Raw genomic sequence first — 232,788 nt, forward strand, 5'->3', positions numbered from 1 at the left:
GGCTTCTTCAATTGAGCACGGGTGGCAACGGCAGCAGGGCCCAGTAACCCCCCCGCGCCCTCCTCTCCCGGCCTTACCTGGCGCCACTCCCCTCCACTGCAGAGCTCTGATTCGGAGCTGGAGCTCCGTGGAATATGGGCGGAGCGGAGCGGGCCAATCCGAAATTTTTGGATCGGCCCGCGGGGCAGAGCGGGGGGTCCATGCACACCCCTACTAAAAACAAGCAGTTAGTCATTACTCTAGCTCCCAGGGCCGAGTATAAAATTTTAACCCATTTCAAAAATTCTGTAAACGCTCTATGATCAGGATGTAAAATTCTACAAGCATCAGTAAAACCATATCCCATCATATAAGCCTGGAGTGCCAGTCTCACAGCTGTTTGGGTCTTAGGAGGAGGAGTACTCCTATCCAGCAAAGGATCTAAAACCTCATTAAAATCCCCACCCGCTATCAAATAATCATAAGCAATGTCAACCAATTTACTAAAACAATCATGAAACATAACCGAAGAATCATTATTAGGCCTGTATAAATTAAACATAGCAGTCAGTTTTTCCATATGCATCCCAACCAGGATCAAAGAATGACCCTCGGTATCAAGAATCGCCCACTGAACAAATCTGGAAAATCGCTTATGAATTAAAACCGTAACAACTTTACATCATGTTGAGTTATCTGTTATATAAACCTCTCTGACCCAGTCTTTTCTCAACATATATTTATTTGCAGTCATTGAATGAGTTTCTTGTAAAAAAAAAAGAGAAAAAAGTCAACATTAATTTTTTTAAAAGTAAAAAAGGAAGGAAGATCCTTAGATTTAATTTCGGTGGCAACAAGAAATTATTCTACAGGGTCTGAACTTTGAAGCCTCTTCGTTTGGCCTTCCACTGACTGTCAGGCGCAGAATTCCCATTTGTCTCCTGGTGATCCATTCTTCCCCTCACACTGGGACTACTTTTGGATTGTGCAGCAAACCCTTCCCTCCTTTAAGGGCCATTCCTTCAAGCTGCCTGGCTTCCACCAGCGGATTTGGGAATACAGTGGATTGGATCACCCTGAACATAAACCTGCAATGGAAAGGCCAATAAGATGTGTTGGCATGGATGAAATATGCTTGGGGCAAGTGGCCTTTTGTGGAATAGTACTATTGTGAATGAGGACAGAATAGGCTCTCACTACCCAAGAGGCCATAAAGCTCTTTGTCTCCCTCCCCACCGAGAAACTGGAGTTAGATCACAACTCAAAACTACTTAGTCCCAACAATGCTAGTACCATATCATGCTGAAACCAATTAAAAACTGATGTCCAGATAATGGTTTGGGGATTATGGATGGTCAAGAATTTATTTATATTCTTCTTACCACATCCTGACTGAAAATGTTCAGGATGTAACAAAATCCTGAGATCCTGGCTAGAGCGCGTTGGCGTAAGACATAGGAAAGCCAAAGGCCAAATCCCTGCAAGCTATAACGTTCTTTGAGTGGCCTTTGGCAAATCTCTCTCCCTCCCTCCCTTGTAAATAAGGTTTTTTGGAGGAAGGGTCCGATACAAACAGTGGTGTATTAGAACCAGGGATTGTGGAAATGTAGCCCCAGTATTTCTTAATTAGCAGGAACACTGTGACATCTGTCATTCACACCCTAAGGCCCGCATTGGTACGGGGTGGGGGGAATGTTCTGAAAATTGCATATTACCCCCTTTTGTGCCAATGGCAGCCACCATGATTGCATCAGGGGAAAGGGTACAATTTAATGAGTGGCTGTGGGCAGCTGCCAAGCACTTGCCAGGCCACGCTGAGCCTCAAAAAACATCTGTAGAGCACAGTGAGAGGGTGGACAGCCACGGGCGAGCGTCTGCCCAGGTGAGCAGCCATGGGCACGGGTGATTTCGCACATCCCTAGTCTGAATTAAGCTTCAATTGGTTTGCTCTTCTCCAGTCCATTACTAACATCAGATACCAACTAGGATCCTTGGATTTGGATGGAAAGCAGAGTTAGAGTTGGGTGTCCCCAGCATACTGGTGGCAGTGAACTCCAAAAATCCAAACAATCTCAGTGGTTAAAAAGCATGGGAGATGAAAATGAGTGGGGCCAGATACTAATTGCGACGGAGACAAACCCATGGTTGCCATGACGTCCTGAGCCACTTCCGACAAGGTGGCCTCAGCGTGTATGCTGAAGTCTCTCAGCACAAGAAGCTGTAGATCTTCCAGCACCAACCCCAAGACCCCCTCAGCTAGTTCACAAAGGGAGACTGATGAACAGTGGGGCAGGCAGTAGGCCAACAGAATCCCTATTTGGTCCGAAACACCCACTTTCCGACCTAGAAAGGGCAATAGAAACTTGACAGACCACTGAGACTCCACCTCCCTGCCCTAGTTGCACTAGTGGGAACCAAAGCTGGTGCACCATGAAGAGCAAGGCATAGGGTGGGTAGGGGACATCTAATATTTTGAGATTGGGAGAAAAAGATTTCCCTGTGTCCAGACTAGAATAGGCCTCTTCTTCCTGACACATAGCTTTCTATGCAGAGGGATTGATCCTGGTGTGTAAGAACCTTCAATCATGCGATTCCCCACCTGCAGCCTGAAGTGATATAGGACAGGCAAAGGTTAACCAGCTCCATCAAAGCTAGACTTAACATGAGGAAGGAAATCTTCTTGTTTGACTTTGACTGGGATAGCTCTTCCTTACCATGTTTCTGAGTCAAAAGGTCTTGGACATTGAGATGGTCTTTTTAAGTGAACACCTAATGTGAATGTAACAAGCAGGCATTTGAAAAGACATCTATTGCACAGGCACACTTAGCAGATGGCCAGAATTAGCTGTGGCTGCAGCTCCCTCATGAGTTTATATGTAATGGCAAACTCAGGTTTGCTGTTTCATCATATGTGAAATGTTGCTTGCGCCATAGCATAGGGGGTCCCACAAACATGAATTTCTATCTACCCCAAAATGTTTGGTTCCAGAGAAGGAAAATACCTTGGAAGAAGAGCCACGATAACTGTGATGAAGCAGCTCAGATACACCACTGGATTAGACATCTGTCTCTCCATAATCCAGTACTGGTTGGCTGGTGGATTGCAGAGGATGCAGGTAGCTCCAAAAGTCCCATTAATAACGAAGAACAAAAGGACGCTACCAGCTAAAACAACCCAGTGTATCCAGTTCTGAAATAAATTAAAAACCAGAAGAACAAACAGAATGAAATCGAATTCGCTTCTATTCTGATGAACCGAAAAGCAGAGTTTTGGGCTCAGACAGACACACACAATTCCTAACCAGTATTGCTTCTCAACCCTCCTAAGAGCTGAGGACTTGCTTAAAAGCTCAATGTTCACCTGCGGTCCTGCACCACTACTTTCGCCGCTTGTGCTACTGGGAGGAGCCAAGCAGGAGGGAATGGGTTGAGTGCACCAGCACACAGCTTGCGATGCTGGGAAATCCTGGCTCACCATTGTGTAGGCACATGGCCTGTGAGGTGATAAATGGTGGCTCAGCCCTGTTTAAGAATAATTTGTGAATTCAGCTGTAGAATAATAAGCAATTCACTCACCAAAGTTTTACTCTCAATGACGAGGTGTAGCATGATGATAAAGAACATGGAAGTGTTCATTACATTACCAAAAGAGTAGATGTCAATCTCAGAGTTAAGGAAGGTCTGCAAAGGAACAATGATTGAAACTGTTATTCATGTACTCCGTGCCTATCTTTCCAACCAAGTCCATAAAGGAGGCTGCTGTAAGAACACAAAGCCCTGTAAGGCTACTGGTTGGTTTTTCATATACAAAAAACAAATATGATTATTCTTGTGAATATGGAGGAAGTTTAAACATACAAATAAAGAGGGGGAAATGGCTTCACCTTGTTTTTAAAAGAAAGGTAAAAGAACAGAGACAGTGGCAAGAGGGGGGAACTCCTAATACTTACAAAGTAAGGGATAAAAAAGCAAACAAAGCTTTGATAAAAAGCATCTGCTATGTTGCCTGCAAAGGCTGATCTCACGTACGGCTGAAAAGGAAACACAGGAGAAAAAAATACATCTTAGCTTTGGCCATTACGGATTCTAGTAATTTTGAGTTATCTGCATGTTCAAAGGCCTGAACCTCCCCCTGGTGAGCTGTCAAGAGGGGTACTTGGCAGCCATGGACAGCATCACCATCTAAGACTCAGGGCTTCTCTACATTTATTTATTTATTTATTTATTTATTTATTACATTTCTATACCGCCCAATAGCCGGAGCTCTCTGGGCAGTTCACAAACATTAAATAATGAACTACATGTGCTTCTTAGTAGTCTTTCTGGGATTACAATGGGCACAATACACATGCCTTCCCCATTCCCCCACCTTTTTTGGCTGTTTCCTTTGTGGGGAGTTCCATATATTCCAATTATACAGCCAGCAGATGGTGCTGCAGCATTGCAGCAATATAGCTCTATCCTGGAAATACACGAGCCCTTTGATGTTGGTGAGTATTCGTTATTTCGTTTTCAAGGAGCTAAATCATGGCGGAATAATTCTATAAAATGGATGACAGCGTCATGAAAAGGACCCGCAAACTTAGGGAGTTATTGATCTTGATTGTGCTCCATAAGCTCCATGTGAAGGAGCCTCAGTTCTCAGTCTTCAGTGGGAATCTCAGGCCTTAGCTAGATGGGGCTTTATCCCGGGGTGAACCCCGGGATCATCCCTGTGCGTCCATATGACGCACAGGGGATCTCGGGATCAGGGAGCGATCTTCCCTCCCTTCCCTCCACTTTGGGCCTGGTTTTTCTGCGGTCTTGGGCTGAGCATGTTGCCCATTGCCGCAGGTTGACCCATCTCCGTGTGATTCCTCGCACGGGGTGCAGCACTCCTCAGGAGCGCTGCACCCATCAGGAGTAGGGTGCGGGGATTTGGGAGATGAAAGTGTTTTTTTAAAAAAACACTTAGCTTTCAGTGCTGGAGCACTTGTGTCGCTTTAAAAAAAATGGCAGGTGCAACGCCTGTCCTCCTGAGGTCGTCGTGCCTCACATGTAAACAGACGAGGGATCTCGCGATAATCACATTGCGGGATCTTCCCTCCTCTGTCATGGATTAAAAGGTAGGTCTAGCTAAGGCCTGTGTCAGTTGATCTCCTCTATGCCAAACTGCATCATGAGATATTGAAATGAGAGGATGCAAACCAAGTTATCATACCAAGATTCATTGGTACTTAAATGCAAGTTTTAAGCTGCAAAACAGGAATCAGAAAGAGATATCTTCATTTTGAAGGAACCAATCGAACCGTGGTACTCATAATCAAGAACATCTTGTGAAATTTACTTACGGACACTATGCTGGGAGTTACTAACAGATTCTGTGATCTACGTTGCATTCACACCTCTAAAACAGATCTGCTGTGCCACTTTAGACAAATAATTTCACTTCAGATTTACTTATTTGCCTAGTCTGAAGGCTCTCCTTTAGATTTTCAGGCTGACTTTTACAGCATTTCTTTCTAGCACACAGTCTAGAATGAGGGCCACATTTTGCTGAAGATTCCCTCAACATGGTACAGAAAATAGCAGTCAATGTGGCAGCCAGTGAGAACATCAAATGATGCACCAAATTACTGTCTCATATATAATCTCTCCTACCCTCCTAAGGCCACCAACATTTGTACACTGGCAACTTAGCAAAGATTGATGCCTTTCATCTATCCATCCCAATCAGATTATTGAATAATAGGGAATGCATTTAATGCATCTAATAACAGGGAATACATATTCAAATTCAATTTCAAGTGGCAAGGACTGTGTCACCAAGAGCACAGGAGTCACTTCAATAACTTTCAAGCACTTGTGCCAACCTAAGAAATACCTCATTTCTTTGTCCAGCTGTGTAAAGTTCTGGCCTCCGTAAAAGCATTTCAGCTGAGACATCTTTGTCTAACACCCCATAAATGATGGGGGGTACTGATGTGTACAGGAGGTTGAAGAAAATCAAATTCCAGTAATCAGTCATGGAGCTTCCCGAAAATCCGCAGAAGAACTGATACCAGAATAGGAGCCCTACATATGCCTGTTATGATGAGACAGAGAAATTCCAGGTGAGTATTTGTGTAGGAAGTCAAATGATTCTACAGGAGTGTAGCATGTTAATGTTTCAAATCTAACTGTGCCAAGCCCATAGCCCCAAAGCACTGGAAATAATTTTGAGCAGTAAAGATTTCTAATATTTCTCAGCACTGAATTCCTACGGTTCTTTGGAGAAGCCATGACAGCCAAGTTTAATAACAGCTGAGAACAGAAGAGAAGAGCTAACCTTGTAATAGCCTATTAAAAACTCGATACACGGTAGCTCAAACTGCTGTAGCCTCCAGCTACATGTAAGAAGAATCTTATACTGCCCCTGCTTTCCTGGAATTTCATATTCAGGAGTCTTCAACCATTTTGGAACAAAGGACACATGTGACATTTTGAGAGAGTGTCATGGGTGCCCTCAAAAAATGGCGGCCACAGGGGATGTCTGTTTCACAAAATGGCTGCCATAATGGGCATTGATGGTCACAAAACACACATTTCCCAGAAGGAATATGGTGAGAAGAAAAGAAAAGGACCTTGCCCCAGAACCTAAGTACAAGGCCAAGGTAGGCTCTGAGCTCCAAAACAAGACAAAACCTATCTTTTCAACCTCAAATACAGAGCTGAAAGCATTTCTTTGATTTGCAGCAGGTGAGCATCCCTGTCAACATATAATAATCAATAACACAGTCTTAAGAAATAAAAGGGAAGTCAGGAGGGGCAGAGAGCCTGGAGGGTACCAAGTGAGGTAAACTGGCACCATGCTGGAGACCCAAGGCGACCAGAACGCAGTAATGCTCACCTCATTTCCATTGCCAGCGGTTAGAGACAATAAGCTCTCCCTGTGGTTAGAGCTATGAATAGGTATATTTTTGAGGAATTACTAAATGGGGAGTGGTCATTTCCATCCCAGGTTTGTAACATGCTGAAGCTCTTCCTGAGTTCTTACTGCTCAGAGAAGAAAGCCCAACAGTTCAAGGTCATCACCACAGCTGGCAAGACCAGCCTGTTTCAGGAACTACATAAAAAGATCCCTTTGATAATTTGTACATTTCAATACAGAGCCAACCTGTCACAATGCCTCATTAATGCTGAGAGATAGCTTTTTGGCCCAGTCCATGTTTAATAGATTTTAAATGCCTCGGGAGCACTGATCCTTAACCCAAGGCAGATGGGCAGACTCCATTTTTGCTACCGGAATCTGAATACAGAACCTATTAGTATCATCCTCATGTTTCTAAGCATTAAGGAACTGTTTTCCCACTCTGTCAAAAGTATTATGGCATCCTTGGGTGGCAACATACCAAATTCTTGTAGAAAAAGTAAAGGACCATATTAGCCAATCGGGTGTAGCACCAGTGGCCATGGACAAAGAGCAGCTTGCTGAGTTGTTTGAACTGAGAAATAGCAAAATCGCTTGCCAACACAGCCTGAAAGCAAACACAAAGGAAGTAAAATAGAGCAACCAAGAAGATAGCTAGAGAATGAAGGCTTCCATGGACTTTTGTAGACTAACAGATTGACTATCACTTGTCTCCCTGCCCCCTGCTACCCACTGATGCCAACTGCACGTGGGAGCATAAAACCCAAGAAGAGCCACATTGGAGCAAAGCATGGGGCAATCTAGTTCAGTGTTCTCTTCACAGTGCCCACCAGATGCTTACAGAAAGCACCCTCCTGCTCATGTTCAGCAACTAGCACATAGAGGCATAATGACCAATGCTGGAGGTAATATAAAGCAATCTTTTCAAGCTATCTTGTGGTAGTAAATCCCATAATCAAACTATTTCCTTTTAGCTATCCTGAATCTCCTACCATGCAGCTTCATGGGATGACCCCAGGTTCTAGTATTAGGAGAGGGAGCAAAACATCATTCTACCCACTTTCTTCCTATCGATTCTGCATAATTTTTTATATCTTGATCTTGTCTCCACATCGTCAGTCACAAAATAAAGCTCCACATAGGCTTCGTACCTGGCAATGAGCCAAGCTTTTCTTCTTTTTGACCTACCCTCTACCCCTCAACCTTCTTCTCAATCAGCTGTCCATCTTTGTTCTGCCCCAATCTCTCCTCTTTTACTTATATTTCCATCCTTTTTGTTAAACATCATTTATTAATTCTCTATTATTTAGTGCCCTATTCATTAACAGTTCATCCACTTCTGTCCTTCTGATTTAACGTCAAGATACATTTCAGTGGCCCTGTTCAGAAGACACCTTAAACCACAGCTTTAACCATGGTGCTTAAGCCAAAATGCCTTAAGCATTGTGGGTAAAGCCATGGTTTAAGGTGTCTTCTGAACAGGGCCACAGCCCCACAAATTAAGAAAATAGCTCAGATGAGTAGATAGCTGCTGAGCACTAAAGCAACCCCAGGAAATCCTCTTTAAGTGTCTTGGATATCTAGCCAAGCCTGCTTTAGTGAAGACACCCCATGAAGATACTCATGCTTGGGGACCCTCTGATTTCCAGGCATGTTCTCCTAACACATACTTTATTTCCTAGGAACCTAAAGCTATGGTAGAACCTGATATAGTATTGTACGAGGACATAGTTCTCAAGACCTTACATTTTTATACCATGGCATTTGTCTTTCCAGTAGATGACGTGTTATTGATGCAAGAGATGCAATTTCCAAAGTATTCAATATTCAGCTTTCAATGCCACTGACCATATATTATGTGACTTGCAAGCCTACCAGCAGATCTACTGGAAACACTGCTTTCATGTACGGATCCATCAAGCCATCCTACCTGCATGCCTTCTTGGCCAGAGATTCCAATTCCAACATCAGCAACTTGAATCATACTAACGTCGTTGGCACCGTCACCTTCCAAGAGAGGCAAAAGAACAGTCTTGCTATGGAATTGGCCTGGGGGACTATTGCTTTGTACACAGACTTTGTACACAGACTCAGAGAGTGGGGGTGGGAGCAGGATTGAGCAGAGAATGATGAGAGGAGGGAAGGGAAAATTCATCTCTTTTCCTGCCCATCCTTTCTCTGCTACCATTCGCTAACTCACAACGGTATTTTCCAAATAAGGGCTGAATCTAGGAATGTACGGGAAATTTGTGTTAGTTCATTTTTGGCTAGAATAACTCAATTTGCTCTCTGACTTGAATGCAGAACAAACACAATCTACGGCCAAAGCCTGTAAATTTCCGAGCTTGTGATGTGATTTGCACAACAAAAGAATGCATTCAGCAATGTGTACTTTGATAAAATGTATACAAAAATGGCATATATTTGAATCAATGGGAGAACTCCTGTACAGTTCAAAAAAGGCACACAATAGGTGCCTACTTTGGAAAAAGTGCACAAAAATATGCACGAAATTTGATGCAAAACCAAAAATCTTGCCACTTGATCTGGATACAAGTCAGAGTATCTGTTCTGACTTGTATCCATGGCCTCATCTACACCAAGCAGGGTATTGCACAATGAAAGTGGTATATAAAAGGCAGGAGCCACACAACTGCTTGATAGTGGTATTGAAGTGCACTGACAACCGTTGGGGCCCATGACACATACCATAAACCACTTTCACACCACTTTCATGGTGTTATATCCTGCTTGGTGTAGATGTGTCATGGGCCCCAACAGATGTCAGTGCACTTCAGTACCACTATAGAGTAGTAGTGTACCTCCTGCAGTGCACTTCAATACAGCTATAAAGCAGTAGTGTGGCTCCTGCCTTTTATATACCGCTTTCATACCACTTCCATAGTGCAATATCTTGCTTGGTGTAGATGAGGCCTATATCACGTGTCCTTAAGTCCACATGCCAAAAAGCTGCATGGGGGAGGGTCAGGTTGGGATGGGAAAGGATGAAGCACTCCGTCCTGTTCCTCCCCCGACTTCTCTGCTCAAAATCCCTCCCTCAGCTACTTTTGCTTCATATGTCAAAGAATAATGTGCTGTTGGTCCCTTCAGAGAGAGTTCAATTGAACTCAGAAATACTTATCTCTGAGCAAATGTACGCAGGATCAGACTGTAAGTCATTTTACTCATCTACCTAAAACATGCTTTCATAGCTGCATTATGCATTCCCCACCCCCCACCCCCCAGAAGGCAAAGTGTGCTGGAAGGATGAAATGGGACTGTCCGTCTGCCAGGTGCAAGGAGATGCCGTCTTCAAATGTGGAAAGTGTGACATAATCTTTATCCTGCTTGTGCCAAGTACAAGCCTGTGAGGGAGATTATGACTCCTCTGGTGAGGAACTGAGGGTGACTTCACATGTTATCTGGAAACGCAAATAAGCTTCTGCTTTTCACCCTTCTCCCAGTCATGTGTAACTGTGGGCTGGATATGCATGCAAACCCACCCCCTTCTTTGCATTTAAATTAGAGAGGATCTTGGGCAAAGAAAGCGTGATGAATTCACAATTCCTGCTGTGGTGATTCCATATCACATGTGAAGTTGCCTAAGATAGGCCATGTTTGGAAGTCACAATAAGCCACGGCTTCTCTTGACAGGAGCAAGCTACAGCGAGCATTGGGCCGGAAGGTAGAGTTCAGAAGGTTTTACTGTGGTCAACACTAACTTTGGTTAATTTCAAATAGGTTCACAGAATATGGGAAACTGTGGTTAACTAAGAGCAGAAATGTCTGAAGTCTTCCTTTCATTTGTAGGAGAAGAACAGAGGAGGGAGAACAGTGGCTTGTGCATGGCTGCGATTATTCCAAATAAGAATTCTGGAATTATCTTGATGTACATGAAGGTCCCGTGTTTACTTCAAGGGAAAGGGGGGCAATTATAGTCTTGAGTGGAAATCCCTAGCAGATGGTAGTGCCTGCTTTGAACATCAAAATGCTGGTATCTTACATGGACTGGAGCAATTTCTATCCATTAGTTATATTGCACCATCCATGCATGTGTTTTTGTTTTTTAGGGTAACATAAAGGTTTGGGGGTGGGAGGACAGGTTCTTGCCTCCAAATTGCATACAGTCTACACAGCACTCTCTCTCTCTCTCTCTCTCTCTCTCTCTCTCTCTCTCTCTCTCTCCCACCCCTTTTCTCTCTCTGATTCTACAGAGCAGCAAGGATTTTCATCAATCAAGTCCTGCTTGGGATCCCACATATTCTACCTTTAGCCTTCTGTCTGTTGGAGCATACTGGTTTATGTCAATACTTTTTAAAGGAAAAACTAAGGAGCATACTTCAAAGGAAACGCAAAGGTCACACAGCATACGTGCCACTCCGTTCGAAGAGAGAAGCAACTCACCGATGGCGAGTGTCATCACCTTCAGCTCCTTCCGTACCAGCTTCACTAGCTGGCCCTTTTGCAGTGGTGCCACTCTGCAGCAGATGACAGCCTGGACACTTTTGGTGAGCTGCAGGAACTTACTCTGCAGACTCAGATGCAAGGCAAACTCTAAGGTTGGCCCATCAATAACGAGTGCAGAGCTGAACTGGCGAACGGTGGTTTGGGACGCAGTGCTTTGCCTGTCCTTGGAAGGAGCATTTGTCCGGATGTCTTCTAAAATGCTCTCCAGCATCTTTCCACAGGCATCCTGGTTGGAAAAAGGAAGGTGGTGAGATGATGGTTTCGTCTTGGTTCTGTTTCTTGCAAGTGCACAGTAAAACATCGCTTTGAAGGCCACATCTAGATGAATGTTGCGGTCTGTCAGGTAAACATGTGTTGTGTGTCTTTAACAGAACGATGTGTCACTTTTAACTTTCAACAGAAAAATAATGCTCTACTAAGGCTGAGGAGGCTGTAAGGGGGAAAGCAAACATCAAGGAGGTCCGGTTTGAACATGACAATAAAATCACAATACTCCTCCTGCCCCTCCACTTTTGGTGTGGTTGTAAGAGGAGATCAGAAGCTTTTGCTTTCATTATTTATTAACCACCATTTAGCATCATTTCCAAACTTGGTAATTGAGCATTTAGCTCTTGAAAGCATTTTAAGAACATGTTAGTGTGTCAAGTTTTTACCCAAGGCAGGGAAACAAACACAATGAATTCGAAGCACTTCACTGCGTTCCTGGCTGATGCCAGGTTTCAAGTAAGAACTTCCCAGCTCACACTCGTAGGCCACAGCTAAACCTAAGGTTTATCCTGGGATCATCCAGGGTTCGCCCCTGCCTGAGCACTGGATCCCCTGTGTGTCACCTAGATGAACAGGTTTGAGCCCTGGACGATCCAGGGATAAACCTTAGGTCTAGCTATGGCCTTAGCCTCTATGTTACACTAGCTGCCACATTCATTAATCATTTTATTTATTTAATGTGCAAGTGTAAAATATTGATTTTACAAAGTTCATCCTACAAACAAATGCAGGGTTGTTGTTGGTGGTGGTGGGTTAAGCAAAGGAAACGCATCATCTGCCCCACAACTGAACAGCCCAATGTGGAGGCTTAGGTCAACAAGAAATGGGGCAGCAGCAGTGGGGTGTGATGTGGAGGATGACAGACATCCTCATGTACAAAATGAATTACATCGAAGCCACTGGAACTGGCCCAGTGTGGATATGTTTGTTCTTGGAGTTTCCTGGTACAAAGAGGACCATATCCTAGCTACGGCCAAGTCTATGACCTCGAGCCTTTCAATCATACTACAGCACACTTTTCTCTTAGTAAAATCCTGTTGTGAAAAAAGAAATGTTCCACGCACCAGACTATCAGCCACAAGGGTGAAGACATTATCAGCTGAGTCCATTAATTTACAGGAACAGGCAATATTGACGGCTGTCTCACGCTTATCACCTGTCAGCATCCAGATGCTAATCCCGGCTTTTCGGAGTGCCTCTATGCTTTCCGGGACACCATCTTGCAAGCGATCTTCAATTCCAGTGGCTCCTAGGACAACAAGCAGGTCAATGACGCCATACGAGAGCAGTAGGGATGCCCCCGCCCCAGTGTCATGGAAGATGATTCCCTTGTGTGAGCTCCCACCTGTAGTGTGAAGTGGTTCAGTCCAGATGCAAGTTTTACCATGTCTGTGAGAACTAGGCCTGTGTAGGTCCAATTGACTTGGATATGCAGCTCTGGATTTGCAGCTAGTTTTACTAGGCCACTTCGGGTGTCTCTTCATTAAGGAAAAAATCCTGCACCCTTAACAAAGGATTCATCTAATGGAATATACACATTGTCAATTTTGCAGGTAATATATATATATATATATATATATATATATATATATATATATCTCCTGCAAATGCCAAATCCCATTAGTTTGGAAAATCAGATTTTGCTGACATTGATTAGATTTGCATCTATATTTTTTAGTATTTAGTCAACAGTATTCTTCTTGACTCACCAAGTAACGTTAAATTGTTCTCAAGCCTCATTGCAGACTCAAGGAGCATCTGTTCCCTGTTTTCAATACTACTTTCTGCTAAATAATGGCCTTTCAGCCACTCTTGGTATTCCTCACTGCTCAACACCTGCAAAATCGGCAAAAATACACACCGGCCAAAATAATGCATATAGAAAACATTTAAAAATCACAAACGAGTTCCAGTCATTTAAGTCATCTATCCATTCTCAGATGATTGAATTAAAAATGCTGATATATAGATAGATATAGATAGATATTGGTCAGGGTTTATATTATTTGGTGTTTCTCTAAAATCAAAGGTGTTCCAGAACAACTGAATACAGGAAGGTCAACGTCTTATGTCCCCCCTGTCTCCAAGTGGAAGCCACCAAGAATAATAGGAAACAAGTGGGGACTCATAACAAAATGTTGCCATGTGTCCTCATATCAGCTCGTAACAGGAGGAAGAGCTAAAGTCAGCCTGGAAGAGGGGCTTTCTTGTGTTCAGAGGCGTTAAAGGAGGAGAAGCTTCAGAGCTACAAAGGACAGCCTTTCTGCTTTCCCTTCCTCCTGAATATCTTCCCATGTTGTTCTATTCAGGACTAAAGGGCTCCGCTTCAGCGCTACAAATGTGAAACACACTATTTAGCTAGAGTGGAGGTTTATGGAGAACAGGAAAGAGAAATATTTGTCTGAATTTACAGAATAAACTTCTGCATTCTTGTAGAGCTCTCCCAATACACAGAAATGACTCCCTTATTTTTGTGGTGCCCCATTCCACTCACAAACTGAGTTGGGTTTTAGAGATCCTGAAAATGATACTGCAAGGATTAGAAGTGGGATAGTTTATATAAAGCAACAGTAATGCGTGTTATCAAGGGATTCGTTATAGAACAATGCAGTGTGACATGATGAGGAATGTTCAGGCCATGTTATCCTCCAGTGCCACCTCTTGAAAGCCTAGAAGTAAAACAACAGGGCAACTTGCTGTTCTTGCTTAAAATTACTAGAAAATATCTCTTCAAAGTAACAGCCATGTTTCTGGTGTGAAAAAAATAGCTAAAAATCCTTCCTAAGAATTCTGCTTATGCACATGGGAGTCCTTATACATAGAGCACAATTTGTGCACAATTTGCTGATTCATCTCAGAGGAGGGGCCACCTCCATTTGACCATCCCTTTCTATATGCACAATTTGCCCTTTCTGTGAGGTGAATGGGAAAGGTGAGTGGCGAAGAAAAGTCGTGCTGTCAAAGGTGGAGGCTCTGAGTTTATCTTCAAACTCTACCCCAGGCGTCCAGCCATGGTTTGGGCACAGGTCACAACCATGCGTGCCTAGATATTCTGTGTCTGCTGTCTGGTGTTGTGGTGCTCACTTTTTACTAAACCAGAAATCTCATTGATCACATTGAGGTTCCCAGAACCTTATAGAGTTGGAGATAAGGAGCATACCAAGACTGAAAGAGTTCCAAGCTTTATTCCTAGAGATAGCAGGTGGGATGGGACGCCCCACTGTCATGGAGAAATTTGCCCATGGCAATGTCTCAGGACTATACACTAAATTTGGGGAAAGGGACCTGTCTAATACAAATAGTATCCAGCTCTTCTGAGCATGAAACATCATTGTGTTCTCAATTAACTATGATTCATTATTACCTTCATAGCTATACAGAGGGTGCGGAGTCCCTTTGTAGCATACTCATCTAAATGCATCTGCGTTCTTTCCTTTATTCTTTTCCTTTGCAGGTCTATTTTTTCAATACCTGGGTTTAAATAAATAAACAAATATATTCATAAAATACTAAAGGTGTGGATCACGCTTGAAAAAAGATTAAAATCTTGCAAAAAGGTTATGGGTTGGATCCAGAGATAAGCCAGCAAAAGAAATTCTGACAGGGGTGCTGTTCTGCAAACTGCACTGCAACATCTAGCAGAACATTTGCCCTGAGATGTCATGAAGGGAAAGCTGATACGGGGATAAAATTGACCAGGACCATTTCGTGCAACACCAGGAAGTTACCCCACAGACCTATACTTTGCAATGAGATTTAGGCAATGAGATTTGCGCTTAGTAAGAGATTGGAGATAGCAAGAGGATTCTTCTTTGCGCCCGTTCCCCAAGCCCTTGGTAGCCTCTCGGACTGGAGGCAGGGCCTGAGGAGGGGAGCGCACAGTTGGAGTCCAAACCTCTACAGGCCAGCTTAGGGCTGCAGGCCAGAACTTCCCCATCCTAGTTTTAACAGATATTGGAATCGATGTAGAAAAAGGCCATGTCTCTTATGAACTACATCAATAGCCAGATATGAATCAACTTTTAAAAATCTGACTTAGACAAAAGACTTTTGTAGTATCCCTTTGGAAAGTAAAAAAAGAGAAGAAGAAAAAAGGCTTGATCCATACCTGTTGGTTTGGTTGTTAGTAAATCCATAATAACAGAATCTGCCCCCTTTGTGTACACCACAATCTGGTTCAAAATTGGGTGCTTCACCACTACGGACATGCATTTCCGGGTAGAGTCAAAAGGCAAGATGCGTAACATCTGAAAACTTTGTATTCCCAGAGGACCCAGGTCTACCGTCACCTGCTCAGGATTCCTAGCCATCAAAATACATTGGTAAGCCTTGGCGGCATGGACTAGTGCCGCTTCATCAGGACTCTCCGCCTCATAAGACAGCTCAAGGGGGGTCAATGTTTCACTGGACGATTCAACTTGAGTTTTTTCAAGTGAACTTAAGCTTTCATTGGACAAGCTGGCGTCTGTATTCCTTGAGAAACTAAAGGGCTCCACTTCTTCATCCTGAGATACTACAGTGGTTGATGGGCCTTCAGAAGATGTAGAGGTGTCAATGGACAGAGGTGTTGGAAATGTCACATGAAGAACAGGCTTTGGTTGTTTCTTGAGGCTGTCAGACTGAGCACCTTCACCTGAGCTTGTAGTTTCAACAGGTAGAGGGCTAATTTTTCTTGAAAATAACTTTTGAAACATGCTTCTAACATCCACCATGGGCAAAACAACTGAAGACCACCGCCTCTGTAAAAGAATAATGATTTGTCAGTCATTATCCATCATTATGGCACAATCCGTTTACCACTGTAGACTGGGAAATAGGTCGTGTTTGGTTTGAGAACAAGCTAAATTAAAACAAATTACTGCTCTGTAGTAATTTTGGGACTGCCAACATTTTTTTGCCACCACTACAGAGAGGAAGAGTGAGGATTAAGCAAGTTTTGATAACTGCTCAGCAGATTTTCTTTGTGAACAATGCTCTAGTCTAATCTGTTAAAAAAAACCATTTATCTAAGACCCCAGTTTGGTTCTCGACACCCCAATTTAAATACATATACAGACACACACACGTGCGTGCGCACACACACACACACACGGGCAAATCAAATGCCATCATCACTGAATGCCAATGTCCAGACCTATTTTTTCTGATTCAGAGAACCAAATATTTATGTATTTATTTTAAATCATTTTGAGTTTAGAGCGAAACCACAATGCAGGTGTCCTGTGACGCAAAGCAGATTTTTCATATTATTTCTTAGAAATATTTCTAGACTGCCGTTCATCCTTATGGATACCAAGGTGGTGTACAGAAGATAGAAATATAATTGTACTAAATACAACATAATAAAACAAACAAACCATGGACATAAATAGATAATTACGAGGCAATTAAAAGATCAAAACAAGCTGAAACAAGTTCTCCTTTGACAGCTGACAAGGTCTGGCGTGGCCTATAAAATATGACCAAAAGGGGATGGAATGTACTTTTCTATGGGGGTGCTACCAGCTCATGGTATCTGTACAGCACCATGTACAGCACCTGTACAGCACCATGTACATTGATGGTGCTATATAAATAAAATAATAATAATAATAATAATAATAATAATAATAATAATAATAATAATAAATGGTGGGGTGGACTAGAGGGGGGCACCCCCAACCATCAGGACAAGACTTTAAATCCTGAGCATTACTGGGCTACCTGGATGTGGTTACTTGGCTAACTGCTGAGAGATCAAGGAGAGGAGAATCCACGGGACCACATTCCTTGTGTCTCTCTCCTCATACTGAAATGGACCAGATAATCCTTTTCATCCAGAAATGCCTTGAGTTGAGCTGCCTCCACCCTCTTGAGTACACTGTCCAAACAGAAGATACTAGCAACGGGGCAATACTATTTTCTGTGTCCAGGGAGAGTTTGTTCAGAGTGGCCGCACAAGCCCTTCCTCCCAGGTGGATAGGACCACTCCTTCTTGCTTGGAGCCAGAATGGGCAAGGCTCAAACCAACAGGTGGTTGGCCAAACCCTGTCAAGCATTTAATTTGCATCAAGTGGAAATGATCCCATAGGACAAGACCAGATAACGGCATCAGGTTCAGAGCAAATAGGGCCGATTGTATCCTCAAAGCAACTTGTAGGAGGCCTCAAATATTACGACCACATACCTGCAACGTTCTAGTTATGTTAATTTGTTTATCACCTTGAAACACAGTGCCATACAGCTGCCCAAGGAGGCAATCACTGTCACAGAATAGGGCCATGAATGTGCTCTTCTTGTGTTCAGTCAGTGCCTGGAAGCGTTGTGTGATCTTCACTCTGGCTCTGCTTGTTTCAGAGCCCACAGCTCCTTGGTCAACCAGGAGCTGACCAGGCTCCACAGTCCCAGAGGGTAGTCCTTCATACTCATGCTGTTACTTAAAAAGACTCCACTCCATTATTCTGCCTTAGACTTCTCCCCCATGTAAACCTGACTCTCAAAAAGAAATGGAAAGCTTCCACGTCAACATTTTGTCTAAGTTTTACTGGCTGTGCTTTAGGTAAGAACTCCATGTACCCTGCAGTTCCATCAGAATCGTGGTTTCTTTTCCCAAGCAAGCCAATGGTGGAGAAATCTCATCCATCAATGAGAGCTTCTCTTCTCTCAATGCAAAGAAGACTGCAGAGCACCAAAAAGAGCTTTTGTTCTGCAGCAGACGGAGGTGTGCTACAGATACTTACCTTGAGGACTTACCCGGGGACTTACTCAGGGACTTACCTTGTGACGTGGTTGTTCAGGATCGGAAACAACAACCGTGTTGCAAATGGCAAGAGCAGTGAAGAATTCGCTGATGCACACAACCTCTGGCATAGGCGTTGCCGAGTCAAGCAGGGTGTAATTTTTCAAAGCAATCTGATGGAACCTGTATAGCAGTCGGATGTCTGGCACAACATCTGTCTCCTGTCAGTCAAGCCAAAAAAAGGACAGTCAGATTCTTCCATTTTCCTGGCATGTGGTCAAGAAGGACCTTTTGAAACAGCCACACAGCACTGGAAGGTTCAGGGTTTCAGAGCAGACAGAGAGCCTGAGGGTGAGCAGCTGGAAACACACACACACACACACACACACACACACACACACACACACACACACAAACAACAGCATTGTACATTGCTGCAGAGGGATTGCTTAGGGCGGCCTTGTAAACAGCCACTTCCTGGTCTCCTGAGGCAAGGCCAGAACTCTCAACATATGAGAAGGGTGGGGAATCTCTGACCTGGAGGCTAAGTTCAGCCCTCCGGGAGACCCAGTCTGCCTCTCTCGGGCTCCCCAGGAGGCCACATCTGCTTCCCTGGCCTCACTCCCATCCCCCTGACCACTGGTCATTCGGGGGATCCCTGGCTTTTGTGCAGTTCCCCCCCCCTTCTAAATGGTTGAAATGCCCCTCCTAAGGCCGAGTTTCTGGCAAAGAGGGCTTTCAGCTAAAATATGCTGGCGTTTTTGGCCCCACTCCTTTTGCCTTCAGCCCCACACACCACTGGAGTGCAGCCCCTCCCCCCCACGGAGCTACTCCGAAAGTGGATTCGGCCCACAGCTGAAAGAGGTTCCTCCCCTGCCCCGCCCCGCTGTATGACCAGGCAGCTAAGGGTTACATAAAATGGGTGTCTTTCTTTTCTCTTCTAGAGCAAAAATAGCAAACAAAGACTTGTAATGGCAGGTGAGCTAATAGCTTCAGGAGACTTAGGTGTGAGCTGACTTGGATCTGAGGAACACTTACAAGTGGGCTACTGAAGGCCAGTTGTCTCGTGACCATAGTACTGGTGCTGCGAAATACACGGCTCAGAGATTTGCTCGACAGAAACGCACTCGATTTACGGCTGAAAAAACGTGATCTGGAGAGAGGTGGCAAAGAATCATGGGAAGGATTCCTCTGTGGGTCATCCTCGTCCTCATCCTCATCCCCATCCAGATATGCTTCCAGCCTCTTTGCTGGAGGGAAAACGTGGGGAAGAAGAGAGGGAGGGAAGAGGAGAAAAGACCACAGAGCTGTCAGGAAGAAGAAGATTGAGTCCATTTGCTATCTAATCTTCTCCAACAATTTACAAGGAATTCAGTGTGTGTGTGTGTGTGTGTGTGTGTGTGTGTGTGTGTGTGTAAAAACTACCACCCTAAGCTCAAGGAGTCTGGCCTACATTTAAACTTTTTTTTTTTCAAAATTTGTATACCACTCCATCCCTGGAGCAGATTCTACAGTGGTGAACATAAGAATTAGAACAGTAAAGGATACAAAAATTTAAAAACCATAATTATACTAAAAAGAATCCAGTCATTTATTTAGCCATAAAACATGGTGACTTTATGGTCCAGCAGCCAAGTAAGGAGCAGGCGAGTAGACAGAAAGATACTGAGGACCAGGCTAAGCTTATCAGTGAATACCATATACACAAACATGCTGCATGGACTTGGAAATCCCATGGGGAGGCATGCAACGCAGAAGAAGAGGCCGGAAGAATAGTATTGTTTGCAGCTCTTCCCCCAGCACACACTCCAAAAAGAAGCTAAAGAAAAACAAAGGAAGAATATGGGAGCTACATGGTAAATCCTCTGCAGAAAGGATTTGTACTAGGGCTGTGCTTGGACACCCCCCCCCCCAGATCCGCTCCAGATCCAGATCCCCAACTTCTGGATCACGTCCGCTCCACCCCGGGTCGATCCGCCTATGGTTTGCTCCGCTCTGCTCTGCTGCGGAGCTCCAGATCCAAATCAGAGCTCTGCGGCAGCCCCCTCAAAACTTACCTGCCTATATTGTGGTTCGGCAGCAGCTTCAACTGAAGCCGAGGACTCAAACAGGAAGACCAGGCCACACCCGCAGCCTGGTCTTCCGGTTTGAATCCTCGGCCTCAGTTGAAGCTGCTGGCGGACCGCAATGGAGCCAGGTCAGCCGCCCTCCCCCCTGCCCCTTACCTGGCTCTGCCGCCACCGCACACACTGCAGAGGCAGAAGCGCCAGGTAAGGCCCCCTCCCTCCTCCCCTCTTACCTGGCTCCATCACGGTCCGGCAGCAGCTTCAACTGGGGCCAAGGATTCAAACCGGAAGACTAGGCCTGGTTTTCCGGTTTGAATCCTCAGCCTCAGTTGAAGCTGCCAGCGGACTGCAATGGAACCAGGTAAGCTGCCCTCCCCCCTGCCCCTTAACTGGCTCTGCTGCCGTTGCCACACAGACTGCGGCAGCGCCAGGTAAGCCCCCACTTACCTTTTTTTGGGAGCTCCGGATCGAGGCAAAGGATCTGCTTGGTCTCGATCTGCAGCTCCCCCAACCCAATCCATCTCTGCCTTTGTCAGAGGTGAATCAGGCGGTCTCGCTATCGCTTCTCCGATCTGAAGCGAAGTGGAGCACAGCCCTAATTTGTTCAACTTTGCAGTCTTCCAAAGTGGTTGTAGAGCATATTCATTGCTTGTGCCCCCTTATGCTTGTGCCACTTATTGTGGCAATCACTCCCTAATATTATTACTGAATCTGGTTGACTAGCTCTCTTATCACAATGCATGAAAATGCAAGAGAGGTCACTGGCCCACTTTGTTTCAATGATTTTAACCAATTTCTAAATGCAACCACCAGAGGGCATCACTTGGTTCCTAACTAAGATGTCCCAGGGCCCATCTACACGGTGCGGTTTTCACTGCTGGTCTCTCCCAAACCCTGCAGCATCGCAGTTCTGAAGCGACAACCACCGGGATACATGGGCAGCCCACACTGAAGCCAGCTGAAGTCACACGGATACCCAAACAGCACTGAAACTGGAGTGATGGGATAATCAGTCACAAAATGATTTGGGGAGGGGGGAGAATGGATTTTAGACCAGAAACGCCACACTAGTTACAGAAAGAGAGGGATGCACCATCTGAAACGCTTGATGCTTATGTAACTTTTACTGAGTGGATGGAAGTGTGTTGTGTATGATTTCAATTTCTTCTCTCTTCTTTCATCCTAATCAGAATTGTCTGCATTTCTCTGGATTTCATGGAAAACACAATAAAGTGCCATGTACGCCCGCAGAAGCCAGAGCATGTTTTCGTCTGCTTTGGAGGAGGCGTGGGAGCCCTGTGCACCTCCTGGCATCCCTCTTCGTTTCTTTTTTAAAACTTGGGGGGGGGAGCTTTTCCCTGTGGCGGAGAGAGGCAGTGGCCATTCAGCTTGCTGGCCCACCCCTCCCCCCTGTCTGGGCAGGTGGCGACCAATCAGGGCTCGCCGTCCGCTCAGACATGTCTCCGAAGCAGCTCCGAAGCAAAGTGACAGAAGGTAAACATGCGTTTGCACCTTGTTGAGAGAGAAATGTCGGGGTAAGTGACCAACTTTTTCAAAGCAGAGCTTCAGGGGTTTGCCCCTGGAATGCTTTGCAATGGTGTCTGCATTATGTAGATGAACTGCCATCACTCCGAATCCACCCCAGGGCAAACCCTTCATCAAGTCAAGCCCCTGCTCACAGGGCAAGTGGAGTTAATAACCTCTCGGAGGAAAAGAGGGCCTCAATCCCAGCAGATGAGCAGCAGGCAATGGAGAAGGTGGTGACAACTGTTCGCCCCACTGGCTTCTTCTTACTTAGGTGTAGGATGAGGCTGCTAGTTAGACATTCCATCTATTTCCACCATACGAAAGCAACGATTCATCATTCTGCCTCAGCTTACCATTCTCCTCATGGCTGTGTTCACGTCCTGCAATGGTGCACCTCCGAAAAACCATTTTGTTTTCAGTGAGTGTTCCGGTCTTATCCGAGAAAATGTATTGTATCTGCCCGAGATTTTCTGCTATATTTAGTGATCCACATTGAATCCTGGTGTCTGTGGCTTCATCATATAAATCAATATCATTCTGGATAAAATAGATATGTCCCAATTTGACAAATTCAATAGAAACATACAGAGAAATTGGGATCAAGACCTGTCAAAGCAAAACAGAAGTGGATTTAGTATGGGTTGTTCATGAGACCAGATCCTGCTCACAATTGTACCTGAAAAGGTCTGGAACACTTCCCACAAATCCAGGTTACTCCAGTTTTACAATGATGTATATTAAGTAGCATAGGCTGAGCAAGCTGTGAAATTACCTGTAATAAAATAATCATTGTCCAAAACATTAAAAATCCTCCCCAGGTTGGAGAAAGTTGTTTTCCGGTATGGTAGAGAGGCGGATCTGAATATCTTTTTAACCAAAATCCATGACCTTTAAAAAAGAAATACAGAAACATTTAGCAAAAGAGGACTACAAGTGGCATTGTTCATTAATACGATGTTACTAGCCTACTAAGTAAAGTACCAAACAACTTCTAAACTACCCTTGGGTTTTCTTTCATCATCTAAAGACTAAACTGTAATCCAAGCTTTGGCTATAATACTATATAGACTTCCTTGGAAATAGATCACAGTAAACTCAGCAAGATTACTTCTGATTAAACATGCTTAGGATTGTACTTGTCATACTTTCAAAAACGTATCACACAATCAAATATGGTTTTGCATCATCTGGACGATGCTTGTGTTAGAGCACAATCCTATTCATGCTCAGACAGAAATTAGTTTTACAATTCCTTGCATGCTCCAGCCAGACAAACAAACATAGGATTGGAGAAAGTTGTTTTCCAGTACTGTAGAGAGGCAGAACGGAATGGAGGCTTAACCAAAATCCATGACCTTTAAAAAGGAAATACAGAAACATTTAGCAAAAGAGGACTACAAATGGCATTGTCATTTATACTGGATGTGCTTTTATATTGTATTTTACATCATGGTTTTATACTTTTACACTTTGAATGGCTTTAACTTTTGTGAACTCCCCAGGGAGCTTTGGCTATTGGGCGGTATAAATGCAATAAATAAATAATCAATAAATAAATTTAATGCAATGATACTAGCCTACTAAGCAAAGTACCAAACAACTTCTAAAGTACCCTGGATTTATGGGTTGTTTTTTAAATCATCTAAAGACTAAGGTGTAATCTAAGCTATGGCTGTAATCCTGTACACACTTCCTTGAAAATTAATCACTGAAAATTCAGCAGGACTTACTAATGATTAAACATGCTGATTAAACATAGATTGTATTGTACCATTAACTTGTCATACTTTCAAAAGTTATTTTTATCACATAATCAGATAAGGTCTCTGGTTTTGCATCATCAGGACAATGCTTGCGTTAGAGCGCAATCCTATTCATGTTCGGACAGAAATTAGTTCTACAACTCCTTGCGTGCTCCAGCCAGACAAACATACATAGGATTGTGCCCCTTTTCACTTAATTCATTCACTAGCAATAGAATGAGATACATGTCAGAAATATTAAGGTAGCTACTACAACTATTCTGATACTGCTATATATACCAATATATCTCATTAACACCCATGGGTTAAAAGGTTATTGAATTTATGATGATAGGAAGGTGCTTTGTACCAGGCGAGAACATATTGCCCATCTACCCCAAAGGTGGGCAGATTGTGGCCCTCCCGATGTTGCTGGACTGTAACTTGCATTAGCATAGTCAATGGTTGGAGATCTTGGGAGTTGTGGCCCAACCACATCTGGAGGCCCACCAGTTGCCCACCCCTGATCTAACCCATTGCTGCCAACTGTCTGGCCACAACTCCCCAGGGTCTCCAGCAGGGCTGTTTCGCATCAGCTGCTACCCAGTCCTTTTAGCTAGAGATGCTAAAAAAGAAAAGGAATTGAGAATAAAACTGTTGGCATTATACTGCCTTTCTACAAATCTATTTTGCAACCATGCTTAGGATACTGTGTACAGTTCTGGGCACCACACCTAAAAAAAGGATATTATAGAGCTGGAAAAAGGGCAACTAAAGCGATTAACGGGCTGGAGCATCTCCCCTATGAGGGAAGGTTACATCAACTGGGATTGTTCTGCTTGCAAAGAAGGAGGCTAAGGGGAGACCTGATAGAGGTGTATAAAATTGTGCATGGTATGGAGAATGTGGATAGGGAGACATTTTTCTCCCTCTCTCAAAATACTAGAACCAGGGGACATCCCATGAAGCTGATTGGTGGGAGATCCAGGACAAATAAAAGGAAGGACTACTTCACACAGCACATAGTTAAATGATGGAACTCACTACCACAAGATGTAGTGATGGCCACCAGTTTGGATGGCTTTAAAAGGGGGTTGGATAAATTCCTGGAGGCGAAGGCTATCATTGGCTACTATGCCTGACGATTGTGTGCTATCTCCAGTATTCGAGGCAGTAAGCTTGTGTGCACCAGTTGCTGGGGAACATGGGTGGGAGGGTGCAGTTGCACCATGTCCTGCTTTTGGTCCCTGGCCGATAGCTGGCTGGCCAGTGTGTGAAGAGAGTGCTGGACTAGATGGACCCTTGGTCTGATCCAGCCTCAGGGCACTTCTCATGTTCTGATGTTCTTATGCAGAGATCAGTTCCAGGATGAAAGATGTGCTCTGCCATTGAGCTACAGTGGCAAAGGAAATCAGTGATTGGTTCACCACATTAGCCAAACACATGGTGTTTTGCAACAGAGCTCTGTGTAAACAGAACTCAAATAGAGGACATTTAGGCAGCAATCCTATACACACTTACTTGGAAGTAAGTTCCACTGAATTCAGACAAACTTACTTCTGAGTTAACGTGGATAGGATTGTGCTGTAAGGCCTTCAAAACTACCAGCAAGGAGGACTGATAGCTACTTTAACAGAACTACAAGGGAGACTAGTGAGAGAAAGATTATAATACATAAAGAGCAAGCACCCACTGTAAAAAGGAATCGTAGTATATTGACATAAAATATCATGAGAATTAATATAAACATCAAAGACATAACTGCTTCTTCACTCAATGCATGAATGCAAATAGGAAAGGCTTGTGTGGTATTCTGAAGATCAATAAATCAGGATGGTGGCATGCTACGTTAGGCAAAGAGTGCCAAAATGTGGGCCTTTTGGCCAAAGATCTTCAGAATTAATCATCCAGGAATTTCAAGGATCACTAGAGGAGGATGAGAATATATATTTGTGAGAAAATTACTATAGAAAAATTAGCCAAAAAACCCCAGCAGAATCTTCCACCTCTAGATGGCGCTGTATCAAAAAAACACAATGGAAGTGAACAGATGAGAAGTATTCAATTTAAACCCTTTGTTGCCCCTCTCCTCCCATGTAATTCAGCCCATAACACCCACCCCAAATAGCCAGGAAGCACAAAAGCCCCAGGAATACAATGTGGTTTTCCTTAATATAGAGACGCTCTCAAAGTCAGGCATGTTGCAAGGCCCAGTTCAGGGCTAGTCATTTGGGTGCAAGCAGTGATGCAGTTCAGTCCATACCTGTTGCAACAGCAGAGATTGTTGCCTGAACAAAAGGTTGCTAAAACAGAGCGTCTCAGACAAACTTAGGAAGAGAGAATATCCTAGTTTGTTGATTGGATGTTAACTCTTAACTTACCAACTGCCACTATAAGGCACATCACAAATAGAAGCAGAACACTCCAGATGATATCGTGGTTCAACTTCTTCTCTAGTTGGCTCCTCTTGTAACGAAACCCGGAGTTGTTTAACATTGCTTTCGTTTCATGACCTTTGGGTGTACAAAGGACATTGCATCTTTTAATGAAATTGAAAGGCTTAAATATATATCCCACAATGGTTAAGAACAGGAAAACGTTTAGATAATATTTATAATAAATATTATGATTTTGTGCAATTTGTCCCTGGGACTCTTCACGCTAGCTCAATTAAAATGGCCACCTGAATTGCAAAGACGCCTTTCTTGGTCAGTCATGGCTAGCTCAGAATCCATCAGGCTATACTTGGCATTGGGGGAAGGGTTCCCCAACGTGCATCACTTTACACTTGCTTACCATGAACCACACTTGCCAGTTAGATGCCCACTCTCCCACGGCGTTGCTAGACGTACCGGGTGTTCCGTCGTTGAGGAGCGGTGAAAGCGGCTTTTCCCGTTCAGCCGTGACGCCTCATGATCCACACCTGCCTTCGATTTATGGCGGAAGTTTGCGCCGGTTGTGCTGCTGCCGCCGCGAGCACGGTTGCGCAGCCACACCGGCCTGATTGCCGCGGTTTTTTTTTTCGCTCGCTGCACGGTTTGCGCACGTCCGAAAGACCGCAAACTTGCGCAGCCGTCAGCGATGCCGCCGCCGGCCCTGGCGGCGGCAGCGGCGGCAGTGCCAGTGCCAGCTGAAGTGCTGCTGGTGCTGTTGAGGGTCAACATTGATGCGCTCACTTCCTGATGGGGGTCGTGGCGGGTGTCATATGACCCGAGGTCAATCGTCTGCATGGCCACTGTGCCTACATCTCCCATCATGCCTCTGAGGTGTCGGCGGCGATGACCGCCTCTGTGCCCTCTGCCCCATCCCAAGGAGCCAACCCACATCTGGCCGTAGCCATGGCAGCAGCCCACAAACAGCTCTGCCCTCTGCCAGCCTGGTACCCACACTAACAGGCAGCGTACAGCACCGCCATTATGCGGCCACGGTAGCTGCCCACCGCAAGGAGTCACCAGCCACTTTTCCGGTCCTCCGTTCCTGCGCAAACTGTCACTGGGGAAATAAAAAAAAAAAGCCGCTCCGCCGCGCTGCCCCAGCTGCCGGACTGCGCGCAAATGGCGGAGGCGGCTTGACCGAAGCCGCTGACCACTCCCCCTTAGCACGCCTTTTCCTGACCAGTGCCGACCGCAGTGACCTCACATCCTCCCACACGTACTCCAAATTACCGCGGGACAGCAGGAAAAGGCGCACTACAACTCACTTTTTTAAAGTCGGGAGAAAGAGGCTTCACCGCAGGATAACGGCGGATCCTCGTGAACGTCATCTGGAAGCCTCGACGTGGCTGCGGAAGGTAACGCGCGCTAGAGCCTCGTCTAGTAACGCCCCCAGTTTGGAGAGAACTTTTTGGAACTCATCACAATCCCTTTTTGTTTGAACTACTCTAAATAATGTGGGATCATTGTCAAACTTGGGCACTTCACTGCTCACTCCTAATTCTAGACGATTGATGAACAAGTTGAAAAGCACTGGTCCCTATACAGATCCCTGTGGAACCCCACTATTTACATGTCATTATTGGGAGAATTTACAGTTGAGTTTTATTCTCTGCTTTCTGATCTTTAACTACTTACGGACCATAACAGGACCTCTCCTCTTACTCCATAATTGCTAAGTTTGCTCAGGAGTCTTTGGTGAGGAAATCGGCCAAAAGCCTTTTGGAAGTCCAAGTAAACAATGTCTCCTGAATTCTCAGGCTCTGCAACCCCCAGCACTATCTATCCACAGTACTGACCTGCATACACCACAATGCCAACGACAGCTTCTGTATTTCTGACAGTGCATCCTCGCATCAGCAAGTTTTCCTTATTCAGTCCCACTCGCTCCTTATTTGAATTCTCACTGTAAAGACAAATCCAGCTGTGACTGTTATCTCTCTGGGATAATCCTCAAGAGTCATTCACTCATGCTATCACACCACACTAGGCTAACACTTCACATATACTTCCAATACCTGTGGGTACACTTTTGAAATGATGCATCATAGAGCAGCTTTAAAAATTTGGACTAGTGTGTGTCTGGTGCTGATACTGGATAGAACATTCGGCTGAGGGCACCTTCAATAGAACTGCTTCCTTTTGTTTCATCGTGGGTGACCCAGTTGGGTGACACATATAGTTGGGAATACCATTTTGCACTTTTTAGGGGCAAAAAGTCAATTTTGGGGTCATAGTTAAGATCCGACTTGTCTGATCTGCCCCAAATTTTGCATGTGGATACCTATGGGAATTTGCTGGTGGATTAGCTAGCTGTGGTCTATAACAAAGTTTATTGTATGGTGTTATAAAGAAGAAGGATTATCCTCCGTGTAGGGCTTTAGGGACGGAGATTAGCATTGCCCTTTGAGATACAGGTCTGTGGGGAGTTCTTTTCTACTAGATAGGCTATGGTAGAAATGTTTTTTAAGTGTGAAAATTGAAGGAAAAAAAGAGTGAAAAGACATGGCCAATGGCCTGTCATGCAAAATATAGATGGAAAGATACCAAAATTGCCAGGCTGGGAGACAATGGGCCATCTAGCAGTGAGGTCGAAATCCAGCAATATTGATCAAAGACTGGGGAAGATATGAGTTTCCGGGGGGGGGGGCGCCCCCCAAAAAACCCTGTTTGTTTCTTTTGAGGGGAGTTGGAGGCATGCAGCCAGAGGGGGAGGATTTCAAGTGGCACCTCTGGAGTCCCATGGCAGAGCAGCGTGGTCCAGCTCAATCAAGATTTAAGGTAGTGAAAGGAAATTGGCTGAACCCCTCCCTTGCGGGAATGGTAGTTGATTCACATGTTTGGTTTATTGAAGTTAACATGCTTTTGAAAGGCTGCAATAGAAAGTGCAGGTGCCCTGCCCTCTTTTAAATCTGGTCACTCTAGTATAGCTCCTGCAGCTTTAACTGCTGTGATGAAGAGGGAATTTCACCAGGTTCTCCATATATACAAATGACACCTGCTGAAATTCCCTTTTCTATGCAACTGTTAAAGATACAGGCACCCTGTCCTTCTTTTCATATGGTCACCCTAGTATCCCATATATAGCCCCCCTGAGGCCCACACCAGCACCAACCCTATAGCCAGAAGAGAAGCAGAAGGAGGCACCAAGGACATGTCTTTACCACATATATGGCAAGTGACGAAGGGCAGGAGCCCACTGGGATCCTCATGTGACTCTTGAACCATAGGACTTTGGGATCTATCACTCAACAGCCTGAGTGCTCAGATTTACTAGGATTGGGGCCTGGGGCTGGGAATTGCTAATCCTTGTTTTAAAATCTTACAAAGTTATCAACAGGACACAATAGACAGGGTAAGAACTTATCCCAAGGTACTTACAGAAAGCCCCGGAAGGAGTTGAGATCATTGTTAGGGGGCTCACATTCTATTTTGCCTGAGAAGGTTTCCGGATTAAGTTCAGTAGCCTATATGCACATGGGGGAGGAGAAGGAGGAAAGAAGGATGTTCATACATGACATGCAGCAGCTTCAAGAAGTAACGAATTCTCTTGTGGGTAACTGTCCCCACCTTTTCCAAAACTCTCTGAAGTTCCCAGAGACCCAGCAGCTTCAAGGCCGAGAGCGGGGAGTGTGAACAACTACTCCCATGGGAACTTCTTACAGAGATAAGCTTGCAGAGACAGCTGGACATTCTCAAACCCTTTCCCAATAAATCTACCCACTAGGTACAAGGCCAGCCTTGTACCTATACCTGACACCACCAACCAAAAACCAATTTGTAAGGAGGTATCCTGGAATGAAATTGAACAACACACTACTGCTTTAAAGCGCTTTATAACTGTTTTGACAACTGTTGGGGCCCAGGATACACACCATATACCATTGTCAAAACTGTTATAAAGTGCTTTAAAGCAGTAGTGTAGATCCAAGTCCCAAATGAGGCACAAATGGCCCTGTTGCTTTCAAGAACAACTGACTTCTCTAGAAAGTTTCCTGACATCACAAGCCGAACGTGGGTTATGTCCCCACATGTCTTGCAGCTCTCAGAACAAAGGCAATGCCTACCTGCTCTGCATATCCTTTGACCACCTGCCTCTCTTTGAGATTGGTCTCCCCATCAAGGCTTGATGTCTCCAGGTGGCAGATGCCGTCTCCATCGCTAGAATATATCAGCACCATATCGGCTGGAATCTCCTCATTACAAGACAGACGGATAATATCACCAACATGAACATCTTTCCAGAACTTGGCTTTGTATTGCTTTGCTTTCCTGAAAAATAGGGCGGTAAAGGAATCATCTCTGACTTTGGAAATGAGGAATAAAGAGGAAAACTCTAAACAATAATACCATTATAATCTTTTAAATCCACCAACTTTAAAAACCATCTTTGTGCACTGAACCCAAGGGGACAAACAAAACAGAAATATAAATTACAATCTATTTTTATTATTATCTCTTTTTTCTCACTCGTGGTGTTTTTTCTAGATGGACATGATGGACTTTGCCGAGTCATGCTCTGACTATTAAGGATTTTATCCCTGGATTTTTTTGGTAGGCCCAATTTCTGAAGGTTTTCTGTTAAAAAAAAAAAAGTGATGTGATGCCGGTGACTGATGTATCTAATGGAATAATTGTAACCTTTTCCTGTTGCCATAGTTCTTCAAGTTTCATGGCCAGTGGTGTATATTTTTCTCTCTTTTCCTCTTCCTGTTCTACAACATTTTTATCATTAGGTATTGCTATATCAATGAGGTAAATGTGTTTTCTTTTTTGTCTATAAGTGTTCTGTTTGGTCAGTTGCAAGGTATTGTCTTGTCGTTATGAATTGTTCTGTCCCACTATATTTTATGATCTGCGTTTTCCAAGATTGTTTCAGGCAAGTATGTATACTACGGTGTAGGTAGTTCAATGAGGTTGAATTTGAAGGGCAGTTGTTGGCAAATGACTTTTGCAGCTGTATTGTGCCTGCCTGTATAGTCCATTGCCGCCAGTATTTTACATCCTCCTGTTACATAATCTATTGTTTCTTCGAATTGATTACATTTTCAATATGAATCTGTTGTTACACTGTTATCTATTATTATTATTATTACTATTATTATTATTACTATTATTATTATTATTATTTCTTTAACATTTTAAAAATACCAAAGAAAACCCCAAAACAAGTTATAAAATAGGGTCATGGTTAATCCATTCCAGGATATGAAAAATTCAATTTTCCCATTTTTTAATTATTATTTTTTAAATGAAGTCAAGAAGCATGCAGGTTTATATCTTCCTTGCACACAAAAATGCTCTGTTTCGATGAGGCTCTGACTGGGCAGAGACTTGCACATAACAGCAAGCCACTGTGGGTGGATTTCCTCGTAGGGCTTGCCGTCTCCCATTTCAAAAGTTCAAGCCATGGGGGTGGTGTGCTGTAGCTGATCATTACATGTAAACCTGGTGAGGGTGGGTAATCATGGTGGTTAACAAGCCACCCAGACCCCGTGGTGTTTTAGGGTTGTGTGTGGCTTGTTAACAACCCCAGCAACCTACCCAGTGACAAGCAGCAGTGCAGCTCCTCCGCAGCTTGAATTCTTGGAATGGCGGCTGGTGCTACAGTGAGAAATCTTGCAGGGAGGTTCACCCATGGTGGCATCTTGTTATGTGCAAACTGGCTCTGTGTGTCTTTAGGGAGCAGGGCTGTTCACCCAAGACTCTCCTCAGGCATACCTTGACTTGATGCCCCATGTGCACAGTGCAGTATATGCAATTCCAACCTGCATTATCACACTCCCTGTCCTCCATGGAGATGTACTGGTCAGATAGGATCTACCTGCACGGGATTCAATGCCTATAGGTCCCTCTTCAAATGTGATGGCCAACACACAGCCATCGGCTATGGTGCACTGGGAGGGCAACTGAGATCTCGCAGTAAGAGCCTCAACTAGGACAGCCAGAGGCAAGAGAGGACAGAGCTCGTGCCTCTTTAAAAGATGGGGAGGGGGATTTCAGCAGGTGAAGCTAGTCATGCAGGAGTCATGATGGTTCCTTTACCAGAGAGGAGACAAATCAGGTGTCCAGCAGGGCCAGGGACTTTTTCCATGGTTGGGGGGAGAGTTGCCTGAGCAGTCTTCCTCAGATCCAGAACTATTTTTTCAACAAAGTTCAATTGTGGCACATTTGGAACATTTTCTAGTGTTTTATTTTCTCCAGATAATTTCCCAGATAATTTTGTGAATAATGTATGTAAGCCAATTGCAAATACAGTAATAGGAAAGTGTGGCAGTTTCAGAGATGTGCGAGAGAATACATATATATCACTGAAATAGATATATGTCTCTGAGAGAAATGGAACTAAGAAATAGTGACAGTGAACCTGAAGAGACAGCCAGCATGGCCAATGCGGATGTAAACTGTAGTCCAAACAAGTGGAAGGTACCAGTTTGCTTACCCCTGATCAATGGTATGGGAAGCCACTAAGCGGTTCAGGAAAATCAACCAGTATTCAATCCTCTTACTCGTCTCCTGACGCAGGTCATCCATAGGATGACCCAATCAATTTCAATTCCAAAACTGAGCTGGAAGCCTGATTGGAATAGATCTAAACATTCAGCTCCAGTAAACACTGGAGCTGAGATGTGACCTCACATTCAAACACTGGTAAGAAAGATTTGACAGAGATTTGGCCATTGTCAGAAACAGATTAGTGGATTGCAAGTACTATTAGTCTCATGAAAAAGTGAAGAGACATCATTATTGTATTGTTAAAGGCAACAGTAAGATTGCATCTGATTTACTTACCTACAGTAGACTTGGGTTACTAAGTTGTTTATCTTTCTATCTAATTTGTATTTTGTGCAATCCTCCAGGGCATCTTTGATTGCAATAATGGAGAGAACCACAACAAGAGGGATCATTGTGATTTCTTTTTTAAAGGCTTCCACCGCTGGAACCCAGTTTAGCAGAACGATAAATAAGAAATATAAATTGGCAGCTCTGAAACAAAGCAAAAACACACAGAGGATACAAGTCTCAGCCACTGCAGGTAACAACCATTTCTACAGCTGGATTTTATTTATTTATTTTATTTACAATATTTATATACCACTCACCATCCAAGGATTTTAGAGTGGTGAACAAATAGAACAAACGAATAAAACCAGAATAAAAACACATTGCACTTTTTTTAAAACAAAATGGCAATAAAACCACAGATGGTCATTCAGAGAAAGCTTCCTAGAACAACATTTTCAGGAGGTGCTGGAAGGAATCCAAGGTTGGCACCTGCCTGACCTCCAAAAGCAGGGAATTGCATAGGATGGGGGCCACCACACTGAAGGCTCTTCTCCTGGTGGATTCTTACTGGACCATAGGTCCATGTGGAACCACCAGGAGCAGGCCCTCGGATGACCTCAGTGACCGGGCAGGTTGGTAAGGGAGAAGGTGCTCTTTCAGGTATCCTGTTCTCAAGTTATTTAGGGCTTTGTACACTTGTACTAGAACCTTAAACCTGGCCCAGTAGTGAATAGGCAGCCAGTGCAGTTCCCTCATCAAAGGAATCATATGATGAAAAGGGGGCAACTCCCAACAACAGCTGAACGGCTGCATTCTGCACTAGCTCCATCTTCTGGAGCAGCTTTCAGGGCAGCCCCACATAGAGCACCTTGCAGTAATCCAGCCTTGAGACTACTAATGCCTGTACCACCATGGCCAACCTACCCCTGTCCAGGAAAGGCTGTAGCAGGCAAACCAAGGGAAGCTGGTAAAAGGCACTCCGAGCTGCCACGGCCACTTGGGACCCCAGCAACAGAGATAGATCTAAGAGTACTTCCAAATTACAAACCCGATCTTTCAGAGGGAGTGCAAGCCCATCCAGAATAGGCCATGAGCCTATCTCCCAGAGTTGGGATCCACTCACCCACAGGGCTTCCATCTTGCCAGGAATCAGTTTATTGACCCTCATCCAGCCCATTCCTGAGTCTAGGCACTGGTCCAGGATTTGCACAGCCTCGCCTTATTCATATGTCACAGGGAGACAGAGCTGCATGTCATCAGCATACTGGTGGCATTTGGCTCCAAATCCCCTAATGACCACTCCCAGTGGCTTCATAGAAATGTTAAACAGCACTGAGGACAAGATGGTGCCCTGCGGAACCCCAGGAACCCCAATTTTTGGGTAGGGGGTGCAAGTAGATCGCCTTGCCTAGGGCGCAAAGTAGTCTGGCACCAGCCCTGTCCATTAGTCTCCTGGAGCGGATCATCTGAATGTGTCTTCCACCCCTGCATGGTCTCACCATGACAATGAGGTTTCCTGGGGGACCCAATCTTCAGACTGCCCATCTCACAACTTGGAGAAAACACCAGATCAAGAGTATGCTCTGCTTCATGTGTTGGGCTGACAACTAACTGAGACAGCACCATGATTGTCATGGAGGCCACGAAGTCCCAAGCTGGAGCCCTAGAGACTCCTCATCATGGAAGTTGAAATTACCCAGAACCTCTGTCTTGGGTTCCTCCAACACCACACTTAAGACCACCTCTGCCAGCTCGGTCTCGGAGGATGGTGGGCAGCAGGGACGGTGGTACACCGGCAGCATCCCCAATCTACCTCAATGGCCCAACACCAGGTACAACCCCTCAAGGCCTGCTCCAAAGTGGAATGGTTTCCTGGTGATAGAAATGGAGGTTCTATAAATCACGGTGACTCCTCTCACCCAACCCTCCAATTTATGTTGGTGCTGCACTGGGTACCCATGTGGGCAGAGCTGAGTCAGATCAACCCCACCAGGTACATGAGAGCTGGAGGAAGGGGTTAGAAGAGGAACAGTGAATAGATACCTGTAGCCGTTCTGCGTTGATGTCCCAAACCCCTCCTCCTACCATATCTCCTTCTGCCCCAAATCACTGGACTAGTGGAATCCCCTCCATGTGTACTTGTGTCAGGGTTTCCCAAGCACATCCCTACCACACCAAGACCACCTACACACTCTCAGCATCCACTCAGCATTCAAACATACCTTCAAACATACACCCCACTCATAGAACAATAACCCCCCACCCAAACTAACACAGTCAGAAGTTGTAGCTTGTGGTTAACCAGCCACTGGTCACATTCAAGACACCAGGCCTGCCACCATCCAAGCAACAAAGAGAATAAAGTGCTTTTTCCTAGCCGTTCAGTCTCCTTCCATTAGTACCTGCTCATTCCATTGACCACCTGGAGTGTGTCCACACTTCTCCCCATGGCTCTCACCCAAGAAATACTCTTACTTCAACTACCACAGGCTCCTACCCTGGTCAGACGAAGCAGCTCTCACACATGAAGCCCCTAACCTCTGCCTCTCACTCAGGGTATAAGCAATAAGACATAACTATAGCTATTGTGAAGAGATCCCTGCTCTCACTCAGGGAAACCCCACTGATCACAAACCAGGTGATCAATAAACAAGCAGAAAGTGAACAACCCGAGAAAGAGAGAGAAAATGTGAGGCACCCTCGCTCTTGTGGCATCCCTGAAGGGGCAAACAAAAGGGGCGTGCCACCTTTGGTGGCGCTGCCTTTGGGGACACCTCTACTGGGGTGGTCCACCAGTGGTGGTCCGCCACCTAGTAGCCAGGCAGTTTAAATCTCTCTCTGGTGAGTCTGCTACAACACACTGACATGGCGATCATTGTGGAAGTTGTAACGCTTCTACTTATTTTCACAATTGCGTGCTTTTACCTGTGAAATTGCTGAAACAAATTCTTTGGTATAAAGTTCCATAACCTGTACTTTGTCGTCCGTATCCTGTTGTTCTGATACAGGTTAGAGACTTTGTCGTATTCTTCCTTACAATGCTCCAGGCATGGTACGACTGTCCTGCATCTACTGGGTTTCTCCTGCAAACGGTCCAGTCCTGATGAGGAGGGTCCTGGAGCTGGTTGTGAAAGAATCCTGGACCTGCGATGGCCTCTGCCCACAGCAGACATCAGGCGCCTCCAACGGCTCCTGGCTTTCCCATGTTTCCTGAGTAGCATAATAAAATTCACCACAAAAAAAGGAACAAAAATAAACTTGGTGATGTGTTAGTTGAAATACACATTACAAGCAAGGATCGATCCCCAAATGCCGTTTTGTGTTGAGAAAATCCAATGTATACAAAGGCAGTTTTTAACCTTATGATAAGGAATGATCATCTTTCAACTTCAGTTACTAACCATTTCAAAGAGACTAGAAATCTTTGACTTAATTAATGTAACGGCACAATGACATTAGACAACTATTTACTTGGGTTTTATTTACATTTCACATCAGAGGATAGCTACTTCTCCTTTGTTATGGACATAAAATCAGAAGACCTCACACACAACACACTTTTCGAATGGTTCACTGTCAATTTCTGTGCTGGACTGGAGAGCTCTATGCATCCCCAGGCAGGGTACAGGAGCAGTGGCCTAAAATCCCAACACTAAAATGCTCATATAGCCGAGAGTATCAAGATACACCCAGCCTATAGCTGCCAACCCCCAGAGTGGCCTCTCACACAACTTAGTCTTATATGCAATATCATAGTGACCAGAGATGGGAAAGTCTGAAAAAGAAAAGGAAAAAAGCAGAAAGAAGGCATTCTGTGACACTCAGGTGACCTGAGCCTCAAGTAACAAGATGGCTGTAGTAGAGCCCCCAAGTGATGAACATAACAGTCAGAGGGAAATGTAACCCCTCCAGAACAGGTTGAGAATCCTCCATCTGGTTGGAAGTCCCACCCACTAACAGCATGTTAATGTTGTCTGGATTGAGTTTCAGTTTATTAGCCCTTGTCCAGTCCATTGTCACAGCTGGACACCAAACTAGCGCATACACAGCCTCACCTGTCGAAGGTGAATAGGTGAAATAGGGTGCATGTCATCGTGCATTCCAAAACTCTGAAGGATCACATGCAATGGTTCTACAAGAGACAAAACCAACCCTTGCAGAACCCCATATTGGAGAGACCACAGGGCCATGCAATGTTCCCAAGCACTACGCTCTGGAGCTGCCCATCAAAATAGGAGTGAAACCACTGCAATGCTGTGCCTCCCACTCAACTCAGCAAATCGTCCCAGAAGCGTATCAAAAACTGCAGAGAGATCAAGGAGAATCAACAGGCTCACACGTCCCCTGTCTCTCTCCTGACATAGATCATCATACAGGGCGACCAAGGCTGTTTACCCACCTGAAGCCCGGAGATGGATCCATTTTCCTCCAAGACTGCTTGCAGCTGCTTGGCAACCACCCACTCAAAGGCCTTGCCCAGGAACATTTGCCATTATCCTAAAATCATTAAGATTTTCCAGAGATTCTATGGTAAGAAAAATGGTGAAAGCGATGGAAAAATGGAAGGGTTAGTAGTGGAGGACTTTGCCTGGACACCCCATAAAATCCTGTGAATGAGGCAGGACAACTGCACAATAAAAGCCTCGTCTGGAAGCACTCATCCTGAATCAGTGGCATCATATGACAGGGCAACAGTGGGGCACCACTTAAAAAGGAAAATTACTTTCCACGGGGAAGTGTGACACCCTCAAAACAAATCTGCACTGGAACTTTTTGCTCTGATTTTCTCAATCTATCTGTCCCATATGTGCCCCCACCCTGTATTAAAGAACACTGTGGTCTACAGCGCTGCTCCTCAGTGCGCAAAGAGGAACAAGAAAGGCAGCTAGCAATCCTCCTGCTCAGGATGGATTGGCTCCACATGACAAGTGTCACTGTTAATAAGTGCATACAGTTTCCACCTTTCTCCTAATGGCAGCTCTGTGTGCTTAAAAACATAAGAAGCTGCCTATACAGAGTGTGACCAAAGGTTCATCCAGCCCAGTATTGTCAACACTGACTGGCAGCAACTCTCCAGGAGTTCAGACAGGATTTTTTCCTGCCCCACCTGGAGATGCCAGGGCTCGAACCTGGGACCTTCAGCATGCAAAGCTGATATTCTACCATGGAGCTATGACCCCTTCTCTAAGGGCCCCTTCAATTTAAACAGCTCAGCAACAGATAGAAAATCAAGTGCTGCATAAGGAGATGCAATGAGGGCAAGCTGCACCTGTTGAATTTCTGCCAGAAATAAAACTGTTAAATGATCTGGGGCACTGTAAGTGACAGCCACGTTTGAATGTGACAACTACTTATTTTTCACCCACTTGATAAATGGAATAAAAGTTTTCTGCTAAAAACCCTCTCGCACAATACAATTCCTAACTAGAGTCCCCAAACAGCCTTAAGCTAAGCCCAAAATGCAGCCTTGTCTACCTTCCTCCACCTTCACTCCACCCCAAAAGGGACAATACTCAGCCCAAATAGGCAATGTGAAGGTTGTTCTTTGACGATGAGACCTCTGGGGGTGACAGCTGGGGCAAACAAGGCTTCCCACATACATGTGAAGCAGTCCTACCAGCCCCACAAAAGGTTGGAAGTTTTCCCGATACTTAGATGCCAAGATCAAATGTTACTTCTCCAGACACCCAGTCCTGTTAACTTCTGTAAGAAAAGCTTATCCTACTATTTATTTATTTATTTATTTATTTTAAAAGTAGCATTTTACCTGTTTGGGATCCACTCAGGTATTCCTTGTTTGAGATCCACTCAGTATTATGCCTGAGGTATGGATGCCAGTTGAGGTAGGAGAGTGAAAGAAGCAGGAGCAGAGAGGGGGGAGTCCTATGGGAGGCAGGGGAGAAGTGAGGGGGTCTGGTGAAGAAAGAAAGATAACTAGAGAGGGGACTCTGAGGAGATGTAGAAGGAGAAGCAGCAGCAAAGCAGTGACTAGTAACTCTCAACCCTTAAGGGCATGAGGCTGTCACCAAAGCTGGTCACTCGGAACACTGTGCTACAGTCTCCTTTCTTATGACATGCGTTTGATTCTCTTTGCTTGAACATTCTAGAAGAGCTGGAAAGAGAGCCCTGTGGCTGCCCTAGAGTTTCACAGGTCCTGGCTTATGTCAACCCAGTCACACACATCAGACACATGTTCCCCCCCCCCTCTCTCTGTATCTAGATGGGGACGAGGATGACACACCGAGAAATCCTTCCCATTGCTCTTTGCTGCCTCTCAACAGATTGCATTTTTTCAGCTGTAAATCGAGTGTGTTTCTGTCGAGCAAGTCTCTGAGCCGCGTGTTTTGCAACACCAGTACTGTGGGCACGAGACAACTGGCCTTCAGTAGCCCACTTGTAAGTGTTCCTCAGATCCAAGTCAGCTCGCACCTAAGTCAAAAGGTGATGCATGCATACAATTGACACCTGCTGAAATTCCCTTTTCAATACAACAGCTAAATGTACAGGAGCCCTGTTCTCCATTCTATATTATCACCTTAACTAACAGAATAATTGCAACTTTTTCCCTGTTGTCATAGTTCTTTAACTTCCCAAGCCAGTGATGTATATTTTTCTCTTTTTTCCTCTTCCTTTAATGCACCGTTTTTGTCACTAGGTATTGCTATGTCAGTGAGGTAGTTGTGCTTTTCTTTTTTGTTTATGACTGTTATGTCTGGTCAATTGCAAAGTATTGTCTTGTCCAGAATTGTTCTGTCCCAGCAAGATAATAGGTGAGTGCATAGCGTGGCTTGTCTTGACTTGTCTGAGTATGTCAGGATCTCCTAGGCTCTGAAAGCATCTTTCTGGAGAGCACCTGCTGGTTGCATGATCCAAAAGGCCAGATTCTAGTTAGAGCATAGTTCTTCTTGACAGGAGTGGCTTGCACTTGCTAGAGTAAGGTGAACAGATATGAAAAGGCTGAAATCCTATATTCATTTACATGGGAGTAAGCTTGCTACTGACCATGTTCTTGTTTACACGGCTAATGTTTCAGAGGTATAATGACACATTTTTAGCTTAGTTTCTCATTGATAAACCAGAGTTGAATCAAGCTAAGAAGTGCTAGTGAGAAGTGACTGCAACAAGCCTTTAGTCCATTTTGTACCATGGCTAACTTTTGCAGGTTATTTTATGCTCTTTCTGAATGCTAGGTTGCTAGTTTGTTGTACTAGATTTTTTTTTGCATTTGTCAGCTGCTTCATTTGTTCAGTAGTAGCAGTTTGCTGAATCTGTAAGTATGGATATGAGAAAGGTTATGGGGAAAGAGAGTTAAATGTTATGAAAGGGGAGACTATTGACACCCAGTGGAGGATTTGTGTGCTGTAAAATCAGACATGCGACCAAGGCTACGTTTAGGTGGGGCGTGCCCCCTGGGGCTTGTCATCCCCCCCTGGGGGGGCAGTGGCCATGTTGTTGGGAACGCCCCCTGGGGGCTGGACGTGTTGGTAGGCACGCCCCCTTTGGGAGCGGCCATGTTGTCCTCCTTTTTGGTTTCCAAAATATGGTCACCCTAGTTTCAGTCAAAACCAGCAGGAACTCTGAAGGAGCTAATCAAGGTGTGGAACCTCTTTTGGTAGTTCCGGGTTTCAGTCAAAACCAGCCAAAGCACTAAAGGAACTAACCAAAGTGTTGCACAGAATGGATTCATAGTCCCGCTGAAATCGGAGGCACTGCTAAATACCCCAAACAAACACACACAGAAAATCGAAATAAAAGCATTTTAAGAGGGAAATAAAAAGAAGCATGAGGAAAATAATCAACAGGAGATAGATATTTTTTCTCTGAGATGATTTTATTTTAGGATGGTGATACCCAAAACAAAAATAAAAAGTAAGAAATTGGGGTGGGGGGGCAAAAATGACCCCCTTGCCAAGCCCCGTGTTGCCTCCATAGTTCTTGGTCAGGGGGTCCTTTTGCACCCCCCGATTTTCCTGAAGGGAAGATTCATGGACCACCAAGCCTCTCCGCTGCCAGTAAGGGCTTTCTTCTCCCTTCTCCAACAAGACATTGAGGGATCATTCACGATACCTTGTCGGACGTGCAGGTGCCGCGCGGCTCCTGAAAGGGGAAGAAAGCCATTACAGGCAGTGCGTGGGCCCGGATCTAGAGGAGCAGCATGGAGGGACGGGACGGGCTCATGGTCACTCTAACGTTGGCTCAAATTCCAAACAGCCAGGAAATGGGAAGCTGATGCCCTAACAGATGTGCCCATGATCAGTGATGATGCGGTGCAGTGTCACAATTTGGGCATGCTTACAACTTACACCCACACTTTCCCTTGGCCTTTCAGGCCCAAATCCAGAATCCAGACGGGAAGGATGGCAGGCCTGGGACCAGCCAAGGTGGCCCATGCCTTGTTCGGCATTCTTACTGCCAGGGAGGGGAAAGAGGCCCTTGTAGGATTTTCTGCTTCAGTTGCAAAAATAATGTTAGTGGTTTTGTGTACTGTGGCTTTTGTAGAGGCAGGTGGGACCTTTTGCTGCTCTGGCACAGGCAGCAAACTGCCTTGGCGGACCCTTTTAGAGGCCACCACCAGCCCAGCATCAAGCTAGATGAAATGATGTACTGTCTCATCCTGTGGTTTTGAATCCAGGTTTGTATGCTGCCCTGCCCTGCAGGCAGGCTGCTTCCCTTGGGGATGTGGGATATGCACAACACCTCTGAGGCCACAATGCTCTGGGTTCCAAGTGATGTCATCACCTCAGTGATGTCATTCCGTATCTAACAGCCGTTAGGACAGCTGAGGAGCCTCAACAGAGGGATGGGTCTAGGATCTGCCTGCTGCTCATGGAAAGCCCCTTTGCCTAATTGGGGGGGGGGGAATCTCCACCCCTAGATCGCAGATCACCTCCTTGAGCAGGAGCTTCTGTGCTTCTGTGTAGTATTTCCAGGGGCCTGGAGGACTGTCGTGGGAAGGAGGGGCCATGGAAACCCACTTCCCTCAGCGCAGTTGCTCCAGTGTGAATCTGGATCCAACCCAGAGATGGTCACTTTTGAAATATTTCAGTACTGCTTTAATTTGGTTATATATTTGAATGCGTTAGCTGCTGAGGTTCATAGTTAGTTTAGTTAAGTGTTACATTGACAGATAGGACTTGCTTCATGTTTCATTGAGATATTGATAATGCTATGTAAGAGTATTAAAAAATTGGGTAGAAAGGTTAGGTAGGTTAATATTGTACATTTGACGGTGTTCCTTCATGCAGGCAAAACCATTTGCCAAGTAGGAGGGGTACTTGTAATGATGCTTGTATTGTAGCTTTTCTGTCAAGATGAGGCCTAAAAGCTTTTGGGAGGCTTGGATCCTCAGACCACCCATCCCAGCTCACGTGGACTGTTCATTTCCCTTGACGTTCATCAGGGAAGGCTTACTTGATCTGCGTAGCAATGGCTCTTCCACCACCGCCCCAGCCGCCCCTGAGACCCTGGCATTACCAGCCCTTTCCACTGGCCCTGTTTATCTTGGGCTCCATATCTGGGCTCGCAACTGGTGGTTCTTGCTCCTTGCCTTCTTTCTCTGTTGCTGATGGACTTCTGAACCACAAGTTTGGTTTTCCTCCATCCCTTCATTTTTGGTTTCAGTAAGGAGTGTGCCTTCCTTCCTGAGTTCCCGCTTGTCTTCTTAGTCTTCTTAGTCTTCTAAGTCTTCTTAGTCTATGTGTTCAATTTAATTTCCTGGGCCGTTCTGACAGTGCAGAGATTTGTCATGAAGTCCTGTGCCCAGTTCCTTTGCTTTTGGGCTCTCCGTGGCACTTCTGTTATGCTGTATCTCCTCCCTTTGAGGTCTTGGAACAAGTGCAATGCAACATTCATAGCGGAGAGGGCCCTGGGCACTCGCCTTCCTGTCTTGAAGCACTCCTGTATCGCCTTGAAGCCTTGAGACTTCATCCTCAAGGAACCATAGCTCCATTCTTTTTCTTTTCGGGTTTCATTTCGCCATGGCAGCTTTGTTACAGACCACAAATAATTTTTCTTGAACCATGAGAATGGAATTTGGGCAATCCTGTTCAGCTATGGCAAATTACAGTTGCCTCCAGGTCATCAGAGGAGAAAACTCTCTATTTCACTACCATTCTTTACTCTCTCATTCTATTCTAACGTCTAACTTCTCTGTCATGAGGTCACTCAAAATCCAAGTCAAAGTGGGCCGATTCACGTCCATCTTACCCCAAATTCGGTACGGGACCCGATTGGGCCAGCTGGCCAGCTGCTGCTCCCCACCTGCTCACCCGCCAACGGGACTTCCCTGAAGCCTCTGTGCACGCCCAACATCCTAGTGAGCCACTCTGTCCTGCCATAGATCTACTGTTGTAAACTAAGTGGCCAAAAATGGACATTTCCAGCTGCTGTCGATTACCACAGTAGATCTACAGCAGGTCAGAGTGGCTCTTTAAGAGGACAGGCTGCATGTGGCGGCTTCAGGGAAGTCCCGCGTGTCAGTGGGCAAGGATGAGGGAGGTGGCAAGCAGGTGGGGAGGGGCCAGCAGCTGGCCATCAGGCCGAATTTGCCATCTGGCTGAATTAGCTGAGTCAGGCCAAGGCGTCCCAATCGGGTCCCATACCGAATTCAGGGTGAGGTGGACTTGAATCGGCCCTCTTTGACTTGGATTTTGGGTTCAGACCCAAGGCGAAGCACATCCTTGTTCTTCACCCCTGTAACTGACACTACACTTCGGATATGGTTCTGAATTTGAAGCGGCCAATTCAGCCTAATGGGCAGCTGCTGCTCCCCACCTGCTCGCCTGCCCACAGGACTTACCTGAAGCCTCTCGGCACACCAATGAGCCACCCATCCTCCAAGGGAGTCTGACCTGCTGTAGATCTACTGCTGTAAACTATGATGGCCCAAAATGGCCATTACCAGCTGCTGTAGTTTACCTCAGGGCAGAGCGGCTCTCAATAAGGATGGGCGACTCCTCTGTGCCTGTGGAGGCTTCAGGGGCGAGCAGGAGGGGAAGGGATGAGTGGAAGGGGAGGGGAGGGGGCAAGCAGTGTCGGATATGCCATTACAATTTAGGAGATTGCAATTCCCAATTCGATTGGCGTTTGCAATCACCATCAACAAAGCTCAGGGCCAATCTTTAGAATTGTGCGGTTTACATCTAGACACGGATTGCTTCTCACATGCACAATTATATGTTGCGTGTTCTAGAGTCGGCCAACCAGACAATTTCTATATCTGCACAGACAATGGAACAACAAAAAATATTGTATACCCACAAGCATTGTGAAATTAAACATATTAGAAACGTGAGCTTTCTCTTTTCTTTCTTTTCCATTTAACCAGACTGAGCCACAGCAACGCATGGCCGGGTACAGCTAGTGGTAAATAAAACAGTAGTCCTTATTCAACTAAAGCAGTGTTGTCTTGTGTCTTCATTTTGGGGTCTGGGCGCATCACCGCCGGCTTACTTTCCTCTATTCAGAGATTTCTATCCCAAACTCAACAGAGCGATAGTCCTGGGAGTGGGGGGGCACCATTAAGTGCTTTAAAACACTTAAGACACAACCCGATGCATGTTTAGAGAGAGAGAATGTTTTTCAACTCCCGGCATGTCCCAGGCAGTACAGTTGTCTGGGGCATGCTGGGAATTGTAGGACTCTAGTCTGTCAAAACATGCATAGGATTGCGCCCCTAAACGGAATAGTGTACCCACTTGGGGTACAATATGGCGGGCCAGAGAAATCAGAGAAATCTTTCAACTTTGTGTGTGGGGAGCTCCGAGCAAAAATCCAAATGAATGGTAAACATCAGTCTGTGCCTAAAGCTCTGCAGAACAACAGTGGGGGACGTTTACTGAGCAATTCCTCAAGTGGGAGCTGAAGGAGGGTGAAGCAACATGATTCACATGGCATCGTGCGGAGGGGACTGATGGAGCCACTACTTGAATGTACAGTGGACTGATTGAGCAGAGCGCCACACTGGACGTGTGATTGTTTCCCTGGACATTATGAATAAAAACCAGCCAAGTCAGAGAACTGAAAGAAAAGAGGCAGCACCTATTCTGCCATCAAGAATTAAAATTGCTCCCTGCTTTTGACTGTGAATGGTTTGTGAAACAGGACGTTTGTGTAGTGAAGGCAGAACTCATGGCAGACATTTGCCAGTCAGTATCCTGATGGGTCAGGATGAACAAGATTTTCTCACAATAGATTAGAACCACCCGAGAATCCATTTGTCCACTCTTCGCAAGCAGATTGTGTGGGGAGCTCAGAGCAAAAATCCAAATGAATGGTAGACATCAGTCTGTGCCTAAAGCTCTGCAGAACAACGGTGGGGGACGTTTACTGAGCAATTCCTCAAGTGGGAGCTGAAGGAGGGTGAAGCAACAACGGATGGGACTGATGGAGCCACTACTTGTATGGTCCAGCACTTGTGTTTTATAAGTGTCGTTGGCCCACCATTGGCATTTGGCCCCTGAGAGCTTCACTAAATTTGCATTTCTCCCTTGGGCAAAGAGGTGGGACACTCCTGGCTTAAAGGTTGTAACCTTGGCTAGTAGCTCTTCTACCCTGACTAGTGCACAGTGTGATCTTTTAGTGGATCTGAATTGTACAGTGGACTGATTGAGCAGAGCGCAACACTGGACGTGTGATTGTTTCCCTGGACGTTATGAATAAAAACCAGCTGAGTCAGAGAACTGAAAGAAAAGAGGCAGCACGGTGGAGAGTGATACTTGGGATTGTGAGCCCTCCTCTAACATGCGTACAACGTAAATGTGTCAACAGGCAGGTTGGCCAACTCTTGAAATTAACTATTTCAGTACTTGGCAGGGCCATGGGGCTGGAGGAGGAGCCGCACACCTTCTGGTGGAACTACAGGAAACATCACGCACATCTAGGTGCACGGCTACTCCTAATGCTAACAGGTCCCCCTGCCACCACGCAAGAGCATCCAAACGTGGAATTCAACCCCTACAGATTGCAACACGATCAGGAGGGGATCTACACGTTGGCGCGAAGGCACTTCATTTAGGTACGTCTTTTAAAAAGGCGTACGGAAGCACCTCTTTCTTCACTGTGTGTACAGGAAAACACTCCGCCTCAACTCCCCAGCCCCCACCAACGGCTCCAATGCTCGTCGTAGTTTGTGAAGGAGCCACCGCTCGGCTCTTAAGGAGCACGGTAATGTATCTTTGCAGAACTAAAAGCGTCTGCCTTGTAGAAGTGGGGGTGGGAGTGAGTGGAGATGTAACCTCCGTGCGCAGGGGGAACTTACTTCCGAGTAAACACATCTCCCTGCCCACATCTATTCCTTCCTGTGTCAGAGTAACTTAAACAAATGCCATACTTAGCACACACACACCGCCACCCCCCAGCTCCACTTTTTAGGTGGAGAGAGATGAGTGCGGAGTGGGTGGAGGGAGAATCCAATTTTGGCGACGGAGCGTGTTGGTGGGGATGGGGTGGGGTGGGGTGGGGTGGGGAACAGCCCCCACCAACGGCTCCAACGCTCATTTTCTGGTCCACACAGTGACGAAAGAGGCGCTTCCGTGCGCCTTTTTAAAAGACGTACCTAAATGAAGCGCCTTCGCGCCAACGTGTAGATCCCCCCCCCCAGAGTGCAATGGTAATGCTATCAGAAAGCTGTTTGGGCCATCAGTGAACCAGTCAGACACTCGGCTGTGAGATTCAGCTAAAGAGGCAGGCTTTCCCCTCCCATCCCTGGCCCTGTCTTTACGGCAGTGCCTTTCTCCCGCACTCGCGTTCCTTTCCGGCATCTGCACAGGACGGAACACAGGTGTGAATTTCCCAGCTCTGGAAAAGTAAACAAAAATAAAAACAGGTGAGGGAAGGAGAGGAACGGGACCATTCCTCCCCCGTTTTTCAATCTTAGTGTCTGTAGCTGCACAGCTGCGCAGATACAGATAATAATTTTAAAAAGGGGGGAGGAACGTGGCAGCCAGAGGAGGGTGTGAGGAGAGGGACTGGGTGAACCATGTGTCCTCCCTCCGGCTGCCCGTTCCTCCCCACCCGCTCCATTTCTTTATATTTTTATTACCTGTATCTGCACATAATGAAATGTGCTGCACACCTATGCTTGCAAGTGAGGCAAGAAGAGAGGAAAGGTGCAAAACCAACAACCCCCAGGGTTGTGCAATATCTAAGGCGAGTCCTTGAAATGTGCTTGTTTGCTAAAACAGAAAATAAAAAAGAGTCCCCTACGTGTCATGGTTTCAAAACAGAACAAGCTCGCAAACTCGGTCTGAGGGATAAAAACAGAAGTGGTTGGATTGTCTAGTCTGTCAGCTTGTTCGGGTTTTGCTAAAGCCCCACGCAGGTGCGCAACGCTTTCCTAAGAAGCTGAGGCCGTCCCTCCTTTTACTCGCTTTGTTTTGTTGCAGCTGTGGCATGGATGGGACTTCCGCCTTTGGCGAAAGGATTCTTTCTCTTTCACAGTAGATGAGCATTTTATAAAAGCAACATCACCGATTATTTGGTTTGTTGTGGTGGATTTTTTAAAAATAATAACAATAATAATTGTTGGCTCCACCCCTTCCTCTTCATGCAATTGCAAATTACCACATACTTTAGGAACTGCAGTAACTACAACAGTTTAATGCCATTTGACCTGAGTCAGAAGAACACCCTGCTGTTGAATTATTTGTGTGGGTCTCATACAGAAACACCTCTGGAGATAATTTTGTCCTTTCGTTTGCAACATTGTAGCCTCTAGCCCCGAAGAAAGGTCACAATGATTGAGAAAGGAGGGAGAAGGGCCCTGCACCTAATCCTTCAGCTGTTCATGGGATTTTGGCAGTGCCAGGAACTGGGCAGGGAGTTATTACAGCTCTGAGGTAAATTCTCCTGATGGAGAGAAGTAAACAGTGGGGGTCGCACAGGGATTGGTATTGGCTCCAGTTCTTTTCAACCTGTTCATAAATGATCTGGAATGAGCGATGAAGTAGCCAAGTTTGCTGATGACACCAAATTATTTAAGGTTGTTAAAACGCAAAGGGATTGTGAAGAGCTCCAAAGGGATCTCTCCAAGCTGGGAGAGTGGGCACCCAAATGGCAGATGTGGTTCAATGTAAGCAAGTGTAAGGTGATGCACGTTGGGGCAACCCCTCCCCCACCCCAACTTCAAGTATAACCTGATGGCATCTGAACTGGTGGTGACCAAACAAGAACGAGATCTTGGGATTATGGTGGACAGCTAGATGAAAATGTCCATCCAGTGTGCGGCCGCTGTAAAGAAGGCAAACTCCATGTTAGGCATTATCATACTGCCTTCATACAAATCTATGGTGCGACCACACTTAAAATACTGTGTACAGTTCTGGTTACCACACCCAAACAATGATACTATAGAGCTGGAAAAAGTGCATTAAAGGGCAACTAAAATGATTAAGGGGCTGGAGCATCTCCCCTATGACAGAAGGTTACAACAGCTGGGATTGTTTCGCTTGGAAAAAAGGAGGCTAAGGCAGCCATGGTAGAGGTGTACAAAATTATGCATGGTGTGGAGAATGTGGATTGGGAGACATTTCTCTCCCTCTCTCAAAATACTAGAACCTGGGGTCATCCCATGAAGCTGATTGGTGGGAGATCCAGGACAAATAAAAGGAAGGACTTCTTCACACAGTACATAGTTAAATTATGGAATTCACTACCACAAGATGTAGTGATGGCCACCAGTCTGGATGGCTTTAAAAGAGGGTTGGATAACTTCTTGGAGGCGAAGGCTATCAATGGCTACTAGCCCTGATGGTTATGTGCTCCCTCCAGTATCAGAGGTTACTGGGGAACATGGTTGGTTGGTGCTGTTGCACCATGTCCTGCTTTCTGAGTCCCTGGTCAACAGCTGGTTGGCCACTGTGTGAACAGAGTGCCTCAAACTCCCTTTGTCAGCCGTGATTAGAGGGTTCCCCTACATCTGTCACTCTCCCACCCCTATCCCTCCAATTCTATGAGCATAAAATGGGGCTGCTGTCTCCCCTGTGAAATTGGTCACCCCTGTGGCATCAACTCTTCAAAACCTGGATGATCCCTGTATTACACACTGAACTTTGGAACTTCTCTTTAGGAACCATTTAGAGAATGATATGTTTTTTGTTATTTTATAGGCTACGTTCAGGTTTTCTCCTTTTTCCAGAACTTCTACTTTAATAATAATAATAATAATAACAACAACAACAACAACAACAACAACACAACACTATAAAGTTGGGGCTGCCCTTGAAGAGTCTTCAGAAACTTTGAACATTTCTAGATGAGGCTTCCCCATTCATAGTAGTTTGCTGGTGCATCATAATCTTCCATGTCCTCTCCCCTGCTTTCCAGGGGAAATGCAGCATTTGGGGGAATGGTGAAGTGTTCTGCACTTGTTTTGTGCCTATGTGTTGTGGTACCCTGGTGCAGCAGCATGTATGTAGCGACTTTAACACTGGGAACAGAGTTCTCTATAGGCAAGCACAGGGCCCACCCCAGCAAGGTCTGAATGAAGGAATAATAATTTTCCAGGACTGATTTGTAGATCCTTAAGGACACATTGGAGGTATGTATGAGAAATGCTCGTTCAGTCTGCTTAAATAAAGAACGCATACAGTATATTATCTGGTCCCCCAGAGTGCCTTCTTCTGCACCTTCAGCTGAAGAACTTATGACAGAAAGCTTCATCCTATGTACCTGCTTCCCTCAGATTATCCCGGTAGTGCTAAGCTTTCCCAGTTGTTGTTGGTTTTGCTGCCGGGTGACAGCGATCCTTTGCATACCAGGAAGTGAGTTTAAGGAGGGAAATGTAAAAAAAATCATTAAAAATCAATGGATGACCCAATTCAATTCAAATTTGGTGTGCTTAAAGCTCTCCCTAATATCTATTACTGTGCCAATTTTGGTGTCTTTATCTTTAAAGCTTACACAGATGTAAGCATTTCTTTAAAATCCTGCTCCTGCGCCCCAGCGGCGGCTCGGAAGATATACTCAAAAAGTAGGGGCTAAATGCGGTGAATCTTTTTGCTTAATTGCACAATTAAGGCAGGATGCATGGGATTTGATTACAATCAAAGCAGATTATAAGGTGGGAAACGTCTGAGTCCTTTGCATGCAATTCACAGTGATTGCACAGTGTAACGCTGGTGTGATAAAGCTCAGAATACGATCCTTGTGCTGCTGCAGAGCTGTCCAAAAGCAGCAGCAACAACATTGAGGTCCACAAAACCACAAAGTGTTTGTTTCAAACAGCTGGCGAGCAGGACGATGTCTTTCCTGTTATCGTTGGTTCCATCTAGTGGTAAAAACCTGTTCCAAGGCAAATGCGATCTTTGCAAATCTTTGCAAAGTGGTCACTAGAGGGAAAGCTTGCTTTAATCCTGAAGACTGAACTGAGTCTGTTCCCTTCTTTATTTCTCCCCGCAATTGCTATTTACTTCTGCTCCGTACCTAACAAAAAAAACCTTATGGCTTATGGCTAAGGTCAATGCATTCCGTTAACCATTTTGTGGTTAAGCAGCATGGTTTAGCGTGTTGTCTGAACCAGGCCATTGTGTGTTTCTTTATTCCAGCTGGTGTAGCACCTAATAGAGTCTAATCCAATCAAGGTTGCCATCCTATGCCCACTTACTTGGGATTGTGTTATATGTTTGCTGTCTCTTCCTAAGCATATCTTAGGGCTTTTGTATACAAAGATTTTATTGTGTGCTTGTGATGGGTTACTCACAGGGTTTTGCGGTTCCTTTATACAATGTCGTCAAGCTCCAGAGGCTCTCATGTGTTTTCTGGCTATTATAGCAGCTTTATTCTCAATGAAGAAAACGCAATAAGAAATGTTATCACGCTTTGAAGCACTACAACGGCCGGTGAATTGCGTGGATTTATAACACATTTAGGGTGCAATCCTTTACTCTTTTACTTAGGAGTAAAACCCACTGACCTCAGCAGGACTGACTTCTGAATAGACATGCATAGCATTACAGTGTCACAGCACAATTCTATACATGTCTACGCCAGAAGTGAGTCCCATTGAATTCAATGGGGCTCACTCCCAGCTGGGTGGATAGAAGATTGCTGCTGTTCTCTCCCACCCCACTCTACCCCAGCTGCAGGCTCCTTCTCAAGGCTAGAGTGGAGTGGCATAAGTGTCTCATCTCACCAAAAGTGAGGAAATGCAACACCCCAAAAAAGGAAACAAGAGGGCAGTGATTTGTGTAACATTTGCAGATACTCAGTTATATGTCTAGATGTGCATTATGTAACAATTGCTATAATTTAAATAGAAATCCAGACTGAGAACTGGTGAGCGGTGGGCTTGCTTGTTCAGTCTGCTATCGAATTGTTAACTGTTGATGGGCCATAGCTTTTATGATTCTTTGGTCTTTAAACCAGACTTGGACTGGACATCATTTCTGTGAAGGAAGAGCACAGTGGTTACGCTCTCCCTGCCAGGTAGACCAGTGAATCCTAACCGACCGCCCAGCCACCCACCTCTGACCAGTAAACACTGGTCTTAGCACCAGGAGTTACCGTGAAGTAAACACACCAGCTTTGAAGCGTTAAAGCAGTTTATTAAGAGAAAGAAAGTAGGGAAGGTAAAATAAATAAAATGGGTTTAAAAGGGATAAAAGCATCAATGCAGTAAGACAGAATCAAACAGAGAGCCTTCACCAATTACACCCAAGCAAAACAACAAAGCCTAGCTGACCTGAACTATACATAACCACGTATAGCGCCTCCCCACCAGTCAGTTAGCCATAGCAACATGCCCTTCATGCAGCGAGGACCCCAGGGAGACCACACCATCTTCAAAACCCTTCTTCTTATCCCCAAGCCCTGGCTGGGCTGGCTGACCGGTCTCCACCAACCATGGGGCGAACTGCTCCTCCCCATCGCCCCCCCGGGCAGGTCTCACTTTTTCGCTGGACCTGCTGTAATCAGTTTTCCCCAATGAGTCTCAGGCCTGGCTCCAACGGTTTGAGATAACATACTACCAGGTGCTCTCAGTGTATGTGTTAGCTAACCATGACCTGATGGCATTTCTTTTAGGGAGACCGGAAATAACAGGGTCCTGTACTTCACCATTTCAAATAGAGGAGGGTGACCATAGGACCAGGTTTGCCAAGATTTGTCCGGGCTCTGTGGGGACAAATCTGGGAGGGGGAGGGGAAATCCGGATTTTCCAATCTCCCTCAGCCAGCTCTAATGGGAATTACCAAAAATGCTTATAACACTGTCATTTTAAAAGATATAGACATGAAACATGGCACAATGGTAGCACTTAGGAAGGGCTTTAGTTGTACCAAATTTGAAACAGATCTGTTCATCCATTATCTTTTAGGATTTTTTAAAAAATTGAGGTTTTAAAATTATTATTTTTAAATCATCATTATTAAAGATAAAGAGATGAAACTTTGCACCATGATGGGATTTAGGTAGAGCTTTAGCCACACCAAATTTGTAACAGATCTCTTCATCCATTGATTTTTAAGGATTTTTTTAAAAAAATGTGGTTTTAAAATTATTATTTTTAAAATTGTCATTTTTAAAGATAAAGAGCTGAAAGTTGGCACCATGATAGATTTTAGGTAGAGCTTTTGCCATACCTAATTTGAAACAGATCCGTTCATCCATTGGTTTTTTAGGAATTTTTTAAAATTTGAGGATTTAAAATTATTATTTTTTAAAATGCTATTTTTAAAGATAAAAAGATGAAACTTGGCATGATGATTGCTCTTAACAAGGAATTTAGCTATGCCAAGTTTGAAACAGATCTGTTCATCCATTGAGTTTTAGGAAAATTTTAAAAGTTTGAGGTTTTAAAAGTATTATTGTTAAAAAATGACATTTTTAATAGGGGTGTGCATGGACCCCCCCGATCTGCCCCACGGGCCGATCCAAAAATTTTGGATCGGCCCACTCCGCTCCGCGCCGCTCCGCCCATAGTCCGCTCCTCTTCACCGCGGAGCTCCGGCTCTGAATCAGAGCTCCGCAGTGGAGGGGAGTGGCACCAGGTAAGGCCCCCTCCCTCCTCTCCCTTACCTGCAGAGACCAAGGGGGAGGGGGTCCTTACCTGCGTCACTTGCGGCCCAGACTTCCTGGTTGAGCCACGGGCTCAATTGAAGAAGCCGAGGGACCGCGGACGGATGCAGGTAAGGGAGAGCGGTTTACCTGGCCTTCCCGCCGCCGCTGCCACTCGTGCAGCAACGGCGGGAGAGCCAGGTAAGGGACCAAGGGGGAGGGGGCCTTACCTGCGTCTGTCCGCGGTCCCTCGGCTTCTTCAATTGAGCCCGTGGCTCAACCAGGAAGTCTGGGCCGCAGTGCGGCCCAGACTTCCTGGTTGAGCCGCGGGCTCAATTGAATAAGCCAAGGGACCGCAGACGGACTCACGTAAGGGAGAGGAGGGAGGGGGGTTACCGGGCCCTGCCGCTGTCGCCGCATGTAAACCCCACTTACCTTTCTGGCGGAACTCCGGATCAAGGCGAAGGATCCGCCTTCACCTCGATCCTCTTCGCCACGCTCCGCCGGCCCCCCAATCCTCTTCGCCTCCACCTTAAGGGTAGGCAAACCCCCCCGCTCCGCTCCTGCTTCTCCGGTTTGAGGAGAAGCGGAGCACATCCCTAATTTTTAAAGATAAAGGGCTGAAAGTTGGCACCATGATAGCTCTTAAGGAGAGATTTAGCCATGCCAAGTTTGAATCAGATCTGTTCATCCATTGTTTTTTTAGGATTGTTTTAAAAGTTCAAAGTTTTAAAATTATTGTTTTTTAAAACTGCTGGAGCCATATCCTTCAAACTCAAGTTGTCAAACCTTCTCTTTGGGGTGTTGCACATTGAGCAGTTTCAGCCCTTGGCATTAAGGGGATCTCCAGTCTTTAGGTAAGAAGTCCTGGAAAGGGCACCTTTCCTGTTGCAGATTTGGTGTGCAGTCGGGTACCTGGAGCTCAGCAGAGGTAAGGCATCCACAAATCAAAATGTGGGAATGGAGAGGTCAGTCAAAGCAGCCCACAGGGCAAAACAGAATGGGCCAGAGGCCTTTTTCTCAAATTTCCACATCATGGGCGATGAAGGGTCATCTTTAGAGAAAAACTCTCACGACCAACAGTAAGGTGCTAGTCGAGAGAGAGGCTCTCTTCTTTGTGGATGCCCTGTTGCTGTGAATGTTGGAACCTGGCATATCGGTTTATTTTCTTCTTTTTCTTTCTCTTTTTGTAAAATCAAATCCTCAAATTTAGTATCTCTATTATCCTTTAGCCAGATGCACCTGTAGCTTGGCCCTGAGGCTGGCTTGCCATGCAGAGTGTTTTAAGAATGCATCAAAGTTGTGCAGGAAGAGAGGAGGTGGAGGCGGCTGGTGGCAGAGGTTTTTAAAGTATTGGGCAAAAGGCAGGATCTGATGATGATGATGATGATGATGATGTAAGAGTCACCAGACATGACCAAGCAATAACCTGCAATAAGCAATATCCCAAGCCAGCCTAGCTGGACCATTGGTAGACTTTGGGGGAGGGAGAGGGAGAGGGAGAGGGAGAGGAAGAGAGAGAGAGAGAGAGATTGTTTGAGGCTGGAGGCTTTGGTTTGTCTGCAATGACTTAGAGTGAGAGACAACAGAGGCTGCACAGACAACCCAGAGACATCTATTGTAATTTAGCCCCATGGTGCTAGCATGCAACGCAGGGCTTTAGGAAGAGGGTCTCAGAGTCGCATGTCTGTGCAGGAAGTAGACAGGAGTTCAAAGTCTGGATGTGCGAAGTGGTGCCAACACACAAGCCTTGAGAAGCGAATGTATATAAGTGAGAAGTGTGGATGGGCAAAGTAGTGTTCACTGCCACAACACCTACCCTAATGTTAGAGTAGAGAAACTTGTGACAATTATACACAAGTTTTTTTTTTTAAAAAAAAGAAATTAAAAAAAGCCAGCCATCCAGCTGGCCAGTAGCAAACCCTGTTAACAACAACAGCAGCTTGCAATGAGTGAAGATACAGTCAGAAAAAATATTTGAGGGAAGGGGAGATTGTATCACACAGAGCATAGCAAAAGCTTCAAAGTACATCAAAACCTACAAAAGTAGGAGTGAGCGAAGTTAATTTCAGATACATTGACTCTCTCACTTTTTCTTTATTCAGTGATTTTAACATTAAGATGTTATGTAGAACAGATTTGTCTTAAATGTGTGCTGTAAAATCAGACATGTGACCAAGGCTATGTTCGGGTGGGCACGCCCCCTTGGTGCTGGACACCCCCCTTGGGGGCCAACCATGTCCTCCTTTTGGTTTCCAAAATATGGTCACCCTATCATAGTATGATTGAAGAGCTGAAGGTCATAGACTTGGCCGTGGCTAAGATATGGTCCCCTTTACACCAGGAAATGCTAAGAACAAGCATATCCACACTGGGCCACTTCCAGTGGCCTTGGGGTAATTCATTTTGTACATCACACCCCACTGCTGCTGCCCCATTTCTTGTAGACTTAAGCTTCTGTCCACATGGGGCTATTTAGTTGTGGGGTAGGAGATGTGCTCCCACCCTGCATTTTTTGTGGGATGAACTTCTTAAATTAATATTTTGCACATGCACATTAGTAAAATTATGGTATTTGCATTTGTGTTGTACCCCATCTTGATCCAGAGGGTGAGGCGGGTAATGAAATATTATTATTATTATTATTATTATTATTATTATTATTATTATTATTATTATCATCATCATCATCATCATCATCATCATCATCATCAAACGTAGCATAGAGGCCAAGAGTGTGAGCTGGGAGGTTCTTACTTCAAATCTGGGATGAAACATGATAGCCTCACGCAAGATGCTTTCAGTACCTTCCCTGCAATACAGGGTCAATAATACATGCCTCTCTTGAGGTCAAAGTTACTGACATAATTACATGAAGTGCTTCGAATTCTAAAAATGCACTATATCAGCATTCCCTAAGCTGGTGTCCTTCGGATGTCTTTTTGGACTGCAACTTCCATCATCCCCAGACAACATGCCCAGGGGGGCACCAGGTTGGGGAAGAGGCTGTGCCATATAAATGCTTAAAATCGAACGTTCTGCACAACTGTTCTTCCCAATACAAACCCATGTGACAATTCATTATCTAACTGTAGTCCACGGTTACATTTGTCTCTCTATCTTGGGTAAAAAGTTGACACATGACTATGTTGATAAATGCTTTCAAGAGCTAAATTACACTGCGCACAGTTGTGCGCAGTGTAGTTAAGGACGGTCAGTGAAACGAACATTCCGCCATGTTAAATTGAGGGCTGGATGGGAGTTTAAAGCAGAAAAAGGGGGGAAGCATGTCTGTCTAAATTTGATCAGGCCCACTTCCGGGTTGGCGACCCCTTTTTTGCGCACTTATAGCGCTAAAGGGGAAGCCTCCCCATGCAATCCATTAGTAGGATTGCATTCCCCTATCCAGCCCATTGATGGAATGGTCTTTCTTTTTTCAAAAGACCATTCCATCAATTCTAAAACCTTTTTTTAAAATCCCCATGTTTCCCAATGGGGAATCTGATAAGCTAACGCATGCGCGTCAGCATCAGATTCCCCGAAGGGAAGGGGAGAGAAGGGAGAGCGCGGTCTGCGCTCATCCCTGAAGGGATAAGGTAAGTTGGGGGGGCCTTGCCTGGAGCCGCCACTGCATGAATGTAGCGGCGGGCCCAGGCATGGTGGGGGGGTCCGGGTGGGGGACCAGGACTTACCTGGTCTGTCGGCGGCAGGCCCGGGTTTCAATTGAGCCCCCGGCTCCACCCTTGCTTTCGGGTGGAGCCATGGCGCTCAATTGAAACCCGGGCCTGCCGCCGAAGGACAAGGTGAGTGAAGTCTGTGGGGGTTGGGTAGGGTGACCATATGATCGGATTTGCCTGGATTTGTCCAGGATTTTGATGACAAATCCGGGAGGGGGAGGGGAAATCCGGATTTTTTCCCACCAAAGAGCAGCTCTAATAGGAATTAACAAAAATGCTTATAACTCTGTTATTTTTAAAGATAAAGATATGAAACTTGGCATGATGGTAGATCTTAGGAAGGGCTTTAGTCATACCAAATTTAAAACAGATCCATTCATCCATTGATTTTTTAGGATGTTTTTTACAAATTGAGGTTTTAAAATTATTATTTTTAAAATCATCATTTTTAAAGATAAAGAGTTGAAACTGCACACCATGATAGGATTTAGGAAGAGCTTTAGCCACCCCAATTTTGATACAGATCTGTTCATCCACTGATTTTTTAGGAATTTTTTTAAAATTGAGGTTTTTAAATTATTATTTTTCAAACCATCATTTTTAAAGATAAAGAGCTAAAAGTTGGCACCATGATAGCTTTTAGGTAGAGCTTTCGCCACACCAAATTTAAAACAGATCTGTTCATCCATTGATTTTTAGGAATTTTTTAAAATTTGAGGATTTAATTTTTTTTTTAAAAAAAATTATTTTTAAAGATAAAGAGATGAAACTTGGCACCATGATTGCTCTTAACAAGGACTTTAGCTATGCCAAGTTTGAAACAGATCTGTCCATCCATTGAGTTTTAGGATTATTATTTCTTAAGTTTGAGGTTTTAAAATTATTTTTTTAAATGTCATTTTTAAAAGATAAAGGGCTGAAAGTTGGCACCATGATAGCTCTTAAGGAGAGATTTAGCCATGCAAGGTTTGAATCAGATCTGTTCTTCCATTGTTTTTTAAGGATTTTTTTAAATGTTCAAAGTTTTGAAATTATTGTGTTTTAAAACTGCTGGAGCCATATCCTTCAAACTCAGGTTGTCAAACCTCCTCTTTGGGGTTTTGCATACTGAGCAGTTTCAGCCCTTGGCATTAAGGGGATCTCCAGTCTTTAGGTAAACTGCCACAACCCCCAATCTAATGTTAGAGTAGAGAAACTTGTGACAATTATACACAAGCTTTTTTAAAAAATTGAAATTAAAAAAAGCCAGCCATCCAGCCGGCCAGTAGCAAACCCTGTTAATAACAACAGCAGCTTGCAATGAGTGAAGATACAGTCAGAAAAGATATTTGAGGGAAGGGGAGACTGTATCACACAAAGTACAGCAAAACCTACCAAAGTAGGAGTGAGTGAAGTTAATTTCAGATACATTGAATCTCTCACTTGTTCTTTATTTCAGTGATTTTAACATTGAGATGCTATGTAGAACAGATTTGTCTTAAATGTGTGCTGTAAAATCAGACATGTAACCAAGGCTATGTTCAGGTGGGCACGCCCCCTTGGTGCAGGACATGCCCCCTTGGGTGCCGACCATGTTGTCCATTTTGGTTTCCAAAATATGGTCACTCTAGGCCATGACAAACATTGTTTATTGAAACAAATACATTTCAGAAGCAAGAGCTGCTTCATCAGGGGCAACCTTGCCAAAGCCACATTCTGGAAAGAGGCTAAACCAGCTTTCAGACAGTCTGGTTCTTCTTCTCACACCCTCAGATCAACTTTCTTACACCATGATGCCCTGACAGTATATATTCAAATACTGGGACATTGCATCAGCCCAGTCCTGGCAGGCTGAAGGCACTGCAAGCCAATCTGGGCTCTCCCTCATCCACTACTATATGTCTGATCCCAGGGCCGGATCTACTCTAGTCTTATACCGTTGCTAGTGTCCCTTTCTAACGTGGTTCTCTGTATCGGTTCTCTGTATCACAGGACACACTAGCGTGACTTATGTTTTGCTGCAACGGAACTTCAGGGCACATTGTTCCATCCTTCCGTTGTTCTCTCTCTTCTGCGGTTTGCTCCGCCCACTGCCTGCCTCATTCCTAGCCAGCAGAGCAGGGCAGGGCAGGGCAGGGCAGGGCAATAGTCATAAGCACACACAAACCTCCTCCCAAAACATCTTAATGCAAGTCCCAGGGAATTGCCTGAATGCCTAGGAGCCAGCCACTTTGCTGAAGCTAAGCAGGGCTGGGTCTGGTCAGAGTTTGGTGGGAGACCAAATTGAAAAGTTTTAGCAGCAGCCCCATTTAAGCCCCGCTGGTCATGAGTTTTGGACTTTGGACCCTTGTTAATTTTCCTGCACGGAGCTACAGTGATCCTTTGAGCACTCCTCAGCTCCTTTGCAAAGAGGGGGGAAATGTTAAAAAAAAATCATAAAAAATCAACCGATGACCCAATTTGATTCAAATTTGGTATTTGAATTACTGTGCCAATTTTGGTGTCTTTATCTATAAAGCTTACGCAGATGTAAGCATTTGTTTAAAATCCTGCTCCTGTGCCCACAGCAGCAGCTTGGGCGAATCTTTTGCAAAAGGAGCACAATTAAGGCTGGATGCATGGGACTACTTCACAATCAAAGCAGATTCTAAGGTGGAAAACTTCTGAGTCCTTTGCATGCAATTGTCAGTGATTGCACAGTATAACGCTGGTGTGATTTATATGCTGTAGCAGATAAGATAGCAAACGGGGCGAAGGAAGGAGAACAGGAAGTGGGCGGAGCAAACCCAGCAGCTCTGAGAAAGGGAGAGGAAAATTACCGGTAGAACGAGGCACATGAATCTGTAGCCACGCTGGAACTAAGAAATAGAACCTGTAAGTACAACTCATTTGCAACACTGGAGACCCAGGGTCACGTGACGCTATGCATCACAGTAACCCATTCAGAAAGTTAGAATAACATCAGTGTAGATTCCCACCAGGTTGCAGCAATAAGAGGTGCAGTTCACGTCATGTCACATGGTGTGGTGGTGGTGGGGCCACTGGCATGAATTGGACCTCTGTGTGCATTGCCAGAAGAGACAGGACCTGTGTCCCTTATGAGCAGTGTGTTGGGGGCACCATGGATATGGTAAGACAGACAGACACAAGGCTATTCCTAGAAACACATGTGCTGCTCTAGCCTGAATCAAAAGAAACACGCATGTAATAGCCAGGGGATGGACATGAATGAAAGGCCAAACCCAGAATAAGGCCACGTCACAGTAACAATACCCCTGGCTGCTCAGTTGCTAAAGTCATTGTGACACGCCCTCCCCTGTGACATATGACACAGCTGGTTCAGGGGCCAGCTGGGCAGAAATCCTGTCACCTGATGAGTGAGTGGTTTTCGTTGTTGCGCTAGAGGGAGAGAGGGAGAGAGAGAGAGCAAGAATGTAAGTAGAATCCCTTAGCAGCCCTGGTTTCTGGTTGGCCCATTATCCAGCGCCTTCCGAGGGCTTCCTTCCTCCCCAGCAAAGGCCGGGCTACCCTTCAGAGGCCACACGCAGGGCAGGGCGGCAGGAGGGGGACATGTTCACAACTCCAGCCAGTGGCAGGTGGAATGAAGCCACGAAGAATAAGAAATGGGCCTAAACCCACACAGACCAGGAGGAGCCGTCAAGCCCCCTTTCTCACCTTCTGCTCACTCTCTTCTAGGCTGTCAAAGTTGAAGAGGTTATTCCATTGCAAGAGGAGAGCCAAGGTGCACCCAGGAGAGGCAGGAAGCAGCGAAGCAGCTGGAGCGGTTGCGGAAGCGTCCAAGGCTGGTCGCAGGTGCTGGCGCTTCGGGCCGTGCTGCAAGAGGAGCAGAGTACGGCCCATGGCGGAGGAGGAGGGACAGGAGGCACCAGCACCTCTTCCGAAGAGGAGGTGGTTTTCCCTCTGCAGGGGGAGAAAAACTGTCGTGGTGGAAGAAGAGCCCAAGGAGAAACCCTCTCTGGGATGTGCCATCCAAGGCGAGGAGATGCCTCGATCCTTAGGGGGATGGATAGGCCAGGGGGGGATCGTGACCAGGGGGGCTGGCCGCTGCTTGAGGCACTCTAGCCAGTGCCAGCTCCAGGGTCCGGGGGGGGGGAATGGGCCCCTCCTTTGGTGAGTCTTGCTAATTATGTTAACATGGTCTCTGTGTCTCCTTCCCCCCCCCCCAACAGAGTCAAGATCCTCCAATGTAATCCAGGTGGTCCCCTCTTCGTCCACCCTGGACCTCAGCTGTGGCCAGGTGTCATCGTCTATTTACAGTGCTGACATCTCGAATGTGGATGAAGAGGGTAAGAAACAGCGCAGAGGCTTCCCTCATAGGTGTCTTCTGCATCAAGGACCTTTCTTGCTGCTGAGCCATTGCTTTTCAGCAAAGAGGCGTCAACTTAAGTTTTGATATTAAGAGAGCAGTATGTTACTACTAGGTGTAGCTATGCTTGGTTGCCTAGATGTATTTCTTGTATTGTGCAGCAGTCTTCTGTCTGCACACTACAGTAGATGAAATGCCAACCACGCCATATGGCAAACATGGGTCTTGGTGAGAAAGCCCCGACCACAACCCACAGGCTTGGAAGCAGCAGTTCCCACCTCCTTTGGGAGCTCGATTGCTAGCCCCAAGCCAGTGACCCCCCTCCTCCCAACCATTTCTGAAGTCTGATGTTCTGCTATCATTAAGGGGGCCCTTCTCCTTTCTGCCTTACAGGTGATGATCTCCTGGTGGAGGATCTTGACTCTTACAGGATCTGAAACATCTTGGCACATCCCTCCTTCTTTCTTTCCTTCCTTCCTTCTCTCTCTCTCTCTCTTTGCCTTTCTCTCTTTCATCCTTTCTTTTCCATTCTATCTTTTTCCACTCTCTTTTTTTCTCCTTGGGGTTTCGTCTTTGGCTCAACTTCCACCGCGACAGACTTTTCCCCTCTGCAGGGGAAGAACCACTTCTGTGATGGTGCATCCTGAACCTCCTCCTCCAGCCTGGGCCGTACGTTGCGTCCTCTCCAGCACGGCCCGAAACGCCAGCGCCTGCGAACAGCCCTTGGATCAGCCGCACCAGCTCCGCCTTGCTCGCTGCTTCCTCCTCCTCCTCCCGAGTTCACCTTGGCTTTCCTCTTGCAATGGAAAAACCTCTTCAGCTTTCACAGCCAAGGTCTTGCCTACCAGAGCCCAGTCTGGGGCACTTGCCAGCCTTAAAGCAGGAAATAGACTGAGTTTCTTTTCATTGGCTGGCTTCCTATTAAGTCATTTGTTATCATCATCATCATGATTATCATGATTATTATTCTTATTATTAAATATTTGTTAAATATTAAATCTTGTTTGGTTGTCTTTTATCCTTATGGATACATGGGGAGGGAATGATGGACTTGAGTCTACTTTCATTTTAAAAATGCACACGCACACACACACACACACACAGACCTGGAACCTTTAAATAAAAACCTCCATAATAAACAATTTAAAGGCACCTAAAGCAACTCACTTCGGGAAAACTCTGTCTCTCTCCTACATACTTTCATGGTTATTCCTTGTTGCCTAGGCTATGCCCATTCCCCGCATCCTGCCTGGAGGCTTTAGAGCGTGAACATACTAAAATCAGATGCTTACCTTTGAGTAAACCCCATTGAACACACAGAGAGACTTCTGAATAAATAGTTGTAAGACCTCAGAAGTAAGCATGGGGCTGCAGAGCACTTCTTTCCAGTTTGCTGTTATAGACTTCTTTTTTAAAAAAGCTTCTGAGTGACCACACTATTAAAAATCAGTTCTATATGTGTTTACTCAGAAGAAAGTCTCTCTCTGTTCAATGGGGTTTACTCAAAGGTAAGCCCGCATCTGATTTTAGTATGACTGGGATGTAAATGCAGTTGAAATCAATGGGATTTACGTTTGAGTAAGGGAACCAGCAGATCTCTATTTTATGAACTTGAAGATGTACAGCTTTGCATGATCAAAGCAATAGAAGATCGATCCTTCAATCCTCCGGACTTGTGAACTACCAGGAAAAGGGTTTAAGAGAGGGAAATTAAACAAAATCATTTTAAAAATCAAGGGATGACCCAATCTGATTCAAACTTGACATGCTGAAAGCCCTTCTTAAGAGCTACCACTGTGCCAATTTTGATCTCTTTATCTTTAAAAGTTACACAGATGTAAGCATTTGTTTAATTTCCATTTTAAAAATCCCTTAAAATGAGGAAAACAGAGGAAGCCCCAAACATTAGGGTGTGCCTGGGCACACATGGCACACCCCTTGTGCACACCAGTGGTCCCACCACTGAAAAGTCCATTTCCACGATAGCCACTGCCCATGTCTCAGATGGCGGAGGAAACCAGAGAAGGTCCTCTGAGGAGGATCCCGGTATATGATCAGAGGCAGAGAGAGGCTTCCTTCAGTGTAGGAGTCACATTACAAAGTAGCAGAAAAGCTAGAACTGAGGAGAGCTGCTCATACGTATCAAATCCTCTCCTCGTATGAAGTGTGGAAACCAGACCTTACCCAGAACATTTTAAAAAGAACAAACATTATAAGGAGTGGGAGTACGGGGTCTCCCTGTATCCCTTCCCCACTCCTGCAACGCCTTCCCAAGAGCCCCAAACAGAGAAGGATGAACAATGATCAGCAAGTGTTACAAAATTACGTCATGCCAATTATATCAAAGAAAATTGGAGAGGAAGGTCTATGGATCAAAATGCTTTATTAAAAAAAATGAGTTACTATAAAAATGAATTACTAGAGACCCACTTCTTCCTTTGCACTACGGAGCAAGTAGGCACAAATAACTCAAGCAAATGAGCCAAACCACATACCAAAGAGGATGGCTAAAAACAACTATCTGTGTTGGGAAAGAGTTCCCTAGGATTACTGCATATGAAGTTCTGCCTGCCCTGAATGGAACCAAAATCCTAAGCCAGGCAGGATGGACCAGACCAGACCAGGCAGCTCACCTGTTGCCTGGCTGTCGCTCGCCCACCAGCTTTTGTGCCCACCTAGCTGCTGGCCGCTGCATCACAACACCTGCCACCAGCTGCTGCATGCGGAAATCTCAATCTCCCAACCAGGGTGTCAATCTGGGCCTTCTCTCAGCCAGCGCCAATGTGCCAACAATGAGGCCCAGATGGGTGACAGCAGGCGATGGAAGGGGCTGGAGCAATTCCAACAAGGAAAAAAGATAGAAGACAACAGAAAAAACCAATGTGGCTCCACAAAAAGCTTAGAGATGACATAAAAACAAAAAAGGATACATATAGGAAGTGGAAGGAAGGCCAAGCTACAAAAGAAGAGTACAGACAGGTAGCACAGAAGTGCCGAAATGGCATCAGGAAGGCTAAAGCTGAGAATGAGCTGAGATTAGCGAGGGATGCTAAAAGCAATAAAAAGGCTTTCTTCAGATATGTGAGTTGTAAAAGACAGGAAAGAAATGGTGGTTCAACTGCTTAATGAGGATGGCAAATTGATAACAGATGACAAAGAAAAGGCTGAAGTGCTCAATTCCTACTTTGGCTCCGTCTTCTCCCAAAAGCGGGTCTATGACCCCTCCACCCTGGAAAAAGTGAAGCAGAAGTTGAGGGGGCAGGATTGCAGTTTGAGATTGATAAACAAATGGTCAAGGAACACCTAATTTCTTTGAATGAGTTCAAATCTCCAGGGCCTGATGAACTGCATCCTAGAGTAATGAAGGAGCTAGCAGAAGAACTCTCAGAACCACTGTCTATTACCTTTGCAAAATCATGGAAGACGGGTGAAGTGCCGGATGACCGGAGGAGGGCTAACGTTGTCCCTATCTGCAAAAAGGGCAAAAAGGAGGAACCTGGGAACTACAGACCAGTCAGTCTGATATCCATCCCTGGGAAAATTTTGGAGCAAATTATAAAGAAGTCAATCTGTAAGCACCTTGAAAACAATGCAGTAATTACTAGAAGCCAACATGGATTTGTCCGGAACAAATCCTGCCAGACTAATTTGATCTCATTTTTTGATCGGGTAACCTCCTTTGTGGACTGTGGGAATGCTGTGGACGTAATGTATCTTGACTTCAGCAAAGCTTTTGACAAAGTGCCCCATGATATTCTGATTAACAAACTAGCTAAAAGTGGGCTAGATGGAACAACCATTAGGTGGATTCACAGTTGGCTACAGAATCGGACTCAAAGAGTGCTTATCAACGGTACCTTCTCAAACTGGGGGGAGGGAATGAGTGGGGTACCGCAAGGCTCAGTCCTGGGCCCAGTGCTCTTCAACATTTGTATTAATTGTTAGGACAAGGAGGTGCAGGGAACGCTGATCAAGTTTGCAGATGACACAAAATTGGGTGGGATAGCTAATACCCTGGAAGACAGGAACCAATTTCAAAGTGAGCTTGATAGGCTGGAGTGCTGGGCTGAAAACAACAGAATTTAATAGGGATAAATGCCAAGTTCTACATCCAGGAAATAGAAACCAAATGCAGATTTACAAGATGGGGGATAGTTGTCTCAGCAATGCTACACATGAGAAGAATCTTGGAATTTTAGATCACAAGCTGAATATGAGCCAACAGTGTGATGTGGCTGCAAAAAAAACCAAATGCTATTTTGGGCTGCATTAATAGAAGCACCATGTACATTGATGGTGCTATATAAATAAATAATAATAATAATAATAAGTATATCTTCAAATCGTGTGAAGTACTGGTTCCTCTCTGTTCCGCCCTGGTTAGGCCTCATCTTGACTATTGCGTCCAGTTCTGGGCTCCACAATTCAAGAAGGATGCAGACAAGTTGGAGCGTGTTCAGAGGAGGGCAACCAAGATGATCAGGGGTTAGAAAACAAAGCCCTATGAAGAGAGACTGAAAGAACTGGGCGTGTTTTGCCTAGAGAAGAGAAAATTTAGGGGAGACATGATAGCACTCTTTAAATACTTAAAAGGCTGTCACACAGAGGAGGGCCAGGATCTCTTCTCAATCTTCGCAAAGTGCAGGAAACGGGATAATGGACTCAAGTTACATGAAGCCAGATTCCAGCTGGACATCTATTATCATTTAAAAACTATTATTTAAAACATTTATATCCCGCCCTATATCATTAAGATCTCAGAGCGGCGTACAGATAAAAACATGCAGCATATAACAATAAATATGCACAGTTAAAAACAAATTAAACCATGATCCAAGTTAAAACTATATATAATTTAAAAGCAGTAAAAGCAGTTCAAACAATTAAAACAATGGGCCAGTGAGTTTAACCATCAAAGGCTTTGTTAAAAAGCCATGATTTTACTTGGTGGCAAAACGAAATCAATGTTGGCGCCAATCGGGCTTCCAAGGGGAGGGCATTCCACAGTCGGGGTGCCACAACAGAGAAAGCCCTTCCCATTGTCCCATCATAGCAAATGTGTTGCATTGGTGGGATGTGGAGAAGGGCTCCTCCAACAGATCTAAGGTCTCGGGCAAACATATATAAAGAGAGGCGCTCTCTCAAGTATCGAGGTCCCAAGCCATTTAGAGCTTTAAACATCATTACCAACACCTTGAATTCCGACCGGAAGCGTATAGGAAGCCAGTGCAGTTCCTTTAAGACCAGTGTTATGTGGTCTCTGTAAGATGTACCCGCCAGCAGTCTAGCTGCTGCAGTTTGCACTAGCTGCAACTTCCGTGTCGACTTCAAGGGCAGCCCCATTACAGTAGTCTAATCAGGAAGTTACCAGTGCATGCATTACTGTGGCTAGGTTGTCCCTGTCCAGGAAAAGCCATAGCTGGCGGATCAGCCAAAGCTGACCCCAAGTACTCCGTGCCACAGAGTCCACCTGGGCATCCAGTGACAACGATGGGTGTAGGAGTAGTCCCAAGCTACGTACCTGTTCCCTCAGAGGAAGCAGTACGACAATGGAACCAGTTACCTAGGGAGGTTGTGAGCTCTCCCACACTAGAGGCATTCAAGAGGCAGCTGGATAACCATCTGTCAGATATGCTTTAGTGTGGATTCCTGCATTGAGATGGGGGTTGGTCTCAATGGCCTTATAGGCCCCTTCCAACTCTACTATTCTATGATTTTATGAAGATTATAAATTCATAGACGAGGAGAGATTTCAAATATCAACCGCAAACCACTGAGGGCTTTACAGGTATGAAGCAGAACCACAGGCTGAGCTTGGAAACAAACTGGAAGCCAGTGTGTTTGATACAAAACCAGCATACAACACACACACACACATTCACCAACACGGAAGCTCCAAACCAGGCAAAGATACAAAAAGAGAGTATATGCTCAAAGGTGGCTATGACAAACATTGTTTATTGAATCAAATACATTTCAGAAGCAAGAGCTGCTTCATCAGGGGCAACCTTGCCAAACCCACATTCTGGAAAGAGGCTAAATCAGCTTTCAGACAGTCTGGCTCTTCTTCTTACTAGGGGTGTGCACGGACCCCCCTGCTCCGCTTCTCTTCCAGGTCCGCAATTTGCGGATCGGGCCGCTTCGCTCCGCCCCCGCTCCGCCTATGTCCACTCCGCTCTGCTGCAGAGCTCCGGATCCGGATCGGAGCTCCGTTTCCCCCCCCCCCATAGGCTTGCATTAAGCTAAAAAGTATACAACTTTTTTTCTGTTAAAGTTAGAAACCTCAAGTTTGGCACCATGACACCTCATGGAGGTATACACACGCACACCAAGACTCAAGGCAATCCCATCATCCCCTGATTTTTGGGGAATTTATGAAAATCGGGCACCCCATTCACACACCTTTTGATAGCTCCATCAATTTGCACGTTAGAAACCTCAAACTCACCACCATGATAGCTTATCCAGGGATACACATGCATGCCAAGACTCAAGGCAGTCCCATCATCCCTGTGATTTTTGGGGAATTTATGACGGGCACCCCATTCACAGCCCTTTCGATAGCTCTGTCAGTTTGCACGTTAGAAACCTCAAACTCACCACCATGATAGCTTATCCAGAGATACACATGCACACCCAGACTCAAGGCAGTCCCATCATCCCCTGATTTTTGGGGAATTTATGAAAATCAGGCACTCCATTTGCAGACGTGGACTGTTCTCTGACATTTGGACAGAAAAAAAAGGAAGTGGGCACACTCACAGATGCCATCTAGACCCACAATCATGCCAAGGTACAAGGCAATCCCATCATCCCCTGATTTTTGGCGGAGTTTAAACCTGCAGACAGCTCAATGGGGCCATTTCAAAGGAAATCCCAAGATGCCATGAATTGGGGAGTAGAGATCATCCTAAATATGAATCTTCTTCCACACTTGAAAAATGGATTTGGAACTTCCAAAAGTCTAATTGAGCGCAGGAAGGACTTCTCCCCTGACTCAAAGCCAGACACAAACCATCCCTGCAAGGAGGGCAGGGGAGGAGGGAGGGAAGGCAGGCAGGCAGGCAGCAGACATTTCTGGGGGCATAAGGAAGTGAGCCAAGGATATGCCAATAATGCATATAAAATGGAATAAATAAATAAATAAATAAATAAATAAACGAAGGAGGGGTGGAATTAAAAGCCGCAGTGTTGCTGAATAAACAACAAGAAGAACTTTTTTAAAAAGGCTATATCTGTCTTTTACCAGTAAGAGGGGGGGTGGACGTGCCCAAAGGGGGAATCATCTGCCAATTTGACTGTTCCTGTCTAGGTACAAGTCTTTAAGAAGCAAACAATCACTTCAACTCATGATAGGCATTGCTCCACTGGGTTACTCTTTGGAGGGCTCTGATGGCCCTCCAAGTACAGGAGAGTGAGGGCACGTCCACATGCCCTAGGGGAGCTCATCCCCTTGCACCACATCTATTCAGTTGGTCCCCAAAGTTAGGGTGGGTAGCAGTGCTGTGTTTTTTTCTATCTCTTATTATTGGCTTAGTATGATTTCAGGTTGTGTTTGTGCATTTGGTGGGGCTACTGTTGTAAAAAAACACTGGGAAAAGTCCGTTGAGACTAAGAAAGAGAAGTTCTCAGAATCCCAAGTTACCCATTTTGCCTATCCCCTCCTCCAACTTTGGGATCATGTGATCATGACCGGGAGTTGACTCTGCCCCATAGCAATCGAAAAGGTAATCTTTTTCCTGCCTTTACCCTACTTTTTAAAAAATTCTAGCAAGTGAACCGCACCATGCAGAGAGCTGAGCGTAGGCTCAAAATGACCCCCAGCCATGACTCTCTAAGCACAAGAAGTTTCAGAAAGATATCTTTAAAAACAACACAGTTATCCCCTTTTCTTTTCCGCAATGCAATCCTATGGGCGAAATGTTTCAAAATGGCGATCGGATCGGTCCGCGGAAAGAGGATCGCTCCGAAAATGGGCGCTTCTCTTCGCCTTGCTTCTAGGGGTCCACGGTCCACTTCTACTCTGCCTCTGGGCAAGGCGGAGCAGGCCAATTCGCTTCTGATTCTCCGCTTCTAATCGGAGCGGAGCACATGCCTACTTCTTACACCCTCAGATCAGCTTTCTTACACCATGATGCCCTGACAGTATATATTCAAATGCTGGTACATTGCATCAGCCCAGTCCTGGCAGGCTGGAGGTACTGCAAGCCAATCTGGGCTCTCCCTCATCCACTACTGTATGTCTGATCCCAGGTCCCAGCAATAAGAGGTACAGTTCACATCATGGCACATGGTGTGGTGGTGGTGGGTGGGCACACTGGCATGCATTGGACCTCTGTGTGCATTGCCAGAAGAGACAGGACCTGTGTCCCTTATGAGCAGTGTGTTGGGGGCACCATGGATATGGTAAGACAGACAGACACAAGGCTATTCCTAGAAACACATGTGCTGCTCTAGTCTGAATCAAAAGAAACACGCATGTAATAGCCAGGGGATGGACATGAATTAGGCTGCCCATACCCTCCAGTCAGAAAAGATATTTGAGGGAAGGGGAGAAAGTAACACACAGAGTATAGCAAAACCTTCAAAGTACAGCAAAACCTACAAAAGTAGGAGTGAGTGAAGTTAATTTCAGATACATTGAATGTCTCACTTATACTTTATTCCAGTGATTTTAACATTAAGATGTAATTTAGAACAGGTTTGTCTTAATTGTGTGCTGTGAAATCAGACCTGTGACCAAGGACATGTTTGGGTGGGCATGCCCCCTTGGGGGCTGGACATGCTGGTAAGCACGCCCCCTTGGGGGCTGGACATGTTGGTGGACACGCCCCCTTGGGGGCTGGACATGTTGGCGGGCACACCCTCATGGTGCGGCCATGTTGTCCTCCTTTTTGGTTTCCAAAATATGGTCACCCTAGGGTTGGGCTTGCCTGGGGCCGTCGCTGCTGCTGCAGTTTGTATGGCAGTAGCGGTGGTCCCAGACCGGGGAGGGGGAGAGGAGCGACTTACCTCCTCGTCCGTCGGCCATCCCAGGATTCAATTGAGCCCCTGGCTTTAACGGAAGTTAGGCCTTGGCCTAGCTTCCGTTGAAGCCAGGGGCTCAATTGAATGCTGGGACGGACGACGGACGAGGAAGGTAAGTGATGGTGGGTGGGTGGGGATTCCCTGGTCCCGCCGCTGTCGCCACAATTTTTGCAGTGGCGGCGGTAGTCCTAGGCCCAGGGGGTGGAGAGGAGCGACTTACCTTCCTCTCTGCCGGCCGGCCCAGGATTCAATTGAGCCTTGGCCTAGCTTCCGTTGAAGCCAGGGGCTCAATTGAATCCTGGGATCGATGGTGGAGAGGAAGGTAAGTGATGTTAGTTGGGTGGGGTGGGGTCGGGTGGGGATTCCCTGGCCCCCGCAGCTGCCGCCGTAGATCCTGCGGCGGCAGCGGCGGTAGGCTGGGACTGGCTGGTGGGGGGGTGGGATTCCCTGGCCCCTGCCGCTGCCACCGTAGTTCGAGCGTAGATTCCCTGGCACACTGCTCTAAAGCCTCCGCCTCCAACCCGAGCATCCTCGCTTGGAAACCTGGAGCGGGCGGTGAGCAGTGGGAGGTAAGTGAGCGTGCGGCGGGCGAGGGAGCTGCGGGGGGGATGTTGGGGAGTGGGTTTGGGGGGTGGGCCCTGGCTGGGGGGTGGGGGGAGGAAGGACTTACCTTCCTCTCCGCCGTCCGTCCAAGGTGTAAATGGAGTCCCCAACATCACCGGAAGCTAGGCTTCGGCCTAAGTTCCTGTGAAGCCGGGGGCTCGATTTACAACCGGGCCTGCCGTCGGAGAGGAAGGTAAGTGATGGTGGAAGCTGGAAGTGGGGGTTTGGGGTGGGGGGATTTGCACGGGCAGCGGTGGGCACGGATGGAGGGGTTGGGCTTGCCCCCCCAGCCTGGGATGGGGGGTGAGTGGGGGGGCTTGGCAAGGGGTGGTGTTAGGGATGTGCTCGGGGAGGTCTCCTCGGAGGAGAAGGAGGAGGAGAGCACTTCTGCAGAAGAGGGAATGTCGGTTCCCACAGTCGAGCCAGAAAGGGGCTCACAGAGGGAGTAAGGGTCTGGAACAGAAGAAGTGCCAGAGGCACAGGGTGACCAGGACTTAGCTGTACTTGAGGTTTCTGAGGAGGTGGACGTGGAGCCGCCCAGCCCTCAGGAACGCTGACGGCACAAGCGAGCAGTAGAGAGGCAGGCGGTCAGAAGGAGTGCGCGCGTGCACAGTCGGGGAGAGAGGAATGCGTTGTGTAAATAACAACCTGGGGTGATAAGGCACAGCTGGGGATGAGGGCATAGGTCGGATGCCGAAAGTAGAAAAGAGGAAGCAGGACGCTTTGCACGTTCTGGCAGACACCTGGAATAATTCCTAGCAGCCAGCCTGTTCCCTGCTCGGAACCCTGCTTCATTGGACCCTGCTCCCATCGTGTGGATTCAGCTCTCGACCTTGGACTGCCCTGACAACGCTCATCCGTCTTGCTCCTGCCCCTTGGATTCCAGAACTGCATCGACCACGTCTCTCCGTCTCGCTCCTGCCGCTGACTTCGGACCGTGCTGACATCGCTCTCCATCCTGCTCCTGCCCCCCTGGAACCCCGGACCGGTTTGACCACGCTTCCTGGCTTTGGCTTCAGTTAGTATCTTGAACTCTAACAAACTTTATGCAGCTTCTGTGCTAAGCGGCTGCTCTGCGGAAGCTTTCATTCAGTGGGACACTGAAACCCGATCTAGGGCTAGCTAATCTCCTGTTGCACTGGCTAAAGGATTATTAACATAATAAAGCACTTGAAAGCAGATACCGGGTGGCTGCATTTCTAACAGGTGGCACTCCTGTATCTGTTAAAGATACAGGAGCCCTGTCCTCCTTTGAATATGGTCACCCTAGCCAAATGGAAAGGAGGACAGGGCTCCTGTATCTTTAACTGTTGGATAGAAAAGGGAATTTCAGCAGGTGTCATTTGTATGCATGCAGCACCTGCTGAAATTCCAACTTCATCCCAACCTTTAAAGCTGCAGGAGCCCTGCCCTCTTGACCAGATACAAAAGAGGCAAGGCTCTTGTGACTTTAATTGTTGTGTTGAAGAGAGAATTTCACCAGGTGCTGCATGCATACAAGTGACACCTGCTGAAATTCCCTTTTCTATGAAACTGTTAAATGTACAGGAGCCCTCTCCTCCTTTTCATATGGCTAGGGTGACCATATTCAAAGGAGGACAGGGCTCCTGTATCTTTAACACTTGTATAGAAAAGGGAATTTCAGCAGGTGTCATTTGTAGGCATGCAGCACCTGGTGAAATTCCCTCTTCATCACAACAGTGAAAGCTGCAGGAGCCCTGACCTCTTTTGTATCTGATCACTCTAGTATAGCTCCTGCAGCTTTTACTGTTGTGATGAAGAGGGGATTTCACCAGGTTCTCCATATATACAAATGACACCTGCTAAAATTCCCTTTTCTATGCAACTGTGATAGTTACAGGAGCCCTGTCCTCCTTTTCATATGGTCACCCTAACTAACATCTCATTTCACCATTCCCCCAAATGCTGCATTTCCCCTGGAAAGCAGGGGAGAGGACATGGAAGGTTGGGGAATGGCTGCTCTAAACAAAAAAAGAAGTAGGTGGCTCTAAGTTGTTCGTCATCAGTTTTCCACAACCCCACAGTCACCTCTGCATATCCTATTCTCCATCCTGTCCTCATGGTTTATCTGCTTTGGCAGAATGAGAATTTCACTGGTACTTTCTGCCTCCTTAGGGAGGATGTGGCGTTAAGGCTGGTGAGCCTTAACTCCCAATTTCCCCGCTTTTTGATGCTTGGTGGAAAAGTGTACGTCCTTAACGTTGTTTTGTAAACCGTAGGTTTTTTGTTTATTGAATACTAAATTATATCAGCCATGGAGATGACAGACTACAGAGCATGGTTTTGGAAATTGGAAGAAATGTAATTTTTGTTGTTCTTTGTCACATCTTCATGCAGCCTTACTTGTTTACCAGTAATGTGCTAAGAATTAGCTCAATTCCAGAAAATTAATCTACTTACATTTTCTAATGAAACATATTTGTGTTCTTTGGAGATATTCAGTAAAAGAAATTGTATTAAAAGAAAAAGCCAGTTCCCTTTTATATGCCAATTATGATGGAACTACTTTTTATAAATATTATTTTATCCTAATTATAGCCATAACTAAGATTATTTTTTTAAAAAACAGGGCTTGAAAATAAATGTGTGTGTTTCTGTTTAGAAAAGGATTAAAAAATGTTGCAAGATGGCAGGAACAGTTATTTTGTTGTTTAGAAATTGAAGTCTTTGTTTACTCAAATAACTCACTTGAAGACTAATGAATCAGTGGAGTGGCACATTTAAAAAAATCAGCTAGACAGTGTAATGCTTCTTTTAAATAGTCTTCCATAGCAACGTTTTAATTTGAATTTTAGAAAAACTGTCCCCTCCCTAAAAGAGCTTGTTAACCTCCCTGAAGAACCCAGCAACAAACTAGGGATTCATAAGGTGGCTTATTCAAGAAAAATAAGCTACAGTGCATGGTTAACAAGCCACCCTGCAGAATATGTTCTTGATTTACAACTATTTAAGGTTTGGACATAATGGTAGATTGTAGTTAATAAATAATGAAAGCAAAGCTTCCATTTACTCCTTTGGGAGTGCAGTGAACACTTCAATGTTCTTTATCATCATACCTCGTCATTGAAAGTAAAACTTTGTTGAGTGAATTGCTTATTATTCTACTGCTGAATTCACAAATTATTCTTAAACAGGGCTGAGTCACTATTTATCACCTCACAGGCCATGTGCCTACAGAACAGTGAGCCAGGATTCCCTGGCATTGCAAGCTGTGTGCTGGTGCACTTAACCCATTCCCTCCTGCTTGGCTCCTCCCAGTAGCACAAGCAGCTAAACTTCAGGCCTGCCTGGATTCTTAATCCACCCCCTACCCAGGGTTACCCAGACGGACACGCCCCCTTCCCCCAACCACCGGTCATTTGAGTTCCCCAGCTTTTGTGCCATATTTTCCTCATTCTAAAATGCCTCCATCTGAAATGTCTCTCCTAAGCTTTAGTAACTGGCAGGAAGAGTTTTAAGCGAATATATGCTGGTATTTTGAACCCCTCTTATTTTGTCCCACTTATAAACATTATGTGGGCTCTGAGAACATCTCCAAAATAAATTTGTCCCTTGAAATTTGGTCTAAACAAACCCAAAATTATTCCTGACTTGCTGAGTTGTCTTCTGAAAAGCCAGTTTATTCTTGTTTTCAAATCCTGGTTTGTTTGAGAGTGGATTTATGAACCACCCAGAGAGCTTCGGCTATTGGGTGGTATAAAAATGAAATAAATAAACAATCTTAGATCCCTGCTTCCGCTGACGTGTGTTAGCGAAACGAGCCATACAGGAGCTGAAGCCTAAATTCCAGTTGAACAGAGCCAGAGGTTGACAAAGTCATACCAATGTGAGAGCATGGCATTTGCAATGTGAAATGGACGTAATAAAATCAAAAGTGATTTTTTTTCTGGCCCAAACCTAGGAGAATCTGGGCTAAGGGACCCATTTTTAACAAAAATGTTTTCCTTCCTTTATATCAGTAACTAATATCTCAGTAAGTTGTCTGCCCACACACGCGCACACTTTCGTAGGATCCAAACTTCAACACATTTCTTTGTGGGTTGTTGTCTGGGAAAGCTGCCAATAGACCAGCTAATTAGACGGAGATACAGATGTGGGCAGCGTGCCCAGACAAACCCCAAGAATTCGGCCACAAACTCAGCAAACGAACAGTGGAGTTTGTCTTTATCTGTGCTATGAAATAACACAGTTAACTCTTTTAATGTCAGAGTACAAGACGTTTAAACATGAGGCAGAGTCCAGTTCCATTCCAAAAGTCAAAGGCTTACGAGAGGTAGAGAGAGTCCAAGAAACAGTCCAGAAGTCCAGGGATAGGAGCAGGTCACGAATTCCAAGCCAGGCCAAAGTTCAACCAGGATACAGGGTCACCAAGATCCGAAACAGGAACCAAGAGCTTTCGCCAGGATGCTCAGTTAATCTCTGGCAAAGTTCCTGTTGCTTCCCAGCTCTCTAAATACCCCTCCCTGGCAGCTACAGGTGTTCCCTATTGAGCTGGCGTCTAGCATAAATACGCAGAGACCTGCGCCGGGCTTCCTTTTCCGCCCTATGCTGCCTAAACAACTGTGCAGGTAAGTTTGTTGCTTCTCCCTCTGTGTCTTCTGAATTGGCCAAACTCCCTGCTGGTTTAATCACCAGCACGCTGGTACTTGGCTCTGCTTCCACTTCATTCTCTGAGTTGGCCCCACTCCCAGCTGGCACCAGTTCAGCAGCCGTGACACCAGCCTCTGTCTGCAAAGGTTCTGCTTCCTCCTCCTCTGAGTCCATCCCCAGAAACTCTTCAGAGGGCCTAACACTTGTATCCAATGTTGGGTCTACCTAGAACGGACCCATTTAAGTGAATGGGACTTTCATGAGACTACTGCTGAATACAAGCCATTGGATACAACCCAGTACGCTTAGGATAACATCTGCAAACAATATATTGGGGTTGTCCTGGGTCTGTGATGGAAGAGGAGAAAGCACTTGGCTGTTTCTTCAGCCTGTGGATGGGCTGAGCAGAGAGAGGCCTCCTTGGAAAGCCTTCAGGCCCCTCTGTCTAGGGGGGCTCCTGGGCTGGGGTGGCAGCAAGGGCGTTGGCGCTTCCTGCACCTCCATTTCAGCAGGCCCATCCAGGACCCCACAGGACAGGCAGTGGCAGCAGAGGAGCCCCTCCCTAGGAGCCAGGAGGAAGCACCCTGCAAAGGCTTCCCGTGCCTGCTGTGCCTCGAACCTTTGCTTCTGCACCCAAAGCCCCTCAGGCCAACCTGAGGCAGCTGCAAAGCACCTCCTCTGCCTTTGGGCTCCCCATGAGCCAATGCCAACGAGATCAGTTTGGTTGCATGACAGACAAAGGGCAACCAAGATGCCCTCCTCCCCTTCTTCCCCACACTTCTTTACGTTGGAAGATGCACAATGCATCGGAAGCAAACCAATCTCCTCCAGGGAGATCAAGCCCAGCCAGACTTCCTGAAATGGGTCAAATCCATTGTGTTGAGGAAGGTGGACGGAACATTACCTGGGCTGAATAAAGGAGCAAGTCACTCCTAGTCATGGTCTCTGCGCCAACAGCAGAGGGGACTTGGCCAGCAGTGGAGGGAGCAGCCACTGTTCCCAGCATTAGCTGAGTGGCTTTGCACAGCACACATTTCATATAGTCAGGCTCATCTGGAGCTAGGTGGAGTGGCTGCTCCTTCCAGCACTGTCTGGCTCTCTTTTTCCATGCTGAGAGAGATATGGAACTCTGTACCTCTCTCAGTGTCGAGAAAAGCAAACTGCGCGGGGGGCGGAGCCGGACGCCATGACTGGTAAGATCTCTCCTTAAGACCTCCCGATTCGGGAAGATCTGGAAAGCTAATTATCTCATTTTAAAAGGCATGGGTCGTTAATGAAAAAGAAGGTTGATCATTATGAGTGCTAAGAGAGGGTGAAAATCCTGTTTTTGGAAGCAGACTCAGAAAAAGGAGGGAGGAAGCAGCCCGTTCCTTGGCTGTAAACAGACGGAAGGAGGGGGGACTTGAAAAACGAAACTAACTACGACAGTTCTCCCGTCTCCTAAGTCTGATAAGCGGTGATTTATACTCCTAATCTGAGAGAAAGGTTTATTTGGCAGTAAATTCACCCTTTAAAAAAGCACCGAAGAAGAAGTGTTTATTTTGCGGAGAATGAGAGATGGGTGGAATGTAACGGGACATTGACTCAGAGTTAAAAATAGACCCATGCCGTACGTTAGAAAAAAAGGGGAAAAAAACCCCGGGGAAGGCTACTTGGCAAAGAGTTCATCCTTCTAATCATAATTTGGCCCGTCTTGAGAAAGTGTCTGTAGAAAAAGACTTACAAAGTTCTGAAAGTGATAGCGACGGATCTGTCAAGATGGCTGAGGGTTCTGGCACGGTGCCAATTTCAGCTGCATTGGAAGAATTGAAGAAACTGATTCTGGATAGCACTGCCACTTTGAGCAAGAAGATGGATGTTAATGAAAAGAACGCAGCAGCACGAATGGGGGTGCTTGCAGATAAGATCGCGCAAAATGATAGAGAGATAAAGAAGCTGGATGTGGAAGTTAAAGCACTTGTGAAAAAACAGGATGTCTTTGAAAAAAGTTGTGAGGTAAAATTTCAAAGTCAAGATTTACAGTTGATCCAACTTCAAGATCAGGATCGGCGTTGCAATGTACGCATTAAACAATTTGCTGAAGAACCAGGAGAGGATTTGAGAAAAATAGTTTTGAAGTGGTTCAACGATATGATGCCAGATTTGGATATAAAAGACAGTGATATTGAAAGGATCCATAGAGTGGGAGGAGCAAAGTATAGAGGATCAACCAGAGACATTCTTGTGAGATTTGGCAGTTACTATAAAAAAGAGCAAGTGATGAAGAAATTGAGGGCTATGGTCATGATTAAATATAAAGGCAAAGCAGCACAAGTATACAACGATCTTTGTCAGCAAACACTCCAATGGAGGCGCAGCGTTAAGCAAATAACTGAAACACTAACAAAAAATACAGTAAGATATGCTTGGGGTTACCCTGTTTTTTTAAAGTTTTCCTATGCTGGGGGTGAACACAGAGTAACCTCTCTGGAGCAAGGCAAGGAGCTGCTGAAGAGTTTGGGGTTATTTAAGGATGCAAGTCTTGGAGCTGGAGATGGGAATGGAGCCAAAGCCGGGGCGTCTGGGACGGGGTAATTGGGGAATGCTGTTATGAGATAATTAATATGATAAGTAGTTAAGTACAGAGATCTAGCCGTTAGGATGGGGCACCGCCTCCCCCCTCTCCCCTAAGTTAGATGGCCGGAGTAATAGACTCACGGGGATATGGGGAGGGGGAAAGTAGTGGGGGGGAAGAGGGGTTGGGGGGGATTAATAGGGTGGGAGGGAGGGGGATGAAGGGGGGTTCAGGGTTTATTTTTATATTTGTTGTTGTATATGTTTATGAGTTGCAGAGCACACGGGATCGGAAGGAAAATCAAAAGGGTGATTATGAATAAGAACATTAAAGTATCAACGCTCAATGTTAAAGGTCTGGGGGCAGTCGTGAAAAGGAGGAGAATAGAACAAATGTTAAATAAAGAAAGATCGGATATTATTATGTTGCAAGAAACACACCAAAAATTTGATGGCGTAAATGAAATTCGGACAAGGTGGTCTGTTTATTATGAAAAGTCATTAGGGACGTCAAAAAAAATGGAGTAGCAATTTTGATTTAAAAAAAAGTGGATTCATATTGAAAACTGTAAGAAAGGATGATAATGGTAGATATCTTATGATAAAGGGGCAAATAGAAAGTGAGCAATATACATTAGTAAATGTTTATGCCCCTAATGAGAGACATAGAGAGTTTTTTATGAATTTATTTAATGAAATAGAGGAGTTTAGGGAAGGATATCTAATTTTAGCTGGGGATTTTAATATGGTAATGGATAATAGAGTGGATAGATCAAACCCCACAAATGTGGAAAAAAGAAATAATATTACTATATTGAATAAACTAGTAAAAGAAAAAGATTATGTAGATTGTTGGCGTTTACTGAATGGCCTGAATCCGGGATTTTCTTATTACTCCTCAGTTCATCAGACATACTCTAGAATAGATTATATAATGGTTTCAAAAGAGTTTGCAAGTAAGGTATGTAAAATGGAAATGGGGGTAATAAAGGTAACAGACCATGCATTGTTAAGTTTAGAATTTACAGTTAAAAAGAATTATAAGGAAGCATTTAGGTGGAAACTAAACACAAAACTTTTGAAGTATAATAAGGTGGTAGAAAAAATGCAAAGAGAATTGACAGAGGCTTGGGAAATTAATGAGAAGGGAGGAACGTCAAGGGCAATAGTTTGGGATACCATGAAGGCAGTATCAAGAGGGATATGTATTAGGGAAATGTGTAATTTAAGAAGGCAACAAGTAGCAGAGCAGGAACAATTGGAGGAAGAGATTAAGAAAATGGAGAAAGATTATTGGCAACATAAAAATAAATATAAATTAATAGAAATACAAGCAAAGAAAAAACAATTAGAAAATTTAAATTTAGAGGAGGTTCAAAAGAATTTAATATATATGAAAAGGGAGTATTTTGAAAACAGTAACAGGAATTCTAGAGTGCTTGCCAGGCTCACACAAAAAGAAAAAGCCAGAAATGGGATAGGGATTTTGAAGGATAAACAAGGGAAGTATTGTCATACAATGAAGGATAAAGTAAAGATTTTTCAGGAGTTTTATCAAGAATTGTATAAGGGAAAGGATATTCAAAAACAAAAGTTGGAAGCTTATATAGAAAAATATATAAAGAAGAGAATAAAAATAGAGCATAAAGAGTCAATGGAAAAGGTAATAACTCAAGGAGAAGTAGAAGAAGTAATTGAGAATTTGAAGCCGGGTAAATCACCGGGGGTAGATGGTTTAGGACCAGAATATTATAAGGTTTTTAAAGGAATTTTAATACCAAAATTAATAAATTTGTATAATTCCATATTGGAAGGGGATAGAACGCCAGAATCATGGGAACATTCATTAATAATTTTAATACCAAAACCAGATAAAGATTTGACTGTCCCTGATTCATATAGACCTATTTCATTAATAAACCAAGATGCTAAGCTTTTTTCAACTATTTTAGCAAGGCGGTTGAATAAATTTATAGAGGAATACATAGGGGAGGACCAATGTGGATTTGTGGCAGGTAGACAGATGTCTAATTTAGTGGGAAGAGTATTAAATGTAATACAGGTGATAAATAAGTCTAGGGTTAAAGCGAGAATTCTGGCATTGGATATTTTTAAGGCTTTTGATTGTTTGAGCTGGCAAGCTTTAAAGATGGTTTTAAATAAAATGGGGTTTGGAAATAAATTTAAAGCGATAATAGAACAGTTATACTCTCAAAATACAGCCGTAGTGGTAGTGAATGATGGTGTGACAGATAAGATACGACTAGCCAGAGGGACAAGGCAAGGTTGTCCGCTCTCACCAGTCCTATTTGTAATGGTAATGGAATTATTGGCGAATGCAATATGAGAAGATGAGGAGATTGAAGGAATAGGTAGTATGAAAGAAATCAAATTGAATATGTTTGCAGACGACACTTTGTTGACGATAAAGAATCCAATAGAGAAGATGGGGAGAATTAAACAGCAATTGAGAGAATTTGAGGATATTACGGGGTTAAAAATAAATTGGTCTAAATCAGAATTGATGTTGTTTAATTATACTAAAAAGGAAGAGAAGGATTGGGAAGAAAGGGGAAGAGAAATTAGAGTTAAGAATCAGATTAGATATTTGGGAATAAAAATTACGCAGAAGCTAGAGAGTTTAGAGAAAGAGAATTTAAATGTGTTAAAAAAAGAGATTTTAGCAAAATTGGAAAAATATAAAAGGTTGAATTTATCTTGGTTTGGAAGAATAGCATTAATAAAAATGAAGATTTTAGCAAAGATTAATTTTGTGTTCAGGATGCTACCAATAAAAAATTCAGAATTAGAGCTAAAAAGTTGGCAAAGGATTATAAATAATTATTGTAATGGTGATAAGAAAGCGAGGGTAAATAAAAATAAATGGTATTTGAGCCAAAAAAAGGGAGGATTGGGTCTCCCGAATATTAAATTATACTATGTAGCTAATAGATTAAGATATATAGTGGAGGCAATTACAGGATTAGGGGAATTAGATTGGATGGAAGAAAAAATTACGAGTAATATAGAGACTAAATTGGAAAATGTATTTTTTATGGAAGGAAAAAAAATGGGTGGAAAGTATAAATAACCCGCTTTTGAGGTCTCACTGGGAAATTTGGAGTAAATATAAAGGGGAGCTGCTTCCAAGCAGCTCTCCTTTGTCGCCGGTAATAATGTTGAAGAATTTCCCAGTGGAATTAAAGAGTAGATTAAGTAAAGTTTTAATAGAAAAAAATAAAATGAAATTAAGGGATTGGTTAAGAGGAATGAGTACAAGAGAGGATATGGAAGAGGTTTTGAAGGATATTAAATTAACTTGGTTAAATTATAGGCAATTAGAACAGTGGACTAAAAAGTGGGTAAGAGATAATGGAGAGTGTAGAGAATTAACAAAGTTTGAGGAACTAATAGTTAAGAAAGATAATGAAAGGGAGAAAAGAACAGTGTTAAAAGGGTTGATGAGTGAAATATATAGAATATTGGTGGAGAAAGGGACGGTGGATAATTCGGGTAAAATGGTTTGGGAGGCAGATTTGAAGGTACAAATAGGACAACAGGGTTGGGAGGGATTATGGAAACAAAGAGCGTTGAGAAATATGTCAGTAAGAATAAAAGAGAATTATTTTAAAATTGTATGGAGGTGGTACCTAACTCCGGTTAGATTGAATAAGATAAACAATCAGCAATCAGAAAATTGTTGGAGAGGTTGTGGGGTTAAAGGAACGTATTTGCATATGTGGTGGGAATGTAACTATGTTCAGAAATTGTGGAAGATGGTGTTTTTGGAGATTGAAGAAATTGTGGAAATGAAGATAGAACGAACACCAAAAGTTGCATTGCTGTCACTATTTGAAGAAGACTTTAAATGTAAAAAGGAAATTAAGGAACTGATAACGAATTTGTTGATTGCAGCAAGATTGATTGTAGCTAGGAACTGGAAGATTCAAGGGGAATATTCTATTGAAGAATGGTATAAAGAAGTATGGGATATAGCTATTAATGATAAATTAACAAGTAATATTAAATGGAGGAGAGGTATAGCTAAATCAAATGATTTTGAAGGAATTTGGAAACAGTTCCTAATATTTGTGTTTTCTAAAGGAAGTGGGAAACCACCAGCAGAAGAAAGTATGAGATTCTGGAATCAGGAATGAGATCCCGAGGTGGGGGGTGCACTTGTATGTTAATTTTGATTATGTTATTAAGATAAGATAATATGTATTCAATATTCAACATTATGCAGTATGTTGTTGTTGTTGTTGTTTTTTATGTGAAATGTAAATGTGTATGTTTAAGTAATGTAGAAAAATAAAAATATATATAAAAAAAAGAAAAGCAAACTGCGCATGGCTTAGACCATGACATCAGTGGGCATGGCCACACCCACTGGTGTCATTTGGTCCACGTAGGGCCCAGTAGAGGGCAAGTCGGCCTCCCGTCCAATTCTAGTTCTGCACCCCTGGGCTAAATGATGACGTCAAAGGGCTGGTTCACACTTAAACCACAGGCTAAAGATGTATGTAAGTAGGCCAAACCTTTCACATGGTTCTACAGTTCCCGGATAAAGATTTATTTATTATTTATTTTATTGCATTTTTATAAAGCCCAATAGCCAAGGAGTCAGCAGCAACTGCTGTGATCACAGTGCTATTGGACCGGGGGGGGGGGGGGAGGAACTGATATTCTTTGAATCATTCCTAATTACATTAACTTAAACCTTAACTTTTGTTCAATCTTTGTGTTCAAGGACATTCTTTCCAGTAAGCCAGAAAAAAAATCACATTCTAAGATATATAAGTAAAGTTAAATCAATTGTGAAATTCTACTTGTGTATAACAGAAACCATAAAGAAGCTGAAAGTGTTTTCAGTTAATGTGCTGAAATTATGCCACATCGATAAAATGACCTCCCCCCCAAAATTAAAAATAAATCTTTATATACTGCTGAAACATAGAGGAAAAGGCTTAGACTAATGTAATGGACATGGTGAACAAATGGAATACTTGGCTTCATTTGTGACTATGGTATGTTGAGATTCCACATGCCCTTATATAATGACCTAGGCAGCCAGGACAGGAAATAATAGATTCATTAAAGAACACTGACACTGGCCAGCATTCACCACTCCAGTCCTACCTTTGTCCACTATTTTAAGGGCTTACTGGCATTGCTGTTCCTTTAAGCAGACTGTGCTTTACAACAGAGGTATGTAAAGCAATAGGTCCACCTATTGACCATTAAAGAAATTGCTATACAGTGCACTTCAATGCTGTTTGCTTGATGCTAATGGATGTTTGAAATGGCTCCATTAGGTGTTGCAATAATGAGGTGTAAATAAGACCCCTTTACCATTCCACATCTATTTTCATTACAAAAATCACCATACCTTAGTGGATCCCCAATATCGTTACTGCTCCCAGGTCCTAACAAACTTTCCCCTGGGCAAGGGTAGTGGCCATACCTTGACTGGGGGTGCTTCCAGACAAGGCTTTTATTGTGCAATCCTCCCGCCTTAAGAACATAATTTTACAGGGGATCCAGATGATATCATCTTCTGTTTGTAAACCTCCCATGTCTTTCCTCAGCTTCTCCCATCGTTTTTCTTACCATGAAAGTTCTATTAACAAGGAAATAGGTGCAGAATAGGTACACGATGCCGTTTGATTGATAGCACTAGAAGGCCTTTGTCTGGAAGAATCTTGAGTCAAACAAACCCCCAAACTTCATTCCTTCTCTTCCTGCCCTAATAGTTCATCAGTGCTATAAGAAGCTTGCTTAAAACTCTATTCAAGGTAACCTGCTAGTATGAGGGTGGGGAGCTGAAACTACTTTTGTTCAGATTTTTTAAAAAATATACATCCATGCATATTTGCTTAATATGGGCTGAAATAAAAACAGACTAGTTTGTTGACATGGCATGAGTTACATAGGCTGCTTCACTGGTGGCAGTAAAACAATATTGGAGCATGAATCCTGTCAAAGAACGGGGAGTCCCCTCTTATGGTCATTGAATACAATGGACAGTCTATGTACGACCACCCATGTGGGGAAAAACGTACTGCATCAGAAGGGTAACATCTGTTAGTTCAAAACTCACACAAAATATTTGCAAGATCATACACAGAAAAAGCAGTATAAAATGCAGGTGCTATATATAGAAACATATTTTCTCTTCACAGAATGTTGTGGAGGAAATTGCTGGAAAATACATTGGTTTTTGCAGCAGACTTCAACACAGCTTTCTATACAAAGTGGCAGGGAAGACATAGAGCTAAGAAAAGACCAAGAAGACAGAGAGGTGGGGGTAACAAACTCAGACAGGGCCAAGGGAAGGAGGAACAGTATACTTTTGGCAGTGACTGGGTGAAGGCTGGGAGTGCTGTGGACCAGGGAAGAAAAAAGGCAACTGGGTTAGGGCAGGACTGAAATTATCTGCATGTCCCCTTGTCTTTGTCTGTGTGTCCCCTTAGTTTATTTTAATTCAGCTTCTTTAGACTGCAATCCTATACCCACTACCTGGCAGTAAGTCCTATTGCATTCAGTGGAATTCGATTTATGAATAGACATGCACATATTATGAGGCCCTGGCGCAACAAATTAAAATGGTTCATAACATATTGATGTACAGCCTCCATGGCTCACATTTTTCAGTCTGATGCACAAGCTACTTCAAGCAAACTATTTAGATCTGAGTGAGGGCTGAAATGAAACAAATTCAAAATTAATGAAGCCATTCAGAATGTGAATATTCCTTTTTGAATTACGAATATATTTGAATTCAGCTTTTAAATATCTCCTTGAGAAATAGCTTTAAAATCATTACAAGTTTACATTTCGTTTATAGATGTTAACTCCATAATGAATGCTAAATATCTTGTTAGATTCCATTTTAAAGTTAAAAAGAAAGAAAGAAATGAAAAGAAACTCAGATCCAATCGTATCCATAATTGGGAATTTTGACGGGGAAATTCAAATTAAGCATTTTTGCATGGAAATCTGAATTAGGAAAGATTCCCTGAAAATCCCGCCCTCTGCCCAGTTCATTTCAGTTCTAATCAGTCTCACTGCAATCGAGGGAACGGGAGACAATTCACATATTGGGAATTTACCCAATATGGAGCTGGGGTTCTTCCCTGTGTACATGACAGACGGATCTGGTCAAAATAGGCCAGTATGCCTGTGATAAACTGTGCAGACTTCCTCACGTTACAGGCATACTGGTATTTTGTGCTTTTTGGTGGCTCAGTGCACATGACAGAAGTGCCATACATACATACATTCAATACATGCTGGAAGAAAAATGTGCCACCATTGCCACAACCATAGTTTAAATAATAATACTATTGGCCAATTTTGTATGATTACATACGCAGTTACATGACAGTGTGAAGAAAAGTTACCAGGAATTGAGCCGTTCTCCATGAACATGGCTGCATTTCTTCTGGCGGCTTAAATCAAGAAGGTTGTCACCATACACAGCTTTCTTTATGCAGTAGTGTACCCACATGCACAGTCACATGGGGGTGTTTGTCAGTGTGCTACTTATAGTCAAGAGAACAATGACTGCAACCTACCTCATTTTTCTGAAATGTAATATTATGTTTGAAGTCCAGGGGAGAATTTGCTCAGTTTTGCTGTCCCTCAATCCCACAGTATGAACACAAACATATAAAGACATAGGGTTGCTTTTTTGTTGAGAAAATGAGATATAATGCCGAATCACTTACAGCTTTTCAGTCCAGATAAATAGCAACATTGAGCAATACAGTGGAAATTGTCTATTACACACTACGTAAGGTGCATCAAAAGAGAAGAACACAGCTTACAAGTTCTACTCTAACAGTAGTCTGGACTATGCGGCCATCCTGCAAGCTATGACCAAGCAAAAAGATTCCAAACGCATTCCACAGCTTTGGTGTTTCAAAGCCGTTTTTGACTTTGAAAAATATATTTCTGATCTCTAGGTATGTAGCCTTCGAAGGGCATTAACAGGCTGTGTTTGCAGTGCAGGCCCTCTGCGGATGTAGAAGAGAGGACTGCAAACTGGTCAACTGTCTCATTATTGTTTCAGGTGCCACTCCAGAAAATGGGCTGTATCACAGCAGGGAAGGGATGGGACAAATTACAGTGAAGAAGGTACTAAATCAAGAGAGGATGGCCTCCTAAACGGAGCAAATCCATTTGGTCTGGAACCAAACGCAGCCAGGTGAGGCAAGAGGTCACTTACCCTGTAATGCCCGGCAAAGGAATGATGGCCAAGTGGCCACCCTGTGCAGCCTCACCGGGAAGGTGTTGCCGTGTTGTACAGTGAACTTTAACCTGCCTTGGGGAGAAGCTTTCTGCCTATCTTTAGTTAACAACGGCGTGTCTGTTCCAAAGCTGAGGCTAAAAAGCCTAACTGCTCTGTTAACATCTAAGGCAGAATGATAGCAAGACTGGATTTTGAGAATGATGAAACATTCATCATTAGAGCCCAGTTTTGATTAAAGAAACTGTGCACAAGTTGGAGAGATCGTGGGTGGATCCAATGAAGTGGATCCTGTTTGTTTCCCATTTTTGTTTCTCTTCTGACAAGACAATTGTCTCCTGCCAGGCCAAGGGCATAACAAGGCAATAACAGATCCCAATGTAAGTGCTCATGAAAGCACCGAGATTGAAATGTGTCCATAGTATGATCTTGATACTAGAAGCCATGGCTCCTTGACAAGCTAAAGGGTATGTTGATCTTAACTGATCTCTTTTGTTTTCACTGCCAATCAAAGGCATCCCTGTGTAAAGACAGAAAAAACTTGTACAACACTGAGTCCAAGATAATTTCCAAATGCCATTTGGACTGGACTCATTAGAAAGGATTCTTTTTTCCCATTTGATCAGAGAACCATGTTAAATGAGTCAGCCTGCTATTATGGGTGTATTGTGCATTGCTTACTCTTATAATATGATCTTAGTTATGGAAACAAAGCCCTATGAAGAGTGACTGAAAGAACTCAGCATGTTTAGCCTTAAGAAGAGAAGACTGATGGGAGACATAATAGCACTCTCCAAATACTTGACAGGTTGTCACACAGAGGACGGCCAGGATCTCTTCTTAATCATCCCAGTGTGCAGGACACGGAATAATGGGCTCAAGTTACAAGAAGCCAGATTCCAGCTGGACATCAGGAAAAACTTCCTTACTGTTAGAGCAGTACAACAATGAAACCAATTACCTAGGGAGGTCGTGAGCTCTCACTGGAGGCATTCAAGAGGCAGCTGGACAGCCATCTGTCAGGGATGCTTTAAGGTGGATTCCTGAATTGAGCAGGGGTTTGGACTCGATGGCCTTATAGGCCCCTTCCAACTCTACTATTCTATGATTCTATGAATAAGAATAAATACATAGCTCTTCCTCCCACAGAAGAACTATAATTGTAATTAATATTTTGTGAATGTCCTGGGTAAGATGTAGAGCAGAAATGGCAAGACCATGTAATGACAATGCAGGTCATTGAAACCAAACCAAAGAAACCTCAGATATGTTATTGATTGGAATATGGAACGAGGCATCCTTCAGATCTTTTCATACCATGTTCTACCACAGCTAAAGTGGAGGTTAGGAGTTCCATGCAAAAGGATCTGACTCTCATGTACTTGCTTGGATTTTTGGACCAGAGTAAGCCTAGCCTCTAATTTCTTCATAGGGACCACTTGAATTATTGAATACATCCCCATGCTTCTGACCTAACAGAACTGTCTCTAGTTATGGGTACATTACAGCCATGTCCTCTGGGATTTTTGCAATGTCCTCTGGTATATGGAATGCAACAAGCTTTTCTTTGGAAGACCTACAGATTTTATTGTGCAACTCTTGGAGATGGTATCTATGACTTGGGATACTATTGTTATTATTATTTATTTATTTATTTATATAGCACCATCTATGTACATGGTGCTGTACAGAGTAAAACAGTAAATACACTCAAGAGAACTGACCTTCCCACCATGTGGAGGAAAGTCTGAACCCAAAGCAACAGTATTTCTTTTGTGGATTCTTGGAAGTACAGGACTTCCCATTCTAGTTCCACAGCAGTCTCATGGAACAAAGCTGCACCACACATCTTGAATACAGTGAACATGTCTTGATTATCCAGATGTGAAAGGAAGTAGAGCTTGTGAGTTGCGTTATTAATTCCAAGGGACCTAAGTTTTTCCATCCATTCAATCCATCATAACTGTTGCTTTCTCTTGGGGAGGGGGGGGAACCTCCAAGAGGTAAAGCCTAATTCTTGATGGTTGGGGGCCAATGTATATCTGTGAGGAATAAACAGTAAAAGGTTGGTCTGCTGAGCGCACAACTAGCTCCAGGTTATTAAAAACATTAATGTTCTATCCGGATAACAAGGGGATTGGGGGAGCGGCACCAGCACACTCACCCAGCACTGGCAAGAGTTCCTGCAAGCGCTAGACAAGTGAGCTTCACTCATCCTTTTCCTTCCCTCCATGAGGAAGGCAAAGGATGAATGGAGTCAGACTGAATGAAGTTTGTTCTCTCCTGCATCCCCTCCCAATGGGAGAAGGTGCAGAGCCAGTGAAGCAGCTCTGCTGCCTGTGGGCCTTCTCCATTGTGAGAAGTCAGTTCCTGGAGGTTGCATCACCCTTCCGATGCACCTGCTGGGAACTAAGTCATAACAGGTGTATGACCACACTGCTTTGACATTATATGGCCTGTAGCGGGCTGGGTGGTGAGCCATTTTGGTTGCCTTGCCTTACAACCACCCTATGAGGTAAGTCAATATTATTATCCCCATAATGTAGATGGGGTCGGGGTACAGAGAGAATTGCTTTCCTAATGCTACCTTGTTTGCTCATAGTAGAGGCAATATTCAAACCAGGGACTTCCTCATCTGTAAGTTCAGTCTTTTAGCCATTATATTACCCAGGTAAAAAACAAAGGGCATTTCTACATGAGGCTTGTTTGTTCAAGATTGCTTAATGTAGTCTGAGGGTTCCTTAGACAATGTCCTTCTCCAGGGCCTCTCCTGTGCTTTGCAAACAATATTACTGGTTTGCTTGTTTTTGTTTTTAGATTGAGGAAAGTCTGGTATATCCTGAATCCTGCTGCATTTATAGTGTGTAATTGTGCAATTCTGCTGTACCACAGCGCCATGTAGTGGTTGTATAATGGAATAAATAATAAGAAGGGGGAAACCCAGAAGAAAGCATGTATAAGAGGCTGATCTGTGTCCTGCAAAGGATATGAAATCATAAGCCCTGGTAAGGGTGTGAGATAAAACCCTCATGTAGAAATGTTCAAAGGAGAGCAAATGTACTCCATCAGTGGCTGAAGAACTACAGGCTCTGTTATTCAAGCAGGTGCTTTGCCTTTTTGTGAGGATCGTGGAAGTGAGGGGAGAAGTTTGGGGTACTGGGGGTGGTTCTTTAAGATGAGGAGACTGCCATCTTTTCTACATCTTGCATAAGAGGAGGGGGTGTAATCTCTGCTAATATCCTGAGTAATCCTCCATTTCAGGGTCCCCATAACCAAGGAATATGTGGTCCATGAAGTTTGTTCTGTTGATTCATGAGGAGTATCCCTTTTCTCACTGGGCCCTGCACATGATTTGGTAGAAATGTGCCAAGGCCTGATAATATGCTCGAGGCCCCTGAAATAGCTGCAAAAAGAGCATCTGACTGAAGGTGTGGCTGTTCCACACAAAGAGTGTACACTATCTCTATGCCTGCCCCTTTTTCTCCCACTACAGATGGTATCATAGGCCTGACTGGTATACCATGCCCCTGAAGCTTTAGCCCCTGAGGGAAAGACAACAGTCTGAAGGAACTGCAGGTCACAGTGGCGGTTACCTGGGCTTCTGCTGTCCTATTTAGTAGTCTGCCACCGTAAAGATGGTCTTGGGGTGCTTCAAGAAGGATGGCTCCTAGCACAATCAATCAAAAGGCATTGTGCTCCTATTCTGTCTATCCCTCCTTAATAGATTTTTATTTCTGTTAAGAAAAAAGATGGAAGAAGTGAGGGGAAGACACAGGATGGATATATACTGAAGGTGTAAAATTCCATGAATAAGGCAGTGCAAATACATAAAAGCTTTGACTGGAAGTACCAATGATGTGCTGCACAGATTCTCTAGGACTGGGTCAAAGGCACAATGGCAGAAACAGAATTCAATATATAAGGGATAAAAGGCAACTCTAAGGAAGTTGAATGGTGTCATCTCTCTGTCATAAGATCATGAGGTGAGCACTGGCTGGGGCTAATGAGGGCTTGTTCTTGCAAAGTACTGCTGATGCAAACTGATGAATCTTTTTTGTCTCTCACTGAAAACTGTGTTGCCTTGAGTGAAACAGATCTGCTGAGTGAAACAGAAGTATTTCACTCAGTGCTGTGAGTGTAGTGACAGAAGAAATCTGGGAGGCTGCAGGAAGGCACATGGTGTTCCTAAAGACCATCTCCAATCAATTCAGGTATACACTTGCCAGCAGAAGGCAATTTAGTCCATTTTGTGGAGTTGTATTGCACCTGAGACAATCTGTATAAACTGTGTTGCAGCATAATTACATATGTGCCACATCCAGAGGGTTGAAAATCTTCTGCATTAACTACTAGAATACCTCCCTTGAAACTCTGCTGGAGGTAAATTCCTGTCATATATACTAGGCAAGACAGCTTCCTGGATTATGAAGCACAAGATTTATTCTCTACTAGAGGATAGAGATTTATACGTAAAGTGTTTGATATTATTTTTAGCAGCTGTAAAATTGCATGGACATTGTCTTATCCACTATTGTGGATTATATGGTGATTTTTAATTTAAAATCTGTTAGTCCTTTTAATGGTAATCCTTATTTTAAAATAATTGGTTTATGGTTGCCACAGTAATCAGGCTTACTTTGTTTGTATTGAGTTGTTTTCCCTTGAAGAGATAGAAAGATAGTCATTGGCTTAAACAATAACCTATATCCAATATAGGCATAATTCATCTTCAGCACCCAATTCTGTTAAAGTGAGTGAACAAGAAGTCCAGCATATGAATATCAGATTGACCAGAAAGGGAACAAGCTGGAGTTTTTTAAAAGGGCTATTTTGAATAGATGTACCCATTGCTTTGCCAAATGTACAGACTCTTCATTGCAAGAAATGCAAGCTGAAATTGTCATGTTTTTGAAAGCTAATATTTTTACAAAACCTCTAATTTTAAGTGTTTGAAAGATATCATATTACTTTAGAAACTGGTTGCCTCTTCCTTTATGCATTTTGTTGTGAGTCTATGTGAAACCTAACACAACACAGCTAAAGAAAAATGTCAGAAAATCATTACAAAAACATTTGATCATTACCCAGAAGCACCTTTGGTACCAGAGGATTTACAAATTCTTTTACATTGTTCTATTGATTGCCATCTGCAACCCATAGAATCTATAATTCACCAGATTTCTTCAGTTCAATACCTTCATCACTCCGGTACTCTTGGACCTTGCCTTTTGTCAGTTAGCATAGAATTTCAATGCAGAAGACTCAGCGGAGCAGAAATGTTTGGATGTAGATTTGCCTTTCAATCCATTCAATAAAATGGGACACATTACTGTAAACTCCTGGTCCCAAAACTTTGGAAAAGCAAACGGACCCCCAGGAAGTTAAACCAAACAATGTCCAGCGTCCAGCAGGCTGCTCACACACAAGAGGTCCTCCGCTGTCACCCTGTAATGACATGGAGATTATTCCACAGCAGAAGGCTACTCATACAAGGGAACAACAATGTTGGCTGAACTAAAAGTGTTACTGTGTTCGCAGAATGAGGCCTGTGAGCTGGAAGATGTGGGACACGTGTAACTGATGACGGTCTGGCCTCTCAAGTGGAGGGTGAAACAATCCTGACCACTGGCCAAAGGAATATCAACAATACTGGGAGCTTACTTCCCCTCTGCCCCAGCAAAGGACTCCATCAGTGATGGGTGATGATGGAAGAAGTGTATGGCCTGAACTGTGTTCCATAGAAAAATTCAAGAAAAGCTCTTTGTAACTGAGGGCCTTGCTAGACGAGGCGTTAGCGCGCTTTGAGGCCCGGTTTCCCTGCTGTGCGTCCACATGACGCACAGGGGAATCCAGGCCCAGGCCGCACCGAAGCCTCCCTTAACGCGCCATAAGCGAAGTCGCTTATGGCGCGCCTTTTCCGCAGCCCCGGCCTGAGGCCGGGGCTGCGGAACGTCTAGCAAGGTCCGTGGCTTTTTGCGGCTACTCGCTTACTCGTGAGTAGCCAGGAAAAGCCACAGACTGGGCACAGAGCTCAGCGCTGTGCCCATCGGGCCAGGGAAGGGGATCCCGGGGGGGACATGGGGGGGAAGGCCAGACCGCAGGAGAGGGAGATGGCAAATGGTGACACAGGGGACGGCACAGAGAGGGAGATGGCAAACGGCGACACAGGGGACGGCACGGAGAGGGAGATGGCAAACGGCGACACAGGGGACGGCACGGAGAGGGAGATGGCAAACGGCAACACAGGGGACGGCACGGAGAGGGAGATAGCAAACGGCGACACAGGGGACGGCACGGAGAGGGAGGGCGGGGAAAGAGTGGGCAGAAGGGTTAATTTAAAAAGGGTGGGGGGCTTAATTTTAAAAAAAGGCTCCTACCTTGTCCGCAGTCTTCGGGGCACACGTGGCCCCTTTAACAAAACAAAAAAAATGGCCAACGCTGCAGGGCTTCCGTAGTCCCTGCACGTCGGCCGTCTAGGAGGCAGGGCGGCGCGCGCTAAAGTTAGCGCACCGTCACCCCGTCTCCCTGCCAGCTTATCCGGCATCATCTAGCAAAGCCCAGAGTCAGCATCAGACTCTCAGAAAGTAGACACAGCCTTGGAAAATGGGGAGAAGAGCTCAGGAAAAAAGCAGAATTTCAGTTATGCCACAGCAGCACTGCTGCTGCTCCTCGAGTCAAGAGCAGGGAGGTGGCAGAGATGTCAAGAGTAGCCAAAGGGGTGGAGCTAGTAGGGAGAAAACCTCTTTCCTTCACAGGGAGGCGGGAACAGCGTGTGCTGGCAGCAGAGGGAACTGCAGCAGCAAAAGAAAGGCCAGCAAACAGAAAGCTTGCCTGACTTTTGGACCACACAACTCTCCCTGTTTCCACTTTGGAACTGGTAGACTTGACTGAGCACAGTGCAAACTGTTGAGATGGAACAGAAGGACCAGGAGTGAATCCACCTAAGAGTGTTGAACCAGCTAGAGGGAGAGGAATTTGCCTTTTGAACTGAACCGTGACTGTTTGTGCTGGAGCATAGTAAAACTCCAGGATAAAAGTTATGAGATGAGAACTGGGCTGTCTGACACATAAAATACATAACACACTTATTCCGTCTTTTTCCGTTCTAATTGCCAATATTTATGCAAGTCATCCAGAGCCATAGGGACAGGGCAAAATTCAAATCTGAATTGAGAAATGAACAGATTTAGAATCCAGGGGTTCTCACAAGGGACATTTGAAAGGTATGAGTTTTGGACAAAGGCGAGGTTTTTACAGAACAATCTAATACAATATGTATTTATTTTTTTATTTATTTTATACTTTGCTTTCCTCCATGGAGCTCAGATTGAATGCTTATCCTCAAAGCAACATTATGAAGTGACCTCAAGGGAGTCACTAAGAGACAGTGGCCCTTTTCAGAAGTTACCTTAAACCACGGCTTTAACCACGGCGAATAAGGCAAAAAGCCTTATTCGCCGTGGTTTAAGGTGTCTTCTGAACAGGGCCAGCCACTTAGGGAGATCCATAACACATCAAGGATTCAAGCATGGGCTTATACCTAACAAAATAGGCACTGCATCATATTAGTTTCACGTCATGTGAGCTTGCTGCTTTTTATTGCGAATTGTTGTGCTAAGAGTACAAATAGTGATACGCTATGGCTATAATTGTTATACGCCCTGTGTGTGTGTATATGTTTGTGTGTGTTTTAAACACATGCAGTTTGTTTTTCTTCTGCAGAACTGGCTTACCATGCAAGAGTCCACAGTGCCAGATTCATAGCCTGCGCACAACATCCTGGCGGTGATAGTCTTCATGTCAAAGTACGACTGGCACTGTTCTAAGGAAATAATACGAACTTCTCCTTCCTGGAGTTTGAAAGGCACTAAACCAGGGGAAAAGATATGGCCACTGTCAAATTATACAACTGTAGAAACATGGTCATTGTAGCCATGCTGTTCTGTTGAACAAAGGGAAGAGGTGATCACCTCTCTCTAAGCTTTAGTATAGCTTAATAGCGAGCTTAGTCAGTCAATGTTCCTAGAGCCTGGACTCCTACCAACTCAGAATCTGAGACCACAGTTTTGCCAGGGACTCTGCATAGCAAAAAAGAGGGAAAGTGGTTGTTTTCAGTCTGGCCAGAGTGAAACAAATAGTGTTTCGGAGCAAGACAGCCAAAAAAAAACAGCTTTGAGAGGCTGCAAGTTCACGCTGAGGCTTTTGTAGGGACTGGTGCTACTCTGGTAATAATAATAATAATGCTATCTACACATGTGCCTTCGTCTTTACCATTTGCTCAGATACAAATATTTTCTTGTATAAAATGTACAAAGCTTGTTATCTTTTGGGGAGATTTTAGGAAACGGCTGGACAAACATCTGTCATGGATTTTTCAGGTATCATTTCTTATTTTGGGGTAGGGATAACGGACTAAGTGCCCCCACAATTCCTTTCATCCACATTTTATTGTGATTATATAACTAGCTGATCATAAACCACATAAATCCAAAAAACAGCATAATGGAGTTCTTCTTGAAGAAATACTCACTTTTCTCCACAGATGACTTAGTTAGTATATAAAGTCTGTATTTGCAAAACCTCACTCATCACTTAATGAATTGTTTAGACTCTGAACTTTAGCATTTCAGTTAATATATTAGAGGACATATTGGACATATTGTAGGTGTTTATTCCTTTTCCAAATTACATAATCTCCTGGTCTTTTTAGACATGCAAGTGGCAGTATTGCTTGCTCCCAAACCCCACTTTCAAACAGGTGCCTGGCCATCCCATACGGAAATGGCTAACCACCGGACTGGTCTAAGACATTTTGCCATGCCATGTGGCTGTACAACACTGTCCAAGTGTGAGACCCCTTCCACTGCCCATTGGGATGTCTATCTCAGCTGACAAGACACTGCGCAATCTGAAAGGGGCACCCCCTACATTCCCAGTAATGTCACACAAAATGCCAGGACAGAAATTTCAGATTGGGCACATATGAAAGTTGGGCCCTAGCACCAGATTGCAAGCTGGTTTCACTGGTTCCCCTGAAATACAATGCCAACCCAAGTGACTGCCAGCCCTGGAATACTGACTGCAAGCCCTGACAAGCCCTAAGTAGCAATGCAGACTGATGCTATTGATCCCAAGATAGATCCATTCTATGTGATTTCATGAATCCATATGGCTAACGTATATGACATCAGCAAAGTGGATCTCTATCCATGTGGAAGTAATTTTAAGCAACACTGCTGCAGTTTCAGATATGAAGCAGTACATATCTACATGGAAAAAATAGGAGTGCTATTTTGACTTTAGAATCCTTAGTAAAAGGATTTGTTTTACAGTTTGACTGATTGGCCCCAGTTGTTTTTAGATGTATCTTGTCTCTGGGTTATCACATTGGGTTATTTCAGGGAAATAAACTACTGTGGGTTAAAAAAATCCACCAGATGACACAATAACTCATGATGGGTTAAATAATCCACGATAGGTTATTGTATCATCCGAACCCAGTCTGTTTGTGGTCAAAATCATGGTTCAAGTCCTTGTAACATTATAGGTTGTCCATGACTATAGCAAACAGTGACTGCAAATATGTAAATACATACCATGATCAGGATCCAAAGAAGGGATAAGCGCTTTGTGGGAGAGAATTGTGTGCAGAGATGCCACTTCATTTGTTTTGTCTACAGAAGTTCCCCCTGCCACACACACCCCAAACTGCTGCTCTATTTACAAAGCAGATTTAGTCTTAGGCAGTGGGAATTTATTGTGGTTGAGCCATAATAAAAAATCCAGCTGTGTGTATGGTTCTCTCCAAAGCATGTTTCCCTTCTTTGGATTCCAATACCTGCTCAGTTCTAAACATGAAAAGTGCAAACAAGCTGAGAACTTTGGCTGGGGATATTTTACATGGTCTGAAATGTTATAATGTCCAGCAAAAGTTGTTTTATTACTTTTTTGTAATAGTGGATTCCCACTAGAGCTAGATAACTGACCAAAGTTGGGAAAAGGTAAAGAGATTTGTATGATAATTTGGGAAACATTAATCTTACTTTTGTTGCCCATGTGTCCCCAACCGGTGATAAAGCAATAGGTATTTGGCTCAACTAGCTGCTCCCTGCTGGGTAGGCAAACTGGCCTTACGTAGCTTGTCTCGTTGATGTCTTCATTGAGTTCCACAATGCTTATATCATAGTCCACTACAGCACGGTTATAGCGGGGGTGCAGAATAATCGTTTTCACCATGCGGGTCTGCATGAAGACTGAAGGGTGATCCAAGTTGTTGATGCCAAACACTACTTTCCACACAGCAGGGTTTTCTCTCCTTGTAAAAAAGAAAAGGGGGGAATGATAGGCAGTTCTGAATTTAGTTCTTTACAAGGAGCAACTTATAACTGGGCCTCTTTGCTGTAAAAGTACCAAATACATAAGTAGACATATGGAAACAGGGCTCTTCTAAAAGCAAAAATGAAACAGCTTCAATTGAATAATTAAGTGACTGAAGATAGCAACTACCTCACTTCTCTTAAGTAAAAATAATTAACACTGTTGCTAGTGAACATATCAAGTAATATGTGATGAACACAGTAATGGGTTGGACCTAGGCTCTTAGCCACATTTAGGTACCATTGAAATGGTGTGAAAAGTTACTCACCACTAATTTTAATCCCATTGATATCAATGGGGTTTAAGAAAAAATAACAGTGTAGATCCAATCTAATGTGTATGTAAAATAATATGCTCAAATATTCTCATCAGATAACAATATCAAAATATAACAGCATATAATATTCACTAGTTTAATTGTAACATTTGTATCCTACCCTTCTTCCAAGGAGCTCTGCTATAATTTGAGACACAGTATTACTAAGACAAATTCATGAATGGATCACTTGTCCAACACTAAGTAGAACTGGTGTTTTAAATGCCTTTAAATCGTGTCATTGCAACACGAAAGCTATTTGTTATTGACTGAAAAAGGGACATGCAAAGGGCAGCTTTTCAAAGCATAAACATATTTATGTTCTCATGGGTAGCCTCATCTGTAACTTGTAATTTTCACTCCTCTGAGAACAAAACAAGGAAATGCTTTTTTATTTAAAATACATATCAGAGGGCCAATAAAAAGTCATAATGTGGAAATATTATCTAATAATATCAAATTAACCATGCATTAAAAAAATTATCCAGGCACAGTGTTCTGAGTACTATATTTCAAACCGATCTGTGAAAATAGTTCATTTATAAATGATAGAAAGCATGTGATGTTTTTATGAGTGAGAGCAAACTAAACTGTGCTGATTTATAATCATGTAGCAGAGAGAGGGGTGGGGGGAAGAGAATCAGGCCTATTCCATTAGCTCTGCTCAATTCCCTCCACTGTCACCAAGAAGCGGGCTTTCCCTCAAGCCACCCAAACTGTTTCCATCTCATCTGGTTACTGTGTTACTCATCTGGAACTGTGGCAGGATCTGCACTACTGCTTTAAAATGCTTTATAACAGTAGTGACAACTGCTGGGCCCAGGACACACTCCATCTACAGTTTTCAAAACATTTTCAAAGTGTTATATCCTCTTGGTGTAGATCTGGCTGAGAACTGGTGCCAGAATTTGCTGTTTTCCTCCTCCTTCCCTGACCTGTTTTCTTTTGTGCTGTGTCTTTTATTTCATTAATCTGTAAAATGCTCTGGGGAGCCTTTTCAACTGAGGAGTGGGATAAAAGTGATTTAAATAAATAAATAAATAATCCAGGAAGTAGCAGGGACTCTTAATACTCTTGTTCCAGGGCAACTTTTTTCTTTATTTTTTCTTTACAGGACAGTCTTTCCCAGGTCAGAAAAAAGCTACCTTGTAGCTTCTCACACAAGGTTAAGTACACATTTTGCAAAAAGTGGGTTCCTCTGCCAGGCCTTTTATTTTATTTTATTTATTCCAACATCTATATTATGCCTTTCTATGCAAATAATTCATGTAGTTAACGAATATAATAATCAAGAATCACATGATTAACATTCACATAATCAGCTGCAGGAATTGTTACTACAGCTCCTGATGGAGTCCATGGCAATTCTCAACTCATCTAAGCTCCATGTGGAACATGCTTTCAAATGTCATAGTAGACACTAGTGCCCGGAGAAAACATTTTTCAGCACAATCCCCATAACAACTGCAATTTGTCTTCCAACCACACCGTTTAATCCTTGGAACCATTGAAGTCTCTGTAACATCACAGTTTGGGAACCATTTCTTGAATTGTCAATCCTACCTGCCCAGTAAAGCGTTCTTAGCAGTACCCACCCTTCAAAGCAGTGTGCCACTGTCAAGACCCATTTCTTTGCAATGAGAACACAGCCACATATATGTCCACTTGGTTCACTCTGCAGGGAGCACTGCCAAGGCCACCGTCCTGGCCGACTTGTCCTGCCACCAAGGATCCTCTTGCTCATGCGAGCTGCAGGGCGACGCCCACAATCTGTTGAGGAACATATTTTGGTAGTACCATAGTATCCAACGTGCCTGCATTTTCTTGAAAGCCAGGTACCAGCTCCAGAATTACATCAAGAGTATCTCTGAGAGTGAAATAGAGTTACTGAAGATGTGATAAGAATTTTAGGGAGAAGAATCTAAGAGCTACTCTGCTGGAGCAGATCAAAGGTCAAGCCCAATATTACTCGGTAAGATTGTGGGGCATCTGCTGAGCCCCCAGGGCATCAGGAAGGCTCATTGGAAACTCATGCCCCATCCCTTGCTGTGTGTCCCACCTAGAGATGTAAAGTTTGAGGCCATAGGGGGAAAACACGTTTTTAAAAAATTGAAAATTTGAGGAAAATTGGGAAAAGAAGCAATACTTTTATTTAGTGCTCTTTATGGATCTAATGTTACTTGGTTGCTTTAAGACAACCTGGTGCCCTCCAGATATTTTGGATTTCAGCTCCCATCAGCCTCAGGCAGTATGACCAATGGTCAGGAAAGCTGGACGCTGAAGTCCAAAACATCCGGAGGACGCCAGGTTTGGAAGAAGGCGGTCTGCTTTAGGAACATAAAGCAGACTTACTTCTCCTAAAGTTATTTTATTTATAACTTAGTTTGCTCATAAAATTATCATTATATTTTTTTAAAAAAATAAAGTAAATTAGTAAATTTGTAATTATTGTCTGAATAGATTTGAACTACAGGACTCTATAGAACAAAACCCAAACTGTCAAGAATGCACATTTACTGTCAAGAATGCACAATGGTAACAATGCACATGTTGGGAAACTGAGCAAAAATGTCTGTCAGTAAAATATACTTTAGCTCAATTATTTTAATAAGAATGAAAGAACTAACTCTGCTGGGAATCTTACAGAGAAGGTTAAAAAAAATCTCCCCATGGTGTCATTATTTCCAGACATTTTACATTTCCACTCTTTCTATAAAACTGTTCTTATTACATAGTTTTCAGAAATCATTTTTGTAGGGGCAAAGGCTAGGTAACGATGTATTATTATTATTATTATTATTATTATTATTATTATTATTATTATTTATTTATATAGCACCATCAATGTACATGGTGCTGTACAGAGTAAAACAGTAAATAGCGAGACCCTGCCGCATAGGCTTACAATCTAATAAAATCATAATAAAACAATAAGGAGGGGAAGAGAATGCAAACAGGCACAGGGTAGGGTAAACAGGCACTGGGTAGGGTAAAACTAACAGTATAAAGTCAGAACAAAATCAAGTTTTAAAAGCTTTAGGAAAAAGAAAAGTTTTTAGCTGAGCTTTAAAAGCTGCGGTTGAACTTGTAGTTCTCAAATGTTCTGGAAGAGCGTTCCAGGCATAAGGGGCAGCAGAAGAAAATGGACGAAGCCGAGCAAGGGAAGTAGAGACCCTTGGGCAGGCGAGAAACATGGCATCAGAGGAGCGAAGAGCACGAGCGGGGCAATAGTGTGAGATGAGAGAGGAGAGATAGGAAGGAGCTAGACCGTGAAAAGCTTTGTAGGTCAACAGGAGAAGTTTATATTGGATTCTGAAGTGAATTGGAAGCCAATGAAGAGATTTCAGAAGTGGAGTTACATGGTCAGAGCAGCGAGCCAAGAAGATGATCTTAGCAGCAGAGTGGTGAACAGAAACCAGCGGACTGATGTGAGAAGAAGGAAGGCCAGTGAGAAGAAGGTTGCAGTAGTCCAACCGAGAAATAACCAATGCATGAACAAGAGTCTTGGCAGAAGAGACAGACAAAAATGATCGAATCCTGGCAATATTATACAGGAAAAAACAACAGGATTTAGCTACTACCTCAATATGAGGAATAAAGGAGAGCGAGGAATCAAATATAAAGCCAAGACTACGAGCTTCCTTGACTGGAGTAAGCGTAACATCATTGACAGTAAGAGAGAATGAGAGATGAGGAGAAGGTTTAGGAGGAAAAACAAGCAATTCAGTCTTTGCCATATTAAGTTTCAAACGACGATGAAGCAACCAAGCTGAGATATCTGAAAGACATGCCGAGATATGATCGTGAACATCAGGAGAAAGATCCGGAGATGAAAGATATAATTGTGTATCATCGGCATACAGATGATATTGGAGGCCATGAGATTGAATAAGATTACCCAAGGGCAACATGTATAAAGAAAACAACAACGGACCAAGCACCAAGCCTTGGGGAACCCCTACTGAAAGGGGAAAAGAAGAAGACGAGCTGCCATTAGCCAACATGCTGAAAGAGCGACCCGCTAGATAGGAGGCAAACCAGTTATAGACAGAGCCACAAAATCCTAGGTCATGAAGGGAATCTAAAAGAAGATCATGATCAACCGTGTCAAAGGCTGCAGTTAGATCAAGGAGAATAAGAACGGAATAATGGACTTTAGACTCGGCAGTAAGAAGATCATTGGTAATCTTAGTAAGGGCTGTTTCAGTGAAATGCAAAGGACGGAATCCAGATTGAAAAGGATCCAGAGCAGAGTTACTAGAAAAAAAATCAAGACAACGAGAGTAGACCACATGCTCCAGGATCTTTGAAACAAACGGCAACAAAGAGACAGGTCGGTAGTTAGACAGAGATAGCCTATCAAGAGTAGGTTTCTTGAGAATAGGAGAGACTGTAGCATGTTTAAAAGCAGAAGGAAATGAACCAAAGGACAGAGAAAAAAAATTCTAAAAGAAAATATTTTATAATTCAGAGCTGTTCAGTTTTTCTAAAAAAAAAAAAAGGGGGGGGGACAAAAATGGTCCCCAGGGAAAAAAAATGAGGAAATTTTATTTTATTATTTATTTTTTGCATTTTTATACTGCCCAATAGCTGAAGCTCTCTTTTTCCTGATTTTTTTCCAGTTTTTCCCAGCCCTTTACATCTCTCGTCCCACCCCACCCTACCCTTCCCACTGCCCCACAAACTGCCCAGTGACAAGTGTCCATCTAGGATTAACCACTACTTCCATATGAATTGCAACCCCACAAAAATCATCCCCACCAGGCTTTAAAAAATGGAATGGATGGATGGAGGTATGAATGTGGGCGGTTTAGAGAGAGAATATGAATGTGGGAAAGGGTGGAAGAACACGAATGGGGGTGGGGGAAAAGAGAACAAATGTTTTGGGGGAGGAAGAGAACTGTTTGAATCTACTGCCAAACAGTTTAATTGAATAACTCTTGAGTCCTAGCATTATAAGAGAGAGAGTGAATCATCCACCTACCCACTTTTTCCACACCCAAAGGATGTTTGAGGTTTGCAGAAGACCAACAAATCTTTAGACAAAATAAAAACAACCAAACACAAAACAAAACTAATCCGGCAAAACAAAACAAAAAAGACAACCTAAACAAACAAATGTGGGCTGAGCATGCTCAGGAGACATGGAATCCTGATCATGGAAAGGAAAAATGGGAAAGAGGGGGATGGTGGAATGGAATGGAGTGTCTTGGAAGGAGGCCAGGCAGAAGAACAGGTAAATTCCACACTGCAACTTTGTTTACAGGCCCCACTCATCAATGGCAGTTAGTCATGATGGTTAGATGGAACATCCAGATTCAGGGGCAATAAGCCACTATATAATAGTTGTGAGAAAGCAAGAACAAGAGAAGGCTACTGCCTTTAAACCCTGCTTGTGGGCTCCTGGGACACATCTGTTTACTACTGAGGGAAGTACGGTGATGGTGTAAATGGACCTATGGCGTGATCTAGCAAGCCTCTAGCTATGTTTAAGAATGTAGAAGAGCCATACTGGATCAGACCAAGAGTCCATCGAGTCCAGTATTCTGTTCACACAGTGGCCAACCAGATGTCCACATCGAATCCACAAGCAGGACATGAGTTCAGCTGCACCCTCCTGCATCCTCTCTTAGAAAGAATTCTCTAGACTCCCAAGCGGGCACATGCATTCTTAGAAATGAGTGGGGCTTCTTGATGATTTGAAAGCATCCACGTAATTTCCTCCTTCATGGTGAGATGTTCTGCATCTTACCTTCTTTGGAGCAGAGAAGGGAAACCATTCTCCTGCTTCTGCATGGCAACCTGAACATAGAAATAATAGCTTTTTAAAGGAAGACTTATATTAGCATATACTGATTAACATAGGTTGTTGTGTTGTATGAACTGGGTCATTGACATTTGGGGCTGGATTCAAATTTAAGCTGGATCAATTGCGCTGGCAGAAGTGAAGTTCCCCCACCACCACCTTCACATGGCAGCCCCTCCAGCACACTGAAAATGCAATAAAGATGAATGGGGTGAGCTGACGTATGTGGCGTGGATTCTCAACAATCAGGTGAAGGGAACTTCCATGACTGCAGCCTTTCCTCTTGAGGAAAGTAGATCCCGGATCAAACCCTTGGCATTTTGAATTTTTGTATAAAATCACAAATTTCATATTCGAGTATTCAAATGAAATTCATGTCAGAAATGTAGCAGTTCCATCAAGACCACCCAAAATTTTGATATGTTTTAAAGGAACAACAATTGCTTTTTGTTGTATTGTAATTATAGGTATTGTATTTGTTTATTAACTTAGAAACAGAGTTAATCTATGATTGTTTAATCTCTGGGTTGTTTAACCCAGAAACAACCCAAAATGTCCAGGTTCAGAGATCACACTAACAACCTATGAACAGGGCATGGTAGGTTGTAAGTGGAAAGCCAAGGTGAGGCAGTGTACTCATTTGCTTCCACTCACCCCTGCTAATTCACAGGTTAAGCTACCTATGAATTTGTGTTACATGCAGACTGTTTCTGGTTTAAAGAATTTGCCATATTTAATTTTTTTCAAACAAAAATTTAAGTGCTATGAAAGTAAGTCTTCAGCCAAGTCTACATAGGCATATTTCTCACTTCTGGCAGCTTTTTAGCACCAAATTAGAAGTATGGTGATACTGCATCTTCCCTTCCACAGACACCAAAGTTACGATGCAGCACAATAGAGCTCCACATCAACATCACACCACAGGTCATAACCCATGCAACCCTAGTAACCCACTATGGTTCCTTTTAAGATGTGAACAAATGCAGGATATGGGTGCTTGTCACTTTGGTGTCTCCAAGAATAATTGTGGTGAATGAGGGACATGGTTCCTGGAAAAGGTCTTCCTGGAAGTTCCCTAGAGATAGGGACACCCCAAAATTGAGATTTACCAGTGACAACACAGAATCAGGACAAACTTGTAACATATACTGATCTGATAAATTTGAAAATATTTTATGTTTGTATCTTAGGGTACTTCTAGACAGAGGGATCTTAGCACTAACAACCAGAAGGTGTTGTGCAACTATTCTGTATTTTATTTCTTAACGGACTTTCTGCAGTAAGAAAAAAAAAACAGAAGAAGTTATAGGAAAATATGGAGGGTTATAGGGAGAGGGTCTCCCAGGGGTGAGTGACCAGCTTATATCTGGTCAAGTCCCCTCCCAGTCCAAAGTGGCGCGAATTCCTGCCCAATGCAGGATGACCAGTCGCCCCCCTTGCGCCGCCCACAAATCCCTCCCCGTGGCCTAGGCTTTGCCTGGCACGGCAGAATGGGCATTTTCATTGCAACGCACAGTTCGTAATGCAAACGTGGGTCACATTGGATGCCTCATGTCTGAACAGATACTGCAATGGGGATATGTACCTGCATACATCCTTCCCAAGGTTCTTGAGCCAACAAGGTTTTGTGTGTGTGAAGGCTGCTTTCACAAAGAGATCTCCCACACTACGTCAGGATTGTTAGACTACACGTTAGTCTCCTTACACAGTGCAACAGTAGAAGGAAAGCTATTTCTTACCCTGTCACTAAAAGGCTCTGTAGTGTGGATGTGTTTTTGCTCTCCCAGTCAGAGTGTAGATTCAACCATTTCTCATGATGTGGCTGCTTATACTCTGGAACCATTTCTGTCACTGGTGGCCCCCTGAAATAAACACACATCCAAGTTGCTTAGTACATTTATTTATATCAAAACCTGAAACTTTATGAAAAGATTATGCTTCTGTGTCCCAAGGTGCAGAGAAAATATATGCAATGGACATACCAAGGACAACACTTGCTCATGCTAAGCTTGCATGCAAGGAGCATAATATTTAAAAGCTCCTTAATGTACTCATAGTACTCAGCTGTGAAGATCGTCACTCTCCCTGCCCTCAATCCAGGTCAGGCTGGAACTTGCCTCCCTTGACTTACTCACAAGTAGCTGCCAGCATTCACTTTGATTCAGCCTAGGTTTGGGCCAATGAAGAACCCAGAATTGAAAGTCATTAGCAACTCTCAAATGGCTACATCCAGGCAGAGGCCAATCTATGCTTTCCTTTACATCTTCTTCCCAAGCATGAAGCATGATCAGGCACATAAGTGGGATTGATCCATTGGCTATGCAAAATATCCAGTCCATGTTCCCAATTAAAGGTTCATTAAAATTTAAGATGGGGTGGAAGGAGAAATAAGAGAGTTCTAAATAACCCTATACTAGATGGACTTTCATAGGACCAGTATTCTTGCTTGCAGATGCATAAGCCTCCTCAAAATATTTGAAGAGAGACAAAATCGTAGGCAGAACAGCTCCATCTTTGCGTCTGTACTCAAAGGGGTGTGTTGACAAGGGGGTAAGGTAAGTGTAGCTATCCTTAATGGGTAATCAGGCAAGTGTAGCTATCCTTACTGGGGAAATTTGAGGTGTTACACTTAAGGCATGTCAGTCATCATAGCAGCCAATCAACAAGAGGTGTGAATCAGAGCAATCTCCTCTCTGTAGATGTGACCTACTTAGGGGAAACTCCATCCTGTTTCAGGTGGCGATACATAACATGACAGAAATCTTGGAATGGAGATCATAGTCAATGGGGTCCAGGTAGAGAGTCTGAAAGGGGTAGATGTGACGTTGTTAGTCTGTTCTTACATCAGCATATGGAGTGTTTGCACATCAAAGTTGTTGTCACCAAAGTCTTCCAGCACAGGAAGGCATATGCTACATGCAGAGTGCTTTTAAACATTACACTCACCACGTACAGTGTCAGAATTAAGGGTTTTCTTGTGGCTCTCACATTGGGTAATAAATTTCTAAGACAGCTCTTAAACTGGCAATTAAATTATATCCTAGTTCTGTATATGTTTCAGGGAAGGAGTTTGCCAAAGTTAGGCTAGATTATATTTTATTATTACAGAGAAAATCCAGGTGAAAGGATGAGAGTGGGAAATGGGAATTGCAAGCATTTTCTCTAGTGACTGAAAGCATAGCTCCATTTACTTTACATCTGTCTAATGCATTACTGTTTCGTTACAACGTTAATGATCACATTCAGTGTTTGTCTCTCCATGGATTTCTTCTTCCTGGCCATTCTTTTCTTATCCATTATGCATCTGACAGTCTAATTCCCATTGCTTTTATAATAAGGTATTATCAGGAGCATTCATAAGAGTAGAGTGGAAGGTTTTATTTTCCTTAAGCTGATCAAGAGAACTATTCAGACAGAAGAATATATCAGATTGTTTTGAAATCAGAAGCAAGTAATCAGATCTGGCAAGTCTGCATGTCCAATTCCTGGCTCCTTTTGCCTTGGGTAACTAAAATGTTCCTTCTGTATTCAAAGCTCTCTGTTACAAGGCCGTTCATGCAAACCATTAAGCCCTAAGGGGTGCTGTTGGTATATCAGATACTAAAATGTCATTAACTATTCATTCCCCCTCTATACTTCCCAACTCAGTTAATTCACACCTGGAAGGGCAAAGAGACTCAGTCTAAAGAAAATCTTTTAAGGTACATAATAAGGTACCTATGCTTATTTAGGACAGATCCCACAAACCCAAGTATCCTTCACACACTGTCTTAACATGCACAGGATAATGCCCTAAAAAGTTTTTAAAATCTTTTGTAGGACAGGTACCAAAGTTGAATTTACAATAGGGAAAAATAATAATTTAATTTTATACTTTGATTCTGTTTCCTTCACCACTCAGGAATCCTCCTGGATTTAGAATTATACATAAATCTTGCAAATAAACAAATAAGTCTTGTGCAAAATAAGTTCCACTCCCAGTCCAGAATACAAAATTATTGTTAATGAAAGGAGCTATATTTGCATTGTCATTGACCTTGTATTATCATTTTGGATTACGAAAGAACCCTTGGTGCCATTTTTTTACATTAAATTTTTAGCTGTACACAATGTTTTAACTATACACAATATTTTTAGTGTATAACTAAAAATGTTAAATATAAAACACAGGACGTGTTTGCAAACATTTGAATCGAATACCCTCTACATAAATAGTAACCGCATTCATTAGGGACCTGGGGTTAGCTACAACTGCCTGTTGCCTGCGCTCTTTGTGGGAAATCCCAGGTTTACCTCTACATAATGCATGAAATGGCCTTTCCGCTAAGTGCTCAGAAAAAAGATATGTACAAGTGTTTCACTATCCTTGGGGCTATCTCCTGCTTCTGGAAAGTAGGTTCCCTGAAAATAACAATTTTATTTGGACTGAAAAAGGGTGAAATTATTATTTTTCAAGTCAATAGCTAAAATTTTGGAGGTTAGCCCCTCCCTCAGGTTGACAGAGAGGATCCATGCCAAACAATCCTCTCCGGGGAAAGGGCTACCCTACCTTTGGAGACTTGACTGAAAATGCCATAGCCCTTCAACCTTGAACTCCATACTAGAAGAATAATGTAACAATGTAACAGGACAAATAAAACTGAAAACAACCACAAAGACACCAACTATAATCTCATGAAAATGAGAATGCATTACACAAAATTGACAGGAAGAACATGACCCAAAAGACCTTACCTACCATCCCCCACATGCATGGTGAATGCAGAAGCATAACTTTTGGAAGAAACATACATACACCATGGTGGGTAGAATGCCCTCCAGAAGATTAAAAATATACAGGAAACACAAAACTTCCCTTTCTCTTATATCTTCTGGAGGGTATTCCAAGAACTTTCTCAAGAGGCAACTATACCCTGCAGCCCTTCGAAGACTATTTCTTGGTTTTAGCAAGTTTCCTTTTAGAATGATTTAAAACAGGTACTAGCCTTTGACCGTACAACTTGCAGATGAATGAGCAAAAGTAGTATTTTGGCAAGGCTCGTTTGTCAGGACAGCCAGATGGAAATAATCTCAGTGGACCTAGTAAAATGAATGAGATTCAGGTCCCCCACTAAATATTACTGACTTCATGGCTTATTCATCATGCATTTCTTTGATTAAAGACATACACATTAAAATTATTAGGTCTCTACGAGCAATCTAACATATTCCAAATGCCCATAGAAAACGTGTCCTTGATGTCTGTTGGCATGGTGCACTGTGTTTACTTCTGATCTTCACTGATGATGCTACTGAAATTTGAAATTGGGGGGGGGGTTGAGTTTGTCCCCAATCCAAGCTCATTACAAGCTGAACCCAAACTCCAACAAAGTTCTAACCCAGCTCATAATGAGTTCACAATCACTAACTCATGTCTCCACGAAATGAGTTAGGGGACATGAAAGTCACTTCATGAAAGTCTTCCCTCACAGTGAGAATATCAATGGAAACCCCTGCAGGAGGCCTCTCTGTGAGGTCTCCGTTCCTTCCTTGCATCTGGAACTCTTCAATGGCAACATCTCAAGAGCCAAGGACTCTGGGAATCTCCATTTCCAACAATTCCTACCCATCATAAAACAAACTAGTACGGAGGAGAGCAATTCTATTAGGATTACCATGATAAGTCTTGAATGAATTTGCCCACAGGTAGGCCTAGACTAGGGCCCTTTCTACACCTAAGGGTTATCCCAGGAAAATGGAGGGATCGTCCCTGCCTGCTCCTGGGATCCCCTGTGTGGCATTTGGATGCACAGGAACGATCCTGGGATGATCCCGGGATATAGGGCTGGTATAGACATGCCCTAGAAAATATGAGGAAACCACTTTGAGAAAGGAGCTAAACCTAGAGAAGTACTGAATGCTCTAAAGAAGCAGGGATACTCTTGAAGAGCAACTGAAAAGAACTTGCCATTTAAATGTGTATACTATTTTTGTATTACCACATGCATATTAAACACAGTAAGTTATTTTTCATACAATGCATCAGAAGCACGAGAAGACGAAGTGCATGGTTTGGACTCAAAGTACACACATAAAGCAAAATTCTGTGATTCTTTCCTCCGCATTTTTTTTTAAAACATGGAGCAAACTGGGGCAGGCTGCAACAAAACACTAGCAGAAATACCTTCCCATTTCTCTTTTCTGTTATAAAGATCCATTTAAAATGTTGTCAGCTTAAGTGCAGTTTGGCTATCTTTCATTTCAATATTTTTCTCTCCTTTTATTCTGTAAGTGTATTTATACTTGAACCTTTTATTTTCTTGATGATAGATAATGTATGTGTTTTGATGTTCTGTTTTGTCTTTTGATGGGTCTGTGACTGTACAATAAACTTTGATTAATTATAATACATCAAGAGCTTCAATTCTATCAACTGAGGTTTGAATTGGGATAAAGGTTTCTTTTTAATTACATGTGATAATTAGTGTACTAATGTCAGGATGTCTGCATTATCACCAACAGCTGTTTTGTAAATAACTATCATTAACTTAATTGTCACTTTCTACAGTTTCTGCATCAACATGCTCTGACTCTTCAACATAATGTGGCATGCAGAGTTGTTGTTTACTTGAAACTCAACATTTATTGTTAGCCACTGCTTTTCCTTAACCACAGCATTTCAATGCCAGAAAAATGAATTATTTTAGTGTAGTGACATCTGAGAAATAGCAAGGGAAAAGAGGGGATTGTTTTGGATTTTGTCTATTTATAACTATTTGTTCTACCTTGTGGGTTTATAACTGAGCAGCACTCTCAGCCCAGCTCACACCCATAGCTAATGGGAGACATATAGGAGCATTTATTTCCCTAATACTTCCCATAAATTCCTTTCTTCCACCTTAAAAAAAAAGTTTTCCAGATGTACCCCTGTTTCATAACCTGAATCTTCCCCAGAGACATAAAGGTCATATATTTCCAGATATTTACAAATGTTTTGGGTACTTTGAAATTTTGTATATAGGAAATTTACCTAAATATATATTTTTCCTAGTAAAGAAAACTATCCTATGCACACACAACCCAGGCAGCATCTGGGGGTGACATAGGATTGTTCGACATATAGGCTCCAAGGCTGAAAACTGGGCTCTGACCATGGAGCCCAGAAACTGCGCTCCCTGATCCACCCACCCCACAGCTGGTGCAGTTCTCTCTGCACCGGCTATGTCTCACAGAGCACAGAGACAGGAAAAGAGGGGATTCCAGGGGAGGGGTGGAGGAAACTGGGTCATCAGCAATATAAGGATAGCTGGCGCAGCCTCCTTCCTTTCCTGTCCCTGAAGTGTCCACTAGATGGGTGAAATCACCCATCTAGTTTAAATGCAGAGTGTCAGCCTCAACACACCTGCCACTCTGCATAGGATATTTGTAAACCTCTGAGTTTGGATGCTTATGAGTGCCCAGGACAAATCTCGTAGGATTGCACCCATAGAGAGCCGGGCTGAGCATCCCAGGAACCATAGGATGGCTCAGAAAACTCCTTCCAAGTCCAGAGTCCACATTCTGACCTCAGAAGGGCGAGTCAGAGTTCAGACCCTGCACCCACACATGTTGTGATTCCAAGCCCTCCCATCGAGCTGTGAGACAATAAAGAAGTCTGCTGTGCAATCAACAAAATCTTTATTCAGTAAATAGACACTTCTTCACATCTGAAGGGAGTGTGGATGCTATGAGCTATTCTCTAAGCTTAATTAGCCTAACAAAACAAGGCAGTTGCCTATCAAAGAATGCTTGGCAGGCTTTTACGGGACTCCTCCAGGGAGGGTCTACAAGCTGTAACCCCACCTCCTCTGAACTCCATCTTTTTGACTCTGGGTTCTGCCAACATATAGATCAAGCTGCTATTATATAGGTGCAGAAGTAAGAAAATGCTAGTTCCCAACAATCCTATGAGCTTTTAGTGTAGAAAAATCCAAATTTATCCAACTTTTTTTCCTGCAGTGGGCTAAAGAGTTCCACGTTTCAGCTAATACGACATCCTGTTGATAAACTTCTCAGAAAAGAGGAAGCACAGGACCACTAATCTAAACTATTTTGCTTAGCCACAAAACAAGGGTCACTTTTATTTTTTATTATTTAGACGACTATTATATGGGACTGTAGGAGGGCTGCAGAGTGTAGGAATTATGTTCCCTGATGGTTCTGCCTCTTCGCAATTATCTGGAAAAAGAAGTTATTCCTCTAGGGAAAGGAAGGGAGAAGTGAGACTGGAAAGGCTGGAACTAATAATGCTCCCAAACTGTTGACTTGGTTCTTAAAGGGAGCATATTATTTACTACGTGTTTTCAAATCTAAACATTTGCATTATAATTTATTAAATGGCACCCTGCTCCAGAATCCCAGTCTAAACGTTTAGCATGGATTGGGGATAATTCTACACCAAGAGCATATATGATTTGGTCATTCAAAGGTAGCTATATATATAATCTAAGGATCAGCTTTTCATATCATGCCAGAGGAAATGTATTTTCCCTTCAAAGAAAAAAGAACTCCACCCCCCAAACAAAATTCTTGCTTAGTTTTAACAGTGGTAACCCACAAAATAACCTCATCTACTATAAAAGTTTTCTATAACTCAGTATGACATTGGTGTACTTTATGTCATAACAAACTATGGTTAAAACAACAACAAACATCATCATCTTATTTCAGGAATTCAGCTTACATGGAAAAGAGCAGCTGAGGTTTTACGCAATAAGCAAAATAGGTCTTTTATGTCCTCCCAGCTGCTATAGAGGTCAAGTTTACAAGAGTCATACCATAACTTCAAACATATGGATGAGCCTAACATTAGAAGAAACCTTTATTTATGTTGAACAAGAATCACTTGCTCACTTCATCAAATACAACCAAATGAAACTAAACCTAATAACCCAAAGAGAAACTTGATGGTATTTAAATTCCTGCTTTCAACAAAGTTCTCATAAAATCCTAGTTTAATGATTTCTGCCAATAGATCTGTCAAATGATCAAATAATTTTAGTTGGTTAATCACCTGCCTTTTAATTGATTGATTAAATGTAGATAAATTGACTTATTCCAAAACCTCAATATCAATACCTTTCTGAAATATTGAAGAAAGTGTGAGATTACTTACAATGTAATAATCCAAAGATACCACTCACTGTTAGAAAGAAAAGTTAATATTTTTCACTGTTAGAAAGAAAAGTTAATATTTTTCAATCTATTACACTCACACACCGAAACTGCCTCAGAATATAAAAAAGTGTGCCTTTCACTTGCAGGCTCCTACCAATCAATCAACTACAGTTTAGTCTATTGATCTACTAATTAAAGTATGCATCACAAGTGTTAAATTTTATTAATTTGTCCTACATTCATGAACCTCCTCTCTCTCTCTCTCTCTCTCTCTCTCTCTCTCTCTCTCTCTCTCTATATATATATATATATATATATATACACACACACACATACATATATAGTTGAATAGTAGTTGCTTGCAATTATAATCAAATTTGATGCATTTTGATGATTTTTAATACTGTAAGGAGCCCTGAGTTTAATCTTAAGGAAAAGCAGGTAAGCAATGAATGAACTGAATATAATGAAACCAGAGACCAAACTTTCCAAAGACTTCTGCTTTTGTGGCTGTGTGAGAGAGACAGGCAATCATGAATAGATGTGTGTGCAGAAACCCTGTTAGTATATCTTCCATTGCAGAATACTTCCAAAATGGGGGGCAGGGGAGGAGAATGGCAGAGAATACATTTGGTGGGCCAAACATCTGTCTGGGACTCTTTGAAAAGAATTGTGTCATGAAGATGAAAGAACATTTCAATAATTGTGCTTCCCCAATTATTCGGGTATTCTGAAGAGGCATTACGAGTTTTGTGCATATGGTAAGATCAGTGATTGTTTGGAACAGATGCCGATATTGAAAAATGCACCCTTCAGAGAAGTTTATTAAGCTGCATTGCTTTATATTTTTAAGAAGCTAATAAAAATGCTTTTTCCCCTCCAGCTTTGAGAGGATATTTAGATTACTTTTGCTGACAATATATGTTGTTTGGGGTTTTGGTGCTGTGTTATGGGTTTTCTTGTTCAGTACTGCTGTTTCTAGGATTCCTTTTAGCGAATTATACTGTTTTATGTCCCATGTGGAAAAACAGTATACAGTTATTATAAATAAAATTAGTAAAATTTAGATTGGCAAAATGGTGGGGTGAGATGAAGGGAGTGTTCCAGTATCATATGTACCATAATAAACAGTTCTTAAGGATACTAGATTTGTCATATAATCAAATTTAGACTAATTATTAAGGTGCTTTTTTCTGATTTTCTAAGCAAAAAAGTACTTGAGGCTTGTCTAGACATTATGGTAGATTCCTTCAGAATACCATGGTCTTACCATTCCACACGAACAATAGGCAATGCAGCTCATACAACTGGCTACCCATATTCATGACTGTCCTGTGTCCTGGGACAAAGGGAGCTTCCTTTTGCTCCCAGATGAACATTGTAGACTTGAAAGAGACATATGAGAGGCCCCTGCCTGAATAAACCCTAACTCCTATGCAACACTTATTTGACTGTATACTATGGTATAATCTGCAATGGGAGTTCAACACTTCACCACTATAGGGATGGTAAGTTAATTGCCCTTTGAACAGCAAATGTCAGTCAGTATTCATATCTGAAATATTTATATTTTTCTTGTTCAATTTCATTTTAATATTTGTTTAGATTTTGAAATCCTCTTAAATCCTTCTTTGAGGAAAGATCTTTGCTTGACTACATTTATTGAACACTTTGAGAAAAACACTAACCCGTTGAAAGACAATTCCAGACTCTCAGATTCTCAGTTCTAAAAAGTGATAACCATGATTAATTATGCAAAGGAACACAAGACAACAAATGGCACCATAAGAAGTGGCTTATCTACTCTAGTATACTGAAGTTAAAGGAAGAAAAATTTAACTGTCTATTTCACAGGAAACACATTATTTGCTAAATGGGCATAGCCACCAGGAATAGTACTTTCCCCAGTGGCTCTGTTAATGTGGTGAACAAAAGACCCCCACAAATTACTGAACATCAGAGAGTCAGCAAGCCAAGGGGATATCATGTTTGCAGATTGAGAAAATGTCGCAGATTCAATCTATTCTATCCAAACTCATTGTAAAGCAGTAGAGAAATGAGTACACACCACCCGGTGGGGGGAGCAGGGAAAACATGCCCTAACACGAAGGAGCTCATTTGCATACAGTGTTGTGCATGCAACAGTCTCTTGCTGCAGAAGGAGGAGCTGAACTTTGACATTGTTAGTGTTGGAGGTGGTTCCTGGTTTGGGCCTGCTGAATCAGCTCTTTTTGCAACGCACCCCAGTTCCGGTTGCTGCCACCTACCATCCACCTTATTGCATGCCTGGAGGATCCCTATTCATTCACTGTCTCCTGGGCTTGTGAATAAGGCTAAAGGACACAGGCTTCCATCGGCCTACCTAGACCTTGGGAGGGAAATGTGTTAATCAAAAGGTTGTTTCCCATGTTCTATTTTTGCTGCTTGTTGTTAAACTGAATAAATACCAATACTTATACCTCAGGTGTGTGGGTGAGGTTGCTACTCAGACATCTCTAAATTGGTGTCCCAGGTTTCCTGGGTGGGGACTTGAGCCTGAGCTAACCTTAAGGGAAAAACAAACAACCCCTAGACATAGAACCCGGCCCTGGGTACCGACCCAAGGGTTACATCATAGTCACAGTCAGAAAATTTTATCAATGCTACAAACTACTGACCTTACCCTAAACCCATTTGTTTGCACGCCAAATGGCTTAAATTTTCTTCCCATTCATCAGCACATATGTGGTAATCGGTAGCTGACCTGTGAACAGTCAGGAACATCAAGGAGCTCCTGTTTTCAGACAGGACCACTGTGAAGAAAAAGCGAAATGTACCTTTAGTATGTCAATAAGAGACTAAAGACTGGCTTAAAAGTGGATGCATATCACTTGATTTCTTGAAGACTGGTTTACCAATGTGTGAGCACTGAAAAGCATTGAGGGTGAATACAGTCAACCATTTTATAAGACATCAACATATGATGACATAGTTTCTTACACTGAGCCAATACAGATTATTAAGCTATCCCGATATGAACTCCCTAACATTGGGGTAGCTTGACCTGCAGAACAGAAGAAAAAGTTTAATTTGCCCATATCTAAGATGTCTGTGTTGGTTGGAAGGGGTCCCAAAAAGAGTCTAAAAGACAGACATGGACATTGAATTGGAGTTCCAGTCCAGTCCCTGACTGCTAGGCTTGCATTAAAAATGTATGTCTTACAGTATGGTTAATAATTACCCAGGATGGGTCCTCTTATATATCTTCATGAACACAAAGAAAACTGAACTCAAGATGGGTCCATCCATGTTCACGTTGACTACTGTTTTAATGCTAAAGTAATTGATTGAAATCAGAGAGATATTCTGACAACATATTTTATGCCACATATCTATGACAACATTCCAGATTTTAAAATTACTAGATCTATATTTATGATTCTTAAATGTCCCAGGAATAAATTGTTCTGTGAAGCCATCACATTAGTTCTGTTCCTGATCCATAATATATATAGTGACTGAAAAAGAAAACTGCAAAACTAAGCACTCCACAGTGAGTCACATGTGTATGGCTATGGAACACACAAAGAGCCATTCCTGAAGAACAACTGGTTTCCATCTCTGGAAACTACTGTATCAAAATGCATGCCACTTGTCTCCAGTAATGGACAAGGATAGGAATCTAAAACTGTTACACTTTACATATATTAGAATATATCATTCTTCTGGCAGAAGTTTCCTCCATCAGTCATTTATTGTAAAGGTCACTAAAGTTCATTCCCATTGTAGTACAAGAATAGCTCATTTATTTGTTTTCAATAAACCACTAGATGGATTTCTATCTTTTATTGAAAATAATTTGTTCAGCACCAGATTATAGCAGGGGCTTCATGCAGGGAAATACGTTGGTTTCAATACTATTCTAGGTAAAATGGATCCAACTATTCACTTCTGAAGAAAGGAAATGTGGACCATGGCACTACCCACTTCAATATTGCTTTACCCTGAGTGAAATTTATATTTTTGGTCTTGTTTTGTTTTTTACTCTAAGAGCCCCACTATGAGAATTAACTTCAGTGGTACATATATAAAAGTATATGCATTATACTTTTTTAGACTTATGCATTAAGAGGGGAATGTATCCATGTCCTTGTGTTCACTAGTTCCATCCATCTGGATACTAATCCCTTCACAGCCATGATGGATCCATTTAATGGTTTTCCTAAGGACTGTGTTTCTCAGTTTAGCTTTCCATCTATAAAGGAGCAAAGAAGTAAAGGCCTACCTTACAGGACTATCATACCTTTCTTTGCTCATTTCCAGAATCAGCCAATTACCTCAAGCACGGTTGAAAGTGTTTCTCTGTTTTTTATAATTATGCAGATGCTAAAACTTACCGCAGTTCCATTCATCTGATTTGTCAGCACAGTCTATCTGCCCATCACACCACCATTTACGAGGCACACAATCATGATTGGCACATGTAATCTCATCCTTTTTGCAAAATGCTGCCATGAAAAAAGCAAATTGGGAGAATACAGTCTTTAAGAATGAAAAGACAATGTACTGACAAAAATAAACAATACATCCTGAAGAAGATATAGCTTCTTTGCAGAAATGAGAATGATGTGATTTCTGAATAGAAGAGTGATAACCGATTATGATGATTGAATTTCCTTACTTAGTGGTGAACTCTTAGGTGAATTCTCACATAAACATCAAGCCCTGTTTAACAATGCCCAGAGTTGTTTCAATTTCTGGTTCGTTTACCTGATCAAGGGGCTGGTCCAAATATGATGCAAGTAGGAACAAGAGCCTCTCAATATGTAGAGTCTTTTTGACTCTATAATACTTGCGTCCCAAACTGAATGCAGCCCAACAACCATATATGGTGGCTTTCCATGTTGATATTGCAATTCTAAGAAGGCAGAAAAACAGAGGTTTACTGAACCCCTGTTGGGCCATCATATATGCCTCATGGCCCGCATTGAGATTGGTGGGTTTCAATACCTGAGATACATAACAGAACATGCATGTTCTAGGTTTGCAGAGATAAATGGAAGTTAAAAATTCAGTGAACTCATACCATAAACCACTGAAATATTTTTAGATATGGTAAGTGGTATATACATTGATTAAATAATAAATAAATAAATAAATAAATAAATATCTGACAGTGATTCAAAGAAAGAGATATTATATAGCTAAAAATCCTTTGTGAACCTCATGACTGCATAAACAAAAGGTATTAATTCTAATGAGTAAGTTCTTTGGTCACTGCAAATTAATCTATTGTCGGTTGCCCAAAATGTGTAAGCTGTGCCGTCCAAGAAGTGTTGTTCACCTTCAGACAATAGAGTTCAATAGAGGATCCCCACATTGCATCGCTCACTAAACTTGGTCAACAGCTGGTTGGCCACTGTCTGAACAGAATGCTGGACTAGATGGACCTTTGGTCTGATCCAGCATAGCTTCTCTTATGTTCTCATGCTGCTTAAATTATTCATCTGATTCCCCTCTAGGATTTCTCATGGAAAGGAATAAACAGTTCTCTATTATCTTATGTACATCTTCACGGCTATGGTTCCAACATTGTGGAATCCAAATCTTTCAAAAAATAAGTAAACTGAACATAAGGAAAGGAAAGGAAAATGTTGCATAATCTTCCTCTTTCATCTGAATTCTTCCTGAAGCTTCTAGGCCAAATAGACTGACCAGATCTTCTTTAAATGCTAGCATGCAGTTCATCAAATAACCCACAAAAAAGGCATTGTAAATGCATGAAATAAGGATGCTTTAAACGACACATAAAAACATGGGTGGGGAGACAGAAACCAAAACCAAAATAAAATTAAAAAAATAAATTCAAAACAAAATGACAATTTGAAGAAAGGCTTTGGAACAGCATCATAGATGAGTGCAAAAGAAATAAATATCAAAAGCATGCGGAATGACCCCTCAAGCTTATTTTAGAGAACTGTCTCCTACGGAAGCAAAAGAACCAAGAATTATATTTAGAAAATAGATCTATGTTAGTTTCATAATTGCTGCTTAAACGGAATTTAGCACCTACTATTGTAAATAATTTCTGGTATCAGTAAATAGAATGAAAAAGATACATTAACTAGAATGTACATTCAACTTATAACGAGCTGACTTCTATTGCAAAATACGTCAGTGTACTTATCATGGAATCCAAGGGGGCACTTACAACCCCACCGATTACTTTCCTCTCCGCCAATTCCCTTCCTGCCAATTCCTGTGGTTCTACCAATTCCATTGAGCAAGTGGGACCCACTGCTTACAGAAGTGAGATATAACACTTCCTAAAGGAAGTCCTGAAATGAGTAGAAATGCTCTTTTCTGGAAGGAGGCAAGTTGGTGGAGCTCCCGGCCTCCTTCCAGAAATGAGTGTCTCCACTCATTATGGGTTGGGCCCAGAAGTACTAGATCACTGCCTGTAAAATATCAGTGTATTGGATTGCACCTACTTAAAAACAGAACGGATTATTCTTTTCTAAAACGCCCAATTTTGTAACTTGAAAAAACAAGTTCTGCAACTGGTATAAATTACACAGATGGAATAAATGTACATAAATTTATTATAAGAAACTAAGAAGTGCTCTGATGAATCAGACCAACGTTTCCTGTAGTGTAGCATCCTGTTCCCATCAGTGGCCAAAGCAAAGCTTCCTGGAAGACCGTCAAATGGGCTTGGAGGCAATACCCCCCACACCTACTGTTTGCCCACCCAGTAAGTAGAATTCAGAGGCATAATAAGTTGCTGCTTCAGAGGCTTAATACGTTGTTGACTCAGAACCTGGAGGTTTCAACTTCAAAACTGGTTTCCTGCTTCGTCCGTGTTTGTACAATGCCATGACCACTTGCAGGTTTGGTTTGTTTTGTTAAGACTGGTAATGCATCGTGTCATCCATGCTTCTGCTGCTGAACTGCTCTGCTTCTTCCATAACCCTCAGTAAAACGTGGGGCTTCCTGTCAAAAACCATTCTGTCTATTCTAGAAACTCAATTATTTATTTAATATGCCCACTGTGGCTCCCAGTGTAAACACAGGACTGGCGCGTACTTGGCAGCCATAATTTGATTATCATGCTTATATTAGTGTATTTTCTCCTGGATTATCAGTGATGCTACATTTCCCAGTATGTAATGTGCATTCTGCTTGAGATTCTGTATATTTGTTTTTAATGTCCATTGTTTTTAACTTTTGTAAACTGCCCAGAGAGCTTTGGCTATGGGGCAGTATATAAATGTAATAAATAAATAAGTCATGGTTTTAAACAGTCACCCAGAATGCATTAATCTATTGTACAAAATAGAAAATATTTTAAATAGAATTTTTATATTTATTTTAAAGAAAAAGAAAAGGAGGAGAATTCTCCTTCTCTTTCTAGCCTACTAACCTGTTGAGTATGTCAAGTAGAACTAACAACAATAGGTGATTTGTCAGAAAATAAAGAGGAACCTGAATGCTGTTTGGAACCACTATACAGGTGCAATGAATGGTTGACATCCCATATCCTAATAGAACACAGAATGAATGGGTATTTCCCAAAGGTGTATCCATTGGCTTTGATTCATGCATAGACTGGTATAAAATTCAACATCTACAGGACTCTCCTTTCATTTTTCTGCCTTTTTTTAAAAAAAAATAAGAAGATAAAAGCAAAGTTCTAGCTCTCACTGTTAGAGAAAGGCTTGAATATATCTTCATGCCCTCATATCATGGGGAGAAAGTAAACAAAGAATGACAAGAGGAACAGAAAATCTATCAGCAGTAATTGATATTCAGACGAAAGTATAACGTGAAAGGGAATATCAGGACACAGAGAGAAAAACACCAGTGAAAGAAAAAAGAGGAAGGGAACAAGGATGAGAACGGGACAGGAACATCCAGACAAAATAAGTCATTATAAGGGACAGAAAGGGAGGAAAGGAAGAAAACAGAGCATAGACAAGTGAAGGTAGAAGGATACCTAATACAAAAGAGGAAAGTGAAAGGAGCAGAATAATAAAATGCAAATATTTTGCCAAGAAGGGGGATATGTGTCCTTGTCCCTCTTAATGTTAGCTTCTAGATTGGCTGCATAAGGATGCAATTCAGGCATTGTGGTATAAAGCACTTACAGCAATTTGTTTCATCCATATTGTCAAGACAGTCCGGAAAACCATCACATATCATTGTATGTTTGATACACAGTTTGCTTGATGGACATTCCCAAAGACCTCTTTCTTTGCAACCTAAAGGCAAGAAATAAAAGGCATTAGAAATATGCCACTTCAATGACAAATCAGAGTGTCTTATTAAGAATCGCACAACACATGAGAAACAGAAAGATTGCTAGAATACAAAGACATTAAATATACTGTATATCCCTACTGAGCTTTGAACTGAATTATCTATTCTTGTTTATACATGTATCATAAACTTACTTATGATAGCACTAGTATCAGTAATGAGGTTCAGGAATGTGCTTAAATAAAATTAAAAAGCAGGTATTCAAATATGTTTAAACATGTTAATAAACATTATTAATAAACATTATTTGGTTAATAAACATTATTAACCAAATACAGACCTGAAAAAAAAAACATATTGAGCATGTTTACTCAGAAGTAAGTCCTAGTGTGGCCTATGCATGTTCACTCAGAAGTAAGTCCTAGTGTGGCCTATGCATGTTTACTCAGAAGTAAGTCCTAGTGTGTTCAATGAATTTTATCCCTTGGTAAGTGTGCACAGGAGGACCACAGGAGTTGGAAGCTCTCCATGAAATGACAGGTTTGGGGACTCTCCATAAAACAACTAGCAAATTCAGTGTTTTGGCTCACTTTAATATTGATAATGAATTGGATCCAGTCTTAGTCCAAATTGAATTCACTAATTTTCTCTTCTAGCTGGTGCCATAAATTATGGCAGAGGAAAGTGCCATAAATACAATTTTTCCTACCGCCACACGTCTACCACAAACACAATTATCTCACAGAATTTCTGTAAAGTTTCTGCAGGTTCCTGAGGAAGGCATTTCCCATAGCATTCACATAGTATAAGAATTTCCTAAAGTAGTTAAAAATACTCTGAAAATTATCAGAATAAGGAGCTAACTTTATGGTGCCAAGCTTGCACCGTGTTCAGCCAAAATCTCACACTTCCGCTCCAGCAGGGTTGCGCCAGAAAAACCCCACAGCAAGGAGCAAGCGTGAATTTTATGGCTGTCATCTATCCCCTCCCCATCCCTCCCTGAGACTAGGGGGAGGAGGAGGAGGAGGAGGAGGAGGAGGCATTTGGGGGAGAAAATATTTTAGCAGGAGAAGGAGACAGCTCAGGGGGGAGAAAATATTTTAGGAGGAGGCAGCTCAGAGGGTAGGAAATAATTTGTTTTAGGAGGCAGAGGTGGCAACAGCTTGGGGAAACAAAATAATCTCCTTTCCACGGCAAGGCAGAGTGGGGCGTTCTGGCATCCATTCCGATGGACCCCTGCCCAGGTGGACAGAGACCAATTAGGGGTTTCCATCCACCAGGAACACCTCCTGAGTGGCTCCTGAGCAAAGACAGACCAGTGGAAGAGCTGCACTGCCCTTGCTCTGGCTGAAAAAGTCGGGGTAATTCCCGACCTTTCAGCCACGGATGTTTTGGCTCTTTGTCCTGATTTGGCTTTGAATCTTCCACTGTGTCATCTAAGCGACACTGCACAGGTTTAGAGCCACCCTGGGGCAAAGAAGACGTCAAGACAGCTGCTAAGGTACCACTGTCGAACAGCTTACGCTACTTCCTGCAATAAATCCTACAGTGAATCCCAAACTAAACGCACAGGTCAATGCAGCTTTTCAAATCTGTGATACTTGATTTAAAATATAAGAATGCTTATGTACAAACATCCATTCCATTGGGTGCTTTTAATTTTCAAAACCCTATACACCAAAAAAATCCTTGTTTGCCATAGAATTTTGTGGAAACTCTGGGCACTGTCTAGCCAAAGTTAAACAATTCTTACTGATTTCAGTGGAAGAGTTGTGCATGTGTTTAATTCTCCCACTGAAATAAATAAGACCTGATTTCATATGAATAAGCCAATCGTTCTCTCTATTTTTAACAGAACATCTAGAATGTTTTAAATACAAATTTAAAGAGAGAAAAAGAAAGGATAGGAGGAAATAACATAGAAAATTGAAGCAACAGATAAGGATGGAACAACGTACACAGTAAAATTGGGAACATGTCAGCTTTCCGACAATGACATGCACCTTTCCGGAGGTTCATCATTATTCATTGAACACTGCCTCAGTCTCCTCCAAGTGTCTTTACTCAGCTGGACTGGTTTCATAATAAATTCAAGATGAACTCTTGTATAACTGTGCCACTCCCTTGGTATTAAATTCTTAGTTTGTCATATGGAGGAAATTAAGGCATAGCACAGTACTATAAAATATTTATCTTTCTACAGTTTGTACACAGATTGGTTTTTTTTAAAGCAGTTCATTTCAGGATTGAGCTGCTTTGCTTAAGCAGATCATTAGTAATCATGTGAAATAAGCAGGGGAGGGGGTGGTATAAAGTGGCACAATAGTAAAAAAAAAATAGTTAAAAAAATCCACCACTATGGGTGCAGTCAGTTAAAATATATAAGTAAGACAGATAAACTAGTTAGAGAGTAATTTCAAAATATGTTTTGTGCTAAAGGAATAGAGTTCTTCAACCAACTTCGGATTAAAAAGGACATAGTCATAAAACCAGCTGATTAAAGATGAGCTGTTGTTGTGATAATATCTATGATGGTCTGAAATAACTAAATGACACCACTATATACAAATTTCTTGATCATGATATCACAGCTGATCTAAATAAAAAAACTGGCAACATAATCCATAAATTCCTGTATGAAAACTTACTGGACAATAGGGATACTGTTCTTCGTGCTGAAGTGGAACTACCATCAATGTCTGTTAGAGTGAACAAGGCTATTTATTTATTTGTATGTGAAAAGACTGGTTAACATGCCTGAACACTATTTGACTAAACTGTGTTATCTAGAGTAGAAGAACAGGATGTTCTTGCTTTGAAAAACTGGTTGGATATCTTATTGTTTTGAAAAACTGGCCCAACTTTTTCTTTCATTGGCTTCCTTTCAGTGTAAGGTTAAATTTAGAGATGGTTTCTACTCACATGATGCTGGAACTGTTCTGCAACAGGATTTAGCAGATGGTACAATCTTTACAAGGGTGAGCGATTTCTCTCTAATTAACTTAATTCCTTGACTCACTCATAGCTAAGGAAGGCATTTATGGAATTACGCTTCCGGACTATGCCTTCAGCATACCTTGGATAGGAGGTATACAAATGTTCCTACATCCCAATGGCTTTGTATCTGTAGAATTCCACAAGTAGGGGATATTATAAAATGTGTGTGTGTTGTGTGTGTATTGCGAACTATATGCCAGTCCCAGGAAAATATTTTTTTGCACACCTTTACTGAGAGGAATGTCTGGCTTTGGCTGAGCAGATGTGGAAACGCTTATAGATACTGATCCTTATGTAACTAATCAAGTAGCCTTTTTTTTGCAGTGGCTGCTAAAAAGTTAGACCAAGGGTCCTTAAAACTGCTCCAGTAGACTGTGCACATAATGAACTGATTTGAGTGGCTTGTTCAATCATTTTTCTGTGATTGTCTCTCTTCTGTTGTTGATGTGGCAAAATTGTAAGAACCTATGATTATATACAATAAAATCAACTGAATTGAAGTTCTTTATCCACTAACATACCTCACAAATACAGCCTCTCAGTCTTAACATCTTTTTTTTTAAATTCCACAACCTCTAATGAACCCAGTACTGGAGTCTTAACCTACCTGGCAAAGTTGATACCCACTTGCAAAAGAAACTATTGGCAGAACTTCCATCTGTCCCTTAACTAAAAGTCATGTCATCCATACCATCGAAGAACATTATATAGAGTTTGGCTCTTAGGATAAAACACATTTTCAATAATAAAGAAAACATCCTAAAAAGATGCAATGAATTTAAGGAATATTTCCAACAATGCAGATATCATAGTCACATTATTGACTACAATATCAATCGAGAATAAGTAATATCCAAAGATATTCTTCTTTATAAAACAAATACTAACTCTTTGAAATAAAATTGTATTCCATTTGTTGTGGGCTATCATCCTGCTGCCTCTAAGTACCACTAGATTATGAAACACAGTTACTCTAATATATCATATTGCACTCATTTAGCCATTAATTTTTATCACCGTGCATCACATTCAGAAAACCACCAAATTTACATTAATTTCTGACTAAAGCAACACTTAAACAAGATACTTGCAATCCAGGATCACATCAATGTAAATCAGCCCATTGCATTACCCGAAGTTACCTTCAAGAAATGACTTAATTTAAGAGCACAGTTACATTGGATTAGTCAATCAGTAACATGCACTTCTACTAATGTGATTTATTTAACGGAACGTAAAAAAATGAATGTGGTATGCAATATGTAAGAAAACTACAATGGGCCTAGGAACAAGACTACAAATCTACAATTCTTACTAAAACCTCTGTTGTTAGTCTTAATCTTTAATAAATATATGGATAAATATAAATATATATGTAGTCTACTACTCAGATGTGCCATTTTGCTCCTTGAGTCATATTTTCCAGGCTTTTTATGACAATTCCTAAGAAATGGCAATCATATGATAATTATAATAATTATTCTGCCTATAGGATCTCATCTCTGACAGGGAGTTTTGGACCAAAAGCAGCCCACTAATCGGCAATGGCAGAAAAGTTGCTTGCAACTAAGATTTCTCTGGATAATACTAAATCCTAAATTCAGTCTGTAACAGGTAGAAAGTTGGCTGACACGCTTACATTTTAATTTCTAATACATCTTATTCTAAGGGAAGAGAATGGGTGACAATACAATAAAGTAAACAACATAATAAAGTCATCAAAAACAATGTGTGATGTAGTACATATTACGGTAACACACGGGCAGAACTCATCCAAAGAGTTCCATGGAATCACCTAAGTTATTAGAATGGACCTACAGATTCTAGTGGATTCTGGTATTTTGCAGTGCTCATTTGGATACTGGTCATGCCAAGCTGCAGTAATCCCTAACAGCCTCTACTGTGCGTCCAAAATTCTTACCTTCCATATTTGTTGCTTGAGGAAGTTGTGTAAAGTGAACCCACCTCAAGTTCAGATCAGACTTACTGAGAGAGATATGTAAAATTAGTTTTATGACAATTCTCTAGTAGTGAATGACCCTTTTAAACAGGGCCGCACTATTCACGATACACTGTTAACTGGCTTAATATGAGTCAAAAGAGTGCAGTGAGTTTCCCACTTTGCAATTAAATGCTTAAGGCTACAATTCTATTCACAGTTTCCTGGGAGTAAGTCTGAACAGATGTGCGTAAAATTGCATTCTGGAGAAAAGTCAGCGCGCTAAAATCCCCTTGAAAGCAAAGACACTTAATTTCAAGGGTATTTTAGTGCACTGGCTTTTCTCTAGACCGTACCCATCTAACACAATGTCAGCTACACAAATAAGGCTCCAAAGACCTTTGATCCTTGTCCTCTAATTTTTTTAAAAAAGAAAGAATGTGAATGAGGGCAGAGCAGCTTTCTAGAACCCTAAAAGCATTGGTTTGTTTTTCAGTAACAACATTAACTGTGGTCAAAGAAATGTCACTCTGACAGCTGTAATTTTCTAGCAGATGCAGTCTCCTATATTTATAGACGCTGATAAGAATTCTGTTGATCACTACAAGCACTTGCTTGGACACACAGAGAAAGTAAGGGCAATTCAGTATTAAATAGATTCACCTTGTGTACCAAACAGAATTTCATACCTTAAAGTCTCATAGCAGAAAATGCAGGGAAAATACGTTATTTAATTGTTTTCATAAGTATAAGGGGGGGGAGAATTTTGCAGAGAAGGAAAAACATATTAACTTTTTGATATGAACAAATTAATAATTTGTTCTTGAGTTTTTTCCTTAAACAAAGTAGAACAAGAAACACAAATCATCATCCTTATTTTCTACTCAATTTTATCCCAGTAGTCATATAAGAAGACGTTTTCTCATAAATTACAGCCAAGCTACAAGAGACAATGGAAAACCCATGACCTGGATCTCTTGCAGTTTTTTTCATAATGAAAAGCGGCTGCAGGTGGCCTTGATTAGAGGTGGGTGAAAATTCATTTGGTTCACATTTTAATGTGATCTTACCAAATTCACACTTCCTGAATCTATACACAAACCAGAATGGTTTTACAGCTTTATTTTCACTTTTCAGGATTTTATCAATGAAAAGTGTGTGCAAAAATGTGTATGATATGGAAAAGTGTGCTTATATATATTTGTGTGTGTGTATATATATATTGGGGAAAATGCACAAAAACACTTTATTTAATTGGGAAATTGTCTGCAAGAAACGTGAGGACATATTTTGAAAAGTATGTACAAAAATGTGTATATTTTGAGAAATGCATACAAAAGTATGTACAATTTTTTAAACCACAGATGCAAAAATGGGGCAGAAGAAACTTAACGTGGGGAAAGAGAAAGTGAGCAAAAATTGATCTTGACAGATTCGCCCATCTCTAGTGTTGATTCATATTAGGCCTTTAGCAAATGAGGAAAGCATTTTAAACCTTTCCAACATATCTTCACCCTCATCCCACAGGATAAACCAATAAGCCTCAATTTCTACTGGGCAAAAGAGAAAATGAGTTAAATTTCCCATCCTCCCTGTATCATAGATTATTGAATTTAGAATGGGGAGGTCTGCTTTCAGATGATAGCTCAGCTGGGTGGCCTTGGCCAAGTCACTCTCTCATCTTAATATGCTTTACAAGAACTATTGTGGGGATAAAATGTTGGAAGCCCCATATATGCTACACTGTGCTCCTTGAAAGATAGATGGGACACAAATTCACACTTTCAGAATCTTCTAAGTTGAACAGCATCTGGAATATATTTTTACTCTTCCTGCACATCTATCATACATTGTTTTGTCTGCGCCTAAAAAAATTCATTATTATTACAATTGGGGAAAGATAACATAGAATTGGGTAATAACCATTGGCTAGGTTCACACATAATGCTAAGGATGTGGTGTAGTTTGTTGAAATCTGGTTTGTCATCTGTTTGAACCCATTCTTGAAAAATAAATCATGGTTTGTTAACCAGCTACAAACTACAAATAGAAGCCATAATTTGTTGTTGGCTTATGTATTTATTTATTACATTTTTACACCGCCCAATAGCCGAAGCTCTCTGGGCGGTTCACAAAAATTAAAACCACAAAAAACATCCAACAGGTTAAAAACACAATTACGAAATACAGTATAAAAAGTGCAACCAGAATAAAACCACACAGCAAAGTTGATTATAAGATTAAAATACAGAGTTAAAACAGTAAAATTTAAATTTAAGTTAAAATTAAGTGTTAAAATACTGAGTGAATAAAAAAGTCTTCAGGCTTACAAATTATGGCTTGTTTAAACCATGAACCAATCCAAAACTGTGGCTTATCTGTGGCTCGGTTGTGTTGCAAAGGTGCCCAGCAAGAGCAGCCCGAAAATGTAATCACTCTGAAGGCTGGCAAAATGGGCAGCAGAGAAACAAATGAGAAAAAGAGAATACAAGCCAATGATTCTGTTCAGATGACACACTAAGCAACAGTGGTTAAGCATTTTGAACTAAAGATTATAGCTTAATTTGTCATGTGAACCATTGATAACCATGGTGGCTACATAACTATGCTTTAAACACACTCACTAACCATTTGCTGTAAAAGGGTGTTGACTTGGGGTGTTGTCTGAACAGGCCCATTCTTTGATTACTCTGCAAGATAATTCGTGGCTAAAGCATGGTTAATATAACCATAGTTAACATAAACCATGGCTTAGGGTTACGTTCAAATGCACCCATTGATTGTCCTTGACACTCAACTACTTTGTAGTCAATACATTATCTTGTTTAATTTATTTACCACAGTTGTCTTCATCACTGTCATCTTCACAGTCTGCCTGTCCATCACATCTTCTGGAAGCCAAGACACACCTCCCTGAACGGCATTTGAAGTGGCTGGGTGAACACTCTGCCAGGGAAATTAGAAAATCCAGTCAGTTGAATGCTTTTGCTATTACAAGTGAACAGCAATGAAAAAGACAAAAAGAGCTCACAATATGTCCTTCAGCCATTGGGGAGGCCCAGCTCCCCCTCAGTTTTGCAACTGAAATGACAGCCATGCTGTCAGTCTTGCCCCTCTCCCTATTCTTCAAAAAAGTTTTCTGCCTTTAAAAAAAATGTCAGAGGAGTGTTCATGCATTTGTCACATGATTAATTAAAGAAGAATAGCATTTGAAAGAGCTAAATTGTCCTAGGGATTTTGAAAGGAAGGTTCCTTGTTGACATTATGTTGGGCAGGGTAAGCAAATCAGCACCATGCACTATCCCCCTGTAGAGGAATAAGTATATTTGGATCTATCTTTAATTCGGAATGTATAACCTGTGACATAGGTACAACAATACATCAGGGCATCTAACACATTCATAAAAATAAACAAAAATATAAAAATAAATACACATAAAACCCACAATAAAACATAATCTCAAAAATAAATTAAGATTACAATACTGAATCCTTAAAATATCAGGTTCAAAGAATCACAATACAGCAAAAAAAAGAAGCAGCAGCAACTAAACACTAACATTAACCCATCCCAAGTAGCTTCCAAAATAAAAAGAATTTTATTGTTTTCTTTTTAAGAGAGAGTAAGCTAATTTGTCAGGCTTCCCTGGGTAGAATTCCCTAAGTAGGAGAATGACCATTTCCTCATTACTATCAATATAACTTCAGAAAAGGACAGGAAGAGCAGCAACTCTTTTGAGGATCTTGGTATGTAGTGGTAGAGCTTATTTGGCAGACATACTTGGACCAAATCCATTTAGGACAATGAATGAATGGTGGAAACACCATTCTATAAAGGTTACGTTCAACCATGTACATCTTAGCGTTGCTGCCTTGAAAGGGAAGCAATAGGAATAAAACAGATGGCCCCACCCAGATGCAACATGAACCACCTGCATCAGATAATAGATTGGGTTGGTGCTGAGGAAAGTAGAGTAAATGGCAGACAGATCTGACTCATAAGGCATAATCCACCAGATCATTCTGTTCAAGTCGACATTGCTGTACAGCAAATTCACTAGGATGCTCTTGCATAGCCCACATTCACTGAGGCTTTCAACATGTGAAGAAAAGGAAACTAGTTTACTGTTGAATTAGGCTATTTCTTTGAGTAGTTTTGATTATGTTAAATAATATTAACAATATGCATGACAATTTTCCCTCTTAAGAAAGCTGTGTTCATATTAAAGCAATTTGGCTTTGTTTTATCCTGGCAGTTGCTTTTTACTCTGGCTACCATTTTAGATCCTCAAATGCAATAACTTTATCTTCATATTAAGAAGGTGGCACTTAAAAATAGATTCCTCTTTCCCCCTTTCACAAATGTGTAAGTGTTTCCTTCACTTACTTAATTTTACCTATGATTTGACTGGATGTCCTGCTCTAGGCTGAGTCCTGGCTCTTTGCAAGCACAAACAGAGAGCTAGGCAACAGAATGGTCAGTTTGGCAAGCAGATGGTTAAGCAGACAGGGTTCCGTCCAATGAGCTTAAGCTAAGGAAAGAGCAGTCAAAAATCCAGGCAGCAGTCAGAACACTGGAGGAGGAAGATTAAACATCAAGTAATGGTTTAAACATCAACTCAGGTATTCCATATCCAGTTTAAAAGTTCTCAAAATTAATAACCTTCTACATCTTCATTAGGTGTTAGACAAGTTTGGTTGTCTGAGTTTTCTTCTGGGAACTGAGAGCAATCAGTGTCTTCTGGCCATTGTAAACCCACAATTCCAAGAACAGATTCACATCGTTCCTTGGACTGTTCACAAAGTGCCCTGAAAAGATTAAAGTAGAGGGGAGGGAGGGAGAGAGAAATGTTAGCGAATAACCTTCTCCTCCTAAAAAAGCATTCTCAATGCCTACAAAAACTGGTTACAGAAAAAAAATTAATTGACATAGCAGAAAAATATATTAAAATCTTTGATGGTATCTTAATTATGCTGTCAATAGCTCAATTCTAAAAAATTTCTGAGTGGACATATAATCACTCAGAATGGTACATATCAACAGGTGTGCTCCATATGCTTGGAGAAGAGTGTACATGAAACTTCCTATGTACATAATTTGGTTAATTCCCTGCCCTGCAACAAAACCCATCAGATGGGCTATTTTGGGGCTGGCCATAAGTATTATACAGTTTCAAACACATTGATTTCAGTCTGGTTCAGAAGCATCCTACATCTTCCATGGAGAATAGAGAGTAGTATGATACAATAAATGATGTACTGAGCATAGTGAAAATAGTCCCATCGGCATCTACAGCAGGGGTGGGCAATTTGCAGTCCTAGGGCCACATACTACCCTTGGCCTAATTTCTTGGGCATTCAGCCTAATTTCAAAAGACCTCTGTATGCAACCAGTTAAGACCTCTGGCAAGAGTGATCTGTCCCTCCCCTGGAAGTCTGTTGGGGGCATGTCTACACCAGCCCTATATCCTGCGATAGTCCTTGGATCATCCCTGTGCATCCAAATAACGCACAGCGGATTCAGGAGCAACCAGGATGACCAAGGATTTTCCCTAGGATATGTGGAGAGCATGGGCCATGTGAGGTGTAGTGGCTAAAGTGTTGGACTAGGAGTTGGGAGATCCGGGTTCTAGTCCCCACTCAGCCATGGAAGCTCACTGGGTGACTTTGGGCCAGCCACAGACTCTCAGCCCAACCTACCTCACAGGGTGGTTGTTGTGAGGATAAAATGGAGAGGAGGAGGAGGAGAATTATGTACACCGCCTTGGGTTCCTTGGAGGAAAAAAGTCGGGATATAAATGCAATAATACAATACATGTGACCACTGCTCTCGGGTCCTCCCATTGTCCCCATGTGTAGCAGGGACTGTAAAATGGGCACAGAGCTGCACAGCGGCAGTCCATGCCCATGGGGGGTGGGGAGTGGGTTTGGTTTAAAAAAACACCTTTTTTGCCGCTCCTCCTCCCTTCTTCAGAAAAAAATGGTGGCCATGACATCCTTCCAGGACGTCATGCAGCCATCAAGACACTGGGGGAGGATTGCAGAAGCCGGTAAGTCCACGAACCTCCCCCTTCCCTCCCTCTACACCCTACAATGTAGACATGCCCTGGGTGGGAAGAAGAGAGAGAGAGAAGAAGGTGACAGGAAAAGGGGTAGCAGAAGGAGAAAAGGCTCTGGCTCTGCCCATCACTGGCTTTGGCCCTTCCCACTGCTGATATGCAGCCCCCAAGAGATTATCCTTTGGAGAATGTAGCCCTTGACACCAACCTACAGTGTCAGAGTATAGCATAGGTCAGCTTTACAGATACCTGAAAATACCTTTATGTAGATGAGAAAGAAAAAAAGATTAAATATATATCACTTTTCTAACCTTCAACTTTTTAATGTTCCACTTGTTACGACACTAGCCCTTTCCTTTTTAAAGTCTCTACATATGGAAGCCCTTTTGTAGTCATAATTTTTTTGATGGTTCTTTATTGAGTCTTTTCTTAGTTCATTATATCTATTTAAGATGTGGTAGCAGAAACAGAACGTACTATTATAAGAAACAACATACCATCAGTGCCTCTAAAGGCTCTAAAACACTTCAACCATTATTTGCCCCTGTTTGTAATTGCAAAACAGACATGTGCGTGACAAATTCTAGGACCTAGACAAAACACACATTTGCATTTTATAATGTCTCATGGCATCTTGCAGATTCCCCTGGAATCATTTATTAGTGCCAAAGAAATTCAAATCATTATTTAAATTGGACTTGTGACCGAACCTAGATGCTACCAATCTGATCCTTAACAAAGCTGCAATTCACAGCCACCAGCAACATTGGCTCTAACCATTTCAGAGTGCTGCAGTTGATGTTGGACTTCAGGCAGGAAGACCTAGATAAAAAAAAATCCTTCTCAGCCTTGAAGCTCAATATTGTTGCTAAAATAAAATGGAATAAACTGTGGGTTTGGAACATCAGTGATTCTCAGTCAACTTTCAGGTGGGTCTCAGAGTTGTAGACTGTCCAGTGCCTCTTTGCTTGACTGCCCAATGCCATGGCCGCACCATGCACACTGCATATGCAGCGTGAGATGGTTAGAAAGCAAGGCTAATATTTATTATTGTTGTTGTTATTGATAATAATAAGTACATAGTAATATATTATAATATATATATATGAGAGAGAGAGAGAGAGAGAGAGAGAGAGAGAGAGAGAGAGAGAGAGAGAGAGAGAGAGAAAGAAATAATAACGGAATAAAGAGAAAGGGGAAGGAAACTATTATAAAAGAAAATGAATGTAAAAGCAGCAGGTGAGAGGGATGAAATAAACTGGTAATTGGGAATGGGTAGAAGTGGGGTGAAAGAAGAAGGAAGAAGAAATTACAGGAGATGAATAAAAACATTTTGAGAGGAATGTGGCAAGTAGGAAAGAGAAAAACAAAATTAAATAAAGTTTTCTCTACCTAGAGGAGGATTTCCTAACCTTTTTGGATCAGTGGGCACATTTGAAATTTTTGCAAGAGATTCTTGTTCACTCATAAAATGGCTGCCATGGTGGACATGGCCAATCCCAAAACACTCATTTCACTTGAAAAGTTACTAGCCCAAGAAGCTAGATACAAGGCAGAGATGGGGGCAGAGCTCTAAATACAAAACCGCATTTGAAACCAAGTAAAAATTTTGAACACAAAGTGGAACACATTCTGAAGAATTCATATTTCAATTGTGTATCTCGTTTCTCCCCAAAATTCCATTTTTTCAGTTTAAGACGTTGAGAAAAAAGCAGGGGAGAGGTAATTTTTCCCCTCGAGTTTTCTGGCTTCTACTACCTCCCCTCAAGCCTTCATAACTTTACTAATAGGAGCAGCAAATTCCAAAGAAGGATGAAGAGTTAAATAATATTTCAAAGAAGATTCTGTGGGTAGGGACTACTCAGTTGTTTTATGCTAGCCTAGATGTACGTGGACAATGGACACAATTCCAGTTTTAGTTCCGGAAAGGATATCCATATTCATGTCTTCTCAACATCAAACCAGCAGTCAATTCACTCACAATATAGACAAGCCCTAATAGTAATCATATATCTTACAGGGGTGAGGAAGGGCTTGGCTTCCCTACTAGTTTTCCAGAATTCAGAGCTAATTTGACATTGATGTAATGTGGAGCAGACTTGCTCTGTCTATTCTACCAATTTCTGGGAATGTGCAGGTCACAACAGGGAACCTGTATTATCATTATCATTTAATTTGTACCTCTGTAAGGAAGGGCCAATGTCCCCCGCTAAACAGAAAGTCAAACACACACACACACACACACACCACAGTTTATTGAAAGATGTTTACTGGAGTGCCCAAAGTAGAGTATAGCAGATAAGCAGGAAGATGTACTCCATGCCTACATCAGAGAAGATTTAGAATTAAAGGGATCAAGAAAAATGTCATGAGCGCAGAACCACTAAGGATGTAAGAATTGCCTTCCTAAGAACCAGCTAACCTAGCACTCTGATTCTCATAAGGGCTAACCAGATGCCACTAAGAGCTCATGAGCAGGACATGAAGATAACGGCCACCCTCCTCTTGTCTGACTCCATCACCTAGTATTCAAAAGTGTGCTGCCTCTGAACAGGGAAGTGTATTTAGCTCTCATGACGAAAGACTTATATGAATCTACTTATTCCATTTTGAGAATATTTTGAGAAAATATAATGGGTGCTATCAAAAAATAGCTGTGCCACAGAGGGTGTCTATTCACTAAATGGCTGATGTCAACATGAAACACTCATTTCAGGATACTCAGAGGCATTCTGAGGGAAAGAAAGTGAAGAAGATGAGTGACTGCAGGCCAAATGCTTTACTTTGTTACTGCCCAAAGTAAAAATAAGAAAACAACATATTAAAAATGGGAGGGACAGGGAAAGTTCTGTGAGTACACTGGTGCCCATGGGCACCATGGTAGAGGGCCTATAATTAGGCTACCAAATATAAACCTAAGAACCACAATGACTTTGGTTTACGCAATATGGATTGTATTGCTACACTTCACTGCACAGTAGGCAGAATGAAAGTTGCATTGAAAGACAGTTTTTAAAAAATAATGTACGTAGCATCAAATATTACCTGCATGGTGGAATACGATGATTTGTTTGAAGGTCGCATTTTGGCACCAAGATTGTGCAGGCAAAAAACATAAGGTATTTATAACAGTTAGTCTGAACCAAGGCTGGGAAGAGGGAGGATTCCCAGCTGATGGAGGCTTCTTTCTGTGTCCGATGGCCCAAGTAGTTGGGATAATTAGTATAATTATAAGGCAGGTTCATGCACAGTTCCAGTGTAATTGGTTCACACTGACCTGGCAAAGTAAAAAATAAATTATGGTTTAAAATACAGAGACAATTGTTCTAGAATGAACTAGTAATCATCAGTAGAGTAAATCACAGTTTAATTAAGAAATTGTCAAAACACAGATGGAATTTCTTTTTAAAAAACTGAAAGTGTATCTGTGTACAAAACACAAACTGAAGCAAAATAAAAATCACATTTGAATTGTTTATACATACATTTCTTTATCAATTATAATCACATTCAAGAGTCTATCTTATTCTTATTCTGAACTGATGAAAACACAATCATGGGCAAGATTCCTCCAGAAGTTCCATCTAGTTCATAGAATCATAGAATAGTAGAGTTGGAAGGGGCCTCTAAGGCCATCGAGTCCAACCCCCTGAAAGTATCTATTCGATTCTGGCTACCCTGAAGTTTAACAAAATAAGTCAGCCTCCCCCAACCTAGTACCCTCCAGAGGTTTTTGACCTCAACTATAGACTTCATTGCTAGACTCACCCTTCTCCTTTTTACACCCAAAATTTGAAGCTGTGTTCCTCTTACATCTCTTTTTATTGCCTCCTATGCTAGTTTTCTTATGAGTGTGCCTCATAATACTGTATATGGCCAATTCATTGCTATCATCTGGAGACTACCCTGTGTGATAAATAAATCATTCTTTTTTAACCACTTGTCACACTGGTCTATTGATTTTCACCAGGCTACCACGAACTACCAAAGACTGCCCTGTACAGGGCATTCCAAGTGCCGGCCCACAACATTTTTGTACCTGAGTAATAAAATATAAACAGCATCTGCCAACAGGAAAAAATATAATAATACATCACTGACAACTTACTAACCTGTAATAGAAACCCAAATCTGCTTCTACTTCATTCTGCCTCAAGGTAGGGTTATGACCTGACCACTGCTGGTACTGATCAGCTATTAAAAAATGCTGTGAGCTCCAGCATCCTTTAGTCTGGCTGTCTCTTCAATGTGTTGACTTTTTAGATGAAGAGAGTTGAGTTGGTCTGGTTTTGTTTCGTTTAACCTGGGGAACTCTTGCCCTAAAGCCTGGCATATATTTATATTCTTGCTACATACTTTTATTTTATTCAAAAATTATTCCACCATAGCATTACCATATGAACACAAGGCCAGGGCTCCTGTATCTTTAACAGCTGTATAGACAAGGGAATCGCAGCAGGTGTCATTCATCACAACAGTTAAAGCTAAAGGAGCCCTGCCCTCTTTTGTAGTGACCAGATACAAAAGAGGGCAGGGCTCCTGCAGCTTTAACTGTTGTGATGAAGAGGGAATTTCACCAGGTGCTGCATGCATACAAATGACACCTGCTGAAATTCCCTTGTCTATACAGCTGTTAAAGATACAGGAGCCCTGTTCTTCTTTTCATATGGTCACATATATATGGATACTATATTATGAATCTGTTTCCTACACTTAATTATGTGTGAAGAAGCAATTTATGAAAATTTGGCAACCCTAACGAAACATGTCTAAACAATCCTGACATTGCATAGCTTCCTTAGAAGCCATCTTCAAAAACTTATAGACTGTATTTTCTTTTCAGTGATATTTTACAGAATGAAGACATATTCAAAAAGTTGTTGCTAAAGAGGGATTAAAATCCTTTAGCTGAGGGTTTTAAACATTCTTTGACGACAAAGGAACTTTTTTAAAACACACACACATCATATGAGGATGCAGCGGTGTCTGGAAGCCACTCCTAATACTGACAAAATACAATTTTAATATACAATATTTTTCCTTATGTCTTCCTTATTGATCCGTTAGCTTTTTATCTTTATAATTTCTCTTGGAATATTACATTTCTTCCACTGTTTTCTCCAATTTTGAACCTGCTTCCCATCTCAGTCTGAGACAAATGGCAGTACCCAATGCCTCCACTGGTCCTTGTATCAATAGGTTAAATCCAATGTCACAATAGCAGAAATCAACTAGCAGAAACTGACTTTCTCCCTCTCTCCTCCCCCCTACAGCCCTCTGCACCACCCAAAAATATGCTTCGGAGGGTTTCACAAATGTCTGGAGCAGATTTTGAGGGTGCGGGTGGTGGTGTTGAGGGACACATTCCCAGAATGACAATGTTGGACACAACCCCATTTATATGTTTAGGTCTTATTTCTGGGTAGTCATGTACAGGATTGCATGGTAAACTCCTTATACATATGATAAATAAGATGTATAAATGTGGCCTGTTTTCCCACAGTTCCTGATACAGTGAAATTGACAGTGATTGTCTGAACTTGTTGACCATGAATCAAAGGTTGGTTTGAGTGAGACTCCCACAGTGCTGTCTCCAGCTATGCCTGTTTCAAAGATAGGTTTGTTGCAAATGAGGAATGCAGTATTATATAAAAATAAAACTTTTATTGCCTCAAACAAACATTGCTTCTAACTAACTTCTCTCCAGCCCTGACTGACTCTTGAGAGTGCTGAGTCACTGACTGCTGTGTCACCTCCTGATTGGGCGAGTATTCCTTCAATCAAAGTCTGTGTCCCTGACTTCCTCTTCCATCTAACTTCCTGTGTGTCTCACTTAGTTCTACCTATTGATACAGTCCTGTTGCTATTACAAGAGAGCCAGCTTTTGCACTTCTAAAAATAACCCCCAAAAGAGTGAAAATACTTGTTTCTGAATCAAGTCAATTTGTTCTGGAAAAATGCATTTCCTCTTGTTTTGGATCACTTTTAGAAGTGTGAAAGCCCATTTGTTACTCCCTCCAACACATGGGCACAAGACAAGATAAGTAATGTGGGAACATACCCTTTGAGTGGGCCCATAACTCAAATAGAAGCCAGGGAGCTGCCTTACCCCAGGACAATATCCCCAGGACAATATCCATCTATAATAGTACTGTCTATATTAACTGGCAATTCCTCTCTGAGATTCCACATGGACATCTTTCCTAACTCTACCTGGACATGCAGGGATTGAACCTGAGACCTTGGCTGAGTTCGGACGACACACTAATCAACTGTTGTTTCCCATTCTATTCCAGTTACACCCCCCTTCCCCAGTTGATTAGTGTGTCATCTGAACTCAGCCCTTTTGTAGGCAAAGTATGTGCTTTACTACTGAAATACACACCTTCCTATAATTCAGTTCCATACAAAGGTCGACTACAAAAGACAACTTCAAAGACAACACTGATTGTGTTTACACAACACGACAACCCACACTCATGGTTGAGTATGAGTTTTCATTAAAATATGGGTTGTTGTGGAAACATGGGTTGTATTGTCTGAATGAGCTGTGCTAACAAATCATGGTTTGTTAACCATGAACAACTCAATAAGAGAACCTATGGTTTGTTTTGGGGTTTTATTTATTTATTTATTTATTATTTATTACATTTCTATACCGCCCAATAGCCGGAACTCTCTGGGCGGTTGTTGACTGTTTGTGGTTAACAAATCATGGTTTATTATTGTGGCTGGGTTCAAACAACACAACAACCCACAGTTCAACAACAACGCACACTCAACCTTGTAAACCCAGTCCTGCAGTAAGAAAAATGGGCATGTAAATCCAGGCCTGTGATGCATTCACTTGACTTAATTTGAACCATGTATACTTAAATTAAAAACTGCTGATTCATGAGCCAGCTTTAGCCCTCTTTCTTTTATGTCTGATTATAGATGCTTTCACAACATATTTTAAAATGTTGTTACAACAATGAATGCCCAGTTAGAAGAAGAAAAGACAGAAAGCATGTAAAGAATAAAAACTTGGAATCAGGAGTCACAAGTAATGTTCATTACATCTTTGATATGATAACCGCATGACTGAATACCTTTGTTTTTGGTTTGGTCTAATCAAGACAATTTCAGCACTGAAACATATTACCAATAATCATCAGAAATAGCTAAAACAAAAAGATTATTTTCTTCTGACTCCTGAAGTGCACTATTATCAATGCAAAGAACACAGAGGCTGTTGAGAGCATGCACAAGATATGTCAATGGCACAAAGCAATACCCTACTCACTACAGTTTGCTCGGCTATTATTCATATCACAGAGAGGAGAGTAGCTACAGGAATCAGGACAGGAAGTAGAAGTACATTTCTGATCTCCTTCCTGACATGGTGTTTGACCTGGAAGGATAAAATAAAATCTTACAATAATTACTGAATAGTGTTAACTATGCTATAGTCAGTGCTAAAAGGTAGTTTCCAATGTTCTATCCCCTTGTTGCACTCTAGCAGTGCAACAAAGATTTGGCTTCAAGAAGGAGAAAAATCTGTGATGATCAGATAACCACTTTTGCTCCTCTGTGCCATTCCTTCCTTCCCAACTGTGATTGCTTCTGACTAGCAATCACAAATGTAGATCATACTCATTATACCATGCCCAACAACTTGGCAGGGCATACCTTTCTTCATCTTCAGCTGTACTAAAGAGCACTGAGGTAGGAGAAAAGGGTGATATGAATAGTGACAATCGCAGTGATTCTGCAGAAACCTTAACAACAACATCAGATAACAGCAATTGTCAACATGTATTCTTTTCTGCACCATTGTTTAGCTACATGCATACTTAATATTGTTGAATGGTTGGGAAATGGTTATCTTCCTATAAATATTACTTTCTGAGTAAATAACAAATTCACTCGGGATAAATTGACCCATCAGTAGTTATATCCAGTGTTAGTCCAACTTAAGTCCCATTCATTTCAATGGGACTACTCTAAGTAGGATTAACATTGAATGCAACTTTATACAGGGATCCACTGTGAATCTCTCCTTTCTAAATTGAGTTTCACATCTTTAATTTTAGAGCAGGCTTCAATTTTATAGTATAAAAATCAACAATCAATAGAAGACAAATTGGACTATAATTATTAGGATCTGATCTAGGTCCTTGCCCAAAAATAGATTGCATTTCTGTGACACGCTCTACTCCATGTCACAGAAATGCAATCTATTCATGTTATGTGCATAAATGGAGTAGCTAACAGAGGAGTTCAGCATGATATATTATTAAACTTTAGGATTTCTAGTAAAAGGAAAGACCATAAGACCATAAGAAGAGCCATGCTGGATCAGACCAACAGTCCATTTAGTCCAGCCATCTGTTCCCACTGTAGCCAAGCAGCAGCTTGTAGGAAACCAACAAGAAGCACATGAGTGCAACAGAACCCTCCCACCCATGTTCCCCAGCAACTGGTGTACATAGTGATAAAGAAACCTAAATCCACAGAAACCTGTTTCTCAAGGGAAAATGTGTAAGCAGAACTCAAGAGACACAAACTCCTCACATTCTGTGCCAGAACCTTCAAACAAGCAGGAAGAAATCATCTTCCTCTTTGTCTAAAAACATTCAGTTCCCCTTGCAGGGCAAGTTGCAGCTTTCTAAATCAGCTTTGTTAGTTACAGCGCCCTGATGGCTCTTGTCAAAGAACACAGAGGCCTCAGCTAGACCTACCGGGTCTAGAGCGACAGAGGAGTGATGATCTTGCAATATTTTTATTGCGAGATCTTCCCCTCTGCTTACACTTGGCATGCGACGACCTCGAAGGGAGAGGACGTCACACCCACCATTTTGTTTTTGTTTTTCATTAAAGAAAAAAAGAGCATGAACACTCGTGCACAAAAGGTAAGTTTTTTTATTTTAAATTATTTTTCCCGTTCCTGCCACCCCACCCCTGATGGGCGCAGGTCCCGGATCCTCACGAGTAACCGCAAGGAGCCAGGACAAACCACAATGCCCGCACACACGTTCCACAGTCTCGGGATCAGCCCGAGATTGTGGAAAAAGCGGGCTCAAAGGCTAGGGTGAGATCCCGGGGCAAGGGAGGGATCATCCCTCCCTGCTCCTGGGATCCCCTGTGCATCATGTGGATGCACAGGGATGATCCCAGGGATCGCCCCATGATATCGCCCCGTCTAGCTATGGCCAGAGATCTTGGCACCGGTAATTACTGTAGTTTCTAAGAGTGAATTGTTCAAGAGCTCCGGCTATTGGGCGGTATAGAAATGTAATAAATAAATAAATAAAGTTAGATAGTGTAGCTTGCAACTATATTGGAATGTAGTCTATCAAAGGGAGAAGGAAGATGGGATGTTTGAAAAGACTATGAATGTATAAAAGTTTGCAGAATGTCAATTAATGGCAGAGAGCCTGGCCTTCGGTTTGCTGGAGGCTATCTCTCTCCTACACATGTAGAGTCTGAATAAAAGCTTTTGTATTGAGACTTGCCTGCCTGGAAAACTTTCCTTTCAGCTCTGGTCATTTCTGTGACAGTAGGCACACTGCCTCTGATACTGGAGGTAGTGTATAGCCCTCAGGACTAGCAGCCATGCCTTATCAAGATGAATTTGTCCAATCTCCTTTTAAAGCCGTCCAAATTGGTGGCCATAACTACATGGGATTATGCCATAAATATAAATAGCAAAGGATTAAGCTATAAAACTCTGTCTACATAGAAGCAATAATGATTCTTTTTTAAAACAAAACAAAACATTAATTTGTCTTTGACATAGCTAACACATTAGCATATCCCTTTCTTGAGCCATTACCTTCAGAAAACCGGTTACCATTTTAAAATGTTTTGGCAGTTTGAAGGTCAAACATAGGGCGTCATCAGACAACCATTTTATCACGCGCTGGTCACTGCCCACTTTTTCCCATGTCCTCCTGCGTGTCTCCCACCCCTTCTGGCCCTTTTTCCATGACAAAATAGACCCTGGTAAATATGACTTCTTTTTTTTGAAGTGAAATTTGCTGTCATTTCCTGCTGTGTTCAGGAAAAGCAGAGCAATAAAAATGCCCACTGAATGGGCTACATAGCTGTTGCTGCTTCCTTCCTTCCTTTCTCTGTGTAAAGAAATTGTCGCTATTGTGGGACTGCAGCAGGAGGGCAGGATCTACACTACTGCTTATAATAGTTTTGACAACTGTTCAGGCCTAGGACACATGACATATGCCATTTTCAAACCATTTTTAAAGTGTTGTCTCCTGCTTAGTGTAGATCTGGCCCAGGTCATACCGATGGTAGGGAAACAGGATCCCCCCTCCATCTCATGACATTCATATGGATGGAGCTTTTATTAGTTTTAAAGCAAGACTAAATTATCTTTTGACAAGGCGTTTGTTGTATTCTAATAGTTGTATGCATCTTCTTGTTTTGAGTTGTGAAGAGATTTGTCCCTAGAAGGCCCCAGGAGGAGGGAGGAAAAGGGAGAGAGGGAGGGAGAAAGGGGGAGAAAGGAGGAAATGAGGGGGGCAGAGATAGAAAATATGGGTTTAGAAATAAAGTGAAGTTAAGTTTACATCCAAACCTTGTTTCTGGGTCCTCCTTACTGAGATGAAAATACAAATGTGATGGAAGGTAATAATTGGTGTCATGTAGGGGCTAAGAGTATAATGCCTCAATCATGAACTAACTAGATGGCCCTAAGCTACTATTCATTCACGTGGGCTCGGACAAGAATTGTTTTTTAATATAGAATCTTATTTCATGTATACAAGGTTTTGTACATGTGCAATATCAAGATGCATGTTGGAAGCTGCAGTTTGGACTCACATGACATCACACAGCACCGTGTTGATTGGTGTTTTCACATGGTCTGCTTATGTGATGATGTCTTAGGTTTCATCTACAGCTGTGCTGCCAGTATCCTCATCACAGTTTGATGATCCAGAGGTTGTGTGTGTGTGTGTGTGTGTTAGGGCTGTGCAAGCCTCAGATATGGAAATCCGAGGCCTCGGCAGCCATTTAATAATAATAATAATAAATTTATTTGTTACCCACCTCTCCCTCTGGATCGAGGCATGGTACAACACAAATGACAACAGTATAAAATACATATAACTAATTAAAACATTTAAAACTAATACATTATTTAAAGCAGCACATTATTAAAAGGCATTTTATGATGCAACCACCGTTTAATGACGGAACCCAGGAACTGCAGGCATTCGTGGTGATTTCCAAATTCGAGGCTTGCACAGCCTGTGTGCCATTTGTATGCATGCAGCACCTGGGTAAATACAAAAGAGAGCAGGGCTCCTGCAACTTTAACTGTTGTGATGAATTGGGAATTTCACCAGGTGCTGCATGCATACAAATGTCACCTGCTGAAATTCCCTTTTCTATACAACTGTTAAAGAAACAGGAGCCCTGTCCTGAAAGTGGGAGAAAGAGCAAGGCTAGATGCAGGAGAAACAGTGAGATAAAGAGGTGAGGGAAGAGAAATAAGAAGGCTAGGAGGGAGGGGGAAATAGTAAAACAACGGGATAAAAGAGATAGAAAGAGCAAGTCTAGAAGCTGGAGTGGATAGAGAAAGACAGCAAAGGGCAAAGGTCTATGTGGTTGGAAGAAAATTGGGCAGGGCCAGAAGCAACACTTCCCTTCCCTTCCTGCCAAACAGCTGATCAGTGGCCGGTTCAGGTACAGGAAGAACATGGTGCCTAACATTTTTCAAGGTTGTTGTTTTTTTTAATTAAAAATATTTTTTGAAGGGTGCTGGGAGTGAAGAGCTTCTCAGGCATCACTGGAGATCCCCGTGCTGGGGGACCCTTGATCTAAAGAGTGTTTTAGTAACCTAGGACACCAGGGGGAGCAAAATAGAAGATTGCCTAGATATGAGCAATGGTCATGAAAAGGGCCACCAGAGCTCATATTTCAGATTATTCGTTTTCCTGGTGAGTATGATCTCACTAGCCCACACACATTGAGTTTACCCACTTTGCCCTTTGTGTGAATTTGTCATGGGACTCTCAATTCATACTCTGAAGCTCTCATGACACAATTCTAATATTGGCTTTCCCCATTCTGGTGCTCACCAGAAGTTGTGGTCAAAATGTTCAGATCTTCATCTGTGTTACTATTTCCAACTACGCACAAAGGTATTAATGCATCCTGGATCTTGTTAGTTTGTTTAAATATATATCCAACAACCTTAGAGCATCTTACAATTAATTTTAATTTGGGCAGGCTTTGTAAGGCAGAAGAGTTTTGGAGATACACTATTTTATTTAACAAATACTTTTAAAATTATACTTGCAAGACAAGTCTCAAGGTATCACAAGCCTATAAACTGAAACTCATTTTGAAAAATCTCAACTCTCCACACTCATCCCTTATCCCTATGGGAGTTCCCTTCTCAATTCATTATAAAGCTAGCATCTGCTAATCATAGCACAGCTTAAACAGAATTCCTATAAACACCATGCCTTTGGACAGCTTTGTACACACAGCCATGGGGACTCCTGTACCGGATTTCTATTTCCACAGTATGAATGATGGTAGTCATGTCAGCCTATCCCTTAATTGCATTTCCTTAAGGATCATATGGAAAGGACACTGTTTTACTTACTCAGCCATGTGGTGAGCGAATTTCATTTGTAAATTACCCAGACTGAATGCCACACTACTAACAGGACTTCTTCCTGTTCTGTTCACGTATGCACCGATACCTTCCCTGCCATTTCTGAAGTTAGTATCCAGTGAAATTTTAGAATGTTTTAAGGATGTTTTAAAGATGTTTTAATCATGTGTGGCATGTTAAAAAGTTTTTAATCACTTTTTAACATGTATTTTATATCATGTTTTTATACTGTTTGTTTTATACCTTGAATGGTTTAAGTTTTTGTGAACCGCCCAGGGAGCTTCGGCTGTTGGGCAGTATAAAAATGCAATAAATAATAATAAAATAATAATAATAGTATATTTATGTATTTATTTACATTATAGTCCCCTCTTCAGCTTATCTCATACATTTAGGATGGTTATACTACTGTATTTTGATTTAAAACAAAGTCACCCACCTCTGTGGCACTCCACCATAGCTTATGTATGCATGATCGTCATATGTTGACCTAGCTGGTGACCTGCATGTGTAGTTGGTGACCTTTATTTATTTATTTGTGACACTTATATATCACTAAATATAACTCCTAGGATTTCTACATGTACACTTCTAGTGGATTGTGGTCTAAGACATGAAGAGACTGATAGAAGTCAAGAAACAGGCAGCACTTTGTAATAATATAATAGTATTTGGGGGGTACAGTGTGTTATTATGCACAAAAGAAATCCACTCTTCCACTAAAATATGTAAATGTAACTATTTATTTCCCAAAATAAGGTTTTAGATATTTTCAACTGCAAGTTAAGCAGTGAGTGACATATTCCCTTACTTTGATTGCAGTTCTCTTCATCACTTCCATCCTTACAGTCATTGTCTCCATCACACTGGAAAGCACTTGGAACACATTGACCATTTCTGCATTCTGCCAACCCCTGGCTGTGGCATGCTGGGAAAAACAAGAATATATTTTAAAGGCTCTCCATTTCATATAAACATTTATTTAAGGCGCAGGCCTATGGGCTGCACACTCGTAAGCCCTCAAACTCGGGGACATATGTATATCCAATGCAGGGGGGCTCCATGCTCCATCCACCCTGCTTTTTCAGCTAGCCACTATCTTGACAGTAGCGGGTCTGCGCCACGAGGCCATGGGCTCCCGAATTGGCGTTCTTTCCCGGCATCTGCATGGGAAGGAGCACCAATGCAGAGATGCCACTGCTTCCGCAGGCAAACTGAGGACAGGGGAGGAACAGGGCAGTCGGCTCTCCTCCCTCTGACCTCCTCTGGCTACCCCGTTCCTCTCCCCCCACCCCGTTTTTGCTTTTAGCTGTAGATCTACAGATTTTAAAAAATGGGGGGGAGAAGAACGGGGCCGCCAGACGGAGGTCAGAGGGAGGAGAGCCAGCTGCTCCATTCCTCCCCGGTGCTTGGCTCGGCAGCGGCAGCAGCGGCAGCAGCCTCCTGGCTGCCCCGTTCCTCTCCTCCCCCTCCCCATTTTTTTTACATTTACAGGGGCAGGGCCACCCATGGCGACCAATCAGAGGGCGCCATGGGCTCCGCTGCCAAAAAAAGTTGGGTTAAGTGCCCAACTTTTTTGGAGCAGAGTTTCCAGGGTTTGCCCCCGGATGGCTTTGCAATGGTGGCTGCATCAGGTAGATGAACTGCCGCCACTCTGAATCAACCCTGGGGCAAACCCTCCATGAAGACAAGCCCCTAGGTAGCTAATTTTGGCTATCTAGCTGGGGGCTTAGGAGGAGGGGGGAGGCATTTAGGAAGCTGTCTAAACCAGCTTCAATAGCATCCTCTCATCCCCGGCCCTGGATTTCCCCCTTTTTTGCCCTCTCTGCACTTAGCCGCTGTGGTTTACTCCCCACTGGTTGCAAGAGGGTGGCGGACGTGGTTTCCTGGCTCCCAGCTGGAACACTTTGTTCCCTTAATGTATTAGTTATATTTGGATAAACATATCACAGACGCTAGATGATGAATATATATTGGTTAAAATGGTAATCAACATGAGAAAAGCAATACAGTAAATCCAAATTCTCTAATTATCATAGTAATACAGTAAATCCCTACTATTATAACACAATAATAAACACGTTATGTAATTACACACTAAATTCCAAATAAGATTTACAAGAAAATCTCCCAGAAATTAACATATATATTTTATAACTAGCATTATCCTTCTCCATTGCATTTAAAAATACTGATACTAAGACTTATAAAATCAGAAAACTTACAACAGTTCGCCTCATCTGATTTATCGGTACAATCATGGTCACCATCACACACCCAGTCCGTTGATATGCATCTCCCATCTCCACATCGGTGTTGAGTTACTGGATTACAATCTTTATGAGAACAAAGATCGACGGAAAGGAAGAACAATGCAACTCTTTTCATTATTCACTTTCAAACTGGGTTGAAATATGTTGAACAAAGTGAAAGTTCCTGTTCTTTTGTCAGTGACGCCATGGTAAGAGGAGTTATTAAGGTCAAAGGGCTATTTTAGATGTGCCTGGTGCAATTTTGAACATCAGATCCCATGGAATATCAAGCACATTTCCCCAAAGCCAAAGCAACTTACATACTTTTGAAACTACAGGGTGTTTCAAAACCAACAGTACAGCTACCATCTATGTACATTAGGGACCCCACTCTGCAGAATACCATGTATACAGAGGCTCAAAGAGCAAAAGCTCATATCAGAAATTCCAGAAACAAGAGAAACATTTGCTAGAATCAGTCTCCTGTAAAGAATTGGAAGACTCTTATGGAGTAGAGCATCAAACAGTGTTGATGGAGAATTTCTGTAGGCTAGAAACTGTCAACAAGTAGAGACCAAGATAAAAGCATTGCAAACAAATAACAGAGGATAACGTAATTACATAAATTCAATCATATAAAATAATTTCTTAGTCTGAGCTCACAGCAGTAGGCCATCCTGTTGTATTTCTGAAAAGGCTATTTCTTATGATTATCCATTTACCAAAAATATTTTATTAACAGAAGGAAGGAGCATACAAAAACTGTCCCTTGCAGGGGTTGGAGAAGTTTTCTCATTAGGCAAAGTTTAGTTCTTCTGGCTAATACTTTTTGTAATCTTACAGGGGGGAAAGTCATTTTGCCAGGCTTTTGAACTCAATTGGAGAGAATGGAAAGCTTTCTTTGACAGTCAGATTGTAATGAAAAAAATATTTATGTATGTATCCCAATAAGTAAGGCACACATGCATGTCAACTTAATCCCCTGGGGCTTAAGCTGACATGCATGTGTCCCTCACCTATTGGAATACATACTAGTCTGCTGGTGGTCTTTGGGGAAATTATAATAAAGACTCCAAAGAAGTTTGGAACAAATTGTTTCCTTAACTAACTCTAAAAGCCTTTTTGTAAACTCATTTCTCTAAAAAACAGGAAATTAATATAGACCGCATGGTGAATACATACTTTGCAGTAGGGTTTCTTTGCTATACGGTTGTTGGAAACTGGATTTCCAATTGATGTAAAAACAAAAACAAAACCTTTGCCTAGCCAGCTTTTGTACATCTGGTTACCAGTTACCAGGCCAGAGAAGAGAAATCTGTTTTCCCCACCCAATTGTTTACTGAATGCCACTAAATAGTGGCAAGGAATCTGTCTGTCTGTCTTGTTCAAGACAATGACCCAAGCAGCCCATGGTGGTGGTGAGCAATGGCACCGCTGTGGTCATGCTTGCTGTTTCACTCCACTCACTTGCTACCACCATAATAGTAACAAGACAAGCCTGGCACTGCTGATGCCCTGGCTCTTGCTCGAGAGAGGAACCTGGCACTACAAGGTCAGTCCGATGTTGTAATTAGGGTAGCTTCAAACATAATAATGGATAATAGAAAATCCTGTAGCAGCAAAAGTTAAAAGTAAGGAGGCTTGTAGTATTGTGACGGCTATGAGAAATGTTCATTTACAGATTATGGATTCTTGATGTGGCTGGTTTAGGCTAGCTGAGACTATTAGTGAGAGAATTCAACAAGACAGGATATGTAAAACAACTGAAACTATGTCAATGTCTTTGTAGTCATTTGAGAAGTCTAGAGGCTGTTTTAATCAGGTTAGATTTATTAAGATAATATGTAAATGTAAGGTGAAAATATTGAACAGTTGTTTAACAGGAGTGATGGACTAGGGCTGATACCTGGTCTGGATCTACACTACTGCTTTAAAGCGCTATAAAATTGCTATAAAGAACTTTAAAGCAGTAGTGTAGATCTGGCCCTGCTCTGCTTGTTTGCCATATGCAGCAACCACCCAAGGTTGGTAGGATGAGGGGCAGCAGTGCAGGAATACTGTTCAGCCAGCAAATGCAAGTGGAGCAGCTAACAGCTGACAAGGCAAAACCAAGCTCAGTTCTCTACCACCCCCAGCGGCTGTTAACACTGCATGGGCAGTATTGCCCCCAGAACTAACAATTTAGAGGAGGGAAATCATGCGGGGGATAATGATTAAACTGTAGCACCTCTTCCTCAAAATCGCTGCTTTGATCAAATTTGAAAGCCCCCACAGTTACATTAAGTTCTAGAAAACACAAAAATGTCAGGAGATCCAGTCATAGATCCTTTGTATCACATGTAATCTGACCAATCGGTGGGGTTCTAGTATCATTGTCACTCGTTTTGCTTGGTCGAAGGAAACATGGAAGCACATTTACCTTGGACAAACAGATCATTTTGGGGGGTGGGGGTGGGGAGTTTTGCCTCAGGCCTTGACCAGCTATCAATTATTTTTAATTTTCAAGAGTTTGCATGTGAGAAGTACTAGAGAATGAATTTAAACTTCTCAAATCCTATTTTTGCACCAATATTTAGCAAAGAATTTTCTTTTGGAAGATTTACATTGTTTAGCTTTTCAAGAAGCCATTATTGGGAAATAACAGGTTACACAAGGAAATTAAAGTCCAATTGTCACTAAAATACTACAGTAATCCAGGGTTTAAGTTGAGAAGACTGGGGTCATATCTCAGAATGTAAGCCATTCCTCTTAGAGCTGATCAAAATATGTTTTTGATGCAGTACTCCGTTCCGAAAGGCCCGTGCTACCTCAGAACCTAAGGCCTTAGCTAGACCTAAGGTTTATCCCCAGATCGTCTCTGCCTGCTCCCAGGATCCCCTGTGTGTCATTTACATGAACAGGGATGACCCCGGGATGATCCCGGGATAAACCTTAGGTCTAGCTAAGGCCTAAATGTAACATAAGTATGTGCAGATTTGAAATATGGAACATTTAGGCATTAGTAGTTATTAGGGCAGACTAAGGCCAGATCTACACCAAGCAGAATATAACACTATGAAAGCAGAATATAAGAGGCAGGAGCCACACCAAGCGGGTTATAGCACTATGAAAGTGGTATATGGGCCCCATCAGTTGTCAGTGCACTGCAATACTGCTATAAAGCAGTAGTGTGGCTTCCTGCCTCTTATACACGTGGAACTGACTTTTAATAGTGTGGTCACTCAGAAGCTTTTTTTTAAAGTCTAAAACAGCAAACTGGAAAGATGTGCTGTGCAACCCTATGCTTACTTCTGAGGTCTTACTTCTGTTTACTCAGAAGTAAGTTTACTTCTGGTCAGTGGGGTTTACTCAAAGGTAACCATGCATGGGATTTTAGTATGACTTGGATGTAAATGCAGTTGAAATCAGTGGAATTTACTCTTGAGCAAGGGAACAGCAGATCTCTATTTTATGAACTTGGAGATGCACAGCTTCACATGATCAAAGTAAAGGAAAATAGATCCTTCACAAATGCAAACACATGGAATTTTGCACTGGTGGACTATCAGGAAAAGGGTTTAAGGGGAGGGGAATTAAAAAAGTGCCCAGCACTCGACTTGCTAAGGAAATGGAGGGGGAAACTGCAGATGAAAACCAGATAAATAAAGTAGGAGTGGTGGAGCTCTTGGGGGGAAATGTATGCATTTTTATGTGCACTTTTAAAATATGCACCTAAATGTGCGCTTTTCCCATTCAAACAAACAATAAGCCTGCATTTGGGAATGAGGCAGGTGAATCTTTGAGGTGGAACTCAGAGAACCTTGATGAGCTCAAGTGTCACTGAGTCTCTCATGCCTAGGAATTGTATTTATTTCATTTCATTTCTATAGTGCCCAAAAGCCGAAGCTCTCTGGGCAGTTCACAAAAATTAATACCATAAGGTACAGTATAAAATAAGAAATATAGAAGTTTAAAACCACAATATAAAAGTACAACTAGAATAAAAACAAACAGCAATGCAGAGATTGGATGGTAAAATGCTAAAATACCAGGGAAATAAAAAGGTCTTCACCCAGTACTGGAAGAGTACAATGTAGGTTCCAGGCAAACATCTCTAGGGACCTCATTCCACAGCCAGGCAGTCACAGCAGAAAAGACCCTTATCCTGATAGCCACCTGCCTCACTTCCATTGGCAGAGGTTCGTAGAAAAGGATCCCTGAGGATGATCTTAGCGTCCAGGCAGGTACATATGGGAGGAGACGATCCTTTAGATAACCTTGCCCCAACCGTTTAGGGCTTTGAATGTTAATACTAGCACTTTGAAGCGGGTGCAGACATGGATTGGCAGTCAGTGCAGCTGGAAAAGTAATATGGACTCATTGGCCAAGCCCCATTAACAATCTTGCTGCCCTGTTTTCGACCAGCTGAAGTTTCCAGACCATTTTCAAAGGCAGTTCCATGTATAACGCATTGCAGCAATTCAGATGTATCCAACGTTAGTCCTACTAAGAGCTATTGAAATGAATGGGACTTAAAGGGTCTACTCTAAGCAGAACTAACATTGGATAGAACCCCAATAATATAGCCTTCTCCCTAACTCTTAATTCCAGATGTACAGAGTTTGCAGTGATTTCTCATTGATGACTAAATATCTGACTTCCATAATTACTTTAAAGGAGGGCTAAGCAGTGGCAGCTCTTAGTACATCTAAATAGTGGAGGCTGGTGGCTCTTGAATCTATTCTGGGTTTCAGTCAGAATCACCCAGAACTCCAAAGGAGCTATCCAAGTGGCTGAAGCTATTTCAGGATTGGTTTGAACCCCTTGAATAGCTAAAATTCTGGCTGGTTCTGACTGAAACCCAGAATGGATTCACAGCCCCACCACAGTCAGAGCCATCAGCCTCCACCACTTCTGAAGCATTCACTCTCCTTCAGACTTCATGTTTCAGAAAAGAAGATGAAGATTTCAGAGACCATGCGATAAGAAAATGCAAGATAGCCTTGCTGCAAAATATCCAGCACTACATTAGGCAAGCTTAAACCAATGGATTTTTATGGGGCTTAAGTGTGCCTTTTTGTGCTGGTTCTAGCCTCTGTCTGCGCCAGAGTTGTCTCTATCAGATGAAATCTATCTCCTAAGAGACAAGGTCTATGATTTCAGAATAAATTTAACTGTGTGTTATTTATATTTCTGTCCAATGAAGTACCTTGTGGCCAATAATCTGGGGTCCTGGAATTTTCTCACTACTCTTCAGGGTAGGGAGGAGAGAAAAGAGGGAATTGATTAAAGCTTTTCAGAAAATATATATTTCGTATTTACCACAATTCTGTTCATCACTTATGTCTCCACAGTCATCGTACCCATCACAAACAAAGGTGTAATTGAGGCATTTTCCTGTGTTGCAGCGGAAAACTCCTTCACTGCAATCTGTAATACAAATATGCTTTAAATTTTTCATTTAGTTTCACAGCAGCAATCCTATATACCAGGACTGGATTTGAGACAGGGCTCAGTGAAGTCCCAAAAAAGGACTGAATCTTGAAAAGCAAAATATTAAAGTGACTGCATCAACTTTACTGCAAGAGACCAAAGTAATCTAGCTAACATTTTAATGGACATCGGCTCTGTGCCTTCAGCAGCTGCGTAATAAGCAGAAATCAACAAGTGAAGCAATTTCTTAAATTATTATTATTATTATTACAAATAATAATCAATAACAATATTACAAATAACATCAATAGTAGAAAACACCACCTGTAGATTTCTGCCTGTCACGTAACCACTAAAGGCACAAAATCTCTGCTCATAAAGAAATGTAGCCACCCTAACCCCATCTCCTACAAGCATCTTTCACGGGCAATGCAACAGAACCTACAACTAACAGTGACAACAGTAAGCATGTTTTTAAAAGACTTGTTTTTTAATTAAAACCAAGAAAAGCATCTTGACAGGCTTTTTGGTGGAAAGACAGAGTAGAAATAGCAAAATAAACAAACAGCTAAAGATGCTGAATTCTGTACTACTGCTGCCATATGTGCCTTTTCTACATGGTATACACACATCATCATCATTATTATTATTATTATTATTATTATTATTATTATTATTACATTTTATCTTGTCCTTCCTCAAAGGAACTCAGGATGTTATACATGCTCTATTACGTAGGAATAAGTCCAATTGAATCTAGTGAGATATAGCATTGGACTACATCTTTACTGTCCAAAGGGGTCTCAGCGCATCTTAATCAGGGCTGTCCATTTTGTCCTCCAAGCAATCCTTTAAGGTAACATTGAGCTGAAAGAGAATGAATTGCCCACAGCCACCCAGTGAGGGCTTAACAACCACTGTTTTTCTGCATAAGGAAAACAATTTGGCAAGGCTGGGGTGCCCAAACTGCCCCGAGTAATTTTTGCCCCCACAAATTCAAGGGCTTTCAAGGATAAACACACATTTAGAACCCACTGGACATGGGGAGAAGTACCATGGGAGAGTAATTTGGAGGAGAGAAGTGGCTGGCAGTGAAAGGGTTAAGCCAATTCTTTATTCCAAATTATCCCCTCCTGTTCAGACCTTAATTTGGGCCTGAGCTTCATGGCTGAGAGGGATTTAAACCCATGTCTCCCTAAGTCCAACGCCAAAATATTATCCAGCAAACCACATAAAAGCTAACTTCGACTGCCGTTAAAGAATAAGGAATGCAACAGCTCACGCTGCTCTGGATTTTACAGAATGATCTATATTTAGCTCTGAAAGAACACAAAGAATGAAAGGATAGTAAATACCAAACGTATAAAATCCTACACATTATGAACTAAATGAAAATGTGTGTGCTCTGTAGATAATTTCATGCTGAGAAATGCAGCTCCCAGCTTAGTTTGAAATTCAGTGTATTGTTTATGAGGAATTTGCACCAGCATGAAGTATCCTGGCAGTTCTCATTTGTTTACCCATCCCTATGTTGTAACAAAGAGACTGCTACTTCTTAAAGCTTGGCACTGTTTTTTCTTCCTTTCTTTTTTTTAAAAAAACATAGGCATTTTCTTTAAATGCCTCCTCTGACACACATCACACCTTTGATTTACGCCCTACCTAACTTTTAAGCATGTTGTGTAAATCAAATGGTAAACATGCCAATGAACTCCAGATTATAACACAACAAAATATGGATAAGTCAAAGGACCGGGGGTGGGGGTGGGGGTAAATACATATGCAAGGCAGCATAGATTGCTCAGTGGAGTTTCTTATGTATTACTTCTCTCCTGAAAACTCTGTACTGGCTGCCAGTTAGCTACCGAGTCTTGTTGAAGGGGTTATTGCTGGTTTATATGGTCCCAAACAGTTCAGGATCAGGTTATCTGAGAGACTTGCCTTCTCCCATATAGGCCGCCCTGATCCCTACACTCTGAGAGGTCAGCTTGCTAACCATACCACAGCCTACTAAGAAGGATGACCATACGGAAAGGAGGACAGGGCTCCTGTATCTTTAACAGTTGTACAGAAAAGGGAATTTCAGCAGGTCTTATTTGAATGCATTCAGCACCTGGTGAAATTCCCTCTTCATCACAACAGTTAAAGCTGCAGTAGCTTTGTTTGGCCATAGTTCAGAGGAGGGCTTTCTCAGCTGTGGCAGCCACCATGTGGAATCATCTCCCCAGTAAGATCAGGAGGCAAGTTCCTAGCGTGGAGCGCTTCTGCCAACAACTGAAGACACACTGGTGTTTCCCTGACCACTAGCACTATCAGCTATCCCTGGTTATTTTAATGAGATTGTATCATTTTTATTATTGGCCCAGTTCAGAAGACACCTTGAACCATGGTGGTTAAGGCTTTAATCATGGTGGTTTAAGGTCTGTTCTGAACAGGGCAATTGTTTTGTATTTTTAACTTCTGGCTTTATTGTATTTTATCATTATTTTATCTTGTAAACTGCTTTGGGATTTTTATTTATTTATTTATTTATTTTAAGAAAATCAGTATAGAAATTCTCTGAAATGAATGAATAAATAAATAAATGAACTATATTGACCCTTTGAGGGCTCTGTAGCCTATATATATATATATATATATATATATATATATATATATATATATAAAAGAATGATTTTATTTATTTAATTAATTATTGGGAACTCTAGTGGTGGGGCCTAGGGGGCAAAAATGGCCACCAGGCTTCCTGCAATCCCCTCTCCCCTCTCCCCTCCCCCTCCCATGAGAGCGGTCACCATCTCTTTGCTGTGTTTCTGTCATAGCATCCCTCTCCCACATTTCAGAACCCAGAAATTTATTGCATTCATTGCTTTATAGTTATTCCTCCATATTATGCATTTCTTACATTTGCATTCCATCCTTGCCCTGAGAAGCACAGCATCTGCTGCGGGCTGAGAGATAGGTCCAATTCATACATTACCATACAATGTGCTAATCACCACTTTCCTGCCCATTGTCCAGCTTAATGCTGCCTCAGTGGAATATGGAAGCTCAGATCTTACAGGATCACTAAATCTGCAGCTATATAACTAAAATTAGGCTGACAACTGTTACCCAGAGGACCTTTTCTTCTGTCGCCCCCAGACTGTGGAATGATCTGCTGGAGGAGTTTCGTCAACTTAACACTCCAAGTTTAAGACAGTTATAAAGGCTAGTCTCTTCTGGTAGGCCTACCCAGATGAATTTTACACCTAAGACGTTTAAGATGTCCTGATAGTTATTTTAATATTGTATTGGTTTTATATGCTCTTTTAATTAATTTTATGTATTTGATTTATATATCATTGTTGTATTAATGCTGTTCCCCGCCTCAATCCAAAGGGAGAGGTGGGTGAGGAGGAGGAGGAGATTTCCCACACCAGTGTCATGCTGAAGGTGAGCATGAAACGGTCGGTCGTGGGGACTCTTTTTCACTAGAAGTAGGCAAGTGCTCTCCAGTATTTCCTGTTTGTAAGGATAGTTGGTGGGTCTTAAATCCTGACTGAGCTGTTTTCTCCTTCAGGATTTAAGAGGTAGATGAATATTTGCTCTTTACTAAGTGTAGAAAATGTGATCCAGCCTTTAGCTCTTTCTCATCTACATGAAGAAAAAGGAATGTGGTTGAATGCACCATACACTGAGAAACCTCATGCTCTTTTCCACAGCACCCCATTTACGGACAAATATTTTTGTGACAACCTTCAAGGCTACATCATAAATAATTTTGTAAGCAGGTTGTTTTGCATAACCTGCCAACAAAATCACCCGAGGCATATAAACTGAAGGCTTGTTAAGAGGGTTATCTCTTTACAACGATAGCCTTTGTGAGAGTATTACTCAGACATTTAAAAAGAACTGTCTAAAACAACTGTGTGTCTTTGCAGAAATGTTAGCTGTTTAACTACTAATGAAATCATGCTTTTTAAAACATCACATTTAAAAGGTCTACAAGTACATTCTGCGGTCAGGTTGGGCAAAGGTAAACAGGCCCCATTGATTTCTGAAAGAGGTCAGAAGTGGGCATACGTAAATCCTACGCAAAGCTCTTATCCTGATACAATAGGTGACTTTTATTTCTAAGACCATCTGAATAGCTGAAATGTTGTTCTTTTCAGACACAAATTATATAATACATGTGACATACTGCAATGTGCCTCATCGCTCCAGTCATCACAATCATTGTAGCCATTGCACTGAAGTATCCCTGGGATGCAAATTCCACTTCTGCACAAGAAGCTCTCGTCCCCTTCACAAAGCACTGAAAAATGAAAAACAAGGAAGAGCAAAATACTTTTTCCTCATAATTAAAAAGCAAAATCTGTACTCAGTCACAACAAAATTTACTTCTAATTAATTAAAGCTGCTTTTAAATTGGTCCGGTCAGGCAGAATTCAGGTCCACGTAAATAAGGAGACCATATTGGAAACTAAACTGAGGACAACATGGCCACTCCCAAGGGGGCGTGTCCACCAACATGCCCAGCCCCCAAGGGAACGTGCCCACCTGAACATGGCCTTGTTCACAAGTCAGATTTCACAGCACACAATTAAGACAAATCTGTTCTACTAGGGTGACCAACTGTCAGGATTTCCCCAGATTTGTCCTGGTTTTTGTTCTTTCCATGGTGTCAGGGGGGATTTTCTATAATTTTCAATAATGTCCTGGAATGACACACCTTCCCCTTTAAGGCTGCCATTAGTATGGCAGGAGGGAATGACATGCTTTCTTGAGGCACATCATTCCCCCACCCCGAGCTCCAATTGAGGTCTTAAAGGGGAAAGTGGGTCATTCGTGGACATTATAGAAAAGGCCCCAATTGGAGTGGATGGTGGTGGTACAGAATGAAATCCTTTCCCCTCCTCCACTCCAATCGGGTTCTTTAAGGTGGCGGAGGAATAACATACTTTCTGCAGGACTCAGAAAGCTGCTTCACCACACACACACTAGGTGTCCTCTTTTTTGGTTTCCCAAATATGGTCACCCTAATGTAGAACAGATTTGTCTTAAATGTGTGCTGTAACATCAGACATGTGACCAAGGCTATGTTCGGGTGGGCATGCCCCCTTGGTGCTGGACACGCCCCCTTGGGGGGCTGACCATGTTGTCCTCCTTTTTGGTTTCCAAAATATGGTCACCCTAGTTCTACATAACATCTAAGTGTTAAAACCACTGGAATAAAGAACAAGTGAGATATTCAATGTATCGAAAATTAACTTCACTCATTCCTACTTTTGTAGCTTTTGCAGTACTTTGAAGCTTTTGCTATACAATCTCTCCTTCCCTCAAATATCTTTTCTGACTGCAAATCCTTCACTGGATGACCATAGTCTCACCTTTCCTAACATTTAACACTCTTTCCCCATCACTGTTCTCATACCCGTACGCACAGATTCAGCATACTGCTACAAATGAAGCAGTTGACAAGTACAGAAAAATCTAGTACAACAAATAAGCAAACAAGCATTCAGAAAGAGTATAAATTACTATTACCCTGCAAACATTAGCCATAGAATAAAATGGACTAAAGGCTAGCACCTCTTAGCTTGTTTCAACTTCAACCAGACATAACAGTCAAAAACAACAAAGAAAAACACACCTACCTCATTGACATAGCAATATCTAATGACAAAAATGTTGCAGAAAAGGAAGAGGAAAAGAGAGAAAAACATACACCACTGGCTAAGTTAAAGAACTATGGCAACAGGAAAAAGTTACAATTATTCCGTTAGTCACATCAGTCACCATTTTTTTTAAAAAGAAAATTACACAAAACCTTCAGAAATTAGGCCTACCAAAATACATCCACACCAACATCCAGAAAGCAGTCATACTTAAAACATGTTCAATAGTTAGGAAATTTCTGAATCAGCAAAAGACAGCATGACTTGGCAAAGCCCTTCATGTTCATCTAGAAAAGCCACCATGAGCAAGAAAAGAGAGATTAATGATGATGATGATGATGATGATGATGATGATGATGATGATGGCATCCCTGTTAATTTTAAAAAAGATTTTTAAGAAGGGTGAACAACCATTAGCAATTGTTACAAAATATATGTCATGCCAATTATATCAAACAAATTGGAGAGGAAGGTATATAGGTCAAAATGCATTATTTAAAAAATGAATTACTATCTTCTAGCACCAGCTAAAGATCCACTTCTTCCTTTGCACTATGGAGCAAGTAGGCACAAATAACTCAAGCAAGTGAACCAAACCACATACTACGGAGGATGGCTAAAAACAACTATCTATATCTATGTTGGGGGGGAATTTCATTCATGACTCAAAATTCCTGATCCCAAGTATGATGACCTAGCAAAGGTGTTAGGAATGCTTTACGTATATACTGAAACCAGCCATGCTTAGAAGTACCAAAATGGAAATCAGAAGTTGCTTGCCTGACCTGATACTCATCTTCTTTTTCTAAACTGCTTCAGGATTTGTTCAAATCAGAAGCAGTAAATAAATATTGTTAATAAGTCAATTCATACATAAACATATTACAATTTTATTTATTATTTATTTATTACATTTATATACCGCCCCATAGCCAAAGATCTCTGGGTGCTTTACAAAAGTTAAAAACAGTAAACATTAAAAATATACAAAATTTAAAACCATCAAAAACATAAAAACAAGAGTATAAAAACAACAGTGTCCATTTAAAAACAACAGTTCTGGGGTCCGTTAAAAACCAAACTTAGTATTGTTAAATGCCTGGGAGAATGTTCTCCTCCAACAAAATAATAATAAAAAAAGCAAACAGGTGAGGTAACCAGACAAATGTACTGCTCTGAAGCCAGTTTTCTGTTCAAGTAAAACCCCTGTTTTCCAGAAAGGAAAGCCAATTCCCTCAAATCACCTCTAAATAAATTCTAAGAAAATTAATTCACTCAAATTTATTGCCCATGAAAAGGAATATCACCTCCAAATCATCCCCCCCCCGACTCACACACAAAGAAAACCACAGCCCTCCCCACACAATGTCAACACGCACAGGTATCCCATTCATAGTCAAACAAGATGAGGAGGTGCAGGGAATGCTGATCAAATTTGCAGATGACACCAAACTGGGTGGGATAGCTAATACCCTGGAAGACAGAAACAAACTTCAAAGTGATCTTGATAGGCTGGAGTGCTGGGCTGAAAACAACAGGATGAAATTTAATAGGGATAAATGCCAAGTTCTACATTTAGGAAATAGAAACCAAAGGCACAGTTACAAGATGGGGGATACTTGGCTCAGCAATACTACAAACGAGAAGGATCTTGGAATTGTTGTAGATTGCAAGCTGAATATGAGCCAACAGTGCGATACGGCTGCAAGAAAGGCAAATGCTATTTTGGGCTGCATTAATAGAAGTATAGCTTCCAAATCACGTGAGGTACTGGTTCCTCTCTATTCGGCCCTAGTTAGGCCTCATCTAGAGTATTGCGTCCAGTTCTGGGCTCCACAATTCAAGAAGGACGCAGACAAGCTGGAGCGTGTTCAGAGAAGGGCAACCAAGATGATCAGGGGTCTGGAAACAAAGCCCTATGAAGAGAGACTGAAAGAACTGGGCATGTTTAGCCTGGAGAAGATGAGATTGAGGGGAGACATGATAGCACTCTTCAAATACTTAAAAGGTTGTCACACAGAGGAGGGCCAAGATCTCGTCTTGATCCTCCCAGAGTGCAGGACACGGAATAATGGACTCAAGTTAAAGGAAGCCAGATTCCAGCTGGACATCAGGAAAAACTTCCTGACTGTTAGAGCAGTGCGACAATGGAATCAGTTACCTAGGGAGGTTGTGGGCTCTCCCACACTAGAGGCCTTCAAGAGGCAGCTGGACAAGCATCTGTCAGGGATGCTTTAGGGTGGATTCCTGCATTGAGCAGGGGGTTGGACTCGATGGCCTTGTAGGCCCCTTCCAGCTCTGCTATTCTTTGATTCTATGATTCTAACCATGCAGCCCATTCAGACATCATCACATCAATACACTCACACACTGCCAACACGCACACAAACACCCACCCGCTCTCAGGATCACCCACCCCAAAACACACGCACATGCATCAATTCATAGTCAAACAACCACACAGCCCATTCAGACATCATCACATCAATACACTCACACACTGCCAACACACACACTCAGGATCACCCACTCCAAAACACACACACACATCCATTCACTGAAAAAACCAGGCATCCCAAGCACCCCATTCACCCATACACTCGCACACACCTCAGTCTTACCTCCTACTTGCTTCTTCTCTTGCTTCTTCTTCTACTTGCTTCTCCTCTTTTCTTCTCTTGCTTCTTCCTCCCAGGGCCAATCTGGGCCTTCTCCTCGTTCAGCGCAATCGTGCCAGCCAAGGAGAAGGCTAGATCAGTGCTGGGGGTGGGGCTGGGCTAGGGGACGCATTCCCAGAAGTATGGGAAACGCGTCTTCCAACCCCTCCCACTTGGCGATCCAGGGCTTTTTCTGGGCCAGCGCCATTGCGCTGGCCCATTATTATTATTATTATTATTATTATTATTATTATTATTTATTTATTTATATAGCACCATCAATGTACATGGTGCTGTAGAGAGTAAAACAGTAAATAGCAAGACCCTGCCGCATAGGCTTACATTCTAATAAAATCATAGTAAAGCAATAAGGAGGGGAAGAGAATGCAAACAGGCACAGGGTAGGGTAAAACTAACAGTATAAAGTCAGAACAAAATCAAGTTTTAAAAGCTTTAGGAAAGAGAAAGGTTTTTAGCTGAGCTTTAAAAGCTGCGATTGAACTTGTAGATCTCAAATGTTCTGGAAGAGTGTTCCAGGCGTAAGGGGCAGCAGAAGAAAATGGACAAAGCCGAGCAAGGGAAGTAGAGGCCCTTGGGCAGGCGAGAAACATGGCATCAGAGGAGCGAAGAGCACGAGCGGGGCAATAGTGTGAGATGAGAGAAGAGAGATAGGAAGGAGCTAGACCGTGAAAAGCTTTGTAGGTCAACAGGAGAAGTTTATATTGGATTCTGAAGTGAATTGGAAGCCAGTGAAGAGATTTCAGAAGTGGAGTAACACGGTCAGAGCGGCGAGCCAGGAAGATGATCTTAGCGGCAGAGTGGTGGACAGAAACCAGCGGACTGATGTGAGAAGAAGGAAGGCCAGTGAGAAGAAGGTTGCAGTAGTCCAACCGAGAAATAATCAGTGCATGAACAAGCGTCTTGGCAGAAGAGACAGACAAAAATGATCAAATCCTGGCAATATTATACAGGAAAAAACGACAGGATTTAGCTACTGCCTCAATATGAGGAATAAAGGAGAGTGAGGAATCAAATATAAAGCCAAGACTACGAGCTTCCTTGACTGGAGTAAGCGTAACATCATTGACAGTAAGAGAGAATGAGAGATGAGGAGAAGGTTTAGGAGGAAAAATAAGCAATTCAGTCTTTGCCATATTAAGTTTCAAACGATGATGCAGCAGCCAAGCTGAGATAACTGAAAGACATGCCGAGATACAATCGTGAACATCAGGAGAAAGATCCGGAGATGAAAGATATAATTGTGTATCATCGGCATACAGGTGATATTGGAGGCCATGAGATTGAATAAGATTACCCAAGGGCAACATGTATAAAGAAAACAACAACGGGCCAAGCACCGAGCCTTGCGGAACCCCTACTGAAAGGGGAAAAGAGGAAGACGAGCTGCCATTAGCCAACACGCTGAAAGAGCGACCCGCTAGATAGGAGGCAAACCAGTTATAGACAGAGCCGCAAAGTCCAAGGTCATGAAGGGAATCTAAGAGAAGATCATGATCAACCGTGTCAGTACAAGCCCCGAATGACTCTGGGAAGGGCTGGAGGCCACGTCCCCACACTTCTGGGAATGCGTCCCCTAGCCCATCTGGCAGCTATGTGTCTTCTTGTAGCATTGCCCAGCTCAAGAATTACCTCCCCTCTCTGCCATATGTTAGGCACTGACTATCATGCATTTTCAAGAATTGTTAAAAAAAAAAAAAAAAAAAACTTATTTATTCTGGCTTTTCCCAAACATTTACTTGTTTTTAATGTAGTTTTTCTTTGATAAAGATGTATTCTTTTATAATTTGCTGTAAACTACTTTGGGTTGTTTTACATAGAATGTACCGAAACCAAATTATGGAAAATTTAGACTGTACATAAGAATGTACTGAAACTAAATTATGGAAAACTTTGGAAAGAATTAAAGAAAGATATAATCAGATGGGAAAAGATAAACCTGTCACTTTTGGACCAGATAATGACTATAAAAATGATCTTGTTGCAAAATTCACTTATCTTTTTAATGCATTACCGCAAAAAATACCACTTAAAAGATTCAAAACATGGCATAACGTGATAGAAAAAATTATATTTCGGAGCAAATGACCAAGAATGAACAGCACAGGCCTTCAGATACAGAACAATACAAGAAGGAGGATGGAGCACACCACATCTAAAAACCTATTATGATACTTCTCAATTAAGGCACTTGCTAACAACAATAAAGGAAGAGGTGAGTCCACAGTGGGTAGAAATAGAAAAAGAATTGATGAACTGAAGGAAGAAGAAATACAGGATGTGTTCTATATCAAAAATATATATTAAGCAATAAATGAGGAATAAAAAAGTACAATAAAAGGGTTATTGAAAGTATGGTATTTTAGGAAAGAGAAATTAATGCCAGGGATTTCACCCTTGATACCAATTTGGACACACCTGGATTTTGATATCAAAAGGAAAGCAGTAGGCAAAAACAATTTGAAAAAAATAGGATTGATACAAATGAGATTTTTTTATGAACAGCAGCACCCGTTAACACAAGAAAAATTGAATAATTGTTCCTCTTAGAAAAAGTTGGGGGGGAAACTTTCCAGCAGAATCTGTCCATCACTGACTAGTTCGCCTTTTGAGCTAGCATTCTGCAAAATCCCAGCGTTTTCAAAGTTTGTTCCTGAGTTTATTAATAAAGACATACTGGAACAAGACTTTCTTGTCTTAGGGTGACAGATGGCTTTTACTTGAAAAACAAGACACAGATTTATTTTAGGAAAATAAACTAAAGGACCTATTTATTTATTTTAGGAAAACAACTAAAGGGCCTATTTGTTTTCATTTAATATGTTAACTCTCCACCACCCATCTCAATTTTTCTCAGGCCCCATGTGACTGGAGATGAACAACTCTGTCCAAAAGCATGATGTTTCCCATGATGTTCTTGTGAAGCCCCTCCCCCCCCATCCCCAAATTGTGTTCATATTTCTTCAAGAAGTCTATGGTGGCAGATGGAAAAGTCTTTTCTCAGCGAAGCTCTTGTGCCCTAACAGCTGCATGATAAGCAGAAATACCATGCTACTCTCAAAGACGCAGATGACCTGCCAGAAATACTCTGTTGCCAAAGTGATTTTCCCCTATCCTTACCACTCGGGGCATGTCCATACGCTTGTTTACGCCGCCGTAAATGTGCAGTTTTGCGTTTTAGGACACATGACGTAGCCGCAAATGCAAAGCCATCCAGGGGCAAACCCTGGAAACTCCGCTCCAAAAAAGTCAGGCATTTACCCTGCCTTTTTTTTGCAGCAGAGGCGGCTCCACGGCTCTAAAAAAGAAAAAAAAGAAAACATAAAAATGAGGGGGGAAGTGCCATTCCTCCCCCCTTTATTTTTAATTTTATTATCTATATCTGCGGAGCTCCGCAGAAACAAATATTAAATATAAATGCAGGTGGGTGGGGAGCACCAGGCAACCTCCATTGTTGCTCAGTCTGCACTCCCTCTCACGTCCTCCTCTGGCTGCCTCATTCCTTCCCCCATTTTTATTTTTAATTATATCAATCTGCGGAGCTCCGCATATAGAGCTTACTGAATTTTCCCCTGTCCCCCAAATTCTAAAATTTAGAATTTTAAATTTTCTATACTCGTTTTTATCTCGATTTTAGAATTTTTGTAAACCTCCCAGAGAGCTCTAGCTATGGGGGCGGTATATAAGTGTAATAAATAAATAAATAAATAAATAAATTTAAACAAATGCAGAGGAACGGGCAGCCAGATGGAGGAGACGCTTTTCCCTCTATATGAATCTGCAGAGCTCTGCAGATAGGGCTCAATAAATTAAAAAGGGGGGAGGAACAGGCCTGTTCCTTTCCTCTTCCCCCCCACAAATTTCTTTTCTTTTAAAAAAAATCTTTTCAAGAGGAGCCAGGCAGGAAAAATTGCAGATGCCAGGAAGGAAGGCAAGTGCAGGTTCAAGGCGCCTACCAGCGCCAAAGCACCTCCATAAAGACGGGGGCTCGGTCTCCATTTTGGCAGGAGGGAAGGCAGTAGATCAAGCTATAGCATGATCACAGAGGAGCTTCCTTCCACCCAGGGCTGGTGCCAGACTATTTTGCACCCTAGGCAAGGCGAGCTACTTGCACACACACACATCCAAAAAAATTGCCAACTTCGATTCAGCTGCTCAAGAAGAGTTTCTGAACTGTTATATTTTCCTTTTATTATGCTTTTTCTTAAAACAGCTAATTTGTATAAAACTGTGACACTTAAAGGTCAGTACTGTGCCCCTCTGAGGTCTGCACCCTAGGCGGCTACCTAGTTGGCCTAATGGTAGCGCCGGCCCTGCTTCCACCAAAGAGCTCCTAAGAAATCTGAGGTCTGAGTGAGTTTCTGACAACCTTAATCTAGGGTGACCATATGGAAAGGAGGACGGGGCTCCTGTATCTGTAAAAGTTGTATAGAAAGGGGAATTTCAGCAGGTGCCATTTGTATTCATGCAGCACCTGGTGAAATTCCCTCTTCATCACAACAGTTCAAGCTGTAGGAGCCCTGCCCACTTTTGTATCTGGCCATGCTAGGCAGGGTTCCTGCAGCTTGAACTGTTGTGATGAAGAGGGAATTTCACCAGGTTCTCCATATATACAAATGACACCTGCTGAAATTCCCTTTTCTATGCAACTGTTAAAGATACAGGAGCCCTGTCCTCCTTTTCATATTGTCACCCTACTTAATCCTAACGTTTGAATCCAAATCCGCCCTTTCTCCCAATTCACCTACGTTGCACCCCTCCGTTTAATTGATTGCTGTGTGGATAGTGGGGTGCACAAGTATGATGGGCACTTAGTGGATTTGATTTGCTACTGACACAGCCTACAGATTAGCTAGATATGAAACAGATTTTAAAATAGTAAATAGGAGCAAGGAGTATCCCAACAAAAGAAATGCCTGAAGCAGTTTTTAAATCTTATGGTTTAGTGTATTGTATTTATTTATTAATACTAAGGATACTGTGCTTCTCACCATTTCTTAACCACTGTACAATTCCTTTGGGGAGATACATATCTAGCCAGATTGAAAACTAGAAGTACAAAGTGTTGGTTATTACCTTTAAAGCCCTACATGGATCCCCTTCTCCCATACAATCTGCCCCGCACACTCAGGTCCGCTGGGAAGAATCTACTTCAGCTAGGGTGACCATATTTGGGAAACCAAAAAAGAGGACACCTAGTGTGTGGGGGGGGGAAGCAGCTTTCTGAGTCCTGCAGAAAGTACGTTATTCCCCTGCCACCTTAAAGAACCCGATTGGAGTGGAGGAGGGGAAAGGATTTCATTCTGTACCACCACCATCCACTCCAATTGGGGCCTTTTCTATAATGTCCACGAATGACCCACTTTCCCCTTTAAGACCTCAATTGGAGCTCAGGGTGGGAGAATTATGTGCCTCAAGAAAGCATGTCATTCCCTCCTGCCATGCTAATGGCAGCCTTAAAGGGGAAGGTGTGTCATTCCAGGACATTATTGAAAATTATAGAAAATCCCTCCTGACACCATGGAAAGAACAAAAACCAGGACAAATCTGGGGAAATCCTGACAGTTGGTCACCCTACTTCAGCTAGCAAAAACTAGATTAACAACTGTTACTCAGAGGACCTTCTCTTCTGCTGCTCCCAGACTGCGGAATGGCCAGCCAGAGGAGACTCGTCAACTTAACAGTCTTTTAGAATTTAAAAAAGCAATAAAGACTGATCTATTCCGGCAGACCTATCCAGTGAAATTTTCGAATGTTTTTAGGATGTTTTAAGGATGTTTTAAAGATGTTTTAATCATGTATGTTTTTAATCAGTTTTTAATGTGTATTTTATATCATGTTTTTATACTGTTTGTTTTATACTTTGAATGGTTTTAGTTTTTGTGAACCGCCCAGGAAGCTTCAGCTATTGGACGGTATAAAAATGCAAATAATAATAATAATAATAATAATAATAATAATAATAAATCAGTATGAACATAAAGATGGCTATTTCTTTTGTGGCAAGGCCCCTCTACCCCTAGGAACAAGTTTGAGAATAAATCGAAGTAGCATTTCTGTTTTCTATACCTGTGGTTCTCACCAGAAACAGTTTTGCAGGACGTATAACATGAGAGTAGCAGAGGCCATGTAAAATGCAGCGGAGAGATGGATATATTTCCCCCTCCCTTACAGAAAACTGAATAACCAAGCTTTTCTCCCTACCTTGTACATAATGGAGATATAATTCCATTTCTATATCTCCTTTTCTTTTTAACAGTTGAGAGAAAAATATTTTTCCTATGCATGCAATATACTATCAATTTTTCTATTACACAGTTAGATGATAAAAATCCATGCCAGGGGATCAAATTAATTATCATACTGAATTATCTGGTATCCACACAACTGGATGCAGCATGTTATAACATACATTTCTAAACATTTTCCGGAGTTATACATCATAGCTCTAAGCGTCTAATTCGTCTTTCTTTACATAAAACTGAAAACAAACCCCTACCAAATTGCTTTTTACATTGTCCAGAGCCTGCATGTTGTGCTAAAAACAGATTACAGATCCCCACTCCCCCGCCCCGAGAGAATGTTATATAGCACCAAGGAGCTGATCTGCTGCCACTTCATTTGCAGTGTGCATGCATGGAGCTTTATTTCTCCCCAAAGGGTCTCTTTCTCCTTTAGATATACAATAGCCACACTTTATCTGGGTTCAGATGTTTTTCGTACTATCTGCCATCTAGTGTTCTGGAATCCACATGCTGAAAATTACCAGACCTTAATTTCTTTCTCTTCCGCAATTTCAGCATTGCAGGACCACTTTTGACTTACTGTCCTTGTTTAAGCAAAGGAGAGCCAACTTACATCGCCTCCCTTCCCAGAGCTCAGACGTTTGTTCATCACACTCTTCCTCCTCTCTCCTTCCTTAAACTTCTACTGTATTTTGTAACTAATATCTCCTCCTTTCTGTCAATTACAACCTTCCCAATCTTTTTCTCCCTCCCATTCCATTCTATTACAAATATGCATATTATCCAGGGAATCTTGGGAGATCCATGTGCACAATCGAAAGAAAGGAATGATGTCGTCTTTATTTTACATTAAATGGTTAAGCACATTGTAACAGAACATATTACATTATTTCCTACAATTATTTTAGCATTAACGTTCTGATTCAAAATGAAACAGAAGTTCAAAGACAGTGGAAAGGACTGTTATAAGTGGCAAATTTACGAATGATGAAAAAAATAAGTAGTTAACAAATTAGAAGGGACATAAAACTAAGCATATAATGAATGAGAACTTGAACTTGCTAATACTTGCTCCTTCGTGTGTATATGTGGGAAATATTAAGTGGATTTTTTAAAAAAAATGTCAGCCTAAATTTTGTGTATACTACTCAAGGTAAGCATATTCAAACTTGTCAGTGCTGGATGACCGACTACTTGGAGCCCCAAGTAACCTGGAGTCAGTCTATATGTGATAAAAGCCTCAGGGTGGCTGCACAGTGATGCAATGTTGATTATATAATGCAGAAGCCACCATGCAGGCATACTGGGGCTCCCTTCCCCCCACCCCCAAAGCTCCGAAGCAAAATGTTGGGGACTCCGGGGTCATGGTGGAGGCATGGCCAGGCAGATGGCAATCCCGATTAGTCGCCGTCCACCCAAGAAGGGGGGCGGGGTGGTGAGCCAGCGAGCTGAATGGTCACCGGAATGCCCCTGTGCTGCCTCTGGCTGGGGAGAAGACTCTCCCTTTTACTGGGGGAAAGTTCTCCAAAAAAGCCAGAGAGGGACTGGCAGCAGCAGCAGCAGCTCCTCCTCCCTGATGATCCATATAAACCCCACACTCGCTCCTTGGCATGAGGATAACATGGCGCCACCCTGCAGGAGCAAAACCACGGGGTTTGGAGACCTCACAGAAATGACATCAAGACAGCCTTCTGCTCTTAGGAAGATAAAGATAAATGTGGAATAAATAAATAAAACAGAAAGACACTAAAACTAGTTACTACGTTATCCTTCAGACATTTTTTTTTGCTATTGTCTATAAGAATAACTTACACCTTCACATTCAAATATATAAGATTATATATTAACAAAGGAGGTCAATGTTTCCTAATCACTCAGAACCTTTACACAGATTGTCATGGGATGAGGGAAGGATATGGTAATTCAGCCACAAGGGCCTCCCTAGATTCTTAACATTCCTGCATTTTATCTTTGCCATGACAGCAACCCTAGCCCCAAGCCTGTAAAATAATATCATGCCCTCACACAATGGAAAGGGATAGCTCTCTATATAGCATATAATTATAACGCTATCTACAGCTTTTAAGAAACTGAACTGGTTGAACATTCCAGTCCTAGTTCCGCATATAGGGCAAAAGTACACTAGGTCATGTGAGTACATGCAATATTCCTAAAGTAAAATCTTATGAAATATGAGGGGGCATGGCAAGGTGAAGGACTACCTGTGCTTTTTTTTAAAAAAAAGAAAAAAAGCTTTAAAACAAATACTGGAAAAGCAGTTTTGTAATCACACCCCAGGGAATACACAGTAAGAATAGTTCACAAAATGTGTGTGTGTGTGTGTTTCAGAGAATGTTATTCTATTTCCACGACTAACATCACAAATAGGAGCCAGTACGGCCCATGAAATGCTCACAAACACATCTGACACAATAATCTGCTTTTCTCATTAATCATTTCTATATTGTCTTCTGCAGTTTTAAATACCATTCCCAACTTTGGTTACTCAAAAGAGCGCAAGATACAAGGGATACAGAGGAAGGATTAAAAGAAAAATATCACTAATGTATTTTCATTGCTGAGGAGGTACATTTCTGATTCACAGGAATGCCATTTAAATTTTGTTTTTCAAAGTATGTGAACAAGGTGTCATTTAGGTTAGAAGGATCAAGCAGAGGGGAAGACTGATGAAACTTAACTTTCACTCTCTTGTATGCTGACAACTCATCTGAGAAACTTGTAGAAATATTTATTCCAAACCAGGCAGCTGAATTCTCAATTCCTTCTGTTTTCCTATAACAGTTGACATCTATCTCAGGCTTTATGAAGACATTTTATTATTTTGTCTGTTACATTTATAGGAATGTATTGACACACCAGCCCTATATTTTGTGTGGAGATAGCATGAATGGAACAAGAAAATGTTTTCTTATTAATGATTTTAGTTGCCTCTCTATCTCCCCTTTTTGTGGACCTTCCTGCACTCAGCCTACTGTGATTCCCCCGTTTCTTATCAATAAAAATCACTTTCTCTCTTTTCCTTCAGACTGCCATTCGTCCTCCCCGCTCCCCATTCCTATCAAGGAAGGCTGCTTATTTTATGACCTTGCGAGGGGAGTCTTCTACCCACGCTTTCCCCTCCAAGACGTAGGCATAGGTACCACTGTGAACTTTAAACTAATGTAACTAATGTGATGTGATATAAAGAAATGTATGCCAATCATGATGTCAGATACAATGTGAATTGTAAATATCTTGAATGTATGGGTGTTTTCAAAACATGCAAGTGTCAATGGGTGATAACACAGGAGGGAAGGTGGAAGGAAGCAAAAATGGCAACCTTATGTGAAATGCCCTGGCTCTGATGGGAGGAAGGTGTGAAAGAATGTGGATGGCTCTAAGATTCTAGGAAGGGCAGATGTGGGGGAAGAAACAAGATACATGCCAGACACCCCGAGTTCTCTAATGTGGCGAAATGAAGATGAGCCTGAAAAGGGGGAGACAGTGCCAGATGTTTTTTTTAATAGCAAAGAACAAGCACTTAGAAACAACCTTGGGAACTATTAATGAGTCAGGAGGTGCTGGAACTGGACATGATGTATTATCAATAGGGGTGTGCACGGACCCACAGCGCCGCTTCTCTTCCAGATCCGCGATTTGCGGATCGGGCTGCTCCGCTCCACCCCCACTCTGCCTATGTCCGCTCCGCTCCGCTGCGGAGCTCCGGATCCGGATCGGAGCTCCGTTTTTTCCCCCCATAGGCTTGCATTGAAAACTAAAAAAGTATACAACTTTTTTTCTGTTAAAGTTAGAAACCTCTGAAGATTTAAAATGTGGAAAAGAAATTAAATAATTGATATCGAGTTTGCTGACTGCAGCACGATTGATGATAGCTAGGAACTGGAAGATTCAGGGGGAATATTCTATTGAAGAGTGGTATAGAGAAGTTTGGGATATAGCTATTAATGATAAATTGACTTGTAATATTAAGTGGAGGAAAGGTATAACTAAAATAAATGAGTTTGAAGGAATCTGGAAACAGTTCCTAATATTTGTGTTTACTAAGGGAAGTGGGAAACCGCCAGCGGAAGAAAGTATGAGATTTTTGAAGCAGGAATAGATCCCGAGGTGGAGGGAGCACTTATATGTTTAGAATGATTATATATGTAATGACAGGATAGGTTATAGTTAATATTTATCTTATATATGTATTCAACATTTATTCAAAATGTATGTAGTATTGCGTTGTTGTTTCTTTTCTGTAAGATGTTTATTTTGTGTTTTAAAATAAAAAAATTTTTAAAAAAGTAAGAAACCTCAAGTTTGGCACCATGACACCTCATGGAGGTATACACACGCACGCCAAGTTTCAAGCCAATCCCATCATCCCCTGATTTTTGGGGAATTTTTGAAAATCGGGCACCCCATTCACACCCCTTTTGATAGCTCCGTCAATTTGCACGTTAGAAACCTCAAACTCGGCACCATGATAGCTTATCCAGGGATACACATGCATGCCAAGACTCAAGGCAATCTCATCATCCCCTGATTTTTGGCGGGGCTCTAACCTTTTAACTCACCCCAAATCAAGTCCCATTTTACAACTACGTCTATTTGCATGTCAGAAACCTCACCTTCGGTCCCATGACAGCTTACCCATGTGTCCACATGGATGCCAAGTTTCAAGCCAATCCCATCATCCACGGATTTTTGGGGAATTTATGAAAGTCGGACACCCCAGTATCTGCAGACAGCTCAATGGGCCCATTTCAAAGGAAATACCAACATGCCATGAATTGGGGAGTAGAGATAAACCTAAATATGAATCTTCTTCTACACTTGAAAAATTGATTTGGAACTTGAGCACAGGAAGGACTTCTCCCCTGAGTCAAAGCAAGACACACAAAAACCATCCCTGCAAGGTGGGCAGGGGAGGAGGGAGGGAAGGCAAGCAGGCAGCAGACATTTCTGGGGGCACAAGGAAGTGAGCCAAGGATAGTTTCAAAGCCAGTAATGCATATAAAATGGAATAAATAAATAAATAAATAAATAAATAAAGGAGGGGTGAAATTAAAAGCAGCAGTGTTGCTGAATAAACAACAAGAAGAATTTTTTTAAAAAGGCTATATCTGTCTTTTATCAGTAAGAGGGGAGTGGACGTGCCCAAGAGGAGGGGGAATCATCTGCCAATTTGACTGGTCCTGTCTAGGTACCAGTCTTTAAGAAGCAAACGATCACTTCAACTCATGATAGGCATTCTCTGATTTACCTTTGGAGGGCTCTGATGGCCCTCCAAGGACAGGAGAGTGCACAGGGCACGTCCATGCCCTAGGGGAGCTCATCCCCTTGCACCACATCTATTCAGTTGGTCCCCAAAGTTAGGGTGGGTAGCAGTGCTGTGCTTTTTCTATCTCTTATTATTGGCTTAGTATATGATTTCAGGTTGTGTTTGTGCATTTGGTGGGGCTACTGTTTTAAAAAACACTGGGAAAAGTCCGTTGAGACTAAGAAAGAGAGGTTCCCAGAATCCCAAGTTACCCGTTTTGCCTATCCCCTCCTCCAACTTTGGGATCATGTGATCATGACCGGGAGTTGACTCTGCCCCTCAGCCCTTCGAAAAAGGTATTTTCCCGCTGTTTTACCCAATTTTTCCAAAAATTCTAGCAAGCGAACCACAGCACGCAGAGAACTGAGAGTAGGTTCAAAATGACCCCCAGCCACGACTCTCTAAGCACAAGAAGTTTCAGAAAGATAGCTTAAAAAACAACACAGTTATCCCCTATTCTTTTCCGCAATGCAATCCTATGGGCGAAATTTTTCAAAATGGTAATCGGATCAGTCCGCGAAAAGAGAAGCGCTCCGCATATGGGCGCTTCTCTTCGCTGTGCTTCTACGGGTCCCCGGTCCGCTTCTACTCCACCTCTGGGCAAGGTGGAGCAGGCCAATTCACTTGATTCTCCGCTTATAATTGGAGTGGAGCACATCCCTAATTATCAACAAAGAGCACCTCAAAATCTCCTCTGTTACCATTAGCCTGAATGAGAGACTAAGGCTTTAGCTAGACCTAAGATTTATCCCGGGATCATCCCGGGGTCATCCCTGTTCATGTAAGTTACACACAGGATATCCTGGGAGCAGGTAGGGACGACCCCGGGATAAACCTTAGGTCTAGCTAAGGCCTAAGTGAATGAAATAGTGCTGTGCCGAAAATTTCAACCATTCCATTTTCAGCTTTTAGTAACGGGGGATGGGGGATGAAAGCTTGGGCAAAAGAGGATGGGAGAGGTGAGAATTTCTGGGAATTCTCTCTTTGGGGAGGGGGACAGGGTTTCCACATACATTTTTAAATGTATCCAGTTGTTGAGGGGTCTTCTTTCTTTTTCTTTTTTTCATTTTTTAAAAAACATCCGTTGCATTTTCAGGAGCCCAGGAGTTCTTTCTGAATGCTTATTGGAGAGGGAGAGGTCACATGGTCTCCCATAGGCATTCTCTAAGAATTGCTGGGCTCCTCCAAATGCCAAAGGAAGGGTGTTTGGTTTTTTTAAAGAACTAAAAATGGGAAGATGCCCCCTCAAGAACTCACTACACTTTTAAAAGGTATGTGGAAAACCTGGCCCTCTTCCCAAGGAGAAAATTCTCTGAATTTCCCCCCTTCCACTCCCTGCGAAAGAGGCAGAAAAAACAATACCTCTTTCGCAGAGAGAGGGAACGTTCCCGAAAATAGGGGGCAGGATTCAACCCTGCACTCGTATAAAACCCCTGGACTGTCAACAATCAGGAGGGGTGTGGTATCTCGGATGGTCCTATGTGCACATAGGGACAGCACCCTTATCCACTGAACGTGCATACTGACTTCCTGGCTAGATTTCAGTTACATGAATGTGGGTATGTTTTGGATGGATTTCGTGAGTGGCATTGATAAGGAATTGTCATCGTTGCTTTGTCATACTTCACAAATTGGTTTTCAGGTTATACAACCAGCTGAATGGAGAGGGAGAGGGTTTCATTGGCCTGCATTGCCCCGCCATTTGGCAGGTGCAATCCAGCAGAGCTCTGCGTCCCAAAACTTGGCTGGTGGGAATGGCATAATCCAACAGAGACTAACTGTATTTTTAGTCAAATAAAGTACCACTGTTGAGTAAGGCAAGTTTAAGCTGAAGTTTGTAACTAGGAAGCAAGCATCCTCCTAAAGGGAGTAAAATTTATTGTTTTCAGAGAGTGTGCAACTGTCTGAGGACTCTAAGGAAACAAGTTTGTAACCCTGAGGTAGGGGGTGGTTACTTCTGAGAATACCTGTAACATTTGGAAACTAAGGGCTCATCTACACCAAGCAGCATATTCCACTATGAAAGCAATATATATAAGGCAGGAGCCACACTACTGCTTTATAGTGGTATTGAAATGCACTGACAACTGTTGGGGCCCACTGACACATACCATATACCACTTTCAGACCACTTTCATAGTGTTATATCCTGCTTGGTGTAAATGTGTCATGGGCCCCAACAGTTGTCAGTGCACTTCAGTACCACTATAAAGCAGTAGTGTGGGTCCTGCAGTGCACCTCAATATGGTTTTCCGGCCATCAGTGTAGCCTTTTTCTGGAGCTGGAAGGGCTGCTATGGGGAGGATTAAGTCTGCTTTTGCGCCTAAGTCTAGATCCAACCCAATGAAATTAGATACCAAAGGTAACTCAATCTCACCTGAGAGTTCAGCTACTCCCAACTTACATTTTTCCTCTACTGAATGTATCAGCAATTTATTTAGTAGACCTGAAAGTTAATTATGCTTTTATCATCCTTGTGCCAAGCTACATGTTACAGCATGCACTTTTTCTGACTTTTTTTTAATCCTCAAAAACAGCTTCTCTTCAAGTATCACCACAGGAACAGCTGGGATGAAGGGGCTCTTTCCATTTGTTATTTTTCCATTCAACATCTCTCTCTCTCTCTCTCTCTCTCTCTCTCACACACACACACACACACACACACACACACACACACCATCTATTTCTTGCCGCAAAGGGGGGTAGGAGAGAGATATAATTACCTTAGGGATTTTTTAAACTGAAAACAAAGAACATTTCAGAGAAAAAGCACATACAGCTGATTGTAGCTTATATTTTTGTCCTTATATGTAGGACCTGTACATGGTACATCACACAGTTTTACCTAGCTAACAACATTTTAAAAAGGGAACTTACATCGCTTTCCTTTTTCTTGTTGTGGGGAGAAGCAGACCCTGGTGGTGTTGACATTTTCAGTTTTGTTTTGAAACTGGGAACAGGCAAGGAACTCAGGCCAAGAAGAATTCACCATCCCAAGAACTGGTTCACATCCTTCTTTTGCAGCCTCACAAAATGATCTACAAGGCAGGAGCCCATGACTAAAAATAAAAACAAATACAAAAGATTACTCCCCTATGAACACGTAAGATTATTTTGACTTGGGGTGGGGGGTGAAGAACGGCAAAAATCAGATGTTTTCTTTTTAAATGAAGCAGTTGCCTGAGTTTTTCTATTTAGAATTATATTTCACAAAATGTTCATGACCCAATAAAAGACTGACAGCTAAAATAAATTTTATATGAAAAGTTCATATTGAATAGCAAATGATGGATCTAAATTGTATAGATGATGATGATGATTTTATAAAGCTCCTAATAAAATAGGTCAAAAACTTCAGTCTGAGGGGTAGAACTGGATAGGTAAAACATTTCAGTGCTAAATCTGAATTCTGAAACTTAAAAGAAATTTAGGGGGTTGGGGTAAAATTTCAAGCTACAGTTTGTGTTTTTATATTCACAACATTTAATGGAATTGATGACTTCTGCAGAGACTCAGAGAGATTTCCTAGTGAAAGAAACATATATTTCAGAAAAGTACCTAGATATAAATCCATATAGTTCCTTTTTTCTGGAGCAATAGGAGCAGCATTAGAGGGTATTGTATTTCTGCTATGATTTTTTACCTACAGACTAGAGAGCACAGAATGATCAGGAGAATGCTGGTACTGAGAACAGCCATTCTATGTCAATCATCTTACACCAGGGGCCAATCTACATGGAAACAGAATGAGAAGCGTTTTTAGTTATGTCCAGACTTTCATGAAATCACTTTGGTCCATCAGGGGCACACAAAGCCAGAAAGGCAGAGTATACACTACCTAAAAACGCACTTTCACAGGTCACACAACAATTGAAACCCTCATACTTCGGAGTTGGGTGGGTGGAGTGGAACTGAACGTCATCAACCCCATTGGTGCTGCTCAGTGAGGCTTGTTCCCCACCCTTGCCCACGCTCCCCTGCTCAGGGAAGTTTACCGATGCACTGAATTAACCCCCTGCAGTTTACCCCACACCGCTCCCCTCTCATCCACCATTGGGATATTGTGAAAGATTAAAAGATACTTCGCTGTTGTGAATAGAAAAAACAGGCTACGTAATCTGAATGGGTAAAGCAGCTAATGCGCTATTCTGAATGATTGAAACAGCGTTATTACCAATGGGGGAAACAGGCTACTTACAGTGAATGGTAAATTGGCTATTGTGTTAGACTGCATATTCTGAATGAGAAAACAGCACTGCTATAATATAGTGAAAGGATAAAACTATGCAACGTAGTGCTAAGTTAAATTAATGTTAAATCAAGAATGTTTAAGATGTGTTGATTCTTGTACTAATGTTGTTCCCTGTCTTGATCCAAAAGGAGAGGCAGGTAAGAAATAAATAGATGATGATGATGATGATGATGATGATGATGATGATGATGGAAAGGAAGCTTATGTCCAAAAACTCCCGACTATGAATGGGGAAAAAGAAGGAATGAGGAAAAGGAAGTGGCCTTGATCACATCGCTGTCAGGTCAGAGCCAGGTCACAGAAGTATACCCAGGATTTAATGTAGCATACTGCAGCAGAACTACCTGAGACCAGCATTTAAGGAAAAAAAGGCACGTGCCAAAATGACTTTTCCAGAGGGAAGGCACGGAGTTATTGCAGATTGGCGACAGTGTCAACTGTTGCAAATGACTCTGATGTGGTCTTGCTCTGCACTAAATTGGCCATGTAGATTGTGTCCAGGCCTATAATATTTGTAAAAAATCAACATATGACTCATCATGATAATGTTGGCGGTTTCCCCAGGGCTCTGCATTACTGTGCTCATAACATGAATGGAGGATGAGTTCTGTGATAAGTGACAAATGTCACAGGCATTTGTGAACCACCTTTGATTATTCCTTTCAGCAGAAAAGCAGTTTATGGCAAGAAAGAGAGATAGTTGAAGTTGTTTGTTATGGGATGACTAACAAGGCCTTCAGTACAGCACAAGGCTTTTCATTTTCAGACAATAACCACATCCAGATTTGTTACCACTAGCAGGGTAAAGGAAACAGAAATGCATCAAGCTAAGCTATGCAGACTTTGATGTAGTTTTCAGTTTGTTTTCGGCTGTTTGAAAGGCACCAAAGGTGATAGGAGAGAAAGTGAGATATATTAACTTTTTAAAAAATGATCAAGCTAATAAATCTGATATTTATTTATTTATTTATTTATACAAACATCCTTTAGGACAGGTACTTGAGTCAGAAAAAAGCCCCCCAAAATGTTAAAAGGGTTCCCCTGTACTACTATGCATAAGCAGATTTCTAGCAGAAAAAAATATGCTCTTTTTAAAAAAGCAGATAAAAGGGGGAATAGATACCTATTTGTTTTGTTCAATTTCCTTAAGAGGTTTCTAGGAGTTACACATTGGCAAGCACTGAGTTCTCTCACTCTCCAAAAATAACATTCTCTCACAAATAGGAAAAGAGTTCTTGGGTGACTTGCTTTGAGGAGGTGTTACTGGCTGAGATAACAGGGCTTAAGGGCACCAGGCAGGCGGCATGTAAGAATGCTGGGAGTTGGCAGCTCTTGTCAGTGGGAGAAGTTAAAAGTCATCTGATGTTGCTGAAGTTGCAGAGACCTCTTACACGACGATGACATGTTTTCTTCTTCAGCACATCGTAAAGTAGTGATGAAAGATACTATTTTAGAATAGGAGAGTTCTCTTTCCAAGTAACATGTAAGCTGCTATTCAAAGATGACTGCAGAGTGTCGTGACTACAAAGCTCAAGATAAGGCCGTTTGATATGGGATAATTTCACTTGTATTATGCATAAAGTGCATTTAGTATTATATAACAAGCGTTTCAATCAACTCTACAAAAGATTTATTTTAAAATATTTATAAACCCCTTCTTTTAAAAAAGTAAATTTATTGCAAATACAACAATTACACAAATACATTTAGAAAACGGCTGCATAATTAAAGTCCAATTTGAACTTAAACTTCATAAAATTGATAAAGGGTGATTTATGACTTCTCAATTATCTCTCTTTCTTGCCATAAACTGCTTTTCATCAAAGGTGGTTCACAAAATCTCAAAACTTGACGAAACAATAATAAAATAACCAAAGCACTTCAAAACAGAAGAGTGCTAAAACAATCCTATTAGACCAGGACTAAGCACACCAGACATATCCCTCAGGGGAGGGAATTCCAAAGCCTGGATGCAGGGGTAAGAAGGCCCCATTCCACATACCCATGCAGGGCATGTTTCAAAGTTCAGTCCTACAGAGGTAGAACTCATAAGAGATACCTGCCCACCCTCTGAACTAATGTATATCTCAACATGTCATGATAAATTTCGAAAGGGACACAATTTGCATAATAATTATACCAGCTCAGAAAAACACAAACATTTCTCAAAATGACATAATTCTCAAAAAGAGAAAACTCTGGCATCAAATTGCCGAATTAGAACTAATAACACAGGCAGGATCTACACTACTTCTTTAAAACCGTTTATAAAACTTTTGACAACTCTTAGGACCCATGACACACTGTATATACAGTTTTGAAACCGTTTTCAAAGTGTAATATCCTGCTGGGTGTAGATCTGGCCTAAGTCTGTTTCTATTCATTTGGGCTTAAATAGCGAAAGTGACCATTTATCCCATTATAGACATTAAGGGTGCAATCCTATGTGGATGTTTGACAGTCTCTGATCTTCGCTTCTGTGCTCCAGCCACCCTGTATTTCTGCTAGACAGAGGATTTTGCCAGTCTAGCAGCAGTGCCTTGGAGGGAGAAGGAAGGAGGCTTGGGCAGCTATAGGAAACAGAGTATCACAGCCACCCTGTCTTTGCCCTTCTCTGCCCCCAGGAATGCCACCTTTTCTCCATTCCCACACAGTTCTCTCCATGCCAGCTACGAGGTAGAGGGGGCAAGGAGAGCGGTCTCCTGACTCGGAACCAGGAAAGTGAACAATCCTATGGCTCCCCTGATGCTACAATGATGGCATTATCATCCATTGTTGCTGTCAAAGAGCACATGCTTTGTATACAGGAGGTCCCAGGTTCAATACCTGGCATCTCCAGGTAGGATTGAAAAAACTCCTGTCTGAAAACCTGGAGAGCTGCTGCCAGTCAGTGTCAACAATACTTGGCTTAGAAGGTCCAATAGCCTGACTCAGTATAGGGCAGCTTCCTATGTTCTTATGCTTATTTTGCTAACATTTCATTGAATTGTCGGAGGTTATTTTTTGCATTTCTTTGGCATTCAACCCCTCTGATTATATTATTCCCTTCCTACAATCATGTGAATATCAGACAACAGAGAATACAACTTCGTATTTGATGAAGTGGACTCTTGTTGTTGTTTATTTCTTCAGTCATTTCCGACTCTTCGTGACTTCATGGACCAGCCCACACCAGAGCTTTCTGTCGGCTGTCGCCACCCCTAGCTTCCCCAAGGTCAAGTCTGTCACCTCCAGAATATCATCCATCCATCTTGTCCTTGGTCGGCCCCTCTTCCTTTTGCCTTCCACTTTCCCTAGCATCAGCCTCTTCTCCAGGGTATCCTGTCTTCTCATTATGTGGCCAAAGTACTTCAGTTTTGCCTTTAATACCATTCCCTCAAGTGAGCAGTCTGGCTTTATTTCCTGGAGTATGGACTGGTTTGATCTTCTTGCAGTCCAAGGCACTCTCAGAATTTTCCTCCAACACCACAGTTCAAAAGCATCTATCTTCCTTCGCTCAGCTTTCCTTATGGTCCAGCTCTCGCAGCCATAGGTTACTACGGGGAATACCATTGCTTTAACTATGCGGACCTTTGTTGTCAGTGTGGTGTCTCTGCTCTTAACTATTTTATCAAGATTTGCCATTGCTCTCCTCCCAAGAAGTAAACGTCTTCTGATTTCCTGGCTGCAGTCAGCGGGCTTTGCTAGACCTACCAGGTGTTCCGTCGTTGAGGAGCGGTGAAAGCGGCTTTTCCCGTTCAGCCGTGACGCCTCATCATCCACACCTGCCTTCGATTTGTGACGGAAGTTTGCGCCGGTTGTGCTGCTGCCGCCGCGAGCACGGTTGCGTAGCCACACCGGCCTGATTGCCGCGGCTTTTTTTTCCGCTCGCTGCACGGTTTGCGCAAGTCCGAAAGACCGCAAACTTGCGCAGCCGTCAGCGATGCCGCCGCCGGCCCTGGCGGCGGCAGCGGCGGCGGCACTGCCAGTGCCAGCTGAAGTGCTGCTGGTGCTATTGAGGGCATTGATGCGCTCACTTCCTGATGGGGGTCGTGGCGGGTGTAATATGACCCGAGGTCAATCGTCTGCATGGGCACTCTGTGCCTACATCTCCCATCATGCCTCTGAGGTGTCGGCGGTGATGACCGCCTCTGTGCCCTGTGCCACATCCCAAGGAACCAACCCACATCTGGCCGTAGCTATGGCAGCAGCCCACAAACAGCTCTGCCCTCTGCCAGCCTGGTACCCACACTAACAGGCAGCGTACAGCACCGCCATTATGCGGCCACGGTAGCTGCCCACCGCAAGGAGTCACCAGCCACTTTTCCGTTCCTCCGTTCCTGCGCAAACTGTCACTGGGGGAATAAAAAAAAAAGGCGCTCCGCCGCACTGCCCCAGCTGGCGTACTGGGCGCAAATGGCGGAGGCGGCTTGACCGAAGCCGCTGACCACTCCTCCTTAGCACGCCTTTTCCTGCCCAGTGCGGACCGCAGTGACCTCACATCCTCCCACACGTACTCCGAATTACCGCGGGACGGCAGGAAAAGGTGCACTAAAACTCACTTTTTTAAAGTCGGGAGAAAGAGGCTTCACCATAGGATAACGGCGGATCCTGGTGAATGTCATCTGGAAGCCTCGACGTGCCTGCAGAAGGTAACGCACGCTAGAGCCCCGTCTAGTAATGCCCAGCGTCTGCAGTAATCTTTGCACCCAGAAATACAAAGTCTGTCACTGCCTCCACGTTTTCTCCCTCTATTTGCCAGTTATCAATCAAACTGGTTGCCATAATCTTGGTTTTTTTGAGGTTTAATTGCAACCCAGCTTTTGCACTTTCTTCTTTCACCTTTGTCATAAGGCTCCTCAGCTCCTCCTCACTTTCAGCCATCAAAGTGGTGTCATCTGCATATCTGAGATTGTTAATGTTTCTTCCTGCAATTTTAACTCCAGCCTTGGATTCGTCAAGCCCAGCACGTCGCATGATGTGTTCTGCATACAAGTTGAATAGGTAAGGTGAGAGTATACAACCCTGCCGTACTCCTTTCCCAATCTTAAAACAGTCCGTTGTTCCGTGGTCTGTTCTTACCGTTGCTACTTGTTTGTTATACAGATTCCTCATGAGGCAGACAAGATGACTTGGTATCCCCATACCACCAAGAACTTGCCACAGTTTGTTATGATCCACACAGTCAAAGGCTTTAGAATAGTCAATAAAACAGAAATAGATGTTTTTCTGGAACTCCCTGGCTTTCTCCATTATCCAACGGATATTGGCAATTTGGTCTCCAGTTCCTCTGCCTTTTCTAAACCCAGCTTGTACATCTGGCAATTCTCGCTCCATGAATTGCTGGAGTCTACCTTGCACGATCTTGAGCATTACCTAGTCCACCACAAAAGCTTCTTTTTTCTTTTTTTAGCAACTACAAGATTTGTTGTCATTTTTTCAATCAAATATTTGAAGAGTAGCTATACTACACAAAGCAAAATCAGAAGAATTGCACCTCTATCAGCTCTTAGCGGTACAACAAAAACAGATTGACCTTCATCCATTGTGTGTGTGTGCGCCCCAGGTTATCTGAAGGAACGCCTCCTCCCATATGTACCTGCCTGGACCCTAAGATCATCTTCAGGGGCCCTTCTCCATGAACCCCTGCCAAAAGAAGTGAGGCAGGTGGCTATTAGGAGGAGGGCTTTCTCTGCTGTGGCAACCTGGCTGTGGAATGAGCTCCCTAGAGAGGTTCACCTGACACCTACGTTATACTCTTTTCAACACCAGGTGAAGACCTTTTTATTTGCCAGTATTTTAACAGTTTACTATCCTAGTCTTTTAATTTTGCTTTTTAAAATTTCTATTGTAAAGCTGTATAAATCTCTGCATTGCTGCTCGGTTTTAAGCTCAGTAAAGCAAATCAACATGATCTTAAACAGCGATCAGATTCAGTGCAGATATATTTGTTCACTCTTTCAACAATGAGATTATGGCTATCAGCATCTTGATTTTATCTCATATGCCAGATGTTTAAAATAAATGTACACTACCGTTCATGATAGAGATATAGATATAAAGTTAAATGCATTTGAAGTAATCTTAGGACACAGGACAACCTTACACAGTACAAACCCTTGTATTCCCTGACTAGATTTATTTGGATGGTGAGATTAGTAAAGCAAAAAATCAATTGTCAGATTTCTGTATGGCTTATCTTTTGCACATCCTAAATGGAACAAACAATATTTTTTGCTATCAGGGGATTGTTCCCACAATGACTCTTGTGATAATATTCCCATGGAATGTTACAGGAAGAAAAGTTGCACACCTTTCAAAAGAGATTCCTTCCTGATATTAATCCCAATTCCGCTCTTGTCAGTGGATGTCAGCATGGATGCTCTACACATGTGAATGCTTACTCAAGGCGATTCAAGCAAGTTGCATGTATTGATCCTGATCCTTGTCCTGGCAATATTGGTTATGCTGGGAACATCTAAGCATAATCAACATAGTAATAATCTCTCACACACATACCCTGCCAGAGCTCTTAGTTACTCTCATGCACATCTTACTTGCACTTAAATACATAGCAGGTATGCAACTCTGGTCCAGTGTATAACCGAGACCTGGATGGGCGAACATGTGAGTAGGGCTGTTTGATTAAATTGGCTAACTCTGCAGGTAACAAATTCTGGACAGAAATAAATGAAAAATAAAGTTCTGTTTGGTGCAAGTTTTATGATGCAAGTTAGGAGGGATGTATAAACTGTGGAATACCAGTGTTCCCATTTCACATACTGAAATATCAGGAGAAACCTGTTTTAAGTTTGAATAAGAGATTTTAATGCTGTGTTTGTTGACATTACTAGAAGCCTGAGTCTGTTCGGTCTTTTCATATTGGATATTGTTAATGCTAATTATTGCCACTTGTTCAGAATAGAATTAAAAGGAAGTTATCAGCTCTTTTTACCTGCTTCACAGCAAAATTATTTCATTATGGCTCTGTGAGTGTTCTCTGGTCTCAAAGACATCAGGGATCAATTTAACTGCACAAAGCCAGATGTGTAGTTATTGCAAGTAGATTTCTAATATTCAACCCCTGAGTCTGACAAGAAGTATTATTATCAAGAATAGCTAATCTATCACAGTTATTATGTGCAAGTGAAAAACAGTGCAAAATGCAGCTCTTAATGCATTTATTTTTCTTTAAACCAGAGTAGCATAAAGAGCCCATCTGGGTACTAATAGCCATTGATAGCTTTATACTCCATGAATTTGCCCAATCCCCTTTTAAAGGCATCCACAATGACAGCAATCACTACATCTTGTAGAAACAAATTCTATGGTTTAATTCCAGTTTTACATAGTGTGAAGGAGTACTTCCTTTTGAGTCTTTCCTATGTATCTTTATTGGATTACCCTTGATTCTAGTATTATGAGAGAGGGAATAAAGATTCTCTCCCTCCCCACTTTCTCTATACTATGCAAAATTTTATATATTTTTTGTCATGCCCCCTCTTACTCACCTTTCCCCCCACACACACCAAATTTAAAAGCCAAAACAGTAGTAACCTTTCCTCATAGTGGAGTTCTAGCACCCTGATCATTTTGGTTGTGATTTTCTCCACCTTTTCCTGCTCTACAATAACCTTTTTGAGATGTAGTGACCAGAACTGTACCTCGTACTGCAAATGTGATTACACCACAGATTTATATAAAGACATTATATTACCTGTTTTATTTTTGATGTCTTCCCTAATTATCCCCATATTTATTTATCATATATTTACATAAACTACTTACATACCACCTTATAGTAAAACCTCGAAGCACTTAACACCAAAATGTATGTGTAATACAATAGAAACAAAGCAATTACAATAATAAATAAATAAAAACTATACAAGAAAACAGTAAAACAGAAACGTGTCAAAATTCATTGCAGGCCAGGAGAGGCAAGGGAACTAATGTTTATCACACAGCTATGCAGACACAGTTTAAATTTTCATCAAGCTTCCCATTATCTTTATGCAACATATAAAATAAACATAAGGGACTGTGTTTAGGAATAACAAGCTGTGCCTTTGTGCCTTTGACTTGAAAGCTTTGTTTTGAATGAAGTACATTATACCAAAGAGAGAAAATCACCCTCTTTCTTCTTACATCCCTTGTTTATTCATGTCAAAAATGTCTGATTTTGTGTGCACCAAGAGGAGTGGCATTAAACATCTATTTCATGATGTGACAAACAATTCAAGTTTGATTTAGCTGCCTGACTGGTAAAAGTGAGAAACTAAAGTTGGGCAAATGTATAAAGTACTGAATAACTTCCCTCTGATTAGGTTTGGAAGGTAAACCTAAAGCAATTGTCACTGTTCAGCAATTCAATAAAGCTTTGGCCTCATTTATACTTAAGCTACAACTGATATGCCTTTATTCCTGAGCTTGGAACCAATCCCTGAGATTTACCAGAAGGTTGATGAGTATTTTATTGATTCCTGGATGAATTATATTACAACAAATGGGATACCTGAAGTGTTTGAATCTCACACAATTGATAACATATTTAACTTGGCAACAACACTATCAACTTAAATATCTCATTGAAATGTCTATACTCAGTGTTTGCTACATGAGCAAAAGCAAACCAACTGAATACTGAAATTTCATTTATTTATTTATTTATTTATTTATTTTTAAAACGTCAAGAAAGAATATTACACTTTAAAATACATAATATCTATCTGTTGGACCCTAATGTGTTTAAAACTGCATTAATTTAAAGTTCTTCCTGGCTATCTAAACACTCAGAAAGACCAGAAGTGGGTGTGTGGTGGCACAGTGTCGATTATATGATAATGCTACAATTGCGCACCCACCCTGGGGCTTTCTGCCAAAGCTACGGAGAAAAAAAGCCAGGGACTTAACCTGATTTTTTTTCCCTCTGGGCGAGGCAAGGACACGCAAGATGGCATCAAGACAGCATTTCACATCACTCCGGAGTCACAGCAGAGGCATGGCTGGGTGGTGCCTGGTGGAAGACAACCTGTGATTGGTCACCTTCCACCCAGATGGCCACCCAGAAACCCTACACTCTCTTCTCAGCATCGGGATTACCTGATGCCATCCCAGGGGAGTGAAAGTGTGGGGTTTGAGAGGGAGGTGGTGTCAACCCAGTGCCATGAAGACACCACCCTGGCCACACCTTTCTTTATTTATCTTTCTGTTCTTACATCCCAATATATACCTGCCCTTGACCTAATACTCGTTCAGTTCAAGCACCCTGAGAAACTTTAAGGTCTCCTAACCACTTAGAAGACTCTAATGTCAGGAATTCCTTTGTAGAATTGGAACTCCCACATAGTGCCACCTTTTTCTTCCTTCAATATGGAAAATGGCAGTGCCACCACCCACTCACCAAGCCAGCCTACCCACCCATCCACTGTTCTTATCATAACTGCTATCCACAATCCTGCACGCCCTCCTCCCTCCATGCTTATCTGGCCAGCTAGCTGGTCTATCCCTTATTCACTCGGCAAACCAGCTCAGCTGATACTTGCTCTTGCCTATGTGACCACTGCTCCCATCTTCTGCCCCAGTTATCGAGCCTCTCTCAGTAACTTAGGAGCCCCTGCAGATGGCTGGGGCAAAAGGCAAGAGTGACTGGCCAGGCAGGGGCAAATGGTCAGCAGGTTGCCTAAGCAAGTGACAAAGTGGGTAGGCTGGGTGGGCAGGGAGCAGCTGAAGCCATAGTGACTCTCCTGGCAGGTGCAGGTAGGGAGATTGGCACAATTCGCTCCTGACAGTTCCTCACTCCTGCTGGCCTGGCAGCTACTCCAGCCTTGTTCTTCAACTATCGCAAGAGATCCCACAAGAGGTCAGCCAGAGCCAGCCTTTCATGAAAGCTCAAAGGAGCCCCGTGGGCAGCTGCAGCATAAGGCAGGAGTAAGTGGCCAGCCAGTTGGCTGGGCAAGTGAGGGAGTGGCTGGCCAAGCAGGTAGGCTGGACTGGTGGTGGCTGAAGCCCTGGGCCAACCAAAGCTCGGGCAGGGCAGGTGGAGCAGCACAATTCTCTGGTCCTACTACAACAAACTGTAAGATTCACTGGCCAACCTCATATTTCAATAACATTTACACTAATCAACACTGGTAGAGAATGGGACCCATTTAAAGGCAGAAAAATCAGGTTCAGTCTGCAGGGAGTATGCATATCAAATTAGACATGGTCCCCCTGTCCTGTGAATTTAACCTGCTGTGAAATATACCTGGTTTGCTGGAAGCCTGCCCAGAGGAAGCCTACCAGGCCTATCCAAGGCTTTATGGGAAGAGACACAAAGAGGCTCTCTTCCTCATTCTCACTTGTTTTGTTCTCCTCTAGCCCTGTGGTTTGTCTGGCATGAGGTTATCCCCTGTAACAATGAAGTATAGGGGTTTTCCGTGCCCTGACCAAGGGCTCCATCAGACGAGTGTTTTATTGCACGCTCGATACTGTGCACTCATGGATTTTTGCGGATCCTTCTCACGATGTCGTCTGCCACCTACATGCCTCCCGACCCTTCTAGTCTTCTTTGCGCCACAAAAAATACCCCAGTAAATCCAATTTATTTTAAACATGGACGTTGCTGCTATCTCCTGCTGAGTGCTGATGGATCACGTGCACTTTTTACTTCCTCTTTCCTCTCCCTGAGAGAAAGAGGAAGTATCGAGCAATGAAAGCAGGGGCAGAGAAGCCACAGGAGGCAAGTGTGATTTCTCCCATTTGATGGAGGTCCAAGCCTCCTTTGTGATTTGGTATAATAAAACTCACAGGAAATTGTGCTTAATATCACCCTATAAAACAGTAGAAGTTTCAGACTTTTAATTCCACAAAAGTCTCAAATAATAATGGAATAGTTTTTAAAAAAAGATTAACGAGTCTGTATTTTGACATTTGACAGTATATATATATATGTTAATCCTTGAGAATCATAATTAGAACAACTGGCCCATTTGCTTCCACAGACTCCCTCATATCTTTAACAACAACATGCTTTTTCATTTCACCCGTCTTCTTGTCAGCAGCCCTTATCACTTAGCTCTTTGTCTTCTTACCACTCTTCATCTGACACATATACAAATTCCCAGCCCCCTCTAAGAGCTTTTAATAACTGTATCCTTGACGTGGTTTTCAACAGTCACTTCAGTGTCACTTCATGGTATTTTAATTCACGGGCTTGATACTTCACAATACTGAAAGATGTCAAGAGTTTTCTTTAATTTTAAAAATAACTGTAATTTGGTTCTTCGATCTTACATACACTTGTGAGTAAGTCTCATTAAACTTAAGGCACAATCCTATGCATGTTTAGACAGAAAAAAGACCTATAATTCCCAGCATGCTCCAGCCAGTTGTAAACATGCATAGGATTGTGCCCTTAATGGGATTTACTTACCTCTGAATAGACTGCTTGTGCCTCAGAACCGCTCTGGTAGCACATCAGAAACATTACTGCTGAGAACCAAAGAGGTAATATTTAGGCATGTGTAGTGGTATCCTTGACTTTGAATACCTGACCCTCACATGTCATATAAGAAACCTTTTTGAAACACACACACAAATTTAAAAGGTGGCTCACCATGAAACATTGAATGAGGATTTATATATGAGAAATACAGCTCCAAAGCCACTTCAAGCATGCAGAACAACATGCATATTCTTTGATCCTGGCCAATATTTCTATTAAGAAAAGTATATAATTCCATAATATTTTTACATGACTTTGCAAATGGTATATATGCCATTAGGAAAATCTAAAGCTTTGCGTCTTAGATGAAAGCGTATCAAAATGAAAACTAGCAAACATATAAGAAGTGTTCTAAAACAGGGGTAGGCAAAAGATAAATCTCCTTATGTTTGGGACTTTACCTCTCAGAATCCCCTGCCTGCATTGCTAATGGTCAGGAATGCTAGAAGTCCAAAATACCTGGAGATCGACCTTCTGCCAGCCCACCTCTATTCTAAAAGCTGAAAACAATAATCACATACCTGAATGTATAGTTTTACCCCAGGAATTCATACCATTCATTTGTTAGCACCTTTTGCTCATTTTGGCAGGCATTAAATGTAAAATATCATAAGCTGTCAAAGATCAAATACAACTATATGAGCCAATATGGTATAGTGATTAGGATTGGATTGGGACTCGGGAGATCTGGGTTTTAGTCCCCATTTAGCCATGAAGCTCAGTGGATAAAATGGAGAAGAGGAGAATCATGTACGCTGCCTTGGGCTCCTTGGAGGAGAGTCTGGATACAAATGTAACAATTACAAATATATGTTATCTGTCATAAATACTGCCAGATATTAAATATTTTTATATGTCACTATCAAATACTGTCATGTACTAAATAGATTACATATCAGTTAATAGATGATTGACAATGTTCAAATGCTGAAATCAAATATAATCAGACACCAAATATTTGATAACTAGTTGAATATTCAAAGAACGTCTGCAAAATGTTTTACGACAAAGTGTGCACAAAAAATGTTTGAGGAAAAAAGGGGATCTAAATTATTTCAGCTCTATACATTTCATTCTCTAACTCTAAAGCTATTACAACTGAAGGTAAAATAGGTTTTTATAGATAAACAGTGACAGTATACCCCAAACATGCCTTCATGTAACAACAAGAATTAAAAGCAAAGGGCTTATAAAACGATGAGACATTGCTTTGGGCTAGAGGGGGAAAGTGACCTTGCTGGTGTCTGCTGCTTCATTTTGGGGTCTAAATAAGCACTCACATACTGGAGTATTTAACTACTAATACATTTTTTTAAAAAAATGGTTTTAAATACCAAACAGCCTTAGGGATGGAGTTTCAATATTTGTCACCATTCACATAAATTTATTTCTTTTTTCTGCAGCACTTTTACGTATTTGTAGTTTATATAACACACACACACATACACACACACACAAAGATTCTATATACTATTTAAATATATGCTATTTATACTATTCAGGTTATTTCTTCTGTACATTGTTCCAAGTAAATTTGTAAATTAACGTCCATTCTTTTATTTTATCTAGGCTTCACTTTTATTTTATCTAGCTTTCCTTTGTCTATCTAAATCCACTAGAATCTATTCTTCACTTTGTGGCTCATCTTGCTGAGATGCTAAGTAAGAAATTACCATGTTTCTCCCCTTCTTTTCCATTTACATGGCCTTCCTTCCCTCTGTCATATGACATTCATTTTAAAGGTTTTACTTTGTCCACTTAATGCTTGCATTTTGTTGCTCCTGGTATATTTCTTGTTTTATCTTTTGGAGCTCTGTGTACCAATCTCTTACTTAGGCCAAAGATTGGTCCATTATTGACCATTCTGCCACTGCGGGCGGGGTAAGGGGAGAGACGTGCCCAATTTCTATTGGGCAAGTTCGGGTGATGCCACTGGGATGGGAGGGGTTAGCTAATTTGGTCACATTTGATTATGGGCAGGTAGGATCGGGCATCCAGAGGGAATTTTAATGGTGAGCATTTAACAGACACTGTTGCGGTGACAGGTAATTTCCTGAGGGCTCCCAGTGTTGAGCCTTGTGGTCAGGCTAGGAGATAAGGATTACCTCTGAGGCCAACCTTTCTCACCCCACCTTGAGCCCAGTGGCCTGGGTTTGGGGGTGACAAGGGAAGGTCTCCCTACCTCACAAGGGGAATGGTCAGTGGGAGGGCGAATGAGGCAGTACCAACCCACTGGCCAAGAATGCTCGCCCGTACTCAGAAAGGTCTGTAAACAGGCCATGCTGGATGCCCGATAGGATTTACCCCCTTTGCAGATCTTTAATAAAATGTGGCCCTGTGTCGTCTCTTCATTTCTTGCATCTGTCTCACAATGTCTCATATCTCTATTGGCATCCATTTGCTTTGGCTTTACAGTACTTTGCCTCCAGAACTACTCTTTAACAGGCACCTCAAGACATACATACCTTCATGTGTCTTTTCTAATTAACTATTTTAGTGTAGTCTGTCTCTTCCTCCACTGTCTCTCCTTGCCTGCTTCCTCTATCCTTTTCCTCATGTAAACCACCCAGAGAGCTTCGGCTATGGGTCAGCATATAAATGTAATAAATAAATAAATAAATAAATATAAAAAAATAAATAAAGTGTTTATATCCCAAACCCTTGTATTCTTCTAGGCACGTAAGGAATAATCTTCATTAGATTATTATAACTTTCATATCCCCCAGTGCGGCAGGGTCTTGCTATTTACTGTTTTACTCTGTACAGCACCATGTACATTGATGGTGCTATATATAAATAAATAAATAAATAATAATAATAATAATAATAATAATAATAATAATAATAATAATACTTTTCAAGGAAAACTGTTCACATAGTAGAATGCAAAGCAGGTGTTGAGGACATCACACAATGTACCTGTATATATGAACTCACTCTGAGTGGGAAACGTTTCTCCTTCTAGAAAAAGAAACTTGATTTTGCACACCATTAGCAGCTGAAAGCACAATTATGTGAGCATGGTTGGAGTAGGGATGCCAGTCTGACTTCAAAATGGCTTTTTCCTTTAATGGCTACATAGATGGAAGAAACTGAACAGGTATAACATCTCTTGCTGGAGTGGTACATAACCCTATGTGGATTAATTCAGGGCGAAAGAATGCATGGCATGGGGAAGTGGGATTGAAGCAGTAGACCCCCACCTCACTGCATAGTCTCTGTGCTGACACTATCTACAAGCATGCCAGTTACATCCATAATATGGAATCCCAAGGACCCTAGAATGCACATCTGAACATAAGAAGAGCAATGCTGGATCAAGGGTCTATCTAGTCCAACACTCTGTTCACACAGGGGCCAACCTGCTGTTGACCAGGAACCAACAAGTAGGATATGAGTGCAACAGAAACTAGTGTACACAGGCGTACTGCCTCTGATATTGGAGGTTAACACATAGCCATTAGGATCAGTAGCCATTGATAGCCTTCTCCTCCAGAAATTGATATAACCCCCTTTTAAACACATCCAAACTGGTGGCCATAACTACATCTTGGGGTAGTGAATTCCATAGATTAACTACACACTGTGTGAAGAAGTTCTTCCTTTTAACTGTCCTGAATCTCCCACCAATCAGCTTCAAGGGGTAGCCCTGGATTCTAGTATCTTGAGACAGGGAGTAGCCATATACTCCTCATCATGCATAATTTTGTACACTTTTATCATGTTTCCCCTTATCCTCTTTCTTTCCAAGATAAACAATCCCAACTGTTGTAACCTTTCCTCATAGGGGAAATGGTTCAGCCCCTTGATAATACTAGTTTTCCTGGTCTTCACTTTTTCCAGCTCTACAATATCTTTTTTTTAGGTATGGTAACTAGAACTGTACACAGTATTCTAAGTGTGGTCGCACCATAGATTTGTAACAAGACAGTATGATATTGGCAGTTTTATTGCGAATTCCTTTTCTAATTATGCCTAACATTGGGTTTGCCTTTTTCACAGTTGACATATTCATTGAGCTGTCCACCACAATCCCAAGAACTTTTTTGGTTGGTCACCACTAGCTCAGATCCCATCAGGTTATACTTGAAGTAGAGATTTTTGCCCCAATATACATCACTTTACACTTGCTTACATTGAACTAATTTACTATTTGGATTCCCGTTCTTCCAGTTTGGAGAGATCCTCTTGGAGCTCCTCATGATCCTTTTTTGTTTTAACCACCCTAAATAATTTGGTGCCATCAGCAAACTTAGCCACTTCACTGCTCACTCCTAATTCCAAATAATTTATGAACAAGCTGAAAAAGCAATGGTCCCAATTCAGATTCCTGTGGGACCTCACTATTTACTTCCCTCCATTGAGAGAATTTACCTTTTATTCCAATTCTCTGCTTTCTGATCCATAAAAGGACCTCTCCACTTATTCCACGACTGCTGAATTTGCTCAGAAATTTCTGGTGGTGACTTTGTCAAAAGCCTTTTGGAAGTCCAAGTAAACAATGTCTACCGGATCACCCCTGTTTTCATGTTTATTGACACTCTCAAAGAACTCTAAAAGGTAAGTGAGACAGGACTTATCTTTGTGGAAACCATGTTGTTTCTTTTTCATTAGGGCTTGTACTTCTATATGCTTAATCGTTTTATCTTTAATAATGCTTTCAACCAACCCAACCTGAACAGACATTAAGCTAACTGGCCTGTAATTTTCCAGAACCACCCTGGTTCCCTTTTTAAAAATTGGTGTTCTTCTAGCCATCTTCCAGTCATCTGGTATAAAGGCTGATTTCAGGACATGCTAAATGTTTTGGTTGGAAGATCAGTAATTTCACATTTGAGTTCTTTGAGAATTCTAGCATAGATACCGTCTCAGCTCAGTGATTTATTTGCTTTCAATTTATCAACAAAGTTGAGAACTTCATCCTTTGTCACTACTATTCATTCTTTGTCACCACCTCATCCTTTGTCACCATTATTTGCCTCAGACCCCTTTCCTGAAAACATCAGTTCAGGCACAGGTATCTATCCTATATCCTCTGCAAGGAAGACCAAAGAGAATAATTCATCAAGGTTTTCTATAATCTCAATCTCCTTGTCCTCCTTCAACTCTATTGTCATCCAAATGTCCAAATGCCTCCATAGCTGTTTTTCTGCTTCTGGTATAAAGAACTCTTTTTTGTTGGCCTTGATGTGGTTAGCAATATGCTCTTCAAAAAATTATTTATTTATTTATTTATTTTGGATCTCGTATTATTATTTCCTCAATTTGGCAAGACTTCCACTTTCTGAAGGAAGCCCTCTTTTCTCTAATTTCCTTCATAGTGCTCATTAACCATGCTGATGACCTCTGGGATTTGGTGCTAACATTCCTAACCTATGGTATATATTTTAGCTGAGCTTCTATCACTGCTGTTTTAGGTAACTTCCAAGCATTTCTAAGGGATTTATCTGATCTATATACAACTGTTCGTGGAAAAAGTTGAACTTCTCCCTGGCATGCAGCTATTAAAAGTGCAGGAAACCCCTATGAAACTAGGAAATAACTACTTGAGATGGATAAGAATTAATTTATATTCAAGGTAGATAAGAATTAATTTATACTGAAGCTAGCTAATATTATCTGGGGAAGAGGGCAATTGGTTTCACAGGCTTTTCAAAATGCTACATATTTAATGCTATTATGTTAAATTAAAGGGGAACTGTGGCTGGATCAGTCCCATAATCCATAACAAAATAATTGACATATGTTATTCTATTGAAACCCTAATAACCCTAATTAGTTGTTCCTGAGCAATCATACTATAGTGTGTTCCTTGCAGCTTATTTAGCTTGGCAGAAATCTATTGGAGATCATTTAGGATGACGAAGTGGTTTCAGGCAAAATGGTTATAAGGATAAATCCAGGCTCCATTGCCGTGATTAGGAATGCAATATTCTTCTATAAGGAGTTTTAGTCACTTATCAACTTTGGTTCCCAAATACCTGTTATCGCCATCAGTGATGCATTCAGGAAGAGCAAGACTACATCCGAACAGCATGATGTGTTGATAGCAGCTGAGGCGGTTGAGATAACTGAAGAACTTGAGAAATCTTTCCATTTCAATGCTTTTGACAATAGAAAGGACTGGTCTTAAAGTGGTGCTGTTATATGGCAGCATTTGGCACTGGCTGTAGGTAATATTTATGCAGGAACCTGTGAAAGGAGAACACATTTGTAACATGAACTAACAACATTACTATATTAGAAGGCAAAAATCACTGGCTAGTTCAAATCATCAATAGGTGGCAATTAGGTTGCAATCCTTTATATCAATGATGGGCCAACCCCAGGCTGGATTAGGCCCATGAAGCTTCCCATCCAGCCCGTGGTGAATATTGAACAAAATGGAACTTATTTCTGTGTAATAATGCAAAAGGTTGCACTGTTCTTCACACAAAGAATAATTAATTTATGGAATCAAAGAAGTGGTAATCTCCAATAGTTTACATGGCTTTAAATATCTTTGTTTATTGGGACTAATGACCATGTATGTGTGCATGGGTGTCATTTATTTTGTCTGTCTTTATTCTACTGCCCATTATTTTCATTTCTGTGAACCTTAGTTCTAATACTATGAGGGACAAAAGCTCTATCCAGTTTTTTCACACCATGCATATTTTTATGCCTTCTATAAACTCCTCCCTTAGCCGTCTCTTTTCTAAACTTAAAAAGCTCCAAATATTTTATTCTTTTCTCCTAAGGAAATTGCTCCTACCACTTGATTATATTGATGCTTTTTCCTGCATCTTTTTCTAACAACGTGATTTGTTTTGGGGATAGGATAACCAGAATTGTACACAAGATTCTCAATTCAGCCACACTGTGAATTTACATAAAAACAGTTGGATATTAGCCATTTTATTTTTAACCTCCCTCCCAATAATTCCTATTAACATGGAATTTTTTCACCATTCCTGCTACCTGAGTTTATGGCCATAGCAAGACGAGGCGAAATCTCAGGGCGATCCCCGGGATCGTCCCTGTGCCATGATGCACAGGGGATCCTGGGAGCAGGGAGGGATGATCCCTCCCTTACCCCGGGATCTTGCCCTCCCCTTCGAGCCCGCTTTTTCCATGGTCCTGGGCTGATCCCGAGATGTGTGCATGCGTTGCGGTTTGTCCCTGTTCCTCGCGAGGAGCCAGGACCCGCGTACGGGGTGCAGAGCTCTGCACCCATCGAGGTTGGGGTGGGGGGAGTGGGGAAATTAATTTAAAATAAAAAACCCTACCTTCTGCGCACGAGCGCTCATGCACTCCTCCTTCTTTAAAACAAAAAAATGGAGGCTGCGTGCCACATGTAGACTAGTGTGACAATCTGGCGATCATAAAATCACGAGATCATCATGGTAAAAACCCCTGGTCTAGCTGAGGCCTATGTTTCCAGTTAGTAATCAACCACAATCCAATCTCTCTTCCTTGAATAGTCACAGCCAGTTCAGATCTAATCAGTGTGTATGGGAAATTAGGGTCTTTTGCTGCTATGTACATCACTGTATACTTACACTGTATCTCTTTTGCTGTTTTGTTGCCTCTTCAGCCAATTTAGAAAGATCCTTTTGGGAGTCATCAGAAGTCTACTGAGTTTGCACCATTCTGAATAACTTTGGGCATGGCTAGACGAGGGGGTGGAAGGGGATGATCTCACGATTTTATGATCACGAGATCGTCCACCTCAGTCCACACATGGCGCACGATGTCCCAGGAGGAAGAGGACTTCGCACCTGCTATTTTTTTTACTATTCACCCTGACTTCAGATCCAAGAAACTTAAATAGTATTGGACCCAACACAGATCATTCACTCTTGTGAAGTAAAAAATGAACATCCTGTAAATGATGTAGAAATTAATTAAAAATTATAATAATAATAAAAGTGGAAGAAAAGTTGACTAAAATGGTATTTCAGCTGCAAAAATCAGCAGTAGAATAGACTGAAGTGGTTCTGTCATCCCTTCAGGGAAGGGAGCTCACACAAAAGGGCCAAGCAGGAAAGCAGACAAATATGTTCAGAGGACTGCACCATTCAGATGGGTTTGGGTATTACTTAATCATGCTTTAGCATTTCTGAAGACACAAGTCTGACCTATAGAACTGACTTGGTGCAGAGAGAGAGCACATGACACTCTCGCCAATCCACAGCAACTCCACAGCTTCCCTCTGGAAAAGGCACATTTTTCGAAAGTCCTTTTAGCGTGTCCTTTTTTTCTTAAACACAGCTCCCGCATAGTTCTGCTGCAGTGTGCCCTATCCCCCCACATTAAATTCTGGGTATGCTTTTGTGACCTGGCTCTGACCGTTTTCCTCCCCATTCCTCTTTTCCCGCATTCATGGTAGGATGCTTTTGGACACAGGCATTACTTCATGCTTTTTTCAGTCTTTCACTTTAACTAAGTAGTGCTGTTTTCCCATTCACAATATGTAGCCAGTTTGTTGTTGGGTTGTGAACTTTGGGTTGTTTAAACCATTGGTTGTCATTATGTGTGAACCCAGAATCAAAAGTTAATGGATTGTTGTGCCAGTCTGTACAAGCAGCAAAGTTTTTTTAAAAAAATCCCAGCTGCTACATACCAGTACTACAGCACTGCAAAGGCATTTGAGAATGGGTATGGGCAAATGATGGGGGAAATAAACAACCCAGGGATTGAAAAAACTAACCGCAGTTTGTCAGACAAACCCTGGATAGGGCAACAAACCATGGGCTAACCATAGGTTAAATAAACTATGGACTAATGTTATGTCCTAAGCAGGTCAAATAAGCGATTCTATAAAATAAGGCCAAGACCAATATAATTAAACAAAGCTTCATATAGCCTCTAAACTAGACAGAAATGAATCCTGGTTTATTTATTTTATTTATTTATTAAATTTATATACCGCCCCATAGCCAAAACTCTCTGGGCGGTTTACAAAAGTTAAAAATAGTGAACATTAAAAAGTATATGAAATTTAAAACCATCAAAAATATAAAAACAACGGTATAAAACAGTATCCATTTTTAATGCCTTCAATTAATCTTACTTTTGACCACCATATTCTTGGGCTGGATAAGGTAGTCTGTGAATCAGATGTCCAAGTTCCTGATATTGGCCCTTATGTCCAGGCAGTACCAAAATACTAGGCCCAAGATGCTTTGGGATCTGGGAGAGGTGAATGACGGAAACCATGCAAACCATGGCCCCTGGCATGTGGGCATTCTACCAGGGAGCAGGTATGGAATTCAGCATTTTTTAGAGCGGAGACACAAATTTCAGGCCTTGTGACTCATCCTAGTCAACTAATTGCTGAAGTTCTGGATGATATTACACCACATGAGGGGAGGTTATCCACATGAACCTTAGGAGGTAAGCTGGCCAGTCCATCCTTTGCTGCCATGATGAAAGGGGTTTGCAGGCAGCACAGCAGATTTCCATGTTCGAAGGATGCTGGAAGAGCAGGTAGGATCATCTGAGGTGCTGGTAGGATCTTTCAATTTTCTGATGCTCAGTTTATTATAGTCAGAGCAATCCTGTACCTCCAAAGGTCTGAAACTGGCCAATGAGGAAAACACTGCTGGCAGCCCCCAGGGAAGGGGTATGCCCACTAGCAGTTCTGACTCTCAACTTTGCCCTCTAGGGCAAGGAACTTGGGTTTGTTTTATCACAGGAAGAGGTTGCCCTTTACCCAGTACCAATTAGACAGTAGCCAAGAAGACCCTTCAGACATCAAGCTTATGGAATTACTCAATTTTAGACATACTCATTCAGAGTGGAGATGCCAAGATCTGGGACATAGGGAGATGACAGTCTTGGTCATGCATCCAGAAATGAGAGTACATTCAGAAATAATGATGAGTGATTTATGTTTGATTCAATGTTGATAATTGTTTTCTTTTGACAGATATAAGCCCATGGGGGGCCCTATTTGGCAGACATTGTGTGGCAACTGGGCCAGCCGTAGAACAATGTGAACATCTGTTGGCACACAGTTTGAGCTCTGTCAGTTGGCCTCCATCCAGTGGGGTGGCAGACAAAGTATGTGGTGGTGGTGCCTCCTCCATAAACGGTCCAGTCTGGTTGGTTCTTGCCCCGCTGCAGGTGTTGGTGATCATCTGTCATGGCCCCTCCTGAGGAGTCTTCTTCTGAGGAAGAACCTGACTTACCTGGGGTTGTGGACTCTCCTTTCTCTGAAGTCATGCCCGAGGCAGTTTTGCAGCAGGAGAGGGAACGTGCAGCTGAGGAGGATGCAGGCCCCTCAGGAGAGCTCTGTGAAGGCCATTCTCCTCCACTTCCACCAGTATCTGATGGTGCAGATTCTGAGCCAGAGGCAAGTCATCCACCCAGCCCTTAGGAAAGATGGCGATTGTACCACAGAAAGCAAGTTTGGCCTGCAAGGAAAAGTCCTTGACTGCAGGCCAGAAATTCAGCTCTGTGAATGCTGCTCTTTTATAGCTTGTGGAGACAGAGGGTTCCTTAATGAGCCACAGCTGGAGCTGGGTGGGACCAAGCTAAGGCTCTGGATAAAAGGACGCTTCAAAGAAGCACTCAGACACCAGCAAACAACCGTTGTGCTGTTGCTGGTTTTACCATCCACGCCATGTTTCTTGTATTCGAGACCTTGGACTTTATTGTGACTGAACCTTTGGACCGTACTTCAGAATGTAAATGTGGATGTTGATTTTGGACTTTGATGCTGTGTCTCTGCTGCTGGGACTCGCTTATCTCTGCCCGTTACTCCTGGCAACTAGGAGCTTTGCTGCTAGCCAGCTTCCCAGACTGATAAGACTCATAATTTTAAATATGACACCACCTGGGGTGAATGGGGTTCCTGGAGCAGAAGGCCCCAACTTTACAGGCTAGGGCAGACCTGGAGAACATCTGGATGCAGTGACCCAACATTTGTATTGGGTGATCAAACATGCTTCCTCAGTGCCATAGGCCTGAGGAAGCCCTTAATTTAAATATGGCAATGATGTAAGTCAATAGGTAAATTCATCTATCTCCAAGGATTGGCAGGGATGTGTGATCCACCATCCAAGATGTTTGCTATCCAAAGGGGAACCTTATAGGGCAGATGGATTCGCCACTACATTTCACATAGTATCTATTATTTTCTATCACTTGACTACATTTTTTCTGAATAGTTTTTCCTATTTTTTCTTGCTTTCCTTGCTCCAGAAAATTATCCATTGCACTTTTGTGATCTATTAACTTTTCACACTTAGAAAACCATTTGCCTGTTTCTGCTGTATGCTTCCAATCAGTGTATCCTGTACTTACAAATGTTGAGTCAGAACTTGCAGCATGAAATTTAATATAAACAAAACAAAATGCGGCATCACAGAATACTCATTTACCATCTAAGTAACTATTTAATTTACTGTGTTACTCCAAACCACTCCCATGATTTAAACCAGAAATACTGTAACTTTCACATATGTCAAGACACTGTAGATCCTAGATATGATTAAATATGAGGCTGTGTAGGTTTAGAGTAATTTAAGGGTGCACCTAGAGGCTTATAAATATCAAGTGTATAGCGGGAGGGCTTCCTGCTCTGCATTTTAGCTAAAAAAAATCCATAGTGGGAGGGCAGTAGGCTGGAGAGACTTCAGGATACTGAGTACACTGGCCTCTCCAGTCCCCTCCCCTCTCCCCACATTGCCCCCTTTAACTGCTCTCTGAGGTTGCTTTTGCAACCTAGGAGAGGCAGCTAGTACAGTTCTCTCCACACCAGCTGCAAGGGGGTAGAGGAGGAGGCAGGGATTGTAGGTTCCTTGGTCCAGTCCAGGAATCCTAAATATCCTATGGTTTCTGCAGATGCTGCCTATGGGCCATGGACCATTGGAATTACAGAAAAGCAAGCTGAATTTCTTGTTAACTTTTCAGTGCCATAGTCTCTTTCAAAAACAGCAATGGGCTTACTGATTGCTGTTTTGAAAATGTTAGATTCAGTGTTTTCTTGGTCTGGTAAAGGCGCCACCATGTCGCCTCTGACAGGAACTGCTCTTCTAGATTTATTTCCAGCAAAGAAACTTATGACGAATATTTGCTTTGAAGTCATGATGATAACAATGGTGATAGTGATTTGTGAATCTCCATTTCTCCCAGCCAGGGAAAAATATAACCATTTCCCCCCCTACCACAGCAAGGCATACCAATGTACTCCTAGCCAACAGTTAAAAATAATAATACCAGGAGCACCTTTTGCTCAACAGGCAACCTGTTGGTACTGTTGTTCCTTCATTGACTCCTCCCTTGGCCTAGCAAGCAGAGGCTCCTGATTCCTGCCTCCCTATTGCAGTGATTGCTCTTGAATAGATACCATAGCCACAGAGTGGGTGGGTGCTTGTTAGCGGAACTGGTCACGTAAGAAAAAAGTATATTTGTATAAGAAGAAAAAATTAGGAGGGCAGACAAAATTTAGTGGCTCAGGCTTCCCCCAGCCCACTAAAAGGTGAAAGGCCTAGCCAACTGTCCAAGTGTGGCAGTGCCAAAGCTCCTTCTAAGGTGACAATGGTGACCAATGAAACTAATGTAAGTCATAGATGTTTACAATTGGGCAATTGTTACTAACATGAGCAATATTTCTGATTACATGCTATTATGTGCTTTTTAGGGCCCCTTAGTTTTAGGGCCAGCTTTTTAAATTCTAGTATACTCTTAACAGTAATATTGCACACTGGTACGTACATAAAGAGACAAAAAATTAAGGTAACAGTGAAGTTCAACAGCTATGTTTTCATTTTCTGAAAGTAGCACCAATCTTGAATTCATGAGATATGGTGCCATAGTCAATGCCTTTCTAGCTTACTATATTTTATCATACCTGTTTATGTATGATGTTAATACAATAATTGTTCCTTTACTTATCAAGTATGTCTTGCACTAGATTTTTTATTCTGCTTGCCAAAGTTGAAGTTCCCGAAATGAATATTAAATTGTTCAAGCAATAGCTTTAATGCACATAGTTCTTCACACTCTCTCAGTGTTACAAATTGTGTGCACTTATATCTGAACCAATGCACTGAATAAATTTCCACCAGATGCATGTCGTCCTGGTTGAAATAAAGTCTTAAAAAGAAAAATGTACTTGGGTGAAAGTCTGAAGGAGCAAACTGTTTGGCACTTGCATCGCGTGAGATTTTCAGGGTCATAACTCAGTTAAATCACAATCAATATTCACCATGATGCTCAAAAAGCACACACTGGGCAATCTTTCCCCTGCAGTGCTATACTTCTTTGATCCCTGTTGGATATTAAAAAAAAAAAAAAAAAGATTGGAGAGTCATGAAGTCTATTATTACCTTCAGTGCTGTACCGAAATAAGGTATGAATTATTCTCACAAAACTAAGATGCTGGCATCTGCAACTTTCTTCCATGTACAAAGTAATCAAGCTAATCAGTATCCACAAGTGCAACAATACAGATTAATCCAATGAAGTTCAACTCCAGATTCCCTTAACTGGGAATCTTAAGGCAACTACAGCAGCCTTACTAAACATCTCTGCTTGAGAGCTCCTACTTGTGGCTTGTAAGCAAATTTATCATATGCCCTTCTAATTTCTTCAAATTACTTCACATGAGTTCTCTCTTCCATGGAATCTAGCCAGCTCTGCATGGTCATGATCCACAATCCTAATTCTGCCATTGCCCCTATAATTCTTGCTGCCAGGATGTAAAAGAAACTGCTGTGCAATGTAGTAAAGCAGGAGATGTATGTCTTACTCACACTCAGAGGCAAGGCTGAAATATTTTCTCCACATTTATTTACCTGAGGATTTAGGATTAGGACTATGGCCAGCTCTGGTTCAAGCTGCCTTGCCACCTGAGGTGGGAGAAAACGTTCGCCACTGTGTCACCATTGCCCACACACCAGCATTGCTGCATCGTGCCCCATCCTCTTACCACTACTGATTGAACCAGAGGGCAGGTGAGCTCTTTGGAGTGCTGCGTTGGCCAGCGGAAGTGGCTTTTCAGTGATCTAGCCAAAATCCCTTACTTTGACAACCAGGTAGGGGAACTATAGGCAATTCCTTGGACACCTCTCCCACAATGCCTGGCTCTGAGGAAGGATGTCCTCAAAGCCATATATTTTGGGTTGGCCAGCTCTCTGAAGAGCCTTGCCAGCCACATCCTCTGGCCGACACAGTTCAAAACAGAGCCCACCCATCTCTGACTCATGCTGAGAGGATTCTTAGAATGAGCCAGAGGGCTGGTGACTGACAGCAGCCACTAATCCTCTGTCTCATTCAGAGAGAAACAGAGAGTGAGTCACGGCTCTGTAGGGCTCTGCTGGCTGCTCTCTCACTGCAGGATTCAGTTGGACCATGGGGCATTCTGGAGCACCCACTACTGTCACCATGTGGGCGGATGCTCCAGAGAGCCCTTGAAGGCCCCCATTATGGAAAATGCCATACTGGGAGAACAGCTGGTGGAGTTGTCTGGAGCACCCACTGGACACAATAGTGCTGAGTCCTTCTGGGGAAAGTGGGGAAAATGGCATAATTCTTCACTCTTCCTGCTTCTCCTACTATGGCGAGAGTTTCACCCTGGACTTCTTTAAATGAGCAATTGATAGCATGCTTGTAACTGGCCACTCACGCAAGTTTGCGGGTCATTTTGACGATGACATAAGGGCGTGGACTCAGGGAAAAGACCACCGCCTTTGTTGAAAGAACAATTGTCTCACTTAGTTTAGACAAGTGTTAGCCTAGAGGAAAGTTCCTAGGTTTAAACTCTCTTGAGGTGCAAACATATGTTTATTTACTGAATAAAGCTTTGAGGATTATTTGGCAGACCTCTTTATTGTCTCACACTCCAGTGGGAAGGTTTGGAACCATGACAGCTTGTTCTTTCAGCAAAGGCGGTGGTCTTTTCCCTGAGTCCCTTTTCACTTCAAGGAGGATTTCTTTGAAGAAGACTTTGGCGAGAGGTTAGCCGAGCTGACTGCTTCTTGCCTACGTTTAGCTCCGCCCATTTGAACCTATGGCGTACTCTGGGATCGGTCAGCTCTGAAGTCCCCTTCCCCTCAGAGGATTCCTGAGTTCCCACAGACTGTGTGTTGTTACTATTCTCACTGATTAGGTCTTGTGAAGATTCATCCCTGGCGGGTGAAGAGCCTCGGAAAATTACCTCCTCCATTTCCTTGTAAGGTGGGACGTTTCTAGTCCTGTTTCTTCAGCTTCAGAATCTGATTCTGATTGATAGCCTGAAACACCTTCCCCCACACCAAGGAGAACAAGCCTGGTCATTACAGAAAGCCTCCTGTGCATCTTCACACCTTTTCCCAGTTACACCATTTAAAAATAAACCTTGGAAAACCCATTCTTCTGAAATATGTCAGGATTTTCTGCTGTGTGCAGTTGAAGTTGCTCTATAAAATACCCACAAGAGGACACTGATCCATTAAACTATATGGCTGGGAGGTTTTTAAATTACAGGCCACATGGTCGCTGCTCTCTTCCCATGTAATTCAGTTCATTTTAAATGCAGAAGAGAAGCAGGAAGCAGAGTGACGGTAAGGAAACGCAATTTCCCCCATCTGAAAGTCAGCCCTGTCTCATGGGAGGGTTAGCCGTAGCTAAGGCTAGAGGGGGATCTACACTACTGCTTTTAAAGCGCTTTAAAGCACTTTGAAAATGTTTTGAAACCTGTATATGCAGTGTGTCCTGGGCCCAAACAGTTCTCAAAACTGTTATAAAGCGCTTTAAAGCAGTAGTGTAGATCCCTCCTAGGACACCAGATTCAGCAAAGTAATTCTAAAAGCACTTTAACTGGAATGATTGTAATCATTATACTGCACAGATTAAGAAAAGGTTTGAGTAAACTCTATGATCTACCTTACCAGGTGACTGTGTAATCACTGGAATGTGTTTTTCCATGCAACTAGCATGAGCAATTCACCATGCAAGAGCACCCGTCTAGTCACCAGCCTCCTGCTCTCGGTGCACCAATGGCTATTTTAAAATTCTCTCTCCATACTACCTTTACAAGTTACGGAAGAAATTATAATATTACAGGAAGACTTCTCTTGACTTACACTAAATAAAATGTTTGTATTTTAAGCTTTTTTTTAGTTTATAAACTTGCAAAATATATATTCAACAAATATGTAATAAATAAATACCCAGCATAGTTGTTTTAAATGGATATTGCTGATTTTATGCTTTTGATGGTTTTAAATTTATATTTGTATATTTGTTTTTAATGTTTACTGTTTTAACTTTTGTAAACCACCCAGAGAAATTCAGCTATGGGGTGGTATATAAATGTAATAAATAAATAAATTTCTATATAGAGAATTATTTCCTGAGACTATGGTGAAAAAGAAGTTGAACTGCATCATAACCTCCATTGAGTTGTCTCTTTTTTTCTCCTATCAAGCTGCTTCACATAAGGGAAAATAAAGGAAAAGATTAGTTTCTTTCTCTTTCCAGAGCCTAGGCAAAGAAGCTGAGGTTTAATTTAATTTCTGTGAACCACCCAAAGAGCTTTGGGTATGGAGTGGTATAGAAATATAATAAATGAATGAAATAAATGAGGTAATGGACAGTATCCAGTGTTGTCATAGCACTAGAGCTAACGATAGGGTGACCATATGAAAAGGAGGACAGGGCTCCTGTATCTTTAACAGTTGCATAGAAAAGGGAATTTCAGCAGGGGTCATTTGTATATATGGAGAACCTGGTGAAATTTCCTCTTCATCACAGCAGTTAAAGCTGCAGGAGCTATACTAGAGTGACCAGATTTAAAAGAGGGCAGGGCACCTGCAGCTTTAACTGTTGTGATGAAGAGGGAATTTCACCCGGTTCTCCATATATACAAATGACACCTGCAGAAATTCCCTTTTCAATACAACTGTTAAAGATACAGGAGCCCTGTCCTCCTTTCCATATGGTCACCCTAGCTAACGACATTATGCTAATGTAAACCAATGCTAGCACAACATCATTATTGCTTGCTAAGGAAAGGGGGGGAAACAGTGATTTGTCACTAAATGTTAGCAACACGGTTTGCCATTGAAATGGTGATGTGACAGCATTGGAAACTGCCCACTGAGTTTAAAGGGTATATTTATACTAATGTCAATATTGATTTTTAGTATTCATTGTTCAACAACTCCCAAGTTGTGCCCAGATAAGTATGAAGAAACGGAAACAGCTTTTTGTTTCTGTCACTTTGAATGGTTGTTATGAGTCTGAACTAATTGCTATCTGCTGTTTAGTATGCTTCTCTGTGTAACACAATTGAAGCAAGAAAGGAATGCCAATAAAGTTGTATGTGAAATTAAAACAAACCATATGAAATAATATATCGTCCTCCATATACACGTTATAACTGGCTTAGATATGCCCCTCTTACAGAAAAAAAGAGGGAAAGTATGTAAATTGCATCACAAAGGACAATGTTTTACACATAAAACAAAGAGAATTGTGGTATACCTGTGCATGTGTATTGTTCCTCAATCAAATAAAACTGCTGCTTGACAAATTCACTTCTCATAAGAAATTTCAAACATTTGTATTACCCAAATGTTCAAAAGTTGATTACCAAATCATCAAAGAATAATAGAGTTGGAAGGGTCTTATAAGGCCATCGAGTCCAATCCCACTGTTATGAGTAAGTTGAACATTGAGCATCATCAGATGAGTGTTTTATAGCATGCTCATTAATAGCCACTCATGGATGTTAGCAGGTCCTTTTGACGCTGATGTCCGCCCCCTGCGCATCTCCCATTCCTTTTCTCAATTTTAGAGTCACAAAATAAACCTCTTTTAATCCATCTCTTCTGAGGTTGCACTATAAAAGCCCCACCAGAGGGCACTGTAGCCACTGAAATCTACTCTATAAATCTTATTTATAGAGTTTTAAAATTTGACAAGTCACCTCCAACAGTTTAGCAGGTGTTGCCTGTCCCCCCACCCACCTTGGTACTTCCAGATCAAGGGCTGCAAGAGTTAGTAATCAGAAAGCATTATGCAGCTTTTCCATGTCTTTTCCATGTGTCTGTTCCAGTGAACAGGCAAATCCGGTACTTAGGTATACAACTCTGTCACTGACTGTCATCCAGCGCCAAGATAATGGAGAGATTAAAACTAGCCGCAGCATAGGATACCAGATCATATCCATATTGCCTAAAAATAACACAACTGTTAAGGGCATGGCCCTTAGCTGCAGCAATTTCCCAGCATTTTGGAACTTGAGTGAACATGGAAAGCCCTTAACACAACATGATAAAACAAAAGGTTTTTGATTAATTGAATTGTGATACATATGGTATCATATGTAATCAGGCCTATAATGATTTACTTGAAACTAAGAGAATGGTAATATATCTGAAAAATCGTATTCTCCCTTATGAGCCTGCCCGTGCTTTGAGATCTTCTGGGGAAGCCCTTCTTTCAGTCCCACCATCATCACAGATGTGCCAGTGGAAACATGGGAGAGGGCCTTCTCAGTGGCTGCTCCAGTGCTCTGAAACTCTCTTCCTGGGGAAGCTAGACTGGCTCCGTCCTGGATGTGCTTTCGGAAGCAGTCAAAAACTTCTTTGTTCCAGCAGGCCTTTGGCGAATAATCTGGGCCTCCGTCTGTTAAGGACTTGTAAAATTGTCGTGTATTTTAAACGTTTAATGTTTTAATATTATTTTTAATTTTTAAAAACTTTTGTATATTTCTTTTCATAGGTTTTAAAATGTATATGTTTTAAATTTTGTAAAGCAGCCTTGAGGCTCAGTATTGGGCAAAAGGTGGGATGATGATGATTATAATAATAATAATAATAATAATAATAATAATAATAATAATAATAATAATAATAATGGCTTAGATATTTTAATAAGTATATAATAATAAGTATATCCATATTATAAATATAATAATAATAATAAATTTCGAAAGTAATCAGAGTATAAGAATTTCTTCCAATTTTTCTCTTCTCAAAACAAAACATGGAGAAATTATGGGTGGACAACAAGAGAAAGCAAGCATACTTTAGCATTATAACTGATGCCCTCTATAACAGCAATTTCCACATGTGCTTTACAAGGTATGCTTATTGCATAGTAAAAGCCAATGGGTATCCCCTAATGAATTCATTAGAAGTTCTGACACTTGTGGTATAGAACTTCCAAGGTTGGAGCCAGATTCTGTATGTACTGGATTCCTTTCATCCTTATTGGCATCTCTCTCTCTATAAAACCAGCTGGAGTATGGTGGGAATTTACTACAACTTGGGAGATGAGGTAGCCGCATCTCAAGCAGTCTGATTACACGTAGAAGCAGCCACTATACTGGTGTAGAACAGCCAGTGCAAGACCTCATTCCTGCTAAGTGAACAGTGGCAGTACTAGGTCACTCTTTAAGTGTAATGTTTCTAGGTCTAGTTACAGAAGAGCTCAGGTTTTATCTGCCAAATGCTTTTGTTCAGTTATTTATTTTCCCCTTATTTTTGCCCTATTGATTTGCACTTTATGTGTAGAGTAAGCAACAGAGTTACCAATAAGGAACTGTAAATACCCTATCCAGGTGCACGTAATAATAGCAGTATATTTCCTCTAATAATGAAGACTGCTTCATTAATTTTCTGATTAATACTTTCAGATCTAACTTTCAGGGCATTTCTGGAAATCTCATTTGACATCTTAGCTACTTGTGTATGCGATTTATGTATGTATTTATTTATATGTCCACAAATAAGAAGGGGTGTCTAGATTTAAATTAAAATTCAAAAGTAATACTTTTGAATTTGATTAGAGGCGACCCACTAAGCTTTCCCCTCCAGAAGCTTTGGGCCTCAGCTCCCATCAGCTCTAGGCAGCACTAAGACAGAAAGGCTTCAATCGATTTAAAGTTAAATAAATGGGTCTTGTTAGCTAGCTACTTTCACTGATTTAAATGAGATTCAAGAGAGACTAATTTTACTTGATTTAGAGCTATTAATTATAATATGATCAACAGGCTCCAAATGAAGCAAGGCAGTTGAACAAACAGACAACTTTAAGAAGTGAGCAGGCTGATTACTTCAATATAACATGCTTAATGTCCTTTAACATCACAAGATGCTTAATGTTCCTTGCTAAGTGATAGCATACATATGCTTTGGATTTTCCTAAAATAAAGAGCCTAGTCTGCAGACCAGTTGGGATCTGCAATAACTCACCTTCAGTTGTATAAACATGTATCATGTTCACAACAACCAGTTAGCCATTTAGTTATGAATGGTTCAACATTAAAAAGAGACTCTTGTCTTAGAATAATCCAACTGAGGAAATGTATATCAAGAACTACCTTGACTTACTTATATTCCCTTAGTATCCATAGATTTGTGGAATATGCCAGTCATAACACCTCTAACTGTGTGGGTTTTTTTCTCTCTTGTGTCATAATTAATTAAGGATTCATAAACTTACTTTTTTTCAAATCCATTCCTTGCACTGCTGACGGATTTGTAGGTTTCAGCACAGGGAGAGATGATGTCTTTTCTATGACCTTCATAGGTGTGTCCGTTGACCATGGGGTGTCTTCTGTTTTGGCTAATGACCAGGAGCTATCTTCAGGGGCTTCAGTTAAAAAACTTTCATCTGCAGGAGTAGTTTTCTGTACTGGAGTTTGAGAGGCAACCTGTGTAGCTCCCTTACGTATAGTAACATTTTTATGTATGTGGTCAATGTGAAATAATGGGTTTGCGGTCCAAGAAGGTAGCTGCATTTTGTTCCCCATTGAAGGAGCTGTATTTGAACCATGTGCAGTCATGTTTGGAAAAGGAATGCCAAGCATCTCACTGTCACCATTAGTATCAAATAAGTTACTTCCATTTGAATAAAAGCATTTTTTCCCCAACACACCTGCATAGAAGAAAAATAACAAACAAAATCAGGCACATGCCAAAATTCATTTACAAGAACAAAGATTCCACACACACTCCTCTTGTAAGAGACAGGCAAATTGTACTATGGAATATAGGGGAAGAGAAAATATGTTGTTTTTTATTTTTATTCAACCAAAAAATAAATACTAAAGAGCATACAGCTATACAGAAAAATATTAATGAGTGACAAACCAATACATAAGAAATAACTGTATAGAAATATACAAAGTAAGCAGGAATAGGTGCGTTGAACAGGTATATACGGAAAACACACCCGCTAGATAATCAGTATAACATAAAGGCAAAAATTAAACACAAATGATCAATATTTTTACAGATGGACAAAGGTTTAAATCAGTGTAACATAACAGGGTAATTAGAAGAAAAGCACTGGGTTTTTTACAGATATGCAAAGGCTTTACAGGATCTTGGTGATTTAGTCCTGTTTCGCCATGTCAGTTTTCTGAAGACGCCAGACATGGCGAAACAGGACTGAACTGGGTTCCTGTAAAATCTTTGCATATCTGTAAAAAAACCACCTTGTTTTTCTTCTAATTACACTTTTATGTTACACTGATTTAAACCTTTGTCCATCTGTGAAAACATTGCTCATTGGTGTTCAAATTATGCTTTTATGTTTTACTGATTATCTAGCATGTGTGTTTTCCGTGTATACCTGTTCAACCTATTCCTGCTTACTTTATATATTTCTATACAGTTATTTCTTATGTATTGGTTTGTCACTCATTAATATATTTTTGTACAGTTGTATGCTCTTTAGCATTTATTCTTTCATTCTTATTCAACTGGTGCCCTAGTTTTTGTATTTCTGTTTTTTATCCAAGGCATCACTGTTATATGACTAGAAATAATTTTCCTTCCATTGGATAATTTGCTAGCTGCAGAGTTTGTTTTATTTGTAAAGACATTTGACCTTTACTTAGGATTTCATAACTGCAAACCCACCACAGCAGACAAATTGAACACATGGTACTCATCTTTAATTGCTTACATTGTGTACTTTATTTCTAAAGCATCAGCTATCATTTACTTGTTGCTATTGTGCATAAATAAATAAATATTGTTTACTAAATTCTCTCTACCTTTATTTATACGAATCACCAGAGTATTTATATGAGCCAACAAGACAGCATACATAATATAAATGTTTATGTGTGTGTAAATATATACCTTTAAGCTATACCTTTATCATATATATATATATATATATATATATATATATATATATATATATATCCCGCCTTTTGCCCAGTACTGGGCCTCAAGGCAGCCAATGATATACCTTTATCATTATATATATTTAGGTAAATTATATTACATTATAACAAAATGCTCTTAGGTGCATTGAAAGACATTTATAAACCAGAAGTAAAGTTAATAATAATGTTTTTATATTTCAGTTTCCCAGGAGGACTGCTTTACAGGCAGAAATTAATAAGTTTGGCTTTCTTAGCACATAGATGCAATAATGTGACAAGTTATTATTATATGTAGCTGTCAAAAGTAGATAGCACTGACATGGTAAAAAAGGTGGCAACCTTCTTTTCAAGTTTAATTGAAGGAGGATATAGAAGAATAGAGCATACAGGCTGAAACTTCGTATGACTGCATAAATTCAGATACAGTTCCCAGACACATTCCTTTCAAATCAACGCTCTGCCAGCTAATATCCTGGCAGATCTGCAGCATTTTTTTTCCCTTTGAAGTAATAGTTTGCTAAAGATATGAAATATTTTAGCATTCTAAGAAGCACTGACATTTCTGTAAGCAAAATGGAGAAAAGCTAAAAGGAATTTACATACTTAGAATGATCATTACCTGAGCAAGGCATTTTCATAGTGAGAAATTGTGTGTGTGTGTGTTTTGCTGGAAATATTATTGGAATCAAGCAACTGACTTACCTTGGCATTGAGGCATGAAGACGGGCTATATTCTGAGACACCATATCTTTCTGGCCCAACATGCAACATTCTTATATGCCGATATAAAAGCAGGCACTTTACCCATGTGCTCCCAAACCTATTCTCCACAACTAAGAACATTGCTTCTGCTTCTCTGTCCCTGCAATCACATTCTGCAAGGGGAAGGAGTCGGATCACACCGACTGCCCCCAATCTCCAAAAGTTCAGACAAAGGGGTGGTTAGAGCATACCATACACATCATCCCCTGAAGTTAAATTAAATTATTTATACAAAGTTCAGTTTGTTTCACTTTTTCATTACATTCTACAGTACTACTCACCTACAAATGTAATAAGGATCACCAACAAAAGTATAAGAGCACAGATGCATGGAATCAGTATTAATAACAAGAGTCGGAAGTATTTGGCAGAGGCTAGTTTCTGAGAACAACCATCTTCCATATTATCTTCATCTGTTACGGGGACCTACAACACAAAGACATACAATTTTAAAATTCTGACATAAAGTAATAACTAAATATGGCTACTCCATAATGTAAGAGTGCCACTACTGTATGTCAAAATAAACTCCATAAAACAATTATAGTATTATGCTTACATTTTACTATTGTTTTAATATTGCACTGATGATTAGAATTTTTATGTATTCTGCCCTGAAATCTATTTTATTTGAAGGTGTGTTTAATTTTTTAAACATAAATACTGAAATATATATATATATATATATATATATATATATATATATCATTATTTTTAAAAAAAAAAACTTAAAAGGGAATACACATTAGAATTGCTTTGAAAACTGTGCTTCATTTTCATAGAGGAAAAAATATTTTAAACAAATAAACTATATAAAGAATAGAACAGCTGTACTTAAAGATTTATTTTTAGAAGTGTTTAATAAAGAATATGTGCCCCCTTTGTTTGTTTTTTTAAAAAATCTATATTTGTTATTTAGTTCTTTCCAGGACTCCAGGGCAAATACTAAACATTTTATAAGTTCTTTTGAATAGTAAGTTTATTAATCCCAGACAGTGTCTCTTTACTGGAAGTAATTAATCTGTCAAGTATTCCAAGCAATTATTCAACTTCATGGACAGGAAAATCATTTACGTTAATGCCTTACTTCCATGCCCTGCACAACCTGGGTGTGGGGAGGCTATTGTGGGTGGGGGTGGGAAACGCCATTTGCGGTCTCCCAGTGATGCCAATGGAGAGGGGAGGGGGAATCCAAGACCATAAAATGGCTCTCGCCCCTCCCCTCTTCCTCCTTTTTGCAACGCGGCTCCTTCCCTCCCTCCCTCCCTCCCTGCAGGCAGTGTGGGCTTGCTGGTCATCCTTTAGGGAGGCCAAGTAGGCATTTTTTGCTCATAATCTTTCATTGGTTATGAGTTTTTTCGCCTACTTCACACTGTAAGACAGGCAGGGTGAAATAATTAGGTTGGTTTGGCTTTGTTAACCATTTGGTCACATTTGATGATAGGCAAGTATGTGTGGGCATCTTGATGATAGGCAAGTATGTGTGGGTTAAGGTAAGTGAGCATTCTGAGGCACTGTTGCGGTAATCAGTAATTCCTGAGGCTCCCCAGCTGCGAGTTTTATGGCCCAGCTGGTGGGGATAAGGGCTACCTTTGAGGCCAACCTTCCTCGCTGATTTGGAGCTTTACGGAGCGAGATACAGCGACACAGAAGGCCTCCCTACCCCAAACGGGGAAGCCTGGGAGATGGCAAACATTGCGGCGCCACTCTCAGGCTGTGAATGTCTTGCTCAATAAAACCACGGCATTAGGCTGGATTAGAGAAGATGCCCACTTAGGTTTTCCCTTTCTGCAGATCTATTAATAAATGTGGTCCTGTTTAAATCCCAATCTTGTGTCTGCCTCATTATTTCCCACACTCTACATTCCCCACAAAAGCAGATTTCTTTTGCGATAGATGCAGCCAAACAGAGGCTGGATAAAAAATGAGCAATTTCCCTCCTGCCAAAACAATCCTATATCACAAATATATGGTAGGTTCCTTTGGCAGACCAAGTTCCATATCATTTAGTTAAGATATTGACCGTTCTTGAAAACAACAACAAGAGAGACTGAACCTTGGATCTTTCTGTATAGGTTCTAGCCAACCACCAACCAAAAGAGGAAAAGGAGTGGTTGTGCCTTTAACAAAACCAAATACTTTCCCTTTAGCTTATATCATCCCACTGGCAGGCATGAATGATTCCTCTCTCCCATCCCTGTCCCCAAATTGAGACATCTCCAGTCCACAACAACTAAGATTAAAGTATAACTACTACTATTACAACAACAACAACAACAACAACAACAACACAATTTGATTAAAATTTGTAGGGCCACCAAGGTTCAGATAAATTTGCTTTTCAGCCATATCCATACTTTTGGCCACTCTTTATCCATCCTGGACTAATTTGATAAGAAAAAATTAATTATGCAACCAGAGGGTAAAAATTGCTTGATACTAGTCAAACACACTATTTATTCATTCTGTCCAGAGCCAAGATGATCTTCTGGAATAAAAAAGGCAGAAAAAATATAGATTATTTCTCTAAAATAATTGCTATGTACAGCTCCATGTACCCTGATGATGCTATATAAAAGAGCACAGAAATTCATTCAAATTCGTATCGTTATATTCAAGCACATTAAACCAGTGAAAGTGCATGAAGACAGAACATAATGTTTTTTGTTTGCTTGCTATAATAGAACCAATAAATGAATGAAGAGCAATTTTTAAATCTTCCTGGAAAAATCGGAAGTGACCAACAGCCATTGTTGTTTTATTGAAAAAAACTAGAGAATACTAGGGCTATAGACATTTGCTATTATTTTCTACAAACATTGTTGAATAATGACAGTAATTGTGGAATTGGCATGAAATCTTTTAAGAGCAGCAAAATTTGCCTATCCGCCATGCCCTGGCACATGGGCGTGCGGGGGCCGTTGCGGGTGGCGGCGGAGAGACGCAGCGCGGGGGGCAAGCGAGTCTCCTGCTCGAGCACATCCCATGCTTGGAGCTTTGGTCGAGCGAGGGAGGGCGTGGCCTCTGGGGAATACAGGTTGATTCACAACCTGTCGTACCCTAAGGGAGAGTCTGTAAATGATTATATTCCAGAACATCTGTCTTCTGAGCGTTATACTTCATTTGACGCAGCTGTAACAATGGTGCGCAGGAATGGGAAGGGAGCATTAATGGGGAAGTGTGACATTAAGTCCACTTTTCGCATTTTGCCCATACATCCAGAAGATTTTGATCTTCTAGGCTTTAGTTTCCAAGGAAAAATATTTTTCGACAGAGTGTTGCCAATGGGCTGCATCGTAAGTTGCGCAATGTTTGAACATTTCAGCTCCTTTTTGGAATGGGTTTTAAGAACCAGGACTGGAATGCAGGATGCCATTCATTATTTGGAAGACTTCCTTTTTTCCGGACCGGCCAATTTGGATCAATGCATCTTTTTGATGGAAGAATTTCAAACAATGGCCAGGGACCTGGGAGTTCCATTAGCTCATGAGAAAACAGAAGGCCGCACGACCAACATCATGTTTCTAGGCATAGAAATCGATTTGATACAGCAGTGCTGCAGATTGCCTTGTGATAAACTGGATATTTTACAGTTTAAACTACAGGCAATTGTGGAAGCAAAGAAGGTTACATTGCTGCAACTTCAAGAAATAGTGGGGCATCTTAACTTTGCCTGCAGCGTAATCGCACCAGGTCGGGCCTTTATCCGACATTTGTGTGAGGCAATGAGCGGCCTTGTGCAACCTCATCACCGCGTTAGGGTATCACGCACTATGAGGGAGGATTTAAGAGTGTGGCTGGGTTTCCTGAAGGAATACAACGGGGTTTCCTTTTGGAGGCAGGAGCTGCTTTTAAAAGCCGAGATGCAAATACATTCAGATGCAACTGGTGCCAATGGCTTTGGTGTGATATGGGGCACTCATTGGTTCATGGCACAGTGGCCTAGGGAATGGCTAGAGTCTGACGTTTGCAAAGATCTCACATTTCTAGAATTTTTCCCGATTGTCGTGGCAGTTAATGTTTGGGTTAAAGAGATGTCCAACTCAGTTGTACACTTCTGGTGCGACAATCTAGCCACTGTACATGTTATTAACTCCCTTTATTCACATAATACTCGGGTTATGTCTCTGGTTCGAGTTTTTACAATGCACTGCCTGCATTATAATATTTTATTCCAGGCAAAGCACTTTCTGGGATTGGAGAATCCCATAGCTGATGCTTTGTCATGTAATCAGATCGACAGGTTCCGGAGTCTGGCTCCTTGGGCCCAGCAGTTCCCAGAAGCCATGCCAACGAATCTGTGGGAGATTGGCAGGCAGAGATAGAAAGAGCGGTGTGGCAGTCGCCCCTAGCACCAGGGCGGCATACAGTAAGACTGGTGGCGAGTTCAATTTCTTCAGAGATAACGTGGGATTACAGCAGGTATGGCCAATTCCAGTGGACCGTATTTTACAGTTTTGCATGACTGCACGGAATAAAAGGTTTGTCTGCCAGGACAATAAGTGGGAAGTTGGCTGCCTTAGCGTTTCTGGCCAAGCTGCGTGGCGTTTGCGATAACACGTCTGTCTTCCGGGTAAGACGTGCAATACGAGGTTGGGCTAGGATTAGCCCAGCCAGCCAGGATCACAGGCAGCCCTTATCGCCTGAAGTATTATTGGGTTTGAAGGATGTATGGCCTTCTCTCTGTCATTCTTCATACGAAGTCACTTTTTTTCATGCTGCTGCTTTAACAGCATATTTTGGACCTTTCAGAATTTCTGAACTCTTGGTAGCTTCCAAAACTGATTCTTCTGGCTGGGTGTTACAATTTGCAGATATGCAGTTATCTGACCAAGCCATAAATATTCATTTAAGGCGTTCCAAAACAGATCAGGGCGGCAAAGGAACGTTAGTACCATTGTGAGCAGCCCCATTAGCTGAGCTATGTCCAGTTCAGGCTCTGAGAGAATTCCTCTTAATTAGGGATCAAAGTGAGGGAATACTATTTCGTCACCAAGACAGGCTTCCACTGACGAAATACCAGTTTTGGACTATTACTAAGAGAGCTCTGTCGGCACTTGGCCTGGACAAAAGGAACTTTGGCACCCATTCATTCAGGGTTGGGGCTGCCTCCACAGCTGCAGCTATTGGTTTTTCTCCAGCCCAAATTCAATCTGTGGGCAGGTGGAAATCCAAGGCATTTCATTCTTATGTCAGACAATTCCCAAAATAGGTTCATACAGTTTTCCGTTTGAAATGTTGTTGTTATGTTTTTTTTATATGGCCAGGGGGAGCGTTCCCCATTGCGAGTGATCATCTGTGGCAACAGTTTGATCTACTGGGCTGGACGGAGGGCATCCGCATCGGGTATCAGATCGCACCTTGGTTTGGACCGCTTTGCCAGCATCCAGTGGGTTGGCAGGTGGGGCTTGCGTTGGGAGCGTCTCCTGCCCACTTTGTTTCAGCAGCGTTGGTTTCTTGCCCTCCCTCAAGTTTTACTTATCCATTTGGGGGGTAACGATATTGGCGTAATCAAGGGGAAAGCCCTTGTATTGCAAGCGTTAGCGGATTTCCAAACAATCCAAAGACACTGGCCCGAGGTCTTGATTGTCTGGTCTTGCATATTGCCCAGAATCACTTGGCGTGTTAACAGCGATTACAGGCCAATGGAGCGTGCCCGGCATAGAGTTAACAGCGAGGTTTATAAACAACTGGTTGCAGGCAGGGGATTTAGCATAAAACATCCTGCGATATCTAGATCCTGGAGGGAGCTCTATAGGCGTGATGGGGTCCATTTATCGGACCAGGGCAATGACTTATTTCTGCAAGAGCTTCACAAGGGTTTGTTGGAGGCCATTAGGCTTAGGTGGGGAGGGTTGGATTAAGCTCCGCTTATCCTTCCCTTTTGGCGGTTATTTGCGGGCATTGTAGGCGAGCATAGGAATGGTGAGCATTCTTTGGCACCGTTAGTGGTGAGGGGTAACGTCTTAGGCTCACAGCTGGGAGCCTTGTGGCAACAGCGGGTGAGATAGGGCTTACCTCTGAGGCCAACCTTTCTCACTCACCAGGAGTTTTGTAACACGGGGGGAGCGACACCGGAAGGCCTACCAACCCCATCCTGGGGAAGCCAGAGGGGTGGTGGAATACAGGCCACACTTCTCTGGCTACGAATGATTCGCCCGATCCCTTTAAGGCCAGATGGATGGCCAAGATAGGATGCCCGCTTAGGCCTCCACCTCTTGCAGAATTTTCAATAAAAGTGGCCCTTATTTTAAATCCATTTTCTGTGTGTCGTCTCTTTATTTACGCACTCCACTCACGCAAGTATTCTAGCCAACAAATGGAGAATAGCCAGCGCTCCATTATTTTATTTCATTTATTTATTTATTTATTCATTACATTTCTATACCACCCCATAGCGAAAGCTCTCTGGACGGTTTACAAAAGATTAAAACATTAAACATTAAAAACCTATAGACAAAATTTAAAACCATAAAAATGTAGAACAGACAGCATACAAAGACAGCATACATGTAAAAACAGCTTTGAAAGGAACAGGTTAATAAAAGATAGGACATTGCTCCCATGGTTAAATTAACAGAATTCATTCATCTGTCTGAACATAGATAAAACAAAAAAAATTGAACAACTCTGGTTGCCATTTAATTTTTACAGGAAACAATATAATTTGCACATTAATAAATACATAGCTTTTGCATTACTGGTGAAAATTTCTTATGTGGACATGGTATTGTTGTGTATAATTTAATAGGAAAATTAGGAAGACTTAGAATTATTGGTTAATGATAGTTGCTTAAAATTATTTGAGCATTATGTTTTGTATTTGTAATTTTTTAGAGTGAATTTTATCGTATTTTGTATTGTTTGTAAGTTATAAAAATACTTTTAAAATGTAGAATGAGAGAAAGAAAATTTTAGTGAATACTAAGGCTTAACAAACTCTGCTATTATTTCTGCAACTTCAAACATTGCTGAGTAACTACAGTAAAAACCGTGAAGATTTGCATTGCAAAACTGATGGGAACATGCATCCCAACTATCGTCTCAGGCTACACATGCGTGGTTGCATGCTGTTTTATCTAGAGTAAAATCTTAAAGAAAACCTGGATATCATTACTTACCTGGTGACATTGTTCCAGTCTTTTCCCCCATTCCGTGGAAATTAGAGATAAACATATTTCATAAATATAAAATAACACACTCACTGATTGGCGGGACAAAGATTTCCAAAATGGATGGGAAAAAGTATCTCCAGCCTATTCTCACTTTTGGCATCAGCCAAATAAGCTACAGCATGATACAAAGTAACTGTCCCCCTCTGTTGATCAATATGTTTCAACAAAACCAAGGAGTTGTCTATATCTGGGGAATCATAAAATAGTAGAGTTGGAAGGGGCCAATAAGGCCAGTGAGTCCAATCCCCTGCTCAATGCAGGAATCCACCTTAAAGAAAACCTGAAAGATGGCTGCCCAGCTGCCTCTTGAATGCTCCCTAGGTAATTGCTTCCATTGTCGTACTGCTCTAACAGTCAGGAAGTTTTTCCTGATGTCCAGCTGGAATCTGGCTTCCTGTAACTGGAGCCCATTATTCCGTGTCCTGCACTCTGAGATGATCAAGAAGAGATCCTAGCCATCCTCTGTGTGACAAACTTTAAAGTATTTAAAAGGTTGTCAGTGTGGTGTAGTGGCTAAAGTGTTGCACTGGGAGTCAGGAGATATGGGTTCTAGACCCTACTCAGCTGTGGAAACCCACTGGGTGACTTTGGGCCAGTCACAGACTCTCAGCCCAGCGTACCTCACAGGGTTGTTGATGTGAAGATAAAATGGAGAGGAGGAGGATTATGTACACCACCTTGGGTTCCTTGGAGGAAAAAAGGCGGGATATAAATGTAACAATAAACAAATATTTGAAGAGTGCTATCATGTCTCTCCTCAATCTTCTCTTTTCCAGGCTAAACATGCCCAATTCTTCCAGTCTCTCTCTTCATAGGGCTTTGTTTCCAGACCCCTGATCATCCTTGTTGCCCTCCTGTGAACCCCTTCCAGCTTGGTGGCATCCTTCTTGAAGTGTGGTGCTCAGAACTGGACACAATACTCAAGATGAGGCCTAACCAGTGTTTATACAATACAGAAGCCACTGTGGAGCCATCCCAGGGCTTTACCCCAAAGCTCCGAAATAAAAAAGTCGGGGACTTACCCTAACTTTTTCTCTGGAGTGAGGTGACAATGACGCATATGATGTCTATCCCCACCCTGGAGTCAGGGCAGAGGCGCGGCTGGACAGATGGTGACCCTTGATTGGTCACCATCTGCCCAGGCAGGGAGCAGGCCAGAAAGCCGATTGGCTGCTGGAATGCCTCCATGCTTCCTGCAGTGTGCGGAGAGGAAACGCTTGTTGAGGAAAGCCAAGGTGAAAAAAAGTTTTTTAAAAAATGGAAGGGAACACGCAGACGTGCTCATGCAGTGACACACAGTGGTGCAGCGGTGCACAGGGTGGCGGTGGTTCCTCCTCCTGTGCTCGCTCCTTGGGATAGGGAGAACCCCGCAGGGGTGCAATCGCGGTGTTTGGGGGGCTTGCGGCGCCAATGCGTTGCCATCAGGACAGCCCCTAAGATGTTCTTGTTTCCTACATCTTAATTGAATTCCCATTTATAATTAACACTTTATGTTTGTTATTAGAATGCAATTACTACCATATTGATAAATTAAAATGTTGTTATACAAGTAATATTTCTTTATACAGCTGGAAATAGCTAAGAAAATTACACGACAAGCTGGTTTTCATATACTATTATTGTTATCTTTACATATGGTATGAATAATTTCTTTCCTTTCAAATATGTCATTTTATAAAATATAAGCAGATGTCTGCACCGTTAACCTTTTATATACCACTGAGACTAACATAATTAAGTCACTGATTTGCAACTGGCAGTCCTAGGGCAAAATACTGAGAGAGCTGTTATGAGAGAGCTTGCCATGATCATCAATCTTCCCCTGCAATGTGTAGTTATATGGGAGTTGTGGAGTGTTCTTGGGCATATTCACTGTTCATCTGGGACAATAGAAACACCTAACAGGCCCAGTAACCATCACATGTGAAATGAGAATTGGGTGTGTTTCTATGTGCAGTGTCCTTTGCAACATGCTGGAGTTTCATGGCATATTCATAGATAGATAAATTTTATTACAGTCATTGATGACCACCTTACATGTATATGTACAATGCTTATACACAACATTCAAAATTATACAGCAACTCAAAAAAAAATGACCACAGAGTATTAGCCAAGTGAAAGAGTATTATTTTAGTAAGTTTGCAGCAAGCACTAGCAAGTACACAAAACCTGGCCACCTTGTCTGTAATCTGAGAATCCTGCTCAGAAAGAAGAACATAAAGATAAAATTCATTTTATCTGACTGGCATTTTTGTCAAATTGTTGTAATAAAAGCACAGCAGATTTCTCAATAAAAAGAATGCAATATAACATGCCCAACAGTTTCCACTCTCCTCCTTCATTCACGGTATGGAACCCTCTAAAAGCATTTTAAGTATTTTTAGTGGGCCTGTCATTCATGGAGTCTTTGAGCTCCATCAGACGAGCGTTTTATTGCATGCTCATTACTGGGCACTCATGGATTTTCACGGATCCCTCTCACGATGTCGTCTGCCTCCCGCAAGTCTACTACGCCTTCTAGCCTTCTTCACACCACAAAAAAATGTCCATTAAGTCTGACTTATTTTAAAGACGGAAGTTGCTGCTATCTCCTGCTTCATGCAGAAGCAGCGTGATCAAAACAGCCCAATAAATTCAACATGCAAAGCTCTTCCAAACATAGAGATGTGGAAAATTTTAACTGTTGAATTTTTGTCCGTCTTGCAGGTATTAAGCACAGGAATTCCACCAGAATTTTTAAAATGTGGCTACCCTAACTGTTTTTCCTGTGTCTCTCCCTAACAACAAATCTGGCCTTTGTTTGCTTGCTTTGACATTTTCTCATGTGAAGTAAAACTTTGAGCATCATCACACAGGGGGAAATTGTGTTTGCTTGCCATTGCTTCTCTGCCCTGCTTTTGTCCCTCATTACTTTCTCTTTTGAAAGAGGAAGTAAATAACTTGCACATGGCACATTCAGTGGGCTGTTTTGATCCCGCTGCTTCTCTTGCACACAGCAGCAGATAGCGGCAACTTCCTTCTTAAAAATTAGCTGGAGAGCTCCATCACACCTACTTTTTTTTAATCCAGTTTTCATCTGCAGTTTCCCCCTCCTTTTCCTTAGCAAGTCAACTGTTGTGCTCTTTCAGCTCATGTATCTTTTCACCTGCCCCTGACTTACTTCTGAGTATGAGTAAACACATAAAGAACTGACTTTTAATAGTGTGGTCACTGAGAAGCTTTTTTTTTAAAAAAAAAAACGACTTTAAAACAGCAAACTGGAAAGAAGTGCTCTGCAACCCTATGCTTACTTCTGAGGTCTTACTTCTGTTTACTCAGAAGTAAGTCTCTCTCTATTCAATGGGGTTTACTCAAAGGTAAGCGTACATCTGATTTTAATATGACTTGGATGTAAATGCAGTTGAAATCAATGGGATTTACTCTTGAGTAAGGGAACCAGCAGATCTCTATTTTATGAACTTGGAGATGCACAGCTTCACATGATCAAAGGAAAGGAAAATCAAATCTTTGTACTAGTGGACTATGAGGAAAAGGATTTAAGGGGGTAATTTAAAAATTCCTTTAAAAAATTGAGGGATGAGCTGAGCTGATTCAATCTTGGCATGCTGAAAGCTCTACTTAAGAGCTATCACTGTGCAAATTCTGATCTCTTTATCTTTAAAAAAATTATGCAGATGTAAGGCATTTTTAAAAATTTCCATTTTAAAAAAATCCTTAAAAATCAAGGGATGAACTGATATGAGTCAAACTTGGGGTGGCTAAAGCCCTCCTTAAGAGTTATTACTGTGCCAATTTTAATCTCTTTATCTTTAAAAATGAGGGAGCTGCAGGCAAGGGGGGTGCACGGTTTACTGTACATTTTGCATCTTTTAAAATCTATTTAAAAGTGTTTTATTCCTTTTTTATTTTATTTTATCTTGTACACCGCTCCAAAATTTTCAATGGGGAGTGGTATCTAAATATTGCAAATAAATAAATAAATTTTCCACATTTCTTTTAAGGTGAAAATGCCTACTCAGGAGTAAGAACAGAGTTAAATGGGACGTCTCTCCCTCCCCCTTCATGGTTGAGTGGAGAACCACCCCACATTCCTCCTTTGTTAACAAGTCCACCCTTAGACACACAGGCCCCCAACAAAGGATGGGATGGTCCAATGGAATGCAAGGCTAGCAAAATGTGGGAGGGAGGAGTACATTTATTTCGCATGGAGGGAAAATAATCCAGACGTTCCCCGCTCCAAAAAGAAACGAAACATGGAAGGGAAAAGGGAAAATGAGTGCAGGACATGGACGATGGTGCTGCAAAACCACATACCAGGCATGGCAAGTGTGCAATATATTGCCAGTATGATGGAGCCTGGACTTACTGGGGTGTTTTATTTTATTTTTTGTGGCGGGAAGAAGGCTAGAAAGGGCAAGAGGCAGACCACATCATGAGAGGGACCTGCAAAAATCCATGAGTGCCCAGTAACGAGTGTGCAGTAAAACGCTTATCTGATGGGAACTCTTAGTGATGCCTCTCCCCATTCATTTTTAAAATGTCAGACTGGCAGAAAACTGTGCCTCCTCTAGAATCTGCCTTGAACCACTTGTCTCACATTGCTTCATGCGGAAATCTCTTTGGAGTCCTCAAATGGCCTGAGAGGGCAAGATGCCACTCTGGAGGGAGATGGATGTGAACACTGGCAGCACTGAGCACCCCAACATAGGCAGGAAATGACCTTTCTAGTCTCAACCCTGTTCTGTGAGGCTCTCAAATTCTCTCCAGTGGCGCCGGCATCCCTGGTGGTGCTCTATTTTTACGGTGGTATTTTTTTTGCCTCAGACTTTCCATTGCACAGGGAAGCGCTGAGCCCCAGGAATCCGACCATAGCCGGGCCACAACTATTTATAACTAGATTTGGGGAGGTAGCAGGGTTGCCCGTCCGGCTGCTGTAGGCTTCCCTCAGCTCAGTCTGAGACAGGGGAGGAGGCGGGAAAGACACTATCAACAACACAAGGCAGGCACCTCCCGGGACGGTTCAGTTTCAGCTGACATCTCTCAGGGAATCCCCTCCTCGCTCTCCCACTCCAACCCCTTGAACTGCAGTCCCTCCCCCGCTCTCAGATCTCAGTAACCGGCTCCCACACTTTTGCTGAGGTACAAGCTAAACATTATGGTCTCCTCAGGAAGCGGTCACAGACAGTCATGCCGTTTACAACCAATTTCGAAATCATTTATACAAAAATATAAAAGTGCTGCTTAAGAGCAGCACTTAGGGAGACAGACGGAAGGGAAAAGTTTCAGACCTGTTGAATGCCTGACTATTGTATAGCAACCACAGGAACGCTGCCTCCACACAAGCCCGGCCCCAACACACTGGCCCAGGAAGGAGGCTGGCAAACCGAGGTGTCTCATATAGGCAGTATGTTTTCTGAGGAGTAAACTTTCTTCTCCCTAATGTCAAATATATGATATATGGTTAACTCCATCAGGAGAAAAAGGAAAAGCAGGCATTTCCTATCCCCACCACCCCCATCCAACAGATGCTTTTGGGATGAACAGCAGTTTCCCAAAGATGCTCTGTTGAAAAAATCCAACAGATGCAGTGTCCACAGCATGGAGATGCCATGATTGACAAAAGATTTTCTAACTTGATTTGTGCAGGGGGTGTGTGTGATATGACAGCTCAGTACCAGTGATCCCAGATTCAAATTAAATGAGGAGATAAAACCATAGACTCCAATCCAATTACTCTACAACCTTCTTTAAGGGCAGCACCCAAACTGGACATAGTATGCCAGATGGTTTCTGACTAGTATAGAATAAAGTTAGCCTATTTAAAAGCTGCATCACACTTCCGATTCCCTTTTAGCTTGTGATTGACTACAATCCCAAGATCCTTTTGACATGTACCACTGTCAACCCAGATATTCTCCCCCCCCCCAATACTATCAGTCATGAATTCCAGTCCTGACCCCCTACTTACATTAGGCTGAACACAATTCTCCTTTTGAAGAAAAAAAAAGTCAGGGAAAATAGAGAGTTGAACAATTTCATCTCTTTGGCACCTGTTCACATTTCATCATCCTTATTGAACGCTGGGGCTACCATTTCCTTCCTGGAAAGGCCTTTTTAAAATTGCTCTTAGCCTCTCCCACCAGCCTTAGTGCTCTCAGAGATTAACTTTCCTGACAAAGTCTGGGCTTCTTTTCCGTATTCATCCTTGGTGAATCCTCTTTTATTTTCAGCTCTTTGCTAAGCTTTTTATGCAGTCACAATTACTTTTTTAGGTGTCTTCTGTTTCTCTCTCTCTCCTGTTGGAATTGTGATTGTACCTCCTTTTTCAGGAGCTCTCACCCATCTTGGTCTCCTTTCCTATTGGTACATTAAGCCTTGAAATCCATTTTTCTGAGCTTATCAAAATCAGCTTTCCTGAAATCCAAGGTACATATTTGACTATGCTCACCTTTGGCTTTCTAAAAGATCAAGTGTTTCAGGATTACATGGACATTTCCCCCAAAGTTCCTGCTGCTCTTCCCTAATGATTAAGTTCAAGCAAAGGATAGCTGATTCCTTCCTTTCTTGCTTGCTTCCAAAAGAGGAAATTGTCAGTAAGGCATGTCTGCAATTTGTTGGAAATGCCATGGTTAACAGAGTTTGTCTTCCAACAGATATCAAGGTATCTGATTACTACTCATTCTTGCCTCCTGAAACATCTATAATTTGTTTCAGGAAAGCATCATCTACATCCTCTCCTTGGCGCGGTGGTCTATAGTAGACTTGGCCACAATTTTGTTTTTATTGATTTCTCCATTTATTTTTTATCCAGATGCTCTGCACAAGAACAGATATAGCCCACTACAGGGCTACGGTGTTCACTATCTTGAAATGCTGTGCAGGTGTTCACAAATCTTCTAATTTTGACAGGTGTTGCATGTTCCTAGTCTATTAATGAATTGCCAAGCCAAATCAATAAAATATTTCCACTATATATGGAGAGATTTTTGAAAATATTAAAATTCAAAAGTGTTCAGTTCCCTTCAAACCAGAAAACACGTTTCACTTTTAATCTTTTATTAATGTTAAGCACATCGAATTAAAAAATACATTTCACTTTTCATATTTGTATAACAAAAAAAAGTAGATTAAGGAAAACAGTGGGACTGGGGACCACATTTTCACTTTTAGATCTTCAAAAGTGGAAAACCACAAAGCTTCCGATGCAACATTCCTAGAATTTTTTTTTAAAAAAAAATTGCAAAGGAGAACCCAAAGTTTGCATTATGTTTTAAAGCTGCTCCACAGATTCCTCAACTTATTTACATTTCATTACACATTTTCTGCATCCACTGTTAATAGAAACATTCTAAGCCTAACAGGACTTTGAGAAACTAGAACAACCCTCTTCAACAATGGATGAGTGCTTAGCTGGTCTGTGTATATGTGCCTGTTATACATGATCTCTCTTTTTCTATGCCTACACTGAGGCACAGCACATCAGTTAGATAACACAAAGGATGAATAGGCAAAAAAATCAAGTGGTCAATAGACCAATTTCCTATATGTGAATATGCCAGCAGCCTGTGTTATAGTATGATTTTGTGTATTAATACAATTAGCACTACATACGAAACCTCCCCACTTCCTCTGATCTTTTCCAAGACCCAGCTCAATGTGCGACCATTTGCATGGCTGTAACAGGGCATTTGTGTTTTTGCTTAGATTGTTAATGTAAACTTGTAACCCTCCTTGGATCCACACTATGGAGAAAGGTTGATTGCAAACCGAGTGGTTACATAAATTTAGTGGACTATATGCTTGGGTGTGTGTGCATTGTTTTAAATGGAGTTATTTTAGAACTATGGTTTACGGCCATAGCTAGACCTAAGGTTTATCCCAGGATTGTCCTGGGGTCAAACCTGTTCATCTAAGTGCCACACAGGGCATCCAGCGCTCAGGCAGGGATGAACCTGGGATGATCCTGGGATAAACATTAGGTCTAGCTACGGCCTACATGTTAAGGGCTCCTTTTTATTCAAGAAGATATAGTATTGTTTATGAACCTTCTGGCTTTGATATTTTACTCACTTTGAAATAATTCCACAACACTCAGTGAAACAATCTGGATTGAGGATAGCACTCTGCGTGCTGTTTCCTGACACCTTGTTAATGAGAAAAAAGACTTCCTTACTGCCAGGTTCTTCAATAAATGTGCAGGGCCATGGCTGCTATGAGAGCCTAACAGTGACTTATTCCATTTGAACACTATATTCTTGCACAAAGTAGCCTCGGCTTGATTATTATTATTATTATTGTTGTTGTTGTTATTGTTATTATTATTATCCCGCCTTTTGCCCAATACTGTGCAGCAAATACAGCTCAGGCTTCCCTCAGAAGCTGATTGAAAAACTCACTGGGGACTGGCAAAATCCCAGAACTTGTTTATTTCAAATGGTACTGTTCATATATGTTTCAGTTCTGGAAATTTTAATTTGGTTCCATCATTTCAAAAGACATGCCTACAAGAAAGAGGTTGTCCAAGCTTTCCCAACTGGAATGGTTCCATTACAAGAAGAGAAACTAATTTGAAAGGAAGAAAACTATATAAACTTCTTTCACAAGGAAGATGCAGCACAGAGAAAGAAGAGAAGGTACCATGATTTATTAATTTTAAAGTTACTGTTGTATGAAGTTTTAAGGTTCGGTTAAGTTGGGACTTCCCCTAACTGGAAGTTCAGATAGGAATGGGATGCAAAAAAAATTAAGGTATTTTTCTCCTTTACATCTTCCTCAGGGTTACTAATGTAAAGATCTCTTCCGGCAGGCCTACCCAGTTGAATTTTAAGATGCCTTTTTAATAATGTGCTGCTTTTAATAATGTATTAGTTTTAAATGTTTTAATTAGTTATATGTATGTTATGGTGTTTGTATTTGTGTTGTACCCCGCCTCAATCCAGAGGGAGAGGCGGGTAACAAATAATAATAATAATAATAATAATAATAATAATAATAATAATACAGGAGGACAGAGATCCTGTATCCTTAACAGTTGCATAGAAAAGGGAATTTCAGCAGGTGTCAGTTGTATGCATGCAACACGTGGTGAAATTCCCAAGTCATCACAACAGTTAAAGCTGCAGGAGCCCTGCCCTCTTTTGTATCAGTAGGAGCACTGCCTTCTTTTGCCCTCTTTTGTAATATAGCTCCTGCAGCTTTAACTGTTGTTATGAAGAGGGAATTTCACCAGGTGCTATATGCATACAAATGACACTTGCTGAAAATCCGTTTTCAATACAACTGCTAAAGATACAGGAGCCATGTCCTCCTTTCCATATGATCACCCCATTAATGTACCTTGATCGGAAAATAAATTATATAAATGCCACCAGTTAGAAGGCATTGTGAAACTATTCCATCTTCATTTCCTTAACAAATTTCCTGTAATAAGAAAAAAGATGGAAGAAGCAGAGGGAAAAAACAGGAGTATTACAAATAAAAGTCTATATTCTCTTTCCCCCCACACACACATTTCTATGAATGAGGCAGAGTGATACAAGCTTCATCTGGAAGCACCCTAGGCTTTTTGTGTGTTTATACCACAAAACACAGCCAGAGTGAAAACTCAAAAGTATTTAGATTAGAGGAATATTCACCTGTTACTGAAGAGAATTGGGCCAGATCAACTGAAGAGCTGTGGATCCAAGCATGATTTGCTTCCTGAAAAAAAACTATTAGTTCCAGGTAAGTGTGTATAGGATTGCACCCTTACTTAAAAGTGAACTTCACTGAACTCCAAAGAGTTGCTTCTGAATAACCCTGTATGTATAAGACTGAGTCACACTTATTTATGATGTAGGAGTGTTTCCACAGACTTTACTCCAGGTAGTACTAGAATGGAAGCAGTTAAATGTACAGCCAGGTGGTGCTTTCCAACTTATAAAGGTTCAGCTACTGATAGGGACGTTTCTGGTGCCAATGTAGTTGGGCACATACAGCTGGTAACCATGCACGCACAACCACGCACAAACTCACACTATGGTATTGCATAATTCAGCGTGTGTACCAGTGTTCTGCATTTTCCACTCGTTTGCTCTGTAATACACTATCTTTTGCTTCCTAGGAAATGTGGAATTATTCTTGTTGCTGCTGGAGAGGGGAAAGGAAAATCAGCCTGGCATGTAAGATGAGAATTATAAACCACGCTGTATTCGAAGTGGGAAGCATGATAACAGTTATCGTTGTGCTTTTAAAACTCTAGATCCACAATCATTCCATCATTCCCCAGGAGGGGAAACAGATCTGGAAAGAGTTAAAGCTGCAAAGGAAAAGCTGAGCAGCCTAGCGGATCTTGTCTTCACGGGGGGGATATGGAGCAAATTCTATCCCACGCGATCGAGTTTGGTTCTAATGTCTTCCTTCCAATAAGGAAAACAAGAATCTAACTGCCCATGCTCCTATCTGCAACCAGCAAGCAGGTAAACAAAATGCACGTGGCTTTTAAAATCGTCCTGACTGCTCACTCCAGCCCTGTTTTCTGAAGGCACCCCCTGCAGTGCCCACGCACCCCCGGGATGCAGCGCGCAAACCTGTTGCTGGCCCTGCTTTATCGCTTTGTCCAACGGGTTATGAACATAAACACAAGGCGGTTGCCTCAAAAAAAGCGGGGGATCCCCCTCCTCACATTTTTTCTATCCGTATTAGCAACTACCAAGACAAAAGTAGCTAGAATCGGCAGCTTTCCCATAGCAGTCTCTCCCAGAAACTCCAGTGCTTTGGCTCCCTAGCGCTACTCCCCTTCGCCCCACAAGACGGTTTGCAAAAGGCCAGAAGAAGTTCATGAACCAGTTGCGGTGTTCAGCCGATTATATACTGCCGCCCCGTGACGCTGAAATGCGCCCCAAGTATCCCTGGTTACAGTAATATATAAATCTCTCACTCTCAAAATAGAGGGCAAAACAGCGAAATCATTTCCCCCTAGGCTACTGAATATTTACTCAGTCTGACAGCGTACACTGGACAGGTTTGGGGTTTATTCCGAGAGACGAGAAGGGATTTATTTAGCATCTGGCCTCTCACTTCTAATTAGCGACGAGTTAGAACAAAAAGGGAAAACTATGCGCCGAGTGTGCATCGTTCAGATTAGCATAGGTAATGGTCAGGGTTTATGAGAACGGTCGTCCAAAACATCTGGGAAGCAGCAGGTTCGCTGCCCCCTATGAAGGCACGTGGAATGGTACTCTCCCCACCCCCTGCCTCACAAGTCCATTTCACACCTTACGGGGCAGTACATCCTGGGCTTCCCGCGCGGGCTCACTTTACCTTCAATCCTGGTTCTTTGCGAGTGTTAATAAGGCACGTATTAGTATTCACACTTTGATTTTTCAGGCCATAGCTAGACCTAAGGTTTATCCCAGGATTGTCCTGGGGTCAAACCTGTTCATCTAAGTGCCACACAGGGCATCCAGCGCTCAGGCAGGGACGAACCTGGGATGATCCTGGGATAAACCTTAGGTCTAGCTACAGCCTCAGTCTGCTGTGTGAGAGCTCGGGATCACACCTCAACAGTCCGCGTTTACTAATTGGGGGGGGATGCTGCTTCCCGTTGCAAATCCACAGCAGCCCATCATAATTAAAATCCCCACTTTACCCATAAACAGGAAAGAGAAAGCAAAGTAATGTGCGATGCTTTTAGCCACCGTATTTCTCATCATACCAGAAAGGCTTAAAAGGGGTATTTAGGAACGGCTCAGACGAAAGACGTAAAGTAGCAACAAGTCCACATTACGCGGCCGTGCGGGTACGTCTCCGAGGCACTGAAGCCCCCGAGCCCCAGTTCCCCGGTTAGCTGCGCACGCCCGCGCGGCAAGAGGCTGCTGCAGTCCTCTCGCGCACCTAGGTGGTCCCCCTCTGGGCTTTGCTGTCCGGGTGGAGCCGCGCGGCTGCGACCAGGGCGCCGCAGGAGCAAGCGGAGAAGCCGCCGCCGCCACCGCCGCCGCGTTCCCCTTACCCGCTGATTGGCGAGGACTTGCCGGAAGCGCTCTTCCTTCGGAGGGAGCTGGTGCAGGGCCAACATGCTCGGGCTGCTTCGCTGGCCGGGGCTCTCTCGCTGGCTGCAAGCGCACCACGGCTATGTAGTGCCCCCGCGGCAGGCTGGCAGGCTCTTTCCGAGTGGGGGTGGCTCGGCATTTTGTCCGTTCAGCCATCCGCACCCAACCCCTCCCCGTGATCACAATAATAAACTCAATGAGAAAACCACACATCGCGGCCGCCGCCGCCGCCCCCCCCCCCCCAACCGCGCGCGCGCGCTCTTTTCGCAAGTAGAAAGAGGAGAGCCCGATGGACCCATGTCAAAGGCAACGGAGGGAAGGTGAAGAGCCTGATCGACTCCATCTTCACACCAAATCAGAGACCCCGAGGTGTCAAGGCAGCAAGAGAAAAGGAGGAGGAGGCCATAGATCAGGCTTAAAGGAGACGCACAGTAGATTTCGCTCTCTTTCAATCACGCGCATCTTCCCCGGCGCATACCTACCCAGCTGGGTATCCTTGGTATCACCTGAAACGTCCCCGGGTGCTCGCAGCAGAAAAGGAGAAGGTCTGCTAAGGCTCGGGCTGCTGTTAAGCACACGGCAAGCTGTCCCTTCTTTCAGGCCACCCTAGGAAAGAGCTGGATCTTTTCTCGATAACCCCCTTGTCCAGCCCCTCCCTTCTCTTCTTACGAAACAGTGTTAAGCTCAGCTTAGTACGGGGTAGACGTACCGAAGGTTATATAAAACTCTTTCAACAAAGTTTTCTTTCTTCATTTTCCTTTCTTTCTCCCTCTCCATGTCTGTCTGGAGGGCAGCCCCCAGGCAGGTCGGAGCATTAGTACCGCTTAATTGTACCTACTGCAGAGAAAATACTCTTAACACAGTAAGTAGATAGAGCTCATGAAACATAGGGGGATAAGACTAGATAGAGTTGAGCCCTTTTCATAAACAGTTGGTTTAAAAAACAAACAAAACCTAGTTGCACAATGGGTTCCTAATAGTTACATAAAATACACAGTTCCATCCCACCCACCTTTTTTTTCCTTTCTTCCCCCCAAGGACAAGATGTTACACAAGATTCAAAGCAAAATGTTTTTGACCAAGGAAAATATCAACTTTCCCCCAAATAGCAGACTTGTTGCTATTGTGATTGTAATGCTATGGGGACTGTAGCAACTTATTATTGCCTTTACATAGTGTCCCCTTCAAGTAAGATTAATACAGTAATAGGGAACTTCTTTAAGCAAGTGTTACACAAGTCCAACATGTACGTTTGCATTCTTTTTGTGGCACTGTAAGATGTTTGCAGCTCTGAAGGCTTTTGGGAACATTTTACCTGTTGCTTACTGAGTCAGTGAGTGAATGCCAATAAAGTGTCCAATAGGCAGCTAGAGGTACAGGCTTGCACTCTCTCATAACAAGGTCCCACCTGCATGGCTGTAGGACAAATAGCCTAGTACACAAATACCACCACAAATACCCTGTGCCACTTAGTCACAAACATAGTCAAAGTAAGAGTAGGCACAAACAGCAGGTACGCTCAGCTCCTCCTTCAGAACCTGCTAATTCCTACATTTCACTATTGCGTGGTGATGCAGGTTTTAAACATTTTTGTAGGGAGAGGGATGCAAGAGAGAAAAGAGCAAGGTTTGCTTATAGCCTTGAACCTTAAAATGAGACAAGTGGCAGCATCACACAAAAGAAAAAATGCCGTTATGGGCATGTTGTATAGAAAAATCAAGCAGAAGCCAGAAACCACTTGAATCCAGTTAAGGCCATCAGTTAAGGCCAAAATAAAACACATGTTCTCTCTGGCTTTTCACTGAAAACATTTTATGGTATTTGCTGCTGTTAGATACTTGAAATGGTACTTTATTTCAACTGGTTTATTTCAAAGTTGTTTAAATGTAAGATGCTTTTATAATTCAATTTTGCATTATACTGTTTTTATATTGTAAACCACCAGGGTTGGCTCTCCTATGAGACAGGGTGAGAACATTGCCTCAGGTGGCTGATTGTGAAAGGTGGTGAGTCACCTGCTGCCACCACACATCTGGCTGCCTTACTCTGGCTGGTTGCTATAGTTAGTGCTGCTACCTGGCTGCCATGGAGTGCTATTACTGCTTGCTGTGCAGTATTTACTGGGCCCCATACCTCACTCTGAGGAAAGACTACTCAGAGCACGACATTGGATGGACACTCCAGAGAGCTATGTTAGCCATGTTCCTTTTTTATTTATTAAGTATAATTGCATTTATATCCTACCTTCCCCAACCAGGTGCCTTCCAAAGATGTTGAACTATAACTCCCATCATTGCAAGTCAGAGACTTGCTGGGACTTGTAATCTTAAACATCTGAAGGGCAGCAGGTTGGGGAACGTGGTTCTATACTTTTACCAAATATAATCCTTTTTGTAGCCTGGAATTTAACTATTTTTTCAAAGGTATATATTCTAGCCATATCTACCCCTGTAGATACTTTATTTTATGTGCTAATTGAGTATTTGAAAAAATAGCTCCTTGAGAAATAAAATCCTTGAATTTTACTAAGTCATCTTCAGACAAAACTTAATCATCCCATAGTTCCTTTGATCTTTGGAAGCCAAAACTATTAAATGCCAAGGGAGAGATTCCAAGTGTCAAGATATGTCTGTATTTCCCCAAAATTGTAACAACTATGTTTGATTATGTTATGCTGTCCTCTCTTACTTTCTGAGCTAAACCAGACTTAGTCTTCTGATAGGAAGGCCATAATCTTATAAAGTGGTTAAGAAATATGTTGATTAAATAAATAAAACAATAGGCTTCAATAAGAGAATAAGGATTTGTCCCATTTGCAACAAACTTCTATAATGCAAACCGCATTCATCATGAACAATTCCCAGTATCCCCCAGCAATTCCTTAAAAGAAGGATAAATATTGACTTTGAAAATAATCTCAGGAAAATGTAATTTATTAACTTAGTTTCTGCCCTTATTCTCTTCATAATTTGTCTTCACTACAGAATTGTTGACAAAATGCCACGCAAAACTGCAAATGTACAGGATAATACTTAACAGGAGTTGGTATTTTAGAAATGTTTGAAGAGACAAGAAAAAAACACTTTCTGCATCATTTCATCTTACTTTGATGTTCATTGCTGATCTCAGAAACCCATACTAAGTCATTTTGACTACATCCATGCTACCTTCACAACAGGTCGGTTAGGCTCAGATACAGTAACTTGACATACAGTAAGTTTCATGGTCAAGTCAAGGAGACAACACCAAGCTAAACAGATATCTTGCTTTTGAATGGAACTAAAGGTAGTGAACAGATTAAATTTCAGAAGAACTTGGAAGCACAAAACTGTTTTTGGTTTATAGGTAGTTTGTTAGGTGATGAGCATGCTGTATGGAATGATAACATCTAGAATGTAGTGAGAAAGAAACAGTTAGCTCTGGACAGCACTTATACCTAATGAATCAAGAGAGAAGCCAAACAAACAATGAAGCTGCTACAGTAGAGGCAAATGGGTTGCTTTGGGAGTGTCAGATGTATATTCCATAGCCACTGCTGATACATTTTGCTTATCCAGAATGAGAATTAATGATTTATGAAGTTGGGATGTGGGGGACAACAAATAAGAGGAAGAGTGCAGAATGAATAGTGTTGACAGTAGATGCTGCAATAATGATACTGACAGAGAGCTCTCTCACCGCACATCGCTCCTGATACTACAGCAATAACTTCCCTGCATGTTCCTCCTGCTTTACTGCAAAGCTCCAGTGCCAGGAAGTTCCCATATGTAAACGAGCAAGGCCTCCTACACTTGCAGTGTTATTAATAGTTATTTCTACACAACCCAGGTGAAATTGTTATACCATCTGTAGAAATAGGAAGAATAGCTGTTGTCTCCACTAAAGTTTGCAAACATGAATTTTCGTTTTTTGAATGTATGGAGGGCAATGAATATATCATGCTAAACGTAGTTCTTTCATGATTATTGCAATGTCATAAATCGGTTCTGTAAAACCCAGTGGAGGCATGTCATTAAGAGCAAGTGACATAATGCCCT

General features: G+C 42.1%; 2 protein-coding genes across 2 annotated transcripts; both read right to left on the reverse strand.

The window, feature by feature from the left end:
- Positions 1–940: 940 nt before the first annotated feature.
- Positions 941–71,435, reverse strand: LOC134404982 (phospholipid-transporting ATPase VD-like). The gene is made up of 25 exons (XM_063136039.1): positions 71,127–71,435; positions 70,546–70,688; positions 35,799–36,083; positions 32,880–33,074; positions 30,155–30,359; positions 29,469–29,554; positions 27,887–27,993; positions 26,037–26,168; positions 22,686–22,801; positions 22,267–22,519; positions 19,359–19,570; positions 18,359–18,541; positions 17,769–18,011; positions 15,711–16,341; positions 14,967–15,073; positions 13,312–13,438; positions 12,667–12,851; positions 11,273–11,561; positions 8,799–8,875; positions 7,350–7,475; positions 5,843–6,043; positions 3,930–4,010; positions 3,556–3,660; positions 2,982–3,169; positions 941–1,067 (listed from the first exon to the last, which is right to left on the reverse strand). Exons 1-25 carry the CDS (start codon positions 71,433–71,435, stop codon positions 941–943), a joined length of 4,713 nt encoding a protein of 1,570 aa, XP_062992109.1.
- A 19,442-nt stretch (positions 71,436–90,877) lies between these two features.
- CORIN (corin, serine peptidase) lies at positions 90,878–228,777 on the reverse strand. The gene is made up of 22 exons (XM_063135103.1): positions 228,712–228,777; positions 209,826–209,970; positions 207,105–207,539; positions 192,662–192,872; positions 173,839–174,020; positions 155,239–155,352; positions 150,945–151,052; positions 145,617–145,727; positions 144,203–144,319; positions 138,046–138,153; positions 133,806–134,037; positions 129,365–129,510; positions 127,540–127,647; positions 119,654–119,767; positions 115,904–116,014; positions 114,190–114,319; positions 104,132–104,254; positions 102,339–102,388; positions 98,182–98,356; positions 95,937–96,208; positions 93,627–93,760; positions 90,878–91,338 (listed from the first exon to the last, which is right to left on the reverse strand). Exons 1-22 carry the CDS (start codon positions 228,775–228,777, stop codon positions 91,156–91,158), a joined length of 3,375 nt encoding a protein of 1,124 aa, XP_062991173.1. The 3' UTR covers positions 90,878–91,155.
- Positions 228,778–232,788: the final 4,011 nt, after the last annotated feature.

Source organism: Elgaria multicarinata, chromosome 10 (assembly GCF_023053635.1).
Source record: "Elgaria multicarinata webbii isolate HBS135686 ecotype San Diego chromosome 10, rElgMul1.1.pri, whole genome shotgun sequence".
Taxonomy (NCBI): Eukaryota; Metazoa; Chordata; class Lepidosauria; order Squamata; family Anguidae; genus Elgaria; species Elgaria multicarinata.

Bases quoted from the DNA above. Each gene is read 5' to 3' on its own strand.
- CORIN (XM_063135103.1), bottom strand. From the start codon at position 228,777: ATGTTGGCCCTGCACCAGCTCCCTCCGAAGGAAGAGCGCTTCCGGCAA. The intron at 145,728-150,944 runs GTAAATACGAAA...GTTCTCATAAAG, and splicing joins AAGTGATGAACAGAATTGTG to ATTGTAATCCAGTAACTCAA. The intron at 144,320-145,616 runs GTAAGTTTTCTG...TGTTTTTCCCAG, and splicing joins ATCAGATGAGGCGAACTGTT to CATGCCACAGCCAGGGGTTG.
- LOC134404982 (XM_063136039.1), bottom strand. From the start codon at position 71,435: ATGGAGAGCGATGTCAGCACGGTCCGAAGTCAGCGGCAGGAGCGAGAC. The intron at 19,571-22,266 runs GTAAGCTGAGGC...TTTTCCCTCCAG, and splicing joins ACACAGCCATGAGGAGAATG to CAAAGAGGCTGGAAGCATAT. The intron at 3,661-3,929 runs GTAAGTATTAGG...GTTCCTTTGCAG, and splicing joins GCTTTTTTATCCCTTACTTT to ACCTTCCTTAACTCTGAGAT.